At 41.1% G+C, this 288,358-nt stretch overlaps 6 protein-coding genes and 1 long non-coding RNA gene across 9 annotated transcripts; 1 reads left to right on the forward strand and 6 right to left on the reverse strand.

Moving 5' to 3' along the window:
- Window positions 1-47,480: 47,480 nt before the first annotated feature.
- On the reverse strand, window positions 47,481-76,651 carry LOC129201405 (ADP-ribosylation factor-like protein 8B). The gene is made up of 7 exons (XM_054812629.1): window positions 76,269-76,651; window positions 70,273-70,353; window positions 55,830-55,903; window positions 55,379-55,472; window positions 53,176-53,243; window positions 50,648-50,718; window positions 47,481-47,910 (listed from the first exon to the last, which is right to left on the reverse strand). The coding sequence occupies exons 1-7, from the start codon at window positions 76,455-76,457 to the stop codon at window positions 47,861-47,863; spliced, it is 627 nt and encodes a 208-aa protein (XP_054668604.1). The 5' UTR covers window positions 76,458-76,651; the 3' UTR covers window positions 47,481-47,860.
- A 6,405-nt stretch (window positions 76,652-83,056) lies between these two features.
- SPAM1 (sperm adhesion molecule 1) lies at window positions 83,057-124,587 on the reverse strand. Of its 2 annotated transcripts, none has more exons than XM_054812627.1 (5): window positions 124,534-124,587; window positions 91,983-92,070; window positions 90,018-91,208; window positions 88,391-88,480; window positions 83,057-86,486 (listed from the first exon to the last, which is right to left on the reverse strand). In XM_054812627.1, exons 3-5 carry the CDS (start codon window positions 90,984-90,986, stop codon window positions 85,830-85,832), a joined length of 1,716 nt encoding a protein of 571 aa, XP_054668602.1. In that variant the 5' UTR covers window positions 90,987-91,208; window positions 91,983-92,070; window positions 124,534-124,587; the 3' UTR covers window positions 83,057-85,829. The 2 variants fall into 2 exon arrangements, with proteins under 2 accessions (XP_054668602.1, XP_054668601.1); XM_054812626.1 differs by lacking the exon at window positions 124,534-124,587 and adding an exon at window positions 102,215-102,235 and having other exon boundaries at window positions 85,714-86,486.
- A 12,860-nt stretch (window positions 124,588-137,447) lies between these two features.
- On the reverse strand, window positions 137,448-142,375 carry HYAL4 (hyaluronidase 4). Its single transcript, XM_054808605.1, is given in 6 exon segments — window positions 137,448-137,852; window positions 138,958-139,044; window positions 141,071-141,363; window positions 141,366-141,844; window positions 141,846-142,035; window positions 142,223-142,375. Coding segments are annotated over 5 exon segments (1,416 nt in total). The 5' UTR covers window positions 141,998-142,035; window positions 142,223-142,375.
- Window positions 142,376-158,752: 16,377 nt separating this feature from the next.
- On the reverse strand, window positions 158,753-168,034 carry LOC129198959 (hyaluronidase-1-like). The gene is made up of 3 exons (XM_054808635.1): window positions 167,117-168,034; window positions 160,319-160,408; window positions 158,753-159,181 (listed from the first exon to the last, which is right to left on the reverse strand). Exons 1-3 carry the CDS (start codon window positions 168,032-168,034, stop codon window positions 158,753-158,755), a joined length of 1,437 nt encoding a protein of 478 aa, XP_054664610.1.
- A 23,754-nt stretch (window positions 168,035-191,788) lies between these two features.
- LOC129213068 (uncharacterized) lies at window positions 191,789-199,082 on the reverse strand. The gene is made up of 3 exons (XR_008579350.1): window positions 198,995-199,082; window positions 198,589-198,788; window positions 191,789-192,715 (listed from the first exon to the last, which is right to left on the reverse strand). It is a non-coding gene; the product is annotated as an uncharacterized LOC129213068 (long non-coding RNA).
- A 4,993-nt stretch (window positions 199,083-204,075) lies between these two features.
- On the forward strand, window positions 204,076-256,338 carry WASL (WASP like actin nucleation promoting factor). Its single transcript, XM_054847956.1, has 11 exons — window positions 204,076-204,526; window positions 230,881-231,015; window positions 232,204-232,290; window positions 232,835-232,931; window positions 237,876-237,899; window positions 243,304-243,472; window positions 246,736-246,778; window positions 247,178-247,331; window positions 250,561-251,081; window positions 252,179-252,287; window positions 253,652-256,338. Exons 1-11 carry the CDS (start codon window positions 204,407-204,409, stop codon window positions 253,711-253,713), a joined length of 1,521 nt encoding a protein of 506 aa, XP_054703931.1. The 5' UTR covers window positions 204,076-204,406; the 3' UTR covers window positions 253,714-256,338.
- A 19,435-nt stretch (window positions 256,339-275,773) lies between these two features.
- Window positions 275,774-282,233, reverse strand: LMOD2 (leiomodin 2). 2 transcript variants are annotated; one of them, XM_054812916.1, is made up of 3 exons: window positions 281,801-282,223; window positions 276,558-277,901; window positions 275,774-276,205 (listed from the first exon to the last, which is right to left on the reverse strand). In XM_054812916.1, the coding sequence occupies exons 1-3, from the start codon at window positions 282,071-282,073 to the stop codon at window positions 276,179-276,181; spliced, it is 1,644 nt and encodes a 547-aa protein (XP_054668891.1). In that variant the 5' UTR covers window positions 282,074-282,223; the 3' UTR covers window positions 275,774-276,178. The 2 variants fall into 2 exon arrangements, with proteins under 2 accessions (XP_054668891.1, XP_054668890.1); XM_054812915.1 differs by having other exon boundaries at window positions 275,774-277,901; window positions 281,801-282,233.
- Window positions 282,234-288,358: the final 6,125 nt, after the last annotated feature.

The following is a 288,358-nucleotide window of genomic DNA, read 5'->3' on the forward strand; positions in this document are numbered from 1 at the left end:
TTGCAGGTCCCTGCTGAGGGCAGCAGTCCTGCCCACCCCAGGGCACATTGGGCCATGTCCTGCCCGTTTGCTGTGGTGATGGGACAGACAGATGGCTGACATCTGCAGGCAGTCAGCATGGGGCACGGCAAGAGGAGGGTGGTAGAACTCCTGCCTGCTGTCCTGTGGATCAAGTAGCTGCACACAGTAACAGAAACAGGGTGCAATCTAGGTGTAAAAAGGAGACAGTAATATCCAGGTTCTCTTACCTGCCAGTTCTGAGACTGAATAGGGTGAAGGAGGGATATACATATATATATATGTCTCCCTGTGGATCTAATCAGTAAGGGTGTACATGTCAAAAGGTGGTTAAAGTCAGCATAAACATATTTTCCTTTTCAATTTTTTATATTGACACTTGTTCCTTAATAAATGAAACCTGTCCTTTTCTACAATTTGAGGAAATGCATTACAAAAATTAACCTGCCTGTGGGAGAAACTCTCTGCCATTGATTTTTTTTTTCCTTTGACTGTTAGCAACTACAGCTCATTAAAAATATCAAAAATAAAAACTTCTTATGATAAGCTCAGTGAAAGCATATGGAACATGTACCTCTGCACTTTGCACAGACACCCAACACATACCTTGCTCATTCCATCACTGTCATTCAGTGAATGTGATATGGAAAGTCAGTGGAAATTAGCTTTTCCCTCTTCTGGAGTAATTTCTGTCTTGGTAGTTGCATTCTCTGCTTCTTCATCAAATAGTAAAATTCCTGAAGTAACCAGAAAACTTGCTTCTTATCACACGTCAGAACACGGTGAGAGTTCCCACCGGGCCTACCAAACTCTAATTTAAAATCGAAAAGCTCTCTCTTGTTTACCCATAATTTACATTGTAAAGTGTCTGACAAAGCTAGAAAGTCCCAGAGGGCAATGCCGTCTCTCCTGTCAGTTTGGATACGTTTTCACCAATCTTGTAAGTCTCTGGGATTTTACAGTTACACTGCATACCCCAAGGCAAATTACAAAAAAAAAAAAAAAAAAGAAAGAAAAAAGAAAAGGAAACAGAGAAATCGCATTGTGTCTATGACTCTTAAGAACAACCTTGTCTCTTGTATAGGATTTTTGATTTTCAGTGATACCATGTAGACACGTCAGACTTTGGATGAGCCTTCCTCTGCCCAGCATCAGAAAAGTCCCTTTACAGGAAAATGAGTAAAGCAAGGGGGGTTGCACGTATACCAGAGCAAAGAATTAAAATGGTCTCTACTGCCTCTCTTCTGCACTTTGCCAGATTAACAACAATAGAACTAACTCATTAGAATAATGACTGTGTGGAGTTTCAGATCTTCATTTCCCCCCTTCCCTACCTAATTTTATGATGAAGGAGACCAAAGTGACGATAATGGAGACAGAAGGGGAAAATTGTTATGGCATGGTTAACAGCAGCACAGCTTCTCTGCTACTGCTTCATCCGTACAGTTCAGAGATGAAACGTAGGAATCACTTTCCTAACATAGTTGAGTATATTCTGTCTTTTTCTTCTGTGTTTAGATGTTTAGCAAACCCTGCCCATCAGTTCCTGGTGAGAAAGATTTGTCTTATGGGAACCCATCCACTTGGAAGAGAGTTTTCAGGCCACCAACAAGATTTTAAATAACATTCAGGCACAGGAATGTGAAGGATGTTGAGGTGAGAAGCTCATGGAGCTTTCTTTCAGAGAAGTATATGTCTTAGGAATTCTGCATGGGACAGTAATTCACTATTTTCATTGCTGGTATGGAGTCATACAGAAAATAATTGCTCATACAGTGTACTGATGCTGCACAATACTGGGGGAGTGATTTACTGGTGAAGAAAGGAAGATTCATATGGAACAATGTAAATCAGTTAGCAAGATGTACCCCTGAAACTAAACATTTTTTAACATAGAAGAAATTAGAGATCCTGTATGCCACTTCTTAGTAACTGTTTCATGTTTTCTTTTAATTTTTATGTGACTAACTTTTGCATTGAAAAATTGCTTCTTTCAACTAGAAATTCTCCATGAACTTGGTCCAATTTCTCCAAATATTTGTAACCAAACAAATATATTTGAGGGAATGGTGTTTTTACCATTCCTTTTTATCCACTAGCTTAGGCACTTATTCACCGCATGAGAGACCAGGGATCAAGCCTTTCTGCCTGAAGGGATCTGAACTCACATCTACCACACACCAATAAAGTGCTATCAGTCTGTTAGAGCTGCTGTGCTCAGCGTAAACTACTTAAAATTCATTGAACCATCATGTGAAGTAGTGAGTTATTTCACTACCTAGCTTGATCTGCTGGGCAGTCTCATAGGATGTAAGACATTTTCATTCCAGTCCCTGCTCCAGTGAGTCTCTTAATATTAATATGAAACAGCATATGACCACCAAGACAGAGGAAGGACACCTCACTGTAGGATGATGGTATTTATACAAGCATGGTATGTATTTAGGGAAGCTTCCTGAGATGTACTGGTTCAAATCTTCTCAAGTAAAGCACAGAAATGAACATGAGCCTTTGGCCTTCCTAAAGATTTTGCTGACCCCTAGAAACTAGATAAAAGGAGATCAGTGTCTAAACCATCATTAATTCTAGGTCTTTGTTTCATTACTTGTCCTACAGTGTCTGAAAATCAAATATTCCGTGTATTTGCCATGTAATGCTTCAGCAAACACATGACCGTTTTTCACCTTTTTTCTGTTTTGGCAAAGACAGAACAAACCAGTATATATACACATATATATTTAACTAAATGAATTTTCATTAATTATTTTATTCATCTGGTGAAGAGAAAATAACAACTCAGAGACTGTAATTGCATCCATTTTAGGGGGAAAGGATCCTTAGCACTGTATTCAATTGTCACCTAAAAACTTTATCAAGCCTTTAATGTGCACTTGCTGAAGTCTGAATAATTGCATTGGTGGTGACTGAAAGCTTATTATGTGATTTTAATTACTGAGAGGGCAATCAATCTCTGTTCCCTGCAGCTATTACTGTGCAAAGTTCTATTTAGTGCCCATTTCCCTAATTTTCTTTTCTGGGTAAAGGAAAATTGACTGGATTAAGTTTTTCCTGTACTGGTAAAAATATATATATTTCATTTTAGGGTTTAATTCTAGTTGCCTTATATAAGCAGTAAGAGCATGTAAGAGCAGTGCATTTCCCAATATCAGTATAGGGAATAACCTTTGGCAATAGCCCTATATTTGCTTGTTCAAAGCTTTGTTTTACGTAAGCAGGTTTGCTGGCTGGGCGTCTTGTTGCATAGTTGATTTTTACAACTAAATAATCTAATATCAAAAAAAGAAGTTGTCCAATGTGGCCTATCTGGGCAGGGGGAGATGGGGAGATAAAATGTTTTCCAGTTTGAGATTCTGGAGAGTTTATCCCCTTTACCATTTAGGCACCTGCAGCTGAGGATGTCAACAGGACAGATGGGAAGGCTGTAAGTCCTTAAAAACCTGTCTGACAAAGTTTAGAACAGAACAGAACAGAATAGAATAAAGAAATAGAATATTTCAGTTGGAAGGGACCTACAACAATCATCTAGTCCAACTGCCTGACCAATTCAGGGCTGACCAAAAGTGACAGCATGTCATTAAGGACATTGTCCAAAAGCCTCTTAAACACTGGCAGGCTTGGGGCATCGACCACCTCTCTAGGAAGCCTGTTCCAGTGTGTGACCACCCTCTCGGTAAAGAAAGGCTTCCTAATGTCCAGTCTAAATCCTCCCTCGTGCAGCTTTGAACCATTCCCAAGTGTTCCTATCACTGCATACCAGGGATATGTGTTGTCCAATTCTAAAGTAATTGTACCTTGCAAAGTGAAAAAAGTCTTTGCTTTTTCTTTCAGTCCTACTTCAAGTCATTCTGCTATAAATTAGGCTTAAATAAGAGCCCAAGATAACCCAACTCATTCCCTACATTATACCCGCTTGCCACTTATTGCCACATTATACTTGCCATTTATTCTGTCACACCCCTATTCTGCAAATGCTTTCAAAAGTACCTGAATTCAGTGTGACCACTCTTGCTTACATTCCACATTTTTTCAGTCCTCAGCTACACCAGGACTGAAGGCTCATACAACTGCCTTTGCAGTATTATCTCACTGTCTTGGAACAACATACCCAAAGCTGATTTTTGGTAGGTATTTGACATGTTCATTTTTCTTAAGATCATGTAGCATTTGGACCTACCAACCAATTCATTTAATCTGAGAGAGTTTCACTGTTCCCACTGTAGTTAATGAGGGAAAGTAGCAGTTAAAAAGAAAGTCTTTTCGCTTGGACACTTTCTCTTGGCTATGATTATAAAGAGGATCTAGGTGATTTGCTTAGACCTTTAAATAACTAATACTAGTTGAGCTGAATTCCGCATTGCATTTAAATTAATTAAGCCTATCTCTAATCAGTATTAGAGTTTGGAAGTCATTGCTGTTTTTCAGGCTTCATGATCTGGCCATTTTTATATTTCTTTATGTTCATGAAAATATTTCACTAGTACCTGGCATGGCTGCATTTAAATTAATGATATGCTGCACAAAACATTTGATTATATGGAGAATAACAATTTAAACAATTCCAAATGCCATAACTTATTCTTTATATGCAGTGGATTACTTCTGCAGTAATGAATGAATAAATGATGGAATGAACTCAAGGATGTTTAATTTTTCTGTTCTGGGAAATCTCTATTGCTAATTTTATGTCATGCAACTAAGTTCTTTATAAAATAAACAAATAAGATCTGTTGAAAGATAAAAATAGATCAACGGTCACTTTGGCTTAGGAGTCTCAGTGACATATAATCATCTTTGCTTCATCTCACTATAAGAGAATACTTTGACAAGCAGGACACTGCAAAGACCTATTAAAAGTTTTGTGGAGCTTTGAAGTATTAAGGAAGTCAGTCCTGGCATGAACCACAATCACTAAGATTCATTCCATGTCAGTACTATTTTCCCTTTTCAAGGAATGACTACTTAAAAACCCTTTAACAGCAAAAGTTGCAGTTACTGAGGTTCATTTCTTGTGAGCAGCAGAACAGAAAAAAATACAAAGAATTGAGATAAATGTGCAGAAATCTATTCTGCAGATGCTGATCTTTCTGTATTAATGGACAATTTCTTTGAGGATAGTATATATACTGTGCTGGCACATAGTTTTTCATTTGTACTTTTACTGTCTGTAACTTCACAGTTCTTCCAGTTTCATCTCACTGACTCTTCATTCTCAACTCCTCCAACACAGCCTATTTGAGAGCAAGAGAGGAAGAAAGAGAAAAGACAGCTCAGAAAGAAATCAGCCTGTGAGAAAGTGCAGGAACATAATCTGAAAATCTGTCACCATGATTAATATTTTTGGCCTTTCTCTCATCTTCAAGACTCCTTTTGCCTGTGGTCTTGGAACCAGCAATAACACTTACTCTTGATTCTACTTTACCTCTAGGTCTTTTACCCTTTTGTTCCATTCTCCTGAAGTTCTGCCTTACTCTTTTTCACTCTTATACTCTCCACCTTTCCTTTTTCATCACCTGCAGGCCATCTTGGTGAGTTTGTTCTTCAGCACCATTGACCTGAGAGAGAAAGGTGGCTTGGGTTAGCCACATGTTACCACCAAGGACTCTCTGCTCAGCCTGGTGATTGTTTCCCTGCTTGTGCACAAAAATCACACCACCCTCCCCAGACCCCATTCCTGCAGAAAGCTGATCCTGCAGGTTTCACCCTAGCCTGATTAAATGTGTGCTCATCAGCCAAAATAATACACTCAAGACTAAACACAAACCTGAATGGAGGTTTTGGGCTCTTAAATCTAATTTCCCTGATTTTTATCTAATTACTCTAATTCTACTTTGGTAAATGAGGAAGATAGATATAGAGAAAAAAAAAATTGATCAAGTGTAGGTGATTTGCAGATCTGGTCTACAGATACAACCCAAATCAGGTTTCAGAAAAACAAAAGCAAAGTTCAGGTCCACTCTGAGAATACAAGAAGATAGCATAGCTTCACAGAAGGAATTTTTCCTAACGCACCTTTTTAATTTTGGTTGGTTGTAACATTTATATTAGAATGATATATCAGAGCTTGGACATCAAGGAATCATAGCTGATTATTGCATTCCAAATAGGATAGTGGAGAAATGCCATTGTAAGGATTTATTTTTTTAAATTTATTACTTTTCATTATCTTAAGTTATTTCAACATTTAAAGCATGAAACTCACCAATTTGCTAGTCTGTCCTCACTTTTTAAATCCATCAGCTGTTGTACCCTAATGTAATTTCTGATCAAACATGTTCCAGCATAGCTAAAAATGTGAACAATCAAACAATTTCATTTACTTGCATCCATAATTAGCAGTTAGGAATTAATCTCCTAAAATAATTCAACCTATAGTTAGATAGAAACATTCATCAGAATTCAGTATTACTACCACTCACTACAGTAGGTATAAGGGACTACGGGAAAAAATGGAATAGCATAAGGATAGAAATTATGATAAAAATAAAGTTCCTTCATACGATATTTTTGCTTTGTCTCTAAGGGGTTTTCTTTTTGAAAAATCTGAAGTCTAGGAAGTGCTAAGGTTATGTTCTACGGCTGAATCAGCTGTAGCATCAGTTGATCAAAACTGCACACATCTGGCAGACTGTTATACAGTTCATATAGCTTATTTGCTTGCTAAGGTAGCTAAAAAAAAAAAAAAGTTTTTCCTTGAAGGAATTATCTACAGATGCTCCCTCTGATACAAAAAGTGTATTTGTTTCCCAGGAGCTATCTCATTACTTGAACTGGGCTGTATTGAAAGCTGTGTATCAAAATCGGAGTGCTCAGCACTAGATATTCAGGTTGTTCTGGCTGGAAAAAAATGCTACCAGCTGTGCTGAATAAGGCTGAAACTGAATACTAGCTAGTAGAAGAAAGCAGGAATTGCTTTTTCCTTTTTTTGTTGTTTTCAGGGCTTTTTGTTTTGCTAGAAGTCCAGCCAAAATAAGTTTCTTAGATCTGCCTATATTAAAGAGCTTTCCCTGACACTAGAACAACAAATAACTGGACCAGTTCCATAATGTACTATTTTCCTTGTGTTCCAGGAAGATATTCTGTTCTGTGAAATCATGACACGGTTCAAACACATCCATCTCTCTCCATACTTCTGTGGCTGAGTTGGTAGACCAAACTTAGCACCGGAGCTGGCATACTCTGACAGGGTGGGAGCCAGCAGAAGATGACCCTATTGGCTGCAATGCCATTTCTGTCTTAGATCTTTAAGTCAGGAAAAGAAAATTAGGGGTAGGGTCCCATTTGAATAGTTCATGTCTCTACTTTCAATATGGCTTCATGTTGGCCTGGATGAGGGGAAACGGAGCTGTTTTCCAACCCTCCTCAAATAACTGTCCAAATGCTTGCCCAGTTAATGGAGAAAAATTGTAGTTGCAGAAGAAGATCCAGTCTGCCTTGAAAAGGATCTTTATTCTCCAGTGAGTTACATGGCTGAAGAGAGAAGACCTTTTGCTTAGGTTTGCAAACTACTGCTCTCAGTGAGAGTACGAGTGACTCAAATGGAAACATTAGATACCTTCATCCACCCAGCATCCCATTCGAAGGCCTCTCCTACAAAGGCAACTGGAGAAGAGCAAAAAGGATGATGGTAGGTCATGACAGCCAAATTGCTTGAAAGCTCCTCAGGAAAAGAGTCTCTTCAGTCAGTTTGAGGAGGACTGTGTCCACATATCTCCAGTTTCACATGAGTACCTTCACCTTTAAGGTATGGGACATGCAGGGTGAGAGCAATCTTTCTCTGCATCCCTGAAGAGGCATCACTGGGCAGGGAGCATCACACACCATGACAGCAAAGAGTCAGAAGAGAGGAAGGAGCCAGACTCTTTCCTGGGAGAAGTCTACATGGTTACAGGAACCTTCATAATTGTTTTTAGAAAAGATAAATATTTTTTTTAAAATAGGAATCATCTTGGGTAAAGGGAAGAAAATCCTCCCTCCAACTTCCTTGCTTCTTCCCAATTGGGTATTAAACTAGCATTGATTTACCTATTAGCTGACCTCCTTTTGCCCTGACATTTCCATGCTCTTAGGTAAACATAAAAAGATGAGAAAAAGATGTTAGGTGTGGAAGAAAGAAACTTCAGCCTGTAAAACCTGCCTGGCAGAAACAGCTCTGAGAGAAACTGCAGGAAAGTTGAACACCTGTGGTACATCAGGCCAGAAGAAAGTTGTTGTTAATGGTTTCCTCCACAATGGTGCTGGTACCTCTGGCCAAAATCTGATGGGGCTCTCATCTCTTTTAGCAGGTTCCTCATCTTTTCACCTTGAGTATGCAGCTGCATGCATTTTGGTTCTAAATGCATGCCCATGTTTTGATTCCTTTGCATTTTCCATTCTAGGCTTCTTGACTAGTTAGTTGAGACCAATATGTTTATGCCTGTTGTAACTCCTGGCAGCAAAATTTGCTCTGACATCTAAAATCTTTTAGAACTTAAAGAGGGGGAAATAATAGCACTTCATGCTTTCTGGCTAAACTACAATTCATGAACAGGTAAAGTTATAATCCTTTAGATATGTGAAAGTATTTAGTGCTTACAATACAGAATTAAAAACTTTCCATTACAATGGTATTCAGTTTTCTCTCTTGTTTGGGCAGCTGAAATTATCACCCACTCAGCTTTCCTAGTCAGATGAATAATAATTCTGGTATTTACCACAGCTATTCACCACTACAATGTTAAGGGAGACCTGCAGGCAGATGAAAACTAGAGAAAAATTGTCTTTGGGGGAAGAAAGAAAAAAAAAAAAAAGAGGCTAAATGGCCTTCAAGAGAACCAAAAAGTGTTTATTACACAAGAAGCTTTTGAGCTGCTTTTATTCAGCACGACAGGGCAGTAGAGAATTGTAAGTCCCAGCTGCCTTTGAATTACAGACCTTGGCTCTGCTGTCATGCAAGATGATGAGGCTGCAACAGGTAGTCTTATGGCAGTAGGGCTGAAAAAGTTGATTCAGTCACTTGTGCTTGAATGATTTTTGCTGCATTATCTATAGGCCCAAAATGGTCCAATACTGCATGTTTCTCCCCCTACCCCTTTGACTTCTCCTTGTTACTTGGGAGAATTATACAGATATACTGGCAGCTGTAAAGAAGTAGACATGAGAGTTAGGAAAATGAATCACAGTGGTGCTGTGGCGACATGCCCATTTATTTCCTAACAGAACCCCACATGATATGTAAATAGCAAAATGAAGCCAATGAATTAAAATATGTTAATATTCCAGCCTGAAAACAGCAAAAGCACATGTGAATGCACATCAGCTGCAGGTTAAGTGACATAGAAAATCAAGTGACAAGGATGTCTCAACAGGCTCAAAGTGTGAATGCTCATCCAAACTTTCCCAAAATCTTCAGTTCCATGCATATTCAGCTCTTGAATGTGGTGAAAAAAGTGCCCCTTAGGTGAAGTGATTTTTCTGAGAAGGCTTTGAGGTCTGCTTTTCCTTCTGTCTTCATATGGTAGAAATACTGGTCATTCCTATGCTGGCAAACCAAAGCCAGCAGAGTGCCATCACCCTCTTTTGCTTCTTTAATATGATGTTGAAGGGTCCTCATAAAGGTTTCTTCTGTCACTTAATTATAGCTTTGCTACTATACCCCAAATCCAGTGATTATGTTGTTGTTGACATAAAAAAGAGTTGTTCTCTAACATCATACTTTTTTCTCTGTTATCTTCCAATCAGCAAATATCTTAATACACCCGTGGATTTTTTAACCATACCATTTTACTAATACCATGCAGTAAGTATTCTTAATAGATCTGAGTCCCTTTTCTTCACTGAATAATATTGGGCAGAAGAGATATTTGAGATATCAAGAAGCTTGCAGCTATTGGGTTCTAGAAGATGCACTTTCAAGTCCCTTTGGGTAAAGAGCTGAATTTCAGCTTACTCATTGGAAACAAGTGCTCCAACCAGTAGCTAAGTAAATCAGTAGCTTAGTAACACCAGTTTACCAGTAGCTGACTAAAATACTAATGTTCCCTCAGTAATGATAAATACAGCTTTGTCTCTATTGCCTATGTGAGAAGTGCTTGGAAACAAAGCACGGGGTGTGGGGAGTTGACTGAATAGAGTATTGAATTAGTGGATTACTGTATTTTTTACTATTTTGGTAAGGAAAAAAGAAGAATTTCTTATTTCCATTCAATTAGAATTGAAGTCTTCACTTTCTTTACTCCATTTAAAAGCAAAATATCACATAGATAAGTACTACTGAATGAGACTATAGCTTTAATAGAGTAGGATTAAAAAAAAATACAGAGGGTTCAGAAACACTGGTCAGGCATAGGTCCAGTGGAGTGCGGTACAAGCACATTTGGGGCAATATAGTCTGTGAGGATTTGAAGAAGCTGTATGTGGCATAAGACTGAGGTGAGGTGTTACAGGATTATGTCAGTTCCTCACATAGTCTGAGCAAAGCCAGAAACAGCATGGGGTCTGAAGAAGGAGCAGTTACTAAAAGCAGTACAGATGTAGGAAAGAACTGGGACTAAGATATAAGTGTTTTCAATGCGCGGATGACTTTGTTACAGATGCTAATTTGTGTTGTGTTAGAATAACCTCGTCACCCATTTTAATATTTTCAATGTATGTGAAGACATAATCTTATAACATAACCTTAGAACATTTTAGCTATGACAAATGGTTGCTTTCCTCATGTTATGCATTGCTATTTGCTTATTTAACACAAAAGGCAGGTTCTTTAATATTTTAAAACACATGCCATGTAAGTCATTTATTTTATCACCCATTACAAACTGTAAGAACCTCTTCTGAAGTACCAAGGTTACACCAGGTACCCCATATGCCATACCTGCCTATTGACTCTCATGGTACTCCTGTGTGAATTTTTTAGAAATAACAATTTCTCTGCTGAGATATAGGTATGAGATAGATGACCAGAGCTGGAAAAAAATTCTCAGTTCACCTTTACTCTCTGAATGCAATTCCTCTTTCTAAGCCTCTTCTGATTTCCTGTCATTCTTCAGCTTTATCTGACACTCGAGCAGTATGATTATGTATATCAATGTACATCTTTAAAGTTCAGTGAAGTCATGGGGCCCCCTCCTCGAGCTGAAGTGGACATTGGATCAGGATTCACATGGGTCAGCATAAATCACCGAGAAATCTTTTACTCATATGCAGACTCCTACCTCGTGATCTGCCAACAGAAGTGAAGAATAGCACTTAAGGGGTAAACCTCTCCTCGCAAAAGAGACTAAATACTTCTATTTATTGTTAATTGAGATGGCACATCTAATCCATCATAAATACCATGGAGAAAACATCATTACAACATTCTTAGTTGACAGTCTTTCCCCTCTGTTTCAAAGGTTTCCTGAGGGTCCCTACACCAAAGTGGAGCTGGAAAATCAGTGAAGTTCTTAATGCTGCTGAAAGACTCGGGAGCTGACTGGTGGGCTGCCCACAGTAGCTGTGCATAAAACAGGCCATCCTGCCGTAGGCTGACAGCTATAGGAACTGCATCTGATAAGCTGTTAAGTGTTTCTATTCTTTCTTGTTTTCAGATTGTTCCATATTCTCAAGACAGTTGTAGGGTTTTGCTTCTGGGAGCGCATGTTGCTCTCTGTCAACTACAAAACTGGTCAGCCCTGAAAGAATAGGCAATCTAAACAAATAAAAGGGAGGTAAAGTGCCTGGCCAGAAATTACCCAGAAGACTGGTGACAGGATTCAGGTTGCCCCAACCCTACACCACTGCCTGATACATCACACTATTTTGCCTTTCCTCATTAGTGATCCCGAGTCCTCCTCTGTTAAAAAGGAAACGCCATTCATCTAACAAATTGCCAAGTGCAGGCTGCATAGTCCTTAGTGTCTTTACATACACTTCCCTCTAGTGTTAAAAGGGAGCAGCTCAACATGTTCCCTTCTTGTGGTTTTACCCAGCCTGCAGCTAAAACAACCACATGGCCGTTGGGTCACCCTCATCCTCAGTGGGATGGGGGAAAGAATCAGGGGGAAAAAAGGATAAAACTTGTGGGTTAAGATAAAGAAAGTTTAATTGGACAGAAAATATATAGTAGTAAATAAACAGAATAATAATAGTAATAAATAATAATAATAATAATAATAACAAAAAACAAGTGATGCACAGCACAATTGCTCGCCACCCACAGACCACCTAGTTCCTAAGCCACAATCCCAGTCCCCAGACAGTTTCCTCAAGTTATATACTGAGCATGATGTCATATAGTATTGAATATCTCTTTGACTAGTTGGGGTCAGCTGTCCTGGCCACATCCCCTCCCAGCTTCTTGGGCACCGCCAGCCACCTTGCTGGCAGGGCACTATGAGAAGCTGAAAAGTCCTTGATTGGTGTAAACATTGCTAGCAACAACCAAAACATCAGTGTGTTGTCAACATTATTCTCATCCTTAATCCAAAACACAGCACTATACCAGCTGCTAGGAAGAAAAATAACTCTACCCCTGCTGAAACCAGCACGTCCCTGGGGCAATTAGCTTGCCTTTGATTTTTACACTTAGTGTGAAGCCCAAATTTCTCTTTGCAATGAAATAACACAAAAATAAATAGTGCCTTAAGTATCACAGCAAACTAGGCAAGACTCTATTGTTTACTGTCTTTCCAGGGATATTTCAAGTCGTGAGAAGAAACACAAAGTCAAGGTAAAAGATTCAGACCCGTAACATATTCATTAAATTCTGCCAGGCATTTGTGCACTACGGCTGTGTGTTAATATTGGACTTGACTTTGAATCATCTCCTAAGACAGCACTGCTGATAGTAGTAGTATTCCTAAAGTAGAATATGTTTGTGTCTGAAGATCAAGTAAGGACATACTGACAAGTAATGCCCTTCAGCAAAATAACCTTGGCAAGCCAAATTTAGAGGGCAGATTTTGCAAGTCTCTTATTCTAGCTGTGGTCGAAGAGGTCACTGAGTTTGTTAAGCCATATGCTGGCTTAAAATTTGAAATACTGTAGGATAGCTATGCTAACCTATAAATCTGAAGTGAAAAATTCTTTCTAACCAAAGACTGAACTTTTAAAGAAATTTGAATATTGCAAATAGAGCACTTGAGCTGAAAGTGCATCTATCTGAAAACAGCCAAATCTTCTGGTGGGTTTCCAAAATTCTCTCAACAAGACCAAAAGTTTCTCAGTACAAAAATGAATTATCTTTGTGCCTGAAACAGTGGGCATATGATTTGACTGCACACTTTCTGAAGATGTTTCTACTTGGGAAATGTATTTCAATTAATTAATATGACAAAGGTATCACCTTAGCTACTCTAAACACTAACCTTATGAAGTTTGTTCTATCTTTTTACATGTTAATAAAAAAAATTGTCTAGTTAAACCCTTTACAAAGTGTCTATGGATGCATTTTAAGCAGTACGAAGGCTCCTGCAATTCACCACAGTAAGGTCAATATGAAGTTTCCGATATTCTCCTGTTTCTTTCTTATTAATCTTTTCAGCTCCTATTTGGATTCCCTATTGTCTTGCATCCCTGCAGATGAACATGCTGATGCAAATAAATACAAACTATTACTATTCTGATTAGCTAGTGCTTGCTCCGTCCACCTCATATAGCTGTAAAGATCCAAAGACGAACAAAGGCACAGGAGATTTAGCTTCACTATTCACAGGACTCTGTTATGATATATTCAGGAACCCGAACAGAGCAGTTGAGTAACACAATCACAGAAAAAGTCTTCTGGGATTCTTTTAATTAATAACGCTATAGCTCTACAATTCTCTCTGCATGGATGTGCTTGTTGCAGCTTTAAGACTTTGGGAAGTCACATATATACCATTTGATTCACAGTTCAAATCGGTCAATGAAACATACAAGATCAGGTCCTAAGTTTTGATGATTTACCTCATGTGAAAAGCTGAAATACAACAACTAAATCTGGGTCTTCTGAAGAGAGGCCGGGCAACATTTCTTGGACTGATCATTTGTTGGAAAAAAAAAAAAAATCAGAGAAATTGGAGCAGTGAACTAGGATTGAATTACCAAATAGTATTGGTCATAAAAATGAGAGGAGTTGAAACATTTCTTTTCAAGAATTTCTGAGTTAAACATGTTGGCATCAGCATGTGTTGTGGCCCTCTACACTTTCTCAGTAAATGGTGCCTCCAAACAGATAAGTCTGCAGTATGTGTTTGTGTGAAGTATAAAATACAAAAATCTTTTGAATTCTGCAATTACAGAAAGCTGCTTAGATAAAGAAGGCACAGCTAGAAAGACTCATAAGATATATTTATACTTTTATATGTATATTTATACATGAAAATGGAAAGGAACTAGTTGACTAAGGGATATGGTGGTATCAGCTGGAGGGAAATGGAGATGTTCCCTTCTCAGCCACTTTAATGAATGCTGCCTAAAAATGCTGCTATCATTTCATAGTTTTCTCTCCTTATGCAAACTGTGTGTCATTTTACTCCTTGAGTAATTATCTTCAGAGGGACATCAGTTAGAAGAAAGCACTCGGCAATACGTCCCAAACCAAATTTTAGTGAACAACTGCACATACACATTAACAGTCTGTCAAGAAAACGCCCATTGGTAATTATCCTGCAGAGCCAAAGTCTCTAATTTTAAGAAGTTTAGTGGTTAAGTAAAAACACTTCAGGTGGGATTCATTTGTCCTAACTGAAGTCCTCTAGCAATCACATGTCCAAGCCTTGCCAGTCACCCTTGGCTCTGTGTAGTCAATAGAAGGAAAGACCTTTCAGCAGATGATTCATGTGTCCTGTCTTCCTCATGAGAGTTAGATAAAATTACTTTCTAGATGTTAATATTTCTCCCCACTGAATGTAAAAGGGCCCAAGGGTAACAAACTCAGATATACAAGTCTAACTGTTAGATGACTAATTTAAGGCAGATGAATCCTCCCATTAGCTCAGCAATGACAGTGGCACAGGGGGACGGGGAATGGGAGTTACGGTCAGTTCATCACACGTTGTCTCTGCCGCTCCTTCCTCCTTAGGGGGAGGACTCCTCACACTCTTCCTCTGCTCCAGCATGGGGTCCCTCCCATGGGAGACAGTTCTCCACCAACTTCTCCAACATAAGTCTTTCCCACGGGCTGCAGTTCTTCATGAACTGCTCCAGCATGGGTCCCCCACTGGGTCACAGCCTCCTTTGGGCATCCACCTACTCCAGTGTGGGGTCCTCTGTGGGCTGCAGGTGGATATCTGCTCCACCATCATCCTCCATGGGCTGCAGGAGGACAGCTTGCCTCACCATGGCTTCTCCGCGGGCTGCAGGGGAATCTCTGCCTGGAGCACCTCCTCCCCCTCCTTCTGCACTGACCTTCATGTCTGCAGGGTTGTTACTCTCACATATTCTCAGTCCTCTCTCTGGCTGCAAACGCTGCTCATTTTTTGTTTTTTGTTTTTTTTTTTTTTTCCCCTTCTTAACTAAGTTATCCTAGAGGTGCCACCACCATCACTAATGTGTTTGGGTTGGCCAGCGGCAGGTCCGTCTTGGAGCTGGCTGGCATTGGCTCTGTCAGACACAGGGGAAGCTTCTATCAGCTTCTCACAGAAGCCACCCCTGTAATCCTCCTGCTACCAAAACCATGCAAACCCAATACAGATCAGACTACTCAGACCTCATAAATCCCAAATAAAATTCAACTGACAAGGTGGTTTTTGATGACTAACGTTGATGGAGAAAACTTCCTGGTTTTTACAGGTGGGTTTTGGGGGAAAGAGCTAAACTATTGGGGTTTTTAATGATCTAAAAAACAGTTTGAAAAGAAACAAAGATAGCAAAGATCTTTCCAAAATACTCTGCTTGTGATGTGACTTGGAAAGCTTAGAATACAGATTTTCTTTTCTGTTCATCCAAATTGAGGAACAGAGAGCATTGCCCTGTTAATACAATGACTATTCAGATTCATTGCAGATCTTCTTTTCCAGTTAACCATAAAAGTTTTGGCCTTCACTGTAACTACCTGAGCTTTATGTGAGGTACTCTGAATTTATAATTTGCGAACTCCCTCACATAATTAGGATCATCAAAACTCCAAAATATGTTTGATGCATCTCAGAAAAGCTGATTTTTTAATCTTTTTTTTTTTTAATTGCATTGAGGAGAGGTTCAGAGAAGCTAGATGTCAGTCTGTTTTTATCAAACTTGTTCACATCATGTCTGCAGATGAGACATTAGTATGCTAAAAGTAAGGGATGCTTCTGGGTAACAGGGTATAAAAGTAGGTCAATATACAAAGACATACTCTCAGTGACAGCTTTATAACTTAAAGCAATAGAGCATTTTCTGTTTTGAATTCTAATACTGAATTTTCAGGTAAAGATATGAAATTAATATATGATCCTTCAACACTCAGAATTAGTAAGTTCTCTTAATTTAAATCTGCCAATGGACATTTAAATTCTAGGCAATATCTTTCCTAAAAGTTCAAAGTTAGTGGGATCACTGAATTGTCTTATTCCTTCTTTCTTCTTAAGGTAAGTTCTTGCACCTTTGCATTGTAGTGAACAGTGCTATCAAAGAGTTGAAAATGACATGTTTAACTATCTCCGCAAAAACATCAGAAGTACAACTGTTGGGCAATTAATGAATAAGTTAGTATTCATTAATGTAGACTCCTATAGTTGTTGGAAGAGGAAATATAATGTTCCCATTTGTTGAATCTGTTCTTAAAGCCTGCAATACCTTCAGTAATACAAATGCTTAAGAACGGGGGCCAATGGAGAAACAAACAGTTAAATTACTTGATTATTAAAGAATGTTGAGTTTTATTTGACCTTTATTTCATATTTGCTAAAAATTTTCAATGCCATCTCTTCTCAGCACCTATGGCTTATTTGGAAGCATTACTAAGGGATTAGATTTTGAATTTGTTGACTGAAATTATTCATTTTAATTATACATTATGCTACTCAAGCCTGTTGGTATTGTTCTTGCTTTCTGCCTGTGACCAAACTTTTTTTCATGTTGAATAATGAATAATGAATGACAGGCACAAGTCCAAGATTTTAATCACTAGCTGAAAAATAACACTGCAATGTTCAAGGGATTCACAGATATTTGCATACAATAGACTCCAGTCACAGTGACATTTATGCACAATGGACCACATGACCCCACAAAAAGCCACAAACTTAGGACAGCACCATGTATTATGGGAAAATTGCAGTCTCAGCTACTTCTCAGGGAAAACATGTTTTCTGACAATTCTGTGGAGTTACTCTGCTTGGACACTTCACCCACCTTTTGGGTCTTTTCAGATCAGTGAATACTATTAATGAAAATACCAGTAGTAGAATACCATTCTTCTTCCTTCAAAACTCTCATTAATAAGAGGTTTTCTTGCACAGTAGGAGAAAATTAAGACCTCAGGAAAGAGCTGTTGTCATTTTCATGGTTATTTTTTACACTGCATCTGGGTCATACAACTAGCATGATCTGTTTTCGTTCATTATCTGTAGTACAGTAAGTTCTCAAGGCTGAAATAGAGTGTAATCCTACTGTGATAGGCATAGCACAGACAGACACAGAAGAGCTTACAATATAGAGAGGAATGTAATTGTTAAAAAAAACCTTACCAAAGTACAATATAATCAATATCAGGCTTGGCAAAATGAAGTAACGAAGACTCTTGGGAGCTCAGGCAACACCAAGTCACGGAGACATCAACTTTTGAGTTCTTCTGTGATCTATTAAACAGCAACAGTTTTGATTTTAATTTACTACTTTAGGAAAAAAAGTCAATAGTCAGAAATTCCCCCATTAAGAACCTTAAAACTTGAATGCCTACAAACTTTACTTTTGAAAAAAAACCAAACCAAAACAAACAAACAACCCCCCCCCCCCAAACCAACCAAAAAAACCATACCACAGTACATAATGTGGTGGTCCCTTTTTTAAAAAAAGCTACATCAGCTATGGCCTCAGCTGGACAACAACAAAATGAATACACAGAAAAGGAAGCAAGGAAGACAGGAAGGTAGCAAGCTGTTTCTTTCAAGAAGAAAAGAAATAGGTAAAACACTATGTTGTGAAATCTTAGTGGCTCAGCTTGTCTGCCTGAGTGTGTTGGGTCTGGCCGAGATGGAGTTAATTTTCCCCACAGCAGCCCCCACAGCGCTGTGCTGCGCATTGGTAGCCAGCAAGGTGTTGGTAACACACCAGGGTTTGGGCTACTGCTGAGCAGTGTTGGCACGGCACCAAGGCTGTCTCTCCAACATTTCTCCCCCTCAATGGTAGGCTGGGCATGGGTAAGATCTCGGGTGGGGACACAACCAGGACAGCTGACCCAAACTGACCAAAGGGATATTCCATACCATATGACATCTGCTCAGAAATAAAAGCGAAGAGAAAGGAGGAGGAAGTGGCGGCATTTGTTATTTCTGCAATATTTGTGTTCCAGAGCAACTGCTGTGCATACCGAAGTCCTGCTTCCTGGGAAGTGGACAGACATCGCCTACTGATGGGAAGAAGAGAATAAATCTTTCGGTTTTCCTTTGCTTTCTCACACAACTTTTGCTTTCACTTTATTAAACTGCCTTTATCTTCAGCCATGAGGGGATTTTTTTCCATCTTATTTTCTCCCCTCCCTGCCCAGCTGAGGAGAAGAGTGATAGAGCAGCTTTGATGGGCACCTGGCCTCCAGCCAAGGCCAACCCACCACACCGAAGAATGCAGGAACAGGCTCTGGAGACAAGAAGCCAGAATAAACCTTTATAAAAAATGCATTGAACTGTGATGCCACAAGAGGTGAAAGTAGAAAAAGATTAAAAAGCAAAGGCTAAGAGAAGAGTCATTTTCTTGCATGCTGTCCATTGATGAGAACATACTCTGGTGAACTGAAAGTCTGTGAACTCCAAATGTTTTTTTCCTGTAGAATTGTGTATGTCCAATGCTGAATCAGACAGCAGTAACTGATCAATAGTATAAACGCAGCAAATAAAGTAATTAGGTTTTTAGCAAGGCTGAGTTTCTTTTGAAAATGGAAGAAGGGGATCAATATGAGCAGAATCTGAACAGTTTAGTATTTGGGCAGTACCGTGTGAGGCTGAAAGACTTCTTGCCTGAAGCTTTTGCTGAGGATGATCTTGGGTAAAGAATTACCGAAAACAACGCTGGAAGGGACCTTGGGCAGTCCCTTAATTTTCCCTCTGTGATACCCAATAGCACGGTCCACAATATCACATTCCTCAGAGAGATTGGTTTAATCTGAACAGTTTATTTACTTCCCCTCTGCAAAAGTCTTTCAATACTTTCAGACTGTAGTTATGTTGCTCAAATTAGTCCCTTCTGCATATTGAACAGACCTATCTCCTTTATTCTTTGCCTACAAGTTTCGTTTTCCTGATTTTTATGATTATTTCCTCTGAAATTTGATCTATGTTTTCCATGTTTGTCTTGACCTGCAATACCCCACATGGACACAATACTTCAGTTGAGGTGATATTTACTGCTGAGTAGAATGAAAGAAATATTAAATGGGCTCTACACTACTTCCTATTTATATAGCCTAAAATTTATATTTTTTTTTTTCCTGGAGGACGGTGATTCTTTCCCTGTCCTGATTTTGTGCGATTGAATATTCCTACACATATCTTATATTTTCCACTTTTCCCTGCTGAATAGCCTCCTACTTTTTAAGAACACTTTTCAAATTTGTTGAGATAATTTTGAATTTTAGACCTCTCCTCCAAAGTGTCTATGGCCCCTCCCAGCCTGAAGTTGTCTGCAGATTTAAGCAAACTCTCAATTTCTGCACCCAAGACTTTAATGAAAATATTGTATGGACTCAGGATAGAGCTCCATGGAACTCTACTCAATATGAAAACTTTCCAGTCTGACAATTAACTGTTGACAGCTGCTCTCTGGTGACCTAAATAATTTTATTTTAGACAAATTATCAGTCTGACCAGTGTAGGAAGAATTATTGAGCAGATGTTGTGAAGAAGATAGTAGCCTAAAATTTTAGAGATATAGGAAGAGTGTTTTAAATAGGAAAATGAGTTGTTATTTATAATGTTCTTCTGTAATTCTCATTTTACATCTCTAAGGTATCTTATTTGTTACAGTTAATAAAAAGCACTCTGAAATACAATGCCTGAAATGCCATTAAACCACCCTAGTTTTTATGCATTTGTACACTGTATATATATCTCTCTCTCTCCAGAGTTTTTTGATTAACGACCCTTTCTTTGGTGGTTGCAGCTCTGCTGAGAACAGAGCCACTGGCTCTCCCGTTACTGTTCTCTCTATCAAACTTATCTCCTGTGCCACAGGGTGCAATTCGCACAGGGCACTTAGAAGGTGGCAATAAGATTATGCACCAGGAACTGCACTTTTTGAAAGAGTGATCTCTATGTAGCCACAGTCCTTACTTGACCCTCTAACTCATAAGGGAATCTCTCTGCCTTGTTATAGTTTGACAAACTGGAGGACACAAAATGGATGAACACAGAAAAAAATGGAAGGACACAAAAAAGCCTGACTGAAAGTCATTCAATATCCATAGAAGATGCTCAGCCCCGGAAGGCAGTACTTTCCATAAGTCCCAAAGCTGAGTGCTGCTAGGTACCCCTGTCCTCCCCAGTCTAAACAGCCCACTCAGAGTGGCAGAACTTTGAACTTCAAAACTTTTACCAAGATGCACAGAAAAGGCCCACAGGAAAATGCAACTCAGAAAACTGAATTTTTCTGAGCATGTATTATTCCTCTGTGAGGTTTTTGTTCCCCCTAGGAGAGAATATGGACAAACAAGTTTGATCGGGATTCAGGCTAATTAAATTACAAGTCCGGCTCAGCTGTTCCTATTTTTCCTTCATATAGCTTCCTTCACTACAACATCTGACAACCAGATATTGTTTTTCACACATCTGAGACTGCTCCTCCAAGATAAGACAGTCCTGTTGCTCCCACTAACAGATGGGAACTGGGATAACTATCTGGAAATGGGGTCAGGTGTTGCAGTGCTGAAAGCCGCAAGGCTCTTGCAAGTTGCCTGGATCCCAGACAGGAATTTGCTGCTCAGAAGTGCCTGAGCAGTGTGTGGGAAAAGTCAAGCATCTCCAAATAGGGTTGACAAGATCCATTATACCGAATAAGGGAGCTGCCTAAGATAGCCATTAGGAAATGCTAAAGACAAAGATTTATCTAAACTCCAAGTCTTTCTGGAGTTTTGATGCCTAACTCCAGGCTCAGGGCAAGGACTCAAAGTCCCTCCAAACTAAAGTATCTGTGTCGGAACAGCATTTAAGATCTGGAACTCTCTTTCAAGGGACGATTCCATCCTGCAGATAAGAATAAGATGACATGGCGTTGATGCCCTCCGAGGGACCCCAGTGATTTGGGATGACCACCTGCCAGAGCAGGACCGTAAGGGGCCTGGGAAACTTCGTAATTGAAATCTGCACTTCTGAGGGCTTACCTAAATGTTTTGTGGCTCACACTCTTAAGATAATATTGAGGCTTAAAGAACCTTATATAAGTGCCAGTGACATTGATGTAACTTGATGTTTCCGGGCATATGTGACTATGCCCAAAGCCACACAGCACAACCTAGAAAGGATTGGAGTGTTGTAAGACCATCAACAGTGTCCCATCCTCTCTGACAGTAGTTAACACCAGATAGCTCTTTCTGGGAACATTGTAAGAGCTGCCACACACACAGTGCCTCTCAAGACAGCAGTGTAGATGTAAAGGACCTCCTACAGCCAGACAGTGTCCCGGTGTGCAGGGCACCAAGCTTTCCTCCAGAGATGGAGACAACTGGAAGAATTTCAGAGGCCTCATTTCATACAATTACTCTCCGATAATGGGGTTGGTTTGCCTCCAGATGCTTTCCGCTGTAAGACTTATCACCTAAATAACAAAATGTACATGCATGAAACATAATGGTGAATAATATCAGTACAGTTCATGCAGCACCAATTAATGTGAGCATAGCACCTGCAATGCATGGTTTAATGTTGGCTGCAGATAGACACACCTCTGGAAGCTCATATTGGTGATTTATCTCCAGGTAATTCCCCTCCTTAATTACCAATATAAAGTACAGTAAGACATATATGAAAGTACTTCTCATGTTCAAATAGATTCCCAGTGGCTAGATGAAGGTTAAAACTCCTGTTGGCTAATTGCCTCAATTTAATACTGTTAGCAGATGCATTTATAGTTTTAAAACCCCTTTTATGATGTCTAAGTAATTGCATCAATTTGGCAACCATCTACTTAATTTTAAACAGCTTTAACAGAATGCCTACAGTTGAAAACAATTCTTGTCAATGCTACATAAATTGGCTCATTTTAACCGGGGTTTTTTTTGTGTGAAAGAAGGCAATTTGAACAATTACTCTGCATTGAAAACAGCTTTTGTCACTGCTAAATTGAGTCACTTGAACTGTTATTTACATGTGCTATAAAATTTTGTTTACTGTCAAAGGACTTCTCTTGCAATTGAATTTTCATTGTAACTCTTAGATTTTGTTTAGAGTGAAATGGTTAATTTATTGCCTTTTATTATGCACTCCTAGTTGGCAGCAAAGTGATTAGAAACAGGGTTTTTTTTTAATAAAATAAATCTCCACCCAGCACTACTCAGGTAAAAATCATTACCATTATTCACTTCCAGAAGTAAAAGGACATTTTTTGAAAGGTGGGAGAGTCACTGATTGAGTTTTCATCGTCTTCTATCTCAAAGCCCAGCTTCTCTCAGTACTTTGTAGCCATTTCCATTTGAAAGCCCTTATATTCACTGGTTTTGACAGGTTTTTGTTATTGACAGAACTGCCAGGGTAGCTGTAGATGCAGCAATTAATCCCAGACAAGATGCAAAATATCCGCTGCTCATTAGCGACTAGCTAGTCCATGAGAAAAGACACCCCCATCAGTACTGACATCAGTTGTGTCACTGATATCTTATATCTTCACAGATGAATTCAAGTGGTTGTCAAAAGTGCCGGCTCGCCAGCTTTGGTGAGTAAAGTCTTATTTGACCAGAAAAAGATGTGACACGGGCTATTTTCCCTGTACTGCCCTTTCAGCCTGCCTCATGGATCAGTGGAGAGCTCACCTGAGATGAGCACGTTGTCCTCTGACCGCTTGCAAGGTCCTCTGACAGAAGGTATCGGCTCGTGTCAGTCACAGTGGGGCTGTGCACGTGGGCTTGCCTGCGTTAGGTCTGATGAGTAGTTACCTTGTCTGACCTCAGAGCTGGAGTTGAATTGATAATTCAGAAGTGAAAGGTCTTAATAAAGGGACTGCAGTAGTTGTCTGACATTTTGAAATACCAACTAGCATCCACATCCACAGTAATGCAAAACAATTGAACTTGGTTCAGTGAAGGAGTTGGGATTTCACGTGGATTTCAGCATCCTTGCACCCACTACAATGAGGACTTTTTGCTTGTCCTGGAAGGCAATGGGAGGAAAGCATGGTTGTGCCTTGGGCTAGTGGATGGATTTAGTGACCTCTCTAGATCCACTTCAATCCGATTTTCTCTGATAATTCTTCAGATTATTCTACCTCCATCCTCCATAGTGTACCGTCTCTTCAACTTTTCCTCAGTCCCAGGAGTGCTTTACCCCCTTTGCCTGTGAGCCCACCCACTACCTCTTCTGCTTCTGGTTGACAGTTTCTTGGTTTGTTTCTTGCAGATCTGCACACTGTTTCATTGATTTTCTGATCACACGCACGTTCCTTTCTCTCATATTATAGGTGCAGCTTGTGGAGGGTATTGTCAAGGTCCTTTGTCCTCATCATCTTGAAGCTGCTGTCTCAGGGTTTTGCTGCAAATTAAGTACAGATCTCTGTTTGTTTTCTTTGACGCTGTTGTATGAATGATTCTCTTGTGCTAATGGCAGAACTGTCACAGGCAGAAGAATCTGTTGTGTTTACTCAACAGCAGCAGTAGCAAATTGCTATTATTCGGGACAGTTTTACATCTCTTTAATGCCATTATCTGTTTTGCTACCAGAATTCCAAATGTTTTTTATCTTGGTTCCAAGGACTTCTTTGACTTTCTTTGGCTTTTTTTTCTACGTTTTTGCAGCTGTGGCAGCAGAAGAGCCAGATGTCATCCTTCCTTTCTGTTTAAAGAACTACAGCTTTTTCCTCTGTGCCTGCCCATGCACATTCACTGAGTAAGCATTCAAACAGGTATGCTTAATTTTTACAAAATAATGACTTACTCTGCACATTTGGGAATTTTCTAGTGAGTCAGACTGATGCAAGGTGTGTTGGTTTGTTTTTTTAAAACATCTCTGTTTATTACCGGGTCATAACTCAGTCTTAAACTGTATTATACATTAAAAATATGTTCTCTTCATAGCCATCCACTGAAGCCACCCTACACCAAACAGTGAAGCTAGTTGGCATGGTAAACCAGTCCATTAATTCTGAGTCCTTAAAAGGTTTTGCAGTTCTAGACTTCTTCCTAATTTGCTGAAAATCTGGTGCACATTTAGGAAGCTTTTCTATACATCACAAATCTGCTCTCCGCTACGGGGTACCACGTAGCCCATCTGCATGTCTGGAGTATGCAGACTCACGGTACATACTCTTCAACACGTACTGGTCTCAGCCAGAGCCTGATTAACCTCACATCTGGTGTTAGACAGAGGGCCCTCAGCTGAAGTCTCTAGGGCACGATAAGGAAGTTTTTAGCTTCCAAAATGTGAAAGGTGGTTTTATTTAATATGAGAATAAAAGAAAACCTTTCAAATATTTTTCTAAAAAGGGAATTGTACTGAACTGTCCCTTGAGATGGAATATGACAGGCATAGTCATATAGCCATAACATTGACTCAAAGTAATGTTTCTTTTACTGCCCCGATCACTTTCAACCACGAGGCTAGGAAATTAAAAGAATTTTCCCATCTCTACCCCTAATGCCCAAACCACCAAGCGCAGAGTCTCTGAGGAAACTTTTAAATGCAATTCTAAACTTCCATGAAACATTTTGACTTAAATGAAACATAATTTGGAGACATTTTATCTAGCAAAAAATTCTGAACTGCTCTGCTCAGCTGGTACGCACATAACTGGACCCTATTCAAGTGGGGAAGCATACCTTCCTCTTTCAAATGAGCAATATTATATCTGAAACTCAAGAAAACCCCCAGCCACCCTGGTGCTAGTCACCAGCTCCTCTGTGTCATGCCCTCTGTTCCCAACCAAGCACTTACAAAAGCTATCAACGCTCCTCAAATCTAGTAACCTGCGTTTATATTTGGCCCTATCTGGATACAGGCAGGGCAAGACACGCAAACAGCTTTGGTAGCACGGGAGGATAATTGCAGCTGTCTGCAGATATTGTGCAGACATCCCTTTCCATCCTCCTGGCCTTCTGCACCGCTAATGCTGTCAGCATGAGGATACCTCTGCCTGGCACGAGAAAGATTAGCAGGTCCAGGCGTCACAGGCCATTCCTAGTGCAGCGTACATAAAGGTCCTCTGAAAATAGTACGTGGTCCCATAAGCAAAGACAGAATCATGACATTCCTAACAACTGGGAGCTTGTAGGTATCTTTGACATTAGCCACTTTGGAGTGCTTAGTTTTGTAGCTTATCACTATTAGACTATTGCGTTGTCTTGTATCATTAGATCTAATTTGGATGAGACCCTTCAGGGGCTGGGTTTTTTGTGAGATGCTGTGGTTATTTAAAAATCTTTAAATCTTTAGTGAAGTGGTGGTTTAGTTTTTGCAGCAGGTGCATCAATTTCAATCTTGGCAATTAAGCATGGAACCCTTGTCAGACTCATGAGGCTGCATTTCAAAAACAGCAGATAGCTGAAAGATGGGAGATGAAAGACTTTGATTATTGAATGGCCTCTCTGTGAGCATTTCCATTTGTAGCATCTATATTTGAAAGCCACTTTAGTCAAACAGGTAATCTAAGAATATCCTGGAAAATTCAGATAGGGACTGAAAAGCCCAAAGTAAAGGGCAAAGAAGTTACAGGAATAGAAGTCCTCTCTATGTCCTTGTCATAGCCTCCTTAAATGGTAAATGCTTTTACATCTGCATGAATGGATTTTAATTAAATGTATTCATAAATAGAATACTGAGATGACACATCTTGTTGCAAATACAATCTGTCAGCAAACGGCATCTGGAAGAGATGGTGCTCTGTCAGCTAAAGCAGATCGAGGAAGTCTGAGCCTGTTCCCCTGTGAAGATGAGAGGAGTGCTACCTCTGTTAACTGAAGATGATCCACGCAGTCCTTTAATTCTCCGAGTTACACTGAAGGACCAAATCTCTGATCTTAGAGCCAGACTGACTGGATTTCAGTAACAAATTTCTGACACCCTGTGTTTGAAAACTACTCCGAAAGACTGTCCATCTATCTGCACCCATCAGCTGAGGTAGGAAGCCTATCCCCCCTTCATCGTTTGCTGGAAATGTCTTCATGGCAAATAAAAGAAGATGCAGATATATGCCAACAAAAATATAATGTGGACATCTGTTGTGGGCCTACTTGCATTTTAACTTCATGGACACCTGTTAAAGAATAGGATCATTTTGAATAATAAATTTGAACAAATGAAGGATGGGCTGTGTGCCAGTACCATCACTGACTGCCACACTGCACACACAGCCACCTGCCATGTATGATGGGGGTGTTTTAAGGTATGCCAAAAGTACGGCTATTTTCAATATTAGGGTTTTTTACATTCTTTCATGCAATAATACTTCTTTGACTGACTACTTTAAATCATCTCCAAAATGTAATACAAACCACTGCAGGTCATTCACTCAAGAGAAATACTCCATTGAGATTTTCCCTAGGCTTACATACCTGAGACAAAGTCAGTTTACATGTCAGCAGGCTGTAGGTGTTCCTCTTGGTACCTGGTGTGGTCTGCAGTGCATTTTATCACAGCAGAGCTTGCAGACTGAGGCCTCCGTGCTCTACTGTCCTGCAATAATAGCGCTCACCACATCTGCATGGGTATGGGAGAAGGGAAGAAAAGCATAAACCTGGGCCCAGCAGGGATCTGGCAGGTTTTTGTGTAAGATTCTAAGCAACGAATAGTGGCACAAAGGGTTTTGAAGATTACTTGGGTAATAAAACAATTGCAGCTTTTGGTTGGTGTATTTAATTAGCACAAAGTGACACAGGCAGTAGGTATACATTTTCCAGGAGAGAGCTATTTACTAGGCACACCAACTGTTTCATGCTATACTAAATCTGAGGGGAACTTGTCCAGACTCAACATTGCATTCCTCCATTCAAGACAAAGCAAGGCCCTTCCTGAAGTCTGGCTACCTTTCAGCAGTTCCTTTCTTCCGAAGACAGTGAGTTTACTTATGATCAGTGCTTCCACCTCTTCTTAAAAATAGTCACTCTCTCCTAAACCCTTTTGGACTTTACTCAACTGCCTCGCTTCTTTGAATGTCTGTCCTAACAAAACAAAACGATAACGAAAATTAATTTTTGTCAACTTGAATACACCATACATCCAGACCTTGAAAAGATTACCGCATTTTTGAAAGCATAGACTACTAAAAGCCAAACACATAGGGAAGGGATGGGAGATCCCATTTGGTCATCGATGTCAGGAGAGAGATAAAACATAAATCCAGACTGTGATGTATTTTAATGAAGAGCATTTCTTAACAGATTTAATGTTTGACCCTTAGCCCTGTATTAGTCTTTTATTATCCATCTGGAGTGCTAATTACCTGTAACATTACCTTGAGTCTTAAATACTTCCAGCTGATTTGTCTCTGTCTCAGAGCATATTCTTAAACAAAAAGGAGCAGAAAAAAGCAAACCCAGGAACCCTGAGCATTATTTCATGAGTACGGTTATGTGTGGTTATGTTGTGTCCATCCTTGCAGTGTGGCACAGAGCAAGTTAGTGCCAGAGTAAAATGCAAGAGTATGTGCTGTAACTTTGATATACGTTACTGCTTGGCCCCTGCATTGCAGAGCTACTGACCACAGGAAACTGCCGAATTCAGCTACAAACTCAGTATTTATGAAAACAGAGCCACAGAATGTATATTCTTATTCCTAGATATCTAGGCTTATCCTTGGGGAACTGGTATCCATTTATATTCTTTGTTCATCTGGTGAGCTGCCAATTAGGCTTCTGGTTCCTATTAACAATTGCTAAGTGGCATATGTGATGTTTCTCACGGAAAAGATTGCCGCAAATACCGCCTGAATAGAGGGGTTCCTTTCCACAAATTTTACATTTCATCAGTAGCCAGAGATTTGCAATCATATTCCTGTTATGTATCATTAAAGACATAGGAAAGATGTAGTTGGACAAAAGTACTTTGGGCATTAGGATTCGTAGGAAGATAAAGCCCGGACAAGCTGGGGGTGTGAAGGGGTTCAGTGTCTCAACTGTAGACATCAGCGTGATCAGAGGCACATCACTTTCTGAATGTTGGCAAAACTACACAACTTCCATGCAGTGTTGTCATTTCTGTTTCACAGGTGGACAACACAGGCACAGTGAAGCTTAACTGGATTGCACCCCACCCCAAGCTTACGTCCAAATGAAGTTCATCTTAAAATCAGGCAACTGACCTTTTAAGGACAGAAAACATGCCCAACTACTTTAGAAGCACAACAGACAGAACAAGACAGCTCTGAACACCTCCAGAGAGCAATTCAGAGAGCCTAAAATAGGAGTTTGCATCGCTTAGCTTCTCAGTGCACGTAAAGACTCAAAGTGCCACTTGTCCCCCCACGGCTGAGCTGGCAGCCGGCTAGAGCCGATCAATAGCAAACACTAAGTCCCTCAGCCCTTCCCTCACCGCATGAAATGCAGCAGTGCCGCTGCCTGTCTTTCTGCACGGCAGCCTACTGTCTGGGGACCCTTGCCAAGCAAAGGCAAGTCCTGAATCCGGGCTGCCCGCAGAGTTCCTGCCCAAGCTCCCTGGTCCGGGGAGGGTACCCACACGTCGGAAAATGAGGCATTCATGGTGGGAACTCTCCTCCATCTCCCTGCTCAGTCCAGACCACTATAAAGCTGGGGAACATAAGACTTGGGCTAGGGGAATGGTAGCTTGAGAGAGTCTGATTTTTACTAGATTACAGTCTTAACAGAAGATGGCAAAGTCATGTGATGTCTTGCACTCTTTGGGTCATTTCTGCTTTTGTCCTGCAGATGTCAGATGCATAAACACTCTTATGGGTATCTATGAATGACCTGCAAGCGTATGCATGAAGTAACCTTATGCATCCAATTGCTTCTGCCTGAGCATCGGATAACATGACCTTCCTCGACATACACCATTACTTCATTGTTTGCATATTTGCAGTATCTGGGTCTGTGAGTCTAAGTAAGGCCTTTGTTTGTCTCTGCTGTGGTACAGCAAGACAAGTAAGGACATAAAGATCTGATGAAACCTTGGTTTTGCAAGCAACGGTAGATGAGGTAAAGGCCTCTCTTGCATGACTTTAAATTTTACTATATTAGCAGCTATTATAAAACTAGTGGGTGGAGACACTGTTTTTCCTCTTCTGAACATTGTGGTTCTCCTGCTGAAGGGACTACCCCAATAAATGGACGCATAAAGGAAACCATCACGTCGTTCCTTTTTTTCCACACTACTGTAGCATTATTTTCTTCCCTTTACCACACAGCAGAGAGCAATTCATCTCTTTCAGAGGCTGTATTGGTTTTGTTTTCTTTTTTACACACTGTATTGCCACTCCAGTTTTAGCAGAGGATGCTCTCTGTTTAACCTGTAGCTGTAATACCTCTCTGGAAATATTTCCTCCATGCAACAGAATGCTTGACTTGGCGCTTTAGAAGCCCCGCTGAAGAGGGGATTGAGAGGAAAGCCATTTTGATAAAGCAAACAGTTACTTTCTTATGATCACTGCCATTAAACAGAGAAAAAAAAAAAAAAAACAAACAGCTGTGATTATTGCAGAGGAGCATGGATGGATAACCAGCCATTGCTTAAAAAGTAAATATGCAAAGTAAAACTTCCTGGACAAATCTTGAACATGAATTGAAAAGGAATCTGGTTGCTTTTCACAGCAAAGTCAGTGTATTTTAACTTCGGGGGTTCATATATTTATATTTAGAAGTCTACAGAATGGCAAAACTTACCAGAGAGCCTGCCTGATTTCTTTATTGATATAAAAATATATTGATAACTTAATAACTACTTGATTAATATAATAAGACTGGAGAACTTAATTTATCCTTGCAGTTCTTAGATGATATTAGTTTACATAATTAATGGCAAAACTGTGAACTTTGGTGCACATCTTTTTGAAATGAGATTTGTCCCCTCTTGCAACTTTAACTTAGCGTCATTGACTTCTCAGAAAAGGCAGAAAAGTTAATTCCTCACTCACAGAACTTTAGAATATCATATTCTGTCTGTTGGTACTCCACTGCCAGTTCATTTGGGCCAAAAATAGCAGTGGTATATACTGTATTTTATGGATTGGAGCTCAAGTTATTGGAAAGTTCTAGGAAGACTGAAGTCCTATCTGTTAGCCTTAATTATTCTATAAAATATTTTGCTGTAATATTAGATCATACGAATTAATTCTAAATAGCAGCTTAGGTTTCACGTCAACACACATAGCCTGATGTTCAGATTAATGAAAAAGGGATCATGGTGATACTTCAATACAAGTCAAAATTTCAGGAGTATTTCTGGCACTGATAGACCAGCTGATGACTGGATATACCCACCAGGAGAATATTTTTTTTTCCCAGTTAATTAGCTGTGGAAAACAGGAAACATATTTTTAATATATATGAAAGACTAACCAAAGATGTTTCCCAGATGGAAGCTTCTCAAATTCTCTGATGCCTCTTAGTTATTGGCAACTTGTCCATTTTCCATTTTAGAACAATTTCATGTCTTCCCACCCACAGCAAAGAATTGATCTCATTTTGACACAGATTATTAAAGATGTTGTGGATGAAATCCTGGCCTTATTGAAGTCAGCAGGCATTTTGCCAGTGATTTAAGCAGAGTCAGGATATTACCTGGCTGTCTATAATGCCTGGAGCTTTATAGTAAAGCTGAAGTTGTTCATTTCTCCCATCAGAGATAAATCTGCTCCCCTACTCAACAGTCCAGGTCTTTGAACCATGCAGTAGTAGCTTTTGAGATAATGTTCCCCGTGCAGGAGAGAGACATACAGGTTTTTAAGGGCCCTCCCACGACACACCGTTATTTTATGGAGCTTAACCTTATAAGGCTTTGCTGAACTTAAGGAAATTACTGAATAGTTATGAAGTTGATATGAATATCCGTAATAATTTGAGTTAAATAAGAGAAGTTTGGAAGAATCTAAGCATTCAGGCTGTGGATCACAAAGAATATTGGCAAGGGTTATTCGATCACATTATAATGCTGGGTTTCATTGCATCTTCTTGAGAGTCTGTGCAACTGGGAGGATTGTAAGCAATTGGAAAAAGTATTAGAATTTAAATCTGCAACAATTATTCACCTATATCCCTATTGTTCTTATTTACCCCTTTGAAGTTTAATATCCTTCACTGGTTTCTTGAGACAACACATTGGAAACACATAGATTTGAAATATGAACTGGTGTCCTGAAACACGATAATGACACATTTGTCATTATTATTCCTAACAACGTATTTTTTACTTCTGATAAAAACATAAGGAGATGCAAAAGCTCTTGGCCTGTAGGGGAGATTGCTAAGTAGATGCAGTTGGAAAATGGTTGACTAAAGTAACAAAATAAAATGCTCCTAATATAGCTGAGTTGTCTCCCTTCTTCAGTCTCTTAATAAAACTTGGAGAAGACTTGTAGAAGGAGACACCGAGGCCAGGCTCCCATGACCAGGTAACTTTCAAGACTGTGTGAATTTAAGTTAGTATTTCCCTCTACCTTGTTAACACCTGTGAACCTGGCTCAGCTATATGTATGTGCAGATAACAGAGTGCTAATCTTCTCTTTTGGTATAAGGCTGAATGGCTGCTTGGAATGGTCACCAGGACACATTAATCAGTACCAGAACGGCTGTTCATCCCAGCTAGCATCTTATATGTAATTCCATGGCCATACTGACAGCGGTGCATCTCAGAAGCGGCTACTGCACATGAACAGATAAATCATCCCATTCACTCCATCTGTGCAGGCAGACCGTTGTTTCTATGCCATATGTTCAAAGACTCTGACTGGATTTTACTGTGCATGCATATAGCCATCCTGTGCACATATAGGGTACCTGTCTGGGATGATGGAGACCCCTCCAGAAGTATTGTGCCCATTGCCTCCAAAATCCTGAATGCAGTTCTGGTAGCTATTCAGAGAATTTACAGCTCTCTATGGGTAGTAAAAATAAATAAATAAATAAATAAATAAATAAATAAATAAATAAATAAAAAATACACACACACACCCCCCCAAAAAAAAAAAAAAAATAGCTGAGATGCTGGGGAAGAAAGCTGAAATTAAAAAAAAGCAATGGAATTTAACAGAAGAATTGATCTCTGTCCAACTTGTTTCTGACTAAAGGATGTCAATTTTATCATGATACAACAAGGGGGAGGTAAAGTTGTAAGCTTGAACACATCACTGATTATAGTCTGCAAAATGGCAATAAAGAAGATACCCAACACTTTTTGTGATTATCAAAATTTATCCAAAATGTGCTAGAGGTAATCTAAAGAAATGATTAACTGCTTTGTCTGAAATGGCATGAGCAGAGACACTGTTGATCCATTCCAGACCTGTGGGCTCTTTCATCCCATTACACCTGAAGTGCCAGCAGGATCTGCCTGGTACCTGCTCTGTAAAGTCTGCCTGACAATCAATTACATCCTACGCCAAACTCGTGTGCCACTGTCACACCGCTGACAAAGTCAGTTCTATTGAAACCTATTCTTTTTCCCCTTCTTCGTGTTGCAAGAAGCAACAACTTGCATTTTATAAAGCTATTTGCTAAAAGCCACCATTCTAAGATTATGTATAAAAATAATCTAATATTTTCAAGTAATTGCAAAGAACTTTTACTTACAAAATCCCTGTGCTCACTGCTTCTATCCAATTCAGTTAAGATAAGAATAGACTTTCCATAGAGTACAAAGAGTTCAACTTTTTCCCTATTTCTCCCAAATTCTAAATACAGAAATATGGAGTGATGGTTCTTGTACTTTTCACTGAAGAGGCAGCAAACTTACTGGTCTGACCAATAATGGACATACTGTACACTCTAACAAACTGCCAAGCCCAGTCCAGGAAAGCCTGCAGAAAAAAAGAAAAAAAAAAGTAGCCACAAGCCTTACCAGAGATTTATGTTGTTTTAAATAGATTCATCTTGTTGCAATACCTGAAATTCAGCTCAGGGTCTTTCACAAGCACAAAGACAATGGCAAATCTCACTTTTAGTCTCAGGGGAGAATGATGAAGGTACATCAGCTGGTGGCAAACAGAACAAGTGAATGATTCTGGATAACCAATTTATCTTTCTGCCACTCAGCCCTCCTAGCTTGCAAATATATAGCTGTGGTGTCCATCCTCAATGCTGACTGCATTATCAAGAGCAGGGTGAAGTTTGCTTTGTGTAACTACTGTATTTTGACACTTTTATATATATCTATCTCAAAATGCCTTAGTTTATTTTTCTCCTCCTGGAAGAACAGGGCACACATTGCATTGCTTACTGGTTTTCTATAGTACATTTATGAGGAGAATTTCTTCTGATTAAGTTTTGCATCACATTTTTTTAAATATTCAGCTTATAATAGAGAGTAGAAAAGAAAAACAAGCAATGAAACTACTAGTCCATTGACTTATAAAGCAAATTTCATTTGTGACTGCAAAATAGTATCTGCTGAGTTTTCTTTGATCTGCTGTCTCTATGTGTAACCTTGGCTAAAGCAAATGAGTGGTAAAAATATCTTTGGTACACACATATCCCTTTGTTACCCCAAGGCTATCTATTTCAGCAATATCTAGGCCAGCAGTTTAATAAACACAGTAGGGCACAAATGTCTCTAGGTGCCAATGAAAAGAAGTTTCTCCACAGACAGAAAAGAGTTCTTCTTGGCTATATCAACTCTATGTTATATGTATGCTAAAAGGATCATCACTTGTTGAAAAAGAGACTGAATCAAGTGGATAATACACAAGGGACTGTCAGATAACAGCCCCAAAGGGGTAAGCAACAGCTTATGCTGACTTGCCGACACTTCCAAAACCAAATGATGGTTCAATTGTAAAAAACACATGCAATTTACACACATGTTTTGGTGGTGTAATCTGCAGATTCTGAAGTTCTTTTCCTTGAGGAAGACTTGCCTCAATGTTATTCCACACATGTAGATTGTCAATGTTTCTGTTTCTATGACAAAAAACCCTATGGGTTTGGTGAGATTAATGGATAAGAGCTTTTTTCTGTGGACCGGTAGGTTGTTTTTTTTCTCACCCACTCAGTATTTAACAGAAGTCTCTGCAAAGAGACTGGACACAAGTCCATGGAAGAGTTTAGAGGTCTTTACTGTAGACTGTGGTGACATTTCCTTAAAATATTTTTCACATCCCCAAATCTTCTGTGAACATGGAAGAACTCTTCAAGTCTATTCAATAGCAGATTTCACAAGCCTCTTCAAACATCTAATAGTGTGATTGCCATAACACCTTGAACACTCTTGCACTTTACGTGCGTGCCTCACACCCTCAGCGAGCTTCCCTGCACTCCGCTGGTCACAGGAAGACACATCTACCTCTCCGACTCACACACCAGTAATTTTCAAACCAACCTATGCAGCTAATATAACAGCATGTCCGTCACTTTTAAACGCTCCCCAACCTGGAGCAATGCTCCGGGAAGTCAAGGAGTTGTCAGGTTTCCCAATCTCCGACTTCAAAAGGTGGTAACATATGCAGGGAAGGGATGGCTTGACATTTGAAAGTGATCTTAAAAATAGTTTTATCTCATTGCAGGCTAAGGTGAAAGCAAATAAAAGTGCTTATTTGCTAAACACAAAGCAGAAAACACCATTTCCAAAATTCAAAGCCACAAATGTGCAGAAATGAAAATAGGTGAGCATACTTGCGTAAGGAATTTAGCAAGTTATTTAATGCTGCTGGTTTTCACCACGACAGCCCTTCACACTGCTGTGAAAAGCTCGAACTTCAGACTGAAGCTCATTATTACATTATATCATATATTTAATTAAAAAATGCATCAGCTATCATACTATATATGTGTGTGTGTGTGTGTGTGTGTACATACGTGTGTGTGTACCTGCACATGTATTTTTTATGTATGTTCTGCTGCTTTAGATTGAGAGCAGATACGACAGTAACCAACCACTTTGGAACAACATCTGGGGTGAGCTTTTCCCAAACCCTTCTTTGAAGGACAACAGGACAATGGCCTGGTTTTCCTCCCTTTCCCTCCCTTCTGCTTCATTCTTAAACAGACCCTGTTCAATATTAATATCTTCAGAGAAATCCACCATTCATCTCACTTCATCAAGTGGGCTGCCTGTTGCCAATTGCCTCTCATCCTCAGGAAGTAGCTGATAGTACCATTCCCAGAAGGAAGAGAAAAGCTCTAGGATTAATTACTCTCCACTTAAGTGCAGAAAACACATTTTTCCATGACATATTTATCATCTCACAACATTCAAAAAGGCTAACACCTTGCACTCTAAATGGAAAGCCAAGGACTGTATCCTAAGAAGCCTGAATCTTGTTTGAGGTGCAGCAGAGCGGAGATGATAGGGAAGGACTGTAAGAAGGAAGATGGAAGTAGAAAAATGTAATTGCATCATTTCTCAGCAGAGTTTTCTGTGCAATATTGTGGGGCAGAAATGAGGGCTTGACTCATGTTTTGCTGAAGTGGATCTCCTTATTCTTTGTAAATGTCACAGCAGAATTGAGTCTTGTGGATAACCTGAAGTCAATGTCCTATTTTCATTAAACGCAGTAGGAATCTTCCCGCTGATCTCCGTGGACTTGGGCTGAAGCCTCAGCACCCCAGCTCTGCCTCACCGTTTCTGTGGGGTTTAAGCCAGGCAGCCAGAGTCACGCTTGACTCAGTCACCTCACAGCCTGATATATTAAATTTCCACCCATTTCTGTTGAACACAATACCGAGGCTATGATCTGCGGTGGCTGCAGCGCAGGGCTGTCACCCGTCCTACCACCTGTGCTGCAAGGAGATCAACTCCAGCAGAAAGCTGGCGTGAAGAGCTGGGCAAACGAGCTTCCCAGCTGCCACAGCTCGATCGCCATCGAAAAAAAAAAAAATAATCAGAGGGTATGGAGGATGAGAGGCCAGGAAGGCACAGCCTCGTGTGCCCCAGCAGTAGCGGAGCCCTGCGTACAGGAGTGGCATCGGAGGAAGGGCAGGCAGCGGTAAGTGAAGCAGACAAATGAGCATCATTAGGGAACAGCACAAAAAAAGGAAGCCAGATGAAAGGGATGAGGGGAACAGTCACATAAATCTTCACCCCCTTTGTGTATCATATTAATTTGCATGGTTGTTATTTTTGTGAGGAGATATTTTTTTCCCAAGGAGTAATCTGTCAGTTTTCATTAGCCCCTGGACCAGCAAACCTCAGCCAGCAATGATGACCTCCAATTCTCCTCCCCGAAAGTTGCCATTCCCACACTTCAGGGTTTACACAGCATGTTTCGCCTTTTACACTGTCTAATAGAGCACATTGGCTGCACTTAATGCGAAATAAGGGACTTGAGCCTCAGTGTATCTGTGACTCCACTGCCTTCAGTGGCGTTTCACTGATTTGTAACATCTCAGCATCAGGCATTGAATTTTATTGCATTAAAAACTAAAGACAAAGATTTTACTGTGCCCATTAAAAAGACTTAAATTACAACAATTAAATGTAATTAAAACTATCCACTACAAATATCAATACATTTTGTTCTGTACAGTGTGAAAATCTCTCTTGCTGTTCCCTCATCTTTCATCTCTTGTTTTAAAGACATTGATCTATTAGTTTACAGCTCCAGTAAATTGAGAAAGCCTGATGCTCAGACTTCTTACATGTGACTTTTGAGTCTCATTTCTCAAATGTACTGCATGGTTATTTTGACAGTTATGCTAGATTTAATTAGGAATCAGCTTTCCAACAGTTCAACTACTGAAGCATTATTTTGTCAGTGTTTCCCTCTTTTATGCTTAGTTTAACATAGACTGAACTACAACTTTGAACTTTGTTTTGGTACATGTGAGGCAGTGTGACAGCTCTGACTTTATTCTCAATGAAAACCAATTAATACACACCAGTAAGAAAAATCTTAGAAAAGCAAAGTCCTTTTGAATGATAATCCCTCCCCTCAATAAAGCCTTCCTTGTTCTTCAATTCCTTTAATTTGCCTTTTTCACAGAGACCTATAAACCCACTTGTAAAATATTTCGTGATGATCATATAAACGTAAAAGCAAAAAGGGCTTCAGTGACCTTACTATAATTTGACTTCAAACAAATACTCTAAAGGAAGTTTTTAAGCAACGAAATTACAAATGTGTATAGGATTAATTGCTAATCTCTTTAGCAGTATCTTTAAAATGTAAAATGCTCTTTCTCCATTCTATTTCCAAAACAAAATGTTTTCAGAAAGAATGGTCGGTTCTAGCACTATAGATCTGAGTAGTCTTTATTAAATATTGCTTTCTTGAAGCATTAAAAGTAGCATTCTACCTCCACTTATAGGCCATTCAGCTCTGATTTTTGTGTAATTGATGCAAATGAAGCACGTAATAGTATTTTGTCAAATGCATGAAAAATGCCTTTAGGATTTTCTAGTTATAGGAGAAATGAGAAGGAAGAGAATTTGAGAAGTTAAAGAAGGTTAAGAACATGTTAGGTGATTTCATTCTTCCCATGCACAAAAATACTTAAGCCTTGTCTACCTCCGAGCCTGATATGCTAACCTTAACTTTTTGCAGATAAAATACCTTTACATCCTAGATTACCTGACAAATAGACCAAGTATATTAGCAGCTATAGGGATGATATCTAGAATAGGTCATGTGCGTTTCCTGATGGCTGTGGGCAGAACACAAAGCACTTCTGGGTGTTAGGCACATATTAAAGCATCACTATATTAACTAAAAAGTATCCCCAAACACAGAGATTTTATGTTCTATCCATTTCTTTTTCATTTAGCGCATTTACAAAAGATGCAGCTGCTAAACCCTAAGGTTGAAACTCACAATTCATAAGGTTTCAGAAGTCCGATACAGGTTGGGCCATAAACACTGAGAAAATCTCAGCGTGCAGGTAAGACTGTGTAGAGTCAAAGAGGTAGGAACTGAGATAATAAAAAGGTTAAAAGGCTCACTGCCTGGAATATCTGACTTCCTCACAAGCAAAACTAACAAACTCAAGCTCTCAGGTCCTGGAAATAGAAGAGACCCCTCCTGAGTAGTTTATAATAAAAACATATTTTCTTCAATTTCATTTCATGGCACACTTGCTTTACGGTGCCAGTAATTTACCTTTCTCAAAGATGATTCAGTTTTGTATGGCAAGTAAAACTTACTTTTTGACTAAGCCATTTCTCCACTCCTCAGGAGGTCCTCCGGCAAACCGGTAGAGTTTTCTGTATAACACAGGAGAATAAACTGGCTGATAAACAGGTGTAAGATAAAACTGTTTTCTATCACTCAGTATGGAAGCTGAAGTTGTAGAAACATGAAAGGTGTCTTTATGTGGCAGTCTTCAGATTAACACTCAGCCCCAGGATGCTCAAGGCATCTTCCATCTGCTGCATAGCAAGCACCAAGGAAGTGGGCAGGGTGATGGTTTGGGAACTGAGCTTTGGAGTGCTGAGGAACGGGACTTTGATCCAAGACGGCACATACTGAAGGCTGTCAGATGTGGAGGGGTATCACAGGCTCTTAATTAATCTGATCTGGAAGCCAACATTTGTAGCACAGTGTATAATAAATATTGAAATTTACCCAGACCATCTTGACAGGTTCTTTGTGGAGCACTTGCAGACCTCCATACAGCATGAGTACAGCAAAAATACTTACAGTTAATCCGCAGAGAAGACATGTTGGGCTCTTTCTTCCTTGTGACTGATGACCTACCCTTCTAAAAATCTGATTAATTTTGACCATATTCAAACAGGCAGGTAGCCGGCTTGCCATCTGCATGTACAGCTACATGTGAGGTACCCAGATGTGCACTTGTACATCCAATCAAAGCAGCTGCATGTGTGGATTTGGGTTAAAAGTTTAAAAATAAAGGTAAACCGTAAGTCTTCAAAACCCAGTTCACTTCTCTCTAGGGACTGAAAATGAATGATTGTTTTCCTAAAGGCCTCATTTTAGCTATTTTTTGAAGAATACACTTACATATTGTCCATCAGATGTCAATCTTTTTCGTCTGCAACTGATATATATTCTGCCACTTCATGCACTAATGTATATCTTTCTGTGCTGTCTTCTGAACTGTAGAGGCATCAGATCACCTCCTCATTAGCCAGAAAGTTGTATTTCTGGGTACAGAAGCACCTGTTTATGTGAAATCTACTCATCCCTAGGATTTCTGTGTCCACAAATGAGCAGAAAGGGGAAGAGAAGCTGATGCATACTACCTCTCCACTAGGCTTCACCAGACCTACCTAAAACAAAATACAGCTATTTAAGTGTTTTAAAAAACTCTGTTCAAGTCCTACTGCCATAAACTTCAGAGAAAAGACAACAGCTGAAGTACAAAAAGATGCATAAATGGTCTTGATCGCCTCGGGATCTACTCCAGTCTCTTTTTCAGACTGGAGGGCAGCCTCTCCATAGCATATAAGGGGGAGAACCTCGCTCAGGGATTACTTGTAACGCTATCGGCATTAGGAGGGGCAGTCTGATTCAAAACATAGAAGCTCTTTTATTCTTGAATCTCTTTAACAAGGCTCTTGTACCATGCAGCCTCCAAATCAAGTGACATGCTGCAAACTTGCATTCCTTGTCCTTTAATTGGTAAATAACTTTAAATATCAGCAGTGCACGTGCCTGCTTTTACACTGAAGGATGCATTAGGGAAATGTATTGACTTGTTTTCCACTTCCGTGAAAACACTTTCCATGCCATCTATAGATAACAATGAGCAAAGAGTCAGGCAATGCTGCTTAACAAACCCACTTACTTTAAGTGCACTTATCTGTAAATACCTTATTCCTGAAAAAGTATACTGACTACATAGATGTATCATAGTGCTTCAGTTTTTGGAACTGGAAAGCAGATGAGCTACCGTCCTTGGGGACCATTTTGCAAAATTATGTGCACTAGGTGCAACCTGGTCCACTCAGTCAAAAACCAAAAGCATTTTCTAAATGCCTGTCTCTGAGCCCCAGGGATGAGTTGCTTCTGGCAGCAAAGATTAGGTATTCAGAGATGACAGAGAAATTGCCTCCCTCTTTCTTCAACTCACAAGTGGGGAGCTTTGACTCCATCACAGGATGTGCTGGATACCACATGAAAAGCCCATGAAAAGCAGAATCATCTAGAGCCGCAGTTCTCAAACGAGGGCTTAGGTGCCCAAAGAAATATCTGAGTTGCCAGGAGGCCCCATACCTTGTCCACACTATCGTGGCCTTGGAGACCCATTGGGAAAATCTATGCAGAGGTGGCTAACCATTCTGACTGTTTTTTTCCAAGCAAATTCACATGCTCATGCTGACAGAGCCCCCTCCAGAGGGGCCAAGGCCACCAGTCCACGCCCAACAGCAGCAGGGTAGAGCCTGTACCACTGGATGTGACAGGACTGCCTGTCCACTCTCTTAAAAGCTGTGCTTCTTCGAAATCTCTCAGACACAAGCAGCAATCCCAGCACCTTCCTTCATCAGCCTGAGTGTGTTCTCATGCCAGCAACAGGTGCCTGCAAGGAGAATTACCAAACCACGCCACAAAGAGCCTGGCACCCGTCTCACCCTGGGGACACACACACCCACACTATACAGCAGGGAAACAGCCTTCCTCATCCTGCTCCCTCCCTCCCTCCCAAGTGAAGAGCAGAGACCCACAGATGGCTGCCACGAGCTGCACATCTCCTGTGCTTTTGCCTTTTCAAGGCACAGGCTTGCAAGGCTCAGTAAGAGTTGAGCCTTGAAGGGCTGGCTGGCCCCAATCGTCTTAGCTGCCGCACGGCTGTGGTGACATCAGCCTTCTTCCCTTTCCCACTGACCAGCAGAGACCTGCTCAGCAGGCACGCCTAGAAAGGCAAGAGAGGCAGCATCTGCCAGAGCCAGCTGGCGTAGGAGACACAATCACACAGGGAAAGAAATGGCTAAGAAAAGCGGGGGATTGGACACTGTATGCAGCACACAGGCACTGCCATTGCCTGCTGCATGGCTTTGTCCTGGCTCTCAGCCCACTCTTCCCAACCTGCTCCCACTGTTCTCCTTCAGGCCAAAGTTGCTGACATGCTGGGCACTGCCTACAGAGACCATGACCATGAACAACTCCTAGAGAAGTGCTCCATTTCCAGTCCAAGTGCTGACTACTTCAGACCACATCAGAAACAGAGGGCAGAACAGTTTGGGTCATCAGGGGATGGCTTTACGCACCTTTTAGAGGAATCGGGGCATGGGAGTCAGCATAAGGCACCTCTTCACCTCAAACATTCTGCCTGCTCCCTTGCACCTACCTCCCACCTGGCTTATCCACATCCCCAGGGTGATTTATGAGAGTGTTCCTCCATGGAAAGTCCACTTTCCAAAAAACACTTGGCTACTCAGCTTGCAAATGCTCATATGGCATGGATAGCTCTTGGAATGTATCTTCTCGCTCAACTGACCATGCTGACAAAGGCAAAGGAGACAAAGAAGTGCTCTATATTAGGCTGAGAACATCGATATTCACCAGTTCATGCCATGGGTCAGCTCTATTACTCTTGTTTATCCTTTTTGAGATTGCTGTGACAGAACAGCGCTACTAAAACAGGATCTGTTGCCTGCCCAATCTTCACAATCTTCCATGGCAGATGTATCTGCAAAACACTCATGTAACAACCTTTCCAGCATAGTGCTCCCATTCTAGGAGAGAGCAAAAATGCTGCAGGCCATGCCATTAGGCACATCAAAAGTCAGCAGAACTGGGGCTGTTGAAGGGACTGTCTCTGATGGTATACCATAAGCTCATTTTTTCTCACATACCCATACCACTTGGACTGCCTTTCCTCTTCAGCATTCCTTGTTAGCTCAGTTCCAAACTCCTTTTTCTTCTGGGGATCCTGTATGAGATGCCGCAATGAAGACATAGTACCCTCAAGAACTGGGACATGATGTTTTCTTTCAAGGTGACTTTAGCACTGAGAAGACTCTGTGGACTATGTCCATTTTGCCAGGAAACAGTTAAGTGCAGAGAACATGGGAACAATAGAACAGACTGTTCATTTTGGGAAAAAAAACAAACAAAACTGAGTCCAAGACCTTCCCAGACCTTGGAATGACTAAGTCTGAATCTGGCTCTCACACAAGCCAAGCCATGTGAAATGTGCTAGATCCTGCTAGTGCTGCAAACAGCTCCTGAACAAGGGTTAAAGCCAGGACAGAAAAGTATGAGATCACTTGCCTGAGTCACAAGAGAAGATGGCTGTCTTGGCAGGAGGCCAGTCATAGAATCATAGAATGGTTTGGGTTGGAAGGGACCTCAAAGATCACTTAGTTCCACTCCCCCCCCCCCCCCCGATACGGGCAGGGACACCTTCCACGAGAAAAGGTTGCTCAAAGCCCCATCCAACCTGGCCTTGAACACTTCCAGGGATGGGGCATCCACAACTTCTCTGGGCAACCTGTTCCAGTGCCTCACCACTCTCACAGTAAAGAATTTCTTCCTAACATCTAATCTAAATCGACCCTCCTTCAGCTTAAACCCATTACCCCTTGTCCTATCACTACATTCCCTCATAAACAGTCCCTCTCCATCTTTCCTGTAGGCCCCTTTAGATACTGGAAGGCTGCTATAAGGTGTCCCCAGAGCCTTCTCTTCTCCAGGCTGAACAACCCCAACTGTCTCAGCCTGTCCTCATAGCAGAGGTGCTCCAGCCCTCTGATCAGCTTCGTGGCCCTCCTCTGGACTCTCTCCAACAGCTCCATGTCTCTCCTGTACTGGGGCCCCCACAGCTGGATGCAGTACTCCAGGTGGGGTCTCACAAGAGCAGAGTAGAGGGGCAGGATCACCTCCCTCGACCTGCTGGTCACACCTCTTTTGATGCAGCCCAGGACACGGTTGGCTTTCTGGGCTGCAAGCGCACACTGCCAGCTCATGTGGAGCTTTTTGTCCACCAAAACCCCCAAGTCCTTCTCCTCAGGGCTGCTTTCAATCCATTCTCCATCTAGTCTGTAGTTGTGCTTGGGATTGTGCTGACCCACGTGCAGGACCTTGCACTTGGCCTTGTGCCAGTCAAGAAAGGCAGAGACTCGATCTCTCATGGAGACCTTGTGTTTGAGCTGAGGGACCGGTGTGTTACTCCTCACAGATGTCCCATTTCAGTGTCTTCTGCAGTGTAGGAAGAAAGTTGTTCCACCCTGTCCCATGCCCTGGTGGCTTTTAGATGACCAAAGCTTCCGAGAACCTGAAATACTGTTTTCTTTTTGTTTACCAGTGGTCAGTCTCTGCCTCTAGCCTGACGGCATGATGACATGAATCATTTGATTCGGACCATAATGCAACACCATCTCTTGCTAGGGATGAAATTTGATCATATCACATTTGCTGACACATGATGTTGATCTAATTCATTGCCCCACAGATCTTAAAACCATCCTTCCCCATAAGTAAGGAGGATGCAATGACATCTCTCCTCACACTTCCTTGCTTTCAATAGCCTGTCCTGCATCACTCCATGTTGATGACCATTGGCTCTAGACCAAGTTTGCAGGCACTCCCCATAAGAGAGGGTGTCACTGTCTTAGGTGCCAAGCACAAAAGTATAATGGAGAGGTCCCATGGCTCCTGTCAGTGTACCCCAGGATCTCTGAAGGGAAAAGTATAAATGTGTCCTGCTCTTTGAAGGCATTTGAGTAAGACAAATCCTAAGGAAGAATTGCTGCACAGACATACTGTAATGACTGTCTGTCACATGTTGACTCCAAGACATGGACTGGCCTGGAAACCCTGGCGCAGAAAATGAATAGCTGGAAGCCAGCCCTTCACCCATACTCCACGTCCCTTACATGCTTTAAGCCATGACGTTATGGCCTGAGGTAGGCAGAGTTTGTTATGCAGGCCCTTGCAGGATCACAGTGTGCGTGCTACAGGCCAGACTGGGTCACAGCAAGAGGCGGAAGAGCCTTGCTGGAGATGCCAGCTAAGGGTACAGGCTGTTCTGCTTCACAGGCTTTAAAATTTCGGGGTCACTATACACAATTCTTGTATACGTTCCATCAGCCTGCTCGAAAGCCTCGTGACAGCCAGTACGTACACCCTGTCCTAAATCACACGACAGAGGCGTTCAACTTAGTATGCTGCTCAGGTGACTGAAGTACCAGCGTTTTACAAAATAGCTTATTCAGGAACAAATTATGTATGTGTCACTGCTCTCTGCAATAAATGTAGAAAGTTTTATAGTGCAGTTGATAAAAAACTCGACTTTGATTTGGGTTTTTTTTGTATCATTTAACTAAAATTTTATGCTCATGATTGCTTTCTACAATATGCAATGCAAAAGAAAAGAAATATGGGGAAAACTACATCGTTAGCAGGAAAAAAAAATTAATAAATAAGATGTGCTGGAAGTAAAACAGATGTTGGCACCTGGTGGTTCTGTGTAGCCCTGGGTGATAGTTAAGCTGTTCCTATGCTTGGGAGAAGGAAAAAGGGGAAGGGAAACACGTCAGTATCACTGTTGCATGCATGCTATTTTAGGGCTCTTGATGTTGTGGGGTCTGGGGTTACAAGCTGTGTCTAAACTAAAGGTTAGTCCCAAAACTGTCCCCATCCCCCAGCACCGCTCTCTTCCCATAGCCCGGAGGATGTTGTACATGTAGGCCGGATTACCACCCTCACGCATGCCAAGGGATCGGGACCACTGAGCACCCCGTGGCACCTGCCACGTCCCAGCAAAGCCAGAGCACAACAGCAGCCCTTGCTGCTCTTGTCTTGCAGGCAGCTTCGTGGGAGTACCGAGAAGCAGAAAGCAATCACGGTGTGGTCACTCCACGGATCTCCACGCCTCCTCTGCTTCTGAAACACATCTAATGTGGATCCACGCAAGGCACTGCATTATATATTGCTGTCTGAGCAAGGGGACACTCCCTGCACAGAGGGTCCTCGGCAGAGAAAGTTTTGTGACCTCTCCAAATACTGTTGCTGCAATACTGTCTCCAGTGGTCTAGACGTCTGTATCACTTTATGGCCATATGCAATCTCAGAAATAGGATGTCAGAGCTGTCAGTCAGCTACAGTTCATCTTTCCCACAAAGCTATTGAATGTGACAGTAAACACTCATCTTCAGCTAAGCCCATTTTGAAAAATTACTTGAAGGCAAGTTGTTGAAAAACAGACAGGCAGTTTCAAACGGGAACAGTGAGGCCAGTGCCTGTGCTGATTTGCCTTAGGTTCGCATACAAGGTCACTCAGTAGGAGAAAAATAATTAAAAAAAAGCATATGCTGTATAATGGGATTAGTTTAATAACCAAATTTCTCATTCTTGTCTCTTATTCAGAGATTCATTCAGCCAACCTGGAACCTAACCTCCTCCCTCTGCAGGTTGTCTTTAGCTTGCATTGGTACTTTGTGATGTGAATACAACATGTAAGAAGTTAACTTCTCTGGTCATCTCCCAAGGAAATACTACATTGAGCAAAGCAAGGGAAGGATAGGAGCCAGCACCGCTTTTCTCACCAGTGCTGGAAAACTGGCTGGTTCCAATGAGCCTGCAAGGAGATTGCATCCAACCCCACAAACTGCCTGCAGCAAAGGGGCAGGAGAGGTCCAGATTAAGGAGTGATGCAGTGAGATTTGATATGGAGCTCCTACACCAGCAGCATGACCTTGCATGCCATGATAGCAGGTTGGAAGGATGGGGTGCTACTGTCAAAAAGCACATCAGCAGGAAGGATATTGAGCCCACTGGTACAGAAGTGGCTCTTCTCGTGCGTTGTATGCGTAATGACTGCAATGCCAGTGCCTTTCACAATGGCTCTACTACTTCAAAAGTCCATGAGCAACAACAGTGTTCAAAATTCCTCACCTTAGCCATCTAATGCTGGTTTTTCAGCATACAAAATGTCACTAGATGGATTACATGTCAGATTTTGGAAGGTCATGTCCAATATCCCATTTCAGGAACATCCACTATTTACTTATTTCCTGAGCACTCAGCACTTAACACAGTCAAATTATTTTCATGTAACCATAGCAAAATTAGCCCCTCTGGCCAGACTTCTGCAGGCAATACTGCAAACTTTTATGAATAAGTGCTACAACCTGACTATCACGCTTGTAGCAGCATTCCTGTGACACTTGAGGAAGATTTTATCATGTCTGTTCAGCATGTTTTAAGCACCTTATCAGAGCCACTAGCCGAAAAGCATCCTCAGACTTGACAAGAAACATTGCTATTTTTATAGTTCACATACTTAATCGCAAGAACTGCATAAACTACTTACGACCTTTTAAATACTATAGCAATCAGTTAATTTACCACAGCTTTAGACCAGCATCCCAGAACTTCTCCCTCCTAGATCTGCAAGTGTCCTTGAAACACTCTGCCACTAAGCATCTATCTTGCATAAGTTTTAAGTCCATCTACTACTTCTTGACATGAACTTTGCATATTTAATAGAATTTCTAAACTCACAGAATTCCCATCAGAGTGCTTCTAAGTGAAGCACTTGGAAGCAGATATCTGTAAGATGTTAGCAATGCATCAAAATTTAAAAAGTGAATTGCTCCTTTAATCTGTTTCAAAAGAACTAATCCTACTTTAGAGCTCGGCTATATTAGGCTGTATACTCAAAAATGTGGAATGTTCAGGAATGGAAGGAGTAGTCCAGAAGCACTGTGAAAACTATTTCATTCACAATAAAAATGCTTAGGAAATCCATGAATTTTGGGGGTAATAATGTCAAAAAGGATGCACATGCTTTCACCTGCTCTCACTCTGTATTTCCCTCTCTGTTTAAGAGAGAAAAACATCTGCTGCAATTCCAGACTCTTTCCTCTCCCAACAGAGAAGGACAGGATTGTCTAAAATTTATTTTATTTTTGAATTCCCAAAGAATATTCATATGAATCATTTACATTAGTGACTAGAAAAAACAGATAACTACAGGTACATGACTTTGGAAATAACTTCTCACCAATCAGAGTATTTGAAAGGGTTGCGATTAACAGCATTTTGTTCAAATAAGATGGTTTTAGTTATTATTTTTAATTTATTTTTGATAATTAATTATAGGTATTCACAGGGAAAACATTCTGTATGAAAAATTATATGATACATTCAAAAAAACCCCAGTCATATCTGTTTCCACTGTGCAGTTTATTCAGTTTCAAATTAGAAAAAAATTACAAAGTATTTGACAATTCACATGCATAAACTCAAACATTTCAGCCCAAAAAAGTATTGATTTCTTTCAGTCTTGTATTAAGGCGTTCAGGAATTTCACCTAGGCAGACAAGTATCCAGATTTAAAAAAAAAAACAAAACACCCCCCCCCCCCAAAAAAAAAAAACACCCAACAAGATAAAGAGACAAGCTATAATTCAGTTTTACTTCTGTTAACAAACACAATCAAAGTGAGTCCTGGTAGTATGCAGTTGCTTTCTTTATCTTTTCACTTGTGTATAGGTGATAGGAGTCAAAGTGATTGGGAAAGAGTTATCTTCAGCAAAAGTCGTCTTCAACAGTTTCTTGATTTGGAGTGCTGAATAAGCCATTGTAATGTTATGTCTGCCAGAACAGATAAAACAAAATGAAAAACTCAACAGGCTTTTTGCAGGGTGTAAAGGGAAAAGAGACCACCAGCAATTTAATACAAATAAAAACCCCCAAACAAACAAAACCCAGAAACCACAGGTTCTCATTCACACCTAACTAAAAATTCAGTACTTAAAAATCCAGGTAAGGTTTTTTTCTGTTGTTTTTTGTTTGTTTTTAAATTATGTGCATTTTGTATTCTTGAAATATGATGACTGACATAAAGTTCTCTAAGCCACAGATGAAGAACTGTTGGAAAAGCAAAGATTTAAGATGACCATAAAATGAACTGTAAAATCCAGACCAGAATGAAATGCAGTGTGAGAAAAAAGGCAGAAATACACAACCAGAAGGAAAGAGAAGGGCAAACATCTGACAAAGCATTAAGAAGCCATTTAGGTAGGTTGCAGGAGTCCAAGGTCTCCGAAAGACATGCAACGCTGTCAAATTTGATAGCTGAAATTGGTACCCCTCCTGATACAATCTAACACATTGGGCTGAAAACTGCAGCAGTTCACAAACTGATTCATGAACAGATTAGATGTTTTTGCCTCAAGGCAGTAACATCTGTCAGGGAGGTAGGAAGGATGTCAGGGGGCAGCAACAGATCTAGCCCTCAAATTTAAATTTGTTGCCACATCTGTCCTAAGTTCAAGACAGCACTCCATGAATATCCTGGCAGAGCAGCTCAGGCACTGAGACTGCAGACAAAAGCATCCCACGGCCTCTAAAACAAAGCTAATAACTATATACTAATCTTCTAAGTATCTCCGGACACAGAAACTGGCAGCCTTACACCTACACCTCCTGATAAGACCAGTTAGCTAGGCTGCAGTTTGCACTGAAAAATGACTATCATCTCATTCAACTGCATTGACATCAATCAAAAATGCAGAGGAAGAAGACAGCTCCCAGTCTTCTTAACAACCTAGTACTTTCATCACTTTAAAAAGCTAAATATATTCTTAGTATAGTTTTTCATTATAAATGATATTTTCCAGTCCTTTGATCTCCCTAGGTTCTTGCCCGAACTCTTTTCAGTTTCTAAAGGTCTTCTTCAAAATATAGCACGCAGTGCTCCAGTAATGCCCGCACAGTTCCAAACACACGTGATATACGCAGTCTGCTCCCATTCGTTATTTCTTTGGGCAAGTATTCAGGAAACAGGTTAGCCTTTCTAGGCACAATGTTACACTGGAAGATACTTGACTGATACTCAGGATTTGAGTCTTTTTCATCACTACTCCCAGGACTTCTACAAGTGATTTACACGGTTTTGCATTAGTGATTGTTCTTTTCATTATTTTCCCATTTGCAAATTTTAGCATGCTTTTTTTGCATGCTTTTCTCCTCCAGGCCATCCACATAAATGAACCATGATCAAAACCTATTTTCTCCAGGATCCTTTCAGAAATTAAGCTAGTTTTACAAGTTTCTAGTCACAATACCACTTTTAAGATTCCCCACTGCAGCCTTGCCAATCTGATGAGGATCAAGCACTGCATTTCTAAAACCTCAATCATCTTCACTGCCCTTCACCTATGCAGATAATCCTGACTATGTTGTCTTCCTCGGTTCTTATATCCCAAAGTCTAATCTTCCCCACTGTAACAGCACATTCTGTGTATTTCCCTCACTCAGAGATAACCGTTGCACCCCAAGCTGCAGCAAACCTGGCTCTGGTCGCCTTCAAACCAACACACCCAAATCGTGTACACCATTTTCAAGAGAAGCCCTCACTGACTAACACATCCCTGCACACAGCTGAAATGTCTGTCTCTCAGCTCTCTGAAGCCCAGGTGTCGTGGCATAGTCTCACCACCTCCACTACCTGGTCCTCTCTGCCTAGGATGGAAATTTCCCCTGCTGCTGAGAGAAAATGGCTTTCCTCCCACCGTCTCTCATTCACTAAGCCCTACAGAGCTGCCTGGCTCTTCTAATGAGTCTGGCTTCCTCAAGAAGCGACTATAAATATCCACCCAGGCAGTATCCCTCCCATCCAGCACCACTGCTCTTAGCAGCGTGCAGGGAAGAAGGGTGGCAGAGAGGCAGCATGTCCCCAGGCAACCACTGCTGCTGCTGGCTCAGCCTGTGCCTCACCCCTTTCTCCTGCCCTGTGGAGGGAAGGGGAGAACATGACAGAGGAAAGGGATGGGAAAGTGGAAGAAAGGGGGAGACGGAAGAAAGGGCAAAAAGCAAAGGTAGATGGAAGACCACTTCATGGGGCTTTTATAGGTCCTCGCTGCGTTCAGGATACGCTCTCTGCTCTCCAGTAGGACAAAAGCACTAATCCCTCAGTTTGAGGAACACCGCCACACGGCCACATGCACATAAGGCCTCCTTACAAAGTAAAATCATGTATGCGGCAAAACACTTACCAACATTTTTAAGTATCACCTAGTAATTGAAAGACCTTCATATCCAGTTACTATTCTTTCAAAAGTAACACAGTTTTTGTGAAGGATTCAATTACTTTAGGTTTTAAATATGCTTTTTCAAGGCCCTGTCCAATTAATTTCTTAACTTCTCATGGAACTAAACAATTCTACAAGTGACTTAAAACAAACACAATTGCATGCAACATTTGCAACAAAATCTTTCAAAGTAAATTGAGATTTTCAGTTATATATTCAAATCTCATTAACATTTTTAGTATCTGATCCAAAGTACAAAGTATACACTGATGATGCTGTAAGGAAAAGCAGCTTACCAATGTTATCCTTCTCTTTACAGGAAATGGAATAGCAACAGATTTCTCTGTCTTGAATAGCTGAAAGGTTTCTACAGAAACAAAAATAATAAATAGTGTTATAACTCCACAAAAACTGACAACAGAAATTTCCATTAAATTACATGTTTTCTACTTTTTACTCAGTGGGTTCAATTCTATCCTCAGATACCAAATTTTTAAAATATGCTACTGCACACAAAAAACCCCAAATTTCTTAAACTATAAAGATTAGAAGGTTACGAAGTCATTTCACAAAAATTCAAATTTCTCTTTAAGTCAGTGTAATAGTAAATAATAAAACCACAGAAATCCATGAGCTGAAAATAACATTTTGTAGTGGCAACCAAGTAACATTACCATGTCTTTTATTCTTTCCACTTAGAATTCAGAGTTTTTATCTCTAATGACTCTCATAATCAAATAACAATACTCAAATGATCACACCTTCAAACAATGGAAAGAGAAGTCATTTCCAGTTAGTTTTGACTGGGAGAGGTGCCTGAAGAGTGGAGAAAAGCGAATGTCACTCTTCTCTTCAGAAAGAGCAGGAAGGAGGACCCAGGGAACTACATGACAGTCAGCCTCACCTTGATCCCTGGGAAGGTGATGGAGCAGCTAATCCAGGACACCATTTCCAGGCAAGTGATGGACAAGGTGATCAGGAGTAGTCAGCATGGATTCACAAAGGGGAAATCATACTTGACCAACTCAATAACCTTCTACAGTGAAATCTACAGCTTGGTAGATGAGGGGACAGCAGTGGATATTGTGCACCTTGACTTCAGTCAGGCTTCTGACACTGACTCCCATAATATCCTCATGGACAAGCTGAGGATGAGCAGACAGTGAGGTGGACTGAAAACTGAACAGTTGAGCCAAGAAGGTGGCAATTAGTGGCATGAACACTAGTTGGAGACTAGTAACTAGCAGTGTACTCCAGGGATCAATACTGGGTCCAAACCTGTTCAACATCTTTATCAATGATCAGGATGATGGGACAGTGTGTACCCTCAGCATGTTTGCTGATGACACAAACCGGGAGGAGTGGTCACCACTCCTCCAGAGGGTTGTGCTGCCATCCAAAGGGACCTCCACAGGCTGAAGAAATGGCCTGACAGGAACCTCATGAAGTTCAACACAAGGAAGTGCAAAGTGCTGCCCTTGGGGAAGAACAACCCCAGGCACAGGTACATGCCGAGGACTGACTGTCTGGGAAAAGCAGCTTTGCAGAAAAGTATCTGGGGGTCCTGGTGGACACCAAGTTGAACACAATCTAGCAATGTGGCAAAAAGGCAAATGGTATCCTGGGCTCCATGAGGAGGAGTGCTGCCAGCAGGTCAAGGGAGGTGATCCTCCCTCTCTACGCAGCACTGCTAAGGCCATACCTGGAGTGCTGTGTCCAGTTCTGGGCTGCCCAGTACAACAGGGATGCAAAGCTAATGGAGAGAGACCAGTGAAAGACCACTAAAACCATTAAGGGACTGGAGCATCTCACATATTAGGAAAGGCTGACAGAGCTGGGACTGTTTAGCCTAGATAAGAAAAGGCTCAGGGAGGATGTTAACGTGTACAAATATCTGAAGGGAGGCTGTAAAGAAGATGGAGCCCAGTGGCAGGACAAGAAGCAATGGGCACAAACTGAAATGCAGGACTGAAACGCAGGAGGCCCCCTCTGAAAATAAATAAATACTTTTTACCTCTGAGGGTGACCAAGCACTAGCACAGGTTGCCCAGAGAGCTTGCAGAGTCTCCAGCCTTGGAGATATTCAAAAGACATCCGGACACAGCCCAGGGCAAGCAGCTCTAGGTGGCTCTGCTTGAAAAGGTGGGTGGACAAGATGGCCTCCAGAGATTCCTTCCAACCTCAGCCATTCTGCTTACTAAGTCCTAGTTTAGTTGCTTAGTCTTTGTATCATCCTTCTATACTGAAACTTCACTTCACTTCCTACTGATTAAAATTATGTGATTTGAGACATAGAATCCTATTCTGCAAAATTAGTGCTATACTGGCCATTTTTACGGAATTGTGTATTTCCTTTACAATTACCCTTACAATACATCAATTTAAGTTAATTTCAGTAATCCATAAGTATATGCTTTGGATACGTGCCAAAAATATCTGAATTGCTTAAATTTACAGAGAGCAGTTTGAAATGGTTCTGTTCTAATGCCATTTGAGCATTAAACTGCCACTACAATGTACTCTGAAAAGTGTAAGTAAGTGAGCCTATTACTATCTATAGCAGTCATATCGTCAGTGATGGGAAAACAGGATTATCTGAAACAACTTTATAAAACCGAAATAATAATCAACAGAGGTTCAAATCTACTGCAGTCAGTTAACAGCCTAGATTGCTATTTCAACTGCCAGCAGAGCTCAAAGTGGAGTATCTGAGAATGTAAAATGGAATCTGTTATAGCTGGTTATTGCCATAGACTACCAACGATTTTCTCTTACATATCAAATTTCACGGTGTCTCAGCTATTTACACAGGCCAGCTACTTACAATTTCTCAATTAACTGCTTTTCATCCAGTGCACCTGGGAGGTCTCTTTTATTTCCAAGGACTAACACCTGAAAGAAATCATTCATATTCATGTTAAATCTAGGAGCAACATAAGTTTATTTTAGTCTTTAACCATTTGTTAGCATTATTTTGGATCTTGCAGCTAAGTATTTAGAACGCAATAAAAAATAGCGGACATATTCAAAATGACCAATGACTGTGGAAATCCCACTCCTGGTCAGGGTCAGATGCTGGATGCACATCTTCTGAAAACTGGATCCAATTATTTCTGGGTGTATCAGTATCAGAAGTCTCCTCTGGAAGTGAATCTCTCCATTCTGGATGGAACATTATGGGATGGTGTCAGATTGCATGCAAGGAAACCTGGAAGAAAGCATGCACCAAGTGCACTCAAGCCACCAACAGACATTCAATTCAGAGGACCAGACTAATGTTAATCAAAAGTAGCAACAGAGGCTGGGTCCTCAAGATCCAGACATGATCATCTCTACAGTTTTGTTCCCCTGCTTCTTAACGTTGACATACTAAACAGACAGGCAACCAAACCACGTATCACCCAAGCAACCAGATAAATGGCTGATTCCTCTCCCTCCAATTTGAGCATCCATGGTAGAAATCACAAAGGCAGCCATTAGGAATTAAGTCTGAGAAATGCAGAAAATTTTCTGAGCTTAAGAGCTCCTATGCAATACTTAAGGCTTCAAGTATAAATTAAGGTCAGATAAATGGGTTGAGCACATTCTAAGATAGAGTAAGCAATGGAAGGTATTTCTAATTATGATTCCATTATTGTTTTCCAGATGCGTTACAGTTCTGAGTCGAGACTGTCCCATTATTTCCCATGAATCTGGAACACATTAAAACTCATTACTTGCAGTCTCAGATTAATAAAGCTACCTTAAAATCTATAATGCCAAAGCCTGAGTACAATAAATTGAAGTAAGTTCAATACTAGTTACTACCTATGAAATAAAAGTAAGTAAAAAATACATTACTGCACCTTGGAAATGACCGTGCTGGTCAGGCTGGGCAATTGGAGTGTGATATTATAGCATATAAAAGGAAAGGAACTTAATTAAATACTTTTGAAGATATGAGAGACCTATCATTTCAGGAAGGAAAAGTGAGAAGTAAAAGAGGACATGAAGATAGTACAAAGGACAGACAATGTCACTTGTCATGAAAAGCATGACTATGGATTTCTGTAGGATTTGTTTGATATATACTTAGCATACAAAAACACAACAATAATAGCAAACCTTATAAAAAGATGAAGAGCCACTTGAAAAAATCTCCTTTGAGAATGGATGTGTGAGAACTTTATTCTCACCATGATTTCACGTTAGCTGTCTGTCTACTCATCCTCAGATGACTTCGATCACTTGCTCTGGGCAAGTGTCCAAGTATTTGCTTACAAAAAAGGGGCCAAGCAAGAGCCAGCAAGTTGTGAGTAATTTCTTCCTGATTTGTATGCACCACTGTTTTCTTTCTTATGATCACAGGTATGAACCCTTGGTTGGTGATGTCAGCATCAAAGATCAGTGCTAACCTGATGGACTCCTAATAGGTCTGAATTGGCAGATTACATTTAATTAAACAACATTAGTCTGCACCTCCATAATTCCTCAGAATTTCAGCAGAATATACTATACTTGGCACTTCCTACTGGAGAACAGATGCATATTTGCATTTTTTCCACACAGTTTAGTTTGAAAAACGAAAAAGTCAAGAAAAAGGAAAAGTCAAGACACATAAAAAGTCAAACTTCTCCACAATCTGTGGAAGCAGAGGACACTATTTGATGTTAGTGCCTGCCACCTTCAGAAAGACAAATCTCACATGCCTTAAGATAATGCCAGAAACATATCTGGGTCACTGGTTCAAACCCAGCCAACAAGGGGACTGGCTGGAAGTAATTACTGTCTGATAATGCCACATGTGAAAATGAATTTTTTCCAAATCTATTCTGACCTTTAGACAAGAAAACGTACAAACACACTGCAGTGCTGATAAGATGCTGAGTCCTCTGAAAAAATGTCACAATAATTTTTGTAAGAGCACACACTGTATTAAGGCTGCATCATATTTAAGCTAGTATTTTCAAGAGTCCAGAAGAATCAATTCATGAGGATTTAGGCTACACTGTCTACATTCAGGTAAGAATAATAATCAAAATACTTACTGGAATTCCATGCAATTGTGGCTTATCTATCAAACTGTGTAGCTCATTCTTTGAAGCTTCTACTTTTTCTAAGTCTGCTGCATCCACCATGTAACTGCAATGGGAATATAGTTATTTATGGTATTGTCCATTACTTGCAGAAAGTTGCAATAAAACATCTGAAATGTGACAAATGTGTTTGCATTGACAACAGCATTAGAACAGTCCTGAGTCATATAAGCCCTGCATTTATTAACACAGGAAAACAGAGAATTAAATATGGGCTGTGGGGGAAAAAATGGCCTGGAGCATGCAATTACTTATATATCTGGGTTGGTGGATGTGTAAAACACACTACTTTCATCATGCCGGTCTTCTTATGTGATGGAGGTGGACAGGAAGAAAAGCATATCTATTAAAATAATATATATTTTAAAATACATTGTGTATGGGCATACACAAGAAAACTTACACAACTGCATTGACTCCTCTGCAATAACGCTCCCACATGCTTCGAAACCTTGGCTGCCCTCCAATGTCCCATACCTGGAAAAGTTAAGAACACCCCAACGTTTTTGAACTGCACAGTACTAACAGTACAGAGAAGAACTCTTACATGCAGCACGCAGGTTGTATTGACAATGCCTAAATGTAGGCAGGTTTTTAAGTGACCTTCCTCAAGAGACTGGTCTTCTCAGCCCCTTCCAGTCAATGGAGGGGGACAGGCACATTCACAGGGTAAGTCAGTCCTGTGACATTAACAGCTCCAAATGTCCATTTGGAGAATGCTACCCTTTCCCACTCACTACAACAACAGTCTTTCTCAGATACCAAAGTGAATTCTTGCAAATACACAGTCTAAAACCCAGAAAGAACAGCATCATTATATGAAAAAAGTTGCATTTTTATGGGGCCAGGGAGACCTAAGTTAAGAATGCATCAGGCCTTCAGCAAGATAAAGATGGATATTAAGTAAATAGTTAGTCGGAGAGCAGATTGAGTCCACGTAAAGGATGATGTACTCTAGGGAGCTACAATACCTCCACAGCTCTCCCATTTGTTCATCAAATATGCTTTAAAAGACACATGGATTAACTGATGAGAACCAGAAAGGAAACAGTAGTGTAGGGTAGGCCTGAAGTGATTAATCAGTGAATCTTAAGGAAAGGAAGCTCAAATTCTGCTTGGGATTTTATAAAGCTCCAATCCTGCAAATACTTATGCATGCTATTAATGTCCAGCAATCCCACTGAATTTCTTATCATTAAAAGGCTAGCACATTATTTTTCTCTACAGGAGTTACTTATTCTGCTTTGCTTGCAAAAAATCAGTATTTTTGGTGGATGACAATAATCTTGTTTCAGAACTGTTTCCAAGATCAAAATACCAGGGAAAGGATCTAAATCTTGCAGGCAAGGGCTGCGTGATGATGTAGCTGTTGCAGCTACATCCAAACACAGTTGTGTTACAAGTGGCACACCTATCACAATAGTGATGAACACTGAAAAATAAAACGAATGGACTTGTTCCTATGTCAAGGACAAAGACAAGTAGTTATTTCTTATTTTAATCAGATTTAGCTATCAAAACAATATGTACTGTATACCAGATCTAGGAGGCATATCCATTACAGCACAAACTAAATTTGGAAGTAACACACACAGAAGCAAAACTTTCTTAAGAGTTGTTTTCATATTTATACTTTATAAATCCAAACATATTAAACCTGTTGTGGCAACAAAGACTTGCACAAAAGAGTGAGACTTAATAGGCCCTTGGGATAAGGCCTTTTTCAACTAATGTGTACTATCATTCTATGATTGATATAATACTGTTCCTTCTGGCATAAAATTAGTATATCACCTAAATATAGATTGCCTTTGATCCCCTTTATAAGATCAAGAATTTTACATATAAAAGAGAGTTGAGTGAACTTCTGACCATGAACTGTGTATCAATTATTATCTGCACTGACATTTGAAGTGCTGTTTCAAAAGTCTTAATAAAATAAACCTTTTATTTTAAAAGCTTGAAAGAGATGAGTACACAGTTCAGTATTATAGTTAGATGACAAACCTCACACCAACACTAATTATTCCAGTAACTCATCAGGACCTTGAAACTATCAGTAACCATCTGGTGCACATCTGTGTGTCTGGAAAAAGAAACTAAATTATTTTCTTGGTAGATCAGAGAAGAAAGAAGGGGAAAGAAGACAAGGAAGGCCAGCAGTATGATTAGATTTTTAGAGACTGGCAGTAATTATTCCTGGTAGCCACAAAAATCTACAAGATGATGTACCCAGGACTAATCACAAAATAAATAATACAAGATAAAGAAATACTGGTTTTGTCCTCATTTGATGATATACTGTATCTACACTATATTAAATTGCACTGCAGAACAAGTATTGTTCTCATTAGGAGAAAAAGCCACCTTGAAACAATTGAAAGATAAGTCATTTCCACTCAGTATCCCTATAAGGCTTACAGCTATTCATTAAAGTACAACATGAATGACACAAGATAGACTAGGTGTTTTTAATAATGCTTGGGAACCCAGTTTATGTCAATATTTTAAGTTATAATTATCTGAAATAGGGAAAGAAAATAAATGCATGAAATAAATGAGAAAATCCTCACCTCTTTGCCTATGAAATTAAAATGGTGCTAGCAGTAACTTTCTAATACTCTTTATTATATTGAACAGCCAATGACAGAGCTAACTACTTTATTCAAAACACAAATCTCTGCTCCAAACCATTTCCACTCTACATGACTGAACAGACAGAACTGTGAGAGTACAAGAGGCACCCAGGAAGGAAAGGGGAGAGGTCTTAGCATTAAAGAAGTTTTCTTGTATGAGCCTTGCATGTTTTGTACATCAGCTATTTTTGTATCCCAGTATTTAATACACAGGTAAAAAGTATATTCTGGGTGTGAACTGGGAGAGGCAGGAGACTACACCTTAACAGCAGAATATACAGCTAGTTATAAAAAGTTTATTTTGTCTGGGTGTTTTTAAAAAGAGATTGAATTTCAAATTGTTCCCATGGCTTTCACTGGTCCCTCAGGAATAACATTTTAATAATATTTATCATGCTTGCAGGTCTACAATCTCATAAAATAATGCAATGTTTTAATTTGTAAACTAGATTAATCACCATACTTTGGAATCATCATTTACCATAATGCTTATACTTACCTGTTAAATCAAATTCTTCTAAAATAGGAATCTCTCTGGATATGTCTCTTGTTCAATTTCTTCATGTGGATCTAAGGCTCCTTCTTAAGACCACAGCTACCAGCTATGTTTAAGGAGCAAATCCTTTTCTTTTGCACAGAGGTCTATTATGACAATTGAGCAAAAATGCAGCTGGGGAACAGGTTCAGAGGTTTTCGAAAGCCTTCTGTTACAGTAAGGCTCATTAACACTCTAGTTGTGTTTCTTTTAATTAGCTTATATTGTGGGGAGGCTTGACAGTTAATGAGAAAGTTTCAGGAAAAGTATTTTCTAGATGTCAGCTTTACATGGCTTTTTCTCAGACATGCTGGGTAGGATATTTCTTGTGGACAGAGATGTATACAATGACACATTGGTATCTCGGTGTCAATGCATGGGTTCAGTACCTACGATCTCACCATAGTCAGTGAAGCCTAGAGAGCTATTCAGTTGACCAGATGTGATGTCTTCTTTAGGATGACAGAATTATGCTCTAGGCTTGACAGTAGTGACTAGAGCTCCTCTGACTATTATTAAAGGAGCTTAACCCTCATTGCAGACATATAGGTGTTTACATTCAGGCATCTTAATTTGCAAGCTGAATCCAACACTACAAATACTTGAACTCAGAAATATATCTTTCTGCTTGGAAGTATTCATAAAATATCAGCCATAAAACCTGACCTGAACAAACAGGTGAGGAAATTCTAAACACAGAAGAGTATTTGGGCAGAATAAAGGAACACTAGCAACATCCAACACCACGTTGTACACAGACAAGTCCACGTATACTGAGATGTGACTAATGAGCAAATGCATACACAGCAAGCAGTCATAGCATTCATAGCCCACTCAATGTGTAATGACAGGGAGTAACTGGAAAGCATGGGATTCATTTCCCTCAACTTCAGCCACCTAAAATGTAGGCATCTAATCCAAGTGACTAAAATTTCTCTGTGGCTACTGAAGAGCTCAGAGGACACCCACAGCAGGAAACGACTGTATCTGTCTTTCGCGCCTTGCCTACCATGTGAACCATTCTTGCAAAGCACCCACTGCTCTCCACCGAGTTTAGACAACTGGCTCAGGCTGCCTTCCTCCCTGGCACCTGGCTAAGCTCAGGGGAGAGAAATCCTAAATAGTCATCAATTCTAGACTGGAATCTTCAATTAGTAATGTTCACGTTATCTGTCTAATAAATGGGAAGAATAAAAAGAGCTAAATCAAATAACCTTAAAATTTTAAATCAATTGCCCTGTGGATAGAGCCTTACTTGTAGGACCAGCCATGTAACCTATTACAGAAGTTAGAATACCTTACTAGCTTAGAATACTTACTACCTATTATTCTATATTGTGGAAATGTCTTTACAGTTGCTCTTAAAGCTGAAAAAAATATGGCATGTGGCTACATTTTCTGCAGGCAATACTTCCCAGAGCACTGGCAATACTTCCCAGAACACTATGTTCTTTGAAATCAGTCTTGGTTCTTTAAAGAACCCTGTTGTCACTCCTCACTGGTGATAAAGTCCAACTTTTAAACTTTTTTTTGCAACTAGGTATTTTATTTTAGTCACATCAGACAGAAAAAAACCTGCTATATGCACACTTCACAGTTTATAATTATTTAATTTAATCATAGCACTTTCACTGAAGGACTGGAAATGGACTTCGACTTGCAACACAAAATGGCTGAATATCTTAAACTCCTGAAAACAAGCACAGAGGCATTTTAATGGGAGGAAGTATTTCTCAATGATCAGGGTATATTTGCCATTTTATCAGAGACACAAGGTACAATGTTGGAGGGATCAACAGGTGGATTTTAAACAGGACACAAAAGCAAAGTCTCTGCTCAGAAACCATTTTCTGAATCTCGTGCTACTTACCTCCACATTGTGTTCTGAGGCAGCAGAGCACCAGAGAACCCAGCTTTAGAGGTAAGACTGTAATCCCCTTAATCAAGATGTAACAAACCTCTAAATAGAAGGAGCCAATCCAGACTAGCCTCAATATTGTGTCCTCCCCAAAGCAGAAAGCCCTGATTCTGCATGACTATGTGCAATCCTTTATAACTTCTTTTCACATGATCATGAATCAGTCTCTAGACATCAAAATCCAAGAGATTCTGGTGAAAGCAGCCATACAGAAGTTATATGTTGTAGGCAGAACTTGCATTTGCAAGACTGAGGGTAAGGAGACCAGAGGCAAAGACACTGCTAGCTCAAAACAGCCAATCAATAACTACTGTAGTGATTATTAATTCTGCTTGTCCTTGAAGAACATGAAAGCAAAAATGAGTATTTGCTCAATAGCAGAGAAAAGCCAGGAGGATGTGCATCAGTGTGTATGCTGGGAAAAGGTAATCTAATATTGGTAGATTAGACAAGAAAAGGACATCCTCCCATGACAGATTTAACCCCACAGAGCAACTCCCTGGCACTCTCCTCATGTGTCCCCCTCTCAAGTCTGAGCAATCCTGACAGATTCCCAGCATTTATCAAGGAGGCAAAGCTGCTGGGGACAGAGCTAAACAGGTGTCCCAACAGGATGGTGAAATAGAACATACGTTTATGTAAACTACAGATAACTTCAAGCTGGGAGTGGATAAAAAGAAAAGATCAGAATCCTAAAGTATCTGGACCAACTAGAGGCATGGTCTGAAATAAGGCAGCTGATATTTAACACAGACAAGTTCAAAATGCTACATTTGGATGGAGGGAATCAAATGCACTATGACAAAATGTATAATAACCAGGTAGAGGTGTAGAACAAAAAGCTTGAACCATTCACAAATTAAATATGTGTTTCAACAGTGTTGCAGATCTTAAATCAGCATGCACTAGCAGAAGCATCTTATATACGATTTCAGAAATATGCACTGCCCTGTCCTTAGTGTCAGGGAGGTTCTGGTTTTCAGCATCAGTCTATAGAACAGATGCAGACAAATTTGAAAAAGTTTAGATGAGAAAAGAAAGGGTGAGATGAGATTTTGAAAATATGACCTATAAAGAGAAGAGGGGGGAGGAAAACCATAATGTTTCCCAGAAATGGCTGCCAGATATAGAAGAGAAGAAAAAAGCAGCTCAATTTGTGGTGATGGCAACTAACATCAGATATTAGCGAAAAAGCTTTCTAACACTCAGAGTGAAAGAACATTACATAAAACAAGGGATACTGTAGAAACTTCTTCATGTAAGAACAAATTTTAAGAAACAATTGACTAAGATATTTGAGTAAATATCTGATTCACCTCAGAGCACAAGTTTGGTTTATGGAATTCCTTGAAATCAACTCTTGGTCCTCATTTTTAGGAGTCCTAACAGTTACTCTGAATGAGTGGTGAGACATTCAACACTGCCTGTTCTGACTCAGGACACTGGCTTCTGGCCCCACGTGTTTGTCCCGACCACTGTAGAGGTTCCTACCTAACACATGGTCCTGTCTCACACTCTGCAGCACACAACTCCCAGCACAGATTCAGTCTCCAAAGCTTCTCTGCCCACACTATCAGATGGGAGAGTGCTTTCATACTCTTCCTTCTTAGCTGATCATTGAGTAATTCTGAGTATGCTCCATACTTATTCTCTGAACCACTCTCTAACTTTCATTTAACTAGAACCAGTGAGGCTAGCGGGGATCTTTGGAGATTGTATATTCCAGCTCACCCTGGTCAAAGCAGGGTGACCTAGAGCTGACTGCTCCAAGGATGGAGACTCGAGAATCTGCCTGGTCAACCTGTTCCAATGTTCAGTCACCCTCACAGTAAAAACCCTTCTTCTTATGGTTTAAATGGTATTTCTCATATTTCAGTTTGTTTCCATTGCCACTTGTCCTGTCACTGGGCACCACTGAAAAAAGTTTAGCTACATCTTCTGGCTACATTGATGAGATCTCCCTGAGCCTTCTCTTCTCTAAGCTAAACAGTCTCAGATATCACAGCACCTCCTCATATGAGATGCTCCAGTCTCTTTATCATCTTCATGGTCCTTCACTGGAGTCTCTCCAGTAGCTCCACATCCCTTTTGAACTGGGGAGCCCAGAACTGGACACAGTACTCCAGGTACAGTCTTATAGTGCTGAGTAAAAGGGATCTCCTCCCTTGACCTGCTGTCAAAACTCTTCCAAATGGAGCCCAGGATGCCATTGGTGTCTTTGCTGCAAAGGTACACTGCTCGCCAATGGTCAACTTGGTGGCCACCAGGACCCTCTGGTCCCTTTCTGCAAAGCTGCTTTCCAGCCAGTCAGCCCATAGTGGTACCTAGGGTTGATCCTTCTCAGATGCAGGACTTTGTACTTTCTTTTCTTTAACTTCATATGGGTCCTGTCAGCCTGTTTCTCCAGCCTGTCAAGGTCCCTCTGGATGGCAGCATGACCTTCTGCTATATCAGCCCTCCTCCCAGTTTTGTATTGTCAGCAAACTTGTTGAGGGTGCACCCTTGTCCCAGCATCCAGGTCACTAATGAAGACACAAAACAATCCCTGGGGTATATCACTAGTAACTGGACTTCCGGCTGTGGATCACAGCCCTTTTGAATCCAGCAGTACAGATTTTCCTTACACACAACTATCATAAATCACTGGAACACCCCACAAAAATTCTTCTTTATAGAAATAACTACTTTGACTTGAAACAGGCCAGATACAGCACGGCCTTTGCGGAGTGACCCAAGCCGTACAGAATAGCCAGTACTTGCTGAAACACTGCTGGAGCTACACAGGCAGTGCACACTGACGCTTGTATTACTGCATGCACATGAGATGGATGACATGACACATAAGACGTTTTTTAATTGCTGCTGAATAGCAGGATGAAGCATTACAAAGCAGGAGGTTTCTGTTTCTATGAGGATGTTTGGAGAATTGGAAACTCTACTATCCAGAGGAGGGAGGAGTCCTGCAACGAAGGAAGCTAGAAGAGAAACGCACAGACCCGGGATACTCCTCCTCCTCCCTCTCTGCCACATCAGAGGAAACAGCCAGAAGCTTCCCTTCGACCTCCAGCAGACCGACCGGGACCGGCCCGGGCTGCAGCTCCCGTGGAAGGACGCTGGCCTCTAGTGGTGACAGCTGGAGGGACCGCACTCCAACCTCTGCACCTCCAGTCCCTTGAGCAGCTGCTCCCTGCTCCCTCCGGACTGCAATACCCAGGGCGGGTGGCAGGAACCAGCTGCCGGTGCTATTTTAAGAAAATGAAGCGCAAAAGCAAGGAAAATGAAGCTGCTGCATTGGCTGTCTGTATGCATGTCTTGTGTTGCTCTATTTCTGTTTTATACCTAAGGTCACCACTGCAAGAATCAAAGGTTGATTAGTTGGAGCTTCACAATCATTTAAAATAACAGTTCACAATGCATGTCTTCTGATAAAAGAAATTTTTTAGCTACTGTCTAGTTTATTGAGCAGTAAATCTCACCAAAGCAAAAAGACTACTAATACTGAGCTGATCCAAAAATAGAGAAATTCCATCAAAATCAAATCACTCGGCAAACAACAAAACTTGCTTGGAATTAAAACCTCAAGTTAATTCAGTCATAGATTTTTTTCAAAAAAAAAAAAAGACATCAGTTTTGTTATGAACTTCATCAAAATAGTTTTAACAGGTTCCTAAGTTGTAGTACATTAGGTATTTTGATGCTGGAAATCATCCTGTAATTTAATACTGCAACCACAACCTCAAAATCCATAAAGCTTCCTGCTTAGATTTCAAATACTGCCTGGTAAAATCTTTCCTCTTTGCCTCCTCTTTTTTTTTTTTAAATAACAGGTGACAGGTTTTATTAAATACATTGTCAAGCCAAATTTTGACAATTCATGGTTAAAGCTGACAGCTCAGCTTCAATTAAAGAGCACATGAAATTGGCATCTTCCTACAAAATGTTTCGGCTTGCATAAATCAGTGTTGTTCTTTCAGTGTGGTTCAGATAAATACTCATACAGGCATGCCGGTGACAATACGTTTACACATTAGGATTAGAGACGAAATATGAGAATAAATCTACTGGCTTCTGGAAATGACCGCCAAAATTGGAAGAAAGGAAAGAAGACCATGGGCTCCTTAGTTCTTGTTGCCTTCTGGAACTGTATGGAATCTAGAGACAGAACTGTAGTAAAGAAATCAAACAGTGATGCTACACTAGCATAGTACTTCCTTCTCAGTGGTCTACCCCAAAATATGGCAAAAACAGATAAAGGATTAGTATCACCTACTTGTTGTTGTAGCAACTTACTTTGCCTAAGGTGACCAGTCTTATACTTCTGGACAGCCATTTTTTCACTTGATGACTTTTTGATCTAGATGGTTTCTCAGTCTCACTCTTACACTAAGTTTAATTGATTCTGTTTTGCAGTGTCCCCTGAGACCTTTGAAGAAGGTCAGACGCAAGACCTATCTGCTTACCATGAAGATCATTCCTGCCATGTTTGAAGGATTTCACAGGTTTAGCAAAATAACACTTCATCCAGGAATTTTAATAATACCTGACAGTTGGATATCATAATATTTCTATGAGAAAGGTAATCTGCTTTGTTGGGATAAAAAGGTTAAAGAAAATTTCACTCTGAATCCTTGTTGACTAGGCTGCAAATAGCTCATCAAAGAATTCTAGCAAGAGGCATCCCCCTCACCATTCTTCACTCATCCACTTATCAACAAATGATGTCATTCTTGTCACAGTAAAATAATTCTGGAAACTTTATCTAGCAACTAGGCTGTAAGATTTTAAGCGCTTACCTAGATACAGGACTACTGACGTACAAGTACTTCATCTTGATAGGCTTTTAAGGAAATAAGCACCTACACATAACAGCCATATTCCCCTACACCTCTTACTTTCACTGTATGCTGTTGCAGCAGAGAGACCATGAGAACTGGTCAAGATAAATTATTTTCCTGTGCAGACTGGCTTCCAAACCAAGTATCGTTTTTGAAACTAAAAAACATATTAATAATGTTAGCATTATCCCCTTATTCTTAACAACTCTATTACAACAACTCTATAAAACATGACTTTTGAGATTAAAGTGCAAAACAAGGCACAGTTCCACAGAAACTCGCACACCTCCTCCTGGCATGAACTCCACCTTGCAATACTATTTGTGCAGACAACTCCAGTACAAACTTATTAGTCATTTCCTTCACTTACTTGAACTATCCTGGCTCAAAAAATACTTTATTTTGAAGACTCTGTCTACTTGTAAATGACTTTTGTTTGTCTAGTTGAATGAACCATCAACAGCTTTCTCATTTTCTTCCACATCTGACAATTCTGTAGCAGCATCGGTACAGCACTCCAACTATCTTCATGCTTTCTCTATACAAACTCTAAATCATGGCCTTATTGTTTCTATGCAAATGACAGAAAACAAGGGAACTGAAAAGAAATTCCTATTCCTGTGGATTATTTACAAACTGTGGTTGAATGTGGTAACTTTTTTATTGACTATAAATAAGATGACTTGCGGCACCTATGGACTTCTTTGATCAGCGGTAAAACAAGGCAGATGCGATGAAAAGTGTATGAAACTGACATGTAGGAATCATTGAAATAGAATGCTCTCCTGGATGAATTAGGAAGCATTGCTAAAGTTCAAGTGGAAGGTACTGTTTCAGTACAACTGTACTCTTCTGAAAGAGAAGGAAAGGATCAGGAAGGAGGACAAAGAACACCTGCCTCCCTGAAAGAACAATATGAAAAAAATTCCTCTTTGAATAAATGAAAACTTAAGCCAGTTTGACTACTTAAACTGAAACAAACAGCTTTTGCTTGTGAGTCTACATTTGCTGCCTCGTATCACAATGCTAATCGCCATTTTGTCACTGGTCGCGTGCTCCTACACATCTGCCATTGATGTGTGAGATGTCAAGAAAGCATGGGATTGCCTTAGGATGCATTTGCACTTGTAAGGAGCACCTCTGATGTTCTTGTTGTAAATACACTATTTGATTTGCTGTCATAGCTAGAGTACATGTTAATTTGTGTATAATACACAGAATCTTGGAGAAGAAAATCTATACAATTAGCACATCAATCAGACTGTTCTTCTGCTATCAATGCCCACTGACTTCTCCATAAATTCTCTTTCATAATGAATATGAATCATGAATTAATCATAAGGACTAGAAAACTTAACACCATCCAAAGTTCGTAAATCCTAACAATATAGCATTAAACATTTATTTTTTAAAAATATTGTCACTGATGTATCTGAATCCACAAGCAGTCTATGTGTGCATACTGAACATATAATTCTGGCAATCCTCTAGCAACAGGCAGTGTTAGTTGTGCTTAAAAGTTTGCAGCTATCAGTGTAAAGATGAAGGAAAACTTCATTTTCTCACCAAATGGAGAAACTGCTTTCTTTCTGTCCAGATTCTGTGCTTTAAATATGGTGTTGTGCAGCTATCCAAGTCAATCTACCCAGGCTGCCCCCAAAATGCATCATTTTGCCCATGTCTGTATCTTGCTTTCCCACACTGTAGTGGCCCCAGCAGTCACGCAGCTGTTTGTGAAGCACACTACTTGGGTAATTTGACTGGGGAGAAACTAGCATGGGGGCGGGCTTGGTTTGGTGGGTTGTTGGGTTTTTTTAGAGGTTGCTTTCATCCTGATCAGTTGGCTGATCTGACTACCGCTTTGCCATATGATCGATCACTGGTGCTGATGGAAAAGGAGTGCAAGGGTGCAGGGTCAGACTTAAGGTAGACTGTAAAACCTCAGACCATGATCTACTTAAGCTGATTGTAAAAGCTGACCTTTCATCTCTGCCACCCTCACTAGGCCAGCCTGACTCCCTCTTAGGTTTCCCAGAAGGTAAGTCTAGTTTGTCCCCAGCATGAGGAACATCATACTGAGGTTTAGAAGTGGGTGTATTAAAAGGTTATTTTCAGACTTCTTTTTTAACAGGGGCTGGTTTTATTTCCCTTTACAAGATTCTATTTGGAAAGCAGAATTTGGACCCCAAAGGAAAAAGTATTTAGAAGTTCTGATTTTGATTAAAAAGGCGCTCTTTTGTGAGAAAATAAACAGGAATGTACCAAGCTACTGTTAGGCTGAAGTATGTTCTTTCTATAGCAGAGTTCAGCTCTTTCCTCAGCAACACGAGGATGGTTGTTGAGACACATTCAACAGAGGGATGCAAGACTAGAATTTCTGGGTTTTTTTCCTCATTCACTGACAAACTCACTCCTGCACTAGGAGAGGACATTTGTTGCTTCCTCTTTGAGGGAAAGGAGCTGGTATTTTGACGAATGAGGGGCTTAGGGTTTGGGCTTTGTGTGTATACACAAACGGATGAGTCACAAAGAAACCAGGCAGTGGGAGAGGGGAACATGTTTGATAAGGAGAGGCTAAGGGGCATGAGGAGAGTTGGAAGGAAACTCCATAGCAAGGAAAGAGAGAAAACAGCTTTCTGCCAGTCAGTATACCTTCTTGTTATGCAGCATGAATACTGCCCTACTGCAATCAAAGCAGATTTTCCTGTAAATTGAAATACCTCCTTACCAGCCTTACAAGTAGAATATGCACTACCACAAGCAGAGCTGACCACAGAGAAACGAACCAGCAGAGATAAGGGAGAGCTTGGATGATCTTGTATATATCAAGAATAGAGGTGAAGGGCCAAGACCAGAAGTGAAACCTCATCATCAATGAAATTCTGTGTTTTTTCACTGGTTTCAAACATATCATTCATAAGTACTAACAGAAAGCATCATAAAATAACAGCCTCCATGTACAAGAAAAAGCTGTGTAACTGTTACTCAGCAGAATGTGCATCTTGTGTACTACTTCTGTCTCCTGAAAGACCAGCTCAGTTACTTTTTACTCTTTCTGATTCCTGGGTCTCCAAAATAAATTGAGCATATAGGATTGGCTGCAAGAATTAGTGCTGAGAGGCTTTTGATTTTGGTCACCTACATTTTCCCCAGATAAAGTCCAACTGATGCAGGCTTACTCATATTGCCATATAAATACCTCTGTGTTTTCAGAGAGCTGCCCACTATGTAAAGTAATGCTAGTCCTGACTTTTTACTTCAAAGAAGAGTTTGGACATGTTGTATTGAATATTGCAGTGCTCATCGTGTGACTGTTTTTTTTTTTAAACTCACAAACATACACATACCATCCACACTGAAAAAAAAGTTTAGACTTCTATCAATCATTTACCTTTCAGGACATGAGTGAATTAAAAACACTTATATGATGCTACTTTGTCTTCTTGCTCACCCGCTCTGTGACAAGAGTGAGGTCAGATTCTCTCCCAAAGTAGGCTCTAATCATGTACTTATCATAATGATCATGCTCAAAGTCACAAAGTTGAGGTTACCAAGGCAATAATGATTCCTCTCCACTTTACTTTTACTCCATTTTACATTTTATTCCATTTTCCTTTTAAGTCTTTTACTGTGGAGCTAGTTTTAAGATACTCACCATCATTTACTTTTGGCAATCTGCCAAAATTTCCTGGGAAATTAAAATCAGACCAAATCATAAGTAATATTAAGAGTTTTTATTTCAGCCAAACCTGGCATGAATTTCAAGATGGTATACAGGAAGGAGGGTTGAAGTGATGAGAGGAAATAGTTAGGTGACATTAGACTTTCCATTTCAATAGATTTCAAAAGCCTGGCTTATTAGGCACTGTAACATATGAGCAGCTGTAAAGCAACCTATTGATTATTCTGCAGGCTTATAACAGAAGTAGATACACAAGTGAAATGTACCCCTGAAGGCCCTACAGTCATGTGAAAATTTGACAAAGTATAGCAAGATACTAAGACCAGAAACAGCCAGTCACAGGATTTATAACACTATGGTCACTTTAGCATATTTTAGTTCAGCTTTAAGATTTCCCAACCAACAGAAATCAATTATCCCTTTTACCACCCTTTACCTGCTCACTGTTTAGAGCAAGTGGGTAGACAGTTAACAACTGTTTATATTCACATTGCAGGTTATCTCAGAAAATTCTTCCTAGGTTTATAAGTTACATGAAACCAGAGGAAAAAGATTAGGACTGAGGGAAAAAGGAGATAAAATTAAGGAAAAGGAGGGAAAAGTCAAGGTAAAGGCAAAAAACTATATTCCCTTTACCTACTTTTAGACAGAAGTTATGAATTCGATCTAGACTGATCAACCAGGCTCCCTTCATAATCAGAGAGTGCCTTAATGCTACTGGAGGGATTTATGTCTATTTTGATGCCTATGGCATGAATCACAACCAAATTGGTATCATCTGTATTTCTCTATAGGCCTAAGAGATGGATCCCTGACAACTGACTTACGTTAGATGTTCTATTTCTGTATAGCTAATATGTGAGCTAAACCACACTCTGCTGAGATGCCTAAGTTAGGAATGAAGTTGCTTAAGATTTCACTTACAGTTGTGAGAAGCAGAGAGAAGAGGCGAGGCACCTCCAGAAGGCAACTCAGCTCCCTTAATATCTACAAATTTTATGACCTCTCTAACCCAAAAGAGTGCAAAAAAGCTTCTGCTTGGCATGGATATAATGAAATCAAACAGATTAATATAACAGAGAAATATATGACTATATGCTTTAAAAAAGTTATTTAACTAGAAAAACAGATAAATGATCCTATCATCTTAAAAGAAACTTTCTACGCTTTCACATTGCAAGTTGAAATCACTTTGTCTATTAGTTATTCGCTCTGTATTAATTCAAACATGCACACCTACCTTTATGGTAACGTTTCCTTTCGTTATTTTTCTCATGTTGAAGCCTACTGTAGGAATCATATCTTCTGTGAACTGCCCTGACTAGAATACAAAAAAAATATTTATTATAAAATAGCTGATACAAAGCAGATAAATTTCTCATTTGCAATGTAAAAATTTTATTTTACAACACAGTAAAGTATCACATTAATTTTCCGCAAGAGCACTGGCCAGCACTTCAATTAATGCATTGTCACACCAAGGAAGACTGTTCATTTCAGCCCCTTTAAATGATCTTTTATTCTCCTCAGTGACAATGATCACCCCAGAAACCACGAGACTTCGGATAATTCTTCATCTGATCCTTCAGCAAACCAGAAAGCAGCACGGTGAAAATACAGAATCATTGAATCATAGAATCATAGAATCATAGAATGTTTTGGGTTGGAAGGGACTTTTAAAGGTCATCTAGTCCAACCCCCAATACGATAAAGTATGATAAAATTGACTATACCAGGATTTTTTCCTGTAGTTTCACACTACTGTTACCAATGATTTAACTCCAAATATAATAAATAGTGAAGGAGTACTCATGTAGAGAGTACTCCATGTGGACTCTTTCCTTCTGAGCAGATGTCAGCAGAGGAGTCCTGCTGTGGAAGCTAAGAGAACACCATTAAGACAGAAAAGTACAAGGTACTAACTCAGCGCAGCAAAAACCCAAAACACAAAACCAAAGTGCTGCCTCCTCTCCCAGTTCAGAGAATTATTTTTACAATACAGATGCCTGTCATCCTGCCAACGTGAACCTTACACACATCTACCCGCTACAGAAGACAGCTTTTGAGGAGAAAGGTGAAACTCAGATCGAAGTAGATAACTCATTATTCATTTTCAAAATGTATCATTAATAAGGTATTGTGTCTCCTAGGCATGGTGCATTAAGATATGCAGATGGTTACTTAAGAGTTATGTCTATACAAAGACCCAGGCACTCTCTGCAACACACACAGTAGTCCCAGTTTTCCAGTCATCCAGAGAGGGGGCAGGACCTTCTGGACTTGCCATTGCCCTTCCATATCTATCTGCCCATATTCCCTTCACCCACCTCATCATCCCATGTGCCCTGGGTTTTTTTTGGAAGAAAATAGGAGTATGTGGACAAGGAGGGAAGCAAGCATGCTCCAACAGGTCCTTCCCATCTGAGAAGCAGATGATCAGAGCTTCAGGGTGCCCTGGAACAGCTACGTGCTTCACAGAGCACACATTGCCACCAGCTACCCCTAGTGCTATTGCTGGTCTCTGTATGCTTTCTGCAACTTTTCTCTTCACTGCTTGTGGCAGAGTGAGAATAAACTATGCCTCCAGTTTGTGTTCACAAACTAAGATTAATTATTTTTAATCAGGGACTTTAAAAGCTGTATAACCTTTGACAGTTACTTGATCCTCTCCTAAGATTTTGGGGTTTGGAATTAGACCCTTCAGGCAAGAAACAACTTCCATCAATTACTTGTTCAACCTTACCTATGGGAACCTTCTCGTTAAATTCTGCACTATATATCTTCCCCATCTTTTGTTTCTGAAAGTCTCTTTTTTTTTTCCTCTTCTTCCCTCGCTTCTGTGACTTGTCAAGAGCAGCAAGAAAAAAAACAGTGAAGATAAATGCACCTGCAGTTTTATACAGATACATGTACCCAGCAGTGACAGAAGTTTTTAATTGGATGGAGTAAGACAAAACCAATCAGCAACCATCTCCTGTAGCAGGTACCGGCCTAATTTGTTAAAATATATAGTGCATTTATTTGTGAAGGACAGACATATAGACACATATGAACACATAAAACTTGAGAATGTAGCATAATACTCAAGCACAACCAGCCAGCCAACTCAGGGGGCTATCGTTTACATAAACTCATACAAAGTCAGGATTCCACTTCTGTCAGCAAATTTTACACCATAGGTAATATGCCAAACTGGAAGACAAAAATAAAACTAAAAAACCCCATCATAATTGCTCTGGTATTAGGAATAGAATGCAAAGAATTAGTGTCCCCTTTACTGGTCTTTAGTCTTTTCCTCTAAAAATTTTCCATTCTGGTTGAACAGAAACAGCTACAAAGAAAGTATTATGTGTATAGTTCTTTATTTTCCCACACAATGAAGAAAAGAAAGTAATATGTTGAATCTTTTGCCCGCATTAGTCCAAAAGCTCTGATTACTGCCTTTTGTTTCAAGTGCTGTAAGCACCATAAAGTAAAAAATCTGTTCTATTTTGCTTGCTAAGGAAGTTTTACATGACAAATTACCTATTTTTGTGAATATTCAAGATGTGCAAACAAGTTTATTGTCATATCTCAGTAAAAAAGAGATTACATCCTGACAGATGAAAAGAACTGATGCTAAGAAGTTTGTAATGTCCTCTTTAAATGTTGCTGAATATTGAGCTGACAATGAATACTGTCATTATCCCCTACCATATCAACAACCATGGGCCAGATTCTACTCCATTACACCAGTGCATATCCATAGCAAAAGGCAGTGACCTTATTCAAGGTTTCCACTGATAACAGAAGACTAAATATGGCTCAAACTCTTCAGGGAGGAGACTCTCTCAAAGAGTGTTTATTCAGTGTTACCATGATAGGATCTCTGAATACTATTACAAAGTGGAAAAAACAGTAATTTCCTACCGTTTGTTTTCATGATCCATTGCAGTTTGTATTTTAAGTAGCCACTATTTTGTAACAGTTATTTTCATCTTGTCACACTCTAGCCACATAGACACAAACACACACAGAGTTCCCCATCTATTTACCATCCCAGTATCAGCTGTATTCAAGACTAAGCTATTACCAACAACCAGGTGATCAGGCCCAGTCAGCACAGGTTTACAAAAGGCAGGTCCTGCTTGACTAACTTGATCTCCTTCAATGACAAGGTGGCCTGCTTATTGGATGATGGAAAGGCTGTGGATGTTGTCTACCTGGACTTTAGTAAAGCCTTTGACATCGTTTCCCACAGTGTTCTCCTGGAGAAACTGGCTGCTCGTGGCTTGGATGGGTGCACTCTTCACTGGGTAAAGAACTGGTTGGATGGCCCGGCCCAAAGAGTTGTGGTGAATGGAGTTAAATCCAGCTGGCAGCCAGTCACAAGTGGTGTTCCCCAGGGCTCAGTACTGGGGCCAGTTCTGTTTAATGTCTTTGACAATGATCTGGACGAGGGGATCGAGTGCACCTTCAGTCATTTTGCAGATGACAACAAGCTGGGCGGGAGTGTTGATCTGCTTGAAGGTAGGAAGGCTCTACAGAGGGATCTGGATGGGCTGGATCGATGGGCTAAGGCCAACTGTACGAGGTTCAACAAGGCTCAGTGACGGGTCCTGCACTTGGGTCACAACAACCCCAGCAACGCTACAGGCTTGGGGAAGAGTGGCTGGAAAGCTGCCCGGAGGAAAAGGACCTGGGGGTGCTGGCTGACAACCGGCTGAACATGAGTTGGCAGTGTGCCCAGGTGGCCAAGAAGACCAACAGCATCCTGGCTTGTATCAGAAATAGTGTGGCCACCAGGACTAGGGCAGTGATCGTCCCCCTGTACTCTGCGCTGGTGAGGCTGCACCTCGAGTACTGTGTTCAGTTTTGGGCCCCTCCCTACAAGAAAGACATTGAGGTGCTGGAGCGTGTCCATAGAAAGGCAACAATGCTGGTGAAGGGTCTAGAGCACAAGTCTTATGAGGAGCGGCTGAGGGAACTGGGGTTGTTTAGTCTGGAGAAAAGGAGGCTGAGGGGAGATGTTATCGCTGTCTACAACTACCTGAAAGGAGGTTGTAGCCAGGTGGGTGTTGGTCTCTTCTTCCAAGTAACAAGTGATAGGACAAGAGGAAATGGTCTCAAGTTGCACCAGGGGAGCTTTAGATTGGATATTAGGAAAAATTTCTTCACCAAAAGGGTTGTGAAGCACTGGAACAGGCTGCCCTGGGAAGTGGTTGAGCCACCATCCTTGGAGATACTCAAAAGACGTGTAGATGTAGTGCTTAGGGACATAGTTTAGTGGTGGACTTGGGACATAGTTTAGTGGTGGACTTGGCAGTGCTAGGTTAATGGTTGGACTTGATGATCTTAAAGGTCTTTTCCAACCTAAATGATTCTACGATTATCCATTGCCTTATCCTAAATCCCAAATTCTCCAACCACTCTTCTTTGTCATTTCTGGACTGAAAGATCCAAAAGCTACAAAACCTGCAATCTGTGACACTCCCCAAATCAGAAAACATGGATACCTGATAGAATATTCTTAAGCAATACATTTGCTGGCAAAATCAGACCTGCAGTAACAGCAGTGCTCTGGTATTCAAGATTATTATCATGAGAGAGACAAACACATATGATGCCATTCCACTGGTGGTGTAGTATAAGTGAGCAAACAGTTATACGGAAAAAGTCTAATACCACACACTACTGTTACTGAGGTCTCTGAACTGCTGTGTTCTTCTTTGCTCCATTTATGAAATGAATGCAAGAAGCAATATAAATGTCATGCCTTTTCCCCCTTCTCAGCAAAGCCTGCCTTTGGGAAATGAACACTTCCAATAGGCAAGACAAGTGCTGAGGCCCATATTACCAAGACTGCCTGAGTGCCTAACAAACTAAAAAAACAGTTCCATAAACATTTTCTGTTTATTGATTGCTAATGTCTCCCAGCACATACTTTCATTGCTCTCTGTACTTTCCCTCTACCCCATTCCTTTTTCTCCTCTCTCCCTACTTCTTAATTCACACTATTCTCCTATTTTTCCTTAATTCATAATCATATATGAAAGCAAAGAACAAGTATCATATATTCATATTCATGTCCACTCCCTGGAAGTGTTCAAGGCCAGATTGGATGGCCTGGTCTAGTGGAGGGTGTCCCTGCCCATGGAAGGGGGCTTGGAACTAGATGATCTTTGAGGTCCCTTCCAAACCATTCTATGATTTTATGATTCATCATTGTGTCAATCTCTTTGACTTTAGGCAATACACCTCCCAGTCTGGTTTTGATTCTTGATCCAGTAACTTTTCAGGATAAGGACTAAAGACCTGAAAGCCCGCATCTCATGGCAGGTGAAGCTGCAATACATCTAACAACAGCGACCACCTTGCAGAAAAGGGTATGCGTTGAGAAGTTTCATGATTAGCACTAACCATATTTAACATGTATTTGTTTCCATCTTCCAATGGGAATTAAATTTTCGGGATGGACTCAAATGCAGAAGGGCGGAGAGCATAGCAAACAAAGGTGAGGAATGTACTTCAGCATGGTGACAAAATGGAAAATGTCCAGGGGCAGGTGTCAGCATTAGAGAGGAACAAGGCTGCAAGGCCATGGTGACAGTGGGAAGGGAATGCCAAGATCAGGCTTGAATGCTGGGAGAGTTATCAAGGAATTGTGGGAGGCATTAATACTGACGCAACTGATGGGAGGGGAGAATTCAGTGACAGGGGAGTTGTGGCCTTAGAGGATGCACAATACAGTTATTTTGGGATACACTGGCCGTGAAAAGCCAACTCTGAATCACGGGCAAGAGCCGGGGCCCAGGAATCTGCTTTGAGAGGGGGCACGGTTTGCAGTCAGATACAGGAGACATTTTCTCTCTCCCTCTTAGGACAATTTCACACCCATTTGAGCCTGCTGTGAAATTCTCCAGGTTGCAAGAGCTGCCCCAAGCCCCCCGCCCGCCCGCCCCCCCCCCCCCCCGCCCTTCGCAGCGCATCGCCGCGCCTCGGGACCTCACCACAGGAGACGGCCTCACCGCAGGCCCTGGAGGCAAAGCCCGCACTTGTTGCCGGGGGAAGCGACGCGAAGCGGCCGGCTCTGGGCGGGCGGTCCCCTCCAGCCACGCCAGACTGCCGGGCCGCCGCCCCCCGCCTCACCGCCCGCAGCGACCCCCCCCACCTCCCGCCGGCCGCCGCCCTGAGCGCCCCCCGCCGCCGCCCTGCCCCTGCACCTGGCCGGCGGGCGGCCGGGCCGCGGCAGCGTACCGCCAGCACGGTGAGCAGCGTGGTCTTGCCCGAGTACTGCAGCCCCACCAGGGTGAGCTCCATCTCCTCCTTCCAGAACAGCGAGCGCAGCCACTCCAGCAGCCGCGCCACCAGCGCCAGCATCCCGGCCAGCGCCCCTGACCTGCGGCAGGCGCCCAGCCCCAGCGGCACCGCCTCGCTGCTGGGCATGGGAGCGCGGGGCGAGGCGAGGCGAGGCGGCGGCGGTGCTCGGGACGGGGCCGGGGGTCGGCGGCGGCAAGGCTGCGCGGGGAGCCGAGCGCCAGGCAGGGCCCTCACGTGATGGCGCCACCGCCCTTCTCCCGCTGCCACTTGCTGCAGACAGGGAGGGGTTTGGTTGGGCTGGGCTGGGTTGGGCCCGGCCGGGGGCGGGGGAGCGGCGGGGGCGCCCTGCGGGGGGCCCGGGCAGGCGAGCGTGAGTGAGGGCCGGGCGCTGATCGGGGCGGGCGGGGAGGTGTCCGTCGGGTGAGGTGACGGAGCCGCGTCCGCAGCGGGGAGCGGGCGGGGCGGCTCCCACACGAAATGGCGGGCGGGGCCGGGCCCCGGCCCGGAGCGGCAAGCGGAGGGGCGTTCCGGGGGTTCTAAGGGCCTGAGGTGGTCGCATGCAGGCACCGCTAGCCCCAGGGTGGCTCCGGGCACCGCGATAGGCGGATGTAGCACCGCGGGGACCGTGTGAGGTGAACAGCTGGTCCCTGGCGGCAGTGTGGCCCGATGGGGCGGCCCGGCGTAGGTCTGCCGCCACGGGCTGCCTGTCCAGCTCCCCGCACCCAGCAACAGATGGCCAGGGGCTCCGTGTGCAGCACTGGCCTAGGAGAGTTGGTGGACTTAGTCTCGACAGGATCGATTTTGTAGGTGCTTAACCTCTAGTGATGGCAGTTCTCACACCCCTAGGACCTCCACTCTTCCCATGAAACTCTTCTTGAATTTTTCATCTTGTAGGAACGGGCTTTCAGATCCAGGGCTTACCATGGCTTTATTTGGGTTCTTCTCTGCCAGTTTTTGGAGAGTCTCTCTCAGCATGTTGCCTTGTCTGAACAAGAGACACTTGTGACAGTGGTTTTGTATAGCGGGCAATGACAGGCCATGCCACTTCACCAGGAGTCTGCTGCCTGCACCGGATAGGTGACATTTTAGGGTACAGTCTTGCCACACAGCATTAGAGAAAGGCTCGTTTTCCCCATAAGTACAGAGCTAACACTTAACCTGGATCCATCTGCCAGTCTCTGAAGTTGACACTGAAATTATACGTGATGCTTTAGAAGGTTACAATGGTGGTGGTATTGGTTGATGAAGGATTTTCATACAGGTATAAACAAGGCATTTCAAAAATTTAGTATGGATACTTCTACTATTGAAACATAGCAAATTCATTAAAACATTTTGAAATTTGTTTTTCGTGCTCTTTTTAGAGACATAATTCAACATTTTAGATAATGCAATTTGTGACAAACCTCACTAGTTACGTCAGTCAGACCACAAAAACTGGAAGCTCTTCTGACTTTTCTGTCAAGAGCAATTGGTTCTGAGCTAGCTGTAAAGGTGAAAAACTTGATGCTTTTTCATGCCCTGGTTGTATACAGTCAAAATGACTCATAGATTAATTCTAAGATTTTTTTACAGATATTCATTTATTTACCCTTGTAAATTTAATTGAACATTTTCAGAAGGAAATTGGACACTGGAGCTTGCCCTGCCATCCAATGGTAATGTTAGGGAATTATTTTTCATTACTTAATATAAAATCTGGAGGAAAGCAGATACATTTAAGTGGCGACTCCCAAACAAACAAAAAGAGGCTTTTTTTTTTTCCCAGTAGCATAAGGTGCTGCCCTTGATGCGTGTAGTCCCTTTGTCCTAATACTATTCCCTAGCATTGGTGTTTTGAGTTAGAGTCAGAATTTTGGATGCCACTCTTAAAACTGAGGTAGTGATGGTGTCTTCAGCAGTTTCAGAGCATAGTACAGCTCTCAAAGTTTCTTGAAAATTGGTGGCATGGTGAAAGAGAGGAACCTAATCAGATCCTGCATTGAAGGAGAGTGTAGCAGAACGCTGCTGTTTTACTTGCCCCTTAGTAGCAGCCCTGATGGCCGTATGATACATAGGTACATCCTCGTCTCAGCCAGCAGTCACAAATTTGCCAGCCAGTTATCATTTATGGTCAACATAACTGGGGGGATCACTGGAGACATGGGTGGAAAAGCTGATGTTGAGGAAATGGGTTATTCTGGTTGGATGGGTAAAAGGACCAGGAAACAATTCACAGGCAAAACACTATTATTTTTCTGCTATGTATCTTGTTATTTTAAAAAACTTGTTTGAGCCAAAGTAATTATCAAATTTTGATTGAATAGGTGAAATGTTTCTGGCTGCCTTAAAACTGAAAAATATAACAATTTCTCCAACCTCCACATATCACCCAGCTGGCGATGTGTGGAATACAGACAGTCCATTTGTGAGAGTAGTTTCTGGGAATGAAGTAGTTCTAATTGCTGCATGGGGCAAAACTCACATAAAATTGAGTAGTCTCTATTTTTGCAAGAATTTTTGCAAGAATTTTTAAATTATGTACTAGTGCTTAAGGCTCATAGTGATGGAAGCTTAAAAAAACAATATATTGCAGATACAGTAACATATTCTAAAAAAATCCATTTCAGTCATGTCCTCATAAAAGGCCAGCAGAGGATGGGCAGGTAAATTCTAAAACATTAATTAAGCTGTACACTGACTGAAGTCTTTTACAGTGTCTAGGGGCTCAAACTATAATATATGAAAAAGTCTTGGAGGGCTTGTCCGAGTTCACAGATCTATTATATTGTTCGAAAATCTGTTATATCTTTTGCAAAATGATATGATTATGAAAGGCAATTCTTTATTTTGCAGATAGTTTAGTAATAGAATATTGTTTGTAAAAATATTGCTACCTTGCTACAGCTAGCAGCTCAGAGGACATTTGTTCTTGTAGCGAAAAGCCTGAGCTGGGGCACAGGCAGCCACAATTCATTATCCCATGTGACTGTAAACAAGCCATTTAATCTTTCTGGGAAACATTTAACCACTGATAAAGTAGTTTCACTTTTCTGTCTTGTCTACTGAGATTTTCACACTTCAGGACCGTTTAGCAGTGTTATGGACCCATGCAGCACCTAGCTTATTGAGTCTTCCAAATGCTCTGTCTTAGAAGCGATAGTAAAGCAACTTACTCGATTGCAGAGACTTATTTGTGCTATAAAAGTTTATAACAATGGATCTTACATTTCAGATGACAGTGGTGGTGATGCTATAAATACGTGGTCAGCAAAACTTAGAATGAATCATAGAATCATATAATGGTTTGTGCTGGAAGGGACCTTAAAGATCATGTAGTTCCAACCCCCCTGTTGCGGGCAGGGACACCCTCAAGTAGACCATGTTGCCCAAAGTCCCATCCAACCTGGCCTTGAACACTTCCAGGGATGAGAATTCCACTTCTCTGGGCAACCTGTTCCAGTGCCTCGCTACCCTCATGGTAAAGAATTTCTTCCTAACATCTAATCTAAATTGACCCTCCTTCAGCTTAAACCCATTACCCCTTGTCCTGTCACTACACTCCCTGATAAACAGTCCCTCTCCAGCTTTCCTGTAGGCCCCTTCAGGTACTGGTAAGCCGCAATTAGATCTCCCCGGAGCCTTCTCTTCTCCAGGCTGAACAATCCCAACTCTCTCAGCCTGTCCTCATAGGAGAGGTGCTCCAGCCCTCTGATCAGCTTCGTGGCCCTCCTCTGGACTCTCTCCAACAGCTCCATCTCTCTCTTGTACTGGGACCCCCAGAGTTGGACACAGTACTCCAGGTGGGGTCTCACCAGCGCGGAGTAGAGGGGCAGGATCACCTCCCTCGACCTGCATATCCAGGTATTTCCACATTTGGGGAGAAACAAGATGTTTGGGACCCACATCCCTAGTTCGGAGTACTACCAAAGAGATCAGATCACGTTATCTGTAGTTTAAGCATGGATTTTAGTGACAGTTGAAGATCTTAATGAGAAGAAGCCTTCAGCTGAATGAAATCTCCAGAGAGGAGAGCACAAGACGAGGTGATATCTCCGGTATTTTCAGGTTTGTCCTGATATACCAGGTGTTTGGGAAAAAAAAACCCTGTAGAATAATCTGTACATCTTTTCTGCTAATGAGGCACTGCATTAGTGTGAGAGTAGCCTTCTGTTGTAGGCCAGAGTCAAGCAGCTGCCTTGCTAAAGAGAATAGAAAGACTGCATTGAACTTTTCAGTGAAAGTGTTGCAACGTACCCACCAGTGTCTGTGTGCATCATCCGTGCCCTCTGCTGGCTGGAGAAAAAGGATTTCTGTAAGGATTGTTACACCGGCAGAGTGGGGCAGATAAAGGTTTTTAACTCAGAAGTCTGCTGTTGTGGATACCTCAATTTGGTATATGCAGCACATACTGAAACAATGCATAGGATTTACAGACAGACTGAGTCTATTGTTAGTCCAGCACCCTTAATCACTAGCTGTCCCAGCAGTAAGGTACTTGGTGCTTTGTGCTTTGTTGTGACATTAACAATGTTATCGTTATGGGACTGCAGGGTGCCCTTAGCCTCCCTTTAAATGGGTGGTTGTTAGGTCCCTGCCTCAGGAAATCATCACTGGCAAGCTATCATCTTGTCTCAACCTGCTAGTAGCCTGAGGGAGCAGTGTGCTCCAGAAGGAGACTGCCAACATATGGTATATTTCTTCTGCAGGATCTTGAAGTTCTGTTGAATAAATATATTTTCTGAGATGAAAACAAAGGCAGAGAAGAGTGACTGCATATCGTCTGATGTCCACATATATATGCCGCTGAACACGACGCTCTGGAATTGTGTGCACAGAAACAAAATGTTGGCTGAATATATAAAGTAGTGATTCACATTAATTTTCATAGTCTGTTTGTGTCTGATTACTAATCAGTAAATACCTTATCAGTTAAAAACTAAGGGACATACAAGCATACATTGAAAAATGTCATCTAATTACTACTGGCCTGGAGAACTATAATCAATACACCATGATGGTGGTAACACATTAGTGAACATAATGAAATCCAAAGTTACTCCCTTAAGGATGCCAGTATTGATAGGTGCCCTTTACCTCCTTGCCCTTTACTTTCTCATATGTAACAAGGAGACAACAAATGCAGGAAGATTTTGCAGTTCTGAGTACCACTGTCAGTGAAAAGTAGCTGTGAAAGGTTCAGAACACCTACATGAAGGAACTGTTCTCTAAAGACCCTGATCCTTGACTGGTATACACAGAAACTTAGGACTGATCTTGAATACCGCATGTTTACATGACTATCATCATAAAGAAAAATACCATGATGCTTGGTTAAATTTCAGTGGACTCTTTCCAGAAAAACAGACAGAAGGGTCTGGGATAGCCATACATCAGGAAACATTTAGAAGTGTTAAGGGATGGAGTTAGACCAAGAAGCTTTTTGAATCTGTTTCCAGTGACCTATACAATGGTTTTCAGTAGGACAGGAAAAAAACTGCCAAGATCGAACAACAAAAAAGGAATTTCTTTAAGAAAGATGAAGTCATTGTTAAATAAAGCAGTAATTTCTTTTTGAAGCCATGCAATAAACACTGTTTTGTATCAATGCTACTCTTTGGAATATAACTCATGACTCTCTCTTGAAATCTCAGATCCAAATTTTGCAGGCTGTTTTGCTTTGGAAGAATGGGCATCTGCTAGTGCAAGGGGCTTGCACGCGCACACTAAAAAACCTTTCAAGTAAGTTGTAAGTGTGTATGCTTGAAGGACGGAATTTAGTTGTCTTCTTAAAAAGGTCAGCAATGCTCCGTAACTGAATATGTTTTAAAATTATGTAACTGTCTTTGCTGTCTTGTTTGTATTGAAAAGTGATGGATAGGTACATGTACAAATCTAATCTGTGCCTGGGAGTTGTCTAGTGCACATTGCACAAGTCTGAAATCTTCCACACAATACTTTGCTGATACATATACAACAGGGTGTCCCAGTGTGGTACAGGCATTAAAGCAAATTTTGCTGGACTCTTTGGGATGCTAGTCATGTCCTAGGCTGTCTACAAAGTGGTCTTATTGGCCCATCTCTCAAAATCTGTCTCCATGTTCTTACTTTTAATACAGAAGCAAGAAACTGCAAGGCAGGGACTAAAGTATGATTTCATTTCTGTTCAGATTCTGTAAGTGCCAATAGGCATCTCTTAAAAGTGCCAGTATCTATGGGTGTCCCAGAATAAGCAATACAATAAACAAGATCCAGATTCTTCAGATAGAGAAGCAGAATTTCAATTAAAATTTTAGCAGAATTTCTAGATGTTGAAGGAGAGCACTGGAGGTAAATGACTTTCATTTAGACCACTTCATCAAGCCCCTTTTAGCATCTCCCAGTCCCTGAGTACTGCCAGCCTGAATTCTGCCTGGATGGGAGAAGTACAAAATAATGAATGGCAATCAAAGTTAAATGAATGTTCCTCTTGTATTTAATCTTTAGAAAAATAAAAGAACATCAAAAACTGAAACTATAATGCTACAGAGACAAGTAATGGTTAAAGGAAATGCAGTGAATGGAAGGTGAATTTTTTTTGGGGGGTCTCTGCTTTAGGAGAATACAAATTTGGCTATGAACGTAAGATAGTCACCAGCAACGGAAGGTGTAGCACCCATTTTCCTTCTTCTTTCCTACCTTACTCCATGGGGACTCGCTGACACCATGGTGACTCTAACAGAATACAGGCAAGACAAAATATAATACAGAGCAAAATAATATATTTGGAAAATACTGTAATTTTACACAGCAGGTAGCTGGCCTGAATCTGACTATGACAAGAAGTTAGTAGGATTTAAAGCCTGAATTGCAGATACATGTAGGTAACATAAATATCCCAAATGAACATTCGAAAGGTGGCTGGTAAAGCATTGTCCATCAGGGCACAAGACAGATAGCTATTGATGGGTGGCGCTTAGGAAGACACATTTCTGTGGATAGTTTATTGCATCTGCTTTCCTCTAACCCTCCTTTTACTTTTCTGGTCCTGGCTGCTCTCAAGAAAAAAGAGATGGGATCAGATGGATAGGTGTAATCTAACATATCTATACAGCAGCCCTCCGGGAAAGGTTGTTGGTATTAACTGCCAGGTAGATAAAATCTGTTGAATGGGAAGAGACTGGTCTGTCCACATTCCGTAGTGCTTCACTCTTTCACATTCGCAGTTCAATTCCTCTGTGTTTCCTGGGAGGTCCTGGGTGCTGTGTCTCAACTCTTGTGTGATTTTAACTTCTCATCCTCCTTTTCTGGTGATTTCACGCTTTCCCCGTCACAAATGCTCTGCTTGCTGTTACTTTGCTGATAGTCAAAAATATTTATGGCAAGACTTGTAGATTTTGTGAACCTGTAAGCTCTCTTATCACAAAGTGCTACAGATCCAGAGTCTTTCAAAGTGCTAGATACAAACAAGCCTAACCTCAGGAAACTTTGCCAAACATTTAACAAAGCAGTGCAGCCTGTAAACTAGGACTCTGTGTGCCAACATAAAATTTTAGCCATGTTAAAGCATTCTGCTGAAAAAATAGAACTTCATATAAGTCATACATCATATGATAAAGCATTACCAGTGATGTTTCCAGTTTTTAGAAACCCTTTGATAGTTATCACAACTGCACTGTGAAAGGGAGGGACCTCAGGTACAGGAATTATGATACCACGGCTTTTGTTTACCCAAGATCAAATAAGCAATATCAAAGCTGCAGTGAAAAAAACACGTTTTTACAGAGGTGATCAAAACCAACTGGCTTCTTTTGTGCCAGACAGTCTGCTTCACATATATATATATATTTTATTCATGATTCTACTTGGAACATTAATGGCAGAAATAGCTTTGACTTTTAGACTCAACACCATAACTGCGATGAGAAAATTGTCACTTCCTCTTGATAACTTGCTGTCCAAAGGCCATAAAACGTAATTTCTCCATGTTAGATCTAAAGGCTTCATCTATTTTTCTGCACGTCTGTTACGACTGACAACCTGAAAATTCAAAGTCAATGGATATAATATGTGTTTTCTGCTAGATTATGACATGAACTTTTCGTAAATAAAGGGCTACTATATTGAAATGCCAGGTATTTCCATTAGTGAGGCAGGTTGTATCTGTGGGAGGTGGTGATTTATTTATGCAGATCACGCCTAGCTCTAGGGAGACTTTTTTAATCTATCCATGCCAGCAGCCACTCTTCACCCACCAGAAGTCCAGCCGTCTATTAAGCATCCTACGTAATAATTTGAAAAGGTTATTTTATCAAATAAACTGCAGTTAATTGCTTCTAAATGCTTAAAATGACTATGTGTAAATCATAACTAGACTCTTGATATGATACTGAGAGTAGTTTTCTTCTGAGGTATCATCTCTGCTACTTTAATGCTGCTTTTGGCAATGAAATAATATTAAGCAAATAGTTCTGTCGGCAGACTGGATTAAAAAGGTGGTCCTGAGATTGAGGATCAGGGGCACTGGAAGTGAAAAAAGGGAGTCCCAGGTCCCCAGCATCACTGCATCTTGCAGCATCCGCTGCTGGGTTTTCCTAAGGAACAAACCAAAAGAGGGTTTCCACCAAAGAGGGTGCTGAGGAAACAGGCATAAAGTCCCACGCTTACAGGCTTCTCACCAAATGGCACAGACAGTCCTGTCCAGTTGCTGGGAATGGCTGGACGGAGAAACTAGGACTGGTGACCAGTGCCGGTAGGGAGTGCTGCCGCAGATCAGATGAGGTGTGAGTACCGGCCAGACGAAACAACTGAAAGCCAAGGAGGGGACATCTGAAATAAGGGGGAGGGCTAGGGAGAAGAAGAGGAGAAGAAAGAAAGAAGGATAAACCACTACAGCTCCAATTTTAAATAATGAAGCTGTAATATTTGAAGTCAACATTTACATTAAAGTTAGAACCTTTTGAAGAGTTATGAATATATTTAATTAAAAGAAAAAACACAGTGTCCCTGTAGATATTGTGAAAAGTGGAAAAACATTACATTAATCAGATAAATTTTATGCTGCAAAGTCCCACTGATCTAAAGTTAAGCCAAATATTTTTAAGACCTAATTTTCATATGGAATGAAATTAATTCCTGTATAGAACATCAAACCTGTTGACTGCTGAGACTCAATGAAATCCAGGTTGAGATGTATTTAACTGGCTTAACTTGAAGTATACAAAACAGCATTATGAACTTTTTTTTTTCCAAATATAACTGTTAAAAATGTAAACTGTAAAAAAATATTCCTTATTCTGGATTATCCTTTCATATGGTATAATCAGTATATACAGACCAGTATATCTTTGGCACAAATAGTAGTTTATAGAACTAAACTGAAGAAATACATTCAAGCTGAAGTGTCACCTATGGAATAGAAAAAGTTACCTGATACAGATAAGACCATATGCCTTTCAGGAATGATTTCTCTTTGTAAATAAACCCTTTAGAATTTCAAACACAGACAGGGAAAAGAATATTCTCACTTTTGTGGGTCATTTATATTAAGGTTCTCAAAATTAGAATTAAACAAAACAGATTAAACATCCTTATCTTATAGGATGAAGAATTACTGAAAGTACGAGTGTCATTTGCTTCTAAATCATATCTAGTGGCAGCTGTGACAGTGCTATATTCTGCAGTTGTTGTATTGAGTATATTATTTCCAAAGGTAGATTGGAAATCTATTTCAGGATGTGTAGATAATGTCACCTTATTCTGAGAGGTAAATGAAAATACAGTTCTGTTAGACAGGATCTTTTCTTCAGAGGCTTCTATATTAGAAAGTGAATTTGAGGATAGCTGAATGCAAATATCTTCTGAAATGCAAGCACGGAGGTAGTGGATGTCATTTATATCAGTTCTAGGTTCACAACTGTGCCCTGCGTAACAGTGGCAATCAAATTTTTCTATGAATGTTTGCAGGTCCTGAAATGCTGGTTGCCCTTGCAGAGTGTATTTTCCATCCTTTGTCATTTGAATGACAATATTCTCAGGGTTCAAGTGAAGATAGTCACTGGAATTCCATTTTTTCCGTGCACAAGCACCAGAGTCTTGGCATAACACTTGGCTACAGATTCTGGCTGCCATCGTGACATTGATGAGGTACGGGGTCAAAGTCCTCCTAAGGTAGTTGTCCAGAGTTCTACAGGTGTTCTGTGAAAAGAACATCGTATCTACGTAGTTTAGTACAGAAATCATTAAAATGCTGTCTTCTAATAACAGTACAGTAGTGGATATCTATGAATGTTTCTCCTGAGGTTTTGATAATAGTTGTAACTTGGAAGAAATTTTATCTGAGAAGTTGCTATATAGTTCAAGGATCACAGCAAATCTATGTTGGGTGGTTGCTGGAGATGTTATGAAAAGCACTTGTATCAGAAACCAGATGACTTTAAGCTTTCATTTTATCTGTATATTTCATGTCATTGAATCAGATGTATTTAAAGAAGTTACATGAAGGATTGAAGTTCCTTTGTATGTCTTGAATGGTTTGAAGGGATCTTGAAAAAAAAAATAAACCTCACTTCTTGAGCCTGAACAAATAATTTTCCTATCAAATCATCTCTGTGAGACTCTTCAATTTTCCCCTGACCTGAATAGCTAAGCTGCAGGAGTAAGGAGCTTTCATGGCATTTTTGAATGGAAAGCATTTTGGGAGGGTGGTCAAATTGAAAGCATGCTAAGAGAACTGATCATTCCAATTGATCATGAAGTTGGCATATATTCTGTGTATGCATGGTGCAATTTAATAACCAGAGGCTTTGGGAACTCTCTCTTTGTTTCTGATGCTATGTCTCCTTAGGGCATTTGCCTAATAGCACAAGACAGTTGGACTTGATGATCTTAGAGGTCTTTTCCAACCTTAAAGATTCTATGATTCTATGATTCTATAGATACAGCTAATATTTACACCCATGGAGATCACTTCAGTGAATCTGAGGTATCTGTGGGGTTTTTATTTTTCTTTTAAGTATATATAAAAACCTTGCCTAGAAATTTTGGTTGATGCAATTCTTGCAGAAGTGAGGCTCACAGTAATATTTCATTGCTGAAGGGCTACTGACTGTGATAGCTGTGGAAAAAAAGGTGCGATTAGTGCACAAATACAGAGTCTGACTGGGCTGTGGAAAGTTCTGTTTGCTCACACAAATCTCAAAATTCAGGCAATAAAAGTTGTTGCTCGTCTATGTTCTGGTATTGAGTAATGGGCAAAAAAGCTTCAGGTGCAAGTGATACGCTTTCTTGAAGGCAGACACATACAAAAAGAAGTCAAAGTAGGATGCTTTGGGGAATTTGACCCCTCAAGAGCTGTGGAGGTTTATTGGCCATGCTTTCTCTGACAGGAGGCCAAGCAGTGCTGAAGAATTTCAATTCTATGCTCTTGGAAGACTTCAGAAGAGCCTTCCCATACAATAGTTTTTTATATCTAACTTGCCTGGGTTTGAATTAGCTAGTTTGAAAGATTTATTTGAACATCCTTATAACAGTGTTTCTCAAACTATGTATTTGACCTTCCTAAAACAAATTGGATTTTTTTTCCTCCTCTGACTCATATCTTTCTTACAATGAATTTAATCAAAGTACTACTTAGAACACACAGAACAGGCTAGAGCTGAAATTTCAGACTGACTCCTCCTAGTGCTTTAAATATAATTGCTAAGTGCACCACTTTAAAAAGCAGAAAAGTCTTTTAAAAATTGTTCTGGGCAAGCACAAGTAATTTTTTCTGTACCTCATGACTGGATTGTAATGAAGATATAGGAATTATTTCCTTAAATTAACTGAACAAGTGCTAACTTGCCTACAGTTATCATGGTAGCTTGTCCAGTTACTCAGAGACAGCACTGATACTTTGAGAGCTTGAACTCTTGTTCTGTGTGGTCAAGGACAATCTTTGTAAGCCTCATATGTGCTTGTTTTTTGACTCGAGAAGACTGCTGGCAATATGCAGTCATCATTTTAAAAGTAGAAGATATGATGTAAGTAATCATAATGCTTTATATCCTATTCACTTTATTGCTCTTTAAAAATGTCATATAGTAATTAATCTGGCATACCTTATTTTGTGTTAAATTCATATCACCCCAGATCACAATTCCAGAAGCACCCAGTGCAGCAGATTCTCCGATGGTATTTACCAGGTCATCCTGAGGGGAAATGTGCAAGGAATCATACTAATGTGAGTAAGCTATCACATAAGGCCAAAGGTATAATGCATATAGTAAATTACATATCCAAAATAACTACTTTGAAGACAGCAAGCAATTATACATGATGCAAATATTCTGCTCTCAATTACACTGTTTTATTCTGGGATTAGGTTGCAGAGGTGATGCCAGAAAATGTTGCCAACTATATCCAATTTATATGTGTCATCTGGTTAGAAAAACAAGGCTGTAAAACTGAGCCAGTGGTTAGGCATATGACATACACTTCTCCAACCCTTTTAAGTTTTATATTTTGCTATTTTGCTGCACTGCCTCCTGGCTGCTCAGAGTTGGTAGTAACTGGTTTCAGTAATGCTGCCTGAAGCAGAGGCTGGAAAGCACAGTGCCTTTTTTTTTTTTTTTGGGGGGGGGGGCGGGGGGTTGGTTGTGGGGGGTTTTTTTAACTTATTTTCAGTTACCAGAAAGTACTAAAGCAGAAAAGTAGCAAGAGAAAGATCTTTCACCAACAGGAATCTCTTTTCTCCAGAGAATGGCTCTGACCTTTTACAGAGATTGATTTGGGAAATTCATTTCTGTCCAGTTCTCATATTAGGGTCTGCTATTAGCCCTAACAAAATCTTAAAGCCCATCTGGGATGGGAGAGCACTATGGGTAGAAAAAGAACAAGGGAAAAACAACTTACTGTGGGGCACCACACATGAAAAGGAAGAATGTAAGGATTACAGGATTTAAATTATTAACTAGGAGCCCAGCAGGGACCCTGGCAGCACCCCTTGCTCCCTGAAGGTATCCACAGAGCTGGGGGCAATACCTGGTGATGCTCTATCCAGGATGTGAGAGGACACCAGGCACAATGCAGTCACCAGGACCACAACCTCTAACTTCCCCTTCCTCATGGCCTGGATGACCAGGAAGAGATTCCCCAGACTGGTGGTACCTCTGATAGAGTGGGTGTGAAGGGAAAAATGTGAAGGGAAGAATGTAGCCAGAACTGCAGTAAGATGATTAGACCTTAATCGGATCCTAACCTCAACTAACCCATGAGATGCTGAAATACCATTTGGAAAGCTACTCGAGCACAACTAAGGACAGAATTTTCTCACTAGCTTTTAAACTCTTTTTTAAAGAAAAGAAAGACTCCCTTTTATTGTTTTTTTCTTATAACCTAAAAACCAGACATTTGGCTATCCCAGTTTTACTAATTTTCTTTGGAAGAGGTTACTCAAATTTCTTTCTTCTGACTTAATGTACTAAATATGCTTTCTAGTTTTGTAATATTTTGCTACATGTGAGAACTATTCAGAGAATAAAACACTATTTGATAAATATTGAAGGTTTGAAAATAGACCTGTTAGTGTTCCATTTGATTAAATTTCTTTGATGGATTAATTTAATTTTTTATACAAAATCTATACACTTTTTTTCCTGATACAAGTTAGCATATTTGCTAAATAAATGTCACTTGGTAATTTCTTTCCACTTAAATTTGAAATATTTAAGGTCTAGCTCCACTCACCTGGGAGAGATACTCTTCATAGACATCTGTGAATACTGGACGTGTATATACAAAAACTGGAAGGGGATGGGTAGAATTAGAAACATAGGAAATTCTAATGGCTTCTTGAACTCTGTTGCGAACAAAGAGCTGGGCATTTCTGGAAGATCTTAAGGCTGTCTCTAGATAGATAGATGGATAAAGTGCTGTGCTTTCCTCCCACAACCAATTAAGCTCATTATTTCTTTCTATTTCAATATCTAAACAGGTTCCCGTATAATTATGTGGGTTTTGTTTGTAATCATAGTTATAACAGTCTGGATAAAGGTAATATCCCCACAGACGATTTGGCTTCATTTCTATGCCCAGCTTTAAAGATTCCAACATAATTGATTTTGCTGCAGCTTCAAATTCCATTTTAGCTATAGTCCTAGCTTCGGCTTCTGATAGACTGAGGTCTCTCTGCTGAACCAGTTCAATGGATTCCTGCCTATAAATGTCTTTTGATCCCCAGTTCCTTATCCACACAGGTCTCCAGTTTTCCCAGTCAATGACAGCCAATCCAAACTGTTCATCTGAAGGAATATAGAACTGGATGTCTTCTTTGGCTTTTTTTAAATGATTCTCCAGCAGCAAGAGTTGGGGGAGTCCTCCATTGAATGCCTCTCCTGTGAGTTCATTTTTGTAAGGATAGTAGCCAAGCCTGTCTGGATAGAAGAGAGTGATGTTTTGCCCAATGGATGTCTTCAGTGTGCTACCAATGAGAGAAAAAAATTTCATGTCCAGCTGCACTCCAATCCTTTCAGTACAAAGTTCTGTAGGAGCATTCCAGATTGAAAGGAAAGGTGAATTAGAAACAAGTGGACGAGCTCTTATGTTCAGAGATGAGCAGCAAGAAACTAGAAGAGTGGCGAACACCATACCGGATGCTATAGGATACGTACAGGTAACACAGGTACCAAAACTTTGTATTTGTCTTAGAGTTTCCATTGTAGCACGTGCAGTGGCATTAGGTGCTTCTGTTCAGACAAAAATTAAATGCTCTCTGGGTGTTCAGAAGGTTGGTAGTCTGTCAAAAGCCTTCCCACACAATGTATTTCTTCAAATTAATACCTATTAAGCAATATTCCTTAGGTGTAAAATAGGGGCGTCCTTTATACAAGACTCTCTGTCATTTCAGACTGCAGGAAACTTTTCAACAACTTCTGAGACCTAATGCAGAAAAAGGGACAAATGTAGATAAAATAAGAGATGATAAATATTTCATTTCTGAAATGAAACATCATGAAACAACTACCATTTGTGATTTTGAATAATTGTAATCTTTGAATAAAATTTCCCTTTGAAGGAAAAGGACAATGTACAATCATAGAGAAAATAAACTCCCTCTATATAAAATTGTATATATGTAGATAGATAGATATAAAACTGACAGGGGAATGGTATCTAGTGAGTCATGGATCAGAATGAGTATGTAGTAGTCCTGATTGTGCCAGTGACTGATGTCTGTACACGTGAGCAGTTTCACAATGTCTTAATCAACAGTAATCTACATGTAGTATTTCTCACCTATCTCAAAATAAAGTTCTAGGTCTTAATTCACCATTTTTACAGAGCACTTAAGGGAAGATACAAGATAACACAAAACCGGAACCTGTACACTCATTTAACTCGGTAAGGTATGAAGTGTTATAGGCACTCTGTCTTCTGTCCGGAGCTCTTTTAAACAGGCTCAAAAGCTGTGTATCATCTTGGTATATGGCTATATGTTGCTTAAGGCCATTTGAGATCTACAGATTAAGTGACCCCAAGTCCAAGTGTGCTAGGAGTGTAATTCATTAGGAAAGCTGAAGTTGTCTGTACACCCACAGTGAGCTGCTGCACTTTTATTCAAGAACATAATGGTAGTGGTGATAGTCGCGGTGCAGTCAGCAACTTCTACATAGTAGCCCAGTAGCTAAAGCATTCCTCTGTGCAGTAACTCACCTGAATCCACTTTTCTCCTGATGTTGAAATGGTTGGAACCTGGATCTGTCACTTTCCATAGAGACCTCATGATGAGGCCATAGAGTACCTAAGGAGTATATAAGAGTGTGCACGAAAATATAGGAGTCACCATGAAGTGGGCCACAGGGTGAATGGAAATGTAAAATCTCTGAGGACAGATCTTAAAAAAAACTAAACAATATTTTGGTTTGTATTTACTGAATTCAGCTAGGAGTGGAAACTGCAAATGTCTGGTCCCTACACCTTGAATTATGTCTCTCCCTCTGTTCATCTTTTGTGTGACTACTTAGTGTAAAATTTATAAGCAGTATGGGCACAGAATCATAGATCTGTTCCCCCAACAGTGCATACAGACAACAGGTTGCAGTTATTATCCATTTGCATTTTTTTCATCACCCTCTGGCTGCATGATTTTTCTTTAATTTGTTTCAATAAAATGGCAGAACACCTCCAAACACCTCCATCCATCAAATTGTTCCATACCCAAAAAAGCTGAACAGTATAATGAGAGGTTGATGGAGACTTGAACCTTCCTAAATCCAGCCTCAAGCCAGGCTCACAGCAGAGATTGTTGTAGTAGTAGTCCAATGAGAATCCCTGTGTGTTCACTGAGTTTCATCACATCTGAACCTACTGAAAAGTCCTGATTTGCTTTGACTGTGGGAGAAAAGCATGTGTGAAAGCAACTATCATGGGGAGAAAAAAAGAAAAAAAGAGAAGGCAGAGCAGAGTGACTGATAGCATAGCAGCATAGTTTCTGCAAGAATAGGAAAATCTAGACCTTTAGGGGACCAAAACAATGAAAAAAACTATGTCAACAAATGGACTAGATCCTGCCTCTGGTCACGGACATAACACTGTCTGGAGATGATTCTGGGATTCTTCATTCAAGAGTAGCTTGCCTTTTCTGAGGACTAGGAGGAAATCAAGGACAAATGGAAAAGTTGTACTGAAGGAGGAGATCTCCAGGAGTCGAGTTTCCCAGGAGGGGTTTTGCATTACAGGGCTCTTCACAAGAAATGCCAGAACCCAGACACTTAGCTTCCCAGATTAGCAAGTCTATTTAGCAAACCACACTTTGCTTCTTCCTCATCCATCACGTCAGATGCCAACAGGCAATAGGGATATTTTCCCTTTTATTCTTTTCCTTCCTGGGCATGCTGCCAGCTCTTGGTCATTGTGTCAGTGGAGAAGCACAGAGCTGTTAGCCATTCCTTGTGCCGGGTCCCCAACCTAGCTGAGGAGGGAACAACAGCCAATTCAATTTTCTTGGCTTAGAGGTGCCAGCCCATGTGAATGAAAGCAGCTACTCAAAGACAGAAGCATGCACAGCTGAAAGACGGGCAAACAAGCACCAGTAGCAAGGATTCTTGGAAGAGGGTTTGGCAGCTGAAGAGGAATTTTTTAAAAAAAAAAAAAAACAAAACAAAACAGAAGCTTATAGTCCTGGAGTAGGAAGTGCAAGTAGAAGAGGTGGAAGGTACAACCATGTGGTATCAGATATCCCTTCAGAACTCATCTGCAGGTATATGAAAGACAGGTAAGGAAGGGAAATGTGGCATGGGTGGTGAGGTGCGATGTACAGCAGAGCTAGAACTGCAACAGCTTCCTCCCACCTGCCATGAGAGCACCTCTGCTCAGCTGCAGTGCCCCTGAGCCTCTAGAGCCCAGTTTCTGACCATGAGTCAAGGAACTTAAAGCACATGCTACATTCTCTACCAGGAGAGAGGTACCATTCTCTGCCAGGAGAGAGCACCTCTGTTCCACAGACCAGCACAAACCTTCAGCTAGGATTTTGGCCCTGTCATCTTGATTCCCTCAACATATTAATGCAAATTGCTTTTGTGCCACACTTCAGTGTCTGCAGTGTTATGCACATATCCGCAAAGAATTCTCTGTGGCGTTTCACAAATAGCTGAGTTTTGGTCAATTGTAATTCTGCACCTTTTTGTTTCATTTAGCTTCCCCACCCCACCCCCCACGCCCCCACACCTTTACAGTAAAGATTTTCACTTTTTCTTCAATGGACAAATTTTAATCAACATTTTGGAAGAAATGAAAACCAATGGTTTGAAGGCTAAACTACCAGTCAGAAAGGCCAAGAGCTGTAAAGGAAAAGTGAAACTGCAGATACCTGAGACCCTAGGATCAAGAGGTGTGTATGATGACTGCTTATTGCTTTTGTATTAATTAAATAAAAGTTGGATCCTCTTTCATGATCGAGCTCTTTGGTTCTCTTGGGATGATGAACAAGCAGCAGCAAACCGGACTTCTCATAGCTCTACCTTGGATTCCCTCACCTAGCCTTCTATTGTCCATTTCACTTGTATCTTACAAAATGCTTGTCAATCCCAGGAGGCAAATGAGTTCTCATTAATGAAGCAGCATGTGGCCTGAGGTCTGAACATCCCTATAGATATTTCACCATTCCACAGCTTGATGTGATAACTAAAGAAACCCTGCCAAGATCAGTTTCATAAGCTAGACTTAGATCATAGATCCAATCACCAGGAAAGAAGATATGGCTGTGTTCATTTAAATTGCTCCAAGAGCAATACCTCATTTACATGGCATCTGCTTGATAAGACTTGTAGAAAACAGGGCTTCATGCATTTCTCCCAACTGCCTGGAGATGACAGCAGGAAAAAGCCATCTTTTCTCTGAGCTAAACAATCTCAGCGCTCTCAGCCTCTCCTCATATGACAAATGCTATAATCCCTTATTCATCTTCATGGCAATTTGCTGGACTTGCTCCAATATGTCCGTTTCTTTCTTGTACTGGGGAGCCCAGGAAAGGACACAGCACTCCAGGTGTGACATCACCAGTGCAAAGTAGAGGGGAATAAACACATTCCCTGACCTGCTGGTAACGAATACTCTTTCTAATGCCACCCAGGAGGCTGTTGGTCTTTGTTGCTGCAAAGATGCATTGCTCACGCTAGTCAACTTGGTGTCCACCATGACCTCCTAAAGCCTTTTCTGCAACTGCTTTCCAGGCAGTTGGCCCGCAAGTCTGTACTGGTGCATGAGGTTATTCCTCTCCAGGTGCAGGACTTTGCATTTGCTTTTGTCGAACTTAATGAAATTCCTGTCAGCCTGTGGAGGTCCCTCTAAATGGCAGCATGATCCTCTGGCATATCAGCCACTCCTCCCAAGTTTGCATTGTTTGCAAACTTGCCAAGGGAGCATTCTGTCCCATTGTTCAGATAATTAATGAAGATGATTCTTGAAAAATCAATCAGGTCTTGGACCCTTCTTCTCTCCAGGGCTGTCTCCCATGGGATTCTGCTGAGTTGATTGCTGAAGAGGTCAAAGTCTGCTCTCCTGAAGTCAACATCTGTGATCCTGACATTTGCCTTGTTCCATCTTCTCAGGATCCTGAACTCCGCTATCTCATGGTCACTGCAGCCAAGGCTGCCCCCAACCTTCACCTTCCTTGTTTGTAACTATGAGGTCCAAGAGCGCATCTCCCCTTGCTGGCTTCTATGTTATCCAAACAAAGAGACATTTCCTGAGATGGTGCAGACTGAGACTTCCAGGACAAACTAAAATAATTCCACACAGAAATTCTGGATGAAAATATTTCCCACTTATGCAAAGACAACTTACTAAAATGAAATAAAATTGTCACACAAAGAGATGAGATACGCTGGCATTTGCCAGCACAGTGATCCTTCATGTAATTGGTTTTGTCGTAACAAAGTGGAATCACCTCAGAAAGGAGTTGTAGGAGTAGTTCAGCTTTTACTATGCCTTTGGCTCTGGTTGTGAAGTATTTCTTGCCCCCGTCGAAGTCAGAAAACTACAGGACACAAGTTTAGCTCTTTGGTCCTGTAAGCTTTTATATAAGTGGATTTCAGTAATAGGCTGATCTGATATAGAGAAAAAGAGGAAAACATTGTTTTGAATACTATATTTACTAGTTTAGCTAGAAGTCATTTGTTATTGGCTGATCTTGGAAAGCTTGTTTTAACTGGTTGTTGGGAAATGGTTGTCGTCCAAATCTTGCTGTAATGTACTCTGCTGGGTATAAATTCATAGATTATTTTATGTGATAGTTTCCAGTTAAAAGGATTGCCCTTGGCCCAGCCTAACAATGACAGCTCTGATAAATGTTAGTCTTTTCAGTCTCCTTGAATGTCGGTCTAAGTGAGCAGAGTCATAAAGCTGCCCCTGTCGTTGTCAAAAAGTCAATATCTTTACAATATATTAACACTAATTGCTCTGGGGCTACCTGACTAGAAGTACATGCTGATGGATCTAAATGCCCTGAGTCTAGGGAAATAGCTACTGCTTTAGATTTTCCTCAAATTTGGCATTTGTAAAGGTTACGTATTAGAGGAAATAATATGAATTTTCTTGGTTTAATTATTTCGTAATTTTTCACAGCATAAACTAGACTGCAGAAACATATGGTTGAAAATGCTCCCATATTTTGGTAGCTACACAGTCATAGATCTGGGCCATGCCAAAAAAATGCCCCACTTGGCCAAAGACAGAAAATTAAAGAGAGACGAGTACTATACTACCCTTGAACTTCACACAAATGTTATGCACCACAACCAGCTCATGTGTCCCATCAAAAAAGCATTGATTTTGCTGTCTGGCTTATATTCAAGAAGTACCACTAAATGTTAGAAGAATTCAACTTTGTTTTTTTAATGAAAATTAGACATGAGAGTCCACATTTAGCCTTGAGATAATTAAACATACCTTAGTCAAGTCAGATCCGCTAACATTAAAAGTAAACTTAAGCCAATAAGCACAACCAGTATCCAACATTCTTATGCTAATAGTTGTAACCACACTTCTCAAATTTCAAGCAAAAGCCTATAAAATCTCATGCACTCCCTGTTTTAGCTTGAATACTAGGAAAGCAGGGGTGCCATTCATGACTTCCAGTGAAGAAGACGAGTGTTACTGAGCTGTGGTATCTGGCCGAACAACAGCATGTAAGAACACTTCTAAGCCTGAGGTCACCAATATAATTATCTATTATTTTAGATTATAGATAACATAGTTTTCAAGTGTTTATTAGCTGTTTCTTGCAGTGCAAACAATGCGTGTTTTATTGCATATTAATGAATGACATAAAATAATAATGGAAAATACCGACATGAAAATTGGTCAGTCTTTTCGCTGTGCTGAAGAAAATACGGATACAGAAGTTTGCATGTGGAACTGCCTTTATGATGGGGTAGAGGAATGGTTGTTTTTAAATTCCTGTAAAGCTGTGGTGTACGATACATAGTCAAATATGCAGATAGGACCAGAATATTGAGGATTTAGTCCCTATTCTTTCATTTTCATATAAACACTAGCTATGTTAGTGTGAAAACAACTCCCAACATTATAGACAAAATATGGTACTAGACATTGTAACTTTACGAGTGCTTTGGACAAGTTGTTTTGTATCTTCTTTTATCTGAAGGCTATGAAAATATGCAGTTGTGAAAGATGTCTAAAGACTCAGCTCCAGCTTCTGTGAAGAGATTAGCACTGGGAAGAGATTAGCACTGATTAAATCCTAAGGAGAAATAGCCATGACTCCTAAGGAGCAGAACAACAGACTAAGGATATGTTTAATTAAGTGTTAATATATTTAAATTTGGAACCTGAAGCAGAATCCAAAGCTTATCCAACAATACTGATACAATCCATACATAGGCTTATGGTTCTCTGAATAGGATCAAAGCAGCCCACACTGTTAGCAAAAAGCTGTATTTTTCATTGGTCGGTGGAAAATATTTAATGTGTCTGATATCCCTTCTGCCCTGTCCTTGTGTGCCCCAGGTGATGCTGTTGTGAGAAATGCCCCATTCTCCTAATGTCCATTCTGGAGATGAAAGGAACAGTATCGCTGATGGAACTTCAACCTAGAGAGGATTTAATCCTTCCTGCTCCTTTTAGAGGTGCCTGTCTTGGGCTAGAGGCTGTTTGTTCATTACAAACAGGTGTCAGAGTCATGAAACAGCCAGAGAAGAAGTGGAAGAATAACTTTGTAGTTAGATTGCATTCCCCACTTGGGTAATTTTTGCACTTCTGAAAGAGAAGGTAATGATACTTAACACAAACACACACGGGTGTTGCGAGGATAACATCAACACTTGTGAGGAATAGGAAGCTCCTCAGAAAGTAAGTCCACCTCTAGAAGTATGAACCATCTATGCTGCACAGCTGGTGGTAAGTTTAACCTGATCAAACATTAAGTGTGAAGAATGGTCTTTGCATAGTAGGATTTAGCCTCGCTGTTATGAATGCATTAAGCTGCACTTGTCTGTAAAGTCAGAATTTGGTAAGCACTTACTTTGACAGTGGTTTATAAAACTTCACCCTCACTTCAGTATAATCTTCTCACTTGGGCTAGGGCAACTGTAGGCCACATGATTAATTGTTCAGGTTAAAAATACCTCATTGAAAAGAGAGGAAGGGTTATTTATGACTAAGTACACAAACCAGGAAAACTGGCTAGTTTAGCTAGCAGGTCTGATTTAAGAAATGCTTGTCAAACTACACCCCAGCGCTGTGGCTGTCCTTATCATCAAGGACTGCCAAACCAGCTCCTTCATCATTGCTTACTCCCATTCTTGAGTTCTGTTTCCGAGTACAGGGCAATGAGTGCATGAGGACCTGAAACCTGAGAAAACCTCCAAACAAATGTCTGTGCTGGCATTCCTGACTCTTGCCTGTGGAAGAAATCAAAATATGCCAGTGATGTAAATGTCAGGAGCTGAGCATCCAGGTTGTAGATGGCCCCCCATAAAAATGTGTACACAAAAGATTTAGTCAAACTACTGTTCAATTATTTAAATGTGAGTTCGCTATATGTTTTTACTATATGTCCAATTATTTTTTATAGTCTTGCCATGACTACTGCAGTGTTCCATGACTAATTTCAAATGTTAGGGGGGAAGTCTATCCTCTTCATTCTCATTTTTCTCTCTTGCAAGTTCTAATTCTCAATTTTACAAAAATTCTTAATATCCTAACAGCCTGTTTATTGATGTTCTAATTTGTTTTTAGCGAGTTAGCCAAATAAACTGTCTGAACACATTTCCAAGAGCATTTGGAACATTTCCTTTGCTGTATTGTGTATAATTAGGTTTGGCAGAACTCAGATTCTGTAATGACAGTTTCCATTGCAGAGGAGTCAGGGACAAGATAAAGAGTCCATCACGTGTCACTTTGCAGAGTATTCCATCTCGCTAAGGTTATTCTGCAAAATGTTAACTGTCTGCTGAATCTCTAGTGCTTTATGGCAAAACGAGTCTAAACTTACTCTCTATAGTAAGATTTGAAATCATTAAAAATATGCATTACTAGTCAATATCATAGAAAAATATAATCATGAATCTACCAGTAACAGTGATTAGTACACAGCTAGTTAAAGCACAGATAAACATGGGAGTATATTTGGATCACGTTTCTGTACTATGCTACTACTCCTCCTCCTCTAATGTAAAATATTGGGCAAATCACAGCTGAAAAAACCCAATCCCTATTTTCTCTGCTTTAGCCTGTATATTCAGCCTGTTCTTCCTTCCAACTACCTGACCAAGTTGTAGGCAAAATTTTAATTGATTCCTCTAGTCTATGGGGACATCAACTAAGTAAATTAAATAATGTTCGAATGGTTTCATCAAGATAATGCTTTGAAATTCACGCTAAGATGCCCTGTGTGTTTTTTTTTTCTCAACAGTATCTTGTATTCCAGTGCCATCTTAAACTCTTGTGGACAGCAGCTTTTACAAAGAGCTGTAGTGCAGATCACTGTGCACTTGGATTTGCAGTACAAGAACAGGCTTCATAAGCAGTTTGTTAGATCTTCTCAGTGAGCTCTTCCAAACAAGACGATGTTATACCTACAAGTGTGTAGACAATATGAAAGGGAGCCCATAATATGGAGGATTATAATACTCTATTAATGAGCATGTGTGGTCATCATCCCCCATAGGAGTATTATTTTAAAAACCACAAGTCTGAACTGAACATAAAAATATACAATATTCTTTCCATCTAACCCTTCACACAGCACAGAAATAACTGCACTACATTTTTGATCAAAGCAGATGGTATTTCACATCTGTGTTAAAAGTACATCTTTTTTCCCCAGCAAATCATTACCCTCTTCTAGGGATTAACATGAAAAAATGATCTACACTGTACAAAAGTATCTGTGCCTTTGAAAGAACGAGACTGTTCTAGATGACGTCTGCAGAAGAGACAGAACTGGTTTTTGCTTAATCCTTGGAAGTAATGCAGTATTAAAATTAACACAGCAGCCATTTCCAAAAGTGAAACTGTTTCAGTCACAAAATTATGCCCTCTTATTTTGAAAACAGAGGATCTTTCAAGAAAGATGCTAGTGGTGTTCCCTGTTAAAAGTAGAGGGGCAGATGTACCCCTGGAGTAAACCTGCATGAATGAAACTTCCTGCATTTTCAGTAGCAGCGCTTCATAGCTAGAGCAACAGGAGGCAGAGGTGGGGGGGTCCTTGGAAATAAATATGTATTATTAACCTCAGTACCAGTTTATATATTAACATCTGTTTTCACAGTGTGTGGTTTCAAGTTCTCTTGTGCTATACCTGAATGCTCTCTGTTTTTAAGCTTCTTCTCCTGGGACTAATTCATTCCATATTCCTTTCTCCCACATGATGTTATATAAATAAATACAATCTGAGGAAAATATGAAACTGCAGTAAAGAAATGAACCTTCCCTCAAGAATAATCTCTCTCTTCTACTGTTTCCTACTGTGTCCCTTTTCACCTGCTGTTTCTTCACAATCCTCATAGTCTTTTGTTACTTTGATAAACCTACTAATACCAAGGAGCCAGTGTAATTGCCACCCATCCCTGGAGATAAGCAAGATAGATGGGTAAGCAGATGTCAAAGTCTCAAAACAAAGGTGAGTACAAAGCTATGCAGAACAGTGGTGATTTATAAAGGAGACATTAGCATTATCGAGCACTGTTTGGGGAAATGGTTATGCAAAGAATTAACAGTTTCAGCTGAAAAGAAGAAAGGAGCGCAGTTGGACCTGCCTGAGCAAGCACATTAGCATAACCCTCGGAGAAAGCCTAAGAAAAAAGATTTACAGTGAGGGAGCTGGAAGCAGGGGCTCGCAGCTCTGAACAAACAGCAGTTTCTGTTTGCTTGGCCCTGCCACTGCTAGGGAGGGGAAAGCTGGTACAGTCCTTATGAACAAACAGCCAGGACACCTGACCTCAGCCCCGCGTCGTCTTCTAACTGAAATAACCTGCAAACCCTCACCAATTTTGGCCAAACGGTGAAGTTGAGAGACACAACGAAGTCTGCTATTTTTCAGGATAAAAGGCCTTGACGTCTTGCATGCTGCGAGAGCGCGTTTGGACCACTCGCCACGGGAGCTGGGACTTGGGCAGCGCGTCGTGCCCATCAGGCCTGGCTCTCATCACCCACGTTCTCACCCTCTCCGAGACTTCTCTTCTCCTCTTGGAGGCTTCAGTAGAGACCTGCGCCAACCCACACCGTGCAGGGACTGCCCAGCAGGTGCTCGATCGTTTGTAAGCAACTCTGACTCAAACCTGTTGCCTCGGATAATTTGTGGATTGCCTTGCCCATCTGTGGCTTCATATAAAAAATAACTATTACATTGCAACATATCATTTACCTGAGCCGAAGGGCTGAAAACATTCAGGTGTCTTTTCTTTCACCTGTGACTAGAAGCATTTGCTAGGGACAAATAACTTTGTATTAAACTTCCTCAAGTATACGTTTATTCTAGTAGACTCCTTAAAAAAAAATAAATCCCTATTTGACTACTCCTCCTTATTCCCACCCCCTGAGAAAAATTGCCTAGACTAACAACTTAACCTTAAAAGCTTGAAATGAGTGTTTTTAAAGTAAGATTGTTTTAGCAATTTTGTTAATATTGAGACATAGATTTTACTCAATACCTATGACAGCCATATAGTTACAGTTAATAAGTAATCTTTTGTGTGTGTAATGGTTCAATGAATCACTTGGAATGAAAAAAAAAGTTAAAACATGCTGAGAGAGAAGTAGGTGATAGTATCACACGTGGTTTGTAACAGTGGCTGTTACACCTCACGATTCCTGACAGTCTTTATGGAAAGTCCTACTGAAATTTACCTTCCCTTTCTTAGATTTAAATTTCAAAATAGTAAAAATTTAAGCAACATAAAAAAAAAAAAGCAGTAAATACTCACCTACATGATTCCACAGGTCAGGGCTCGCTGGAGTGAATGAACGGGTGAGTGGACAAAATAATTAGCCTTGTCTGGAAAGGCAGGGCTCTGGCCCAGCCAATTGGGATTTGTCATTTGGTGAAAACCTTAGCATAATTACAGGGTAGTTCGTTAAAGGTGTCTCCTGTCACAGCTGATTGCAGTAAGTAGTATAACACCACGTTACCTGTCAGAGGTCTTACACCATATTTTATAGTCTACTGAACAAATGCTTTGAAAGAGTTGTTTGGGTTTTTTTCTAAAGTAAGAAATATTTTATGTTTCAGCTTAATTTTGCGTTTTGATGCAGCAGTGGTTTGACCAATGGAGGTAAAAGTTTTTTTCACACCTATGCAGAAATGGAGTAGGGGGAGCAAAACCGCATCCTGCATTGCCAGAGCATAGAGTACCCCCAGGCTGTGCATCCATGCAGGGCAGGAAACAAGGTTGCAGGAGTAGATCCTCCGCTGGAGTCAATGCCGAGGTTGCTGCACTTGGAGATCACTAAACTGAGCATCACGTTTGGCCCTCTGACTGCTTGCACAGAGATTGGGGCAGGACCATGGCGGCACCCCTAGAGGATGCTGATGTAGGGTTTGTTAACACACGAATAGAATAGAATAAGAATAAGAATAAGAATAGAATTAGAATAGAATAGAATAGAATAGAATAGAATAGGACAGGACAGGATAGCATAGGATAGAATGGAATGGAATGGAATGGAATGGAATGGAATGGAATGGAATGGAATGGGACAGGATAGGATAGGATAGGATAGAATGGAGTAGAATGGAATAGAGTAGAATATTTCATTTGGAAGGGACTTAACAATGATCATCTAGTCCAAGTGCCTGACCAATTCAGGGCTGACCAAAAGTGACAGCATGTCATTAAGGACATTGTCCAAAAGCCTCTTAAACACTGGCAGGCTTGGGGCATCGACCACCTCTCTAGGAAGCCTGTTCCAGTGTGTGACCACCCTCTCGGTAAAGAATGTCCAGTCTAAATCTTCCCTTGTGCAGCTTTGAACCATTCCTACATGTCCTATCACTGGAAACCAGGGAGAAGAATTCCGCACCTCCCTCTCCACCTCCTCCCCTCAGGAAGCTGTAGAGAGCCATGAGGTCGGCCCTCAGCCTCCTTCTCTCCAAACTAGCCAAGCCCTAAGTCCTTATCTGCTCCTCATAGGACATGCCTCAGCACTTGCACCAGCTTTGTTGTCCTCCTCTGGATGCATCTGGGAAATAAAGGTAATTAAACAACCTTCCCCTATGTGTCGTTTAACTCCTCGTTCTGATTACGCTCACACAGCACTGTGAGTTGAGGGCTTCCCACAGCAATGGGATGGCAGGCAGTGCCACTGGTTAGAGCCGTTTTGAGCTGTGAACCTTCTGTTATATTTGCAATGTAACAATTAAAAAACTTTCTTTTCTCCCTCAGCATAAAAACAATTTTGTCTTTGTAATCGATTTCAGTCTCAAGACTTTTGTTTCAATATTGAAACATTTTTCTCATTTTTACAATACAGCATGTTTTCTTTGCGTAATATTTTTACTAAAGTTTTGGTACTCCATGATGTATCCTTAAATGTATATAACGACAAATCCCAAAAAATTACAAAATAGTCAAAGTATTGTTATTTTTTAAGGTCAGCTGTAGAACAACAATTGTAAAGAATTATTTAGAATAAAAATATAGAAAAAAGTTTTTAAAATAATAGTTTATAAAACTATTCTAAAATTTTGGAAAAAAAAAATACTCCAAAGCAAAGTTTGCTATGATGAAGATGGAAGAAGATGGAATAGAATTTTCCAATATATATATTTTCACATTATCGTTCCTCAGTAAAATGCTACTGTGCATTACTCTTATATTACATAAGAATTGTAAAACAATATTGATTGGTAAAAGTCTAGAAAAAAATGAAAATAAAGCTTTGGAATTTTAACTCAATGCTAAAATTTGTTTTTGTCTAGGTTGAATTCTTCCACTTGCTATTTTTGTAAAAGAAAACACTGTCCTCCTCCATGGAAAATATGGAGCCAGCTTTATATGTCAGAAGAACAAGGAAAGTAAGATGCACAATTCTGAGACTATGTAGGTCAAATTACTCTTGAGAGACCCGTGGTAGTTAGCAAAAGCCATTGCTGTTTCAGCCCAAGCTATAGACTACAAGGCTTTTCCACTTCACCCGTAGCAGCGGTTTTCTCTCCTGTAACATTGCATCTTTATGGTACAGGATCCACTCCACAGGAGTCTTACAGCCAGAATCCCACCCGGTATTTTTACCACTCATTCTGTGGTCTAGCATTCACTTCCCTAATCAAATGTGAATTTCCTCCCAGAACAAGCCAGCTCTTGCTGGCTGCAGTATTAAATAAATAAGTGATATAATTCTCAAAATTTGCAGGAAGCATTACTTGCTTGGTGCGTGGTGGAAGCGATGGTGTGGAACAGAATAAAGTCGAGGAGCCTGAGGAGATATGGAAATGGATCTGCAGAGGTACAGGAAACGAGAAGAACAAGAGGTGCAGAGCGCTATGACCAAATCATTCTTCACACCTCATTAACCTACTAGTTTGTCTCAGACATCCAGCAACATCCCCTCTGGCTTCTATCATCAAACTATTTCTTTCAAAACAAGATTTCCAGTCGCTGGTACAGAAGGTTCCCATCCCCAGAGCAAGCCAAACAGGGGAGTGGTCTGAAAATTCTTCACTTCAGTTGCATTTCTCTGTGGGCACTGCTCAGCGTTAGGAACAGACTCACTGCCCGCTGAATGTGTGCCCCGCTGAGGCTGCCAGCAAAAGCGTTAATTGTGTTTGTGTTTTTCTGTGGACATCTGGCCATTACCGGCTGGAGAAGAGCCACCCGTGTCATGCCCCACGGCTGCCAGCCCGTCAGCAGACACCAACAATTTCCAGTTGCTACTGAAAGAGCTGGACTGAACCCAATAACCTGGTGCTAAATATTCCTGTGCTCCTCCAAATCTTAAGAGTATGGCTGTCAGGTGGTTCTTGATTTCACTTTGATATAACACAATTTGGAAGGTGCTGGTGCTGGCTGTGGGACAGCAGGAGAAGATGGAGGAATAGGAAAACCACAGCTGGCAGCTAATAAAAGAGGAGACATCTGAAGCCAGACAGGAAGAGAAGCTGGTAAAGATAGGCAAATACCACACGGCTTGTATCACGGAATGCTACAAATGAAAAAAACAGGGTGTGTAACGTGCAAAGGCAGAGGTGGCCCAAAGCCTCTAAGCAGCATAGGCAAAATTGAACTCTGGTGCCCGAAGAACAAAGCATGGAGGAATTGACGTTTGACCCATTATTAATCAGTGGCAAAATTCCACACTGTGATTTTGGCAGAGGGCGCTCAGTGGAGAAAAGGGAGGCAGGGGGCTGAGCTGAGGATGTGGTATCTCCCTTCCCTTCTCTCCACACTTACCCTGCTCTCCAGCCAGTCTGATCCCACTGAGGTGAACCCTGTCTCCCTGGCATGTCTCCATCTCTCTCGTCAGAGCAAGGCATTAAGGCACCTGTAACCTGTTTCTCAGCAGCTGTCCTCTGAGCCTGCCACACACGTCAGATCCTACACTCCACACATCATATCCCCTTCTCCTAAGCGCACTGAGGTCACGTGCCTTTGTCACGATTTACCACTTCTTTCTCTTTAGTCAAGATTTTCTAGATATTTTCCACAGTACTTTGTCAGCTCCAGCCTAAAGAACTCAAACTTCTTTTTGGAGAACTATGGCTTAACTCCACCCAGACCCCCCCATCTGGTACAGGGATCAGCTACCCACAGAGGTGGGCTACCATAAGCAACTATCACCTGCGTTCTCTTGTGCTTGAAGGAGCCACTTTAGGTGCTAGCGAAGCCGTAAGTCTTACTTTTTCTAGAAGTGAGGTCTGCATGAGAACTGATTAACAAGCATGTACTATGGACATCCTCAAATCTTACTCTCTAAGCATCCGTGTCAGGGATCTGACCTGAATTCACATGGTCTCGTTCTGGCCTTTGTCACCAGACTTCCCTACCATAGAAACCAGGGCACTGGGGAAGAGACATGGAAATCAGTGCACTCCGATGCCTTGCCCCAGGATGTAGGTTAAGCATGTAACAAAACCAAACTGCTTGGGAGCATACTGTCGTTTAACCTGAGCGAATATTTTCCTTCCTACATGTGCATAAACTTTCTGGGTGGAAGTATGTCCTGAATGCTGGCAAGACGGGGGGTCTAAGAGCCCTCTATTGCATTACAGCAATTAAAGTCACTCTGAAAACTTCCCTTGTCCGCTGTGGCATTTGACTACTCTGTGGGTATGTCTGTATCATGTAATGGAGCCCAACGAAGAGTTTCCTCTTATTTCCAAATAAAGCAGTTCACCTGCATGGTACAACGCAATGCAGAGACACCAGCCTGGATCCTGAAAATGGCAAAGCATGAAAAACTGCAGCGTATTTATTCAGCGCAGAACATTTTTAGTTTTTCTGGACTACTTTCAGGACTGGAGCTGGTCTCTCTGTGGGACAGTTCTGCACTGCACCTTCTCAGCCTAAAAGCCCACATGGATCGAACCGGCAGGTTCCAGCCCCACGCTCGGTTCTGCAGCGCAGCTATGCTGTTGCTGTCTCTGCAGAGCTTTTAGTTTGAACGCAGCACCACACACCTGCAGTTATGATTTTTCCTGTTCTGGCATATTTGCATATGCAAGGCTACCTCTGACTTGTGGTCCTCTGTGCAGGCTAAAGAAATCCTGCGATGGGCAGCACAGCTCTCCCCCGGGAGGCCTCCTACAATGCGGCTTGCACTCTGTGCCTTCCAGGACTCAGATCTAAGCTTTTAAAGGCAACACAGAAGGCTCTTTTGCCTTTTCAGCTTTTTTTTTTCCCCCCCTTTCAGTTTTGAATAACTAACTCATTTTATTTTTGAGAACGACATATCTAATTTACATTTAAATCTTTGTAATCCCTTGCCAAGCTGCCATGACAATAGGCACTGTAAAAATTAGTAAATAAGAATTTTCTTATTTGCCTGATTGCCTTTCATGTCTCATTGTCTTTTATGTCAATCTATGCCAAGGCACTTTCAAGTTATATCTTCAAATGTGAAACCTAAAAGCAATCTGAGTGAAATGGTTTTATGTCAAGAAAGATATATTCCTGTGTGTCATGTGTACATATTGAAAGCGGCAGCTTTAATAAAGGAGTAAGGAGGGAGACACCCTTCCCTCACCCAGCCCAAGTGCAAAAAGGTTTGGGAAACTAAACTCCAGCTTAAACCAACAGCAACAGCACAAGATGCTTCTGAAGTTTATCTGGTCCCAAATTCTCACCAATGAAAATCCATACGGTGCAGGTAGCTCTGGTGCATCTATGCGCATTTATACCAATAAGCCTATATTCATTAATATAGTGGAGATTTGGGATCGTGCCTTTAGGAAGAATAAGCCCACTGGCCTATTCATGTGTACTGATGTGGATGTCTATAAAAGGATCCCTTCCCCATGGACAGGTCCAAAGCACACATGGGGAGAAGAGAGAGAAGCACACAACCTCGCCACAACACCACCGAAGAGGAACTAAACCACCCTGCATCTTGCCATTGCCAGTACTGGAGAGTACAAGTCTCCCCTGTACCCCTCAATTCTTGCCATTCAGGATGCCAGGACCACTGGATCCCAGCAAATCCTGCTGCTTGTTCTCAGCTGCCAGACTTTAGTTTTTAGTGCCAGAATGTGTCTTATGGCCAGAACCTTTCTTTTCTGTTACAGAAATATAATCTACCAGGCAGGCATTCATGTGGTAGACATGCAAAATCCATGTTAATGTTCTCCATCCACATTTTTCTGAAATACTAATGTTTTTATTAACCATAGTCACTGAGAATAATACGGGCTAGAAAATATTATATATGATACTGACCAGGAATAAACTGTCTTGGGTAAATAATACTGACCTTCACCCCAAACACTGAGACTTATCACTGCCCCAAGCAAAGACATGTGCAAGGCTCAGGTGGGAGGAGGGTTTGTTGCCTGGCTGTTGCTTCGGGACAGGTCCGCGTACCCTTGTAAAAGTGGGCAGATGAGAGAGTGGGAGAGGAGGAAGGAGAGTGCCTGGAAATAAGCTCTGGCTGGGTGACTGGAGGTGGTACAGTCCCCTCCCTAGGCTGGAAGGTCTCTACATGTGCAGCACAGACAGGGAACACAGATGTAGGCAGCACTCCTCAGCCAAAATCACCTTCAGCTGGATCTTACGGAACGCAGCAGGTCCCGCCTGGACTGCAGCAGCCAGGAGCAGACATGCCAGCGCCTCTTCTGCTGCAACTACACGTTTCCAACTATGAGAATCAGTATTTGACCTGTCAATGGGGACTTGTATTAATTTCTTTGAGAAGCCTATAATCCGTACTAATTTCTGTTTAGTCCTCTGCTTTGGTGGTTTTGTGTTTTGTTGGGGTTTTTTTGTTTGTTTGTTTGTTTTTAATAGATTGACATTTTCTGTCAAAAAAAAAAAAAGTTTCATTGAACAGTTCCCATCCAGCAGTACTTCACAGTGTATTTGATAACTTTTTGTTCTCTTCACCTTTGCATGTATTGAACTCAATTTGGACTTTGATCTCAAGGATTTTCCTCTGAGACGTTCTTGCAGTTAAATTAGCTCTTTTTTCTGAGCATGCAAAACTTCCCTGCTGAGTCTGGCTCCCCCCATCCCCGCCTGTGAAGTCAAGGAGAGTAAAAACTCATTACAGCTTTGCTGTAACTTATTGCGTCCTGGAAGGAAGTTCAGAGATGCAGGTACTAAAAGGTTATGATTGGTCTTTGCCCTGGTTTACCAGAAGTTCAAGGGCTCTAGAGGCCTCTCAATTTTTTTTTTATTTACCTGTTGCTGGTTTGCACATCACTTCTGCAGAAGTCGGAAATAGATTAGTACATATCTCTAACTAGATCTATCTGGAAATAGTCTGTCCATCTTGCACAAAGTTTACCTCAGGGTATTCCTGATTTGTTCCTGCCAGAGTGATAGAGGAATCAGACCCAGGGAATTTTCTTTATAATTTCCATATTAAGAACAATAATACAAGAAATTGTAAATCCACTTTGACAAAGTCTTTATGCACTCATAAAATAACTTTCAGAAAGTGAATTATTTAAATAAATAGGACTCTCAGTTTATTAGAATGCTAGAAGAAACAGATCCAGCTGTCTGTTACCTTCAAAAAAAAAAGGGTCCAATTTATTAAGCCTGCTGAGAAAAGTGCTAATTAAAGTAGGTCATAAATGTTCCATGTGAAGATGACTACCTGAATTTGAATTAAAAACAAAAAAGTCAAGGCTTTTCACAGGGGCTAGGGTAGCTTACCAGCTAGCTCTTATACCAGTGAGTTTCCACACCTAACACAGCTGGAATGTGGCCTTAAAAGAAAATCTGCATTATAAGCTGTCTCTGAACTGCTTCACCTGCTTGTGAAACGAATTTAAATGACTTCTGAAAGCTGCAGAGGTAGCAGTTCATTTGGATTGCAAAGCAGTATGGAAAAGGTAAGTGTCCTCCCAGGCTAGCAATCTTCTTATTAAAGACATAAAAAGAACTACTTGGGAGTCATAAACACTGGTGCCAAAATAAATTCAGGAAGACCAATGGCAAGTGAAATGGTGATTCTGGGCAGCAGTGTCAGTGTTCATGGGTTATTTATCTTACATAGTCTTAAAATGTTGTTGTGTGTTATAAAAATTGCACTACACTTCAACATGACATTGCCTAATATTTTTAGGCCCTTAAGGAATAGCTTTGGGAAATAGCATTTTCCGTGAGAATTTCATGTCTAGACTATATTTGATTTTCAATAGTTTAATTCTTTGCAATATAGAAATAGAATTTCTGGAGGGTACTTTTTATACTCTTCAACTAGTCATTTGAGAACCATTACAGTTTCTTCTATGCTTGACTCTACACAAAAACTGTCTATATAAAGATGATATATGAACTTTTGGAATGCCTGTATAAAACAGAGTCAATTATTTATTTCCAATTCTGTCTTTCAGAGCCCAACTACAGGTATTTGAACTTGCTAACAAAACCACCTGTAATCAGATCGTTATGAAACAAATAGAGTGTGAGAGTGGGATAAAGCTTTTGAACTTTTTAATCTCTATGTAGGATTGTTTCAGATGGTGGGGGGTTTTTTTGCTATTTTCTTGCTTCTATGGTGAGCAAACACAGCAAATCATCTAGGACAGATGTTTCTCTGAACATAAAGGAAATGATCAGTTTACTGAAAATGGGAAAAGATCTTGCAAGCTGGGGAAATCCTACAAATGTAGGAATTACACTGTGAGTATTATATCAGCAATGCAAAAATGTTCAGGAGCATCTCCTCTCCTGTCATGTTACTTCTGAATGCACATGCTCCCAGATAAAAGAGGAACTTAATAATGGATTAGACAATCATTAGACTCTCCTATTTCTTAAACTGGGATTTTATCATACTAGTTTTTCAAGAAAAGATCAGGGAAATAATAATTCATTTTCAAAATCAGTTTTCAAAGTAAATCACTTCCAATTTCCACAGGATACATAACCATTTTACTACCATATTTATCAGACCATCTTTTATTTGCTACTTCATTATTTACTTCATTTATTTGCTACCACATCATTATCTATAACCCAATGCTGGATATCTCGAGGATAGATTTAGAGTCTATTAATATACATCTTGCTCTGATCCTACCTTAAATACCTGCTGCAGCTTTGCACAGGAGGAAGTGTTTACATGATTAATGCCAATGCAGCACCTACCCATAGCAGAGAGAGCAAGCTCTTTTATTAGAACTCATCCAGAGCTACTGATTCACTTCTGTAGACTCAGTCTGTGTCAGCTTCTTTAGGCCAGAGTAATTGTGAATCGAAAACATGCCACTCATTTGAATTATGAGATTATTAATTTGTAACTTTCCTTTGGCCTAAATCACCTTCTTCTTGCTTGTAAATATTTCCATGCTGTTTAGATATGAGCAGACAGATTATGTTGAAGTAATTTGTTGCTGAGAAAATACAGAAAAATGATCAAGAAATTACACTGGTATCAGAGAGATGTAAAAAAAAGCGCCCAAACGGGAATGCCCAGTTACCCGATTGGTAGCTGTTGGTTGCTGGGGGCACGTAGCAATAGGACTCTTCGTTAGTGTGACACGTACGCATTTGCATCACAGGTAGAATTGAAGAAAGGTGGTTGCGCTCATATGCATATGTGTTGATGTGCAGTAAAATTATATGCCAGCTCAGCGTGCACAGCCCCTTCAAAACCCTACTAGAGCCCTACCTGTATCGTCAGACAAGTGTTTACTTTCTGCTTAGCGTGGCCTGTAACACAGATGGCCTACAGGTCTGCCAGAGGTCTGGCCCAGGATGCAAAAAAAAATAATTCTCAAATGGAAGGAATGACGGGGAAAAAGCTGGATTCAGCTCAGTTGAGACATATGCAAAAATGTGTATTTTGAAAGAAGAAATCAACCGAGTACCAAAGATGCAGCAGAACATGGAAATCAATAGAGGTCTAGAAAATACAGCATGGTAAGACTGAAGGAATGAAGGACATTTCTTTAACCTTTAGAGGATATTATTACAAAAACATAGTAATAGTTTTAATAGGCTTGGAAGGGGGAAAGAATTAAAAAGGGATGAAGGAATGCTCACGTTCTCCACATCCACTAGGGGTTAGACAAGGACTAATGAATCTCAATCACATTAACAAGGACTTAAACTGAATATTTGAAAACTTTGTAGCAGTAAGAGCAGAGAAACAGTAGAGTACCTTGTCCAGGAGAGCTGGGAAATCTTTCAAGGAAGTTACAGGTATAATTAATCCTACCTTTGGAAAGCAAAGGATGATCAGAGGACTCTTTCAGGACTGTACTCTGAACTCTGCAGCATTTAAATGTCTCTTTGACTTAGAATTCTTTTCTTTAGTTTGGTCGATACATAATACGTAATACCTCTTGGCTGCAGATATGTCAGACAACATTATAATTCAAGAGATGAGACACATTGCAGGGTTGTTTGCTAGATAAAGCCTTTAAAAGCTGTTCACATTTTCATTGCAAACCAGTGTAGAGATATGAGAACCAAAGTGCCCATTTCCAAAGCTCCTTCCAGTTTCTGGTGCTACATATTTTTCTCCAGAATCATTAAGAGCTCCTTACGCTGCCCCAGTTGGTGGAAGGCTAATTCAGAAATTTTAACTAGTACAGTCCCAAGACAGGTACTTAGACATCGCACCACCCAGAATTAATGACTACGTTTAAAAAAATAAGCCTGTATTTTTTTCCAGTTGCCCTGATAAAAACATCAGTTTTAGGGTCATTTATTTCCTCCATGAGCAAAAACAAACTTTGAATTTCTGCACACTGCAGCCAGTAACGCTGGAATGAGTTAAACTTTAAACTCACGCTTGCTCTTGCTTCTGTACTGCAGAAGACCGAGACTGCACCTACAAGACCACACAAGCCAATACTAAGCAACTTGTCCAACGCTGGTCTGTGTGGCCTTGTGAGGAATTTCTCAGTGTAGCAGCCAGTTGTTCACTCTTGCATGCAATATGATTACAGAATTATTAGGACTTTTAAAGGATTTTAAACTCTATGAACATAAGATACAAAAAAGCACTAAAAATTCATTGCAGGCATTCTTGTCAAAAATAGATGATCAAGACTTAAGAACATTAAAATCTTCCTGAAACCTATAAACTTTATCCCATACTTAAATAACACTGGTCCTTTCTCCATCCCTTCTCGTAATGGATTCAAAGTATCTGCAGTTAAATCGATTTTTTTCCTCTGTCATGACATCACAACTAAGTTGAAAGTTCAGTTCCGGTCTATCCAGTTAGTATCTTAGCTACCTGCTGCATCACATACAATTGGTACTGTGACTGTTTAGCTTTCTGTCATAAAATCTGCAGTACAGCTGCAAGTAAATGAATTAATGGCAATGAAGACTGAGCTATTTTCCGACTCTTGAGGCCAGTCAGAGCCTAATAACCTCGAATGATATTCACAGAACATTACATGGAGGTTTGCGTCCCGCTGCCTGTTTTATCCCACCGGACAGGCTAAAAGATGACTATAGCCTATTGAGCTGCCAAATTGATACTTTCCTTTATCACTTAGGATGGAATTTCTGTCAGCCATCTAAAAGTTAGGTCCCTGCTCCAAGGTATTTATTCCAGACACTCTTTATCATTGACAGAAAAAGACAGAAACCCCTAAAGCATGACTTATCCCATCCATGTACAACATCCATCTAGTAGATTTATCCTTACCAGGAGCTACCTTCTCCCTCTAATGACTGAGCAAATCATGGACACATAGCTGGGTCCACAGACCTAACACACAGATGGTTAAAATGTTAAGAAATGGTAACTTCAAGCATTTCGACTGAGGGAGGTGCCTGCTTTAGGAATACAGTCCTCATAGACTCTGCAGGCACCTCTCAAGTTCATCTCAAATCCCGAACGGTGGGTGAGGGGGGAGGAATCACCCTGCAGAAGTGCCTGACTCTCTCCATTGCCTGCAGATGGTACCTAATGAGAGCAGGCCTCTAATTAGCGCATGGAAGGTAAGGTATGTAGATGAATTCAAGACCTAAATAGTCAGTTATTCACACAGAAAATGAAAAGTAATTTCTCTCCCTAGGAGATGGAAGCACTTTCTGCACTATATTGCACTACTCAGGATGTGATAAAGGACAATGTGAATATCATCATACAAAATTACTCAATTTGAGAGTCAGCGCACAGTCTGAAGGCGTGCTAGGGACCCACTGGGGCAGCAACCGTCTGGTTTAGAGGCTCTTCTGCATTTTCTCCAAGATACTGCATAACTGAATACTTGATATTTAGCCTAATTTTCAATAAATTATATAAATTCCAATAATTACTTAAAAGGAAAAAGAAGATAAAAATTAAAATGAAAACATGGATATTGGTAACTGTTCCAAAGAGCATACAGCATTAAACAGTTTAATCAAAGCAATGCTTGTACAAAGTTAGCTCTAAAGATCAAATTTCTGTAGTGATACACTGGACAAGTTATTTTTATAAAGGACAAATATAGGACATTAGCATGGTCATCAATAGGGTCTGAGCAGCAGCTGGGCTAGATTCAATAATGAGTGACTCAAAGAAAACGAATGCAGACACCACTACAAGCACGCACCTGGACAAACCCTTTGGTTTTATTACTTACAGTACCGGGGCTAGAAATCTAGTTTTAGAAAATCAGGAATGCTAACAAATCCCGCGTGCTTCATGAGTGCCATCACCAAGCACTTGTTCATCTCCCCATAACATAAACTAAAGGCAACAGCTCAAAATTAGTTTGCGTTACAGATTGATTACCCAAAGATGGGCCTAAAATACTCTGCGGGCAAAGGAACCAGCCTCATGAATTAATTTACTTTCAAAGACAGATGCTGAAAGAAACCTAAGTAAAGGAACAGCTGAGCAGAAAGCCAGCAGCAGATACCATCCTGATCTATATGGAGTGGCTGCCCTTCCATATGATCATGGCCATGGCATAACGCATGTTCTATCAACCAGTCATAAAGCAGGAGGGGAAGAAAGGAGCCTGCATTTCTTCACTCTCTTCTCTGCACCACCATAGGTAAAACCGTGCCTGGGAAAAAACACCCGAGCATACTGCCCATGCTTTTTCAGCAGTACTTGAAAACACAATATACATTTGCTGTGATATACATTGTATATCACAATGAAAGAATATATCTGCAAAACAGGGAGAAAAATTACCCTTTTTTTCAATTCTGCTCAGCTATAAATTGCCATCTGGAAGCAGGAGTCATAAAATGTAGCAAAATTGGTAATGACAACAGACAAGCTCAGGAAGAAAAATTGTTTGCACCGTCCTTGCCGTTGCTCCCAGACTGGGTTCCATATCCCAGCAAGGTGCAATCCGTCTGGGAGCCGTGGGAGCGTGCACGACTCTCTTACGGCAAATTCTTCCCTTAAAAATCACCTCACTACCCTGAATTAACAGCTGGCACTTAGCAAATAGTGTCTATGCTTTACCTCCTTTATGGCTTTCCCTGTGACTGCCCTTGAGTTAATGGTCACATCGCGCATCAGTAGTGTAGTGCTTGTCATTCAGTGAGCGTTGTCACGTGCTGGATCCTGAACAGGCCTAAGCCAGCCCAAGTCCTGTGTAATTAACTTTGGCCCAGCCCATGGAAGTGTGTTTGGCAATAAGCATCATTCTCCCCATCAGTTCTGCAAAGGGAGGATGGGAGAATTCAGATGGATGATGATGTGAAACAACCTGGCGTCTTTTTGCAGGTAATAGAGTTATGGTTGCAAGTGAATGTCTTTGCGGTGCACTGCAGGGATTAGAAAACTGCAGAACGAGTTGTGATAGCCTAAAATGCTTCAGTTCTTTTAGTTCTCATCCAAAACAATTTAGACAACGGTAACTTGTATATTAAATACATTTTCTATTTTTCTTATGCAGGAACAAGATGCCATATTAACTTCTTTTAGTGAAAGTATCAATGATACTGAGGTTAATGACATTTCGTTCTCTGAATATAGATGTCAAAATCTTCCAAGTGAGGTAAAGCTTAATAGATCACTTGGTCTGTTCTTTATCAATGTATGTATATCCCCTACCTCACATATTCTTTTCAAATACTTCCCATAGAACAAAATCTTAAACTTTCATTTTACTCTAATATTCACCAGACTTTCCCTCCTTTCCTAGGTTTAGTCCATTGTTTTTATTTACAACCTTTGACATCAGACAAGATAGACCCTCCCTTTCCTTCTACCTACGGCGATTTTTATTATAGCCTATGATTTTGTCAATCATTGTGTAATCAGTCATTTTTATCTTTTTTTTTTTAATATATATGATGGCCTCTTCAATTCCTGTTCACGTTCTCTTTCCCTAAATTGCTTACAATGCTTACCATACTTTTGAAGTAGGGTCCTGCTCAGATCAGTGTGCAATATTGCAAGTGCAGGGATACTGCCTGATGATGTCCCACCACTATATAAAATTTAATTGATATTTTTTTTGTAGTTAGATGAAGCCACTAGTTTGTCAGCCACTGATATTTGTTATTCTCTTTTAGCATTTCTTTTCCTAAATACTACTTTTTCACTGAACAAATGCTTTTCTCCAACTATCTTTCTTTCCTTGAGGGAGAAAGATTTTTCCTTCTCTGATTGTTACCACTAAGTTTACCGTATGCCCACCAGCCTATGAAACTTGAGCAATTTACTACAATTCCCTGAAAACTGCTACTAACTCAGAAAATGTACTCTGGTTCCCAGCGAATACAATTTACTTATTCAGTGGCTCTTCTTGTCTCTGAGGAGAAATCAAGCGGAGATAGGTATTTTCTTGCTTTTATTTGTGAGTACCTCTGAGTCTGTTCATGCAAGGTAAAACTAAAACACTGCAGAATGGAGATATAGGTTGGAAAGAGTCAGCACCCCCTTATACGACAAATTTTCTTAATAAAGGGGAGGAAGGAAGAGAACTTGGCCTTACATGGGAGAATTAAGGAGCAATTCAAAAATAGGATGGGAGAGTGAAAAATGCAAGCAAATACTAAAAAATTATAGGTTGCTAATAGAAAGGAACAAAGGAAAGAGAATAAATGTATATTCACTGAGGAGGTCAAGTAATTATATTTATTTACTGCATTTATTACCAGTCCTTAAAAAAAAAAAGCTGATAAAATGCCTTGCCTAAGGATCTGATCTTGTACCATCAAGATTAACATACTTTTTTTTCATTGACTGTACCATGAGTAGGACCAGGCTGTAGACTTACCTGAAGATTTAGAATGTAAAGAATTTAGCGCTATAGGGTTGTTAAATTGCCACGAGCTGAGGGTGAGGATTACTCTGTAAATGGATCAGAGGAACAACTGCTCTGCAGTGATGCATTTTTATGGTGAAACTTGGAGTGAAAATATTTTCAGGAGCCACAGGAAGGCAGTGTGTAACTGCTTCTTTGTAGTTTTGAAAGCTTCATGTCCAATATCTGAGGAAAGGACGCGTGGTATCTATCAGTCGTTCTACCTGAGCTCAGTTTAGAGTTGTTCGAATATTTTTCAGTGGCACATTATTTTCAGGCAGAAAATGCTGACTTTTGACCTTTTGCTGAATTCTGACCTTATCGTTTTGATTGCTATAATGTAAATGACTGATACAATGTAAATTTGCATGTAAATAATCACAGGGGTGTTTGACATTTATAACATTTCCATCTTCAAAGTGGAGGCAGCCGCCTGTGAATGCCCTGAAGCGACTGCCAAAACATGAATTTAGGTCAGTAAAAGATGAGATGTGTCAGGCAGCGAAATGCCTAAAGCCACAAACATTCAAGGGTCTTTCACAGCCCACTTGGGCCCACTGTCCCTGGGTGGGGGGACACGATGCTCTCTGAAGTTTCTTTACCCCAACTGGGAGGCTACCCAGGACCCATGACTATCCGACAACATCCCTGCTCTTTCCTGCCCTCTCTGGGTCCAAAGCGTAAGATATTTTGAGGGAATCGCTCCAAATCTGCTTGAACTCCTCCTTTCTGGTTCCACTCCTCCTCTAATCTTGTCATTATTCCATCTTTGTCCTTGTGGACAATTGCAAGAGTAATAGCGACTACCAATCCGCTGGTGAACAGTGTGCGATTTACATGTATGGAGGGAAGCGATGGGGCGTCAGTGTGTAAAATCCCTCAAATATAGGTACTGAGCGGCTGGCGTGTGTCCTGGTGCAAGGGATTAATCTAGTTGTCCTGTTCCCAGTGCTCACTCTGTGTTTTCTCCATCGTTAGAAATCTGGCCGTACCAGCCTGTGGTCCCGGGTAAGCTGAATTCCCTGCACAGTTGGTAACCATGTCTCTGACATGTCTGTATGGAAAATAATAGTTTAAAGATTTCTGCAAAAAGAATTCACAATATAACTGGATCCATTGTAAAATTTTCCTAACATTTGTTCTGCATTTTTCTTTTGGATCATCATATTTTATAATACAATAATATTAATTTTTTCCCCCACCTTTGCCCTAATACTCAGCCTTCTTGGCAATAAAGTGATCATATGAACCTTCCACATATTTTACTATTTTCCGAAGGGAAGAATATATTTTCTTTGAAACACCACTTTCCCAAGTTAATTAGTTAACATTAATTCAGATTTTTCATTATGCAAATCAGCTTACAAGCCCATTAGCTATTGCAGCTGTTGTTGGCATTCTTAACTAGCTTAGTCCTGTAGGAACGTGTGGAACAGACTCAAGCAAAGGTTTTGCTACAAGAAAGAAAACCTTATTATCCTGCTCACCTCACAGGGATATATTTCAGCCAAGCAGAATTTCAGCAGCAGCTGTGTTTGCCAATGGCTGAATGTCTATCATTGAACTCGGCTGGATATAACCTCTTGATAGGGGATATAGAGAATTCTTGCAGAAGCAAAGCAGAAAATTGAGGGGGAAGAAGAGTTTTGCTGAAGCATTAGCAAATGCAACAGTAGCAGGAGATAGCAATGTTTCATTGGGTTTTGCAGCTTATATGTGGTAGAAAGGAACAGCTGGCTTGCGACCCTTAGAGGAGAAGTTTTTTGAGGTATTTGCTCTTTACAGAATGAAAACCTAACGGCATTCAAACCCCAAAGGGAAGAACCTTCAATTCTGCCCAAAGCCAGTAAACTTAGTGTCTGGTTTTGTAACCTTTTCACATGCTAGACTTTCTATGTTGCTGAAATTTTTGGATAAAGTATAAAATCTGATGTTATATACATAAGTATAAATATTAAAACCAATGTTTTCATAAACAAGAGGAAATTCAGAGACCTGAATATTCAAACCCTTTGTTCGGCTTGCAGAAAGCTGTCCAGCTGTAACTGAAACTCATCTAAGTTTCCTGAACCCAGGCAACTTCCCTAGGTGAGGTTTTATAATGCAATTTCCAGTAATTTCTCTGTTCTTGATTTTTGTAGGATCATCAGAGTAGGATATCTTGTGGCATTTTTTGCTATTTCTATTTCCAGTTTAAAAAAAGAAATTATTGCAAGGAGCATGGACTGTGACAGGCTGAAAGAAAACTTTTTTTTCCCCCCTAACAGTTCAAACTTAGTTTTCTTTAGGCTTTGGGCAAGGATCACTGAAAGGTGCAGGTGACTTACTGAACCCGCTTCTCTAGCCCCATTTCTCATGTGAATTTGGGTGGTATTTCTTGTCCGTAGTGTAAATATTAGAAAAAATATCCCCATCATGTTTTATTTACATTCTAAACATCCGTGGCTTTGAGATGTCAAAGACCCCCTGCATGGGTGGAAATGCTCAAATGATATGTAGCGTTCTGCGGAATGCATCGAGCAAATGTTTTAAAGAGGAGTGTGACTTTCATATTTGAAGTGCAGGAGGTAGAGCTGTTTTGCATTAAAAAGGGCGCTACTTTTAATTAAACATATTTCTGAGATGTATTAAATTGTTTACTATTTCTCCAAAATAAAACCTCAGTAAAAAGGGGAAAGTTGCAACAATATTCTGGAAAAAAGTTTGTTTGTCATTTTAAATTACTTTTCATTTTGATTTTGATTTTGTATTTACTTATAAGTTTAAAAGCTGAAGGCAAAATCATTTCTTGAAATGAAACAGCTATAAAAGGATTTTTTCATTTCCTGACTGAAAAAAAATTTGAAGTCTTTAAAGTGATAGCCAGAGAAGCATCTGGGTTGCATTATCTGAATCCCTTGGAAATAAAAGGACATAACTGCTGGAAAATGCAGTTGAAAATTACGATTTCTCACAGTTGTTCCAAATCTTCTTTTTTTCCCCAAGCCTTGCATTTTGCCCGCAGGTTTCTTTCAGAAGCCGTGGTGCTGTCCTGGCTCTGAGGGTCAAACATGGCCCAGGGCACTGACAGCTCACCCTGAGCAGGCGCAGGATGACCTCCTGCTCTGGGCTGCTCCTCTGCAGGTGGTGGGTGCTCTCAGCTGGGGTCATGCCATGGCCAGAGCCTTTCGCTTCAGGGCATTAATCTGGGGAAAAGCAACCGAATTCCTAAACCACTGCCTGCATTTCTGCCCTACCTATTGCACTTTTCTCTTTTTTCTACTCACCTCCCTAGGAAAAGGAGGAGGTGTATTTTGACAGGTGACATTTTATTTATGATTTAATTAAAAAAAACCCCACAACCTTGCATTCTCACTTCTAAAATCTTGTTTTGTTGATTTGTCTTATGGGCTGCTTTATGCTTCTCACAAGTGGAACTAATGGTAAAAGCAGATTTATCATAACCTATGCCCTCCCAGTGTGTTGATAAACAGGGATACGGCAGGCCCTGCTCGGGCTGTAAGGTGTTTTCTTACGTCACAAATAGGTGTTAAAACAGCTGAAAAACCATTCTATTTCATACATTGCTTGACTGCATAACAGATGATTGTAGTACCTTGATCTAAATACTTCAAGTGACAGCACTTTCTTTATTGCCATTAGCGCGTGCAAACACAACGAGCTAGCAAAGATTAACAGGCCCTGCCAGTCTGCACCGATGCAGTTTGTCCACCTGCCACCATCACGTTCTTTCCCTACCTGTGACTCTCTCAGAGAAGAACGTGACTTTTTGAAATCTCGCTACCATTACTATCGTCATTAATTTAGTAGGAAGACAACCTCTTGAGTACGTGTCAATTCTGAGAGTTATTTTTTTTATATTGTATCCGCCACTTATGGTCTGTTAAATAGATATTTTAATGCATACAATGCCAGACCAGTGGGAATTAATGTACACAATAAAACTCAAACACACAGTCTTGTTATCAACACTAACACTATTAAGAGCAGTAACCAATGCTGTAATGTTTATAGCAGGCCTTTCTGTGTACACGTAAATAAATTTGACAGATTGAGCAATATATTTGTGAAATGATGCTCAGTATCCTCCAGAACATCTTTTAGTAGCTACTCCTCACATAGTTCAGCTATTTTTTTTCCAAAGGAAGCAACATATATTTTAAGTTGCTTGCTATGTCTGTGCATAAAGCTCTTGATTTTTTTTTATTTATTTATTTTTTCCTCTGGCTATTTAGAATATTAGAAGCTTTGTGCTAAAAATGAGGAGACTGAGCATAAACAAATGGAATTTCATGGCTTTTAGGTGCTAAGTGATTTGGAGGGGTTTTCAAGCTTGTCAGCAGAGAATCTGTGTGGTAGAGCTATTTTTCCTTAATTTAGCTTGTTACTAAAGGAGGTTCCCCCAAAGCTGTTTTCATTTTCCTTGTATTTCTACTTCTCTACATTCCTAACCTCTCTCTATTCAATTCTAAAGGCTAAATGAGGCAGCCAATGCTTTAATAAATATGTAAATTCCAGTCAGAGAAAGAAATTGTATTAGGAGTAATTGGTGCTAGTATTTCCACAGCAGATCTCATGAAGATGATGAATTAAGAAACTTTTTGAAGGTGAAAAACAATCATAGACTTTCATATGGCCACAAAATATGTTAAGGACCAAAGCCAGAGCAGTCCCAAGAGGTCTTAATCCAGCCCCTCATCCATGGCCTGCAGAGCCCTCACCTTACAGGGAGGGTTCTGTTTTTAAATGTATTACTTGTAGGCTTCAAAAAACTCTCTTGCCCTGCTTTTTGCAAAATAAACACCCAGCTAGGGCACAATGCTGGGAGTTTGGGGAACTTGAGCTTCTTTGAGCCTTTTTCCTGCTGCACCAGGATGTGAGGAGAGGTACCTATGGCACAGCACCTGAAGCTTCTCATGGGCATGGCTCATCTCATGCCTGGAGCCCTTATCTTCCATGTCTCGGTGATTGTTCAACAGAAGGGGTTCAAACACTTCTCTGTCATGGCACTGATGGCCTTTCTGTCCCTCCCAGCCTGCCCTGAGCCTCCCTCTACCCCAGCCCATGGCCAGGAGCCCCATTTCAGCTCTTGCCCCAGAGACATTGCAGAGGTGCCTGTCTCCATCCCTGTCTCCTGGGTGGATCCCTTGGGCCCACACTGTCACCTCGTCTCTGGCCTCATCTCCTGCTGCTCCTGACTGGGCTCTCTGGACAGCCCTTGGACCTGGCTCATCACTTGCCCTGTCTGGGGCTGTCACTGGGCCCTGTTACCAGCAACCGGCTCTCCCTGCCATCTCCACCCTCCATAGACTGTGCCTTTTGGTGTGGGCATGGGGTCCTGGGGTCACCCACAGCTCCCAGCTGCACATCCCTGCTGGAACAGCTGGCCTTCCTGGCCCCAACACCCTCATCTTTGGCTTTTGGTGCTGAGAAAATAACATGTTATACGTACAAAGAACAAAAACTCACTCTTTTTCCTACCACTGTAATGTTTTAGCAAAAGTACTTTCTTTGATTTTTTTTTGCATCACTATGTAAAGATTCACCAAGCTCAGTTAGAAGCGCAGGAGGCCTGGGATTAAGTCTCTGCTCCCAGACAAGATGAGCAAACAGGTCTTTCAAACAGATTTCCTGCGATACCAGCCTGTTGAATAAAATGAGATAGAGTTGGGGTTTATCAGTATTAGCTGGCTATCCCTCAGATGTCCAGGAGATATGCTCTGAGGACACTTAGCAGATCACCCTCTGGCAGTCAAATAGACGAGACTTCCAGAGAATCCCACCAAGTCACAAACGTGAAATAGGTCTCCAAGTAGCCAGGTGGGCAAGAGGGCTCAGGTGGTGATGAGACATTCCTAGGAAAGCCTGATGTGCTGAAGGAATGTAGCAGTCTAGAGCACTAGGAGACACCTGAGCAGAGGTCTTTTAGGAGTTTGGTAATACCTGCGTGCGAGATTTAAGCCTTTTAGCTCACTACAGTTGCTACCAGTGCGGGTCTATTAGTAAACACAGCAAAACAAACCACCTTGGTGAGCGTCCCTATGCATTAGGACACAGACATTTCTAAACTCAAATTTATGGAGACTGAAATGACAAAAAAAACCCCAAAACATTTCAAACAGTTGTAAAAACACTTGGTGATGATTCACTTGTCTATATACAGTACATTATAACTGTCCTGTTCTTTCCCAGGTATCTCCATGGGGCTGGCAGGTATGACACAGGATGCACAGGAGTCCCATGTCCCTCTGGGACAGCAGCTGGAGGCCAGGTGGGATATACCTGAATCCCTCCCTTAGCTTAGGACTGACCCAGCTCAAACAGTAGCAGGCTTAAACCAAAATAAGCAAATTCATGCAGAGTTTTTTTACCTGGTTCTGATGAGATCTGCTGCTTACAAGGCTCTGCAGGAGAGAGCTACCAGCACTGCCTGTTCCCAGGCTACCTTACCTTTATACTGCCTGGCAGAAATCCAGTTCTTCCAGTCCTTCCCTAAGTGGCACGGAGTGAAATTTGTGGTGCACCACTTATGCCCACATTCACTTGTTACAGCATGTACTCTTTGGCACGGTAAACAAAGCAATCCTAACCTCCTCCCAGTGTTTGAAATCAGGAGGAGCGAGGGCTCTTGGTGTGCAGATGGAAGCACTTGGTGCTGTTTAAAAACTCGATCAGAGATGTGAAGAGAACGAAAACCAGCCACTGGAAAAGCTGCAAGCTTCTGAAACGTTGGCACGAGCCTGAAGTGTGACAGACAGCTGGAGGCTTGAAGTGAGTGTGTTTGGACTTTTTACTTGACTCTTCCTGAACTAGTGCACCAGGCCTCCTTAGTCTAGCAAGGCCTAACTCACTGGCAAGCAATGCTGTGTAACAGCAGGCTATGGGGATGCTCGGGCAGCCCTAGCACATTTATGAAAGCCCTGCCCATATGCCAGTATGCTGCTGCAGACCCAGAAATGTTCTTTTCTGATTACTTTGAAAGCCCGTCCAGCAGAAGCAGGGCAGAGCTGCCAAGGAGCTGTACAAATCCTGCTCCTCGTGAGCAGGAGCGAAGCAAATGGGTGCCCACCTCTGCCAGTGTAAATGGGCTGCATTTCTGATTCCCTTTCCCTGCGTGGCTGGGCTAATCTCATGGAGGACTTTGGTTTGTTGACCCTGTTGCTGTGCTGCTTCACCAGCAGTGCCGTGGCACAGGAGGGGACTTGGAACCATTCAGAAAGCAGAGCCCTGGAAACCAGCAGCAGGACGCAGAGTTACCAAGGCAAACACAGACTGAAAACATCTTTTTCCCTATCTCTTGAGTCATCCTGGAAAAAGAGCTGATTTGCATTGTGTAAAAATATATACTCAATAGCAAAGTCTGCAATAAGGAAAGGCAATGTCACTCTTCTGTATTCGATCACTAGAAAGGTTTACCTTATTTTGGAAGTGGTCCTTTCCCAGGAGATAATATGAAAAAGTCATAACTCCAACTATATTTGTTCATTTCTACACCATCAAATCTTCCGCCGAGCAAAGAGAAGATTAGAAAGGTTATCTTGCCATGTTTTCCAATGCAAAGAATTGATCAGTGCTACAAAGTCTAGTTGAGAAACTAGGTAATCTCATTCCTCTGGGCAGATTTCAATAGATATGTGACTGTTCATGACCCTTTTCTGTCTGTTTCCAATTAATATTTTAATGAGCAAGTTTTCCTCAACCTCTTGAGGAAACAGCAAATTTTATTTGAAAGGAGAGAAAATTTCTAAAAAGTAAATTTTACATTTTTCCCCATTAACGCTTGCCTGGAAGCTTGATTGAAAGAATTTGATTGATCTGGTCAGATTGATCACGTCATTCAGATAACATGATAAAATTGTGGGTGTTAGTCATTAACCTCTCCCAAAAAAGGACAGAACATAAAAATGTAAAGATTTTAATGTAAAATTCAAGTACTACATTATATTCAGGAAGTAGGCAAACCATGTAAATAAAGCTAATCCACTGCAGCTAAAGCAGATATCCATTTCATAGGCTTGGTGGCAACATAAAGAAATACCTTTTCATAGACTGTAGTTCCTTTCTGTTGAATTCAGCATGTGCAATAACATTTTCAGCAAGTAGACAATACAGTTCTCACAGGGCTTGCTATGTCTGTAGCTCAGGTTTGAATACCGTGAGCTAAATAAACATTAACCAGGCACCACATGGGAGGTTCGTAGCTCTTCTCCCAGTGGTGCCATACGCCCGAAGGTGTGTGCCCAGGGAGGCTTCGTTCCCACCACTGCAGAGCAGGCTGTACAAGAGCAGCGCTGGTCCGTGAAGAGCCTGTGACAATGAGGCAGGTCACCAGAGCTTCTTGGTTAAGTTCCTCCTTGCTTTCTAGATCTTGAGCCTGAGGACCATCTTTTGAGGCTTGCTTCCATGGGCTCAGGAGTTAGTAATTTAGGACTGTTCTATTCAGCAGCTGGAACTGGGAGCAGGTGGATGGAGAGAGCTGGGAATGAGAGAGCTGGTGCTGTGGACTAGCTAAACGTGTGCATTGAAAGCAAGTGGGACTGACTATATTAAAACCCTCGTGTGGCAGTTTTATTCAAAAGTAAAGGGCCTTTGCTCAAGTCGCTTTAAGTCACTCTAGGAGTGAAGGGAGACAGGGTGAATTAAAGCTACTTTTACCAGTTAAAAAGCATTCAAGAAAGGATATGATGTATATATATTCACGTTTTTAGTTCTTTTTATGCAAGTCAGTGATTTTTTTTTTTTTCTTAATACATGAAAGCACCCAGTGGAGATAAACTATAGGTCATTTCTGCTACAATTCCTCACATGTAGCTGCTTTTGCTGAGAACAGATAGGATCAGGAGATCAACAGATGTACACTGCCATAACTGCACTGACTTGACAAGAGCTATGCCAGTGCTGTTAACCACAAGCACTGACAAAAAGCATGAGAAAGACCCCAGAGGAAACATTATAGATTTCTGAGGCAAAGAAAGGACCATTTGTCCACTGAGCCCTCCCTGTGCTGTGCTTGGGGGTGTCTTCTTTTGCAGGATGCACAGTTGCTACAGTTTGTGGTCAGGTGGGATGCTGGTCATCCTTTGGATTTGGGGGTAATGCGTTCATTTGGGGTTCAGGGGCTCTTGTCCTGTTCTTGGCCCAGCCATCAGCTAGCTGCAAGACTATCTCTTTGGACTACAGTTTGACTACCTGTAAAATGGTTGTTTATGGCCTTTGTAAAGCGTTTCAAGATTCACAGGCTGGACATGCTATAAAAGAGCAGGTATTTATTGGAATGATTACACAAATGACTTACAAGCCACCAACTATTAAAAACAATAGGCATTAAGCTCTTACTGACATTTGACTTTATGAGTTTTCAGTCATTTCTCCACAGCCCATAGGTTAAGCCTAGTGTGGCTTGAGCAGTGGTCCAGCACCTCTGGGAGGTTTTGGCTTTCTGGGACAGACGTTTATAGCTGATCTGCAGAGAACATCTACTGTGTTTGAGATACCTTGGATCTGCACAAAATAGACATGCCGTTTCTTGAAAGGTTCAGATTCAATGCTCAAATGTCACTTACCTGATCTCAGCTGTAGCCATGAATGTGAATAGAAATGTCAGACAAGATTTTCAGTCAGAAAAAGTGGGCGTGCTTGGAGAAACCTGTCTACAAGCTAACCCCAGCCAAATGCTCTCCTTCATAAATGAAAACTATTATTTCTTCTGTACCCGATATTTTCCCAGCCAGCACTGGAGAAAATTCTCCAGGTATTGAAAAGCAATGGTAAATGTGCAGGAGTTAACAAAGCTGGCTGCCAATACACCGGCCAAGGAGTTATCTGATGACAACCACCAAGTAGCCCAGCAACTCCCCTACCAGTGCAGAGCAGATGGGGCCCTGGAGCCCAGACATCACATCTCACCATCACCTTCCTCTTTCCTCCAAAGCTTTGCACTGTTCAGACACTCCATCATCAATAGCTCAGTTGCATGGCATGGCCATTCCCTTCCCTTCCCAGGAGCTCACTGGCATGTGGAGGGTGGCAGCATCGTGGGCCAGGCAGCCCTGGAGAGCACAGCCCGCTTGCAGTGCTGCACCCAAGGCCTGGCTCCACAGTGATGCTCACCGCTGTCCTTGCTGCTCTGCCTTCAAATCCCACCACAGAGTACAGTCCCAGCATTACAAAGCTGTGAAGTGAACGTGTTCCTCTAAAACTCTCTTTGCCAAGATTGCACAGGGCCAGTCATGTTGATAGTTCATTATGAAGCCCTAATATGTATTTAATGACACCAAATTTTCTGCAACGTCAGTTGGTATTTTAATAGCTTTAATAATAGCACATATTAGTAGCATTATTGCTTGGTTGTGTAACACTCTCCACCTTCACTGTGCTATGCCAGCAGTAACTAATGAATGCACATTCTAGGAAATTCATCCACCTGGAGCTGATTTCTCTAAGTAAAGCTTCAGGGAAATGGGTTGTGAACTCGGTGTGGGAGTGGGTATGAGAGAGATTTGATGCTCTTTTGGAGTTATAGATCAGCTTCCAATTTCTGCTGAAGCAGAAATCAGTTTAAAAATAGATAATTCCACCTGGGCCATTTGTATGCCTGCTGCTCCAGACCCAGCCAAGAACAGCAGACCTGCTGCAGAAGCCAAGCTGCCAAGAGGTAGGAATCCAAGATGGGGAGATGCCAATGTGCCATCTTTCAAATGTTTTTTTTCCATCCATCTTCCATATGATTAAAAAAATTATTAGCAAGAACAGATGAAATGATCAATATTACTGGGTTACTGTATCAGGTTTTGGGTGTCTCACCAGCAGCCTCATATACGCAGAAAAGTAGAAAACCAGGTCTAAGAATATTTTAGGTCTTCTGTTTGGCCTTGAACGTTCTGCTTTACCCAAAATACCATGCAATCATAGGCCTAATCTGTCAAGTCAGCAAGATAAAATGTTAGGACTGTGGACAGCAGAAGCAAGAAGAAAGCTAAATTCTACAGCTTGCTGCTGAGATTGGCCCCAGACCCTGGGCAAATGCTATAATGCAAATGCTGTAAATGCCTTTGAGGCTGTTACTCAAAAGATGGTTGTTAGCACCTCTGACAGAAACCTGTACTTGGGTGATGCTGTCTCTCAGTAGGGGCAGATGTTGGCCAGACTTGTGCTGAGCACTTGTTCAGGTTGGGTATTTGACTTTTGCTATCGATTTGTTCTATACTTGGTCCACACACTGAGCATCAATATCTCAACATCCTACACAGATCATCCTCTACTGGCACCGCCCTTCTTCCTGTGCCCGTTTAGGAACCTGGTTAGCATCACAGAGCTGGGGCTAATTTTAGGCGCACTGTTACGCTAAGTAAGACCTGCTTGGACTCACGGCAGCTCCCAGGATGATGTGTGTGGGATATCAGTTTGACACAGTCACCCAGGCTCCTTCCTTTGGCTCTATGTCGATAGTCAATCCTTTGCCTTTCCCTACCCATCTGCTGAGAGAAATGATCCCAGCACACAAGTCCCATCTGGCTGTATTCCCATTTCTCCCCTCTCACGTACTTCCTGGCTCCTTCTCCCTTGCCCCAAAAGCCTGTGAGGCCATAGCAGCCGCTTTGAGCAGAACCTGTAACTGCTACCTGGGCAACCACTAAAAATGTTGAGAAAATTTAATTGGCAAAATTCCACCAGAAAAGCCAGGGACCGAACTGGCGGTTGAATGCTATTTTTCACATACCGACTGAAAGTTTTTCCTATTGATTGGCAATTAGCCTGTTCTAAAAGACTCAGGGTCAAATTCCCAGCTGGTGTAAATCAGAGAAGTCCCACGGAAGTCTCTGATTTATTTCTAGTGGAGGGTGTCCCTGCCCGCAGCAGGGGGGTTGGAACTAGATGATCTTTGAGGTCCCTTCCAACCCAAACCGTTCCATGATTCTATGATTCTATGATTTTCCAAATGGTTTAAAAATTCAGCAGGAGCTTTATACTGCCAATGTTATACATCAAACAGCTGGCTAAAATTCAGAAAGATAGCACATTTTCTGTAATGCTTTTTGACATTAAGTATTCCTTACAGACCAGATATAATCAATACAAGTGCGAGAGCGAACATTCTGAAAGTTTAAATAAAAAAACAAAAACAAAAACAAAAACAAAAACAAACCAAACTGTGGACTTGGTCAACATAAGTTTTAGGAATAAGAGTCAAAATGTTGAACCAAATTTTACGGTTGGAGCCTTTGTTATCCTTTAAAGATGTGTGCTAGTTATGATAATGAATGAAACTGAGTTTCAAGAGCCCTGCACTTCTCTTGGATGGAAGTTTGACGCTCCTGTCAAAGTGACTGGAAGGATTTTGCTAGCTCTGGGTGGGAGTGCACAGCATCCCTTGTGAAGCCCAATTCCCCAGCAGGTGCGGATATCGCCTCTGTGCATAGCACAGTTACTGCATTTTTGTTCCCGTTCTCCTTTCAGTTCTGCTTCTCAAAACATTCAACACGTTGCTGTCCCAGACAAGTGTTCCAAGGAAACTAAAGTCCCAGGAGCTGAACGGCCTTGGGAGAATTAGGGTGGCGAAGGAAGGCGAGGGAAGCTCCAGATTTGTGTTTTCGCTGGTAACAGACACAGACTTTGTCTTTAGAGGTAGAAAAACATTGCCTGGACTTGTTTCATAACTTCTGGGAAGTATAATGTCAGGCCTGCCTCTAACATCTATATGTTTTAGGAAATTTTTGTAAACCTAGTAATTCTGACTACAGTTTTCCCTATGTTTCCTTCAGTTGCGTGACGCAGCAGAACTGGTTTAGGGGCTGCTGCTCTTCAGTGGATGTATCTTATTTCTGGACAAAAGTACAGCCATACTAAGTTTTCTCCATCTACTCCGCATTGTTGTGCAAGCAAGTCACTGCTACTGAAGTCTACATTGTATCAAGATAAGACCGTGACATATGTGATGTAGAGTGGTGATATTTCATTTTACTGGCCAGAAACTATAATAATCATTAGATAAAGGCAAGATCAGGCTGTAAATTGCATGTTTTCTTTTATGCTGTATGCATTTAAAACATAACCAAAATCTTTTCTGATTTTAATGGAATTTTTTATATATTTAGAATACAGTAAATCACAATGCAGAATATCAAAAAGTGTCAGAAAATGTGTACTAGTAATATAAAAGCTGTATACTCAGAAAGCTGGAGAAAATTATTTTACCACCTATAGAAACACCCACTTCTTCCCTCCCAGGAGTTACAAGTAAACCTTTTGTATTCATGTTGCCTTAACTGAATGCTATTTAAGTCTGTGTGGCTTTCTAATAAAGAATGATTTTCTTGCTAGCAGAGGCATGTAGTAGTCTTTATTTCAGAAATCCAGTCTTTTAAACTAAGGACTTTTCCCTAAATGCTCAGCTGCCATCCCTCCTCCCACTCTCTGGGAGAAACAAGCCAGTATCCTGTTCATTTAATATAGATGGTTCTGATGATAGATAAAGCAATGAGCAGGAAAGCCTTCATCTTCAGTACGGCAAGCATTTCAATGACTTGCGCCTCAAGATTTGGAGAAAGGTTAGGCTTTTCTTTGCTGAAGAGCAAATTCCCCATGCAGCAGGAAACTGCAGAGCTGCTCCAGCCCTGAACAAAACTTCAGAGAATCAGTGCTGAAGCCTTCGCCAACCACATCCAGTGAGGGTCAAAGAGGGAGCCGCGTTTTCCGCAGTCACATCTAAGGTGTAACTGCAGCCAGTCCCAGCAGATTTCAACATAATCTTGCTTGTCTGCTGAGAGAGAATCCTCACAGAAACACAGTGTTCAGGAAGAGCTAATAAGCTCCTGCTTTCCAGAACCACTGTTTACCCAGAATCCTATCAGAAAATAGATTAATTGCCATCATTAAGACGTATGGTTTTACTATCCTTGGAATAGCACAGCATTCACTTTCTGTTCAGGAAGCTTACCTTTACTTTATAGAGAGGCATGGGCTGAACTACAAATCTTGTTTGAATAAGGTTCTGGAACATCTTTTTTGGATAGGATGGTGCTGTGACACTTCTGTCAGGGAAAGAACTCGAATCCGAATCTCCTGCCACGTATGTTAATATGTGATTATCAGCTGTTCTAGTTCATACTGTATTTCTTCTCTCCCACCCTCTCAAAACGTGTTTGCAGGAAAAACACATACACAAATTCCTAAAGAATCAGAACAGAAATCTGTAACAACAGTTGATATCTCACTTCTAAATATGCAGGAAGTCACGTGTAGCTCAGACTTCATTTTCTGTGAGAATTTCATAGGGTATATCAGTCTGTGAAAAGTGATCTGAGTCAGCAACCCCATTGGCTAAGTTCACAGAGCAGAAGAAAGCCGCAATACCTCTGAATCTGCTTTGAATCTATTTTTTTTTTTTTTTTAAGATGAGCGTGTTCAGAAAATCCATTAACATGGGCGCCCAGTAGAAAATTCAGGTACTAATTCTGCAGGTTAGGGTTCAAGATAAATTAAGATTCAAAATATAATTATGTGATTTTCAGAAAATGTCATACCTCAGACTTCCACCAATGGAGCACAAGATGGAAGTATATGCAAAAAGATACAAGAGACCTGTAATTTGTTCCACTATTCTCAATACAATGACAGTGGTGATTAAATTATTCAATATAAGCATAAAATTATCTGTCATAACTGTGTGTACTGGGGTTCAGATGGGAATTTACTATTTAATCCCCTCTACATGAAAATAAGAATAGTAGAAACAAACTCCTAACTGTAAATCTGACTCCTTAAATGTACTTAGGAACCCTATTCCTGTCAATTTCAATACAGAATACAATTAAAAATGAACGTTCAATGCAATCTGTACAGTGATTAAAATGCTGTATTTAATAGTGTTATTGCTGAGTTTAACCATTGGTTCAGGGCGTTAGGCACCTGAATTACGCCAAGGCAAATCTGATTTGCACTTGACTGTGAAACTGATTTGCAGCAAAGCCCCAGCCTAGGATTAAGATCAACATCCAGACATCTGGAACTGGTGGAGCGATAAAGAAAAATCCCTGTCTGTAAGATCAAGCAGCAGAAATGGGCAAGAGATGCAGCATTACCCTTCAGCTGCCTCGAGGCTAACGGGAGGAAAGTAGTTTAGTACTGAATAAGTTAGGATGATTGAGACAAGGACTGCCTACACCAGATCAGATTTTTTTTTTTTTTAATTTGAAATACTAACTTAACCTTGCTGTCACTTGGATCTGTACCTCCTAACTGGCTACATATGCAGATGGGCTTTGCCTGATTGGATCTAGATGAAGGAACAAGGCCATGAATTTTACAGCCACTTCATGGTATGACTGCAACCAGGTGCCAGTTTCAAACATCAGTCCTTTGCCAGGATGACACAAAATAGAAGCAAAAAGAGAAGATATCTTTATCAACATAAAGCCAGTGGGAACTGTGGTACAGCATGTCAATACCAGGCAATACTACAAATGGAGGTTCCAAATTACCTGGAATTCATAACTGGTGTCTGATTTCCCATTTCAAAGTGATTCATGGAAGAGCCTCGGAGGGTGATCAGCAGGCAATAACGTCAGAGCAGTTTTCCTTATGTCCTGTTCTCATTCACAACTACAAAACCATTTCAATAACCTTGGCTGCCTCTGCTAAAAGACTAGATGTACTGGAAATTGTACACAGTTTCAAGTATTAGTGAGATACATACAGATTTTTAGCTGACTGCTTTTGGCTAGATGAAAGAATGTTTAAGGTCATTCTCATACCTTATACCAATAAATATTGTTAAATACAAAATCACATAGGATATTGGTTATCGAAATGCTTAGTAGCTGATCAAAACCTTTAACAACTTAGATAATAAGCTCTTTTTAGATATCTTTTGTGTTTAGGTGCCTACGCAAACTTCTTCAAAACTTGTTTTTGCGTGTAATGCATGCCTTCTGATCTATTTTGGGAATGTTCTGGCATGGAAGAGGCACCCATCAAGGTCTCAAGGCCCTTGTGGTGTAATTCCCTGGGAGGCATCCCAGCTCGACACAAAGCATATTGAAACCAAGGGAAGCTTACTGTTGACCTTCACATGGTTTTGGGTCAGACCATCAAAAGCACTGACTAAAATATTTCTGTACTTATCAACTTTCCTCTGATATTTAGTTTCATACATTATTACTTTTACATGATATTACCAACCATATAAAGCCAACCATGTCCTGGGCTGCATCAAAAGAGGTGTGACCAGCAGGTCGAGGGAGGTGATCCTGCCCCACTGCTCCGCGCTGGTGAGACCCCACCTGGAGTACTGCATCCAGCTCTGGGGGCCCCAGTACAGGAGAGACATGGAGCTGTTGGAGCGAGTCCAGAGGAGGGCCACGAAGCTGATCAGAGGGCTGGAGCACCTCTCCTATGAGGACAGGCTGAGAGAGTTGGGGTTGTTCAGCCTGGAGAAGAGAAGGCTCCGGGGAGATCTAATTGTGGCTTTCCAGTACCTGAAGGGGCCTACAGGAAAGCTGGTGAGGGACTGTTTATCAGGGAGTGTAGTGACAGGACAAGGGGTAATGGGTTTAAGCTGAAGGAGGGTCGATTTAGATGAGATGTTAGGAAGAAATTCTTTACCATGAGGGTGGTGAGGTACTGGAACAGGTTGCCCAGAGAAGTTGTGGATGCCCCATCCCTGGAAGTGTTCAAGGCCGGGTTGGATGGGGCTTTGGGCAACGTGGTCTAGTGGATGGTGTCCCTGCCCACAGCAGGGGGGTTGGAACTAGATGATCTTTAAGGTCCCTTCCAACCCAAACCATTCTATGATTCTATGATTCTGTGATTACTAAGAAATGTTTAGCCTCTCAAAGCATGAAAGGAAGAATCACAGTTTGTACTACAATAAGAGAAAAATATGTTTATTATACGTAAAAGCATCCATTCTCATGAATTTACAGACATTAGTTAATTTTATCACTACCATTTAGTAGGTATAATAACATAAAATGATCATTAATCCTCTGCAGGGAAAAAGCCTACAGCTAGAATAGTTTTTTCCACCATCAGTTTCATTATGACATGCTGCATTACGTTCTACATACCATGTGCAACAGTTTTAACCATGCAGCTGCTGAGAGCCCAGGCACAGGTTCTCAGGCCTGTTTAGGTGCCTAACTCCTGCTGAAATCCATAAAATAACACTCAATTTTGGCATGCCTAAATCTTAAGGGTTTGGACACCACAGGGGAACCCACAGTCTGAAGTTTAAGCAGTCTAATTCTTTACAGGATGCTCTATGACAGTTAGATCCTGGGAAATAAATTTGCGAATACCAGCACATCAGTTGAGGATCATGAAATGTAGCCAACAGAAAACACAAAGAGAAGAAAACAGAAATCCAGAAAGTTATAAAACTGGAAATCAGAAGTGTTCCTCACAGGAGAACGAAAGAGAGATCTGAATCTACACCAGAAAGTCTCTGGCTTCACAAGGAGAGATATGCTAGCAGAGGAGTCAGAAGGAGCACCAGGTTCAGCTTTCCCTGTGAGAACAGACTCTGCATGTGGGGTACCGTGCTGTGGTTTGGGAAGCCATCACTGTACCGTCCTGCAGGTGGTCACTGGCACACCAAAGATCTCAGCTACTTTATCCTCACAAAATCATCTGGCCTGCCAATACTGTTGAGAGAGAGAGAGAGATTGAAATTTAATAGATACTTCTGAAGTACCTGAAAGCCCAGTTTTGTTGTACTGGCCTGTGCTTTGTTGTTTGCCTACCTGGGCTGTAATAATTAAGAATTACAATTCTCAGTGTAACCTGTATTTTGAGGTCTTCCTCTGAATGCAGAATAGCAGGAGAGCACTTGAAAAATTGAGTCTTTGGGGCAAAAAACCTCCCTCTTTCTCTCAATGGAAGGAAGCAATAAGACAAAGCTGGTTTGTGCTTTGATAAACAGCTGTTGTATCTCTGCCTAAAGAGGAAACGTGGCCCAGATCCAAACAAGGGCTTACATTCCTGGCTTGACGCTGTGGTGGGACATAGGGCCCTCTGACCAAAACTGCCATCTCCAACAGCATCTGCCCAAATTCTATTTATGTCAAAGCCAGCTAAACCCCACTGTACCTAAAGTGGGCCTCAAGTGGTACCCTCCCCCCTAATGGGTTAGCTTCTAATTTAGTTGTCTCACTTCAATGGGTACATTGGGTGGGAGAAATCTGATTCTGCGTATCTGGATCCATGTTTGCATACCATGGAATATCATAAAATTTATATAAGATGCATTAATGTATTACAGACAGTTGCTAATTTAACACATTCACAGAAGAGTTTGAAATTTGATTTTATAAAACACTGATTCTCTTTCCCATTTAGTTACCATGAGCAGTTAAGATGTGACCTTAACGAAGACAGCAAGAAGAGTCAAAACTAACATCTAATCCAATGCGGCTCAGAAAACATTAAGAGACATTTTGTTTCCTATTAGCATGTACTTCAGTCCTACAGCACAAGCAGAATGTCAAACGAATCATTTTTACACCTTTCATTTGAAAAAGCCACCACAATCAGCACTTTGATTTTAACAAACTGCATTTTTCTGAGAAAGCTGTTCCATCAAAGAAAATTCAACCAGAATATCTCTAGTTTTCTTCACTATAAAAATATGCTTTAGAAAATTTTTAGTGGATCTTCTTAATTTGTTTTTGAAAGAAATAGCCTGAATTTCATTTATGTTTTTTCTTTTAAAGCAGGATCATTCTAAGCTCGATTTATTTCTTATTGATTGGCTGTGATTTGGTCACAGTCTCCCCTAACTTAAATGGAATTTTAAATATTTCTTCCTACAAAGGAATTCTGTCAAAAAATTTAATGAAAGTTTCTCTTACTTGCCTTCAAGAGCTCTATTAACATAGTGTTTTTTCACCTTACAATCATTTGTTTAACATAGTTATGATAGCAATAACTCACTGAGGTTAGATATGAGACTAATAGCAAATGTTTGAAGAATGAAAAGCTGCTGCGACGTGCAAAATCACAAAGGTCTAAGCCTGATGGGATCTTTAAGATTCTGGGACAAAAGGAATAACGGAGGCCAGCGGGAGCTGGATGGTATGTTTCACGTTTGCCTGGGTCAAACAGGGAAAAGCAGGGAACTTGGCATAGGTCTCGTAAGTACCTTATTTGTCTTATGGCTATTTACCTATTCTTTTCCTAGCTACAGAGATTCTAATATAAAGAGACAGTTATTCCACATCTATATTATATGCGTGCATATTTTAATGTATATTATTAATAACCAAATGGTTTGTAATTGTTTTGTTCAAGTAAATTCTCTTTCAAGAATACTTAACCCCTGGGAAGCTGGGAAGGTGAGAAGCTGGAAGTTCTCCAGTACCCTGGAGACATGCCAGGTATGCTTTCTGCTCATGGTCACCTCTAGAAGAGCATTCTTCTCCCTGCTGACTGGAAGGAGAGCCCTGGGAACCTCTCCACCCCCTCCAGAGGATGGATCTTACAATGACAGTTGGGACAGAAATTTCTTGTTGAATATGATAAACTTGCCTGATCATTATTGATTACATCTCTATAATAGCCATGAGGTGCTTACATTAGCTTTAAATTTCAAACCTGGCTGTGATGGAGTTCCTGCTCCCAGCACTACTTATTAACTTTATATTAAATAGTCATGGTATTAAAAAAACACAGGAAGACCCTTTGTTGTTGGATTAGAATGTATGCATTCCTTTCTCAGTAAATATACTAGTCAACAGTGTGGCTTGTCTTTTTTTTCCCCGGATCTCCTGGCTCTTTCATTCCTTTCTGCCTACTGGAGGGCTCAAAGCATTAATACCTCCATCGCACAGGACATGAAAGAGGAAAACACGGACTTGAATTCACTCAAATGGAAAAGAAACTAGAAACCTCCTCTCCATCTTCCATTTTCTGGGAGGATGCTCTATCCAGCATGCCATCCTGTAAGAGGTAGATATGGGTAGACTTCCTCTCTTCACAAAGGGAAAAAGTGAACCTCACACTATTTTTTTCCAGTAGTAGCAGTCTTCTGCTGTCCTGGTTGTGGCTGTCAGCTGGGCAGAAACCTGGCCTCTAGCCTCCTAAACAGCCTAATCTCAGAAGATGGGATCAAGACATATTCCTATGACCTGTGTGTCTTTGACTCAGCCTTCAAGGTGCCCCACTCTCTCCGTACCTTATGGGCATTACCTCTCAGGGCACAGCTGCAGCGTTTGGGTTACATCTGGGACCATGACATGTCCAGTCCCCAGCTGCAGAGCATGTGAGACTTTTTGTTGGATCCACTCTACTATCCCTCTCGATGGACTGAAACTAGCCCTTTGACTAAGCAGCAGTTAGAAAAGACCTGTCAAAGGCAAGGGTAGGAGGCCGATCACTGCAAATCTTCTGGGTGGGACAGAGTCTGCAGAGCTCCCTGGATGGTCATCAGCGACTTTAACTTCCCCACAGTCAGTTCATTCATAACCCTGATAACAGTGGCAGACAAATGTCTCTGCCATTATTTCCAGATCTTCATTTGATTCTTCTACTTTCACAATAAATCCTTGGTCCTTCAGAGCATCTATCTGGAAGCTCATAGGATTTAAATGCAGGTATGTCGAGGCTCTCCAGGTTCTTTGTACACATTGTCCATTGTCCTGACAAAGATGCCTGCTGTGCACCTCAGCTGCTGATGTGACATTGATACTGTAGGGCTCTAATTCCAAATCAACAGATTTTTGTACTTTTGTGCAGTTACTCTGTAAACAGTAGAAAAGAAATTTTAGCTGATGTCAAACTAACCACTCTATTTTTTCCTTTCTCTTTCTGAAAAATATGCAATATGTAAGTAGCATCAATGAATTCATTCAGGATAATTTAAATTCAACTAATTTAAAGGATTATTAGGAAGTTTTATACAGGAAATATAACCCAATGGAGATGCAAAGGGCTTTAGCAACTTGCATGCCCCAGAAACCACCACAGCCTGTAGATTTACAAAGAAGCCATAATGTACGCTAGAAATGCAGGTGATGACAGTGTGGCTGTGTGGCAAGAGTGTGGCGGTCCAGAGCTGATGCTCCAGAGCCATGCCTTTGTCACTTGACCAAATTGAAAGGAAGTTCGTCCTCCTATTCACATTCACTCTGACAGAAACTGCAGCTGAATATTTACAAAAATTGGCTGAAGTAATTGAATTTACTGAGGACAACTGAACACTTATTTTCAGCCATTCACTCTCATGTTGGCTGGGTTTTCTATGCTATCTGCCAGGAGAAAAGCAGCCCAGAACACCCATTTCACACAGCTTTAAGTACAAAGTCTTTTCTCATGACAAAGTTTGATGTGTGATTGTCTGAAAGCTCCAGGAGATGACGGAGCCTCAGAAATCAGTCTTTGATTTTAATGTGGCTAGGTCTGATATCACATAATACAAAGCCTCTCCATCTGATCTCAACAGCCTATTTCATTTTACTTGTCCAAAGATGGGCACAAATAGAGTTCCCATATCCCGACAAATTGCTGGGCACTACTGGTATACCTGATCTGGTGGCTAATCAGGCTCTAGCTGATTTCTGGGTGTTTTATCTAGCTGGAATGGATAGTATTGAGGAACCAGAATGCCTGGTACGAGCCGTTGGCTTCCTTCCCTACCACTGGTTGCCTGTGAACCTCACAAAACCTTGTTGAGGCGGGAAGAATTGACCATGTTCCATGGTCATCCTGACTGGGGGACAGCAAAGACTGGTTAAGCAGTCAGCTCTGCTGGTACTGAGTACTTGGAACTGGTGCAGTCGGGTAGTGTCTATTAATAGGATAAAATGAGGATCTTACACATTGCATTTAAATCAGGCACAGGCTTACCTCTGAAGAAGTTAAATTCATATCTCGCCAAATAACAATGCCTGCAGCTCCCAGGACACTCTCTCCAATAGTCTTATTAAGATCTTGCTACAGTGAAAAGAGTAAGGACATCACTGTCAGGCTAATTCAGCATTTCACAGCCTTTCTAAAGTAATCCAATGGTTTATTATGTGGCTGTCCCTCGGACTACATTTTCTTTCCATTCTGATCCCTAAGAACTATTTTTTATTGTGGCTAAAAATTTGCTGTCTAGAGTACAAAGATTATTAAACATAAGTTTCAAACTTGGGTGCTGCCTGAGATGTTGGTAATAAGCAAGTGAACAAAGACTGGGTTACTGTTTACTTTGATGCAAAATGTAATTGCAATTATTTTATATCGATTACTAGAAACAACTAAAATCTTCTGATTAAAGTGGGATTTTTAACATGAGCATTCCCCAAAGCATTCCCTCAGTTCTGTTTTTGCTGATAAGGGGAAGGAGGGAGCTATTCTGCTATGTCAATCAGCTGTTTTCCCTGTCCCTCTCCGATTTGAAAGCTGTGATTCCAAAGGCATGCATTGTTCTTGCTGCTTTCCCTAGGAGCTCGCTCAGCTTCTTACAAAAACCTTAGAAAAAGGGGCTGTAAATAGGCACACTCTATAGGAGGGAGAATGCTGGCATTGTGCAACCTTAAATGAAAGGGAAAATGCAACGCTGCTAATCTTAAGAATTTCAGTTTCAGTTTTTGTGCTCTTTCTATGTTTGTTTCAGAAAGATGTCTTTCACTGTACCTTTTCCAAATATCGCAGGCTTCCAGGGGAGAGTATTTGGTGCTTGGATGTTTATCCTTAATTTGGACAATGATTAAGGATAAGCAACAAGTGAATCACTATGCCACAAGCACTGAAGATGAAAGACCATTGATATGCAAGTGACTCCCTAGACATCATCATTGATTTAAGGGAGATTGAGGGCCACAGCACATCAAGAATCAAAGTAGAAAAACTTCACAGGAATTGGTTGCCTAAGGGCAAAAAGAGGCGGAAACTGGTTATAAAATGGCAAAGAGGATGCACACCAGCCTGCAGCGGTTATTGATGTCCATATATCCTCTTCTTGCAAAGCTAAGGAAGGGCAAGCTGGATAAAAGCACCGAAGCAGGTGCCTACACCTTCTTTAATGCCTAAGAATAGGCATTTGCCTTCAAGCCAGAGAGAAGTGTGGTTGGTGATGGCAGTGCTGGGGGAGCAGTTGGACCTAATAAAAGAGGGAACTAAAGCTCCTTCCCAGACAAGGTGCCAGCTTCAGACTCTGTACCTGGGCTGAAAGACTGAACATAGCCTTTAAAAAGTGAATACAGCTCACTTGCTAAACTCTGAAACATAGAATTTGAAACCTGCTCATAGTGCAGTCACTGTCTATAGGGAAGAACTAAGCCAGGGCTGTGACAGACAGATTATGCTGCTTTTTCACAGGAACCTATTGTCTTCATCCAGTTTCTGGGAGGATATCCAGAATCACATAAAGGATTAGGGTAGGACACTTACCTTGAAAATACTTCTCTGTGTGTGGGGGGGTGGTGTGTATGTGTGTGTGTTTTCAGCTGATGTGAGCAGTGCTCCTTGGTTCTGGTGCACCATTTGCCTGCTCCAAGGTAGGTATGGGACTAAATGAAATGTTTTTGAGATGGAAGTATGCAGAGAGACTGCTGGCTTCAATTTGCCATTCTGATTTAACACTGAGCAAGTTACTAACATCTCTGCCTCAGTTTCACTCCTATAAAAGGGGCACCTGTCTGGGCATTATTTAGTGATTGCATACCTGAGCAGAAGAAAGTACATCAGGGAGGATTAATGTATTAACTGCCTCCTTCATACTACATCAAATTGCTGAAATCCTTTTAATCCACTCAAATGCATGTTTGAGTATAGCATAGTGATGAAGTAAAACAAAAAAAGTAGGTATTTGAGACTCAATTTTTTCTTCAGAACATTGAGCTCTTTAAAGCATGTGGACAATTAACATGAACCAGCAGAGCTGGCCCAAGTAGGAGGTTTTCCATCCTGATGCACCATCTGTAAGAATGGTTAAAGCATAAAAGCAGCCCACATTGTTCCAGCAAAAGCTTACCATAGAGAGAAATAATAAAGGTTCATCTCTGTAGCCTAGTTCACTATACACAAATACGGTCAAAGTGTAATCTTGGGATGTCATGGAGGAAGTCCTTATGGATTCATTCATCCTAAACTGAGAAAAGTGCGAAATGTTTTGACTGTTTCCAAGGGATATCTTAATGCCAATGAAAGGATACATGGCTGCACTGCTATCCCAGAGCCAGGGAATTTAATTCTTCTTCAAAATTTCAGTCTTTGGGTAGGAACCAGTGTAGTTCTGATCAGGGAAATTGTAACTGTGACAGTGCATAAATAGTATCCCCACAGGCCCTTAGGTCTGCTTTTCATTCCTAATGCAATTGTTTCCTTCATAAAAGCTTTTGCCCTTTCTTCAAAGGAAAGTCTGACTAAATGTTCAACATCATTTGCTGAAATATTCCCTTCCATTTTGGTTATGAGTTTCCTGGACTTTCTTCTGTAGACATCTTTTTCATCCCAGTTGCAGGCCCACTGAGGTCTCCAGTACTCGCAGCCCATGAAGTCCTTAGCTGTGGTGTAATAGTTAATGACATGACCGGCTTTGTCCAGATGAGTTTGCAAGCTGAAGTTCTGGAGTAGGCCACCGTTAACAGGGACTTCCTGCGATGTGTACCAAGGATAATAGCCAAGCCTATTAAAATAAAATATGGTGACATTCTGCCCTCTTGCATTAGATAATGGGCTTCCAATTATATGGAGCATTTCCAGGTTCAGTACGACGTCGTACCTCAGGAGCATGGGTTTGTTGGTGGTTCCAGCCAGCTATGAAAGGCTTCCTGTCTGAAGCTGGTGGTCAGGCTGGTTTCATAGGAGGGAAGTCCAGATGAGTGCTGTGCACAGCCATGCCAGGGGCTGAAAGGTGAACGATGCATAACTGTGTCCCATTTTCAGGCAGTACTTTCATGACTTAAGAGACAACATCAGGCTGATCTCCCAGTTTGTCTGTAGAACATAACAGAAGAGGCGTTAGTACTTTTTCCATATATAGCTGTATGAACTGGTATCAGCCACTTCTAAGGTATCTACCATGCTAACACTGAAGAAACAAAGTGAGCAATTTCCCAGAGAAAGAGGGAAGATTCCTAGCTGAAGTAAGTCTGAGGAAGTCAACATAACCACAGTTGCTTACCTCATCAATCCAGGTCTTACTGAAATCACCGAGGATGTTGCCATCACTTCAGTGGGCCCCAGGGTGTCTTAGTGGCTGTGGCTGTTGCAGTTGGAGAGGTTAATGAAGAAATGGTTTTCTTATTCTTCAGGCTTTCTCAATAATAACAAAGGTAACTATAAAATCAAACCTTGGCTTTTATCACCATCTTCACAGCTTCATGAACATCCCTGACCTGTCTAGTACAGTGCCATCCAGAGATACTCCAAACAAGTACACATATTTCATTGTCGTTGTGCAGTATCATAAAGGGATACAAGTTCAAACCCCTGACAGCAATAAAGCAGATTCATGAAAGCTTGCTCTCAGCTATTTATTAGCCTGGCTGCACTATCACATGGAGCAAGCGCCTTCCAGACCAGCTCCAATAGCTCTGCACAGCGCTGCATTGTGCAATGTGGACTTTGATGCTAAGGCCTGTGGCCACTGCTATGAGCAGAATCATTAGTCACAAGGTCCCTGCCGATTATGTGTGTATTAAGCAGAAAAGAAAGCAGATATACAGCAAAACCTATATACTTATATGTAAAAGAATCTCGTAGTTTAACCTGGCCAGCAGCTAAAACAACCACACAGCCGTTCGCTCACTCCCCCCCCCAACCCCGCCGCAGTGGGATGGGGAAGAGAATTGAAAATGAAAAAAAAAAAGTAAAATTCATGGGTTGAGATAAGGTTTAATGGGACAGAAAAGGAAGATGATGATGATGATGATGATAAAGAACATACAAAACAAGTGAGGAACAGCACAATTTCTCACCACCTGAAGTTGATGCTCAGCAAGACCCGAAGTTGACCTGCCTCCCGACCCACCCCCCAGTTATATACAGAGCATGACATCATATGGTATGGAATATCTCTTTGGCCAGTTTGGGTCAGCTGTCCTGGCTGTGCTCTCTCCCAGATTCTTGTGTGCCCCCCGCCTTCTGGTTGGCAGGGTAGTATGAGCCTGGCAACAACTAAAAACATCGGTGTTTTATCAGCATTATTCTCATACTAAATCCAAACCACAGCACTATACCAACTGCTAGGAAGAAAATTAACTCTATCCCTGCCAAAAACAGGACAGAGAGACAGAGTCTTATCCATCCTCCAACTCCAGGCTCCCCCTTGCATTCAAAACCCTGGGGAAATCCCACACAGCTGTAGAATCAACCATCAAGGATGATCATGGATTTGTATTTGAGTCTCACTTGTTATTCTTCCTCAGTCCTTGCCTACCTATTTATGTCTCCTGAGATTATGACCTGCTGGAAGTGACACCTGCATGGGTGTCATATGGATGGCCAAACAGTTACATATACTAATGGCAGAAGTGCCTCTATATTATCGTCCCTTTATCTCAAACCAGAAAAACAATCAGGAATATCTATGCACCTGACGTACTTTTATGGACCTCTCCATTCCCCATTTCTTTGCTGTTTTAGGATAGGAATAGCATGACCTAATTTCAGGTACCTGCAGCGAAAACATAAACATCCAAGGTAGCCAACCTGGGTACTTTTAATAAGCCATGGATGCTTTTAGGATACAGTCATCTGACAGTTTGAGACATCAGAGTGCTCTGAAGTGTCCAAGATGTGCCTGTTCCTCCTGCTGACCAGGCAGGCAGTCCGCAGCACCAATGCAGTACGGCATAGACGCTGCAGAACTCAACATCTTGTCAGAGAAATCTCACCCCATGAGCCTCACAATACTTTGTGTTTACTGAAGAGGAGGCTCAGGTTTTCAAAACCACTATCCACATATCCACAAGTGCCATATTGGCATTAATGGACCTTTCAGAAAATGATGTTAATGAAAATCAGCCCAATTTGCTGAGTATGTCTCAGAAAGTGTATACCAATCCAAGAAATCAAACTCAGCAAAGCCACTCCAGGCTTGTCAGCATTAAAGGCCAAACTAAATGTTCTCACTAGAAGACTGTACAGCCAAAGCTGGAAGGTGGTGGGCTTGCTCTTGTGAGGAGGCAACCAATGGAAGGACCAGCTTCAGGGCGTCAGGCTTGCTGCCCCATCGCCCCAGAGGGACAGAGGGATGGAGAGAAGGGACAGGGCACTCCTGCCAGCCCAACAGCTCTGGTCCTGACACCAGCCCCCTGCCTGGGATCAGCAGGTGCTTCTGGCTTTCCAGGAGGGCTGCGGGGAGGCTGCAGCAGTGGTGCCCAGCGGTTTGCTCTGCTCTGCCGACAATCAGCTGGGAAATGCAGAGACCTTGCTGTGCTGGAGCATTGTCGCTGAGCACTGCTCTCGCAGTTCACAGAGAATCAGAGTTGTAAGAAAATCCTGCCAGAGGGCAGCAAATCCCTACAATCATTTTTTTTTTTTTATATTACAGCATGTGATTCTAAATTGCAGCATATGTTGAGCTCCCCCCGTGAGCGCTGCACCACCACCCTGTGCCTCTGCTCCTGTGCCTGTCACGGTCAGGTTCAGGGAGGTGTCTGTAGCTGGGCTGGGCACATCCCCCGGATGATACACCCCAGGTTTCGGGGAGCACTTCCCATGCAGGACCTATGTCACTTGGCGCAAGCGTGCCAGTGGCGTGTGCCGGTAGCCACTCGTGCCCTGGGGCACCTCGTGGCATTGCACCCCGGGGCAGGCAGGGCCAGCGCTGCCTAGCCAGGCTGTGCCGACACCCATGGGGCTCGCCGGAAGCTGCTCCTCGCGTTGGGGTCTGCCTGCTGGTGGGAAGTGGGGAGGCTCAGCACTGCCCCGCACCGTGGGTCTGCATGTCCCTCCTCCGGTGTGATTAGCCCTGCACTTTACTGCGGCATATACTGATGCCTGCCCCAAGGGCCTCTGAGCTGGCACATGGGAAAGGCAGGATCAGCAAGCTGATAACAACTACACCACCAATAATAACACCACCACCACCACCACCACCACTAATAATAATAATAATAATAATATAATAATATCACTATAGGTTATTAGAGACTGCAGGGAAGTGGCAGTGAGGAAAAACTTGTCACAGGCAACTTAACACAGAAAGATATTTGTAGTTGCTCTGTTGCTAAGGAGAAAACAGTTACTGTTTTATATTCTGTGTGAGGGCAAATCACTGACTTCTGATTTTATTCCATTTGATGCACTTAGCCACCATACAAGCACACACATGCTCCAGCTGGGAACAGGCTCTGAAGGCCTTGTTTGCAGCATGCAGAAAGGATGTTCTGTGCCCAGGATCTGTTCAATATTTTTCCCTTTCCCCGGGCTTTTCAAATTTGCTTCCAGTTGTGCAGGATCGCACCATGCTAAAATAATTCTCCTCTTTTTGCTAGGTATGTCTTTCATTTGTATCTGTCATAGCTGACAAAAAACCAGAATGAATGTATCCAGTTATACCCCTTCTGCTAATTATATTTTTTTCTGTAAACCAAGGCAACATGGAGGCAGCCCGTCTTGGTGTCCAGCTGACAGTGAAAATGCACAGTGGGCAGCAATTCCCAACAGAGAGAAAGTAGAAATCATATGTCTTTCTTTACAAGACAGCAAACAGCTCTAGCTAAGACTAAGCAAAATCAGCTTAAAACAGGCAGTTGTGAGCTGAATAGACATAGAAGTACTTGAACCAGATCACAGGATGCTGCTGAAAAAAAATAGCTGGCTAAATGATAAGAAAATGACTAAGCATTCATCAGATGATATAAACCCTGTATCCCTCTCCCCCAATTAATCTAGAGCTGAGGAATGCACTTTCAAGCTTTGGCATTCATCTTGTAACAAAAATCCTACTCCAGTGATGTTACACTATTCATATCAAGGGATTAGAAAAATTACAAAAGATGAATAAAGACAATGACCTTTTCTCCTTTCTGGTTAACATTGTTACAACAACATGACATTGACACAGAACAACCTTGATGGGCTTAAACCAGGCTGTCTCAACAGGCAAGCCAATTGCCAAATAGCCTTATCGAAGACGTGCATGGGTTTTGAAACAAGAATTTTCACACCCAGAGATCCAATAAAATCCCTGGATTTTTACAGAATACTCCTTTTGCTGACTTTTTATCAGCAAAGCTAAAGCTGATACACTCAGAAGTCTGACGAGCTGGAACAAGTTTTGTCCAGCTGAAGTCACGCTGTCAGCAGCGACTCTTGCTCTCTGTCCGGATCTGTATTCGGAGGCAATCTGCTCAGAGGCTGGTGGCAGAGGAGATGGCCCCAAGAGCCGCAGAGCTTGCAGCAGCCTCAGGGAGGACAGCATGGGAGGATGCACTGCTGCCATCCTCTACTTTCCCTCGTGTCAATAGGGGCTTTTAGACCAGGGCATCCTTTCATGATGTGCCTTGATGAGATCCTGTGGAGTATCTCTGTTCTGTTAATAAATGCAAGGGACTGAATATGCAGCATAGTGAATAATAAAAATGGAGCAGGACCTTGCCACACAATTATCTGACTGACCCAGAGACATTGATGGCTTATTATAGCCGAGATTCAGACCCCTTTAGTACAGTGCTTCACTGATCCTGATGAAGGTGCTAAAAATCCTGAACCAAGGGACATTTCAAATTTAGGGCAGGGCACCCTCAAAATGCTACACATTAAAGTACGAATCTGGTGCAGCGAGCTATTTCCCACAGCACCTGTAAGGAATAAGCTCAATAAAGCATCAAAAACTATAATTCAGCATTTTAACACACATATGGCAGGTTGGAAGGCAAGTGCTGATAGCAATTTTGTAATAAAATTTAATTTATTATGATAAAAAACTTGGGACTGCTGGACACAGGAGAGCAGATTTTAGCAGACAAGCTACAAGTCTGCATGGGGTTCATCAGGACAGTCATCTGGCCTCTATCATCTCAGCTCCTTTTGCCACCATAGTGGACTTTTCTTATTACATACATGAGAACACTTGCTTTCTGGTGGCCTTGTAGATAGCTGGACTCCTGAATATGGAAAATGAAGAAAATTGATCGAGTGTCCTTATTCTATTTACTTCTCCTCCACTTCATGCTGCATAGATGTCTCTCATCTGTAGACAATTACATCTGACAGTGGTCCAGACTGAGAGATTAGACTCATGCTTAATCCTAGCAATAAAAGGCAGATGGTTTGATGGATTGATGTAATAGCCCACTGAAACATCCATAAAATCAGTCTATATGCTTAGCTTGTACTTCCCCGACGATCTTGATGCCAGTGACTGGGTCATTTTCTGGCAGACACTGAAATAATCACAAAGCTGCTTTGGCCTATGTCCAGCCTGGCAAGGTTCTCAGTGCTCCATACAACAATTTTCCCCCTGTTTTAGTCCCAAAGGTTTTCCAGTACCCCCCTTTTCCAAAGAGGGTAGCCTTCAGACTAGGAGCTATATTTTGGATGCTTATACTACAGAATCAGCATAATGGCCTGAATCCTAGAATAACCTGAGTGGTCTGCCTTGCTACCACATTGTCTTCATGTGATAGCATATGTTAAATTTATATGGATTACACCATGTGCAAAGCAAGAAAATTCACATTCTTCGAGAGTACGTCAGTCTCAAGACATGAAGGTTGTGTTCAGGAGTGTACTTAAACTGGCTCCCAGGATGCTCAGGTTTCCTGCCACACTGCTCACTTACCTGCACTTTAAAATACCCACACTGCAACGAGCCACGTTTGGGACATGTGCTTAGAAGACCACAATACAGTGCAGCCAGCCACCTGACTTCAGCCTGCGTTAGGAAAAAGTTGGAGCACATTTTAAGGCATCAGAACGATTTAGGCTCTCCCTCTCCAGGGAGCTCCTGGGCGTATGGTGCATCTGTGCAGCATGGATGGAGAGCATTTTTGGACCAGAAATGGGCTTCATGGTATGCCATTACCACCCTTTTCTTCCTGAATTTCTGAGGCTGAGAGAAAAGAGCAAACACCACCAGATTAGTGCTGACATTTACTCTTATTCCTCATAGTGTTTTAAATTGTGTTGAGCCGACTAAGAAGTAGCTTTCCTCTTTGTCCACTTCCCTGATTCAATTGTATGGTAAATCCTAACTGAAAACTAAATAAGTGATGCTTGATGTTCTGAGCATATTCTTCTCACAGAAATCAAACAAAAGGTTAGCCCTGCACAATAGAAAGGAGCTGACTCTCCTCCCACTAACTGTCCCGGGAGTCCAGCAGAGTTACTTTGTATTTGCACTAGGGTAAGACCGTGCCCCCAAACCGTGCAGAACAAACGCCCACACGCACACTGGGGTGATTACAGCTTGCACCCAGCACCAGCTGATTCGGGTGACATTCCTTTCTTCCTACTCCAGCAGAATAGCTGTAACACAATAACAACAAAAAAGCATTTGATTTCCCTCCCTTCCCACCCCCCAGCTGAGTATTGCATTAGAACTAAATGTTATTGTTGGAGGAAACACAACAATTCAGCGTTGTCAGTCGAAGGGATTATTGCAATTATTTTAAGCTAGGAGTCATGTAAACCTCGGTAAGCCTCGTGTATGGATGGAGACTTTGAACAAAGCTAATGAGCCTTGCTCAGTGGCCGTGCCCCAGCGCAGCCTCCGCATCCCGCTCTCCTCAGCCGTCACGGGACCTGCTGCTTTGCTGGGAGCACAGAGGGGATATTTTGAAGAGCTGCTGCTGACTGTCCTTGTAGCAGCTGGTGGGTGCGAGGAACTAATGGACTAGTGACAGCGTAAAAGGAAAAATCCAAGGGTGAACAAAGCAGACATGAATATTTCGTGCCTGGTTTTCAGGTACTGTAAATCAATAAAGATTTATCATCTTATATCAGATGAGGTTGTGCCCCTTTAAGAGCGGAGAAATCACAACAAAATTAAAATAGGAGATTGCATCACAAATCAAGTACTTTCTGTCAAAAGTGGGGTAACTCTACCACTCAAATTAGCATCTTCGCTGCACTCAGGTTAGTTTATTATCAGGTTTTAAAGTATACTCATAGCTGAGCATTGCTGCTGAGGTATGAATGCAGCAACAGTGCTTACACATCACTGTTCCTTCCAAATCAAGGTGCATCAGTACCTGAATTCCTACAGAGGCCCAGGGAGAGCTTGTCTTGTGCCTCACTACTTCTAGGTTTAGAAAAATTGTTGTTTGTCCAAAGTTTGACACTGAGACTTAAGAGTACTTGTCTGTGGTGTAGTCCAAAGTTTCAAAGAGCTTCAGTTCATGCTTGTGCTAATTAAGCCCACACAATCGGCATTGCTTGCCATTGTAGGCGCTCAAGGACTTTGCAGGATCTTTGTGCATGACTCGGTTTCAGCAAGCTCGATGCAGCACCTTTGATAGAGCAGCAGAGTGTCACCACTGTCCCTGCCAGCTTGCATCTCGCCTAGGGGCCGTGCTCCCCCACGGCTCCCACACAGACCGCTCAGGGTCAGGGGGGACGGCAGGAAGATCAGCATCGCCATCGGAGCCTGTGCTCTCCCAAGTAGGGGACCCCCATAGCAAACAGCCCCCACCAGCGCCTTCGGTCCTCCCCATCCCCATGGAGTCAAGGAAGCCCAGCGCGGGGGAGGCGATACCTGGCGTGAGCCTGTTTTGGCATCCTCATTGGGAACCTTGTGCTGAGTGTCAAAATGCTCGTATTGAAGCTCACTTCCACTCCCCACGGGGAGAGGCACGAGCAGCTCTATGCGGGGGGCAGGGGTAACAACACAAGGTGAACGCAAGCGTCAGCTTAAGAAAACCCAGCTGCCCTCTGTGTACATGACCCGCTGCCCAAAATGCCATCGACGAGAGAGGCGTCAGCCCCGCAGGGTTTCCGTAGCACATAGGGCGAGTGGACACCTAGCCAAGGTAAGGAGCAATTTCAGTAAGGGATAAAACTAAATACTTGTTCTGCCCTGTAAACCCAACCTCTGAAGGAGCAATATAAAAAATGCTCTTAATAATCTGCTGTCTAAGTGACTGAGAAGGTTATTACTAGCATGGAAGAAAACACAATTTTTCCAAAAGTTGCCCACAAATGTCAGACTGCTTGACTGAGGAGAAAAAGCAGGACTGATACTGTGGGCTGCTTTGCTTCTTGCAGATATTGGAGAGTGCCTTAAATAAAAGCAAGGAGAGTTCTTGCTGTAATGGAAAAATGAGAAAGGAGCTCTGACTCTCTGAGAAAACAGGCTGCCAGCGTGTTAAAATATCATCCTAGTCAAAAAATAAATAAAATGTCTGAAGAGGCCACATTCATTGTTGAAATAGGAGCAGCCGCATGAGCGAAGTTTAAAATATTGTCCTTTGAAATTATAGAAGTCTGCTTATTTTTAGCTTGTTAGATGCTGTTAGCTTCCTGTATAAACGCGGTTACATAATAGACATAATCCGCACGGCAGCAGAGGCCATACGTGCCAAGCTATAAGGTTACACAACTGCCTCCGAGCTTGCTCCCACCAGGCAGAAAGCAAAGCCTCACACCCCTCCTAACTGCTCTGCTGCTTCTGGGTCAAACTTACAGACACGTGTATTACAATATACACACGCGTACGCTCATCCATATATACACATGTACAGGTGGATGTGGATGTATATTAACACACATGTATCCCTTTGGTTTCTTGTTACAGCTTAAATAAGGTATTCATTGAATCATAAAAATACTACCTTGGAATTACTCTGGTGACATTAAACAGGGATAAACTGGCGTGTTGTAACTATTAAAAGCAGCAAAGTTAAATCTCAGACGCACACTTACTTTGGGAAGCTACTGAAAGGGTTCCTCCCTCTTGTCTAATGTGACCTCTAACTGCTCCTTACTGCTGCGTGCTATGGGATGCGGAAAGCACGCGGTGCCATTGCTGAGTAAGAACTATGGGGCTTTAATCTCGTTAAGCAGTATGTGACATCATTGTTTTTCCTTGGGTTTTTGAAGGACTGGACTTTTGTCTCTGAGAAGCTGTATTGTTCCCAGCCCGTATCGTTCTTCGAAGTGTACAGAACTACCGTTCCCAACTTATTTTTAGAGTAACCTGTGTTTGCAAATACTCCCACTGTCCGAGTCTGGCCCAGATTGACAGGAAATTACTTTTCCTGAAATGTAAACAAAATAGAAATTGTGGCTGCCACAGCATCTTAACCGTATCAAAGTTTCTTTGGCAAAGTCTTTCATATGACTTCTTATTACACGTGATGTGCAATTTTAATTCACTACCTACCTACAACAAATGCTTTCAGTGCAAAACCAAGGCAATTTTTAATTTAAGCAACATTTTGTCTATTTTAGTAATTTTTAACAGAAAAAAATGCAGACATGCGTATTTATGCACAGTGTTACAAATCCAAACTGGTCCGAGATTTCATTCTGTTGGTTTTGTCTGTGAGGGCTGTTAGCATTTTTTTTCTATAACAATATAATTCCCATTTTTACAAAGCCACTGACCCTGCCAGAGAGCATTGCATTTGGAAAAAGCTGATGAAACACAAAAATGCCTGTATGATTATGTTCAGCCAGCGAGCCTTTCTCATCCTTTTTCACCTGCAAGACATAGCGGAAAAAAGGAACTTCAGAAAACATGTTAAATATTCACATTCCCAAGTTGTGCCACTCCAGCCGAGGTTTACCTGCCCTGCCTTTGGCATCTTGTGAGGCACCGAGGGCTGGGCTGGTCGCCACAAGGAGCTCTCAGGTTTGGGGGAGCCCAGGAGGTGCCCTGGCACGGCAGTACCCCCATCCTTGGCCAGATGTGCTGCCCACTGTCCCCGCCGGAGGCACGGAGGAGGGCAGAGGCTGCCAGGCGCTGCCTCTCCCCTGCCACGCCGACCCTGGGGAAGGGTTGGGTGAGCCACGGCCGATGCTCCCAACTACATACCAAGGCTGCTTACTCATGATGTGTTTTCTTGAGTGGCAATGCTCAGCTTACAGCTTTGCTACCACTTCCCTATGGGTTTTGCCCACTTCCTTAGCCCTGGCTCAGCTGTGTGAGCAGCGGGATGTGAGTCAGAGAGAGGAGTTAATCTTACTTTAGAAGAAAAGCCTCAGGGGAGGCACCTTTTTTTTTTAACAAGGGAACTTTTGACCTGAATGGTTTCCCAATCCAGGTCTGCGCAAGGGCACCCGATCTGCTGTGCTAGCACAAGCAGGGGACAGCACACCACGATACAGGGGAAAGCTTGGGAGTGGGCAGAAGGCACCAGTGGCACCTAAAGCTGGTCAAGCTGGGACCGCAGCCCCACGCATCTACCTGTTGGACTGAAGTGGAACAAAATGAGTCCTCACCTTTCCATACATTTATGAGTTATGAGAGAAAAAGGAAATGAGCACATTTCCTCAAATTTCAAAGTTTTGGAATGCTAAATCAGCAAATTTGAGAGAAGCTGTAAGCCTGTAAGTCGTGGTTCCATTGGTAGTGCTTGTCCTCTGACAAGAAGGAGAGGATTAGAGGACTCTACAGCTCAGCATTTGGGAAGAGTAACGATACAGGGTCTGAGTCCATTATCATCTGGAAGCAGAGGTGGTTCAGATGAAATACAGCAAATCCTTGTTCCTATTACCTCTGGAAACCAATGCCCAGTTCTAAGGACCAACTATGCTTTAAGAGCTGGTTCTAGGTAAGGACATCATCGTAAAGCTTATAGCACAGTTCTCTGCTGCTTCAAACTCTCCCTCCTCCGAAGAATTCTACCACAGATAGAAGCTGGATCAAGTCTCTCCAAAGACTGGACCATACAGCCTGCCTGGGAGGATCAATGAAGTAGCAAAAAAAAAAAAAAAAAAGGAAAGGAAAGGAAAGGAAAGGAAAGGAAAGGAAAGGAAAGGAAAGGAAAGGAAAGGATACATTTTCCCTACCTTCCAGGTAGCTGGGCTTTGCAAGAAAGCCAATTCACTTGAATTTGATTTCCATATCATACCTGCATTAAGTGAATCAATTAGTTTATCACTTATTTTGAAGACTAGCATTAATTTAATGGTAACAGAAGGTAAAAAATGCTTGTTGCCAAGGTTTTGACTATATTTCACATTTCTCCACAGGGAAGAGAAAAAAAAGAAGACACCAGGATGTCAGTAAACCCTCCACTGGAGGGGTGCTGAGTCCCCCAGTGAGCGCAAAGCACCCACAGAAGAAGGGAAAGAAGCAGAGGAGCCTTTGGCCACCTTTGCTTTTGTGCCAGCTGGCCAGCTGGCCCTGCAGCGTGGTGAAGCTCTGTGGTCCTGCCGAGCATCAGGCATGCATGATCCCATCCTGCACCCACCCTAGTACAGGGCACTGATGCAGCACCACACTGTGACCCTATCTGGATAGGTGACCTAGGGCATAGTCACCTGTGGAGCTAAGGGGATCAAATGCGTCCTGACTTTGGTACTGGCTGGTGTAGGTAGTGGTCCCACATGGGAGCGCACAAGACATGGGAGCTGTTACATGCATCTGCACAACCTCTGCCTGCCCTCAGTCAGCGGCACAGCTGTCTCCAACCCCACCGCTGGCAGCTGTAGCTGTAAAGAACTTCCAGGGACATTGTCTAATGGTAAATCTTATTTTCTTTACAAAAGAAATGGCTCTAACTAGCTGAAATAGAAAAAAAAAATCTGTAAAATTACATTCACTTAGATACTTGGTTCCTTCAATAAGTATTAAGAAGCGCAGACCAAATTCTGATTTTGGTCTTCCACCTAAGGCAACCTGGTGATGAGGATGCAGAGCTGGGCTTGTGGTTCTTCACAGAAATATATGAGCCAAAATCAAAAGACTTGGTTTCCAGGCAGATGTACTACCACAGACACTCATACACTCTTCTGTGTGAAGCGGTAACCTAGACTAAAGAAGAGACAAATTTACACCTGACATAAACGGACAGAGCCCTATGGACTTTAACAGGGCTCTGCCAGTGTATCCTAATAGAGAATGTACATCACAGACTGAATCAGGAGTATTGCCACTCTGCCCACATTATTTGTATAGTTTGTATAAACATCCCACAAAGTACCCGAACTTTAGCTGATGAAGACCTTATTTCAGTTTAATTGAATTTATGCTATCGAAATCAATTGTATATATAAGTCACAACCTAGTTTATTCTTATAAGCCTACAGAAATAATGGAAACACTTTATAAAGCGACACATAAAATTTTAAAAACACATTTCACTGACACAGTGCATGAGCATTACGACATTTTCACATCACCTCTTGTTTCAGAACACAGAACAGTATTGCACAAAGCAGAGGCATCCAGTTTAAATACAGACCTACACTGATGACAGGTATTTAGCAAAACTGGGATAATAGTTTCTATGCTCTCAATACACTAAAGTATGTGTAAGTTCTCCCTGAAGTTTAGCAAACCCTAACCTGAATAAAGGAGCTAAAGCAAAATATATATAAGCAATAAAAAATATTTGAAAAGGTAAACACCCTAGCTTCAGTCTAAAGGCATAGTTCTTAACAACTGTCAGGTTTTCTAAACTTTGATTTTAATCCTTTCTTTCCTACACCAAAATAAGGAAGTTTTTTACCTTGACTTTTGCTGTCATCCATTGCTGTTACACACTACAAAGGAAAAGGTCAGTGGCAAAGCTTTCCTGTAGCTTCTCAGAACAACATGTCATCATAGAAACAGAATCATAGAATGGTTTGGGTTGGAAGGGACCTCAAAGATCATCTAGTTCCAACCCCCCTGCTATGGGCAGGGACACCCTCCACTAGACCACGTTGCCCAAAGTCCCATCCAGCCTGGTCTTAAACACTTGCAGGGATGGGGCCTCCACAACCTCTCTGGGCAACCTGTTCCAGTGCCTCACCACCCTCACAGTAAAGAGTTTGTTTCTAACATCTCATCTAAATCGACCCTCCTTCAGCTTAAACCCGTTACCCCTTGTCCTATCACTACATTCCCTTGTAAACAGTCCCTCACCATCTTTTCTGTAGGCCCCTTCAGGTACTGGAAGGCCGCAATTAGATCTCCCCGGAGCCTTCTTTTCTCCAGGCTGAACAACCCCAACTCTCTCAGCCTGTCCTCATAGGAGAGGTGCTCCAGCCCTCTGATCAGCTTCGTGGCCCTCCTCTGGACTCACTCCAACAGCTCCATGTCTCTCCTGTACTGGGGCCCCCAGAGCTGGACGCAGTACTCCAGGTGGGGTCTCACCAGAGCGGAGTAGAGAGGCAGGATCACCTCCCTCGACCTGCTGGTCACACCTCTTTTGATGCAGCCCAGGACACGGTTGGCTTTCTGGGCTGCAAGCGCACACTGCCGGCTCATGCTGAGCTTCTCATCAATCAGTACCCCCAAGTCCTTCTCCTCAGGGCTGCTTTCAATCCATTCCTCGCCCAGCCTATAGTCGTGCTTGGGATTGCGCCAACCCATGTGCAGGACCATGCACTTGGCCTTGTTGAACTTCATGAGGTTCACACAGGCCCACCTCTCCAGCCTGTCAAGGTCCCTCTGGATGGCATCCCTTCCCTCCAGTGTGTTGACCACACCACACAGCTTGGTGTTGTTGGCAAACTTGCTGAGGGTGCACTCAGTCCCACTGTCCATGTCGCCAACAAAGATGTTAAACAGTGCCGGTCCCAGTACCGACCCCTGAGGAAAGCCACTTGTCACCGTTCTCCACTTGAACATTGAGCCGTTGATCATAGCTCTTTGAGTGCGACCATCCAGCCAATTCCTTATCTACCAAGTGGTCTATCCATCAAATCCATCTCTCTCCAATTTAGAAACAAGGATGTTGTGTGGGACAGTGTTAAATGCTTTGCACAAGTCCAGGTAGATGATGTTGTTACAGTGTGACTCACTATAGCTAGCACTAAGTCTTTGTTTAACTGAAGTCAGTCCCATTTCAGTGTCTAGGCTTAAAGGGACCATTGCAGCCTTAACATATCCACTGCAGGTCTGTTATGAGCTGGGTCTTTGGCTAGAGTGAATCTGAGCATCACAGTTCACACCAGCTGTGAATCTGGTTCTGGCAAACCAAAGGAACTTTTTTGTGGGGTTACCATGAAGAAATGTTCAGAGATAACAGGAGATTAAAAAGAACACAGGACACACCAGCAGATTATAATGCATAGAAATCTGGACAGATTGGAGAACTGGGCAATCACCAACCGCATGAGGTTTAATAAGGGCAAGTGCCAGATTCTGCACGTGGGAAGGGGCAGCCCTGGCTATACTTACAGAGTGGGCGATGAGACACTGGAGACCAGCCGTGCTGAAAGGCACTTGGGGATCTTAGTTGACAGCAAGTTGAACATGAGTCAACAGTGTGCCCAGGCTGCCAGGAAGGCCAACCGTATCCTGGGGTGCATCAAGCATTGTTTAGCTGGTCTAGGGAAGTGATTGTCCCACTCTACACTGCGCTGGTGTGGCCTCACCTCAAGTACTGCATGCGGTTTGGGCGCCACAGTGCAAAAAGGACATAAAACTATTGGAGAGTGTCCAAAGGAGGGCAACAAAGATCGCGAAGGGTCTAGAGGGGAAGACGTATGAGGAGAGGCTGAAGTCCCTTGGTTTGTTCAGCCTAGAGAAGAGGAGACTGAGGGGAGACCTCATCATGGCCTACAGCTTCCTCACAAGGGGGAGCAAAGGGGCAGGCGCTGATCTCCTCCCTCTGGTGACCAGTGATAGAACCCGAGGGAACAGAATGAAGCTGCAACGGGTTTAGGTTGGATATCAGGAAAAGGTTCTTCACTGAGAGGGTGCTCAGGCACTGGAACAGAATCCCCAGGGAAGTGGCCACAGCACCAAGCTTGACTGAGTTCAAGAAGCGTCTGGATAATGCTCTCAGTCATATGCTCTGATTTGGCTGGTCCTATGTGGAGCCAGGAGTTGGACTTGATGGTCCTTATGGGTCCCTTCCAACTCAGGTTATCCCGTGATTCTATGATTCTATGATTCTATGAAATGCGTTAATGTTTTAAGTAATTTAGGGCAGTAGCAAGAAAGGGACCTGGGTAAGGGCCAGATTCAGACTTCCTTACTCAGGTGAGTATCCTCTCCACATAGCCTTGCTGATTTTAACCAAACTGCTACTGGAACAGGGTACTGTGTAATATGAGCAATGAAGTCTGGCCACAAATGATCAATATAGACACTAGTCAGGGTAAAAATAATGTTTTAGACCCACATGTTGGTTTCTTATTAGTTTCCGTGTCCATGCTCTGGAATGGCACTCAGTTCAATGCATCATACAAAAGCCTCAAAAGAAAATTATTTTAGTATCTTCCCTAAGTCGGAGAGATGTAGGGAATTTCTTCATTTTGTCTTCAATTCAATGAAGGCATTCATTGTTTGTTACACTGAAAGGCTGTGTGGAAGACAGGTCTTTGATGAAATGTGTGTGTTTGCACATGGATATGGACCAATGAATAACTGCAAATGGACATGCCACAGCCTGACAGGATGGCGTGTTATGGATGCTAAATTAACCAGTAATCAGTGATTCATTAAGCTCTATCACCTCCAAAGAGGTCCCCATCTGAAGCCAAAGGCTGCAAGACAAGATGTTGCTAGTGTACAAAGGTTCTTCATCTTCTTCCCTGCTCAAGGGAGATGCTCACCAGCACTGGGATCTGTCAGCCTGTTCCCATTTCACAGTCACTGACCTGCCAGCTTGCTCAGGTCACTGCACAAGAGCAGTAGGAGAGCAGAGTTACCAGACCCGTGTAGTTAGCAGAGCAGAAAGCAAAGACCCGCAGTGGCCCCAGAGGCAGCGGTGACGCCAAGCAGCAAGGCTGCCAGCCTCCCAGGAGGTCAGAGCGAGAGGAGAAACGCTCTCCCATCGCCTGCTCAGGCAGGAACACTGCAGGGTGCTAGCTGCCAGCACCGCGCTCAGAGCTCAGGAGCCCCTCACCTAAATGCACATACATTCTGCTGGTTGGCTGGTGTGGTGGGAAAATGAATGTTTGACCCAATGACTGGCAATTGCAGAGATTTTCAGTCAAACAGTACCTTTGAAATGATGGCACAAAACTACCACTGGAAATACTAATACCTCTAGAAGTAATATGAATCAAATTAGGCTTTGAAATACTGAAATATACATTTTTTTAAAGTGTGCAGTGGTGTAGAACTCTATACTCTTCACATTGTCCATGCAGAAGCAGTAGGATCAGTGAGTTGCAGTGGATGTGGCTCTGGGCACAGTGCTGCTCCTCACACAAAATGCCATTTGACTTCAGCAAGAGCTGCAGTGATCCGTTTGGGATCCCTGGTCCACATGAAGACTTTCCTCATCACCATATATTAAATCACCCAACCCTGAAAAAAACAGGCTCTGTGTCCTTTTTTAAACTTCTACATGGATGAATCCTTGTACAAGTTTATTCAACTTTTTCATTCAGGTAAAGCTTCCACTGTTCCAGTAGAAGTTTTATCTGTTGAACATATGAGTAAAACACGAGTTAAGAGTTAAGGAGCTGATAAAAAAGAGGGGGTTGCTTTCAAGTTGCTTAGTGTCTGAAGCAATTCCAGGAGTGGGAGATGAAGAAAACAGAATAAAACTATTTAATCAACAATGCCTTTTCCCTGTGCAATAAAAACTTGCTAAGGAACAGAACTCTTGGTGGCACCATTTCTTATTTCCTTGCACTGCCTCAGAAAACTTCAGCATGTGGTACAAAGCAGAAGCAGCTGCATGGCTCCTAAGAGGAAGACATAAAGCTTTTGTTTTCTTGATCTACTGAACACAACGTGAACCCAGCGCTCCATGAGCCTTTGGTCAGGCAATTCACAAAATATTCCTGTCCAGCCCTGGTAACACTGACACATGAATCTCTGCCTCATGGCTTCAATACTGTCCAGGCTGGGTTCACCAGTCACCTGGAACCTAGAGCCCCTCCCTGAGTGACGGGCTCGGATCTTAAAATTAGTGGGTGACAAGTGGAGGTAAGCAGAAGAGTCACTGTTTTTGCGGATACATCTTCCATTCTTCTTGCACAGGACTTTGCTACAGAGTTTGGCTGCTGAGGTCACATTAATGACATAATGTCCTAAGGGTCCATCAATGTACTGTTTCACAGTTGAACAGCTCTCCTGTAAATAATAAAAGACCACGACACATTTCTTAGTAGCCAGCATTACATACAAATTTATTATATCTCAGGTGCTAGTACAAAACTGTTCTTGGCTAACGTAACCTGTTGAGATAAGTCTTGTTGGATTTACATACTGAAGTAATCTATTGGCTTTAAGTGAGCTTACTTCCATGGTAAGATTAGAAAAATATTGACCTTTACTATATTGTCTATTTGGGTGCTTGGTAGAAACATAGTATGAGACTAGGGAGGAGTCCTAGTAAACTGAGAGTTTATATGCTAATCTGAGACTAACTAGTTCCTTAAGTAGAGAATTCTGGTAACTGCTGGCAAGGAGCAGTGCATGGGACTAATAGGTTTTAAAGCACATATTGAGTCACTGCTTTGGTCCTGATTCCTCCAACTCCTTCAGATTACAAGGAGCCACATCATTTTCAGAAACCAGCACAGAAGTTGTTGCAATTGCGACTAGAAAGTTCCAGTTCAGAATTCCCTCTTCCTTTGCCCAAGTCAATGGTGCTTTGCCAGAGACTTGAGGAGGAGGAGAGCAGACTGCATGAAAAGCAGAGTGGGCACCGAAGCCCAGCCCAGGTTTAGGAGTTGGGGCTAGCCTGCCGTGTCTCCTGTGAAATCCCAGTACAGCCTCCTGCCTTCTCCATCACTTCAAGAAGGATTATTTGTGAATTCCTGGGAGGAGGAATTAGGTTTTTTTCTTGTGGTACCATTATTTTCCACGTGTCATTTCAACACTAGTGAACAGAGAAAATACTCCCCTGCGGACTCCATTCCTTCTCTGTGGATCTGTACAAACTGCCATAGCTACAAAGTAGAACACTGTAAAACAAGCTGTGCTTATATTTGCATGTTATTGCTTCAAAACATATCTTTCTTCTAACCTGGACTCATTGTTCCATGATACTACCAATGACCTGCCCAAAGCAATGTGCTCCGAAGCAACAGGACATCTCAGCCTAACAAAGTACTGACCTAATGAGACCTGAAAGTACTACTGAGCCATCATCCTCAGTTGCTGGCTGATGACATCAATAAAGATAGGTAGATGCTACGGAGGGTGCGGTGGCAGAGAAGATGTATTGAGGTGATTCCTAAATACTAATAAACCGATATGACCTACCTTTGAGCTGGCGTATTGCATACTGCCCCAGAGAACAACTCCAGCTGCTCCCAAAGCCGCACTTTCACCGATGGTATTGACCAGATCCACCTGAAAATGAAGACCAAAACCAGACATTAGAAAACCAAAGATAGAAAAATAAAAGTAAAAAAGCACTAGGATATGGGCATCACTTTTTTTTTTTTTTAGGTCTTGTGGTACATTCTTCACAATAAAATTGCCGCTTAGTTTAGAAAGCCCTTCTGTGTATCTCCAAAGGATTGCATAGGTTCCATGCATGAGTGTGACTAGTAAATAATGAAATCATTATAGTTGATTCACAGGGGGTCTTCCAACCAAAGCTGTGGAGTAAGAGTTGAATTATCTATTTTATCTACCAATCTTTGAATGATTACCATACCTACATAGGCGCCATTTTTGGCAAGTGATGATAAGTATGATCACACATCATTGGATCACTCTTACAGTGCCTAATTGCAGTTGATAGGCTTTAGGCAGGTGTCTAACTTGTGCTGCTTTAGCCATGCCAAGACAGTTACAGAGCTGCTGTTCCTACCAGCGTGAATGCCATTGTTTCAGGAAACATATCCTTGAAAAATGAGCCTTTCCCAGTGCTATGCAGTGCTAAATGGGGAGAAAAAAAAAAAATGCACACATTTGCATATTGACTTAATCATGTCCACTTTTAGAGCTGCACTAATAAGCAGTCGAGTTGTAACGAGAGCAGTAACGCAGCTCTTCCAGAGCACAGGCTGTGTGTAGAACAGGAGTCACTGGTGCCTTCCCAACAACGTAGCAACCTACCTTGCAAGTGTCTCAAAGCCATTCCCTGAGACCATGAATATTGTGTATAGAGGAATGCAATTAAATCTTAGATAATATGGACAAAGGATCTTCATCCACCCCCAAATTTCAAGCCATGATCACATCTAAAACCATTTCTATCTACAATAATTGGTTAGAAAGTAATTCCTGACCAGTGTTTGTAATGACAGATATTACAATATTTCTCAATTTGATGAAGAAACAGCAAATTCCTTTAAAAAGCTAGTGATGGTCTTTGATTCAGTCTTTTCACCTGTTTTTAGGAGAAAATAATACAAAAGACCAGCCAAATTATCACAGTATGGTGGTAACACCTTAGAAATGCAAAATAATAGCATGGAAGAAGCATGTTGTTATTGTTAATTACTACTAAATAATTGATTTCACTTTGTAAGTGAGCCTGTTGATTTACCAATGCAGAGTTAAGGAGTCCTCATTCCTAAAACATTTATGGCCCAAGAGATATAAAAGAAGGCACAAATAAATGCCTTGGGAAAGGGAGAATCTGCTGAAGAGTTAAAGACAATTGCAGAGAAGTCAGAGCGAGCAGTGACTTTGACCCTTAACTAAAGGTTGGACAACACATGCAGGAAAACCTGCAGAAGTCTGAAAGAGTAGAGCTTGCTTACTGGCTCTTAGGGCAGGGTTTGGAGTGATAAAAAATATAATTGGTCTTGCCTGAAGTTCGTGTTGCTTCTGATGATCCAAACTACCTTTCAGAGAATGTAATTACTCTTAAAAGTATGTAGTCTGGTGCTAGTTTTATAAAAGGATAGTGGTGTGGGCTCCAGGTGTTACTTTCATATGGGAAATGCTGGTTGTTTTTTGTTGGGTTTTTTTTTTCCTATAGGAATTAATTTATCAGTTAAAAAAAAAATGAATTAAAGATCAAAATATCAGATGTTAAGAGATATAGCCTGGCCTCTTGGTGATGAGAGTTCCCTGGCTTTACTCATCTGCAAAAGATTTTATGAAGATTACCCAGATACTAAGGCTGGGCTGTAATTCTACATTAGCCACATGATGGTTGGGTGATTTAGCACTAACACAGTTCAGATCTCATTAACAAATTAGTGAAACCTTTTCAGACAGCCAAAATAAATAATCAATAGATATGTAGTATTGCTGGGTGAGCTATGACCTGAGAAAACCCCAAAATAAAGATTTTCTAAGTTATATGCTTTAGGAATTAGGGTGCTTGACCAGGATTCAGTAAATCCGGTTTTTATTGCCTCATATTCCACATCTTTCTTTTGTTACTTTTAGAAATCTTTCATATTCATATCCACAAAGGGATTTCAGCACTTCATGTCTAATTCATATAGATATAAAATAATCAAAACCAAGAGCATGACCCTTAAAGTTCAGCTAGTCCTCTGGGTGTGTGAAGTCCAACGGCACTGATAATTTCACAACTGAAGTTCCCAAGGCACCTACACTTCCACTTTTGTGCACGCCTAGAATCACCACCTTGCCAATGCTGAGAAATTCAGCACTTTTCTCAGGCTAAGGCCAAAATCTGACATTAGATTGCAAGGTGTATTCCCCTAGGGCTGCTTAAAGGACTCTTATAGCACCTGCACAGGTGTTGGATGCTGGTGAAGAAAGCAGTTCACTGAAAAAAAATAAAAATGTATGGAACTCCATTTAAACACTCTCCTTCTACCTTACATTTCCTTTTTTGGTACTCTTTAAAACAAAGGTTGAGTGCTAAGAGTCCTCCCCAGGAGAGAATTAGAAAGACATGGGCTGAATTTTTCTTTCTTCCTCCATGTTTAAAAGATACATCATCCCCATCTAACCCTCCAGCGGGGGTTACCTTCACTGTGAGGTTACAGACAACGTTTAGAGGAGTGCCATTTCTCTTTCTGATGCCATTTCACTTTGCACCAATTCAGTGAAGGTTCAAAGGAGTGCAAGAGAAACAAGTGAGAACCTGACTACAGCTTATGATGAATTCAGCTTAATAATTAGGTAACTTGCCCACAGCTGCCATTTCTAGGCATAGTTATGTCTTTTACTGAATGAGTGACTCATGTTCAGTACCTCAAAAGCCATCAGCACAGAAGGGCTCTTCCCTGAATAACCTATGAACAGAAGGTTGCACCCCTTCTTTTATTTTTTATCTATTGTAGTCTTGGTTTTGGTCTGGTGATTCCCTAACTCTTTCCTGGTGTCTAACGTAAGGCATTGGATTCATCCTGAGCAGGCCTGGAAGAGAACTGAGCCAAGAGCTCCTGCACCAGAGGTGGGTTCTCTGATTGCTGGATGGTCACACAGAGAGGGAGGCACCACCACTACTCTCCCCTGCCACAGACAGGGTTAGAAACTAAAAGTTTCACTCCCCATTCATGTATTTTGAGAAAAGGAAAGATAAGATCCTCTCATAATGGCTGAGAGTGGCAAATCGGGAGCAGAGATAGGGAGGTGCCTCCCTGAAACCCCAAGTGAGGCACACGAGCTCCACCGGCAGCCTCAGACACAGCAGTCCTTGTTTCAGGACTGAACCTAGCGCCGCTCCTCACACAGCACAGCTTGGCATCAGTGGGGACTCGCTGGTGTGGCTCTTCCATCTGCGTGTAAGAAGTACCTCGTATGGAAGAAAACATGCAAGTTTAAAAAATTTTAGATATAATTTTAAATATGAGCATCTTGGCATTTGTCTGGGTGGGGAATCTTATTTTACTCCTTGTATCAGACCCTCATCCGCCCATGTTAGAGGACTGTCCTGAAGAGGCAACTTTATGGGGTCAGCTGCCATGTAGGCATCCGGTATTTCTCCAAGTGATAAACAAGTTAACAAAGCCTCTTCCCTTCTGATGCTCATTCTCATTCAAGCTTTTGGGGGCAGTATGCAACAACCAAAGATCCTAAAGATTATGTTGTTCTGTCTCTGAGGGGACAGCTGATTTGGCAGGGAGGAGGAGGTTCTAGTTTCTGTCGATGCTTCTCCGTATTTTGATCAGCCAGGTCATTGCATTGGACACTAAAAAAATAGGACGTGAGCTAAGCCGTTTCAGTTTCAGAGCTTAAGAGGAAGCAGGACAGTTAGTTCTAGTTACATGTTGAGGAAAGAAAAATAAGTACACCTGTAATCTTTCCTTTAAATTCTGAACAGTCTTAGCTACAGACATGCTTTTTCTGTATTCAGGAATGGTAGTGCAAGCCTGGCGCGGTTGCAGGGAATGGTGTCTGTACACATGCACACCTGGTCATCAAAGAAGACTATCTGTAGGTGAATGAGAGAATTGTTATCCATTATTCATCATTTGTTAGTTGTCATCCTGCCTTATTAACGACTTCAACCATCTAGTCAGGAAGCACAGATGCTACTGTGTAACTTCCCTCTCCCACACGCTTAGTAGTGAATTGTCAAGGCAGATAGTTTCTAAATACCCTACAGATGGCAAACTGCTTATATGCATCTCTAGCAAATACAGAAACCTTTCATAATGATTGGGATCCCAATTCAGAATTTATAAATTGTTTGCAAGAAAAAAAGGATGAATTTCTCAGATACCTTATGCACAACTCACCTGATTTCCAGGTGCAGTCAGGGTGAAAGGTACAGCACACAGAGCTACAGCATCATTTTGGGACCTGGGTCTTTCATCTTCCTGAAGGTCTGCTAGACCTGTGTCTCTCCCTCAGTGACTCTGACTCACAACTGTTCTTTCTATTTTCTTCCACCGTGATATTTATTGTATTTTTCATACTGTGTACAGAAGGGCTTAGACACAGGGCTTGCATGTGTCAGCAATTATTTCTGTTGGACTAGAACGTCACAGCTTTTGCACAGCTTGATGGAGCAGGACAGTGATTCTCCTGGCCCAGTCTCTGTCAGAGCTCAGGTATCTATGAGCCTGCTATCCTAATTTTTCTATGGCCATTTAGCCTGGATGTCATTGTACTACACTGGCTCCTTTCCTTGTCACATTCATCCACATCATTGCTGGAGCTCGGAGGTTTCATGCCTTGTTTGCAGGTTAGTGAGCGTCCCTTAGGGGCATGTCATAGGTCAAATGAGAAGCTCCAGTTTAGTCTAAAATCTGAACACACAAAACCATATTTACCATCTCTTGGTGACTTCAGGGCTATGAAGGAAAACAAGAACATTATTTTCCTGATCATTCCTATTTAGAGTTTTCTTAAGTGCAACCCCGCAGGTTCTTGGCAGCCCCCAAGCTGTTTGCACAGACATTACGTGTAGTCTGGAGATACGTCAAGCCCTGTCCCCATGGCTGCCTGCAGCACTGGGTACTGTCCTTATTAGAAAATATGTAGTGGAGCCAAGATGTTTCTCTGGCTATGCAGGGATCTTCCCTGGCTGCAGAGTTGCAAAGTGATCTTTAAAGCATCCAACAGTAAATGGCTACATGCAATTGAAAAACAGGCCAGTGAGTTAAAGAGTGTAACTTAAGAGGAATGTCACTCCAAATTACCACTGGGCTGTTCAGAAAATAGCTTAACGTAAAACAGTAACTTTATACCAACACAGATTTTGAACTTGTGCATAACTGGTAACTGCATGTTAGTTTTCATAGCTTTCAGTAACATTCTAGTATTTGTATATCAATCAAGGGATTAATTTATATTACAAAAATGTATTATTACAGCCTGCATTTGAAGAGTGGTTCATTTATTTCACAGCCTGAGTTCTTCAGTGAAGGGTTCTGGGTGAAATCCTGCCTGTACTGACCCCTGTGGCTCCTTACCCTCAGCGCGACCCAGCCTGGCCTATTTGCCCACCATTTCTGAGTCAGCTAGGACCTGCAGTTTCCACCTCACACAGAAAACAGCTCCAAAGAGTCCCTGGTTGCTAAAAACGTGGCAGACCAAATTCATGATTGCTTCTACGTACCATTTGCTTCCTGGGGGCAGCCTGAAACACTTCTCAGGCTGTCAGGGCTCCACCACGCCGCCCCAGCTCCAGGCTGAAGCCACACGTTGCCTTTTCCTTTGTCCCTTCTCTCCCTTTTGCTGTTCTGGTTTGAGTCAAGAGCTTGTCTCTGGCAGCAGCAGAAGCAAGCTCTCATGCAGCCCTCTGTAAACCACAGGGAGGGAACAACCCCAGATGCCCTCAGCCATCAAGGGGTTGTTTCCATGAGCTCCCTGCTCCAGACTTCCTCCCCTTTCATGGAATTGATAGCGATCAAAGCCAAACTTTTGGCACTTGGGACAACTACTAGAGAAATTAATAAGCATCTGTGCCTCTCTAATATGTGCATGAACAAAGTCAGAGCCACAATCGTCATTACAGATCCAGAAAGTCTGGGACTTGTATGCATATATTCTTACCATCAATGTTGTGGCCACTATATATTTATTGCACTTGATCGTTGATTGAAGGAACATCGCATGACTCAAAAACTTGCTTTCTTTATTAAAAGGTCTCCACAGTGTTAGCACTAATTGTTGGATCATGAAGATATTTGAACACGTTGTACCTCTGAAAAGTGAGATGGCCAATGCTCATCGTGCAGGAGTTAGGAACTCCAGGCCAGACTAGTTTACTTGACTGGTTTATTTCTATACTGAATGAATTTACATTCAGATAAAGAAACAAAAAAGCCCCGAGGCTTCTTTCTCATGGGAGTTTATCTTTCCATTACACTGATTAGTTTTAAACTTCATGAAAATTTGTCAAGTTCATTTCACAAGCTGTCCTGAAGAATTAAAATATCAGAATGAATTACTTCCTTAAGGAAATGATTTCTTTGTACTTTCTTTCTAAATTACCCTCATTAAAAATATACAATGTTATCCTACAGAAATAGACCAAAGCACTGCAATATTAACTCTTGAAAGGTGTACAGTTTTGTACTGTGACTACAACACTTCCTTTCAGAGGGGCTGCCTTAAATAGGAAAAACAAATGCATAAGTGCTTTTATACAAGGAAAACTTTTAGAAAGCATTTTTTCTATGAGGCTGTTGCTAATCTCTAAATTTCTAAAGAAGTCTATCTGCTTACCTCTGTTAAAACATGAAAAGTATAGGCATAAAATGGTCTGGAGTAAACAAAGACAGGCAAAACGTAGTCTTTTCTAGCAATTGAGGCAACACGTATTGCCTCCTTAACCCGATAGTGAACAAATTTTAGTGCATTTGGACTTGACTTGAGTATATAATCCAGGTATATGGAAGGGTAGAGAGCAGTGCTTTCCTTCCACAGCCAAAGCAGGAGGTCATTGCGGGAAGACTCAATGGCTGGGCATTTCCCCGTGTAGGCTTGGGGGTGTTCTTTGTAATCGTAATTGTAGCAGTCTGGGTAAAGATAGTAACCCCACAACCCATTTGGTCTCATGTGCTCAGCCAGAAGGATAGTGTTGTTCATAAAACTCTTGCCAGCATTTTCAAATTCCTCTTTAGCCACTTTCCTAATTTTCTCCTCTGACCACTGAGGATGCCGTCTCCTAACCATCTCAAGAGATTTATTTCTATAAATGCTTTTATTGCCCCAGTTCCTGTCCCACTGGGGCCTCCAGTTTTCCCAGTCAATGACTGCAAGTCCCTGAAATTTCTTCATGGGTATGCAATAGTCAATGTCAGACTTAGCTTTATTAAGGTGTTTGATGAGACTTTCGTTCTGGGGCACGCCTCCATTGACAGGATCTCCGCTATCTGAGTAGTAGGGATAATATCCCAAATGAGTGTGATAGAAGATTGTCACATTGGATCCACTCAAAGTCTCATTGGTATTGGATGCAATGTCAAAAACGCTGAGATCCAGGTCTACCTTGTACCGCAGCCTGCACTGCTCGGTCGGCGCATTCCAAACCACCACGAAAGGCTTGTGCAGAACCAGAGGGGCCAGTGCTGGCTTCGGCAGCTGAGCATCAACCCCGGTAAGCAGCACCGTCACTGCTAACCATTTGACCCAAACATCCATGGTATGTTTTTTTTCTGGGAAATTGTTATGATGTGTCCTTGAGAACAAAAATGAGAAGACATATTAGAAGGACAGTAGCAACCCTGGAGGCAGATAGGATGACAAAAAGATGCATTTTGGTTTGACTTGCTTTTGTTAACATTATACCTGGCACAAACACAGAAAAGTGCAAAACTGTGATCTTGTAAAAATGAAGTTTAATTTTAAATGCTTTGAAAAACTTTTTTATGGATTTCACTGTCCAAAGTGTGTTCTGATGCTTACCTTTTTTTTGCTTTCCTTCTCACCCAGACACGTCCCACAGTTGATTCAGACCTTTCCTTAACACTTATTTAGTCCCCAATGTCTACAAATGAGTTAATAAAAGAATAACTTAAAACAACAGTATAAAACCAAATGTGCTGGTCATGTGAAATTTCAGCTTCCAAGCATGTTCTGCTACAATCAGTCTGAGTTGCCTAGATCATCATCACAGTGGGGCTAAGGCCTTCTTTACAATCTGTATACGCTAATGGTCACAATAGGAAAGGTAATTTAAAAAAAGGCAGACCCTTCTACCTCACACAGATTAATCAAGAGAACTCAGAAACGCTGCAATTTTCAGCATATCTGAAAAAAACCATATTGTTATCTACCCCTGAATTCAGTTTTCGTTTTCTAAATGAATAGATGCAAGAGTGATAATCAATCTGCAGGCTAGAAGGGTGATACTATTAATGACTTAATGGTTTAAGCTACTTATTATACTGAAAGCAAATTAAATATCAATATGTTAATAAAATAAATTATGTTAAGCGGATCTGAACTAGCCTGTAAAGCATTCTCTATCTTTGAAAAAAGGACCTAGTTTGTAGAAGTGGGGGCTTATAGTATTATTTTTTCCTTTCAGGGCCTGCTGTTTTCCCTGACAGTCACGCTGGCTTGGGGACTACTATTACTGGCACCCCAGGCACCCACACCCCCACTTTGCACCCCGTGGGGCAGCTATTCACCCGCTGCCCGCAGTCAGCTGCTCCAGAATCTGCCCCTGCTCCTGTCTCTTCCCCAAGAAGCACAGCTCAACTCTGTCCTGGCTTTGTCATTCAGGTCTCTTTGCTGGGGAATGCAGTACCTGTTATTGGTGCTGATGAGCAAACGCTACACAGTGGGGTCCAGCTGATATATCAGCTTGAATGCAGAGATCATAAAAATTGTTCTCTTTTATGAACATTACTGCATCTATAGTGTGACATGGTTTATCCTCTCAGTTATTAACTTCTTCACCTGTCAAGTTTCTCCATTTTAATCACATGTTAAATCACTGCAATCACTGTCTGCATTGCAGGTTCAATTCATGCACTAGCCATGTGAATTTGAAATGTCCTGAAACTGGATATTTCCCTATTTTTACCTCCATTTTTAATGATTTCTTTCCTTGTCTGTAAAGTCAGACCCAAGTTATTCTATTGTAATTAGCCTAGCTTCACTTGTTCCTGGTATTTTCTCACTCAGTTAACATCAGTTAATCACTTGACTCCTTTCCTAGACAAGGAGAGCTCTTCACACCTACCCATCCATTAACTCACAGCCAAGATCCCCAGGTTTCTTGCTTTCCAAACCAGTATAGTCAACAAACCACTCCAAATACTAGATTTTGTTGTACTGCTTGGATATTACCTTTTAATCAGTACTGGGATGCCAAATCTACAGGAAGGCTGCAGGTACCCCTATTGAAATCTGCCAGCAGACTTATTAAAGGAGAAAAAACTTTTCCACTGTTTGAAAACTTGTTGGCACTTCTAAGCGATATAATCCAGGATTTCTCCCCATCATTTGTCCTTCCTTGCCATTCTTCCATTCTCTGGGTTTGATGTGTCTTTCCCTACCAGCCACTGCTCTCTGCCACTGATCTTCTGCCTTTCCCTTAAGTCTCTGCTTTGTCTTTTTATCACCTACAGAACAACCTTTCCCTCCTCTATCCCCAATCTTGTGTTTTTCCATCCTCAGTCCCAGAAAAGCATTGAGTGCCCCCAACCAGTGGTCTGGTACAAGAGCACCTTCCCAGGAGGTGGAGGAAGGCAGTTTGCTTTGAGCAATGGCTAGGGCCAGCGAGTGAAGAGCAGGACTGCAAGAAGCCACAAGCTCCTACAAGACTCCCCAGGACCAAGCCCTCATTAGCAAGCTAGAGATTTATGCTCCTGTTGTTTCCTCACCCGCACTCTGCCTGCTTGCTTTGCATGCCTAAATATAGATTTAGCCCCCAAGTTTTAAAACTGCTCACAATCCTTTAGATCCTATTAAGGATAACATCCTTGAGTGAAATGGGCCATTGCTACAGGCCATCAAGCTGGTACTACGTACAGCGTGCCTGTTGGAAAAGGATGCCAGGTTATTGTCTGATGGAAGGAAGTCTTATGCTTGCAACCGGTATCTTTTTCTGTTTTCCTGCAGAGTCTTGCATAATCATCTAAGTAATGTCATAGGCTGAGAAAAAAACAAACAGATAAACAAAAAACCACAAAAAAAATGCCTTTCCCTTCCTGTTTTATACAAACTGATTAATGCATCACAGTACTTTGCGCTCCTTTGATGCGTCAAACTGACTTAGTACATTTGTAAGTGCTTTTTCATGATTTGGACTGGATTGTTTTGCAGTACATGAGAACAAGCCTATAATATAAACAAAGATTTTCTCAAAAAGTGATAGCTCAGATGAAATGGGAAGAGCATCAGGAGAGAAAGAAAAGCCCTTCAGTCAATTTCTGTGTTAAAAAAAAGATTTGGGAAAAGATCCCAGCTGCCTATTCCCACAATCCAAATGCTGATATTTTTCAGCCTTGTGTTATTATGTACATATAATTAGATCATTTTGTCAGGTATTAATGACTAATACAGTACAGTTCTTGTCTAGATCTGACAGCCCTAGGCATTACAACATTGCAGATAATAAATCATAACAGAGATAGGCCAGGAAATAATAGTGCAGGATAATTTTAAGTTATATTTTTAGTTCCTGGCCAATTCCTGTCACTGTCCCTGACAAGGCTTTAAATCACAGAATCACAGAGCGGTTGAGGTTGGCGGGGACCTCTGGAGGTCATCTGGTCCAACCCCCTGCTCAAGCAGGATCACCAAATCCCGTTGCTCAGGACCACGTACAAAACACCACAAGTGACAAAATGAAAATGTTTATCTCAGGACATGTTGAAGAATTCTTGAGGGTCTTTTTACTGGATTAACCAAATCTTCATTGAAGTTGTGAAGAAGCCTGGACACCTTGCTCAACTGTGGACATGCAGGTGTCTGTATCTGCAAGCTGAATCCCACAAAAAAAGGGCAGGAATCTGTCTAGTCCTGTTCAAGCTGTTTAGAAGTTTGGGGTCTGGTCAAGGACAGTCATTCAGGGTCCTCCAGTGAACACTGGACACCTCCCAAAGCTACTGTAAATTCCTTATTTAAAGCTATGTGGAATTAGTCATCCAGCTATCTCTGTAAGCCTAGAAAAGGAGGTGAGAAGTGCCTAGATAACGTGCCTATCTTTTAGATGGCTGAAGCATCTCATTGCAAAGCATCTCATCTTCCTGTTACTTTCTACAACACAAAGGAGACTTTCCCATATACACAAATCCTTAAAGGGGAGATAATTAAAAAAAATTGCCCTTTGAAAAAGTTCCGAACCAGTTGCATTAATCTACAGTTAATTCTGATGTTATTTGCACATGGGAATTTGATTACAGATGCTTATTTTTTCTTTAAAAAGCCATCTGAAGCCAAGTGAAACAAGTTTTCAAAGAAACAGGTAAGCCTATAGTTCTGAAAGAGGGGAAAATAAATTATCTGTTGTTCCACAAACGCACAAAAGAGCCTCTAAACAAGAACAAAACATCTTTTATTACAATTTCCACTGCTGTATCTTTGGACTATGGCCTTTTTAGTCTTATGGATGGGCACTAATTGGAGTGCTTTAATCCCTGCTTTTTAATGAGCACAGACACTAACGATTCCTCCTTGAAGCTCATTATCAACCTTGATTCAAATTCTCTCATTTTTCTGATTCAGTGACATATTATCATGGTTAATTTAACTTTCCCAAGATGCGCATAGCTTTCTGAAGCACTACAGTGTTTTCAGAGCAGAATTTGTTCTCAGTGTTTCTGCTCTATATTCTAAAAACAAACATGAATTCTTCATAAGTGAAAGAAGTGGGGCCTGATCACAAATCCATTGAAGCTGATGAGATATTTTTTATTGTATTCAGGAAACTTTGGATCATGTTCTCACTGCACAAAATTCCATGTGGTTTTCTATTTGCATCAGTTTCTGCTATGCAGTTTAGGACAAAGCGGGTTATGGCTGGATTTCAATTTATCCTTTAATAAGTGTGGTGAAATTTGCCATTTCTGGAATAGAAAAAGCAATTTCATTTCTGCATATTCCTTTCATCATTTTTGAAACAAGAGAACATTTGCTTTTCCCAAGCAAATGCTGTTAACTTAGTCCAACCTTTATTTCAACTTGTTTATAGGTCAGAATCCCACTATATTTCCATTTCCAAATAGCTGATAACAGCTGAACCAGACATCTTAATTGCACACCTTGATTCCAAAATAAACAGCTTAAAATTAGTAAAAATATAGACTCTCACACTAAAGAAACCTATTTGCACACCATGTGTTCCAATGCAGCCCAACAGTGTTCTTCAGATGGCCAGTTCTGCTTCTCTGCTGGTTTTTATTGACTATCCCGGCGTCCTTTGTGCTGTAACACATGATATTACAGCCAGTACTTTTGATTGTGATTCATATGCTGGTCATATAACCAACCAACGCGACTTCATAATAGCCAGAAAATGCATAGTCTCACTTTATACTCATCCGTATGCTGACTTTTCAAGGAAGAATAATCCATACGATCTGTGTTTTGATCTTCTGCTGAGTTTAATTGTTCTTGATGCCCAAGGTTTATGAGCTCTTCTGGATGAACAGCTCATTTGTATGGACATATTCGCTATTCAGATTTATCTTGCAGGAGTGGGACATTTCAAGTGTTTTGACTACCTATGCAGTTTAATGTCAATGGGCAACAAGGTAAGAAAAATTGTTCTTCAATCAAATAAGCATTTCATAAAACTTAAAAAATCTTTCACTGTATACTTTAGTTTACACTTGATGTTCTGGAGACTTCATTTCACTATCATTCTTTACCTTTTAGGTGAGAAACTTACAGGATATCTATGTCATTTTTGTACTCATTTTGAAGAAATTGGTGTCATTTCTCCAGAGCTATAATGGCGTATAACTATGATGTAAGGGGAAAGAGATTTTAAATAGAAGTTGCAGTGAAGCAGAGAGAGTATGTAGATTTAGACCTAATTTCAAGTAGGATTAAAAAAGATGGTTTAGTTGACGTTTCAATCTCTCTGAAATATCATAAATATGTTATTAAAAACTAAATCACATTACAATTGTAACACCTGGGAGCCCGTATCCTATGACTAAGTTGGGTTCATGTCACTCCTTCAGTTCAGACAGGGAAGGGAAAACTATGCTCTCAGTTTCAAGACTGTTGAAATGTATGCAATGATGTCACGTGCAGTAGGAAAGTGAGATCTCACAGACATGTGGTTTTACCTGTGAAGTATGAGTTAGGCCGCACATCTTTCACTGAACTCCGTAATTATTTCAGAATTCAGAAACACACTTTGAAAGAAAAAAAAATCTGGAGTTCCTACAGTAACAGTCACTTCGGAGTCCCTCATTAACCAGTGTCTGACTGACATAATTTAAAATCCAGAATACGAAAGAAGTACAGTTAAATCATAGAGGAAAGGTGATTTTTCCAATAGAAAAGAGTCATGCTTTGTGGCCTAAAATAGATTTACAACACTTTACCAAGCTTGCTTTCAGGCTGTCATACTCACTATTGACTCCTGTCTTGCAACTGCTGAGTGTAGCGCTGTACTTTCTTTCATTGTAGACACACATTATTTTTAACTAGCATTTCTCATATCTGTAGGGAAGCATTTTACTTGGAAAATAAATTAAATATGATGGCACTTTAAAAGGAAATTAATGTAACTGGATTGTTTGCATTCCACTGGGGAATGCGCAACATTGGCAACTAAAAGAAATGTCCTTTTTTGAACGTTGGCTGACCACATTTGGGGTAGAAATTACTATTGTGGCTAAGAAATATGGACATTTCAACTGTGTTTGAACATTTTTTCCACCATACAATCACACTTAAAAGTACCTTGCAAATAACTTGCATCGATACATTATTCTCTATGAGGTAGGATTTCTATGCACACAATATTCACTTAAAAGATACCATGTGTTTATCTACACGTGTATGTATATTAGTCTCTCTTCTTGGGAAATAAGGGAAAGGCCAAATCTGTCTGTCCTGTCTCTGTCTCGCTCCCTCTCTGCTGTTATTCTTCTGGTTCAAAATTATGTAAAAAGTCTTGCTTTTCCTGGTTTTGTTGAAAAATGGCTTGGATTAGATAAATTGGTAAGATGGACACAGACTGCCTATCTACTCTGAATCCTTCACCGGTCCAAAAGTGTAAAACTGCATTAGAGAGAGATTAAGTATTCACCGTATCCTCACAACTACCGGTTTTCAGTCTCTTGACTTGCATGTCTTCCTAAGTCTCCAGCTGTATTTCTCAGACTAGATTCCAAGTTGAAAAGTGAACAGAAGAAGAATAACACTAAAATGTTAGCAGTCTTCCTTACAGATGAACAAAAGTACAAAACCAAACATACAATTGACTTTTTCCTTTGCAATTCATTTTACAGTTCACTTCCAATAGGTGAACGGAGACACCAGGTTGCAAGGCGCGAAGTAGCTTCCCTTAATTTTTGTGCAAAATATATGAAAAGAAATTCAAAGAGCAAGGAGATGGGGATTCAGGCCTATGCTATCACCGCTGACATTTTTGTAAACTGTGGGTTATTCATTTTAAAGCAAATGGAAAACACCAGAGAACATTCTTGGGTGCATATCACAGTGTTACAGTAAGTCATATTTGGGCTAGAGATCTGCTTAGGCATTTCCTGTTTAGCTTTATTGTTTCTGTTATGTGCAGCTCGTGTCATGCCTTAAATTGAGAGAAAGACTGCAAGGAAGCATGGGAGTGAAAGAGAAAAGAATTGCTATCGAAAAGCTATTTTTCTCATGGAACTCAAAATTCTTTTATTCTCTTAAAAATAACCATTTTAACACTTCACATGTCCTGGTGTATCGTAGTCTACCTGTAACGTCTTTGTCGGATCTTCGTTAGAGGCAAGACTCTTACATCTTTACACACATTGTTTCCTATGCCAAGTCATCACATTTGTACCAGCAAGACTGGGGGCTACTCGGAGCTATAAACGGTGATGGCATTCCACCCTGCCTTGGCCGTAGGACTGGTTTCACAGAAGTACAAATCACTCCTGAAACTACTTTCACCCCAGTATAAACCCCAGTAAAACCAGGACACTCGTAACTTTTCATTTCCAGTTGTAATTTTTGATGCGTGGAATGACAGAGGTTTTAGCAGTGTTTAAAAGCGAGACACGACAGCGCGGGGTGGCGAAGGGCAGAAAGGTCGGGCTTTCCCAGCTGCCCGGTGCCGGCACCAGACCCTCAGTGTAGCCTGCAGCCAGCTGCAGTCATTGCACCAGGATCTGACATCAGAAGTGCTCTTTTGTCCATGAAGTTAAGACTTGGGCCCAGGTCACTTCCGGATCTCACAGACACAGATAAAGACACCTGCATCTGCGTGTTGTCACCAAAGCACCACTAGTAATATATTTGACCTTTTCTAAACATCTCCTGGTCCAATGCTCCAGTGCTGCAACAACTCCGTAAATTGTCCCAAATGCCTTCACATCCCAATTTTGGAGCCTGCATCCTCTTTTTGTTTGCACCTGGCCATGCAAGGCTGGGTACAGCCTGCTCCATCACAGACGGGTGTGCTGGGCTCAGCTCGTCCTTGCTTCGTGCTCACGCGCAAGCAGGGGCACGCGCGTGTAGCCTGCCCGGGCCGTGGATTTCCTTCCCTCCTGGCTCTTCTCCCACACTGCCCCACTGCCTTTAACACAGGGACCTCACACCGGTTTTCAAACATCAATTCTTAACTTTCTGCTAGAGACAAAAACGTTCCCTATTGGGATGCTGAAACTTTTTAGTGATTTACTAGCACATCAGTGACAAAGGGAAAATTAAGATACAGGTCATGGTTCCCAATATTGTTTTAGTTAAAAGACTGTCCTGTCATTTTAAATCACTGCAGATTATTGATGACACTTTGAATACCAGGGAAAGATAAAGTAATAAGGTTTAAATCTGTCTGTGCAGTAGAGGGAGATTAAATATATATGTGCCACAAACAATTTTTCAATTGCTGAAGGATTGAGTAAAAGAAGTACTATCTGAGTGGGTGAAACTATATAAAATCTAGAGTATTATACCATTTTACGTATCTAATACATGAATTTAGATTGCATCTAATATATGAAACACTAATCTAATTTTTTTGTGAAAAAGCTTGATGTATTGTTATTTTCAATTCCATTTCATCTGCTTCTATTGCATTATAAACTGGAGGCAAGCACATTTTAAAAAATATTCTGAATATTTAAAGTTGTAAAGTTTATGTTAAAAGTATAACCTTTTATATGCAAGTTTAATATTTATTTCTTCCCCATATGCCAAGAATAAAGGGGAAAAAAATAAATTGTATTCTTTTGCCTTCTCAAGGAGCTATATTGATTGTCAGAGCTGTTAAAGCCTTAATTCCCTGAATAATTAAGACTAATGTCCTCAGCAGTGTTCAGTACACTGTTCTTCTGGCTCTGGCCCTTGATGGGTGAAAATAAAACTGCCTACCAACAGTACTGTGCAAAGAAGTTCTTACTGTTTTATAGATTTTCCTTTTAATTTATTACTAAATACATTTAACTGAAGATCATGAACATTAATTGGCACTAACAGAATACATCCTACCTTCTGGCATGTAATTTTAATAGTTTATAAGAATATGAATGGGTGATACTGTACAATAAATAATACATGAGTTTACATTGTTGCAAAGCATTTAAAATAGACTAGCTTCTTTCACACCATCTGCTTAATTCACACATTCATTTTTTGAAAGGTTTATTGTTATTAGAGGCACTTACAAAAGAAAATTAAGTTGAATTGATAACACAGAGAATTTCTACAATCAGGCCTTGGCTTATTCCTGAGAAAATGCTGTAAGCTAAATTAACTTTAGCTCTCTCAAAGATAAATTCTGCTTTCAGATGGTGTAATTCAAGAAAATTCAATTGAAATTAATTGAGGGGTGTAAATCTGGAAATATTCCAATTGAATTAATGGAGTTATTAAGCATTTATAATCTTGTGAGAGGAAAAATGTGTCCTTTAGTCGGCAAAAAAACCCTAATATGTTGGCAAATGCTTAAAACAGTTGTGTATTTCCACTGTAAATCTCTGCTTGCAGTAAATAATTCCTATTCTTTGGATAACACAAAAAGAATTATTACCCTTTGCTAAACAGAAACTCAGGATAATTTGGAAAATATGCATACAGCGTTTGAGGTGAAATTAACTTCAGACTTTATTTGCATGCCAATATACAGCTTGTCTGGCATCTACATTGTCTCAAATAAATGAATTAAAAATATCTCTAGCTCTACAAATACCCAGCACAATATATTAACACAAATCATTAATAAACAGAACTCATTGTCAAACAACTAGCTGCATCCTCTTTTGGACTCGTTTTGAGATTATTTTAAAATAATCTGTTTGTAGGTGATGGACTGCCTTACTGTGACTCATCTTGAAACAATTACCCTGAATGTTTTGCTTCCAATGAAAGAAGTAATTTTTTTTATTATTTTTCATATGGGATTAGATACACGACCAACGTATCATTAGCTGCTTTCTAGGTGTGTAGTGTTGCATGCCCAGCCCAGTGCATTTAAGTATTAAATTGATTAATCAAATTCCAAAATACTTTCAAAGTCAAAACATTATTCTTGTTTTTCAAACATGATTTTTGTTCACAGACACCTTTTTAAGATCAGTTTTCGAATTTAAAATTTCTGTTACATATTGGAGTGTAAAGCACCAAATACCTATTTGACAGGAAAAAAAAAAGAAAAAAAATACAGTCTAGAATTGACATGGTGCAGAAAATAACACAGAAAGCTGTCCTAACTGATAGACTATAAGCAGAAGTGAAAACTTTGTCTTTCCTGATTATTAATTGAGTAAATAACATGGCACTTACCTCTATAAAATCAGTGAACAGCAGAAAACTTTGGTGGAACAATTTACAACAGCTGATGTGTTTGTCTCAGGAATGTGCTCTTCCTAATGAGTGGGCTTTTAACTAATGAGAAACTGAGGGCATCTGAAGATAAGGGAAGAATTTTACCTAAACGCTCATCATGTCATTGCAAAATAAGTAAATAAATTCATTAAAAAGTTAGCTGTATTATTTGTAAGCAGCATGGCTGTAGCTATAATAAGTTTGTATCGCCTACTTTTATGGCCCAATAAAGGAATGACTGGACTGGTGTTTGAGAAGAATTAAGTTGTGTTTTGTGAGCTACAGACTCTGGACTCAGCAGTGAGAGGCGTTAACAGCAGGGACAGCTCGGTCACTGCGGTGCAGGGAGAAGCAGGGACCCTTGTAAAACTGTGCAAACAAAATAGTTTGGGAAGAGCTGTTTTAAAAAACTGGCCCAAAGAGTTGTGGTGAATGGAGTTAAATCCAGCTGGCAGCCAGTCACAAGTGGTGTTCCCCAGGGCTCAGTACTGGGGCCAGTTCTGTTTAATGTCTTTATCAATGATCTGGACAAGGGGATCGAGTGCACCCTCAGTCCATTTGCAGATGACAACAAGCTGGGTGGGAGTGTCGATCTGCTTGAAGGTAGGAAGGCTTTGCAGAGGGATCTGGATGGGCTGGATCGATGGGCCAAGGCCAACTGTACGAGGTTCAACAAGGCTCAGTGCCGGGTCCTGCACTTGGGTCACAACAACCCCAGCAACGCTACAGGCTTGGGGAAGAGTGGCTGGAAAGCTGCCCGGAGGAAAAGGACCTGGGGGTGTTGGTCAATAACTGGCTGAATATGAGTCAGCAGTGTGCCCAGGTGGCCAAGAAGACCAACAGCATCCTGGCTTGTATCAGAAATAGTGTGGCCACCAGGACTAGGGCAGTGATCGTCCCCCTGTACTTGGCACTGGTGAGGCTGCACCTCGAGTACTGTGTTCAGTTTTGGGCCCCTCCCTACAAGAAAGACATTGAGGTGCTGGAGCGTGTCCATAGAAAGGCAACGAAGCTGGTGAAGGGTCTAGAGCACAAGTCTTATGAGGAGCGGCTGAGGGAACTGGGGTTGTTTAGTCTGGAGAAAAGGAGGCTGAGGGGAGACCTTATTGCTCTCCTCAACTACCTGAAAGAAGGTTGTAGCCAGGTGGGTGTTGGTCTCTTCTCCCAATAAGCGACAGGACAAGAGGCAACGGTCTCAAGTTGTGCCAGGGAGGTTTAGAGTGGATATTAAGAAAAATTTCTTCACCAAAAGGGTTGTGAAGCACTGGAACAGGCTGCCCAGGGAAGTGGTTGAGTCGCCATCCCTGGAGGTATTTAAAAGATGTGTAGATGTGGTGCTTAGGGACATAGTTTAGTGGTGGACTTGGCAGTGCTAGGTTAATGGTTGGACTTGATGATCTTAAAGGTCTTTTCCAAACTAAGTGATTCTATGATTCTATGATTTGGGCATAAATCTCCCTAAAACTTAACCCAAAGTGCTCAGTCTTTGCTATTCCCTGAACGACATCTGCAAGCAGACCCCAGGGACCTGATCCTGGCAGCTGAGCACCATGGGATGGCATAAGTGACCAAAGCAGGGCAGGTGGGACTAGCAATAACACAGCACCCTTGTGTGCTCCTCTAAGAGGCTTTTAAAATTATTCAGCATGACAACAGCTTAAACAGCTACATCTTGCCTCAACAACCAGTCAAAACCCCATCAGATATATAGGGATGGATATAGGGAGTCCCTACATACAGAACTATGATGGTCAAGGGCATTTGTGTATTGTGACAGTATGGAAAAGGAGGTCAGAAACATCCACATCCCCATGTGGGAACCACGAAGTGTAAAAGAAGGAAACTCTGGGTTTCCTCATCTTATCAAGCATGACTGTTGCCATTTAAGTATTAAATCTGAAATAAATACAGGAAACAAGTACAGAGAATTATTAGAACAACTACAGACCTTTTTGTTGTTCTTGTTGCCACATTTGTCTCCAAATCTGCACAGCTATTTGAATTAAATAGGAAACAAGTAACTTCCTGAGCCCTGGAAATAATAAAGGCAAGTTTCCTATGGCCTGTGTCTCCTCCTTGACTGAGATCCAAAATAAGGTTTCCCAAGGCTGAGGCATGTACAGATCTGTCCTGTGCTGGTTCTCCAGCTTGCAGCATGACTCCCTTTTTTTTTTGCCTTTTACTCGGCAAGTTGTCTTCATCAATGGGTAGAGATGAGATGGTCTCTGAGACCTGAGCCCCTCCTGAGCGTCTGGCTGATGTTTGCTGTCAGGAAAGGAGATGCAGTTACACAGACAGACAGACTTGTGCCCATATCTACACTCTGCGAGGGCTTTAGCATCCGTTCTACAATGGGAAAGGCTGAAACTTCTCATTACTGACAGTTGCCCAAGACCTTCAGTAGATATGCTAGAGGGTGCATTTAGCAGCTGTCCCAGCCATGCCACGGGGCAGGCAGTGCACCCCTGACGCGCTGCCGAGGTGCCCCCCACTGCCCGGCCGCCCTGTGCCGCAGCCCTGCCCTGGGGGTTCCCATCCCGGGGCGCAGCAGCTGGGCTCACCCCAGACAGGCTGGCACGGCCTTTCTCAGCACCTGCCAGGACTCGGCAACAGCTTATTCGAAACAAAGCGCAGTTTATTCGCCTAAAATAGAACACAGGACAAAGGGTAAAATTAAACAGACAGCTTTCCGTATTTGGCCTTATATCCATCTTCCTTTTTAAGCCATTGTAAAGGTCTCTTCAGCCCAATTATCTCAGCCTGTAGGCTCGGTAGTGGACACCAACCTCACACACGTGTGAAATCCCTCTTTCGCAGTGTCTTTCTAGCTGCCTCTTTCCCTTGGACGGTGGCTGCTAACCCAGGTGCTCCCCACCTCCCCGTTACTACACCCTTACTACACCCTTACCCTGCTTGTAAAGGTTAGCATCCCCTTGGAGCCTTGGGTCTGCACAGCTGAGCCTTGCCAGCCCTGCAGCGATACCCCCCTTTACTTACGTTCTTGTTCTGGGTCTCTTTTCACTCCACTGAAATGCTTTCCTTTTTGTTATCCTTCACTCAGGTGAAACAATATGGAGCAAACTGAGGTGTAAGTCACAAGGAATTAACTTTCATGATTCTCTTTGTTCTATCTGTTCAAATATACCGTGCAAAGACTAACTTTCCAGTTAAATGTTATTTAAAATACCAGTATGTAAAAGTCAAATACTTACATTGCTATGCGCATGTACTTGGTTTATATACATATGCAGGTAAAATCTTTGGTACAGTAAAAAAACAGACCTGAGAGCAAAAAGCATGTGTTCAGGATGATGAAACAGCCCCAAACAACCCAAAATGGAAGAAGCAGCTTTGAGAACAAGTAATTTCATGTATACAGTACGAATTGATGGCAATACTAATACCTAATAAAAGTCAGTGTGATACTCTAACCTACCACAGCTTTTGGCGTTTCACCTTGCTTTCAACTTCCACTTGTGTGGGCACTAAGAACTCAGGGTGTTTCATCGCTGCTGTTATTTTTATTTGATATTGCACTTAAATTTGATATTTGAGAAATGGAGATCACGAGGGAGGTGCAACCATTGCCATCAGTCAGCAGCTATCGATTCCTGCCATCTGACAAAAGGATGCCCGTGCATGTATATGTATAATTCTGACAGACAGGAGGGGAATGACACCAGGATTTGCAGTCTAGTTCCTGCCAACCTCTCCGTGTGCTGTACAAAGCTTCTGCTAACTCCAAAAGCCCAGAGCAGCCTTGCCGTGTCTCTCTGAACTCGGGTGGTGGACATCTACCTTGGGAGCCTTCCCAAGTTCTGCTCCTTCTTCTCGGCAGCCGGACCTCAGCCCCAGCTACGCAGAAAATGTTGTGTGCGACAGAATGAATTACAGGCTGCAGCAGCAGAGGGGGAACTTGTAGGGACAGACTGTTGGGGGAATAATTCAGAGAGAGACTTATGCTTTGGTTTTATTTGAATTGCAAATGAAACCAAGATCTTTAATGGAAGGAATTTGAGGAAGAAAGCTGTACCTAAGTAGAGTGGTATTTGTTTAGAGCTGGAGAGGAAGCTCAGCTCTTCCCAGCCTCTTATTACCCATCTAAAAATAATGATATTTTTATTCAAAGTTTCATTCCTGATAAATACGATCCATGCATAAGGAGAGAAATGCCTCAGGAAATCACAATATGAATATGGATTGGCACTTGAATAAAGTGTAGTCTGTTCTCAAATACAGAACTGGTTGGGGTTTTGTTGTTTTTTTTCAGATAACTGACAAAATAATTAGAATGTGTGTGTCCTAACTAATTACCAAGTAGGTATTGTGTTTAAAGACTATAACAAAAATACAAACTCCTGATATATATTCAAATCCAGGTTCTATACCCTGTCACAAATGCGTTCTGAACCATAAATGCTTCTAAAAAAATCACAGCTTCTTAAACAACTGGACTAACATAGCAATTCTATGAACAATATACATTTAATAACAAAATTACTTTTAAGAGTTTTAGAAAAAATGAAATTCAATGCTGCATACAGAATAACTCCTTATGCTCCATAGCTAGGAAAAAAAGGTTGAGAAAGGGTGTGGGAATAATGCAGTATTAGACTGAGTTCTAATACTGATTTTTAAAATAAATTTTGTCAAATTGATTAGACCTATGAGCCATGGGCTTCATTTTAAGCCCATACATATACCTGGAACTGAATTCCACTCCAAAGGGTCTATTTTATTTAAAGTTAATGTGAAGGAAGAGGGCTTGTGCCCCTGTGGTCAGATTTCCAAGTCACATCATTGCCTAAAGATGCAAACAGGCACTTACTGACGTTGTTAAAAGCAGTTGAACTGTTTGGGCTTCACAGGAGTAAGGGCTCATATCTGTAAAATTATCCAAATATTTAAGTCCGGTTTAATGGTGATTTCAGCGCAGTCAGACACCTAGCTATCTTTCAGCATAAGAGTGGTAGCACTGAATCAGGGTTGTTGCTTTTGAAAATCTTACTTGACTCTTACCTGCACTTTAAGCCCTCATATAATTATATAAATCTATCCCTTCAAGGGTTAGAGGGTTAAAGGATTAGGTCCCTCTCTTGCATTCGTGAACACATTTAATCATGAATACTGGACATTTGATTTTATGGCTAGATAAGGTAAAACTAAAATACATCCTAAAAACATCTAGGTAACCATGAGACAGAATAAACTGCCTTTCCCAGCTTTCTGTTTGGACAAGGGCAAGTTTGGGATGCTGGTACCTACTGTTAGCTACCTTTTTGTCAACACTTATCACCAACAACTTTTTGGGGAAGAGCACCCCGTTGTGACAGGGTTTCAGTGAAGTTTGGCTGAAGTTAAGGACGCCCAGGTCACCTCTGCCAGAAAAGTGCCTTGCCCCTCTTGCCAGCACCCAGTTTCATATCGACCTCCTTCAAGATGCAGGACCAAATCCAACCTACCCCACTTATTTTGCTGGGAGACATCAGACTGCCTGCTGCTGAATTGCCAACACAACCCATGGATGCCACACCATATATATACATATATATATATACACATGAACACATATATATACATTAAAAACTCTTTCCAGTGTATCTCTTTCCAGAGTGTCTCTGAATAACAGACGTAGAACTGGCGTGTGAGCGGCACTTCTGCCACGCAGGAAAGGACAGTGGGAGTGCACAGCTTTAGGGTGAAATAAAGGCCAGACCTGTGAATACCAAGGCAATTACGAATCAGCCAACACCAGTGCAAAGGTTGGGCTAGTGATCTGGTTTTGTCAGGAGAAAGATCAGGGATTTAACAGTGTTACAAGGAAATTTTGCAATGAGGTTAAAGGTTCTGGCCAAGGAACATCTCATGTTCCCTTTTAGCCTAATGCAAAATGTAAGAAATTAAAGATAAACGCCCTTCACTTTCCTCATGTTTTCTAAAGAACTTAAAAATCCATTTGAGACATAACCTCTTGTTACAGAAATGCCTCTGCATTTCCGCGAATATTTAATTCTGTGGGTAAATGCAAAAAGAGCGCACTTTACCACCATTCTCTGGATGTACCCAGTGGCTTGGTCAATCTTAGTTTTTAGGTATTCTTGCAAGGAGCTTCTGAGAACGTGCTCAGCAAACCAGACTTTTGCACTTAGATAACGGAGATTTCACTCTGGCGATGGTTATGTTTACAACACAAAGATATAATGCGAAAGAGAAAATATGTTCAAAGCTCAAAGCCTGCGAACATTTATAAGCTTATCACACTCAGAACATCATTTTGGAGAGGTAAATGCTTTAGTAACAGCTCTCACAAAATCAGATCTGTGGCTCTCCAACTCTTGGTACATCTATCAAATAGAGAAAAGTCAGGCTAACTCGCTGAACGCATTTCCCTGAAGATAAGAGTCACCAGGTCTGAGATGCTGCTGTCTGCAGAGATACTTTACTCAAAGACCTCTTCTTAATTTTTTTTTTTTCTGTGATATTGCCATTATTTTGGCACTCCTTTAGGAAAAATATTGTGCATTCATTTTTTTTCTGAACGCAGATGAATTTTTGTTGTCACACCAAAGGGAGTTTTTAATCTCATCACACAAGAAGAGAATAAGTAACAGACCTCATTCCTGGTTGAACAGAGGAATGAAGTTATATTTAAAGTGCAAAGAGGAAGAAATGGAATTTATTGTTCAGCTTCATGCAGAGAGGTGGCTGACTCACAGGCTTGTAAGGCTGATGGTACTTGCAAGCAACAGCAGGAGATAAGTGAATAAGGAGGAAAAAACCATCAATTTATGTTGACTAAAGAGGAAGCTAAAGAACAGCCATGACTTCCCACATACTTCTGCAAGGCAACTTTCTTCTGTTTCTATTGTCTAGCCAGAAAGCAGAAGCTGTGGCCTGTGGCTAAATCCTATCTCCACAATTTCTGTAGATTTCCTAACATGATATTCAAAACAAGCAGCATCACAGAAAACTCATAAGATCAAGTTATTCCTTCATACTGAAAAAGAAGATTTTTCCTTTCCACAATAAATATTCATCTTTTGGATGCTAAAAAAAAAATAAAAAATTAGGCAGCACTTGAGAAAACAGTTTTTTTGTGGGAAATAAGTCTTTGCTTATCTAAAAGCTATCTTGCCATATACAGAAATCACAATCAGAAACCCACTGCTTACAAAATGCACTTCACACTTTGCGCTCATTATCTCAAGTCTGTGCTGTAAACCAGAACTTGTGCAAGTGGGGAAGTTAACAGTAAGCTACCAATAAAACCAAGAGATTTGTTTTTCTGAAATTGTTTAGCCCTTTTCCTTGCTGATCACTCAGGCTCATGAAATTTTGTCCAAAAGTTGTTTGCCAGCTAGTAGAAAAACTATAAATAAAGATATTTGCAGAAGTGTTCGCTTTGGTCATGCCCCACGGCCTTTTGAAAGCTCTTTGTGTTGCAGAAGTGAAAGAGGAAGACTCTAAAAAGTGCTGAAGACAAAACAGGGATGGAAGAACCGTGAACCAGCCCCCCCGAATCCACCGGCATTGCACACCTTTGTTACACCGCGCGGGAGCAGAGAGCAAACGCGCGATGTTCGTAGCACCCCGAGGCAGCTGCGTCTGCAGGGGTGGCAAAGCTCAGCAAGGAACCAGCAATCCGTGGCGGTGACAGCCATCTCATGCCTCTGACACAAGCCCTTTCTAATAACCATCCTTCTAATGTATGAACCTCCTTTCCAGCTGCTTTTCCTTCGCGTTACTTTTTCTCAATGCTTTCTGCTTTCTGTCTGGATGAGAACCCATCTTAGCCAGGCTGATCGCCTTCACCCTGCTACGTTTAGCTTAGCGCAGCAAGCTAAAAACCAGTCCTGAACAATCAGATCTAGTTCTAAAAAAAAAAAAAAAAAAAAAAAAAAAAAAGTTTTCCATGAATTGTGGAGAGGAAAATAAGAGCAAAAAGGCAAATGTTTTTCCTGGCCAGAAGAACACAGTTTGGATCATGTGCTCCAAGAGCTACCCAGATACAGAGGCTTTATTTTCCTGCCTTTGCTATTCCTTCCTCCTTCCCCTTCCTATCAGAGGGCTTTGTTGTGCTCTACAAGGAAATGTGATTCAATTATAACTGTGAAACACAAAAGCCACTGTCTGAGATCAACAGGTTTGTGGGGTTTTTTCACAGAGGAGGCATTAATTATGACTTTCAAGAGTACCAAATGAGAGGGGTTTCTCCTCTAAAAACATTGTATAATATAAAAAAATACAATTTTATAAAGTGGAACTATTTATAAATATGGATTAATGAGATTTCTAATAAGATTTAAACCAAATTGTATCCACTTCTTTGAAAATGTTAACCTCGATTTTGAACCTTTTCTGTTTCCTTTCTTTCTTCTTTTTATTCATCTGCCTTTTTTTGGCATTTTAATAAAAATGAAATGTAATTTTTCTTCTTACATAACTAGTAAAAACCAAGGGCCTTGCAACATAACTTCGAATCCAGATTTTTGTGCAGATCAAGGAAGTAGTACAGTCATTTTCCATAAGAGTTTGTGTTTCATCTTTAAAGTAATTTTTGTTTTTCAAGCACAGGCTGCATATGCATACGGGGAACTCCCATAAGGAACCAGATTACTCAGGCATCAGAGAAACATGCTGTGTGAGTGAGGCTGGGACAAATCCTTAGGCTTGCAGCTCACCTAAACAAATGCGGTATGGAGCCATCACACCACCCTGAGTCACGCAAAATCCCGCACTTACGCAATTTGAAGTGAAGGATGTCTTTTGACACCCATTGGGATGGTAACGTGCCTCAGGTGGGGAATAACCCGTTCCCTCCAGAATTAGGAGTTACCATACAGACGATACCATTTCACCGGGGCCAGGCAGAAACCGGGTGTAAGCGGGGAATTACCCTGAGACAATGACTTGCTTCGTGGATGGGAGGTGGATTCATGCTTCGTCACCCAGCTACTCGTATTAGGGTTGCTACATTTCAGAGGAGTTTGTTGGGTTCACACTGCTGTTCCCAATCATGTGAACAGAAGCAGTTTGGGATTATTCTCTCAAATAAAACAAGACTGCCTGGGAGATGTAGGAGCCTATGTGTTTTGACTTTCAGTAGGGATCAGGCACACAATTCATTTGAATAAATGGTTGATTTTTCCACTTTAAATACAGATTAGGATTTCCATGATAAAACACAAAATTAAGTCCCTATTCTTAGTAAATTAAAACACATTCTCATCATGTGTGGACTGGCAATGATGCACATGGTCAAGTTTGCCCAATGTTTTTGCATCATTAGACACTATTTTTGGGAAACTTGAACCCCAAATAAAAGCAGGGAGACCCTCCCCGCTGTTTTGCTCCCCTGCACTTTTTTTGTTGCCCCACAGAAGCAGCAGCTACTAAATGAGTGTGAGGAGAAGCAGAGAGAGGGGAAGCAACCAGGGAAGTAGGTAGGAGATGCTGCTCTATGGGTGGGAGACGTCTGGGGGGAAGCCCAGGGCTTCCAGCGGGACCAGAAGGGGATGAGCAAAGGGGAGCCATGGACGGGGACAGACAGCTGCCAAGGGGCTGCCTCTTTTGCCATCTCCTACTCTTTCAGTATCTAACTTCAAGATAATTTTACAGGTGAAGTGTTACACAAAACCATAAATTTATTTCTTACTCTTTCAGGTACTCTTACCCATAATGAGGTGAAAATAATAATAAAATAGCAGTTACATCCCAAAAGGTCTTCTTCTGAAGTGACTATAAAAACGATATTGTGAATGTTCTGCGTTTTTACTCTTTCTATGGATTTAGTCTAAAAGTTAGAAGTGCTTTTTCTCCTTTTTTCTAACTGCCAATTTTGTAAACCCATCAGCAACCTCAAGGAAAACTGGTAGCCGGTAGCTTCCCACCCGATTAATCTTTCCCAGCAACGAAGGCTCTCAGATGTGTTCTCAGTCACACACTGGCAACCCCACTCTTTTTAAATTGCAGTTTTATCTGTGCAGATCTTCAATACATTTCCTTAGATATCACGCTTTGAAATTTGCTAAATAATTGTTTTTACCGTGCACAGAAAGAAACAGAAACCCACTCAGATGGAGCGCTGTGACTCCGAAGAACTAGCAGTGACAATATGCACTAAATGCTATTTCTGTCACGCACATTAGCAAATACGTCCCTGGATTCACGCGGGACGTATCGTACTCTTGTGCAGAGGGCCAGCACAAGGACCGTATGCCATTTAAATCCCATTTAAACACTATTTTAAAGGCGCTAGTAGGACTTCTGCGCTCCACCACGCTTTTCATGCAGATTAGTTTGATGAGTGTCAGTTTTATACCGTTTTCAAAGGAAAATTGTACTTTAAGTTGAGGAAGTGGCACCATCTTGTGGGTGAAAGTGAAAGTGGTTTTTCTTTAGTACATTTAGTTGGTTTTTACTTTTCTTTCATTTCCCCTGCCCCCCCACCCCTTCCTTTTTGGTTCTCTTAATTGTACAGAGTATCCTTCTGAGTCTAAAAAAAATAATAATTGTTTCAGAAGACTGTAGAGTAGACTTGTGCTCTATTATGCAAAAAGTGCACAATATTTTGATAACTTACCATCCTACACAGATTTCTGAGACATCACATAATGTCTATGAATGATTTTTGAAAAACCCTTTTGAGGTCAGTCCTAGAAAATTTAAAAAAAAGCGCTAAAATATATCTTTCAAGAAAATAATGGCTACGTTTGCAGTGGCAATGTCTTACTCCCAGAAGTGAGTCAAAATTGTTCAAATCCACATGTAGAGGATTTCAGTTTGTTTAAAAACAGAGATCTGTGCCTTCACTCTGAGATTTAGCAAGATGTAGACTCATTGTTCTCAATCTGTTTGTTGTTTGGTTTGCTGTTGGTTGGTTGTTTTTTTTTTTTTTAAATACCTTGATTTCTTCTACTTTTAAAGGACTAGTCAGACTTGTCAGCAACCTGCTGTGGAGACAGAAAGAAGACCAAGAATATTGTTGATGATAGAGTATTACTGGCTTGTTTAATATGCAAACAGCTATAGGGCTAAGAGTAAAATGTGTAGTGCTCGAGCTCATTTACTTACAGGCATGCCCATAATTACTGCCAGTCATCTCAGTGCGATTCACCTCTCTTTAGATATCACCAGTACAAATGTCTATACCTGAACTGGTCATCAAAGCTCCTTTTGAAGTCACTAGGGAGTAATAGTTGCTTTTAAGGTGCAGTTCATCTCATCGTATACCAGATATCTGAAATAGATCAGCTGACTCACCCCCTTAAAGTGCTTATTTCTCTTCTTTGGTTATAAGGGAAAAGTGATGTGGTTAGCATAGACATAGATAGCTCCTGGAGCAATCTGCACGCAGTCAAATGAATCCCACCCCTTGTGCCTCACAGAAACAACATTATCAAGATTTTTTTGAGCCCTGTGGATGATTTTTATTTCAGCACTCCAAGTGACTTAATACAGACTATCTTAAATATGGTTTTCAAGAACGAGCTCTAAAGATCAAAACTGAATTAAGAGCCATTAAAAGAGCTTAATATAGGGCTGCACATGCTGTGTCAAGAGGTTGGCATGATCCTGTGTGGTGAACCTATGAGAGGAACTATATATTATAGCACTGGTAGCTGTACATTTTGAGGTGTTTTCAATTCTTTTCAGCCTTTGGTATATGTACATATAAAGTGGCATTCACAAAAGTTAATGTGTGAATTAACAATGACTGCTCTTTTTAATCACTGAAATAGAAGTTAACCCTAAGTCATTTCTTGTTAATTGCAGTTATTTTCCAAAATCAAAGTCCCAGAATATGAGCTGGGCTGTAAAGTAAAACCTAGCACAAGAGTATCCTCCCAAAACCAGATACTCGTGCAAGGAATATGGTCCTGTATTGTCATTGCCCCTTGAGAGCAAAGCTCAGAGCCTATCTCCCTGTTGCTGAACAGAAGGCCAAACTTCACAGCACCTGGGTACAGCTCCTTCCTTTCGCCTCATCACAGGACTAGCCGCTCCCAGAAGCATGGGGTGAAAAATGGGAAGGATGGTCGGATTTGCTGCCCAACAGTTCCCCTACACCTGCAAGGTGTGGAGATCCTCTCTGGTGAGATGAATAGGTGGGACAGGTCTTGCCCATCCTCCCGGCATGACACAGGACAGCAGTTCAGTCTTCTGCTGCCCAAAGCTCATGTGGGAGAACAGACAACGTCCAAGTGCTTCTACCTTCACCCCCCAGCTGGACGCATCTGGCACCCACATGTTTCTGGACACGGCTCTCAGAGTTTTCAGTTCTTGAAGGTTAAGCTGCTTTATGCTGCACCTTACCCTCAAGGAGATGAAGGTCTCCATTTCGTAACTGCTGACTCAGGAAATACATATGGAGATTCCAAATGGGATACATCCTCTCTGAGATCTCCTTCCCATGATCTTCTCTTCTCTTGAGAAGGGATTTTCCAGGACACTACATGGACGCACATTGTAAAATAATGGCAGCATTTAATCATGAAGAAGCATAAAAATATAAAGACATATACCTATATATATAAAGTTGTAAAGACAAATCATAAGAAATCTTACTTAGCAAGCCGTAGTTAGCTACCTGTGAATTTCTAGAGATTAAGCAAGAGCTATTAAAAGTGCATATAGAAAACCAGCCCAATAATTCACCCAATGAGGAAAGACACCAGAACCTTGTGCAATAAACTGAGAACATATATTAGAAATGGAAAAGTTACAGAAACACAGTGTAGATGTAATTTGCATAAGATATACCATCTAGAAGTTAAATGTCCAATGTTTAAAGAGGACAATCCATAGCCCAACACAAAGCCCTTGGCAAATGTAGGAGTTTGCCTGGGCTCCCTGGCTCCACATTTGTACTAAGCATTTGCACAGACCAAAATCATTATGGAAATACTGCCTCAGGCAAGGCGAGAATCTGTTTGACCCTTTGGCCAATTCTTGGACTGAATCTCTTTTGATGTTAGAAGCAGTCTGGCTCATTTAAATGCTAGCCACTCCACCCACCTTTTCATCTCCTGCTGTGTTTCTTGGGTTGAAAATGTCACTGAGAGTAGAAGCTGCTCTTACAGCACCCCGGGCCCGACAGCGAGTGTGGTACAGCTGGAACCTTTCCCCAAATCTCTTCTCCTGCCATTTGCAGCCCATCATTGCAGAATAAAGACAAGCATGTTATTTCAATGGAAAAACTCTTTAAACTTTAAACTTTGCCTCATTGGTTTGAAAAAAACAATTTGGAACGAGACTGAGAGAACCCAGAGCCAGTTTTATAATTGCAGAAAGCTTGGTCACCACCATTCATCATACTGATTGCCATGTTAATTGTGACTTTTTTGCACTTCCGTGATCTGCCTGTATTAGAATGGGCAACACCTTAAGATAGTTTCTCTTTTCCAGCATTCGCGACAGGGAAAAATGAGGGAGCATTAGAAACATTGGAAATAGCTTTATTGTTATGAAATGGAAGACATCAAAAGATTTATCCAGATTTATCATCATCAAGATTTATCAATCAAAAAAGATTTATTTAACATTCAGATAATAACACAAGAAACAATCAACGCAGGAGAATTTGGAATGTCTTCATTCAACAATCATGTATTTTAAAAAATCTTAATATTTATTATCTGGTCTCTATATCTTCACTGCCTGCCATTCAGCTCAAGAGAGGCAGAAGTCTTTTCAGCAATATATCAAAAAGGGCTTTGATAGAACATTTTAAGATTTTAAGTCTTAAAGCAAGCAGTGGCTGAAAAGAGAACGCACAAGGTGTTGAGGACTGAGCTATGGCTGTTTGGGGGTCCAGGATTGTTCCCACATCTTTCGTTAGTAAAAATCTCATTTACCTCACTGTAGATAAGACTACACACTGGAGAACCAGTCAGGTTGGCAGTGCATTTAAATTCTCATACATCTATTGAGCTCAACTTGCACCCACTACAGATCTCTCTGATTCATTGTAAATGTTTACCATAGGAGGAAGTTTACATTTACATGTTAACTCCTTACAAAACACTTTGAGAGCGGGAGATTTTTCATATGGTTTTGTATTCAAATTATCTTGGATGACCAGTAGCGACTTCAAAAATCCATGAGAGGAAGCAGCGCTATTCAAAGCTTTCTAAGAAAAAGCTCTACCTTCTTGGAAGTCCTGCCTGTCCTCAGGGCCCTGGGCTATGAAATCTCATCTAGACAGTACAGCCATGTTAAAAGTTCAGTAATAGCCTTAGCTGGTACAAAAGTTCCAGAATAATATGCATTCGAAAGGCCCAAGACAAGTGATACTCTTCAAGATTGTTGAAGGTAAATGGGTCTTCTCCGGTAAGAGTTTTCCTTTACTCAGGTGGCCAGGATGCATCCCTGTTGGAACAGGAGTGCGGGACAAGAAAATCCAGTGATGATATATGTACTAACACACACACATATATATAGGTATAAACATACATATACATACATGCAGAAATGCCCCCATCTATGCAGTACATGGCAATTTTAATGAAACCAACTGTAGATGACGGTGCTGCTTTCCAGATCGTGGGCTATTGTGAGACATAAAGTACCGATATGCTGCAGACTTGTAAAGTGATGCTTTTGCTGGGAGGAGAGGGCTTACCCCTGGTGTGAAAGTACTGCTGATCTTTAGAGGGTATGTTTCGGCTGATTAATTTTATGGACTGCTAGGTTTAAACCACGACAATTGGTGAATGGCCGATTTTGCTTCCAGTTATTTTAGATCTCTGACTGCTGGCTCAGAAGCACGCGTTGAAATACAGTTCACTTGTGGAGACTGTTTACTGGGTTTTGTTTGCTTGTTAAAACTTTTGGCATAACTTTAGCTATTCAGTTTCATTAAGAGACAAACAAGTACGGCAAAGCACAAACTTTGAACTTTTATTAGTAACTGTGTCTGAGGGAACAGGGAAAGTTAGACCAGCCAACCACTAACAGTAAGCAACTGTTTGCTTTAAATTACCAAGGAAGAAATAGCACACAGAAGTGGAGATGGTGAACAAAATTATTGCTACAGGACAGACAGTGTTGATAGTAATACTCTGTAACGGTGGCAGGGCCTCACTGCGTTTCTCTTCTGGCACTCCTCTCTTCTGAAAAGCACAGCGCCGAGCTGGAAGGGTTTGTGTCCACATGTACAGCTTGCCATCACCTTGAGACACTGTTCCCCGGGAAACCAACACCAGTGTCGTATCTTCAGTGATCTAGAGGTTGCGATAGCGGAAGGGTGGAAACAAGAAACGACTTGCACAGCATCATGTGCCTGACTGGCAGCAGGGATTATGTTGGGAACGGTGGGGTTTATGCTCATGTATCGGTGAAGGCTTTGAGAACTGCACTGAGAATTGGCCACCACTAAGGAGTGTCTGTGTCCAAAGACTTCGCCGTGAGCCCAGCCCCGTGGCTAGGGGCCGCTTCACAGAAGCGTGATTGTGTGCTGGCACCTACAAGTGCTGGGGTTCAATCAGAACAGGAATCTCACACGCTCCCAGCCTGCTGGCGTTGTCTTCTCTGCTGTTCCGGAAAGCTGTACAACATCTTCACATCTCCTCAGCATTCTTCCTTTGCATCATTACAACATCATCTGTGATCTCTCCAGTTTTCTCCTCAGTGTGTATGCTTAGCATCCTGAGTGGGTTGACTGGCCTTTACATTCGGCAAATTATTATTTTTAATATTGGAAAAATTAATTTCCCCTATGCCTATTTTATTTTTCTGTGACAAGAGTAGGGTTTGCATTTTTTTAATCATTTTTAGCACATTTACATTTTTCACTTATAGGTTAGCCAGAGGTTGTAAGGGTAAAACCTGTGGCCAAATTCTGCAGTTGCATGAGAGTAAACTCAAAATGAAGCCAAACTGATAGTTATGGGAGATAGAGCAAATGTTGATGAATCCACAAAGTTCAGAGGAAGTATTTTTTCTAAATTGTGCACATTTAAAATACACGTCAGGAAGTATTGTGATAGTTATTTGCATTTTATTGACATACTTATTTCAAATGATGCTTGCAAGAGCAATATCCAGCTCTAACAGGGTACTGAAAGAAGACTCAACGATTTTTTATTTATGTGGCTGTTGCTTTATTCCTGTGGGCAAACACCATTTAGATAATTGCTGCAGGCTGGTGGGTCCTGTACCATTAGATATCCTGACCTCCTGACGGGATGCTAGAGGTGTTCTAGCCCGACCGTTCCCAGCCTTATTGCTTTTCATAGTTACACAAATTCTCTACAAGCTGTTCTCTGAGACACTGCGGCTTAGTGCCCCCGCACCCAGTGAAAGAAAACCATCCTTCAGCGTTTATAGAAGTGTATTGTTTAATAGGATTGCATTTAAATTTCTATAAAGGTTGTCAATCCGATGCTTATGACTCAGAATGGAAACTTCCTCCCAGAGAGATTTTATTTAACCACTGACTTCCAGATACAGAGAGCAAGCAGTACACTATAAAGAAAGGATATAAACTTTTTTTGTTTTAAATTAACCAGCAATCAGCTCTGGCTTCAGCAGTTTTATTACTTTTTATTCAATGTAGTAGAGATTGTCTATTATTGGAAAGTGCTAAATAGAATGAAAAAGCTTTTGACAAGACCCGTTAGACATATTTTATCATGTATTTTCTGTTCAGAGCAATTTCACCGCTGCAGACTAAACAGAGACTTAAATTAAGATTTGACAGATTTGTTTAGAAACTACTGTTCTCCAACAGACCCCAAATCATTTATTAGTTTTACACAACTTAAGACAGAAGGATTCTGAATTTCTTCCATAGCAGTGAGTGGTTTCATTATTACTTTTTAGATGGTAAGATACCTAAAAGACAAATATGAACAGAAAAACTACAGGGATTTTCTGAATTATTGAATCCTGTCCTTTGGTGTTAAAAGCAACGCTTTACAGAATTACTTTGATAAATGTCTTGGGCTCCAGCTTAAAAGCAGTTCAATTTTTTGCCCCCACTTAATCCTGCTGGAGACATGTTACGGACTATCCTCATAATTAGGAATCTGTACATTTCTGTCTAAATGTATCTGTTATTAATTTCTAAATATTTTTCTTGAACCAGTGCTGCCCTTTCCTTTAAAAAAAAGATATTTCTTCTCTGATGCGCTCGTCATAAAGTCCCTCATCACCTGATGAATGAGGATGCATTGTGGATTGTTTAGAAATTACACGTATGCACAGAAATTATACCTATTCACCAGAAATTGTATCGATTCAGTCATCAGGAATTACACTATATTTAAAGTTATATCTTTTCTCAGGTCTTCTGTCATTTTGTTTTGCCGTTGATACCTCATCTCTTCTTTCCTATTCTCCCAGACTTGCCATCTTTCCTCTGAACCTGTTCCAACCTAAATTCATCTTCTAGAAAAGGGGCAGAGAGAATCACACCCATTATTTCCGATAAGGTGCATTAGGGCCTTGCAGAATAGCACTAAGACCTCCCTGGCTTCAGCGGGAATCTCTCCCCCGGAGCCCCCGGGACTTGCATTCACCTTCCCAAGGCCACTTTGCCGGGGCAGCTCCCAGCCATTCTCCCATCGTCGTTCTCAACTGAGACACTTAAGCACAGTGCTTTTTACGACTGAATTTCATCTCATTCCTGTGACTCATCCTCAAAGCCACTGTGCTCTTTCTGTCTAATATTCTGATCCTCCTCAGATTCCAAGACAATAAATAATGGATAAAGACAGCTCATATTGCAAAATTAAGCAGGCTGCAGGTTATGGATTGCATCATATTTGAAATAAACCACACATGGCTATAGAGACTTTGGCAAACATTCTCTATATTCAAGAATGATATTAAAAATTGAGTGGGTTATTATTCCATCAAAAACATTTTTTTCAGTGTAAATATGAATTGATTTTTGTCTTCTATTTTGAAAGTTTAGAGTTCGTGCATTTATTCCAGCCCATCTGCTTTATACCACTCCTTAGGCAACGAGCTAGCACCAGATTATTTCAACGTGAAAGAAGTCTCCATACGACAGAGGCCTCTGTCAGCCTTGACCTTGCACACAGAGATAGCCAGAGAAGGAAGTATAGATACAGTGCAGCATTTGAACACACCTAAACCTGCTTTGGAGATTGGAACCATGATTTGGTTAGACTTAGTCAGAGATTTTGGGTTACATAGCACCATAAAACTGCTAAGACCACCCATATTCCCACAGAGTTACGCTATGGTTATAACCACAAGCAACCTAGAAAAGAAAGAGAATGTATCTGTTATAGTTACATGTTGGCAATCTACATGGCATTCACAACTGAAGGCTGTCTTCTGCCACTAAGAACATTTCTCAGGTTTTCTTGTTCGGAATTGATCACTGTAGCTAGCACAAATCAAAACACCTATCCAAAGTAATTGTCATAATGTGTCATTATGGAAATAATCCTATATTGCCTATATATACTGAAATATCATACCTCATCCTACTGCAATGTGTAGGTAGTATTAAAATAGTATAAAAATCATGCTGAGCCTTATTCCATCTGATTTGAACAAATTACTTTCTATCACAGTTAAAAATGGCTTAGCTTTTAGGAAGTTCAGTGAAAAATTAACACACACACCCCCCTTAAGCAAACACTCTGCAGGCTATGCTTATGGAAAATTATTCTCACGGTAATCAGCTGTACATGCTGACAAACTTGTTCTGTCCTGGTTGCGTAGCTGTCTACCAACCTCCTCTGGCTCCCCGCCATGACCTCTGTGGAAGAGCTGCTATAGCAGTAGCAAGTATTTTCCCAGAAAGCCTTATTAAACTGTGCTGTAGGTTTCTAGTTTTTGAACAGCAACTCATCGTACTGTAATTATTGTGAGAGTATTTTAAATGAAGATGTTTGGTTTCAACTTTTAAATAGATACAAGAAAATTCAAGGCCTAGAAACCTAACTGGACTAAGCAGGTCAGCATTGCATGTTATGCATGTTTGCCGACGGCAAAACCAAGTCTGGAGTTCAAGTAAAATGAGTTCTAGCCCTCTTAAAATCTGCAAAAACATCCTATCATCAGCTGAAAAATGGTAGGTCTGAAGCTGAGATATATGTATATATTTTAACACATGTGATGGTAAGCTTAAAGAACCATGACATCTAAAAAAAAAAAAAAAAAAGTTACGCATCTTCCAAAATGTATTTGTCACAAAGAAGTACAGGAAGAAAATTGATTAAAGAAACCTAACTAAATTTCTCAACTTCAGGTTGTAGTACACAGAATCAATATTTATTCGAGGCTTAGTTAGTTTTAGGAGGCAGACTCCTGTGGATGTTCTCCAAGTTTAACATTGCCTCCCTCCTGATCAGCCGCTGGGTTCTCATACATGTTTACAAGGCACCAGATCTGTACGGGGCTTCAGGCACTGCTGTGCTGCACATACAGCAGTATTTTAGTTAGAAAAAGAAAAAAAGCACCTAGATTAGTTCTCACAAGACAACTTCTCCTTCAGGTTGAGTTGATGAGCAGGAGCAAAGTAGATATCCAAACAAAGCACTGATATCATTTGTATGTGTCATCTTAACATGCCATGGGAAGAGTCCGTAATTGAAAGTAATAATAGGGTAGCCAGGAAAATACCAATTAAAATACCTTGGCTGTCTGTGCTAAATTCTAGATATTCTTAAGGAAATTTGATTATCTTTACTTACTAGGATGCAATTGAAAACAAAGATTTACTTTTAGACTTACTTATCTCTGAGGTAAAACAACGGGACAGACTGCAGATTCTCTTGTTGATGCACCATATGCATAAGCAAGTCAAATGACTGCACACAGTTTTGAAAAAAAAAAAAAATAGATGGTTTCCATCCATCTCCTCATGCCAGTTTGCAGCATGTTCATTTTGTATGTATTTGTGAAAGCTCCTACAGCATACATTTGTATGCTTCTAGATTTGTTAAGCATATTCTCTTTTTCCTATAAAAATAATACAGTTCACCGCACCAGTGGCTGTAGTTGGCCTGGAGCTGATGTAAGTAAACTCCCTGAACACAAAAATCAGGCTGATCAAGATACGTATGTTCTCAGTCTTGCTTTACGAGGTGGAGCCACACGCCTTCAAGAACACTGATGCATAGAGACTGCTGGTTTTCTTTTTTCCCCCCCCTAAATATTTGCATCAACTAGCAAAACCACACAGAAGCAAGATGACTGAAGAAGTACTAACACACCAGAGACAGTCTGATGCAACAGAGAAGCCCCAGGTCTGGACCCACCTGCCAGATGAAGGCTGACCTTTGATGGGCTCTCCCTCGCTGGCTTCCTGGAGGGCAGCAGCAGCAGAACTGGACCGGCAGGACACAGCCAGCCCTCACACACCACAGGGCTGCAGTAACTATCTGGTAGTGTGAGCCCCAGCACAACCCCAACAAGAACCAGGGTGCGGTTCATGCCTATTCCTTAGGGTTGTCATATGCTGGATACAGAATTAAAAGAAAAAGGAAAAAAGAAAAGAAAGAAAAACTACATGAAAGTTATTAAGTCATCCATCAGGGTCCAAAATGCAATTGTTGCTGAGTTGCATTACATATTTGCCAGCTGTTCACTCACCTATTGGGAGTAAACTACTGACCTCAAGCCAGCTCTTAGAAGGCGAGTATGTACATTGTACTTGGCACTTACATTAAAAAGGGTGGATTTTGAATGCACTTGCCTGTGCTCTCCCTGCTCAGTAAGGATGAGGCTTCCTGGTCAGAACCACACAGATCAGGGTGGGAGGTCAGTCACGCTGCAAACACGAACTGACGTCTCAAAGCCAGAGCAAGATTTCTGTTGTTAAGGAAATGTGCTCTAACGACGGATTAGCAGATCGCAGTAAGGAAAGAACATGTTTTTCTTTTTTTTTTTTTTTACTGGTGAAGGTCTTGAGCTTTATGGTGGCTGATTAATGGCTGAAGGGAGATTTCATTACACTGAATTTAAAAACTGTCAGGAAACTTAGAGGAAGAAATAAACATTCCTTTTAATACCTGTGGATAAATCAAAATTAATTTATTTACTCCACTCATGGTTATTGCTGGGTGTAAAACTCAGAAGTCACACCTCTGCTGAGGTATAAACCAGGCAAAGAGAATAAAAAGAGTGTTTCAACAAACCCTGCACTATGCAATTTTGAAGACGAGCTTTGATGCAAGGCTAGATGCTAGCTGGGCTGGGGAGAGAAAAATGTTTTCCTCTGATTTGCAGAGCAGCTACAGAACCGTTCCACAGTTACTGCAGGCAATGATCAATAAATATTAAAAGGAGAGAGAGAAGATGCCTCAAATTCCAGTATGTTGTTTGGTCCATTTTCTCCAGAGTCCTGAAAAGGAGAGTGATACAGTCTGATGCTTCAGGCCACAAAGGAATTGTAAAGGAGCTGTTGAAAAGAGCTAGATATCCCCATAACTCATTTCAAAGTTAAAACAGAGTTGCCCAGTATATTCCAAGTATGATTCTATATCCTAAGCAAAATCAATGTTATCCTTTGCTGAGCAAAATGGAAGGGCACAAATTACTTTCCTTCAAGTAAACAATCTTGAGGTTGAAAATGAGGGCTAGAAAAGATACGGCAAACAGAAAGACATGCGTAACAAGCAATACAGCGAGAGAAGAAGTTCTAGCTGGCACCCAAGACAGCATTTGTGCAAGATATGAAAGAACTTATTGTCCCACAGCATTGGTTCTCAGCCTCCAGCCTGCTCACTCTCGCGGTGAGGACGCTCTGCTGTGCGGCCAGCCCACAAAAGGAGAGGATTCTTCCTACTGACACTACACTTCCACATCCATATGGAATTAGCAGAGGCTTTCCTGACTAATTAAAATAAAACTTAGTTGTCAACTCTGCAACTTCTGTGGCTACTTCATGTCCTTCTGTAACTGAAATCTACAGGATATAAATTGAATATAGAGAAAAAAAATGCACCATGGACTCCAGATCCTCTTTTTTCCAGACTATGACCTGCCTGAAACAGATAACGTAAAATCTCTGGGAGAAATGAAATGCAGTGACTGAATCTGAAATGAGCCGTAACTTAATAGAAGATTCAGTTACCTCCAGAGCAGGCTGGGATTCCTAAACATTTAAAGGTTCAGCGAATGAGAGCAGAAGTGAATGAACCTCTCGTCATTAAAATAACCAATATGTTATTTGCCATCGATTCAATGACGATGCCAACCCAGTCCTCTTCAATGGGGTCTCTGTTGAGAAAAACATGGTTTACTTAAAAAAGAGAACTCGTGTCTTCACAGCTCAAAATCCACTTCCAACCACAAAGACAGTTCCTTTTTTTTGGTAACCACAAGTGGTTTTGCAGTAAGTAGACTGGTGTTTTCTACAGGCCCAACCAAAAAGGGTGTTGAGGGAAACAAGCCCTCCCTCCCTCTTGTCCGTCCTTGAGCTGCCCGGCTGACACGTCCCTCCTGTGCGGTGACAGTAATCATATGCTCTCACTCCTCATCTCCCCCAGCCACGCTTATGTGGTCACTGCAGCGAGGTTTGTGCTTGTCCCAGGCTGCTCCACTTGTCACTGAGAATAACATGAGATGGGAGAGAGACAGTAGGATTTTCTTTTTCTATGGAGAGCCGCGTTCTCCTTTAAGCCTGCTTGTTCTTTGGTGTAATCAACTGTCTCTTCATCTTACAGAAAATAAGAAAACCAAACTGTCTGACCTAAATTCAGCACTGGGACAAAATCGAGATATGGGAAATGCAGTGACACTACTAAAAAAATAATAAATCCTTGGAGAACTAACTTCTTCTTGCATTTAGATAATTCAGACTTTGATAAAACCTTTAAAATATATCATGATTCATGGTGCTAGAAAAGTGAACTCTAAGTAGAAAGTTTTCCTCACCTTTTTACTCCATTTTCAATTGCAGAATGTTAGTTCTGAAATTGTGTGAATATTTAAACTCTGGATCTAAGGCTGAAAGTATGAAAAATTACTGTAGAGGTCCACATTTAAAGACAAAATTCGGAGATACATATGAAAAATAAGTCTGACAAGGATAATAAAACCTGTTTATTAAATAAGTATTTATAACATAAATCTGCAAAATCATTACACTTGCTACACTGACACACGTTATGTCACTTCCAATGTACTTCAGTACCTTGGTGCTACGAGCTGGTATCCTGAAATAGGAAAAGCTTACAGGCACCAGCAGTGGGTAACACAGCTTGAACCCCAAGGACTAGAGTGAGAAATTCAGAGGAAAGCCTGGGATAAACAATGACAGCAATTTCCCTAAGAAAGATCAGACAGAGCACTGCAATTTCTTCAAAATACAGACAGGTAATTCTAGCTGGTGGCTTTCCTTGAGAGAACTTTGCTTGAAATTGGATGTTTTATGCAGGAATAGCAGCTCTTTGCTAATATTACTGCAAATGTAAATATCAAAGGCAAAAACCTATTTTTCAGTGGGTCCCTTGGACTTATCACCAGATACTGATATTTCCATTTCCCTTCAGGACTCGCTGCTTTGCCATGATACAAAAACAGAAACAGCTTTTGCATAATTAATGAACACAGGGTCTGAAAATAGTCCGTTTTTTCTTTCCTTTCCTGCCTACCCCTACTGAAAAAGCAAACAAAATTGTAACAATAGAGCCTGAAGGTTAAAGGGCCCTTACGAATAATTACCAGCCAGCTGGTCTGAGAAGAACAGCATGAAGCAAAACGTATCACCCGTAACGCCCAGAACTCTCTTTGAATGGCAAGATCTACACAATCAGGAACAAACAGTAAAAGTTAACAGAAATGAGAAAAAAAAAATCAAGGAACCTAAGTGGTCAGAGAGGCAAGGACAGTACCAGCATGTACCCATTGAAGGTGTACTATACTTTTAGCTATTTACACTGTGATCACCAACAGAGGTACATAAATTTCCTCGAAACAGCTTTGGTTATAAAATGATTGTTTATGAAATAAAACAACCCAAACAAAACAACAAAATACCAAGTGTCTTGTAAAGTGCTTCCACGTGTTTTATCTTTTTATGTATATTTTCAACGAGTGTAATGCTGCCAATATTCTTTAGCTAAAATATTTCCCCTTCCACTAAAATATGTACATACTTACACAAGAAACGAATGAAAACTGAAGAGCCTAGGATTGCTGAAAAGTACTTCAGAATCATTGGTTCCTACTGGGTTTCCTTTACAGCAAAGGCCCAAGCCACTTCTGTGAGATCTGTAGATTGAGGAGTCCTTTATATGCATTTATTATTTTTTTTTACACTGGAAGATCGGGATTTTCCACCATATTCTCCCTTCCTTACACTTTTAGTCACAGTTACAGGCTCTTAAGTACAAGGAAAAGGGCCTATATGCAGAGTAGAAGGGGTTGCCATCTGTTCCCGCCTGATCTTTTGGAAGGTATGAAGTCAGTACAGCTTCGTACAAAGACTTCTGCTTACAGGTTTTCCTCCTGTGCTTCTTCAGTTCTTTCCTACAATACCAAGTAAATCACCATGGGAGGGATTGCTTTAGCACCTTCCAGATGGACAGAGGATGTGCAGCAAACACATTCTTCACCTGAAAACACTGAGAAAACTAGCAAGGTGCTCACTTTGACATCTGGTTTTCACCTTTGCGCACAAGAAGCACGAGTAATTCTTTCGTGCAGCTGAAAGCCAGGCTGGGCATAAGGTAGCTGTGCTCTGGATCTTCAGGCTTTGAAAGGTCTTCAACCTCCACCCCAGCTAGTTGCTGTCACATGGAGAGAAGCAGGGGGAAGAGAAATCTAGCTGACAAAGGCTGCTGATTGTAGACATGATTTCTCCTCAGCAGCTGATCCCCAGAGAGCCTGAAGTACCTCCTACTATTTCTAGGTATTTCACCTCAAAGTGCAGCAGCCTACGTTAGGCAGCGTGATGGCTGACACCCCCGCTCCTGCCTCCCTGCACACCGCCAGGACTGCACGAACTTCCCGCCCCACGCAATGCGGCGGGGAGTAATACAACCAACTTGGTAATTTCTATAGCAAACCATGAGAAAAGAAACGTTTTCTTTTCTGTCACAAAAGGTGAAAATATTTTTGAGTTACAAATTAAATCAGGTTTCACTAAAAATGTAAGGGCTTCCAACACACTCTGGTTTCCTCGTCCCCGGAGCCCTGCGTGAGGCCTGGGCACCCCACGCGCTCGCTCGGTGACGAGCTGCATTCAGGCAACGCTGCCGTTTAACGGACTTCGGGACCTCTTGGCGCTCCGGGTGACTTCCCCCGGGGACCCGGCCTCCCCGCACCCCGGACCGGCACGGCTCACGGCCCCTCGCCCGCAGCACCCAGCGGCGCCCCCGGCCGCGATCCGCCTCACGCCCTGCCCCGGCGGCTCCCACGGCCTCCGGGGCAGCGCCGCGCCGATCACCGCCGTGCGGCGGCATCACGTCGGGCCCTATCCGGGGCAGGCGGGGGGCAAGGACGGCGGCGACCACTCCTTCTCCTCCTCCTCCTCCTCCTCCTTCTTCTTTTTTTTCTTCTTCTTCCTCCTCCTCCTCCTCCTCCTCCCCTGCTCTCCGTCTCCGCCCAGCAGCCACCAGGCCGGCCTGGCAGGTACCGCGGGGGAAAGCGCGGGCGGCGGCGCTCACCAGCGGGCTACTGAGGCGCGGCCCGGCGGGGCGGGAGCGGAAGGCGGTGCCCCTCCCTCTTCCCCGCACGGCGCATGGTCGCGGCGGCAGCGCGCTCGCCGGCCTCCCCTCTGCCTGCAGTGCTCTGTGGTCTCGCCCGTCCCCGCTGCCATGTTGGATCGTGCGGCCGCCGGAGCCGGGCTGGAGTTGGAAGTTTAGCGCCTCTCGGAGGGGCGGGCGCGATCGGCCGCCGGCGCGGAGCGGCACCGGCGTGGCTGTTCCCCTCCCCGGCGTCCCCTTCGCGGGCCGCCGGCAGCTGACTGAGGCCCCGCCGCCCCTCTCCACCTCCCTCCTTCCCCGGCACCGAGAGGGAGGCTCCGCGATGCGGCTGCTGTGAGGCCGCGGCGGCAGCGGAGGAGGAGGAGGGGGCCGCGGGCGCCAACGGTCGCAGGGCGGCGAGGGGAGCGCCGGGCCGGCCCCGGCCATGAGCGGCAACCCGCAGCAGCAGCCCCCGCAGCCGCGGCGGGTCACCAATGTGGGTTCCCTGCTGCTCACCCCGCAGGAGAACGAGAGCCTCTTCAGCTTCCTCGGCAAGAAATGCGTGGTGAGTGTCGGCCCGCGGCGGAGGGGAGGGGGCGGCCCGCGGGCGCTCCCGGGCCGGGGACCCCGAGCCCGTCCCCACCCCGGGCGCGGAGGGCCCGGCGCCGGGGCAGGCAGGGGGCGTGTGAGGACGGGCCGGCTGGGGCGCTGGGAAGTTGAGGGCTGCGGAAGTTTCAGCCGGCCCGGCCAGCTCCGCTGCCCCGTCCCGACGCCCGGGAAGGGACGGCCTCCGCAGGCCTCGCTCCCTGCCCGCCTCGCCCGCAGCACCCCGGGCGGTGGGAGCGGAGCGGGAGTGCTGGGGGCAATGAATGGCCATGGCCGCGGCCCGCAGCACGGGTGGCGGGGCTGCCTACCCTGAGCACCGGCCCCGGCCTCGCCCCCTCCGCCGTACCGGCTCCGGCTGGAGCTGTGCGCACCGGGGCGGCTCCGAGGCCGCCTGGAGCGCCGGTACGGGCTCCGTCCTTCCGCGCTCCCCGGTCCATCGGCATTGAGCTCCCGGGGGACGGCCGGTGGGGCTCACCCGTGCTCTGCGGGGGGAACTGGACAGCGAGGGAGCAGCCGCGGGGCAAGGGGGAAAAAGTTCAATTGCTCGACGAGGCTGGGACGAGCCCCAAGTGCACCTGCGGTACAACAAAGCAATGTTGATGAAGTTGCAGGAAGGCTCGTATCAGTGCTAGGCCTGCCTTGGATTTGGTCTGAACTTTTTCTAGCCTAAACAACAGCTTCAGATACTCAAATGCGACTCAAATAGTGCATATTTTTCTGTTTATGCGTGCATATATATACAAGGCAACGTCATGGTTAGAAGAAAAAGCCTTGTAGTAAATGTGTTACCGGGTATATCGGCAAGTTTGTTTTCAGAAGACCTTACTGCATGTTAATATAAAACTGTGTTTATTGGTATTAAAGATCTACTTGAGGGCTTCAAAAGTTAACCACTTTCTTCAGAAAAGAAGCAGCTTTTACAAAAACCGTATTTTTGAAAAAATAAAAAAGCTTCTTTTTTGTAAAAAAACTACCATTTGGAAGCCATTGAAAATTAACTTACCTGGCTGTCTTCTGATGCTTTTTGTCCATCACCTAGCATACTGATGTTAGGCGCTGTGCATTTTGCTGTAATGCTATGAGGAATATTTCGTGAACTTAAAATTGTGATTTAAAGCAGGATATCTGTGGAGTCATAATGATTCCACATAACTCGTTGGACTTTGAAATGCTGTTGTTGATCAAACTGACTTGCAAGGAAAGCACAAGATGTAGTAACAGGAAGTAAGTGATATTTACATTGGGATGGGTTAAATAAGATGCTGTCACAGTAACTAAGTTAAACGGATCAGAAAGACACACCATAAAGCATGTTTTTTGAAAAGTAATAAATTTTTAGAAAACACTTTCAATTAATTGAACTACTTTCAGGCACACATTTCATATGTTTAGCTCCTTTGCAAAAAAAACCCCAAACTTTTCTCTAAAGTTAAAAAATAGCGCATGAATTTGTGTAAGTTGATTTCTAGTTTGTTTTCCTACGACTTGGATTTTCTTGTCAAGTGAACACGCTTTTGATTTTTGTTACACTCAGATGTAACACTCACCTACTCAAGTTCTCAACTTTTTTGCATGAATAATGTGTTGAAAACAGACTTTGGAGGCAAGTATCTTCACAGTATCTGAAGTCATGCGATTCGTGACAGGTTGATAGTTTCGTAGACATGACTTGTTTGGTATTTTTCTTGAAACTACGCGTTCTTGTGGTTTTCACTGAATCTCAGATGACTTTCCAATTGAGGTTCTTCTAGTTGTGGCCCATTCTTTTCCCCCAGCCCTATATGCTCTCTAGGTTAAGCATAGGCTCATCTTATTATAATTGAGGGTCTCTGCTCAATCTTGAGGACTTGAATGTTGAAGCTCTAGAGATATTTAACCAGGCTTTTTTGGCTTACTGTGGCATGCATGGGCCAAAAATGGTGACAATTCAGAAACTAATTCATGAACAGATTGAACATCTCTGTCCCTTGGAGGGCAGTGTCTATCAGAGAAGTGGAATGGGCACCTGGAGATGGTAACAGCTTCGGCTGACTAACTTGAATCCACGATGTCTGTCTGTCAGAGCCCGATGGTACTCTTGATGCTCTTGACCTTCTAGCCTGACTCAGTGTTGGCATGCTATGCTGATAAATGCCTTTTTGCTGTAATGTACATGATATTTGATCTCTTAATATCCTGGTTTGAATTATTCATTAGTGAAACTTGAGACTGTAAATGCTACTTTTTAAGAAAGGAAAATCTTGTGAGTTTCATAGGATGCTACAAGCTTGCTTTCTCATCAGCTGAATTGTCTGTGCTGCCTGGCTGCTACAGGTGGTGTTTCTGTCAGTGTGGGGCATGGATGTGCTACTGGATGTGATGTGCATCTGCCATATCGACATAACTTTAGGTTATGTTTGACTTGATCTTGTGTTTAGATCACTAGTGAAATGAATACTAGAGGAACAGTTGAGACATTATGATCCTAAATGCTCTTTTTGTAGTAATAATTTATAGTGCTCTTACGGAAGGCATAGTGCTGGTATCAGTCCTGAGGGGCTTGGTTAAGAAAGCATGAGGTGCTCTGGACCTGATTTATTTCAACAATCTTTCCTTTGACTCTGTTTTTGACTGATAACAAGGCAGCTACTTTGAAATAACATTGAGGACTCAACTACTCAATTTTTGTTTAATGTAAAGGCAAAGGAATTTATCAAATAACTTAATATTGATTGAGTACTCGCAACCTATGAACTCCAATACTGACGTCATTTCAATGGCATCTTAAGTAATGATGACTGGTAAACACAAAAATTACCTGGGAGTGGGGGAAGTGGTGAAGAACCATCATGCTGCGTGTGTTGCTGAGGCTGATACCTTGGGAATCTCATTGACCAGTAGGCAAATGTACATACAGAAGGTTACCGATTTTTTTTTTTTTACTCCCCCCCCGCCCCCGGCCACTTGCTGAGCTGTAAAATGCTTATCTGAATCTATAAGCAATTAAAATACCTTTGCCCATTACAGATGAGGTTTTCAAAACAAAGCCACTGGCTAATAGTCAAAGCTGCAGCTGTAGTTAATTTGGTTGAAATATGAATCCAAATGTAGAACTGCTTGCAGTGTGTATCCAGCATAAGGTAGCCCTTTAGGACTTTCGTTGTTGCTTAGACGTGTAACTAATTTTCATTCAGGTATATGACATTTGTTATCCAGGTTAGGTGTAAAATTTAGTCTCTGCAGAAATTTTTCAGTAACGTTTTTATCATAATGTAGAAATAGAAGTCTATCTAAACATGCTAAGGTGAGCTATGAGATTACTTTTGTGTATATTAATGAAATATTTTCATCCATATGCCAAACTTGGAAGCTTTTGCTAAGTCTGCTTAGTTATAAATCGGTCATGTTAATTTTGTCCTAATGAATGAGTTCTGTAAGGAAAAGCAAATGCTAGGTGTCCCACTAATAATTTTTAATAAAGAAGGCACTTTTATAATTTGCATGATTAATATTGGTCAGTAATGTCACTGATGAAAAACTGGTTTATTCTGTAGAAATAATTGCATATGTGTGAAAGGCCTTAGGAAGGAAAATGACAGGTGTGTACTTGATAAAAGTAGGTAATGGAGTATGGATGTTTTATACTGGGCTTAGAAATGGGACTCAACACTTGCATAAGGTGTAATGAGTAAGGCTAGGAATAGATTGTTATTTGTAAGGTCTTGCCATGGTTGATATGGTAAACAGGAACTGGGAAAGAATGCAAAAAGTGACACACCAGTAAACTAAGAAAACTGTTTTGGCTGCTTTTAAAGTGCATGTGACCAGAATAAGATTGTATTTCAGAGCCAAAGGACAAATTACGGTAATAGTTAAGGTAAAACAAAATAAAAATGTGAATGGCAGTTATAACTCTTAATTGATAAGAATTAAAGGCTTTATCAAGAAAGGACTTGTAAGATTACTTGGGCGTATGAAAACAGCATGAACTAAGACTTGAAGGTGGACTACAGGTCTGAGTAATGGGCAACTTCATGTGCCTGAGAAGTGTTGGGACTCTTCAGTTTGAGTTTATGCTGCAGGCTGTACATTGAAAAAAGGTTGAGATTGTAGTTTGTAAGGGAGTTATCTCTGGAACAGATAGCAAGAACTGAGTCAGTTCAGTGGTGGCTATCTCATCTTTGCATGTGTCTTTAAATGAGATGCAGAGGGAGAAGACAAAGTGTAAAGTATACGGTCTTGTGGAACAGAAGAATATTAAGGGTTATGGCTGGATTTCTTTTGAGGTCTGTCCTGTTCTATCAAAAGACGTGTAACATCTTCGGATGCCTCACAAGTATCCACTGGAGTCACTTCCCTTAAGAACTTGTCAGCAATAATCTTCCCTTCTAGAGGGAATTATTCTGTTTTTTCACAGTTTCTCTGAACCAAAAAAACTGATGTTCACGTGAACGGGTCAGATCAGACTCTTCAGATCAAGTGGCTGAGCCATCATCCTCAAACTGCCTCCATGTATCTACAGTAGGGTTTCTTATCATAAAGTGTTTCTCATGCTTGTTTTCCTCACAGCTTGCTGTTAAGCTGAAATAGTGAACTATGCTGTAAACAGATTATTTACCCATGGGTGAGAAATGTTTTGAGACCACGTGTGAACGCTCTACAAGGCATTGCATCTCATAGTTGTATGTATTTGAGACAAAGCATCAATTCACAAAGTGTGGGATTTGGTTCAGGAGTAAAAGACGGAAATTTAGATGTTAAAATCCCATCATTGTCAGTAGACATCACTGGCTGTTATCTAAATCTCCTATTCAGCTTACCTTAAGATAGAAACAAACAATTATCAGCTGAATTTCTGTCTTTGCTTCAGTAACTGTAGTGGTTAAATCTCTCCTGACCATGCTTGCAGCTCATGTGCTAGACACATAAATGTGTCTTGACATGCAGAGTGAGTCCTACTACAAATTTCAGTCACTGTATATCTCTGTTATGAAGTCCTAGGTGTTGCTAAACAGCAGGTGATCTAGTAACATAGGCCTGGAACAAGTCCCTCAATCTATTAAGGCTTCAGTGCTCTTGCCTTCTCTTCTGAGCTACTTGGTAGATCTTTCCTCTGTTTTGGAGGTAGCAAAGTGCCGGAAGTCTCATAGCATCTCTGTGGTTAATCAGCTGGTCAAGTATACCGCTCATGCTCCTGATAACGTGCTCTGGAATCTGTAGTGTACAGACGCAACAGGATGAAAACAATTTGTAGTCACAGGCTGTTGTGTTGTAACTTACCAGTTCTTCATGGCTAAGAATGAGGTGGAGTAATTTAGAAGAGCACAGTTTTAATATAGGATTTAGATGAACAGTCATGTTTTGACTACAAGATTTCCACCAAGATGTCCAGATACCACTTGCTTAGGAGAACACTTAAGGAAGAGGTAGTTTCTTGTTAGAAGATAAAGATTGAGTCTGCTGTTTCATGCAAATATGTACATGGAAAGACTCTACTTTGTTCTTCCTTCACTGAAGAATTAATGTGATTTCTCTGCATTATCTGATGATAAATATTGATTTGAATCTCTTATCACTAGAATGTTTCCTCTGTGAATGTTTCTTCTGGGGTTCTCAAAGGTTTAGTATAAGCCCAGTTTGTAGCAAGTAGAGTGTGTAAGATCCATCTTATACCATGCTATTTCAGGGTAAAAAGATGATAATGGAGAATGTTATAACTTTAGAACTCAAATCTCTTGGTGGAGTTCCGGTACTTCTGCCTGAAAAAACCCCCACCTTTCCTGTCTTTTCTGTAGAGCTCCTTATGACCTTTATTGCTCTACTGTTAGTGTCTCTAGTAGTGCTGGAATTAAGAACTTGTTTACTGCTACCATTGGTAAGTAGTTGCTGCAGGTGCCAGCGATGGCAGCAATTGCCACTGGCAGCTCCTAGCTCAGTGCTGGAATGAATGGAGTGAAGTGTTGAAGTGGTTCGTATATGATGAGTGAGTGTTATCTAGGAACTTTGCAGTAGTTCATTAACTAATGCAACAAAAGGTTTGATTCTTTCATTGACCTTTTATAGGCAGAGGTGTCTGCAGTGGAGATGGGGTTTGGTGAGCTTTTAAGTACTCAGTTCATCAGAAAAAGTTTGCTGTTCACTTAAAGCGGTGTGGTAAGATTTATGGTGTCCTCTCTTCCAGTAAGCATGTTTCATAGGCTCGTCTCTTGAGGAATCTTTGTAGTACAGAAATAAAACTTGGTATAGTGCAGGAGGCTTAAGGTTTCATGACCTAATACCGAGATAATAAAACATAGGAAGTTAAAAAAATGTGTCATGGGCACTAGACAGAGTTGCTTATTGGTAGATTAAGGTACAATTTCTTCAAGAAATGTTGGTATTATGTGTTACTTGGGCACAGAGGGATTTTTTTTATCGGCCAGTTTGTTTTATTTGTAACAGTAAATCACACAAAGTGGATTTAGTGGAACTAGAAGTGTATCTTCCTGGGTGGTTTTAAACAGACCACTCTACCAGGACATGACTCAGATGCTGTACAAGATAGTGTACCCAAGCAAATACCTTGAGAAACAAAGCTGCCACGCTAACTTCTGTGGCTTCCAGACATGTTGTTTATGCCTGGATAACCAATAAAATGGGCACAGTAGGTGTGCAGTTACCTTCAGGGACAGCTGCAATTAAATTCAAAGATCCTGAAGCGTGTTGTAATCTTTATGTGACAGGAACGGTGTACTAGAAAGGCCAAGTGGAAAAAGAGATGTAATGCAAACAATCACAGGGACACTTTCTTAGAAAGCTGGTAACTTGCTTAATTCTTCAAATTCAGTAGTGTATTTTCAACTACCTGCGAGTTAAAGGTAGATGATTTTCCTGACACTCTTTTGTGTTTATGTAGTGAATGACACTTAAGGCATCTCAAATCAGAATGCCTATGTTAGGAGTATGATTCTGGAAGAAGTTCATTAAATGAATTACTCAGTTCCTGTAGGCTTAATGTTCTGTGGAGACGACCATTGCTGGCAAGGAAACTGTTACTGCGGAGCTCCACGACATACTGTCAGATCTCCAGATTGCAGCTCACCTTAGGCACTTGCTTTCATACATGCATCCCCACCTTGGTGAGACTGTTTTCCCTGTACTGTTTATTTGGCTATCCTTAAAGTCCTCAGTCTAAGGCAACTTTTTTAAGTTTTCTGAGAAACAGTGCATTTTCCAGTTCTCCTGTGTGTCTAGCTTAAAGCTGAAAGATCACGTTAAGGCTTGCCAATCAAGGTTGTAAGTGTTTCCATTTCTGTAAGATGGTTTCATGCATCATTTTCCCCTTCAGAACTTTATGTGTAATTCAAAATTCCCCTGCATTCTTCTCATTTACCTTCAAAGTGAATGTGTTATTTTGCCTTTATCATCTCCCGTTGTTAATTCACCACTATGCAGCATCAGAGTGGTATAGTTATATGGAAGCATATCTGTGCTCACCAGGCATATTTTGTTTGTGCCTGCAATTTGAGAAACACCAACCTAATGAAAGAAAATGTGGCTTTATCCTCTTTGAAAAGCTAAGAAAACTGTATTTCATTATTTGAACTATTTAATTATGGAAAGATAGCTCTTGCCTCTAAGACTGCAAACACTTTTAAAAAATGCATTTACTTCAAGTGTTATTGATGATGGTTTTCCTGAAAGTTAGCCAGCACTTGGTGAGATTATTTACAAGAAAGATTAAGTTAAAATATGGATTCCTAAATAACATTCTCTGAGTATTAAGTAACTAGGCCTAGTACTTGTCTTACTGTCTAGGCTGAAGAACAACAAGAATATTTGAATATGGGAATTTGGCACTAAATTGTAAATGCTTTCTCCCCCCTCAAGGTGACAGCCAAGAGATTTATTTATCTGGATGTGGTTTGTGGATAAGAAAACAAATGAGTATTAATTTGTTGTATTAGTATATTTCTATGTTAGGGATAAAGAAAGTAAAACATGTTTTGCAACCTTCTTAGTACATTTTATAACAGAAGTAGTAATTTGTTGACTTTAAAAAAATGTTAGTTTCTATGTAGAAAATAAAGCTTTAAGATTTTTATACAGCAGATTACGGTGAAGTTGGTAATAATATTTTAGGAATCAATTTAACCACTATTTCTTTTGTAAGCCCCATAATGCTGATTTGCTTTAAAGTCCTGCACAGTGACCTGTGTCCTCTGAATCTTGTGTCTCAGCTTTCATCAGGGTCTCCCTGCACTCTCTTACCACACATGCTCTTTTTTAAACAAACTTTCTATCCTTCTGTGCCAGCAAAAGGGTTTCCTCCCCTTATTTCCTCTTCCTCCTTTACCTCAAGTGCTTCCAGGATCTTCCTTTCTCCCTTCAGCTGCTGCATCCATAATCTGCACGAAGACCTCCAGGTAGAAGTCTTTCCTCCTCACCATTCTTCCCTCCACTCCCTTACCCATACTTCTCAGTTCTACAAGTGCTTTGTTCTTGCTGATGAACTTTGTGTCTCATCAGACACATAGTCGTACCCATACCCAGTGCTGGGATAGACATGGCTTGTATTCTTCTAACTCAACAGAGCATTGCATGAGGAAAGAGATGAGGAGAGAAGACAGTCTATGTCAGCCAGCTGTTTGCCGCTGCATACACAGAGTGCACTTCAGCCTGAGATATGGCCATTAGACATTTCTCTCCTATTTCATCTTCACTGGCCCACAGTCATTGTTAATGTTGCTACAGAAAAGAGAACTTTTGGTTGATAAGAGAGGGGGAGGCAAAAACCAGAGTATGATATTCCTCAGGCTTCTTGCACCGCTCTACCCTCCACTGCTGCTTCTCCAGGGAGGACCAGACTCTCCAGTTCATAAGCTGCTATATTAAGAAACTGTATACTGGAAGATACAGCTTCAGCAACTCTGCAGACTCAGATTTGAAACCACAGAATTGCTTAGTCCTGCTTTAAGTGAACTGCAAGTTATTTCCTGCGCCTCTAACCATGTGACAGCTCTCTGAGCACAGCTAAGATGTGGTCATTCTTTGTAAGTAGACTTTTTTTTTCCTTTACTCCCCCTCAGTCAGCCAAAGCAAATAGAAACATCACTTGGCTAATGACACTAAATATACACAAAGGCATCCAAATAGGCTTCTCTCTGCAAAACTGTGCTTGATTTTTGTGGTCAACTGAAAAGAGGAAGAAAACTATGAACATCCTGTAGTGGTATGTGTTCTGTGCAATATCACGGGCAAAAGCTTCCCCTTGTGTTTACAAAGAAGGAAGCAGTAGTTTCTAATAATTAAAATGCAGAGCTGTGTTTTCTGTATTTGCCTTTAGTCTGTAGCTAAGAGTATCTCAGCTATGAAATTCATTTTATAATTGGGCACACAGAATTATTAGTGTTTATATTTTTAGTAACTTGGCAATCAGCAGTTTCAAAAAAATATAGGTTTGGGACTTAATTTTGCAATTTTATATCAACCAGTACTTTGTAGCCATACAATAGGTGGTGTCATTTTGACCTTTGTTAACAACGTTGGCCTCTAAGTGTTATACTGCACTGTTAGCGCTGTTCTCAGTTTGTGTAGCTGGAACTTTAAAATAAAACTATTCAAGGTTTTAAAGTGTTATTGCAACAGAAAATGCTGTTTGCATTCGGTAGCGATTCAACAAACCACTTATCTATTTAAAAAAAATTATTTTAGTTTTGTCTTTGAGAGATGTGCCATATGATACTTAGGTATCAATATTTATATACTTGAGTGACTGTTACTGCGTCTGTATCTCTGCACAGAGCATGCCCTTCCTTGCCTTAGTTCAAGCGTGTACAACATGCAACACACCTATTTGCATTACAGTTTTGTTTGATAGGATGAATGAAGATGGATTTGGTGCTAAGTGTTTCTCCAGGAGATGTAGATCTTATTTCATGAGAAATTTCTTGATCTTTTTATGTCGTTTAGGAGGTCTTTCTCTCAGTGCTTCAGGTCTTCATTGAGACTTTTCCTTAATGGTCTCTTTGAACATCTCTGGCCTTTGCTGCTTGTAAACAACAAATCCTGTCTGTTCTTTTGCCCTCTGTTAATACTGTTCAGATGAGGGTTGCTTAGATGACGAAAAGTGTTCTTGCTGTTGTTCCAAGTTTCACACTGTGTAACCAGGGTGTCCATCCCTCACACTGGCCATACCTATCTGGACCATACCTTTCTGTCCCTGATAACCAGAACCGACAGTCTCAAAATGTGAGATACCCACCCAGGGTACATTGAAGCCTAGTGGCAGAAGGATGCATCTTGTCATTTCTCTCACCTCTGGTTTGTCAGCCAGCTGTGCTAACATATTTATGCTAAGAAGGGCAGTAGCATGAACTCAGGTACTGTTCTGTGACTGTCTGTAGTGTTTAATTTGTTGGCACACTTCCTGGCACAGGTTTGGGTAATGCTAGCTAGTACTTGCCCAAATTAATGAGCATGGTTTTGGGAATAGAATGGTGTCAACACAGGTCCTAATACACGGTATGGGTAGGGCCAGCCTTACCCAATTTGTGTTGTGCTGGGAGGAGAGAGAGAGTTCCTCTGTGCAGATGTGCATTCTGCTGTACCACTTGCCATCGGATCCAGAAAGTGCCCCTGGTCCTAGTTACTAATATTTGTGCAACTGGTGAAAGCTACCAGGAGACAAAAAGCAACTGTAGTGCTGGGGATGGAGAGATGGAAGTGAGGTATCTGTTCTAGCGTTGTCAGTAGCATGTACATCACAGAATAAGGGTCAGCTCTGCTGCTGTTCTCATAACTGTCCTCTTTGACATCAGGCCAGAATCAAACTTGGTTTTCCTGCCAGCAACAAAATTCAGTCTTCTCTGCTCCTAGAAATTGCCTTTGGAAACCTGAGAAAATGCAGGTGACTAGAAGTTTCCAGCAGACAAAAGTGTGTCTGTGCATGTAACGACCTACTGCAGTGGACAAATTATCAAGTGCATCTGACATATTGAGAACACAGGATCAAAAGGTTCCTGATCCTCTTCTTTGATTTCAGGAGGGAAAAAAAAATTATTTTGCCTTCCGGTAAGGAGATCTGGCTAACTTGTAGCCATAGCTCTACAGACTGCATTAGGTACGGCAGGGGTGACCTTAAGGGCTGCTGTGTTTCACTTACTGTACTTCTTGATTACAGAGTGCTGGCCTACCGAGAAAATTAATTCCTGTCTAGAGCTTTCTGTTCTAATGAGTAGTTTGTAAGTGATTTAGGAAAAGTTCTGTGCATCTTCAGAAACTCCAGGGATGTGCTGAGGTATCTTGGAATCTTCCCTGCAGCTGCATTTTGGAGTGTTTAAGCAGTCTTCTGTCAGTTCAGATGTAACGCTTTGTTTTCCACTCGAGCTCCAGACACAGTTCTAGGGTGTGAAATGTGTAATTCATGATAGTTTAATTATCACATACGCACTCCATTCTGGTGTCTCACCTTAATCATTGATTCTGTCTAGGATGTAAAGGTGTGAGCTCAGGAACCTTTTCAGTTCTGTCTTCCACATCCATTAGATCTGTTAATATTTAAATTCCTCAGTTTTGTAGATGCTTACCTGAAGTTTTTATTTTATCTTCCTGCCCCCCGTGCCGCCCCCCCCCCCCCCCAGTGTCCTGTGGTCTCCTCTTCCCCCTCAAGCCATATTTTTTCCCAATGTCTGCTTCTGTAAGTTGGCACTGGCAGGAGCTGGATCCCTGGACATGCTTGGTGCTGTATGAGCAGTTCTCCCACAGCAGGTAGCCTTTGCTTCAGAATAGAAGGGAGAGGACAATCCATCATGGATTTAGAAGTGAAGTGCTTTTAGTCTTAATTTCAGGATGGTGACTTGCATGTCAATTGTGGCAGCGATAATTGCTCTAGCAATGAAATGACGCAGTACCAATATGCGTATCACTGGAAATAACTTCTCCAAGGTCACCACATAGAGACAATATCACTATGATGCAAGTCTGAATTAGTAAAAGGTGTTACATAGTTGGCTTATTCCAAATAAACAAACCAGCCATAAATAAGGATGTCTGCCAGACATCATCAAGGCTGGTTTTTCACTTCAGGTGCTTTGGGCGCTTTGTTGAAGTGCCATGTGGTGCCCTGCTTTTTCAGAGTAACCTGGTCCTGAAGTGAGGTGACTGACATGTCACTTCTTTGACTCCAGGATTCTTCAGAGGACTGTAGTGTTTGTTGCAGAACTGAAGCTTTTACGTGGGGTTTGGCAGATTTAGAGAACTTAGTTCCACATCAGCTAACAAAACTGCAAGTTCTGTATCATATTGCACATCACATGGTGGATGGCAGAGGCTTTCTTCTGAAGGATGCGCTTGTGAATAACAAATGTTCTACGGAACACTTTCATCAGTGAAGTTGGCTAGCCTTTCAATTTATTCTGTAAATCTGCTTCATCTTCTGTAAATAGTCCATGTTCCCAGGAGTGGATTCTGAACTACCAAGAAGTCAAGATATTTTATTTTTTTTTTTCCCCCAGACTTGCTCAAGGTCTAGCTGTGTTACTGGCACACTCCCATCACCATCTATCTTCCTGCAGGAAGATCATCAGTGTTTGTATCATAATGTTGAAGTTTCTGGCAAACAATTCAATTCCTAGATCTTTTGAGGACCCAGTTATACAGACTTTAACCCGATGTTCATAGCATTTACCATGCTGAACCTCTAGCAACCTATTAATGCATTACTATTATGTAGGTCCCACTGCTGTGATTATTTCTTCCAGGAGACTGGAATTTCTAGACTCATATTGAGTCTTTTGAGTAGAGTGTCATTTTTCTTGAACTCTGTCTTAATGGGGTAATCAGCTTGTTTTCTCTAAACTCTATACTCCTGGGACTGATACTGTCTTTCATATACTCAACATCAAGAGCTTTCTGTTTCTGTGCTTACAGATTGAGGCTGTTCAGGTGCTCAGAGCAATTGGTGTAGTTGGTTGATCACAAAGGAAGGGAATATTCATACAAAAACTGGAAACCTAGCATCTGTTTTGACAAGGGGTACCTTCTTTCAGTCATTGGGGCTTAAGTTACACATCTGAAAAAAAATAATCAGTATGTCATTATTAATGACATACCCAAACCATATTATGGTTCTATAATAACCTTTTTTTTCCTGTTTAATGGTTACAACCAGTTCTAATGAACACTTTTATTATGTTAGTGTGGTGTAACGATATACCTGCTGTCTTTATACTGTCATAAAAGCACTGTAACTTATCATTGCTTAAGTGGAGGCTTTCAGAAAAGTGACAAACACTTGACCTGACAGTAAGGCTGTTGCCAGCTTTCCTAAGCAGCAAGAAGCAGTGACATTGAGCCATGTTAGCCTCACTGTCAGCTCCAGAACAGATTCAGAGACTTGCAGAAAAATAGTTCAGAAACTGAAGCATGTATTGCTTCAAATCTGATGCTTGATTAGGGTAATGATACTGGCTGATTGGACTGCCAGTGCAATACAGATTGATTGTTTTCAGTATTTCATTTTCACTGGGATCAAAAGCAAAGCTATCTTAAGATCTTTTTCATTGCAGTTATTACTTTGGCTCAACTTGTGGTATTTCATTAATTCAGACAATACTCACCAAAGAGAATAAAGGTCAGTTTCAGACCTAATGTTTCTTCTAAATGTTTTTTGAAACAAATATTTTCTGTCCTAAGAGTTTTTAAAATATCTTAAGATACTGTGTTCGTGTTAAAGTTATATTGGTGTGACTTTATGGATTCTAAACTCTTGTATTGATCTAATCAATATTGATTTTCTTTACTGTAAGCTTTGTTTCTCACACAGGATCTAGTGCTACTTCAGTACTGTTGTAAGTAGAGTGAAATAATTTTTACATTGTCTCTAAATTCAGGCTAGTACATACTTTTAACTTTTCATGTAGTGTATTTATTATTGCTGTTGAAAATGTTCACAAGTTATGAACAGGAACACAACAGTACTGGAAAGCTAATTATAATACTTTTTCTTTTTTTTTTTTCTTTTTTTTTTTTGGTGGGGAGGCTTTTGTTCTGACCTGTCCAAACATAGGAATATTTAAGAATAAAAGATGGAGAACAACATCACTGCCCCTGTTCCTCAATTCTGCCTATGGTTGCTCATTAGAACCACTATGTGAAGTTGTACTACCAGCTCTGCACTGAAGGAAGAAATAAGTATTGTGTGATTTCAACTGGTGACTGGTCATGAACACCAAAGTGTTGAGTGCAGAGGAAAAATATGTCCTGCTGCCCTCTTTCTACAATGTTTTTATTGTATAAATAAACACTTCATCATTAACTGTAAATGAGTAGATTCTTTTAGTTTTCGCGATTCTGGTTGTGCCCAGCAGACAGGCAACCTCATGCTAAGTGATGTTCTGACACCTCACGGAGTTACAGAGGAAGAATTTTGGCTTCAGGGAAGGAGCTTTCCCATTCAGCAGCCCTCTGTGCATTTATTTTTGGGTAGTGGGTAGTAAGCTCAGAGAGGAAATTGTCAACTTCGTTGTTAATATCTGAGTTTCAAAATTGTTCTTCATCTGAACTTAGCTTGGCAGAGGTCAGTTGTATCCATTTCTTTTTTTGCCTTGAAAATTGAGTATTGCAAACTCAGCAATTCCTTTCTTTATTATTTTTTTTCATGAATAAACTACACTCAAATATTACCTTTGTACTATTAATTTGGATACTCCAAGGGGAGAGTGTAACAAACACAAATTGTACAGGGGAGCCTTTCTTGCATAGTAGAAATTGAAAATTTGTAATAGCTGGCCTGAGAATTTAAACACAAATCTTGAGCTGCAGAGCCCATGCTATAGGATATCACTGAGGGCAAGCTCATAATGCATTTTTCTAAGTCATGAGTAGTAATGCCAAAAGCTAAACTAAAATCTCTTTAGCACTTTTTATTATGTAGCCTTAACCCTTCATAACAGAACCTAGATGTATGGCGTGATGATTGCCCTTATTGAGGGGCAGTGTTGGAACTAGGATAGTGTGCCTAGTTTTCAAAACTGCTTTTGTCAGGTGATTATCTTGTTCGTCTGGTATTGCTGGCATCAGGGTTTGGTTTGGGGTTTTTTTGGGGGTTTTTTTGGTGTGTGGTTTCATGATTTTCTCAATCCTTATGTACTAAGACTTCAGTGGACTTCGTTGCTTAGGGTTATCATGGAAGACACCACTGAGAATTGCCAGATAGGTGGGAAATTACTTTTGTTTCTTTAAATTTTTTTTTCTTTCGCCACTAATTTTGAGTCACGTGCCTTGTGCTGTTTATTCTTCCATCTTAAGAATCAAGTGTTAAATATATTGCATAACAAGTATTCTGACTTACAGAAGCATTAGTAAGTTTATTGCAAAGAATTTATAGCTGTGGTTTCCCTAAAATGGAAATAGGTGACTTACCTTAAGCCCAAGATTTGCATAGAATTGGCCACATAAGACCACCATTCTGTGACACTGCTTCTACAGTACTAAAGATTGTTTACACACAGGTGAACTTAAGTGTTTTTTGGCCTCCACAGTGCATTGGTAAATGCAGTGCTTTGGACTTAAAAAGGAGGAGGCCATACAGGTAGTGACAATTGTAACTGTTAGCTGTAGTAAATGTCGCTTTACTCAAGGGGCATCCCTCATGGTAAAAGAATTTCTCCATTTCCTTATCTAAAACAGTCAACAGTGACCAGGTTATCGGGTATTAATTAATGATCATGCATTGGGGAGAAAATTAACACTAGTGATGAGGAAATTAAACTTTCTTATCTTCTCTGCTAATAGCAAAGGTTAATGGAGACACACACACCCCCAAAAATAATGGATTTCTGTTTGTGGTAGTATAATGCTTTTTTTTTCTTCATCAGTAGGTCTCAAGGCACTTTACAGAGGTAGAGGTTCATATCTCCATATTACAGCTGAGTAAGCTGAGGTACAGGGGAGAAATAAATGCAAACATCATGCAACAGCCTACTGCCAGAGCTAAATGAAAAATAGCAGTCCTCCAAACATTCAGCTGATGCTTTCACTATTAGGTATGTCCTCTACTCCAAAAGAGCTTTTAGCATTGTATCCCTGGAATGAGCTTTGAATATGGCCAGGGATCATATAACTACTACATCTTCATGCTGTTTTTTTCCCCATAGTATATCTAGTTTTTGAGACTTAAAACTGGGAATAACTTTATTCATAGCAGACTTAGTTGGTAGTATAGTAAAAAAAATATGTACAGTTATGAGTTTCCTTATATCTGACTTGAATTATCATAAGTGTTCTGTTCAAACATGAGCGGCTGAAGGAGGAATTAAACATGTTGAGTTGTGGCACAGTGGTAGTGTGAGGGGGGTTGCATCTCTAAGTACCTTTATGTAAGTGGATTGAGTCTGCTTTACGGAACAGGACACAAGTTTTATACATGATTGCGAGACCAGTTGCTGGCTATTATTCAAAGAGGTTTTACTTCTAATAGTCTTTTCTCAAATTTGTTAATTTTGAAGGGGGTTCTTTGTTCTATGTTGGCATAAGTAATGTTTTCTTATAAAAGAGTTTTTTTCTTTTAAAACAACTTAAGCTGTTTTATTTCAGTGTTCTTCAAGTATCTGAACTCAAAATTCCTTATTTTCTGTCCTCAAGTGTAAAGATTATAAAAGTTCACCTAAACCTCAGCTCTGCAAAGCATCTATTCATTTTTTTAATTTTTATTTTGTTAAATCTAGACCTGGGAGTACCAGTAGATGCTAAACAGCATTTTCAAGTGGTCATTTAATGAGCGTTCCAGAAACAGAATAAATCAGGAATTCCTGAGGCTCATGCTTCACATCCTTTCTTTAATAAATTTAACTGTTGTTCTGAAGATTTTTACTTGTGAATGTGATGATATAGACCATTAAGAGGGTCTTTGAAGAATTACAGTGGGTCTAACTCTTTTAAAAAAAACCCCAACCAAACAAAAAAAACACCTCAACAAGCCTGTTCTGGTTTTTATGGATGATAAGGGTCTGAATTCTAACATATTTTCTCAAAGGACTCTCATATGTTCAAAGTGGGTGTGAGGATCTGCTTATAAGAACCTGCATTAAATAGGGAACTAGTATGTAGCATCTAGAAAAATGATATTGCATAGCAAGTGGAATGGTTGGGGAAGGCTGAAGAAAGAGGACCTTAGTGCGTGAAGGTAATGGGTTGCTGGTAGAAGGGAACGTTGAGTCAAAGGAGCTGGTTTCCCTTATAGCTGAATAGGCAGTGGAGCAGGACAAAACGGATTCGAGCTCCAGTTTTATCCCATGGGTTGCATGAAACTCATGATTCTTGCCTTGAAGCTGTATGGCTTGAAACACCGATCTGCAATTTCTGTGGATGACCATAAAACATAGTTTCGAGAAACGGTTAATCTCCATATCTGTACAGTGCTGTATTTGTATAAGGATCATCCTAGTCTTGGGAGTCTTGATTAATTTAAAATGGTTCAGAATCGAAAGGTAGACTTAAACATTTCATCTAAAAATTCCCTGAGCTTGAAAAAGAACAGCATTCTATGCCTTAATTCTGAGTGTCTTGGGAGGCAAAGGGTGGGAGTAAAACTGCAAAACAAAATGTCTGTCTTCTGTAGTGAGAATTTTTGCTCCCTGGCAGTAGGACAGTGAGAAATTTGTGGCTGGCCTGTGCGCAGCACACTTTGTTGTTCTGAATGTAACTAAATTTATAACTTTAACAACAGAACACAAATAATTGTGTTTTGTCATGTGTCTGCTGCTTTCTGGCCAGCCAAGATTTCAGCTGTGTTAAGCAGCTGAGTAAGCTACTAAGGATGCTGTGCAGGTAAACAGGAAGTGACAGCGCTCAGCTGGTTCATCAATGAAACAACATACCGGTTGTGTATGTCATCTGGTAAATGATCTGTTAAGGTGAGATAGCTTGGAATATCATAATCTGGAGCGTGCTTGTGGTTATGGTTATGTCATCTCTGGAAGGCTGAAGTCTTGCATGTGTTGTCTGAACTGAGGTTGCAGGATTTAAAAATATCTTTATTCTGTGTCTGATAAAAGCATGTCTCTTAATCATGTGCTGTTTGATTTGGTTTTATATGCTATGCTGTTTACCCACATCTTAATTGTTGTTCTTCTGTGATCCACAGTTGAGCAATGAGTGTTTGAAAAGGAGTTGGCCAGCTCTGGCTGAACTGGGCGTTCTGGGAGGTACTGGAAATGTAAATTAACTTGTATCTGAAGACACTCAGAAAAATGTGAGGTCTCTGTAACGGGCTGATGAAGGACTAGGAGTGAAGGATCGCTTTGCTAGACAACTGCAGACTTAAGTCTGGACGAGCACTCTTAGAGTTTAGATTTGTTAAACAGCAGTCCCTTGTTTCATCCTTTTTTTGCTGTAACGTCACTTAGTGATCACTGGTACCTTCTCCACATCAGTAAAAGATCTTCAGTGAGGACATTGCAGCTGACTTGTGTGCGGATCAGCACACAAGGCAGGGAATCTGTTCTTGGGTATTAACAATTTTTTTTTTAGAATTAGTTTTGATCCCTTGATTCCTTAAATGTTTTGGGTTATGTGTTGTGTAGAACTGTCTTTTAACTTAGGTTGAGATACTCATGTTCTAGAAATGATAGGAAATACCCAAAGTGGCTTTTTGCTATTTCAGAAGAACTTCCTCTCTTCCTTCTCCCTTCAAATAAGAAAAAGGCAGCATCTCTTATGCCATGGCTTTATTTTTAGCATAGCCTAACTTTATGTATAGGTGGAAAAACTCATTAATTTCTTAGCATTTATGCGTAGTGCATTTTTAAATCAGTGTGCAATCATGGGAGATAAGGAATTAAAAGCAAGCTTTAAGCTTAAAATTGAACAGCGTTGATGATTGTAGCAAATAATTTCACAAACAGGAGAACGGGTGAGGCCTCAGTGTCTTCAGCTGAGTAATTTTTCAACTTGCACCAAATAAAGCTTTTCTCATGTGATTGGGTATTTACAAAAGGCTCTCTTATGTCAGTTCTTTCAAATAATGTGAAATTTTACTTTAGGTTAACTGTCTGTGGAACAATCTGTCCATCTTCTGAAAATAATGTCCTTTAAATGGCATTAAAATTAGAAGATTGTTTCCAGCTGCTTAACTTGTTGAAATTTGCCAGCAAACTTCTGAAGTTCTTTATTTCTTCTTTCTATGGGAAACTAGTTTAAAACCCTGTCTGTAGCATCTGAAGATAACTTTTTTGCAATACACAGTTGTCTTTAAAGATAAGATTTTTAGTAATTTGGCAAATGTACCTTTTAACAGCTATAATTGTTTTAAAAATTGAACTAATCACAGTTTACCCAAATTGCAAATAAAGAAGTATCCAAATCATTAGTGGACAAACACTGTCACACGTTGGACTCATTTGTGAAGATCCTGGAGTCAACCTGGTGCAAAGGCATAAATTATAAGCCAATCTGAGAGTTGCAAAATCTAATTTACTAAAATCTAATTTTGTAGCCAAATATTGTGGAGCTCTTGAAAGGTATTTTTATCTACAGAAAAGTGTGTGTCTACTATCAAGACAGTATCATCACACTTTTTTTTTTTTTTTTTACAAGGTGCAGTAACCATAAATAGCCACATCCACTGTTTTTAAGGGGAAAAAAGCTAAAAAGACAGTCAAATGCATCTATTGTACTTATTCTGCTGTTGTCTGGGGCCATAATCCTTGCAGTCCTTCAGATGAAGGTGTCAGCAGGAAGCAAAAGCAGTCTGCCTTTAGCGTCACTAGTCTTTTCTGTCTCCTTGTGCTGTTTCTTGGTATCTCCATCCCTTCCTGTCTAAAACTCCAAAAGTAATTAATTACAAGTTGACAGTTGTGAATACTTAGAGACCTTTAAAATTTAGTGAAAGTGTTGATTTGTGTTCGTATTTCTTGCTGTTATGCCTGAATTGCACCTAAACCATCATACTAGACACCCACACTTGAGAGGGTTGGATTGCCTACTCTATATGCTAATAAATATTGTAGGATTCTGAATCTAATTAAACTCAAGTTGTCTAAGTTTCTCTGAAAGTGCTAGGAAGTACTTTGGTCTACTCTAGCGAATGCCTCTGCCACTTACAATGTGGAAGTTGTTAGGAAAGCATACTTGCATGTTGTTTATGTGGCCTCATTAGTTAGAGATCATCTGAATAGTGGCAGGCTTATTCAGTTCATTTAAAAGCACGGTTGGAGGAGATTGCAGCGCGTGCTTTCTGTAGGAGGTGGGTTATCAGCCCTTCCTAGCAGGAAGGGAACACACTGTTCCCACATGGCAGGAGACATCCTCAATGCCAAGAAAATAGCTACATTTTCTCTTGAAACAGGACCACTGTGCAGAAGGGAAATCAAACTGCCAGAAAGAGACAGCAGAGCTTGGTTGTGTAGGCCACTGAAGGCCCTCCCTTGAGAACGGGAGGAGGCTCCAGCGCCTGGTCCCTGCAGCAGGTTTTGTTTATGTTTCTGTGTTAAGAGTGATGAGAGAAAATGCATAGCTGTGAGCATTGCAGAAACGTTTTTGGAAGCTCCATATATTTATGACACTGAAGATAAGGTAGTAGCGGAACAATAAAAAGGTTACTATCACTGTCGAACTCCAATTTTGTTTGCTTTGAATAACACAAATTTATAAGAGTATTGACATTTAAATGCATAATTGCATAAACATAAGCTTTTTTTGAGATAAACTAAGATTTCAAGCAATATTTCTGCTTGATTGGACAGTGCTACATTTGGGATTTTTTTCTGCAGAATACTTGTAATCTAGAGAAAGAAATGTCAGGCACTGAGTTCTGAATACTTGTCTGATTTTTCTGTGGATTATTCTTAATATCTTACAGGGTTAGCTACCCTGTATTCTCAGTTTTGCTTCTTGTCTTTCGCATTCATGAATCTTAATGAGTTTCCATATCTTCTTCTTTGACTCGAATAATGCTAGGCTATTCGAGATTGCCTTGGTACTGAAGCTTCCTGTCCTTGTTGTGGTCAAGATTAGCGTTACACCTCACTAAGCTTCACAGTGAAGTGGTACTTGACATTAGCATGCCTCTGTTCCTGAACCCTGCTGTCTAAGGAAGACTTACCACTGTTTTAATGTCAATGAATAGCAACAGCCCTTTATTCTTGAACAGTCAACCTAGAAGCAAACTGTGGGCTATCTTCCTGGTCTTATATCAAAGAAGAAATGAGTGACCCAGGAGCACCCAGCATCACCTGGTCAGGCTTCAGCATGTTGGCGTAGCCATAATAGGGTTTTTCACCATAGGTCTTAAAAAATACCTGCCACAGATACCTTCTCACCAGCTGTAGTATTGATGAGGACAATTTTTCCACATGCTTGCTTTAAGGAAAAGACTGATTTCATGAAGAACCTGCAGGCAGTGTATCAGCCTGTTTTCTTTCAAGAGGTTACTCTGCTTGGAAACAACTGCTACTACTTGTATTCTTACATTACAGGGCAAGGTCTTTATTTTTTCCCTGGTTTTATTTGTAAGATACTTCCAGAGGCTGGGAAGGATAACTAAGAAAAGCCAACCTGTCATGTGTGATTAAATTATGTACGTATGCAGGGTTCTGCACCTTTATTGGAAAAATGTGACTCTTAAAATTGGAAAAAGATTGAAAATCACTGCTAGTGTGTCTTCAGTAGTACTGTCAACATGTAACCCATAACAATATTAAACCATTAGAAGAATACATTAAACTTAGTTGCATTTTTACAAGCACTGAAATGGGAGTGATTAAGCACTGGAACAGGTTCCCCAGAGGTGATTCACAGCCTTTAAACTTAACTGGATGGGACCTTGAGCAACTTGAACTCCAGGCTTTTAATTATCCTCGCTGTGAGCAGGAGGTTGGACTGGAAGACTTACAAAGTTCACATCCAACCAAAATAATTTTATGAGTCTTTGATCTTTGCACCACAAGCAGTTGTCAGCTGTACGTAAACACTACACAAAACCATCCCAATGGGTCTTGAAATGCTTTCTGTTCTGGTGTATACTGAGGTGGCTGAACATCCTGTTACAGCCTTAATTTTGCTACTGCTCTATGTTGTGACTTTTGGTCCACTATGTTTTGATGCCTGTAGTTTCCTGTATTTCTTAGCTTTTCACAATCCATGTCAACCATAAGCAATCTAGTGTGATGGCTCTTTTTTGTAATGAGGTGTGCCACAGTCTCTGTTGGCTTGCTTTACTGTTTTTGAGAAACACTGAGTTACAGCAAGTCATTAACTTGACAGGCTACTGCAGCAAATGTTCACACCAGAAGCTGATCAAAATACACAGCTATCTGCTGCCCAGTTGGAAACTACCAGTGGCTGCTGTGATCACATTCTACAAATGTGCGATGACTAGTTGTGGCTACCTTTTGCGGGCAGAAGGTGTTTTCATGAGCCTTTTGTTGATACCACAGATCCTGCAGTATGTGTGTGTCCCAGGATGAGACCAGCTCTGCCAGCGAGGCAGCCAGCATACAGCTGACACCACCAGACTTACTGCTTCATAGCTCATCAGTAGCATCATCCCTGGAATCAATGGCATGTCCTCTGTCCTCCAGCCGGAGGTTTTCTCTGGAAAAAATAAAGGGAACTGAGGGGGGTTGATTCTCTTCTCCATGGCTCATCAGTTTTTGGTGGGTTACCTTATTCCTTTCCCCTATGCACCTTTTCCAAATATAGAGATATATAAAAAGAACAAGGTCCTCACCAAAACTGTTAAGCAAAGCAGTAGTGCTAACTTCAAAATCCTCCTTCTGAAAATACAGTAATAACTTTAGGTATTAAGTAACAAATCAACTTACTATATCTCAGAAAAAATGCACTATTGATGTTGGGTATTTAATGGCAGTCCTGTTTAACTCTACCTGAAAAATCGATGGCATGACCTCTTGTGAAGAAATATTTACATATAGTTTTAAAGAACCCATACTTTTTAAATGCAACGTTCTTTTCAAGAATGCTGTGAGAAACTGAGCTGAGTATATTAATTGGCTTCAGAATAGACAAAGTGAATGCTCATTCAGAAAATGCAGTAGAATACTCAAATTATGATATTTGCGTAAATGTTCTCAGATGCTGCAATTAAAGTTGAATTATTTTTAATTGAATTTATGTGGCTAGGATTCAGAATAAATAGCAGTAGATGAAGTTTATGGTTCATATATTTTCTCACATTTTAAATTTTGCTGATAAGTTTGTACATTTCCAAAGGCTGTGGATGATTAAATATTTTTGCCACCTGTCTTCCAGAAGCTGAGTAGCATAAAGCATGGCACCGCCACTCTGCATGATGAAAATGAACAGTGGCTGAAGTAAAAGGAGTTGGATTTTATTGTCCTTCCCACAAAAATACACCTTCTATTTTTTTCCTGTGTTGTCCTTCTATTAAAAAAAAATTATAGCGGTGTAACGGTGGAATTTGAAAGGCATGTGAAAGCCTCATCACAGGCTGTCAACACTAGGAATTTGCACAATGGATTAGTTAAAATGTAATGGAACTCAAAGCTTGGTAGGCCTCAAAAGCACACCTACTTTAGATTCAGTGAAATTGTTCTTGAACTTGTAAATTAAGCTCTACTCATAGGGTATCCAAGTGTACATTAATTATATTATGATTATGCAGAATGAGGACACACTGTTTTTGTGTAATATTATTGTCTACACATGGGGTAGGTGCTGGTTCAGGTTTCTATGTGCAATCATCATTGAGTTATGACAGTTACTGGTTGACCCAGATAATCCAGTTGGTGGTTTTGCTGCTAGATACAATAGGAAGCAATGCATAGGAAGCCCTTTCTTGATGCAGATCACTGTCTGTGCCTTGAATTTAAGTTGCATAATTCCTGCCAAGACCACCAATTTCTGTGGGTAGTCCTGTTGGGGAGATCTTAGTGGAGCCAGTCTTGTTTTGGAGGGTTGAGGAGGCTTCTTGCATGGACAGTGGGAGGGTTGCTGTGGTTGAATGTGATGCTTTTGTTACAACTGTAGAATGGCCCACTCATGCTCCTTTTTGTTGTCTTGTGTCTACAAGATTATCAGTTTAACAATGAGGTAATATTGGAGAAATGAGAGAAAAGGCTGTTAGCAGAAGTTTTGAATAAAATCTGGCCAGTTATGCCAAAAATTAAGTCTTCACCTGCTGGAACATAAAGGGAAAGTGGCATCTCTTATACTTGCAACTTAATGTCAGCTAACTGTTTTGTTGAGGTAGTATGGCTAATTCACAGGTCACTTCTTACTCATCTGACAAGTCCAGTTATGATTAAATTATTCCTGTTACTCTGTAGGTTATAGGGAGAGAAGTTTTACTCTAAACTTAGCTGTAGAACATTTGAAGAGGCAACTGCAAAGCTTCCTTTCCATCAGTCAGTCATGCTTTAACTTTTTCTGTAGGTTACCAGAAAGCTGTCAGTCTGACAACTTCTGAAGATGTGGTTGCAAAGAGGAACAGAATTATATCTTGACTTGTGAAAGTTACATCACAGTTCTGGGGCGAAGGTTATAAAGCTTCCCCAAGGACTAGCTGGCAGTCTGGCTATATTACTTTGACTCTATTTTAATAAAATTGGAAGTTTTTTTAATTAAAAAAGAATCCCATAAAATTTAGGTTATTCTTTTGGTTATTTTAAACCAGTTGAAACATGTGACGTGGGAGTTATTGATGTTTAGTAGGTATTCTTATAACGCAACAAGGCATGCCTGCATTCTAGATGTCAACTGTTTTAGCAAGTAGTCAGTGTTGATGAAGGCAAAGCAATGCTTGTAGAGCAGGTAGGGAAAACCTAATATGGAGCCCATTACTCAGACTAGGTACGATCCGTCCAGAAGGGTCTTGGAGCTCTAACAGATCCATGAAAACATCTGCTTAATGTTCCATAGTAAAAAAGGAAATAAAACTCTTTGACTAACAGGGAAAGAAATAGAGAAGAAACCAGAAAGCACTATTATTGTGACGCTATATTCAACAGGCTAGCAAACTGCATTCGTACAGCATTAGTCTCATCCCTAAAGGAGGCTGTAGTAGGACAAGGTAAGAGCCATATGAGAGTGACAAGGCTAGTTAAAGTGTAGAATGATTTTTTTTTTTTTTCTTGGTACGAGAATGACTTAAAGTATCATTTTCTAAACAGTAGAGAACTTACAGGGCAAAGTGATGTGACAAATACCTATAAAAGCATGTGCAGCGTAGAGAGGCAACTATGAAACCAGTAACACTGTCTCCTAGTGTAAGAACAAGGAGGGACAGTCAACTGAAACTAGCAGGTGGCAAACTTTTAGATAAAAGTAGCTAACTATTCACAGAGTGCGTAAGTGAACTGTGAAATACTATCCTGCCTGGTGCTGTGATGCCCAGAAGTTCACATGGATCTGAAAAGTAATTAGATAAATTCACAAAGGAAAAACCCAACCTGTGCTGTAAAACAGGTATGTTGGCTCAGGGGAGCTTTGAACTCCAACCTGTCAGTTGTTGAGGATATACTCCCATAGTGTAACGGTGTGCTCTTGCATTCTTACCTGGGCATCTGGTGCTGTTGGAGAGTAGATCCCAGGCTAGATAGCCTCTGGTCTGTCCCATTACAGAGCCTTTAAGCTTTATGTCTTTATGACTTTGCTGCTAAATAAATATTCTTCAAAGGCTCCAATTTTCCTTCCCTCATTGAACTCTTAAGCTAGGACACATATATACTAGAAAATATGCTGAGGAACGTTCCCAGTGACTGAAGCAATCTGATGTGGAATAATCTTCATCTGTTAGTAAATTCTCTCAATTTGAAAATAGGACTATTTCAAGTTGCCAACTGGGAACGAGCCTAGCTCATGCGAATTCTCAAGCCATGCCCAAGAATTTTAGGAGTTCACTAGTTGGCATAGGCTAAAATCATGCCAGAGACCATGTAGACAGTTGCATTCCAGTACCCGGGAGTGTTTCCAGGCACAGTGTAATTTACAGTCCTAGCCTGAGTATTGCATTTCTATCCAGTTTGAAGTACGGAACAGAAAGAAATTTAGTTGCACAGTTGGGCTTCTCTGTGTGACCTCCATAGTTACTGGTCTGTCTCTTACAGGCAAAGTCTCTGCTGATTTTTATGAGCAAGAACAAAAAGTTCAGTTGGGCTCTTGAGCTATCTAAATCTTGCATAGAAGTGAAAAATCTGAAGTGTGGAAGTGATTTGGGGTCATTTGAACTTTACTGTGTTATCACCTGGGAAATCATCAAAGTTGCTGCCTAGCACAAGGAACAAAATCAAGAGATGCTTTGATAAAAGATGAAATGTAGAATTTGAGATTTTTACCTTTAAAAATAATAGTTACCTTTTTTTTTTTTTTTTTTAGACGATGTCTTCAGCAGTTGTTCAAATATATGCAGCAGATCGCAATGCCATGTGGTCAAAGAAATGCTGTGGTGTAGCTTGCCTTGTAAAGGACAATCCTCAGAGGTCGTATTTTATCAGAATATTTGACATTAAGGTAAGCATCTTTTTTTCTTTTTCAGACTCTTTAAACTTGATTGTATTCGTTCTCCGTTTTGAATTGAATGAATATAGGTTGTCGTAGCTACAAACTCACAGAAATTCTCAAGTAAATGGTTGTGCTTTAAGCAGTGCAATTACAGTGCTTATTAATAGGCAAGTGCAACTTTCTCAGGTATTCTAAATTTAAATTATTTCACAGATGTCAGCTTTTATGGAGCAAATAAATATCAGATACCATTTTCTTAGAGCTCGCAGAAGCTGTCCTTTACAGATCTGATGAGTCAAACTACTGAAAGTTAGTATAGTGTCACTGATATGGATAGCTGTCAAAATTCTAGTGGGTGTCACTAGTGTTTGGATGATATTAATAGGTGCTGTCTTCTGTACAGGTGGAAACAATGTTTTTGATTAGTGTGTTAGTGCATGTGACAACTGCAGGATGAATAAGTTGGGTTATTTTCCCTCCACAATATATACAGTTGTACTGAAGATCTTTGTGCTAGTAGGAACTAAGGGGTGAAGAGTCCAAGATGTGTTTTCGTAACAAAAATTGTACTGAGAAGCATAAGTCCTACTGACTTTGAGACTTTGGAAAGCTTTCCATTATCTCTACAGCCAGGAACAGCTCGTTATCTGTCAGCATTCAGTGCTTGAAGTCTCTCAGATTTGTTCAGGATTGCCAGTTGGCACTTGCATTTGTGATTTGGTCACTTGAATATTAGACTTAGTGAGAAACCTGTTCCTTGGGTACTGAACTATAATGTCATTTCACTATATAAAGCTTCTTAAAAAGGTGAGATTTTTGTTCCCTTCAACTTCTTCCAAGTCAAGCCTGAGATAATAACAGAAGACTGGAAATCTCTATTGCTGTTATCACTGTCTTCCTGTCACTGGTCACTATTACCGCTCCCAGCATCACTCTTGCAGGATTGTAGAATTTGAAGGATGTTTTTTGAAAACATCCAGGAATTTGAACAGAACACAGTGACCTCATGGAATAGTCTTCCACAGCTCTTCCACAAGTTCCAGTATATTTTGATTTTGATTGAGCTCATTTGTTGGCTTAAAAGCAAGGTAGATGCTTAACACCATGCAGCTTCCAAGTCTTACTAGGTTCTGTGGTGAAAGATGTTAAACTCTGCAATTCATTTAAGTTTTTAACTTTTTTTTTTTCTCTTTGCAGGATGGGAAATTACTGTGGGAGCAGGAGCTGTACAATAACTTTGTATATAATAGTCCTAGAGGATATTTTCATACCTTTGCTGGAGATGTGAGTCTCAACATCTTTGAATACCTATTTTTAAATGTCTTTTATTTGAACAGTAGCTTCTTTTACTATAACTGAGGTTTTTATTTTATTCTGTAAATTATTTATAAAAGTACAATATTTCCTGTGTACCTTGAAGCTTTTTAAGCTTATTTATAAAAGGATTTTTTTTGTATCTCAACTAGAAAACCTAATCCATAGGACAGAAGCCTAAAATGCAGTTGTTAATTTTCAACCCCCTTTAATGAAATTCCATTTTGACTTGCAGATGATGTTTGTGAAGTATCATATATTCTTAAACACAAATTTTACTCTCTCCCCTTTGATTTCGAGCTAGAAGATTTTTCTCAAATTTGTTAGCCATGATCTCTAGAAACTTGATTAGTAGACAGACATTCCTAAGATAGAATGTTTCACTAAGTCTTGGTTCCAAATTAGCAGTGATGATTTTTTTCTGATTATACCTTCAGAAGGTGTAAGAAGACATTTAAGAAAGCCATTGAAACATTTTCTTAGTCATGGGTGGGGGAATATTAATGTTTTTCAGACATGTCAAGTTGGTCTTAATTTTGCTAATGAAGAAGAAGCTAAACTATTCCGCAAAACAGTAACAGATTTACTTGGACGACGGCAGAGAAAATCTGGTAAATATTCAAATTAATCTTAAATTCAGGCTTGTTTATGTTGTTTTGGGGGGAGGCAGGAAGCTACTTCTATGTCTGAAAGCTACTCGAGGTACTACTGCTATATTTATATTTAGGAGTAATTGTGTTATTAAAGTGTACTACTTTTCTCTATTGTGCAAAAATATTTTTCTGGAATAACTTAACTTGATGCTCCTTGCTGTAAGTCTCCTTGTTAAGCTAAGACTCCAAGGTTGTGGTGTTTGAAAATATAGATCAGGACAAAGCAAAAATGGTAAGCTGTCAGTGGGAAAACTAGAAATCTTTCTGTAAGCTGTTTTCACATTTGACTAAACCCTCTTTTAGCTCTAGGCTGTTTATAACTGATTTGTTTAAATTCAGCCCAAGTGGGTTGTAACAAAGATTTTACCATCTGGTATGTTCAGTAGTTCATGTGAATGAATTTTTGGCATTGGTCCCGCGTTTAGTAGAGAAATATCTTTTATTCAAAACTAGTGATCTTGGCGGAGGCCAAGAACAGAAGACATAATGTGCCTATACTGTCCTTAGCAGCACAAGACAGTCTGAAGCACAGCTGCAAGATGCTTTATGAACACGGTCAGTGTTTTAAAGGGAGCTCAGGCTTCCTACAGATCTTGTCTTGGTCCTTTTCCAGGGAGCCCATAAACAACTTGCCTATCTGACAGCCATATGTCCAGGAAGAATAAGGTGATATAAAACATAGGCTGGGAACGCATGGATGTGCTCAGGCTTCCTGTAAGCTGTAGCGTGGATTTGTGTTCAAGCTACAGGATGGGTTTTTGTAGTCCATTCTGAAATTGAATTGCACTAGCAGTGCAGTGCAGACTAATGTAAAGGGAGGAAGCACTCATCTTGGAGTGCCATCCTTTCAAGTATTCTTAGGAACCTACGTGTTGTATATGTATTTCCCTGGATTTCATTGAGGGATGGTGACTCAGATGCAGGGCATTTGTTCCAGAAGCTTAAATGGTTTCTTTAAGATTCCCTCTACTCAGAATTAGAATAAGATCATAGGGTTTCATGAGAAGAAGTGGCATTAATAATGTTTCTCGTACTTGTGTGAAAGTAATCTTGTATCAGCTTGCATCTCTTGTTCCTGAAGTTTCACTCTATTATGTGCCTAAATCACCGTGCTGCAGTGCACAGACATGACTTGGGAGGAAATATGTTTGCATTATTGGTCATGGCAAACTTTGAAAATAGTGGTTCAAACATCCTGTGAACAGGATGTCCTTCCACATAGAGGTTTTTGGGTTTTTTTCCACAGGACCACACAAGTTTTTCTTGTTACTTTGTGAGGTAATATCTTGGGGTTTGTGCTCAAACTTATGTTGTAGGATGAGCTTACTCTGTACATTGTCTTTTAACAAACAAACAACTCCCCCACCCCAACCACAACTTGAAGATAACTTTAATTTAAAACAAAACAAAAATCTCCCAAGTTTTTTTTGTTGTTAAGACCTGCAAAACAAGAATTGAAAACAATAATGAGATTCCTTAGTCAAGCCACCAGATGGAGTTCTGTATTTGTCATTGATGTATCTAATTGTGCTTCTAAAGTAACAGGCTTTGCACTTGCCCAAGTCAAAGCTGATATGCTGTTGGTGTTTATATATTTATTTTTATATATATAAAAATGCTTATATAACATATATATAAATATATGTATAAATTAATATAAGTGATATATCAAAGTTGTGTATTATTTACAATGTATATATAAACTATGTGTGTGTATTCTAATGCATCTTAACTTCTCAAACACAAAAGTAATAGTCTGGTAGTTTTGATGCTTTTCTGTTTTACTGGGATTTTTTACTCCCATGCCTTCCAAAATATGTTTCATTTCATAGCAATGCCACCTGACATGCTTTCAGCTGAATTGAGTGCTCCATGTGATCACTTAGCAGCTGTTACACCATTCAGGGCTTGCTAGGAGACTTTTCCAGGAGTCTTATGGAAAGCTTATGTTGTTGGAAGGTAGCAAGAACAGCAGTTCTGGCTCACAAAACTATGTCTTGGTGTCGAGACTAGTACACAAAATATTGTCTAATGGCTGCAAGAAGAGGCAACAGTATTCTGCTCTTCCTCATTCAGCATGAAATGCACTCCAGCATACAGACAACTCCTGAGTAAGTGCATCTGGAGTTCCAGAGAGGTGAAAGTTTGGTTCCAAATAGAGAAAGTACAAAAGCTTGCAAATGTACAAAAGATCTAATAGAGAATAGAATGAGGGAGAAAGGCAGAGAAAGAATTATTGATATGTCTTCATAATCTTTTTATATCACACTGGTTTTCATCTAGCTAAATTCTGATTTACTTTTTTTAAAGTCAATTAAATTCTTAACCTTATGTTAGGAAGAAATTACAATAATTAGTTAATTTCTCTGGTAGAGTTACTTAAATAATCTCTCCATTTACTCCTTAAACCAATCCAAGACAGTTCCCCCAGTAAGCAGGGTGAACACAGTGTTTCTCTCCTCAGTGCTTGCCAGTGTAATGCATTCTCACTTTGGGTATTCTTGCACGTAGGTACCATTAGTTTTTATTTTTATTATATTGCCTCAGAAATGTTAATGTGTGTACACACACGTGTCTTCTCCACATGCTGAGCACTCAGCCATACAAGGGCAGCAGAGACTTGTAGAACAGAGCCATGTTCTTAACTGCCTTTCTGAACCAGGAGGCTTTTTGACTAATTTTTATGGACCGCTTGTAGCCCGTGGGTGGGAGCTCTGTTAGCCCTCTCTGTGAAGCTGCCTTTTTCCTCCACAAGCTTTTAGCTCCTGATGCTCTTCCTAACACAGTTCATAAGCTTCAAGCTGGGTCCTTAATACAGACAGCATTTTTTTTTTTTTTTTGGTCTTTGGTCACAGCTTTTGCTTTTGCTGTCTGGGAGATAAGGACATCTCTTGAAGTGCTTGGCTTGCATGGGATTCAAGTCTCAGCAGAGAACGTTCTGGTTTCCAGGAATACTTATGGAAGGGAGCTGTGTTTTTTGGACATAGGCAGCTGGTGAAGTTGGTCTGGTTAGGATCAGTAGGCATCTCCATTTTCAAAAAAGGAGAAATCTGCCACTCGCCAGTCAGGTCATCTGCACTTCAGAACAGGAGTTCATATTTTCTAGTCAGCAGTGGGAACCACAGAAAAACCTATCTAGTATCTTTGGGCCACAAATTAATCTTCTATATACCCAGCAAAAATTACAGGAAGTGTTTAAAATGTCTTACTTTGTTTTCTACTATCTTTTCTCTTGAACTCTTTCTTCTAATGAAAACTGTAATGGATTCCCGTGATTTGGCCCAAGGCCACTTAACGCTTCCTATCAATACATCCTGCTTTTGCCAGCTTCCTGTCCTCTGCCAAATGACTTGCATTTGGTCCTGCACTCTCCTTTACTGTCTCTGAGTTGTTGAATAAAACTCTTAATTAAGTTCCAAAAGTTGAGTTTGAGTTTGGGGTTGTTTTTTGGTTTGGTTTTTTTTTTTTTTGGCAGCACATCAGTGGTTTCTTAAACTGAATATTCTAGGAAAAGAAAGCATAGTATTTCAGCAAAAAGCCTTTTTTTTTTTTTTTCTTTCCCGTCAGCCCTGATACCTTTTGCTGAGGCACCCTTGCAGAGGTTCTCCACCTCTGTCTAAAAGTAACCTGCTGTGAGCTAAGAGGCAACTGTCTGTCTTTAGAAGCAAAAGTTGATTCTCAAGGGGTTTTGGTCCCCTTCCTCTGAACGTCTGATGACCTTGACAGGTTCTTTATTCCTACCTGAAGATCAGCTGACTGATACGAGGCTGACTTGCCTTGCACACTTAAAATTGTAGATTTTTTTAACATATTGCTAGGATAAGGTCAGCACCCTCTGTGGAGGCACCTTCTCCCTTCCCCTTATGTTTGTGTCTGGAAAAAATATAGTAAGTTAGCAGGTTTTCTGGGACTCTCTGAAAAATGAAATGTCTGTTAGAAAGTCTTAATACAAAACTCTGGAGGAGTCCCTGTTAGATTTCAGATACTCCAGCTCTGAAAGGGAGCAATGTACAGCCTGCCTTAGAGCCATGTTTTTTGGTGTGGTGAGCTGACAAACTGCTTGCCCTTATGGGTGCTGCTAAATCCAAAACTGTTAAGAGTGTGTGTAGGTACACAAATAGTGTAACTGCGTACTGGGGGTTTTGAAGGACGCTTGCAGGGTAGGTAAATGTTATTTGTGGTGGATAGGGATTAATAATAAGTGAAGGAAATCTTTTTTAAAGGAAAATTTATTATTATAGCCTGAGAGTACTGAGGTGTGAAATGTTTACAACTACATTTGAAATCATCAAGCCAAATTCTTCATGCTCTGTGAAACAGTTTGCTGTTGTGAATAGAATATCAGATTAGTACTAAGGAGATTCTAGTTCTGTTCCTTATTATTCATTTACCTGTTGGATAACATAGGTCAAGTGTCTTGCCCCTCTGTGTCCTATTTTCTTTGCATAAAACCAAAAATAATTATAATATATTTTAGGTTCTGTGGGAGAACAATACTGTATAAAAGTGCTAATTATATTTCAAATAAAAATGAAGGAACAGTATAATTCAGAGGAAATCGGAAAGTATAATGCTTCAAAAAGCTTGATTTGATAGGTTGTACCAAAACAGCTGCTTTGTGAATATTTCACCTTACTTTGGAGTCAAAATGTCAGAAACCAACTTAGTAGCTCTTTCCTACTCCTGCTCGATTTGCTCACTCGAAATCAGTGCTTATTGTCTCAGATTTGGTTTTTATTGTTCTGTAATGCTTTGTTTCAACTGCACAAGTAGGCTTTAAGGATATTGATAGATTCTTAAGTTTATGTTCAAGGTCACTGAAAGCTTCACTAGAACTGAAAATTTAGAATGAATTTTTCCTGTGATACCTATGAATAAATAGCTCCTTTTCTTTTTCAACAGAAAAAAGACGAGACCCACCAAATGGTAAGCTTTTTTGCATGAATCACTGCATTTTATTTTTTCCTACTACTGTCATTTACTGTTTATGCATAGCTTTGTTTTGGACTTGCTCAGGATAGTGTCCAGGTTTTGGCAGGAATAGAGTTAATTTTCCTCCTAGCAGCTGGTATAGTGCTGTGTTTTGGATTTAGGATGAGAATAATGTTGTTAACACACTGACGTTTTAGTTGTTGCCAAGCAGTCAAGGACTTTTCAGCTTCTCATACTGCCCTGCCAATGAGAAGGTGGGGAGTGCACAAAAAGCTGGGAGGGGACACAGCCAGGACAGCTGACCCCAACTGGCCAAAGGGATATTCTATACCATATGACAGCATGCTCTGTTGTCCAGGGGGCAGTTTGGCTCAAGAACTAGCTGAGCATTGGTTTCAGGTGGTGAGCAATTGTGCTGTGCATCACTTGTTTTGTATATTCATTATTATTATTATTATCATCCTTTTCTGTCCTATTAAACTGTCTTTATCTCAACCCATGAGTTTTAACTCCCCCTCTCCCTTTCTTTTTGGTTCTTTCCCCCATCCCACTGCGGGGGGTGGCATGAGCAAATGGCTGTGCAGTTGTTTTAGCTGCCTGCCAGGTTAAACCACAACAGATATGCATGTGGTGGCAAAAGCAGTAAACTCTTATTCTGGAGACCAGTATATTTGTTTTGTTTCTGTTCTTTGGTATTTGTTTAGTTGTAGCTTGAAAGATTTGTGGCTTAGCTGGCATTTGTAAACAATGTTTTTGGAGGAGTGTTTTGTTGCAAATAGGACAGAAGCCCTTCAGCTAAAACTGAGAAGAAAACTTTGTACCTTGCATTTACTGATTGGTTTTCAGAATATGTATATATAGGATCACTATACAGAAATGAATGCTGAAATTAAAAGTTAGCCTATTTGTCTAAAGGCAGGCATAATGATGACAGATTTCATAAAGCATCCATAAAATTTCAATTTCAGTGCATTCAGCTAACTATGTAGCATAGCCTTTTGACATATGTCATGTGTTTGTCAATATTACTTTTTTTTTTGTGCATGAAGGATTATTTGAATCTATTTGCCTCTCAGGAATACATCTGACTAGCATGAAGATACAGGTTCCTCAGGAGACCCGCTCATTAAATTGATGGAAGGAGTCAAAACTATGTATCAATTTGATCCAGAATTTTTTTACCATCTATTCTAAAATCAAGTGAAAAATGCACATCAAGTTTGGAGTCTCTGTAGTTCTGGATTCACACTGAAGTTACAAAGTGATTTCTCCTGTGGTATTTCTGTTGGTGATCCAGATCACAGGTCCTATCACTGTATGTTAGTTTGCTGCTTGAGCCAAGGGTATAGTCAACTGAGGTCCCCTTATGGCCTGAGGAGGTAGTCTTAAATTTGTGCTACCCAAGGCATCCAAGCATCTCAGTAGGTCACCAAAATATGTAATCCGTAACTAATCCTGAATTATGGGAACTACTGATGTCATATATCCAAATAACCCCCCACCCCCCTCTATATGGAATACTTCTCAGAAAAATTACTTTCTTTTTCATAAATATTAAGTTTTGAGGAAGTCCAGACAATCGTCAGTTTAGACCAGGCATTTTTAGTATCGATTCCTTCAGCTGGGACTGGGTTGTTCAGTTTTGAAACAATCATACCAGCTTTTCTGAGCTTTCAGGAGGTTTTAACTGTTCTGCCTCTTGAGCAACATTTGGTTTTGTTCACTAAACAGTGCATCCCTGATAGCAGTATCTGCAGCGCAGAGGGGAAGAAAAACAGCAATGGTGATTGTGTAGTGCCACCTACCACAAAAAATTTAGCCTTTGTCTCTACTGTAAATGTTACCAACAGTAACACAAACAATTTGTTTGTCTAGTTTGCTATCTGTGATTGGGATAAGATTTAAGAAAATTAAACCTGCAAAAACTTTTGTACTTAAAATAGTCTCCATAATCCATCCTGTAAGACCTCACGCAACCACGTTTTTGAGAAAAATACTCACGTACTAAACTTGCATTCATTGGTCCTATGCCTTTATCCTGAATATTCTGTGAAAGACATAGGTTTATGCCCAATGTTTCAAGTTTTATAATTCCTAGTCAAAGTTCTGAGCATCTCTGCTTTTTAATAAACCATTTCCCTGGGACATCCACGTACTCTTTCACAACCTGTCCATTTTTCTTTTCTGATTCTGTCAAATTATATAATGCCTGGCTTCTCTGCTGACAAAGAGTTAAGTGTGGTCATGCCTTCTGTAGTCACAGGTGAGACATGGTCAGGGTACAGGTTATAGCCTCGGGTGGTTATACTCTGTACAGACTCGGCATTTCAGTATTTGGAATTCAGGCTAGAGCAGATGCATATTATAAAAACAAAAAAACAACCAAACAACCTATTGTAGGATCAGCTAGTTCTTGTTTTACTCTCCATATGCAGTGAAATTCTACTGGGGGGGAAAGGAACACCTGCTTTTTTCTGTTGGGTATCAGTGCATAATTACCTTTAAAACTGAAAAACGAGAGCAGTCACATTTCTGTACTCACATGATCCATGCTTGAAATACTGTGGGGAATTTTTGGTGGGGCTTGTTTGTCTGGATTTTCTGCATATGTTGAAGCTGCACGGAAAAAGCACTCTTTCTTTTTTGTATGACGTTTTCAATGGTAGGGATTAAAGATTTTTTTTTGTAGAATTGCAGGATTAAAATCAAATTGGCATTAACAGTTATGTAAAATGTATTAGTCTGTAATTTCCTGGTATTTATGTTCCACTCATTTGTAATAGCTAGGTCTCTTTATGCAAATAAAGAAGAGTTATTGTGGTTGAACTGACCTCTTAGTGAAGTTCTGGATGAAATAAGGATTTGTCAGAGAATTAGGTTTTGAGGGAATCTTTAAGAACTGTGTGGCAGAATTTTGTTTCAGATGTTAACTAGAGCAGTATGCATGTATTGTAGGGCTGTCTGTAGTTTGAGACAGATGCCTAGAGAGGTTCTAAATAAAATACAAAGAATTTCATAGAATTAACATTTCAAAATGTTCTGTACTACATTTTCTGGAGTTCCTTCTGAAGATGTCACAGATACTGATAACAGTGGATGCTTAAGGCCACTGTACTGTCAGGTACTTCCTAACGATGAGCTCTATATGCCTCTCTCATCTTCATTTATTGAGTTATCTACACCTGATGGGGAAGGTGCGTGTCTTATGATGGGAAAAATTTTACTGGATATAAATATGGCAGTTCTAGAAGAGTACAGTTCTTTCCAAGGTTCTTTTATACCTCGTGGACATCTGAGGTCTAAACCTGACGGTAAGAAAAATTTTCATCTTTAGAGTCTGCTGTGATCTCTAGTATGAATATTATTAGTATCAGGCTATTAGTCATTCATTTCAGCTCATCTGAATAAAACTTCAGTTTGCAAATGGCTACTGCTTTGCATGGTTAAAACCATATATGGTTACTTTAGGATTTTACATGCAAAAAGGTGTAATTTCAAAGACTGTCAGGAATTGTGAGAAGACTATCAAGAATTTCCTAGATGTGCTAAGGTACGTGTTTCTTTTTGAACCTCAGTATAGCTTTTGAAACTATAAATATCACTGTAATGGTGAGAAAGTATAGTAGGTGATTAAAGCAAAAATTAACACCTACAGTATTTTCGGGTTTTAATCTAATGAAATTAAGATTGTAACTTTCAACTAATCCTGAAGATTTACTTGACTCCACTTGCTCAGTTTTGAGGTGATAATATTTGGCAATTAGTGAATTAATGTTAACTTCAGGTGTGACTTTAACAGTACACATTGTTTTGCTTGGTTGTATGTGGTCAGTTTGTAGTTTTGGTATTCTCAAAGGACAGCTGTCTAGATCATAACATTTCTAGATCAAAGCATTTCTGCTTAGCAGAAAACATTTTAGAATTTCTTCTGCAGTTTTAAATCTTGTCCTTTAAGACTCCTACAGGAACATAGGAGTTGTCATGTGGTTTTAGATGTGTTTTGTCTAGCCCAGTGTTGTGTTTCTGTTCTTGTTTCTTGTTCTGGCCAGTACTAGGTGCTTCCCACCTAGTGTTAAACTCCAAATGTCAGCTGTGTTATCTATTGTATTGTCTCCTTCTCCTTTCTGATTTAGACTTTGGACTGTGAAACCTAAGGCTTGTTGGTGCTTTCACAATGCTTAGGAGAACTTTGAATTATCCATGCAAAATGCAGTTATGAAAAAATAATGTCAAAATAAGGTTCAGATTTATCAATGTCTAACTAGACATTTTTATTTATCATCTGCCCAGTAAGACTGGATGCATGAGTCTTGTTTTAATTGATTTGCTAGCCATTGGGTAGTAACTCAGTGGAGGATGCTTTTCAAACTCTTTCTGGCCAAACTGGTCTTAAATTGACTGCTTAGTTTCAGTTTTGGAAGAATGAGATTACTTACCCTTTTTGCAGGTTCCTTTAAAAATACACATGTACGTGTGTGTGTGTATGAAAAATGCATAAACTGCCTCTTAATATTTAAATACTACTATCACTTATGTCAAGGGTTATCTTCTGTCAAAACTAAAAAACCTGAGTGGTAAACATGCTAGGTGTATTTGCTAATATTGCCCAAGTAATATAATACTAAAATGCTAAAATTGGCAGGAGTGTAATTCAGATGCATTTTAAATAATGAGAGTAGTAATTCAGAATTGTTTATAATGAAGAACAAGGTTTGAGAACATCGCTAATGATTTGAGTGTTTAATTTCTATTTCTGGTGCTATTTTCACTGTCACTGCTCTTCACGCTTTGTTTCTTATCTGGGACTTTAATTTCTTTCGCAAACCTGTCAAAGAGTAAGAAATGCGAAATCATACATTTGAAGACAAGAGTGTGTCCAGAGCAGCCATCTGAAGTTCTTGTGATACTCCTAGTTCTGTGTGTGATGGCAGAAAGCGGTCCCTCTTGGGGCTTATTAAGCAAAGGTTCCCTCGCCTTTAAGGTCAATTTACTGTGCTGCCACGGTAATGGTGTGCTGGGGTTACTGTTTATGGCACTCGCTTCTTTAATTCTGTCTAGGATTGTAGCTGTGCTGTACCTTAATGTGTCTCTTTCCATGTGTTCTGTGCACATGAAAGCTCTTGAGTTTAGAATTACTTTATTGGCCAAATTTGTAAAAGTCAAATTCTAGTTTAGAAATTTTTTTCTGCCGTTGCTCTGCTCTAGCAATATGTCTTGTTTTGGCTTTTTTCTTCAGCGAATAACTTAGTTCGTTTCTGACATCCAGAACACAGCCAGATGCATGTGGCATGGAAAACTAGGGCTACAGAACAAGTATTTTGACACTCAAAAAAGTTTGTAGGTTAAATATGGCTTTTTTGAAACACAATAATAAAAATCCTGTACTTTACCTTCACAGGCCCAAATCTACCAATGGCAACTGTTGATATCAAAAACCCAGAAATTACAACTAACAGATTTTATACTCCACAAGTCAACAATATTTCGTATACCAAAGAAAAGAAGAAAGGAAAAACTAAAAAGAGAAGATTGACAAAGGCAGATATTGGAACACCATCTAATTTCCAGTAAGAATTTGTTTGAGTTTGGGTTGGGCTGCTTTTTTTTTTTTTTTTTTTTTGGGGGGGGTGTCAAATTTTTGCAAATCCTCAAGACTTAAATGCGTGGCTATTGTGTGTAACCTGAACTACAGTGAATGCTAGTTGTAATGCTGTGGGGTGTAAAAGCAAGTTAGTTTATACACAGGTGAGGAGTTTAGTGTAAAAAAGAAGCAACTTGCTATCCTAAAATACTTCAGAAACAATTTAGCTGCATAAAAATGTCTTTTTGAAGTGGTCAACTCGGCACAGACTCCAATTCAACCTCAGTGGTCAACTCTGTAACACTGTTGTTCTTACAGCTGTGCCTGCTTAGCTGTGCTTCATCACACAAAATACACATGTGGTCCTGCCTTGTCGTAACAGCAGAAGTGACATAGCCATAGCTTTATCTCTGACTTCCTGTTTACAAGCTTACTTATTCTGGAATGTGGGCTAGTACCTGTATCTTATGACAAAAGTACAGTGTGCATGTATACGCTTTTTAGGAATGGGTTGGGTTTTTTCTAATATTGTTTCTTATGTGTCTTCAACCTTATAGAATAGTTATGATGTATCATTTTAAGCTTCACTTTACTGAAACTTGGATTTGGTTAGTTCACTAAGTTAACTATTGTTTTCCTGAACTATAATTTGCTATTTTAATCTTCTGCCTTTTAAAATAAGTCTACGTTATTTGCTAAAGTAACAGGAATTTAAAGAGCTTGAGTTAGTTACTGGAAGGATAAGTTTCTGTGAAGTATTAGAAAACCAGTGTGAGGTTTACATGCCAAGTGAACGTCTTGTTCTTTTGAACCATTATTTTGTATCACTCCCACTGACATGCCTTCCCAGAATAAAACTCGATAAAAGTGATGCTGGTATTACCAGTTACAGAATGTTACTGCACAGCATTTTGAGAGGGTGCTCTGTAGAATGGGATAGTGGTCAGAAAGTAAAAGGAGACAGGCTAAAATGCTTCCCTAACCAGACTGTGCTTAGACAGTTCAGACGTCAACCACATTCTTTCTGATCTGAGTATCAGTGAAGTGCTGCATCTATTCATGTCACTTGAAAAATGCAGAAAAGAATGAAAACTGAAAGAAAGAAAATTGAATAGTGATTGGTAGGTGGTCACTGTTGTAGCTCTCCTGATGCAGATTTCGACATATGCGGACAAAATTGCAAATGATTTGCATTAGTGTTACCTCAAATCGGAATTTGTGGAAGAGGTTGCGCAGATATAAAATGAATTTGAGACTTTGTTTATAATGTCTGTCAGGTTCTGACTGTTGCAAAACACTATGTGCACTCATAAAATACTAAAGAAGACCTAGTGAAGCTGAGAATAAGATGATAAAATATTTAATGAAGTTCATTAAAGATATGTTCCCATATCTTTAAATGTAATGTTAAATTGTAAGTGATGAAGCTTTGCAAAAGAAGATTGAAAGTCTATTTTGTTCAGCTTAAGGTCCAGTAAGCTTTTCTGTAGAGTGCAGTGAAGTGTCATCTTACTGTGTAAGATACTTTAATTGCTGGTTTTGTACAAACATATGGGAACTGGTGTTTGGCGTTGTTAGGCAAATGTGCCAGTAGGGCAACTTGGGTGTAACTTGTGCAGTAATACTGGTGAAGACCAGCACTGTCACTGTCTATGCCAGATCAAGGTTGCAATCAGTAGACAGAATTTTTAAATGCCTTCTGTTAGACAGATGTGGCCTTTCAGTGTTCTGAGAAAAAAAAAATAATCAAACTATGCTTGACATTAATATAACTTCTTGCTGTATACATTCTTTTAAGTAACATAAGAGTTGCAGTTACCTGCTAGGTCTGCATTTTCATTGAAAAAGACCTCTGAAAACAATGTGTTACAGTCAGTGTGTACAAGTAACTTATTTTACTCTGAAGAATGAAAAATAAATGACAAATAATGCTATCACTACTCCCCATAAACTTTAATAATATCAATTAAGTACACTAAGTTCTGAATTGTATGCCCACATCCTCTTAAAAGGGCATCATCAATTGCACAGATATGCAGAGGTATATGGGTAAGATTGTATTTGCTGGTAAATTTCGTCAACTTCCATATGCCAGTTAATACATTACAATTGGTTATGGGACTGTGTATTAGGAAATGCGTGTCTAATTTATGTGAAGCAAGCTGTAGCTTAACATCCAGAATTCTGTAATCAATAAATCATCCTATGTTTTGATAGTGAAAGGCATTTAAGTATTTAGGCAAAACAGGGGGCTTCCCTTTTTTCCTTTTTTGTGGCATAATGTAAATTTTAGACCAGATTTTTTACTTCTTGCCCTTCAAACTAAGCAGTTAACTAATCATAGTTATACCGAGACCAAAATTGATCATTGAGCTTCAGTAATCTCATTAAGAATACTTATGTTATTGGTGGTACTAACAGACCCAAGCAAGAATACAAGGTCTGTTGCACTAGGCGCGGTATAATGGCGAAACAGTCCTTGTAATTTGACAAGCTTAGTCTAGACCGTGTTGGCTACTAATGGCTCACCTGGTATTTTTAAAACTCTGAATTGGATTTCCTGAAGACTGCGTTGTGTTTCTAGAACTGGCCATTGGCAAAAGAAATCCAGAATGTGGAGTGCTGGTAATGTGATGATTCTGTCTTCTATAGTCAACAGCAGTTGCATGAAGTAGCTTGAAGGGCACAAACTCTTCTGGCTTTTACGTGATGCTATAATCAACTGAAAATAATACTTTAGTAGCTATGTGTGAGGGCTACTAGAAGCCTAGGAAGATGGCAGCTGAAAACAGTCCTGACTTTTCTTTGAAAGAAGTGAATGGGAAAAAAGTGATGAGAGAACAAACAGCGATGGTGGGGAGGTGGAGGTTTTCCAGCTGTACGACAGTCAAGACCTTGGCAGTAGCTTGAAGTCCAGTTACTATATAAAGGCCAAACTCCTCGCTTGATCTCTGTGCAGTCCTTCCATCACCATCCGTATGCACCACAGGGAGGTGTGGAGCCTTCACATTTTGCCACAGATTGTAACCTAAGGGAGGAAAATAACTTCTCCGCTTGGTCTTTTGACACAAGTCAAAAAGGGAGAGTAAAGGAAGTTTTGCTATTCCGTTCTCAAGTGGGGCACTGAGAAGTTAGAATTGCTTAGTGTCTTATATACCTGGCAGTAATCTCTAGTTATCTTGGTGTCCTGTTATTTTAGTTGACAAGGTACTTTTTATGCTGATTAAATGAACTTTTCTGCTTTTTTAGACACATTGGACATGTTGGTTGGGATCCAAACACAGGTTTTGATGTAAGTAATCTAATAAGTTATTCAAGACACTGAATAATTAAAAACTTTAGAGGCTTTTTAATGTAAGTTGTGAAGATTGGCATTAAATAAACTTTACATCAAAATAGTTACAAATTGTGATTTTTATAATATGATTCAAACAGAGAGAGATGCTGGAGTAGAAGGGAATAGGAGAGATCTGGGATTGATGGGAAAACATGCAAAACTTAAGGTTTTGTGCAGGGTACATACCTCCCCTAAAATAGTCCTTTCTGAATGAAAAGTCAACCCAGAGACATGTCTTTGATTTTGCTGTTCCTTTTAACCATGTAGTTTGTGGGGGTTTTTCCCAATACAAATGATAATTTTTAAAAATTCTTCTATTTCAAGCTACTTAAACCTAACATATCTGACTTGCAGGTGAACAACTTAGACCCAGAACTGAAAAACCTGTTTGATCTGTGTGGAATTTCAGAAGCTCAACTAAAAGACAAAGAAACCTCAAAGGTCATATATGATTTCATTGAAAAAACAGGAGGTGTGGAAGCTGTTAAAAATGAACTGCGCAGACAAGGTGGGATTCCTTATATTGCCATGTAAAAATTAGCAGGGCGGTTTTTGCCTTAAGGATTAGAGTAGAAGCTGTTGATGATGAGTGATTTTTTGATTCTCTGGACTTCATGTCACCACAGTTGCATTGGATTTCATAAAGTTTCTGTATACCCTACACTATGTAAAAATGTTTCATGCTTGACCTGTGAGAGTTCCCTAACGATTAAGGATCTTACCTATGTCACTTAAGTAATTTCCAGTAATGCTTAGTCTGACTGTAAAGCTATGCAGTATATTCCATATAGATTTTTCAGACTGTGTATGTTGCATATTTATTTTGTAATCTAAATCTTGTAAATAAATTAAAAACTTAGAAGCAATATTGCTGTTGTCAATAGTAGTAGTAGTAGCATGTCTGACAGGTGTATGTGTGGTGCCTGTTTACCCTGGCATCACTGTGTAACGAACCTTGCAACAGCTAGAGGCCTCCAAATTCTATATTAATATTCAAAAAAGAAAAAAAGGGTTTTTTTAAATTTAAAAAGTACTAGTTCTGAGCAAGCTTCTGCTGTGAACAAATTCTCAAATAAGCCATTTCCTGCCTAACCTTTAAATGCGATCTCACTGATGCATTATCTAGTGGAACATAGCAAGTCAGTCTGAAAATTAGACTGCCAGTGTCAAACTTGCAAAATTTGCCTAGAACACTTCTCAAGAGAAATAGGATATAAATGCCATTGAAATTATAGCAGTTTGAAACTAGTGAGTAAATTGTTCGAGTGACTGGAGAGATACAGATTCAGGGTACAGTGACTTGTTACATTTATTCCTTAGGTCCCCCATGGTGGAGCGGTATGTATTTGAGCTGGCATCTAAGCATATGCTTCAAAGTATTCATGCTGCTGTGTGATTTCTTTCCTAGATGAGAAACCTTAGTCCACATCTGTTTGACTGCAATACTGAAAATTATAGTCAAACTCCAGAGTTAAATTGCAAGCAAAATATCAGTTTTTTCTCAGTAAGAAATCTGTCAGTTTCTTTATGTAATCTTAAGTCTGTTTAAATGTTTACAGAGTTGTTGATCCTAGACTGCTGACCATAAAATTGGATTGAGAAGACTTGCCTTAGTCTTATGACTAGCTTAAAATACTTTAAAAATGCCTATTTTTCTATTACATATGGGTTAACTTCAAGTTACAACCACTTGCATGTATACAATTGAAAGAAAAGCTGCCTCATTGTTAACATGCATGATAATCTACCTCTGTGCTTTTTGATAGCAGTAGATAAAATATTCCAGTATTTCAGTAGGCTTATCTGAAATTGTTATTTGTGTAGGCTTGACTGCTGTTTGAAGTGCTCTTTCTCAACCGAAACGCATTTTTCTGTGTTTTGTTGCAAGAATTTCTGTGCTTATGTATTTACCCTGCTAGGATGCTGATGAGAATTGCAGACACATTGCTCTGCTCAGATAGGAATTACTTTCTTGTTTTTCCTGCCCTTCCCCTATTTTTGGTACCGTTGGTTGTTTTTTTTAGTGAGAATACCATCAATAGAAGATTTGACATACTTTTTTTTGTTAATAGCCATGTTCAGATTAATGTGCATTTATAAAAAATGAAATTATCTTCTTGCTTTGCTTGTACCATCTGTTTGGGGGGGGTGGGGGAAGGGAGAGAGGATGAGGTAATGGTGCTCCCTGCTTGCTCCTCCTCCCTCATTTCACTCCAGCGGAGTGCAGACAAGCCTTATAAAAACTCCTAAACTATTTCCAAAGATTGGATGTGTTATATCTCTCTATATACGATGCAAAGAAAACCTTTCCCCACAGGAGAACTTAGACCTTGTGTTCAAAATCTACAGACTCTGGAGCATGACCATGTTCTATATCTTTTCAGTAATACAGAAAAACTGAATGTAGTGCTTGCTGAGTAAGTTACATTTGAAAATACTGGCCTCTAATGGCTGAAAAGAAAACTACAGTCATGTTAGCCAAAAATTGGTGCGATTTTTTTTTTTTTTTTAATCAAGAGTATTGGCAGTATGTCTCTTGCAAAATATATGAAGTTTGAGAGGAGATTCTCCCCGTGTTGTTCTTTTGAAGGGATGGAATAAAAAACAGAGCAGTCTGTGGAACTTAAGAACATAACATGTAAAACACAGGGGTATGTTTCTCTAGCATGAGCAGGGAAGGAGGCATCTAGGCATTGGTGCCCCCTGTTTCTTCAAAATCACTTTTTTTTTAGGGATGTCCCCTCTTTTCCAGCACAGACAGTCTACTTTCTCAGTATGTAACAGGAAGGAGATAATAGAAGAGGTAAAGAAGTATCTTCCTGAGTGTAATACCCTTTTCATTATCAAAGCATATGAAATCAAATGTGAATTTTCTCTAGTTGTATGACGGCACCTGGATTATTAAGTAGTTACGTGCAACAATCACACAAGCTAAAGTACCATAAGCCATTAGATGCTTAATGGCAGAGGAAATGAAACTGTGCTATTTAAAATGCCATTAACAGAGCAAGTGCATTTCAAGGTCACTTCATATAGAACTGATCCTGTGCATTGAGGTAGCCCTGAAGTTGTTTCCTTTCTATGGTCCCTTCCATAAAGATATTGTTGAAACTAATTTTCAGTAAAAGAGACGAAGAGTCAGTTTATGTCGCATTGTAATGCATTAGTACTTTTTTGTTGCTAGAAGATGATGCTTCAAAAAATATTTGTCTCTGTAATTCCTTAATAAAATAATGGATAGATTATCAAGTGGGAATTCTGTATTTCACTTTAAGTGTATTTTCTAAAACCCCCTTCTCTTGCCTTCTGTCCTAGCTCAACAAAATTTTAGAGGATTCTTTCAGAATTTTTCTGCATTTTGTCGTGAGAAATTGAAACACTACCTTAAGATACACTTGGATTATGAAGAAAATTACTATCACAGGACCAAACCAAAATTAACGGCCAAGCTTGTTTTGTGACTTTAGTCGTCTTATGTGTTGCACTTGCTTCCTGCAGTATTGACTCTTTTACAAAATACACAACAGACACAGGGGCTATATTCAGCTTGGTTTGCATTCATACAAGCATAGCTTATCTTCAGCTATATTTAACTTAATCTAGAATTGGTAAAATTTGCACAGGCACAGAGATCCTTGCAAAAGGCAAGGCAAAGCCTTTTTTCTTTTTCTGATAGTCTCTGAAAGACTTAGGGGTACCAAGTAGCATGTAATTTAAATTGTTTTGTTTCATTTCAGCTCCACCTCCACCACCACCATGCAGGGGAGGACCCCCTCCACCACCACCACCACCTCCCCATAGCTCGGGCCCCCCTCCTCCCCCTGCTAGGGGCCGAGGGGCACCACCTCCACCTCCTTCAAGAGCTCCCACAGCAGCACCTCCGCCCCCACCTCCATCTAGACCTGGTGCCACAGTGCCCCCACCTCCTCCAAACAGGATGTATCCTCCACCACCACCAGTGCATTCATCATCTGCACCATCCGGCCCTCCTCCACCGCCGCCACCACCGGCAAGTGGGTCATCTGTTCCTCCACCTCCTCCTCCTCCTCCACCCCCTCCTGGTCCTCCTCCACCACCTGGCCTTCCTTCAGAGGTTGATCACCAGCTCCCAGTTCCTGCAGGAAACAAAGCAGCACTGTTGGATCAAATCAGAGAAGGAGCTCAGTTAAAGAAAGTAGAACAGAACAGTCGACCGGTGTCCTGCTCAGGAAGAGATGCACTGTTAGACCAGATACGACAGGGTATACAGCTGAAATCAGTGAGTAAAAGCTGTTTCTCATCTATGTCCCCTTGGGACTTGCAAATGGCTGCAGTATTGCACTGTGAACAGTAACTCGTGGCTCTGTTTCAGGCTGGATCATAACTTCTAGAGTTTTTGAACTGATGCTTTAAACGGTACTACTGACAAAATGCTTAGAACATGTATTTCCTATAGATGAGTATCGGTGCATGAAATTATCCTTGTTTCAAACTCATTTCTCACTTTTCAGTAAAGCTTTAAGCATAAATACTACAACGATGATACCACAGTATTGTGGCTGTAAAGCACTTTTGCAAGAGCTATGAAAGATTGCTGTTCTCCTGAATACTTCAGTGAAATAGTCTAAACAACTGCAGAGGATGAGTTCAGCAGTAATGGTAGTGGAAGGCAACACTAGATTTTTATTCCCCCCCCGCCCCCATCTTAAAATGGACCTGCGCTCAACAAACATTGAGGCTTGTAAGAAGGTGGCTGCCTGTGTCTGGAAAAGTGCTGCCCGTGAGCAATGCCTCTGCTGTTTCTGCTGCAGCTCAGGCTATCACTATTATTATTTCTTCTTGATGTCACTGAATATCTTCAAAATAATTCATTGTAGCACTGTTTTATTTTTTTTGCCTCTCCTCGGCACTTGAGGCTTCTAATTTAAAAAGTGCGAGGGCACGTCAATATTTATTTGCCATTACAGATATGCAGTATCAAAGTCTACTACTTTCCAAAGAGATTATCAACCCAAAGAAGACTTGGTTAACAAAGGCAAAGAATAAAAGATATTTGATGGTATACACCAAGGATAAAACAAATAATAATTCAGCAGCCACACATACTAAGAAGCTTTCCTTTAGCTGAGCACTCACTTCATGATAGTCAGAGCTAAAATATTTAATCTTGAGTATAGGCTAATGCAGTTGTATTATATGGCAAAAGAGAGAAGGTTGACTTTTTTATAAATAAAAACTCAGCTTGAGGTAACGAAACAAACTGCAGTTTCACTCTTCCTTCTGGCTGAAAATAAACTTATTAAACAGGAAGTTTGTCTTGCATTACACAGGTTCTGTTTTGGTAATTGCATCTTTCTATTGTATCCTTTTCCCAAGGTATCTGATGGTCAGGAGAGTGCACCACCTACACCTGCGCCCACCTCAGGAATTGTGGGTGCATTAATGGAAGTTATGCAGAAAAGGAGCAAAGCCATTCATTCTTCAGGTGTGTCTGATGAAATTTTTCTGATCTCATGGTGTCAGGTTTTCAAGAGTTATTGTTGGAAAAAAGCATGGATTTCAGCATATAGTCCAATACAGAATGCTCTAGGCAGACCCCTCGTGACGAGTTGAATGGTTACTTCATGCTACTTTGAATTTCTGGTATATAGGAGTTTGCAGTAATACTGAATTAAAATTTGCTAATCAAGCTTAATATTCTTATAAATAGCTTTTTTTTTGCCTTTTTTTTTATGACTGACTTATTTTCATCCACTAGATTTCCAATGAAAGAAGTTGTCAAAATATTTTGGAAAGAAGGTTTTTAATACTTTGTTTCTAGAAGCCAGAGTGCTTGCAAACTCATCCAGTGTGCTTTGGATGCCACCTGCTGGGTAATAGTCAGATAACTGGTGTTACTTGACTAGTCCCATACTAATACTGAATCAACTTCTCACACTTCAGTGCTTGGAAAAAATAAGGCTGCAAGAGGATTTGCATTTCTCAAATACCAGCTTATAATAAATGCAGTTCAGTAGCTGCAGTGCAGCTGTTTGGTTACATCTCTTCTGTTTAGGCTCTGATATGTTTTTCTTCCTGACCTTGCCTTGATACCAGAACTGCACTTGCAGTCTGCAAACCGTTTGACTAAGTGCAATATAGTTTGATTTGCTGCCCTATGTAGTCATCTCCAATATTGGTACTTTAAATACCAGAAGGGTGCTAAATACAGCACTTCCCTAGGGAAGGAAATGCTCTTGCCTAACAAATAAGTAGTTTAACAGACTACAATTTTTCAATTATGATACATATAAAAATAGCGGAAGGCTGAATAAAGTTAACAATCATTGATGTTGAAGTTAATGTGCATTACACAGCTGAGAATATTCCAGTAACCACAGCAGACTTGAGCTCACAATTTATTTTTTTATCTGCTTGTACAGTAAACAGAAATCCCTTTATGTAGTAAAACTGGGAAAGCAGTTCTTACGTTTCAGAAATTAATCTGTCCTTGAAGTTTAAAACCCAATCTGGAACAAACTGGCCACTCTCACATTCTCTAAGAAAGAGTAGTAAGTGTAAGTGTTAAATGAGAGCTTATGATTCTTTTTCTCATAGCAGAAAACAAGATACATATTTCCTATGGGGGGAAAGGAGTGAGAAAGATACTGGCTGAAAGTTAAATCTCATTTGTTTCCTGTCTAAACCAAATGTCCTGTCTAGAAATCTTAAAATAGAGTATTACCAAATGTATTGTCATGACCTCCTTGAACTGATTGTTCTGTTTTCAGAAAGTTGAGGGAGAAATCAATAACACTTTAGTTGTGTTAATTTGGTGCATGCAAGTGACTTGTTTTTTTTGTCTTACAGATGAAGACGAGGATGAAGACGATGAAGAAGACTTTGAGGATGATGACGAATGGGATGATTGATCATATATTATTATATATATATATTTTTTAAGGTGAATGATATACTAAACACTACTTTCTGTCTACGGATTCTGTAAAATTATCATGTAAATGTTCTACCAATTTGCTGTATATTTTTGTTGCCTTTTGCTTTTTTATTAATCTGTGCAATACCTCATTTAATCTGTAAAGGTTTGTCATAATCCTCTACAAAGCTACTCCCTGTTAATGTGTGCAAGTTTACACCTGGATGATCATGTACATGTGAATATTTTCCATTCCATCAATAAGGGAGTTTAAATGTAATATGTGAGACTGACAAAAACCTTAATGTAATTTAGTTATAATGCAAGAAGGAAAACACTATTTTCATACCCTACTTTTTCTGTATCTAAATTTTCTTATTAAAACCTAGTATAGCACTATGTTCTTTAAGTGATGCAGCTCTTAGTTTATTTAGCCCCTTCATTTCAAATGCAATGCTACATGAATGTTGAGGCTGGTTTATACTATTGTATGGTTTCAAATACATCACAACATTGCAGTTCAAATCTTAGCAGTATGCTTTACATAAAACAAAATCACTACAGAAATGCACAGCTAGTTGTGAAGATTACCTTGCCCTAACAGTAGCAATACTGACTGCTATTGAACAGCAATAGTAATTAAATCCTTCAGTTAGGGAACTCTCTATCTGAAGTTAAACAGGATGGCTTTACATTGTAATAGTGGTAAAGGCATCTTTGATGCAGACAAGTTCAGTCTTCTTTCTTTTGTTTTTTTTTTTTTCTCCCTCCTTCCCAGCTCTTACTTTCAGAATGAAGAAGTGTAAATTACTGGGGGCTATACTGGAGGCTGGCAATTGCTACAGTTTGATTTATTTTTAAAATCAATTTTATGTGTTTTTCAGGCTGAAGGGCTGCGTTTAATGCTTGCTTCAATAATGTTTAAGTACTTTTTAAAATTTGTAGGACATTGGTGTACTAATAAAGTAAACATAAGTGGTATTACTTTGCAGTCTTTGCGTTATGGTACACAACAAATGCTGAAACACCAATCCTACATCCATAAAGTTGGAAAGCCATTAACTCAGAATATACACTTTGAATAAGTACTGAACTTTATGGCAATATTCTGTCTTCATATGTTGGCTTTAAGACCAAGGGTCGTGATGAAGATCAAGAGCCCGATTCACAAGAATAATATTTGAATAAGTGGACGGAAAATGGGATTCTCATTTCACAGCTTGCACATTTATATAAGTTGTACTTTGTAGTGCAGTAAACATTGGCATATCTGCCTATTACAAAATACTAATCTATGCTATGTGGGTACTTAATATCTGCAGCATTAATTACTGTACTTACTGTAACTTTCAGGTAGAAAATCTTTTTAAAAACCACATTATCTGACACGGAATGTTTAGTTAAGTCAGTCATATTTGGAGCGTAGTTAATGCATAGTGTCCTGGGTCTTTGACTGTAGTAAAGCTATCAAACTAAATTTAAGTTATCGGAATTGTATTGACTGAAACCCAGTGTTGACCTGATCTTGACAGGCTGGACCTGCATGATACGGCGTGGATTTCTAACCCAGTTATAACCTAGTCTTTAGCGAATTAATTTAGTCAGAAGAAAGTAAAGTTGCTGAAAAGTAGTGGGAGAGGTAAGGTTGTAGTTAAATTATTCAGAGGATGCTAACTTCCTTCCAAGAGTAATTTAAGCACATAACTTTCTCATTGCCCTCTGCTGCTAGAAACACTTCCTCCTAGCTTTGCTGCTGTAACGGCTTGAGCATTGGGATCAAGTGCAGTGCAGCCTGGGGTAGCTAATGGCAGTGGAGTTAAGAACTTGTGTATAAGGACAATATTTGTATGGCTTTCATATAACTTCTGGCACTGCTCCCTTATTTTTTACTGCATATAGGGCATTTTAAAATTAAGCAGATGAGGCCTAAAGGTTTTCCTAACATGCTACTTACTAGATATGTTTAGCTGTTATGTTCCCAGAATTGGAATTTCTGTAATATAGTTAATAATTAAGCATCACAGTTCATTAATCAAACTTCTATTCCAGGTTTTGGGAGCTCTGAAGTTACCTTATTGAATAAAACTTTGATTTGTAGATACTGGCCGAAGAAAGCTTTGGGTTTTTCTATTTCTTTTTCTTCATACAGAAAGTACACTCACATTCTGTGGTGTCCAGGTTAATATTTACTTTAAAGTAGTGTTTGTACATGATAAATTTCAGGCATAAAGACTGCAACAGCAGTTACGTTAGTCATAACTGCATGCTTCGGCACTCTGCCACTTGCACTATGAGCAAAAGATAGCATTTCATGATACTGGTGCATTGTTGCTAAACATTGTAATGAAGGCCTCTCTTATATATTCTGGTTAAATGACTGTCCAGATAGCCTTAGCAATTAACGAACTAGCATGAGGCTTTTGTATCTCAACACTCTATGTGCATAGACAATATCAGCTAGCCACTTGTACGTATGAAATCCGTAAGAACTTCTCAATCATTCAGTTTTCCATTTATCAAACTGAAATTTTTAGTATGTGAATTTTTGAAATGTACAGTGAATAGGATGTTGCACTGGTGGCAATTCATCATGGAGCATAATAAAATTAATTTGACCCAACTAGTGTTAAACTGTGTGGTTCTTAAGTGCTAATTGTGGTGCAGCTTTTAAAATAGATCTGCATATTGATTACACGTTTTAAAAGTAACTTTGGTCGCCTAGCCAAGTTCACAAAGCAGTAAATAGCCACTGTCAAGTCACAGTGGTTTTCTTGTCTCTGGAAAGTTGGATTGTGGTAGTGAATAAACACAATGAGCAAGTATGTGACACCCTGTCCTCCTGGCAGATCTCACCGCTGCTCAGCAGCTTCTCTGGAAACAGCTACTGCTGCAGGCGAGTGCAATAATCCAGCAACAGTTCAAGGTCAAACAAACACAGCTTCATTAATAAACCCTCTGGAAGGAGTACTAAATAGTTAACTCTTGTTGATGAATGCTCTAATGTACAAGGTTTTTACAGATGTAAGTCTTTGTCTTGTTGTAATGTTTGAGCTCAGGACGCTTCAGAAGTCTGCTTTCCTCTCTGAAGCAGCTGAAGAGTCTAGCACTTCAAATTTTTATCTGGTGTACACTTTCTTTTGAAGTTTAGTACTTGTATGATTTTTTTTTAGGCCCCAAGTGCAAGGCAAAATTGGAATTGTTACTTACAGGGTGTGCTGAGGTGTATCATTTCCTTTCCACTTAGTTAACAGAAGCTTAAAGCATACTTTCGAAAGGAGGCTTTTCTTGCAATTTTTTTATTTGACACTGATTACTTTCCCAAGTAAGATGCACGTAAAGAGGAAAAAGGAGGAGAGATCCTTTTGGTTTTGTTTAAGGCTGTTACCAATCCGTTGCAACAGCCTTTATCTAATCATTAGAGGAATTCCTGGTCTAATTAAAGTTCCTGAAGCTTAAGTACAGTGATAAGCAGCCTTATTTATAGAAAAGTGAAAATGGTTTAGGGAAGCTTAGAAGATACTAAACCACTGTCTCTCAAAGGACCGGTGTTAACCTCTAGCACTGCAGTGAGGGCTCCTGGTGATGCATATTCATTTACTGCCTGGAGTTTTCTTGTGAGTAAGAAGGAGGAGGAAAGGACTAGTACGGACTAGAATGTGAGCTGTGGAGGTTTAATCCCTGTGTTTAGGCCTGACACTTCTCTCTAAGGTTGTGTTTGGAAGTTGGAGGATGTTTAGACAGTTATAGAAGAGACTTTCTTTTTAATCACCAAAGTGCTGTGGCACATCTATTTTGTGCTTGAAAAAATAAACCATTAGTTGTTTGAAATCACAGATTTGAAATTAATGCAGATACATGTTGAGAAGTAGAATCATTGCATCAATACTGAAATATAAATAATGAGTTGTTTTCTGAAATTTCATTTCCTGCTGAGTTTTACGGTATTTGTGGAGTAACCTGCTAAAATGAGCTAAAATAGTAATTTATCGGATATTCAATGTAGTTTTGGGTAATACTTGCAGGACTTCCCCATTTATAAACAGTTTAATACACACCTGAAATTGTGAAGCTTGATATTTTATATTTATCGTGTTTTTTATCTATTAGTACCGGCAAACAAAGGCCTTTTTGCTAGTGCTCTAAAGAGTTTTTGGAGTCTTTTTGGAGTTAAATTCTTGAGCCATTACTTCATGCCTGTGTTTTTTCCCCTCCCTGAAGCTTAATCATCTTTTCTGAGCTTTGTTACTCAAGCAGTATGAATTTTAAACTTATTACATGATGATTAGATGAGGGGGTGTAAGGTTTTCTGAGGAAGAAACTTCAGAGGAGTTTTAAAAAACAGAACAAGATGGAAAACAGCCATTCGCGTTATATTTTTGTGTGTACCAGCTGGGGGACACAATACAATCTGGAGTTTAAAGCTTAAGAAATATGATAATGTTTGTATTGTATATCAGACACAAAGTATTTGCTTAAATTACAGCGGTAGGCATGTGAAATTGGGAATTGGCTCTTCTGGATGTTGATGCCCAAGGACAGGCAACTGCCGGAGCAGTTGAGCTGGATTTTGGAGCCCTTTGTTGTAGGTGGGGCTTTCCCAGATGCTCACGATACAAGGTACACAGACTGACAGACTGGTGAGAAACCTGCATCCCCCTTTTTTTTTTTTTCTTTTCTAGATGCTACTGTAGAATTTTTCTGGTTAGAACAGTCTTTTGGACCAAAACAGTACTTATTTCATCATCAAGGGAAGAAATGATCCTCAGCGTATGGCCCTTTGTCAGGGTTATGCCCGTTCAACTGTCAGCAGAGAATCTGTCTTTATTTTTAAATTCAAAATGAAATGGAAAAAGCGGTCTAGACCCAATTAACGTAAAACACATTTTCTGCGGTTAGTCTCCTGAGGGTAATGTGTGTAAGCGTGACAGGCAAGTGCCTAAAGCACAAATCTGCTAGCTAGTAGTATTCTCTTTCAAGGCCCTACATCAAGAATTATGTTTTCACCAGTAGTAGGTTTAGTACATAATCCTTAGAGAATATATGACTAAAACTGACCTGCTGTCCCCAAGACAGGTAAGAGGAGCATTAGTTCTGGAGAGCAAGCGAGCCCCCCAGCTCTCGGTTGTGTTAAACAGTGCTCAGGCCTGTGCTTTACGTTTTTAACCATGCTAGTAGTGGGTTATCTGGTACAAAACAAATAGTAAGCTCTTCCTATCAAAGTTGGTGCCAAGAGCTGGTGACAGGGAAGACAGAGACCGTGATGCTGCTTTTGGGTTCGTTTTTGAAATGGCGATGCTGTCAATTAGTTCTCAGCATCCCATCCGGCTCCTGTCTAGGTCCTGTGCTGCCCTTTTCGTATGCAAGTCAACGTAATTCTTGGATGGCATAGCAGGATGGTACCTGGAGCTTTTCGTTTCTTCACCATGTTTCCAATTTGCCAAACAGAAATAATACATCTTTAGAAGTATTTCTAGATGACTTTTCCAAAACTTCTGTCTGAATGGCATACTGCGGTTTGGAGATGGAGGTACTGATTTTCTTGGTAGGAGGTCTCCCCCCAGACTCTGTGCTCTTAGAAAAGTATTTGAATATGGCACATCATTACGTTGCTAATCTGCTCCTCAGCCAGGCAACCCATCACATGTGGGTTACTCCTTATGGAGAAACTAGTTCTTAAAAACCTACTGTATATTCCTAATGAATTACCCTAATTCTAACGCAGGCTATCACATAAAGCAGAATTCTTCTCAGGAAAAAAGGAAAGTTATCAACAAAATTTAAGACCTCAGCCAGCAAGATGCCTGGGAAGAAGACACGGCCCTAGTAGGGGGTTTTGTGGCCAAAATAGCGGTAAATACATACCAAGAGTGTTCAGAGACCTTAAAAAAATAAATCCATTTACAAGTCTGCAGAAGGACCAATAGAGTGCAGTAAAGCAAGATGAAGAAAAGAAAAACTGTATGAAATCATTCCGTAATGTTTAAAGGATCCCTATTGTGCTGTAACATTCTCCATGTTGGCCTTACAGGAGCTGGGATACTCTTCTGACTTCTGCTGAACTAATGTCCTACCCAGATAACTGAAGGGTCTCTTTCTCATAGATACATTATCACATCTCGACCCTCACTACTCTTGGCCATTCTGGTCTTTACTACCAACATCTTATTCCTGGACAGCTCTCCAAACCTCATCATAAAAATACAGTTAGCACAACTGCTTATACCCTCAGCAGCCTGCAGCACGCAGCTATTCTGTAACACGAGCCATTTCAAAGTGAGCAGAAGTTGTCCTGATGTGGATTCCTCTTTGGGGAAAAAATGGTCTTATCTACATATCTAGCTGAAGAATACGCAGAAATATTAAATGACCGATAGAGATTTGCACTGATTGCTGTAACGAGCAATGTGAGAGATGGGTGGCTGGTCAAAGGATAGCTGTAATCGAAGATGCATTCTTCAAGGAGCCAACCCAACAAAGATCACTGCTGGCATAGAAAACAAAAAAATACTGGAATCTTTCTTTGCTGCCGGGCACATTGGCTGGTTCATTGTGTGTGCTGACTCTCTAGGCTATGGACCTCAGGAAACCATGTGGACCTCAGGCAGCAGCCTGTCAGGATGATCATCATCATTCCGCTATTTTATGTGAGGAATCTGCCTCCTCAGTCAAGCTGCCCATCCAGTCAAGAGATGATATCTGGATTTGGAATGAGTTTGGAGCAGCAATTCTTGTACCTCGTGCTGTGGATGCTAGCTGACTAACCGAGCTACCTTCAGCTATGCTGCAGTGCAGGGGATTTAGTGAGACTGTATTCTGCCAAGTAGAAATGAATTGTCGCTGTGTAACCCGTAGAAGTAACGTATCTCTCTTTCCTGAAAGGCTGTAGCTGCAACCCCCGATTGAAATCAAATGCTGTGGTAGCTGAAGTTGTTAGTCATGTTCCTTGTGTTTTCGCTGTCAGAACAGCCTTTCCGTTGGTCCTGAAATCCTCCAGAAGTGTGATACAGTGTAAGACCATTACAGATCTTTGTGGTTCCTGACTTTCCAATAAAACTAGATTACATGCTTCCTTATGTCCTTCCCCAAGCCATTTTCAGCACTAAGCCTCTTACCTTCTGCCATTCTTCTGATGTTCCCTCTCTGCACAGATAGAACTAGTGCCTTCCAGAAGACAGTAAAAAGTCAAACTATCTGAACATTTGCCACCTTATCCACCCTTTGCCATAAACTCACTCAGGTTATTAGCAGGAGGACAGTGCCCTGGATGAAGCTGCTGCTGTGTGTGGCAGAAGCATTTTATCTAACCTTAAGCAGGTTGTCTCTTGGTGCTCTTTTGGAGGTGACTCCAAAGAGTGGCGGCCATCAGGGAGGACTGTCTGCATGGGGTAGCTCAGCAGTGCCTACAGAAGCCCCACGGCTCAGCATTCAAGAGATTTAGCCATGTTCTCTCTCAGAAACGGATGATGTGTTACTGAGAAATCAGGGTGGGATACATCCCAAAGCAGGCTCCTACATTTGTCCAACTCAGTCACTCTTCAGACTGTTTGTCTCCACTGGCTGTAATGAGAGTGTAGACCTCCATTGAGCAGGTAGGCGTCTATACTTCAGACCCTTGGATGTAGGGGTCTTCCCTGAAACCAGATCTCACCCCAGCCTGCCCTGTGCTTCTGTTGCCCATCTGTGTAAAGGTGGTATCATATCAAAAGTAACACATATAAATATATATAGACCATGGTACTGCAGTCCAGACATGTGACATTGAAAATATTTTAAATGCCATTTTACTTATTAAAATTTAGTTATCTCAATTCTCAGAACAAAAATATTAGGTAAGACTTCTTTATTTCTACTAGACCTGGTTTTCAGAATCAGCAGACATTTTTAAGCTCTCAAAAAGAAAAACAAAACCCACCTGAATTGTGTCTGTAAACCAGGGTTAATCTGAGCAGTTTGATTATCTGTGTATCATACTCTAGTGTTGCTTTAAACTGTGCTTTTGAATTTAATATCTCCTGTGTGATCAGAACACTGGAAACTCAGCCACAGCATGTAGTTCCCCATGGGTTTAATTTTAACAAACCATGTGAAAGACAGGAGTTTTGGGACTTAAAGCTACAGAGCAGTTGCTAATGCCCTGGTTTACAAGCCAGGTTTGCAGCTCACCCTCTCACGACAGCTCCCACCGGGAGCACTTCGCTGTGATTGATGATGTCATAAGCTTAACTGATCCTGAACAAGGCGTCCTCGCCAGGGCGAGCCACCTGAGCCCGAGTGCGTGATTGTCAGAGGCAGCGTTTATACGAGTGGCAGCAGCTATGTATGGCCCTATCGTATGGCCACCCAGCTCTGCCTATTTAATGTACCAGACCGCCTCGCTGATTGGCCACAAGCGGTCACGCGTTTCTCCCTAAAGATGTAAAGAACGTGAGTTTCGTGGGTGTAAGTTATTAGAAAATCACGGGAATCGGTGCCTCTTCTGAATCCCTGCGGGTCTGCAAGACCAAAGGGTGCAGCAGCGCTGCTGCCACGCTTTCAGAAAGCTCAGGGCCCTTGGAAGATTTGAAGTACAGGAGGCATTCTGTTTATGGCTTGGATTTGCTGCAGCTCTGTGCGTGCTGGCTCGGGCTGGTTTCGTCTTACTGCCTCGTCTGTCTCTATCATCTGGGTTTGAAAAGGGCCATCCTGTTTCCGTCAGGGTGCACGTTAAAGTCCTGACTTTATTTGAGGAAAGGCAGCCAATAGCTTTGAAGTGTGTGATAATATTTTTGCTGCGGGATGACAGTCACACTCTGTATCCCCCAGCATCTCAGATCATCACGGGACATTAGGAGAAGTTGTGACTGGACACAGCTGAAATCAGATTGATTTAATTTCCTCTATTAAATTTCTTTTTTACTATTTGCACTCAATAAATACTACAGCCACAGGGTAAAAAGGTGTCAGCTATTTCAGCTGAACAATGTGATCCGTGCTTACTTAAAACTGTTAGACCTGCCATATAGTTTAAGATCCCAGCTAAGATTTTATTAAACTTTCTACATAATTTTCAGCAAACAGCTGCAATATCAACTTAGAGACAGAGAGGTCTTCTAAGAAACACAAGTGCAAATGTAGCTCTTTAAATCTGACCTCCTGGTTTATTACTATGAAGACATTCGGGTTCTAATTTAGCAGCATCTCTTTTGCAGCATTAAAGAAGGAAAAAGAAACAAAAACTTTGTCTTTCATGTTGCTAATTTGATTGCAACTGGCAAAATGTTTCTGCCCAAGGCAACTTCTGAAGGTCTTGCTAAATGGAAGCTCATAGACATACTAATCCCAAAGTGTTTTCATTCAGTTTAAATATTGGTTATTCTCTTCATGCATGTGCCAGTGTTTTGTTCAGGACCTCTAAGCATTTTCCTAACACTAACCAGATCGGACTAGAAGAGGTTCTGTAAAGGGTTCAGGCAATAAAATGTTACTCCTGAAATTGCAAATGGGGAAGGCTCATTTCACCAAGGCTTTTGCAGAAGTTTTTGATAAAGGTACGTGCTCTACTCATTGCTCCTCATTTCCAGCAGCGTTACATTTTATCCAGTCATGAAATCTTTCCACCAAGCCATATTTAGAACTACTAAACTGGAGTGAAGTCGCAGTATGGACTCAATCAGTCAAACTGTTGGGATATTCTAGAAATAGACGGGATGGGAGCTCTGCAACAGCAAAGACAGTGGTACGGCAGTACTTAGTGAGCAATAGTCTCAGTCTCAGAGAAGAATATGTGTCCAGTTGGTGTGATACTTCAGCCACAGGTGTGGTGAGGAACAGAGATATGAGTTTGCAGAGAGTGAGTCCCTACGGGGTTGGTTTTTATTACATTCATTGAGCAGCTCTCTTGTACCACAGCTACCTGCTAGGGACACAGGGTATGGGTATCTCTGCATTTCATCGCCGTTTCCTCTTAAACGTATGCTACCTTGGAGAAGAACGCAGCTGATGTACAAAATCTAAGGTTGCGCTGGAGATGGGAGCATCTGAAGCAATCTGCACAGTATGTACAATCAAAGGCCCCAGACTTCTCTCTGGGGCACGTGAGGGTTTGGCAGAACTCATGGAGCAGGAACAAAGACTGGAATTACAGGCTTCAGAAGGGATTTGTTAGGCTATCTGAGGCAGTGCCCCATTACACAGAAAGACATCAGGCTGTACGAGAATATATCAAGAGATTCACAAGTTCATATTACAGTTTTGGCAATTCTTGCAAGCTGCAAACAAAACATTTGGCCTTTGTCACGGGGGTAGTTGTTTGGCTCTCCAGAGGCTGGAGCTGCATAAAGGACATACCCCTCTGGCAGTGGAGAAGAAAGAGAAATCAGTCTGATTCTGCATACTGCATTATATTTATCAAATTCTTCTGCTAGAGAGTTTTTAATACCAGAATAAACCTTCAAGTTGTAATTACACATTTTATACATGGTTCAGGTGATTATGTAGCTGCTTTCCAATAAAATCTGTAAAAGGTATTTTTAGAATACAGAGAAGCAGCAAATCTATATTAAGAATGCTTTGTGGATTTTTTTTTTTGTTTAGAAAAAATAATGTTGACCAACATCATCGATTTAGATTCATAGCGGAAGTTTCAGTTTTATCTTGCTTTATCCACTAGAGAAACCTCTCATTTATGTTTAGCAGACTTCCAACTACCAGGACAAGACCCTCTACCTGGAACACATTCAGGGATTTAAAAGCCTGTGTGATGTCTGCTAGAAAGTACTTTCTTCATTGGTAGTGAGACATAAGATGAAAAGCTGTCTTACTCTTTGTTCTAGCCAGTGGGAAGGAAAAAGCAGCTTGATGGAGCTTTGATTCTGACTGTCTTCATGGTTTAGGCTTGGCTTTTCCTTACCTCATGTACTTGTATCTCCCATGACCTGAGCAATGGCAGATGAAGATTAAAGGGGAAAGAAAAAGTTGCAGGGTGTCTTTTGACATGACAATGTGGAGCCGGGCACAGAGATGCATGAGGAAAGGATTGACATTGATGAGAGCACCCTGAGCCCAAGCTGATAACACCTGGATCACACCGAGTATGTCTCAGAGAGAGTTATTAGACAGACAAATGTCACAAAGCAAGCATGGAAAAAATCAAGTCTCTCCTATGCAAAGGGCTGAAATGAAGGGAGGGGGTGGCAGGAGGAAACAGAAGTGATGGGGCCTGCTTCCTCCATAATTTTGAAAATGGTAATTCAAGGAATGAGAAAAGACATGGGAAGAAAAAAGAAAAACTGATCATAGTTGAACCTTTCTCGGTGCCGTGCAGTGTGGAGGCCAAGCTGGTGAGGCAGCCCTTCAAGTGAGAAGTCTGATCACCGGCAGCACGGCACCCACCTCTGTCTCACAGCAAGGTGATCCCTCACACGCCATTTGGCGGAAAGGCAAATAAAAGGATATAGCATCCTTAGTTCCTCTTGTATTTTTTATGCAGCCTTCCCCCGTGTACTGCAGTTGGAGTCCTGCTCACAAGCAGCTATGCTGAGACTGTGCAGGAAATTCTGCCACTGGTTAGCTCAGTGTTTGCATTAGGAAGCATTACAGAATATCTGTTTTAAGAGGCAGGAGATCAGAATAGAGCTACAGCTTCAACAGCATTTCCAGACTAAATCCCTAATTTCACTTAAAAGCTGAATGTAATAAATTATGCAACCCCTGATCTGCCTTCAGGTCATTCCCAGCCGGTTTCAATTAAATCAGATGTGCTGCTTTTAAAGTACGGTGTTCTGTTTCAGAAATAACATACCCAAGTCCATTGCTTGCTTTTAAATGCCAGCAATGGCCCTGGAGACCTGAGGGCAGCAGGCAGCATCTCTTGCTGGCAGAAAGACTGGAACAAGGTGGACACATTTGAATCTTCTTTCTCCTTTGCACGGAGATCGTTGCAGCTCTCCCAGCTCCAGTGAGAGGACTGAATGGCCCTGTGGAGGCTTTCCATCCCATGGCTTGTTGAAGAACTGAACAGTTTCACCATTTGTTCCAGGAAGAAATGAACCTGCCAGACTTCTTCATGAAAAGTGAGAGAGACATCCTGAATCTGCCCAAGAGATGCATTAACCTTGAATTCCAAAGAAGGAAATAACCTATAAACACAGCTACGGTCAAACTGAAATTCCCTTGAGGCCACTGCTCAACTGGGAGGGGGGGGGGTAAATATTTATCAGCTCAGAAAGAGGCCGATTTGGAAATGAGGTGTTTAAACATTCACTGAAATGCAGTAGAATGAAGTTCACATCTTCATTTGGAGCAGTCTCCGGCATGTGAGTCCCACCACAGCAGCAGCACTCGAGATCTGGAGGGTCAGGCTGGTTCTCTCACTCTGACCAGAAATTCCACCCTGGAAGTGAAGAATTGGCCCTTTCCTGATGAAAAAGCCACCTCTGCACCCATGACCCTGTTAGCACTTTGCCCCAGGTGGCACTACCAGTGTCAGTGCTGTGACGGGACAGTATCAGAAAACTGACAGGCAAGGCAAGTGATGGGAGAGCAATCTTGGGTCATGCAGATCCCCAAATGTGATAATGACCCCACATTGCCAGTTACTCACCACCATGTCTCTTCTGGTGGGAAATATAGCTGAGGAGGTTCACAGCAGCAGACGGAGGGGAAGGAGTTGACTGCTTCAGAATCAATCATACTCTTGGTGGGATCACAGCCAGCTAACTTGTGTAATGAGCTATGGGCTATTAGCTTTTGAATGGATGACCATCAGAGGACCCAGTACCCTTAGCATTTAATAGATCTGGTCACCCTGCATTTAATCAAGAGGTAGAATGAGATACGGTATTTTGTAGTATTAACATGGTATACAGTCACTCACAGATCATAGAATCACGGAGTGGTTTGGGTTGGAAGGGACCTCAAAGATCATCTAGTTCCAACCCCCCTGCCATGGGCAGGGACACCCTCCACTAGACCACATTGCCCAAAGCCCCATCCAGCCTGGCCTTGAACACTTCCAGGGATGGGGCCTCCACAGCTTCTCTGGGCAACCTGTTCCAGTGCCTCACCACTCTCACAGTAAAGAATTTCTTCCTAATATCTAATCTAAATCGACCCTCCTTCAGCTTAAACCCATTACCCCTTGTCCTATCGCTACACTCCCTGATAAACAGTCCCTCACCATCTTTCCTGTAGGCCCCTTCAGGTACTGGTAAGCCGCAATTAGATCTCCTCAGAGCCTTCTCTTCTCCAGGCTGAACAACCCCAACTGTCTCAGCCTGTCCTCATAGGAGAGGTGCTCCAGCCCTCTGATCAGCTTTGTGGCCCTCCTCTGGACTCGCTCCAACAGCTCCATGTCTCTCCTGTACTGGGGCCCCCAGAGCTGGACGCAGTACTCCAGGTGGGGTCTCACAAGAGCGGAGTAGAGGGGCAGGATCACCTCCCTCGACCTGCTGGTCACACCTCTTTTGATGCAGCCCAGGACACGGTTGGCTTTCTGGGCTGCAAGCGCACGCTGCCGGCTCATGTGGAGCTTCTCATCAATCAATACCCCCAAGTCCTTCTCCTCGGGGCTGCTTTCAATCCATTCCTTGCCCAGCCTATAGTCGTGCTTGGGATTGTGCCGACCCATGTGCAGGACCTTGCACTTGGCCTTGTTGCACTTCATGCAGTTCGCACGGGCCCACCTCTCCAGCCTGTCAAGGTCCCTCTGGATGGCATCCCTTCCCTCCAGCATGTCGACCACACCACACAGCTTGGTGTTGTCGGCAAACTTGCTGAGGGTGCACTCGATCCCACTGTCCATGTCGCCGACGAAGATGTTAAACAGGCCACACATTGCCACTGTGAAGCAGCCAAATAGCAGCTATCCAATGTGAATGGTCCTCCATGTCCAGCATGGTTGATACAAAAAGTAATGGGTGTACTTTCCACCTGAGAAGATGACGACGGACTAAGGAAGACTTTCCAGTGGATGGTTGTTTAGGGACACTAGGAGCTCGATCTATTATGTATTTTTAAAGACCGGTTTAATTATGTTTGATCTTGTCTTGGAGCAAAGGTCACTCTGGAAGCGCTTTCTGTAACTAATTCTTACGCTCTACAGAGATAGGAAGCTGACTCAACTTGCTCAATGCCCTTGAGGCACATCATGTCTCATAGCACGGAGCTGGCAGAGCGGGATTAGAGCTCGGGATTGTCTGACACCCAGCTGTGAGCCCAGTTCTCCATGTGACCTGTGGGATTCGTCTCAGTGGGAATTTGACAGCAGCAGCCAGTGGCTCGGTGGGGTGATGCCAGCTGCTCAGCTGTGCCGGGCTGTCAACATCCACGGTTCTGTTGTCACAAAGAGCTTAGGGTACGGATCCGGAACAGTTTAAGCCAAGCTAAATCCACACTGCCCGGCCTTGTCCTCCCTCTGTTCCTGGCCAGAGGTTCCCACCACCTCCCCTGCACCAGCAACACAGCACTGAAACTGCAGTGAGGGTCTGGGGAACCAAACCAGCAGAACAGTCTTCCTTTTTGTTTAATTCGGTTTCTTTTTCTTTTCTTTTTTTGTATGCTGGTTTACCTCCCCAAGCTGACTGATTGCAGGTTTGGTGCGAGAGAGAGGGCAGCAACGCACGGACAAGCAGGCGTGAAACGGGCAACAGGGCTCATCCAGAGCTGCAAAATTGTCCTGGAGCTGCTCCAACTGGTGTTGCACCTAAAATCCAGCGATTAGGATGTTTGGAGTGATTGCATCTCAGAATATTTTTGGTCACTCTAAACTACAGCAGAGACTGAAAAGTTTAGCTCATGACTGGCATGAGATATCAAGGCATGTAGCAGGAGCTAGTGACACACCCAAACCAGCGCAATAAACCGGGACGAAAAGCAGGAATATTCGCATCATCGGAGCGCTGCCTGTGCAGCCGCACACCACCTGGGCTGGTGTTGGTGCCTGTCTCACTGGCTCGCAATACAGGCAGCGTTTGCCTGTACCTGCCTGCCCTACACCATCGAGACTAACCCGCCGCGGTCAGGGCAGCAGGAAGGTGAAGAGGGAAATGAAGCGCTGGAGTTGGTCGGAAGTTAGAGCACATGAAGCATGAGCACTGTTGCCTTGCAACTTGTTTGTGAAGCACAGCAACATGCACTCGTATTGCTGATTTAAGAAGTAGTGAGACCGAGCGAAAGGAGTGACCCCACTCTGCATACACATAAACAGTTCCTTCGGGGGGCTGTGAAATTCACTGCTTTAACTGTAGCTCATTGACAGCCCGCAAGAACATTCATGAGTGTGTTAATGAAAAAAAAAAAGCTATGGCTCCAAATGTTTCTCAGAAGAAGCCCTGGAAAGAAAAGCCCAGGAAATGTTTAGCCCTTTATGGGTGAATTGACCTCAAGCTCTCAGCAGAGAGGCATAACAGGGTGCAGAAAGGACAAATCTTACCCATGAAATTGAAACTTCGGGTATCTCCTGTGCAAGAAAAATAGTCTGATGGATAGAGGTTATACTTGGTTAGTCTTGTGGAATTGTCTCCTAGGCCTCTCCTGGGACATAGCCCCAATTTATCGTCCTCGCGATGCATAAGCATGTCTGACTGTCCTTTCAGTTCCTTACATATTTGTTTCTTAGGTCACTAAATGACAGAAATGGCATGTCTTCCTTCTGATGGCGTTGTTGCACAGCCAAGTCAGCCTTAGTATTCCTGTCCTCATGGCTTGCTTTGTCTGCATTTATAAAATTTCCTGCACTGGGTCATGGGCTGTGCTTCTTTTACTGCTTAGAAACACACTGACACTCATCATATTCACTCAGCTATTCACCCAGTCAAAACATTCCTGATAGCTTAAATAAAGTAAAAATAAATTTTAAAAAAATAAAAATAAAAGTAAAAATAAAGCATCTAATAGCTCTTGATATCTGAAGATCTTGGAGCACATCTGAGTCTATATGAATGTAGGCTTGCAGCATTGTGAGGCAAATCAGTACCGATAGCTCAAAGGCAAAGCAGAGGCACAAGAAATTAAGCCATTTGAGCAAGAGTACAGAAGCAGCAGAAGCACAGCCCAGGACATAACGCCCAGCCTTCGCTCTGGGATATGTGTTCTGGCTTTTACCAGAAACTCACGGAGAATTTTCTCTGCGAAAAATTTTAAAGAGAAGCCCCTTTTCCCATGTTAGAGCTCTGTAGAAAATAATTCCTTTTTGCCATTAAAAAACCTTTTTAAAATTCATATTCACTTGAAGCTGAAAAAAGTCAAATGTTACAGATAGAAATAAATATACCTGTCAGGCAGGCTGCTGTTCTGCTTTCAACAAAGGCAGATTTTTTCCGTATTTCCATTTTTCTCTTGGACTGATCCATCCTTTTCACCCGAAACAGTTACACCTGGGTCTGATAAAATGCCAGCTACCCCACAGCCAGTTGGTGATGGTTGCCCTAGTTTTCCAGCACCTTCACAAAAAGAAAATAAGCCCCTCAACTGTTGTATGGTACCTGCAGTTTGCTCTTTCACCTCCCAGTTTCAGCACGAGGCTGTGTCCACTCTGCAGACCCAAAGCTGTGATGGACCTCCAGCCCACGCTCCCCTCGCAGGACAGCCCTGGCAAGCTGGGGAGCAGCACAGACCACAGGGAAACTGTGGGTCCATGCTGGGAGCTGCCCCGCCGCAGCTAACCCTTCCCAGCAGCCCACTTGCGTTGTCCAGATTCATACCTTCACTTTGCCTACCCGAGCTGTAAGGGCACCCCATGTCCGTAATCCTCCTTTGTGGCGCTCGGTCTTGGCAGCTCGGGGTGAGGCTGAGGACTGGGAAGCCCAAGTCCCAGCTGAGAGGTGGGATGTTGAGATGCCTCCCCTCAGATGACGAAGCTCTTTTCTGGGTAGCAGCTACTAAACGTGAGTCCTCTGTACTTCCAAAATCAAGAGAATTAATTGTCTGATAAAATAAAATGACCAAAATACTTCAAAAATCACAGTCCCATTCAGAAACTTCATTTACAAGTGCCTAACTTGGAGCCCTGTTAGTGGGCTGATGTTTCGCACGTCTGAAAACAAAAATATCTCACGTTGCTTCTATAAAAGCAGCCACTCCTTCACTGCTTCTAAAGAGCATCTTCTCAGGGATACAGGCACACAATTTAATTTCTGAGCAAGGCTTTGTCTCTCATTTGCAGGTTTTCTCCTAGCATGTAAGGCACCATCGTCACTATCCCATTTAAGAACATAATGTTCAAAGTGAAGTCATTGAACTGGCGAGTCAAAAGAAACTTTAGATGTAACTTTTCAGAAAGGAATCTAAAAATTAATTCTGTCTTAAGTGCAGGGTTTTGGAAATGGACGTCTGTCAGACCAAGACATTGTATGTACTGGGCTTATCAATATGTGAACCAAATTCTGCTCCCTCTTTTAAGTATTTGGTTGCTCTTAGTATCAAGCATAGATGGTATTAATCCAGCACCTAGTAGAAGACTTTGGCTTCCATGTGATAGCCTGTTTCTAAAGTTACATCTGACTTGCATGGATTTGAAAATAAAGCATCTTACTATAAATTGTAGGAGATTTTTACAACTTTCAATACTATTCTGGCTTGCAGATCCTGTGGAGTTATCACATCTAAGAGGATTAAAATAACAATGGCAACAGCTTCTGTGTTACCGGTTTCAGGCTTCTGCTCTTGAAAGCATCATACCATACTATCCTTTTTATGATCTTCTTGAATTATTTTAACAGTAATTTGGTGGATTTGCCCATTCCTTTTTAATGGGAATGCTGTTCCAAGAACTTTCTTGTTCTAAGAGTTAGGAAATGTCTTCTAATTTTGGATCCAAATGTAGTCATGCACAGTTTACGTCTCTTTTTTTTTCTACTGCTAACAGTGTCCTGTAGCTCTTTCCCCTTTGCAGTATTTATAGATGTGAGCTGAAATCCTTTTGAGCCTTTGTTTGGCTAGACTGATCCTACCACCTGTTCTCATGTCTCTCGTAGAACAGCTCTCCAGTTCCCCAATTATCCTAGCCATTTTCTGCCCCTCTTCCAATTCAAAACATTTTTTCCTGGCTGTTAGCTACCAGGATTGTACAGATGCTGTTTCACTTGGGCCTGCACCCCAGAATAGTTCTTGGAGCTACCTCTCCCCTTACATCTGGGGACTGCAGGTACTCCCCTCACTTTAAAGTGTCACTCTGTAAACAACCTACAGACAAGTCCTCTCTATTTTGGCTGTGGAGCTGCTCAGTTTCATTATTTTCATATATCTGATGAACTTCTGAGGAAACCATATGAGTGGCAGCATGGAAGTCTCAAATACTCAGTTTCTCTTCTGTGCTGGGAGGGTTGTGCCTGTGTTGTGCTGGCCATAACCCCCTGCTCCCCTCCGCCTCGCAGTCTCACCAGCCCCAGGACGTCCATCCTCCCACCACGCCATGATGGAACTGTGCTGCACCAGCTCCTCTGGCTTCCCCACTGCGTGCAGCACAGATTCGGCCCCCAGAAATGGATGTAGCTTTGCCTGGAAGGAGCCGCAATGGCGACCTGCCCTGTTTGGTGGGAAGGAGCACCTCTGCAGAGCCAGGGGAGATGATCGGAGCAGGGTGTTGGACCAATACCTCTACCCCCTGCCAAATTCCCCAGCTGCAGAGCAACATGGGTCTCTGTCCAGAACTTCTAATGGAGGACTTGGCAGGGGGCAGGGAACTTTCAGAAGACATGGCAATAATATCTCTTGGACTTTTACAAGCTACTTTTCTTTCTATAAGCTCAGACACTTCCCTGGGTGATGAAGTACAAACTGAAGGGCCAAATACTTGAATTACAGGTAATAGTCAAGCTCTGATACTTCTGGTGCTTCAGTAGGTCAGCCCTTTCACACCATGTTACACGGCACGGATGCTCACACGGCTGCATGTCATGGGGAAGGGCCAAAGCACAAAGCTGCAGTGGAGGCAGCACCTCCTTGTCGGACTTTCCAGAGGAAGGGGCTTCGCAGGGTGGCACAGCCTCCGACCACCGCACAAGACTGCAGCCATAGCCTGCTACAGCTGGGTGGCAGATCACTGTGGCAGCAGCACCACAGGGGCACACAGGAGGACCTGTGTCAGCCTCAACCATAGTGTGATGCTTGTGTGGTCTGCGCAGTAAGACCAGCTCTCCCCTGCCTTCCAGCCCAAATTTGTGGGGAACACTCATGGAAGACATTTGGCTCAGTGTAAAGAGGGGAGGCAGGTTTTGCTTTTTTTCTTCCTTGGGAAGCTACAGTATTTTTGCTTTTCAAAGGGCTGGTCATTTATGCAACTCATGAGGAGATAAATAATGTTCTAAGGACATATAGGTTCTTCCTAAAGACATTATAACCCATTGTCCTCCTGTCCTTTTACCTCTTTAATGACAGCAAGCACCTGGTTATCCTTTGCAGCTGTTCTATTGCTGAGGAATTCATTTTGACAGATTTTGGTGTGTCTGTTTCTCTGACCGGTCGTTGACAGAAAGTGGATGGCCACCTGCTGCAGGGAGCCCTACGAGTCCAGACGAGGAGCATCCTGGGGCTCCCTTGTGCAGGCACCGCATCCAGCACTGATGGGGACATAGGACTGGATGAGCAGGAGCTGACCCAGGGGCCACCTTTCTTGCAGGGGAAACAAGAGGCAGTCAGGCCTTCAGAGATGATTTGCCTCCCTGTGACTCAGGGGAAGGGTATGGAAAGTGAACCGAGCTTACAGGCAGGACCTTTCAGGGGAAATGCCCAGTTGTGGGAGTGTTTTTTCCCAGGACATGTTGAGTGGCTTGGTACCTCCTGGCTCCTGCTAAACCATCTTCAAGTCCAGGAAGGCAGCACAGTACCTCCCAGAGCGGTTTCATATACTCGCTTGCCTATTTGAAAGGAAAGCAGATTGCTCCCTGGAAGCATCCTGGAGGGAGCTTGGCACTGTGGGCAGCAAGGCTGACACCCACCCAAGAAGGGAAGGGGGCTGCCTTTCCCTTCAGCGGGGCATCAGCACGTTAACAAGGTGTTTTCGGGGGCTCTGCCTTGCGACTCTGCAAATAACAGATAGGCTTTGAAATGCCTCCAAGGGAAACTGCTGCAAAATTTATGTAGGCAGAAGGTAATTACCAAGAATAGACTTTGGCTAAGGTGCCGGCTGACACTTTGTGAGGGAGTGTACTGCAGAACCTTAAATAACCACATGCAGCCGCCGCTTCCGTGACTTCACATTTTAGCTGAAATACTAATCTCCATCATCAGAGCGGGCCGCAGCACCAGAGAGGACCGATAAGCCACTTGTCAGCAACTGCAGTCAGCAGCTCTGCGCTGTGCACATCATCCTCCCCTTCTCCAAAAGAGTACCTCCAGCAGCTCTTACCAACCTGAAAGATTAATCTTACCTTCCTTTTTTCCTTTTTCTAGGTTTTCATCTTCTTCCGCATTCTCTTCTCTTCCCTCTCTTCTCCTCTCCTCTCCTCTCCTCTCCTCTCCTCTCCTCTCCTCTCCTCTCCTCTCCCACTTTTCAGTATTCATTTTCTTCTGTATCATTTTTTTTTCTGTATCAGTTTTCACCTCCCATACAGATAGTTTCCTCACTCTCCCTCTTTCCTTAAAGGTTTGGGTTTGGTTTTTTTAAACATTTTTTTGTCTTCCTCCAAATCCTCTCCATTGTGCTTTCCCTGAGTTCCCTCCCTATCTTTCATTCTCCCTTGCAACTGCTTAGCTGCTTCTGGCATTTGATTAAACATTTTGCTGTTTCTCATCCTTCACAAAGCTGCTGAGGACAAGGTCTGGGGTCGCAGGTGTCCTCCTGACTGTGGTCTGCATTCCAGCATTGCTTCCATCCTCAGAAGATTCCAAGCTCCATTTTCCATTTGGGAGAGTGACCATAGGTTGATTTTTTAAGCCATGGGAGCTTATGCAATTATAATGGCAGCTAAAGACTTAATTGTACGTACCATATTTCCTGTGATACTGGGTCTAGAAATACTCATGAGTTGTTGTGATCCTGAGGCAAGAGGAAAAATGTTGGAAAGTGTTTTAGTTATAAATTGCTTTTGGTAGGTTCTAGCCAATAAATACAAAAGCAAAAGGATATTTTCACCATTTTCTTGCCATAACATTCCTGACAATTCACTAATGGATCCCCTCTCCACTATGCTTCACCTCCCTCCAGTAATTTGTTCCTCTTTCTGGGGAAATCTGTCTCATTAATATTTCTAGATACAAGCTTACCTGTATTTTTTCCAGCACTACTGCAATGTTGGGTAACCTTAAGTAATTACTTCTCTTTGATGTGGTTTTATGTAAAAGAAATACTAATTCTGTTATTTATTGTTGAAATGAGCAAACTCATTAATATTTAGTAGTGCTTCTAAACACATATCTCCTCTTGCCTTTCAACATTTTGGCCACTGCTCAGTTTTCCTCATGTTATCGCTACCTTCACACTAGCTGAAACACCCAGAACCATAATTAATCTGACAGAGGGAGATGTCTAGTACTACATGCCTGTGATGTGATACCTCCAGCCATGCACCTCAAAATGATACTGGCTCTGCTTCCACCATATCATATTGACAGTTCACACCTCACTTGTTGTTCAGCTGATATCATATGAAAGTCTTTTTCCACCTGAATGCTATACTGCTCTTCAAGTTTCTGTGTCTGACTGAATGTCTGCACTGGGGTTAGTTCTGCCTAGATACAGCCATGTGCACTTGTACTGAGTGGATCTCCATTGAATAATTCTGCTGCATCCTTAAAATATCCACATTATTTTTTAATCTTTAAGTCAACATGAACTGTAGCTCTATTCATCACCCACTTCTCATTCTGTTAGATCAAGGTTTAGGACCTGGTACGCAACACCCGTGACCTCATACAGTCCACAGCTTAATCTTCCTTGTATATAGCCTTATCGACGATTTTTTCCCATGTCAGTATGAAACTGCACTAACTTATGGGCTCAGGTACTATCCTCCAAGCAGGCCTGATGGGTGCAGCTGAGAAAGATCTCAGGTTCTTTCCCAGGAGACTTCCCTAATGCTCATGAACTTGATGCAAAGATCTGGTAGGTTTTCACTCATAGAAACCCAGGACTATGTGTCTGCTTGAAAGCTTCAAACCACATTTATTGTAAATTCATGGAAAAAAAAAAAAAAAGAAGAAACCACAGGCTGGTAAACTATTACATCTCAATGTGAAGAACTTGTCCAGTGATATGCAATCAGATATTGAAAAGAATATCTAAATAAGCAGCAATTTCTGAATAGAAATCTCATTAAATAAAAAAGAAAATTATTTCCATATTTACAGATTACAAGGCAAATGTATCCTTAAAGCATTGTGTTGCATTTAGCGGGTTTATTTCTTTGAAATAAAAGAGAAATGGTTTGAATCTAAGAGTGTACTTTGGAGGCAGCTTGCTACACAGTCTATTTTACCACCAGTGAATGGATGAGTAGCCTTTTCTTGACCACTGCAGCTCTCTGCTTCTTCTGTTGTCCAGGCTTTCACCGAAGGGCTTCTGGTACCTCCACCTACAAAAGGGGGGTGGGGTGGGGACGGCGTTCATTACATTTGCTGTACAGACTGGATGGCAAAATTCTTACCGGAGCTGCAGACACATTCCCAAGATCCCTGTGCTACGCAGCATCTCCTGTAATAAGCCTGAACCTGGGAAAGTACCCCTCTTTCTGTCAAAATCACAGTCGAATAGGAATCAGTGTGCTTAGAAAAGCCTAATCAGAGGAAAGCCTTCCCACAAATGTTTTCTTATGCTCATATTTCTAATATTTTTTTTATGATTAAAAATATATATGCAATAAAATTAATTGAGCTTGTGCTATATCTGAGCCACAATCAGTTACTGAAATATGATCTCTTACTTACCCGCCTTAATTGCTTTATGCTGCTTGCCCGAATTGCTTCCATAAGGTTGTCATGGAGGGACCTTTGTGGGGTGGAGGGACGGGTGGAGGGTCGTGAGCCTTCCTCTGATTTTCTGTCCGAGACTGATTTTAGAGAATCTTTAATTTCTTTCAAGATGCTGTTCTCATGTTTTTTGCTTTTTTTGCCTTTTTTCTTTTTCTGTCCATTCTGTAAGGCTTTTTTTGAGCTTTCTTGCTCTTTTATGACTTCAGCTATATTCCTGGTTGGTGCCTTCTTCTCTGGAATAACTGGGGGAGGAGGAGGAGGAGGTGGTGGGGGTGGAGGAGGAGGTGGGGGTGCAGGAGCTGGCGGCTGACTTTTCACTGGCGGTGCTTTCTTAGGGAGCTTTGGTGAGGACCAAGGTGAGCTCTTAGGTGACACATAAGGGGAGGATCGAGGTGTCCCCTTCTGCAAGACTTTGTTCTTTGGATTGATGGCTCCATCACAACCAGACTCTTGTTGCCGCTGCTCCTGCATACGCTTTTGCCTTTGTTTATCCATATTTCTTGTCAGGATACTTGTCATGCTCATTCTTGGGCCAGCAAGGTCAAAGTGGTATCCAAGCTTGACCAGAGTGGTGTTCTCTTTCAACAGTTTAACTATGTCCATTTCCACCTGGCTGCCCATGATGTGCCTTTGATTGTGGAACCGCAGTTCTGTTAGAACCTTGTTGTTCTGCAAAGCTCTCATGATGGCCAGCACTCCTTTGCCTGTGATAAAATTTGACTCAATATTCAGACTAGTTATATGCTGATTTACCTTTAACATACCAGCAATAGCTATTGCAACGTTGTCGTCAGCATGCGTATTAGCCAAGCTGAATGACTTAACCACTGTGTTGTCCCTCAGGGCTTGAGAAAATTGTATAAGCATCTGCGAAGTGATGTTTTCAATGTTGTTCAGATTGACCTCTGTGGTGTCAGGATCATTGTTCCTAACTTTTTCCAAAGCATCCTCAATAACTGTGGGATTTCCACAGGGGTGGATGGCACTGCTTTTTAAGCTCAGATTATCACTGTCTTTTCCCTCATGGCCATTGAGTAAGTTTTCATTGTCCTTTGCGCCGTTACACTTTTTGCGTCTGATGTGGTCAGAACTCCTGCCATCCTCAGGTCGCTCACCAGCTGCAGCATTTTGCTTTTCCTCATCCTCATCCTCATCATCACTGTCGTCTTCATCTTCCTCCTCCTCTTCTTCTTCCTCTTCATCCTCTTCAGTATATGCCTCCTCAGACACTTCACTATTGCTTTCTGTGAAATATTCTTCCTGAATATCTTCTGAATTGTCTTCTTCTTGCTCAGAGTCCTGAATAGGAATGTAGGTGTGGGTGTTAAACATGATTTCAGTAATGTAGCTACTGCCTTTTTGCACAAAAACGATTATATTGTAACTGTGTATGATAATATTGAAAGCTAAAAATAAATCCCCAGAAACAGAGACAGTTAGGAGAACCAAAAATGTTTCAGCACCTAACACCTTTTTAACAGTATTTCTTTCATTTTCTTTAGAAGATAAATACTTAGCATAAATTGGGACAGTTTTACTGACGTCAATTATTTTTGCCAAGAGAAAATTTGATACGAGATATTGCAACATGGCCATACTTCATGCTTTCTATGTGTTGGCATGTACACAAGGGAATGATGTTATTTCGATCCTTGCCAGCAGAAACACAAGACATCAGTTTCAGAATGGACATATCTATGGGCAACAAGTTTCTTGATTTCATAAGGATTAGACATCTGTGCCAATGCTCAGACTCCCTTGCATGTGTTAGTACATCTAAAAAGGCTAAAGACTGTCAGGATTTAGAACACAAATAGTGTTTGCACATGTAAACATGCATATCAACATGAATTACAGGATTCATGTTGAAAAGACTCTGGATGCATTGTATAGGCTATACACACTTAGAAGGTATTTGTGAAGAAAAGATTGGGACACATTCCCACAGGTAACAAGTAATCACAAGTCAATAATCCCCAAATGTTTGCCAAGAGCGAAGACTGCTCACCAACAGCTGTCACAGGTCAGTTGCCACACTGTAACTCATTATAACTCGGGGCCTACAGAGTAAACTGACTGTTTTTCTAAACCTCAAGGTTATTTCAGTGTGTGCAGTGGGCACCAAAATGGCAAAGTTGGATCTACTTCTCAAAGCTCCGCCTAGTGCCCTCAGCAGTTGTGGCAGCAGAAGACAATTCTCTGTGCAGGAGCAGTAAAAGGTCTGCACCCCAGGGGGGTCTCACCCTCTGCCTGGAGGACTCCAGAAGCATGGCATGACCAACCTCAAACCTCTTGCCTAAAAAGATCTCCCATGACCTGTTTTGTCTACTGGACAAGTCATAGTGTATGCCTTTTTATTTACATTTGTAGATATTGATAAAATGTTGGATGAAATGTAATTGTTCTGTATGCACTACTTCAGTAATGTTCATATTTTAGTCTTTTACAAAGTGAGTGCACTCTGCAGAGACACACTGATTCTGTTTTGTGTTTCTGAAAAGTGACAGTGTTACTAACATGACAGCCTATTTTTAGAAAACCTGTGCAGCTTTAGGTTTCCTTAATTATCTGGCTCTAAAAATGCAGGGAAAGGTTAAAATAATAGTAATGACAGATTGCACAGTACTGTTTCACAATCTTAAGTGGATTTCTGCGTTGGGACACATGCAAAACAGACAGTAACTGTAATGTTTGCAGAAACGTGACTCTAATGAAACAGGACATCGTTCCTGAGCGTTCAGCACCTGGAGGGCTTGCAGGGTCTGGCCCCATTGCTTCTCCTGTGGATCACGTGCGGGAAGCCCCTTACACTGAGAGATGCCATGCTACATGTAGAAACAGGGCTGTGTTTAAGCCAGGTTTGTTATGGGACTAAGATTTATATCTGTAGCTTCTATACATAATATGCAGACTTTTAAAAGCTGCAAACACCAGATATACAGGAACTCATCTTCATGGCTATGCTTTTATCTGTTTAGAAATATATGCTACAGCCTGCAACACAGCTACAGATGAGCAGAGTTTGGTGCCTCTAATATGCTTGATGACACTAGATTAATTAAACCCAACAACTTGATGTTTTTGTGAGTGGCATTTCTGGAGTCAAAATCATACAATCATAGAATCATGGAATCATTAAGGTTGGAAAAGACCTCTAAGATCATCAAGTCCAACTGTCAAAAGGTGAATTTAGTTTCCTGTCACATATATTGTTTGGTGTCATAACAATCTGCATGATAATTTTGAAATCGAGTGCTCTTCTCTTTGTAGATCCATAGAGTCGTGTTTTGTTATTGTGGCAGCATTTCAGTACAGGACTGCTGCAGGCAGCCTGCAGGGAATCCTCTCACTTTGTGGTAGCACCTTGATGAAAAGTTAGGACTAAGATAGTCAATGCAGAGAGATAAGTATCTTTGGAGGGCATGTCACTCATTCGAAAAGGCTATCTGCAGGACGTTTGCCTTCAGGAGGGGCTGATCTCTCACCACTAACTACAGAAGGAGCACAAATAACCATCTTAGATAAGCTGTCTAACTTTCAGATAGTGGAGGAAACGAAGAAAATTGCCTTCAAGAAACTCACACGGAGCTTTCTTACTGCCTTCAGTGGAGAGAGCCTTTGTGCCCTCTGCATCAGCGTGCCAACATTTTCATATTTATGGATGCATTTCAGAAGTTTCTTCTCAGATCAAAAAGTATAGAGGCTTTTGCTAGCACTTTGAGTTTTAGCCAGTACCCATTGTTAATGCTGTATAGACATGGAAAAAGTAAAAAAATAAAATCCTGCCATTATATAAGATGCCAAACTAGACCTGTTCAGAGGGTTTTTTGGAACTGTCCAGGTTTCAAGTTCCAGGCTTAGCTGGAAATAAACATTAATCTTGCCATTGCCTCCCTAGGACTTGACAAACAGGGAGTGAAGTCAACATCTGCAAGCTGATACTAATGGTCTGATGACAGCTAGTGGTCTGTACGCTTGCCTGCAAAGACATCACACCACCGTTCACGAGGAGGAGAGAACACTTAAGTGTAAAGAAATCCTGGATATTATTATTGCAGGCTAATTTAATCCAGGCATTTTTTTCTTAAAGACATTATTTTATCTAATGTACAAATTGCAGTTACTGCCTTGCAAATGAACCGAGCTCCTGAATCAAGGCTGTTAGAAGTTCTGAGCCCAGTTTCACGATCTTTACCTCTTCTGTATTATTTGCTACTTAAACATGGGAAAACTTGTCCTTTTAAGGAGAGTCGGAGCTTGGTATGAAGTAGCGCTTAAAAATCAAAAAGCTACTTACATCCTTAAGTCCTCACTTTGCTTTGAAATTACATGGAATCAGTGTGAAAATAGAAGTTACTTTTCCATAGAGCTCAGTCTCACAAATTGTTTTAGCAAAGGCCTGCGGGATGCCAACACGGACATTAGCTTAGACTGAGAGAGCTCATCACCTGCTAGGACTGAGTCCTTCAGTCCTGCCCAGCTGTACTGCTCATTTGCAGTTCAGGGACCACCTTTTATCATAATTTTTTTTATTCCGGGGCATGAATTGCCTAGCAAACACTATTGGTTGCTTTTTTTGGGAATACAGATAAATGGTTTGGCTGCTCACTCTACCCCAGGCCACTTCTAAATAACTTACAGCTACCCTCTGACAACAGTTGCCAGAAGACTCCCGAGCGGTGCCAGGGATCCTCAGCAGGAACAAAGCAACATAAGCTGCTGACTGCAATGCAGCTTCCTTCCAGCAAGCATGAAGCCTGGCGTCTGCTTACTCGACTTCTGACAAAACATATAGTCAAAATTATCTTCCTGACGTGCTTCTCAACAATCAGTACTGATTTTTTTTTTTTAAAGGAAAGGAAAAGTCAATTTTTTAGCTTTTAAACAAAATCAAAAGTCCACATCGCCACCTGGCAATAATTTCTAACATGCCCTTTAAAATGTATTCCTATTTTAATCACTAACAATAGTTTTTACAGGATTTTCTTCTGTTCTCAACTAAACTTTTAAGGTACCTCCAGAGAGCAAAACTTCCCTGAGCTAACACGCAGCACTTTAGCAGACACAGAAGCATGGCTAACAATGTTCTTAAAAATGCTACAAGACACTGAAAGAAAATGAAATAAGTGAGCAAGATTATGCCAGGGAAGACGAAGCCCAAATATTTCTAGGAAACAGCAAATGCCTCAGTGTCTTACCTTGTCGCACGCACCCAATCTCTCTTTTTCTAAGAGTTTCCTGGTCTCCCTCTCCCAATAGGCCATCAGCGCTTCCCGGCTGAAAGTCCCCGTCGGTGTTTTCTCTGTCAGGCTCTTCTGTCGCTGTCCCACCGGAAGGTTACGGTCGGGCTCTATGTCCTCCAGCTCCCGCTCCAGCTCTTTCAGCTCCTCTTCAGTAAGAGAAGCGAGGAGCTCGTCTTCATCAATGTCTTCATATTTACTGAGCTCTCTTCTGTAGCCAAAGGTAGACATGGTCCCGGTTGGTCAGGCTGGAACAAACCTGAAGTGACTAGGCATTCAAGAAGGCTGAAGCAAGCAAGCTGTGTCTCGTTTGGTCAGCAACTGTTTCCCTGCGTAGCAGAGGCACCCTTTTAAGAGTAATCATCGGGGGCTTACGACAATGCACGAAGGGATGAAAGCATGCTCCGTTTTAAGCATCAGACGTCAGCTAGACATCTGAACAGCAAGAATGTCCCAACACTAGTGTTTGCAGGTCCCTTAAAGAGGGGGATTATTGACACACTGGCCATGGCCATATTTAGAGCAGGCGGCCAGCGGGAGAATACCAGCCTTGCGGGCGGGGGGGCAGCAGCAAATAAAACCCCGGGCACATTTACACCAACCTCATGTCCAAACGGCAGTAGGGAAAGAACAATGAAAACCCATTTAATCCTTAGCTGCCACAGGGACTGGAAATAAAACACCCTCACTGTTGTTCAGCAGACTTCCTCTCATTTTCACGGTTTTCTAGTGGAACCGTGCTGTTATCATGCCAAGGTGTTTGCAGGAGCTTGGGATCAGTGGGAAGGCAGCCCCAGGGGAGGAGGTCGGCATGCTGGGGCCCGCGGGGAGCACGGCTCCCGCAATGTCACGCCTCGCCTGTAACAAATCACACAACTGGATTATTTATTAATTCCTCTTTTTTTTTTCCAAGAATGATTGCAGGGAGAATGAGCTCGACATGTCCATTTGGAGCTCCTGTGAGATTTTTTTTCACGCAGAGTCCCCCAGAGCTCTCGGGGGAACCAGCCCTGGGTGGACAGCAGGACTCCATCTTCATCACTTCTGTCAGCCCCTAGCAAATGAAGGCAGGCCTCTAGTGGCTATTTTAGCTAATGGCTATCGCTTGCTGTAGCTGACTGATGTGCAGCTGGAGAGTGCCCTTCAATTCTTAATTTTAAATGTATATCTACATTATCATGTCCGCTAATAAACGATATATTATTCTGATATTATTTTTCAGACAGGTATATTCCAATGTAAGAAACTACAGAATGAAAGGTTAAACTTCACACTGGGTTTTTCTTTTCTCTGTTAGCTATGGATGATGGTGAACTAGCAACGTTTTCTGAAACATGCAGGCCAGAAGTATCTGCAAACCTGTGTTGTGAGAGAGAGAGGGGGAGAGGAAGAGAGAAAGACAAAGAAAAGGTTGGTTTTGGTACAGGAAAGTAGGAACACATCTATAACAACATATATAAACCATATTAAAGATAACAGGTGGTGGGTTTAATTTTAGGTAGTCAAGTCAGTATTTAATGGCAATGTAAGTGAAAATAATTTGAAGTATTGTTCTTGTCCAACATAATCTCTTTTTGATTAGTATGGATTGGACACCTGAACTGATATATGATGTTTAGCCAAATTGCTCATTTAGTTTTATTATTATGCATATTGCTTTATTGGCAATGGAGAGAGGAGATTGAGCATGATATTAATAAACAGATTTAATAAAGAAATTACATTTTTCCTTTGATCATTTTTCTATATGAATTTCATGCAGTTTAGCTTGCTCAAGAAGGGGGATGAAAGCTTACAAGCTTAGTCTTCCCTACCACAGGAAATACATTAATAAAGCAGACTAAAGAATATTGTGCACCTTAAAATAAAATAAATATTTGCAAGTCATTTACATTGACCAAATCTTTGCATAAAATAAAAAGGAGGAAGATGCAAACCAGTTTGGCTTAAGGAGTTAAGAGCGTTACCTTCATGGTATAAGATACTGTGATGGGTCACCTGTGTCTAGAGAAGACAGTGGGTCAATAAAAGTTTGTTCAATATTTCAGCTGCACTTGCAGAAATGATGCTTAGGCCAAATTCTGTAAAATGTGAAACAACAGGAAAAAATAATAAGTACCTTTTTTCTTTTAACTTTGCATTGCGAATGCTGACGTTGGCATTAATTAAATGTATATAACAGAACTCCAAGCAATTTTATTTCTTCAGTGTGTCTAGGACAATGTTTCGCTTTTTGTTATCATTGGAGTTAGCCAAAGAAGCAGCACAATAAAATTCTTTTTCTTATGTGCATTTTTGCAGACCACATTTTCTTGCAAACATTTTTAGATGAAGTTCATTAGAAAATTTGCACTGGACAGAGTTTCTGTTGGAAAATACTGATTGAAACTGAAGTGCTTTTAGAAATGTGCTATATTTTATTAGTACGGTGTTGACATGAACAACATTGATATGTACAATATTAAGAGCAAAAAGATGCTGTTAAAAATGAAATCTATTCAAATATACTGTTTCTGAGAAAATTCTGAGCTTTCTGTTTTTCCTTTTTTCCTCAGATACGACAAAATTTGTAGATATCTGAATTTTCCTGGGCTGACAGTCTATAATACAAAGTACAAACATACAGATACCTGAATTGTCTATTTAAAGTTTTCTGTGTATAATTCAGATTCTCCAAACTCAAAGGAACTTCAAAAAAGCAACACATATTACACACTTTCAAAATAATATTCCAAAGGAAGATTTAGTCCAGTCCTTGACAGCAACATGATTACCTTCAGTGCTACTCCTTGCTGAGGCACGATACAACACCAGGCCAGTGGTGATGTTTTTCTATATATAAAATATCAGTGATGTCCATTCTAGCCATGACATAAGAGAATTTAATGTTACTAAAGATGGACAAGGTATTTTATTGTAAATGTCTCCCCTGAAGCAGGGGAAATTGGCACAGTTAGGTGAGGTTACGAGAAGTTTGGGGCCTTTCTTAATCCTGTGCATGTCACTCATGGTAATTTAGGACCTATTCTTTATATGGAGATGGCCAAGAGTGAAAACCCATGAACACTCTCTAGAACAATTTTAATGAAACTAATAAGGCTGTAGCACATGGCAAATTACACACACAAAAAGGATGTTAAAACTGTAAAGCTAAGTACTCATAGGTCAGAAAACGTGGGGATAATATTGGTCCTTGCCTGCTGATGAGCACTGAAACACAGTCCTTAGTTCCATAATTCTGTAATCATACACTTTGAGCCTAGACCCATGAGTCCCCAGGACCTTTACTCTTGTTGAGTGTACAGGAGAGATCATGCACATTTAATAAACAGCCTTTCAGCACTTTGTTTTGCCCCTGTTCTTCAGCATATCAAGACTACCAACAACAGCCCTGTTTGTCCAGTGGCCCTTTCAGGAGACATGAAGGTGTTACTGCCTTCGTGAGGAAGAAGAATGGAGGTACAGAGACCTTAAGACTGAAAGTAACTAGTATTTTGGAGTTCAGGATTCCCTTTTTTGGGGCATTTGGCATTATGTGGCACCCCAGCTGGTCAGGGCTCAGGTCCTGTGGGCACCAGGCACTGCTGAAGCTGCCCACTGCTTCGACAGTTCAGATCACAGGTCCCAGCTTCCGAGAGGAACTCTGCTGCAAAGACGGGAGTGACTGTGTTTTCCTGTTATTAGCATTCCTGCCTGAAACCTTTTGTTCTCGTTCCGGAGTGCCATTTCTCAGGCATTATACATGTTTGGATTTCTGCAAAAAACAAGCAAAAAAATAGCAGTTTGAGCATCCTGTTATACGTCCCAGGTGAGGTGCTTGATCACACCGTTATAAACGGTTTAGGAAGAGTCCTTGTGCTGGTTAGGTGGCACAGTTAACTGCTTTCCATCACAGGAGTCAGGAGAGCAGAGTGTGAGCCGTATGTCTCGTAGGCGAGGGCAGGCTTATACTGGCTGCGCTGACCACTGTTCAGGATGAATCCTCCAAAGTGCTTCTCCGCCTCCTAACAGAAAACCCAAACTCACTTTCCTAACACCCTGCTGAAATCCTGTATGCAGGGAATAAACCATCTCACATATAGGCCATGAAAAACTCATCACTCGATCAACAGAATTATTAAACGGTTTGTTCCTTTCAGGACCTGGGCTGAGAGAAAATGAGAGCTGGGAGCGGCCATTTTAGAGGAGCAGGATCCACTCTGCCATTGTAGGTACCTGGCACCCAGGTTCCTGGCTTCAAGCTGAACAGAGCCCAGGCCACAGCAGCTAGGTTGCAGTCAAGACTTTCAATCTTTCCTAACCCGGGTGATCTATTTTCTCACTTTTAAAGGAAGAAACCCTTCTAAGTGCTTATATGTCCTTTTTTCATTTCCAAGCAATCAACTATTTCAAGCAGCAGCCTAGGAAACTTTGTTCTGCTTCTCACACATTTCCAGACTTTGGGCACGCTGGCCCAATTGCTGAAAGGACATGAACAACACTCGAGGGGTGGTACTCACCCCCCAGCTGGGCAAAGCCCACAGTTTAAATTTTGCTGCCACTCGGGTGAGTGCAGGGAAAACAGGCAAGCAAAGAGAGGGCTGCACAACCTTGTCCTCAGGCGCGGGACACAGCCGGCCCCAGGACAGTGGCTATTTCAGTCACAGTTCCTGAGGACAGCCTGTCAGACAGATGCATTGGCTCATACCGAGCTGCAGTCCCACGCTGCAGGAACAGGTCCAATTGCTATAGAGCACATTAAAAACAATGCACCACAGCACGGCTGGGCTTTCCCCATCGCTCTCACTGCTCTTCTGCCACTGCTTTTGCACCCCTTGCTTCTCAATCAACTCGTTCCCTCTTGCCACCCCTTCATGCAGACCCCCAGGTGCCAGCCCCTGAGCCCTCCCCCCATCCCCTTTCCCACCTCCTTGCTGCTGCGCTGCCTTCTCCATCCCTGGCCCTGCACAGCCCCTCGCTGTCCTCACCTGCCTCCACAGCCCGTTCCCTGACCTCTCCTTCCCTCCCCTCCTTGCACGTCCCCTCTCCTGCCCCTGTGCTCCTCACTGCCTGCCTTCCCCCTCCCACCTCTATAATTGTATATATACACACACACAAAATACATACATAATTACTATATATATATTTTTTTACACCTATCTATCTATTCCGTGTCTCGATTTCAGTATGCTGCTTCTACAGGCCCAGGTTGAATGCGGGGTCCAAATCGGCCTGAAGAGACAAAGGATCAGCAACCTGGCATCTAAACAGGACCATGAGGTAGACTGATGGGACAAGCTGTAGCTCTTTCCCCTGGGAGACTAGCGTAACTTGTGAAAATTGTGCACACCATACTGTTCCTGAAAAGGATATGTCATCACCTACATTTAACAGTGGTATCAGCAGAGCAAATGGGATAAACCATGCACTGGAGGCATTTGAAGGAACAATATTTCAGCTGCTTTTTGCTATGCCAGATGATTCTGTTGTCCTGTCCATCTCTCCTGGTGATGCCGTAAATAGGGAGTCACACAGGAGAAAAAGTTATTTCCCTTCATCCATGCTGGGGAAACAAAAAGTGGATAAGTTTAAAGATGACCCTGATCCAAAACCAGTCTTTGCTTGGGAATCACACTCAGCATCCTAACTCAAAGATGAATTTTTCCCACTGATCCCCTGCAGCACACCCCAGGTTACCGGGAGGGCAGATTCCAGGTCCAGATTGTAGCTTAACAACTCAGACCCATCACAAACAGTGATCAGCTTTCACTCAAAAACATGTGCACATGGGCTGCCTTATTGCTCAGATTAGTTTTGAAAACAGCATTCCCAACAGCTGCTGGGGACATAACCAGAAGTCTATATACAACACTATATACCAACAAGCTATGGGACAACCACGAATCTCATGTATTTTGATGGTGGGGGTGTTTGGGTTGCCTTGTTTATCAAGAAGAGTGAAGAAGTGAATGGGGTCTGATAGTGCTGCTGATGGGAAGAGCGTAAGGATGCGTCTTGGAAGGGGAGTCAAGAGGTTGACCTGACTGCAGGGAAGCATGGGGGGGAAAAATTCATCTGGGTACAAGTAAGAACATTTCTGGACTACCAAATTCCTCAACTTTTAATTAAAAGAAGGCAAACTCACTTCCCACATTGCACAGGCACCCAGTGTCCTTTCTGCATGGATCCTGAAGAGCTATTTTTTTATACAGAGAGGCATGTAGCTGGGTGCCAAGGGTGTAGCAGACTCAGGGTTTATTGCCCCTTTTGCCTACCTGAATCACACTAAAATAGGGAAGGCGAGGGGAACAAATAAATTTTACTGAATAAACGTCATTCCCAGTTTTCTTTCCTTCCTCCACATCCAATACTTTTTAATCATCTTGTGTCAGTACAATGTCATGTTCTGTAATAATAGCATGAGATGAACCTGCTTGTCTTTGACAGCACAAACGATTCCTGCCAGGGTTTTGCTCAAAGCAAGTGCTTCTCCACATCTCTGCAGACTGGTGTCGTTTTTTGCTACACCAAAAAAAT

The sequence above is a fragment of the Grus americana genome, chromosome 1 (assembly GCF_028858705.1).
Source record: "Grus americana isolate bGruAme1 chromosome 1, bGruAme1.mat, whole genome shotgun sequence".
Taxonomy (NCBI): domain Eukaryota; kingdom Metazoa; phylum Chordata; class Aves; order Gruiformes; family Gruidae; genus Grus; species Grus americana.

Excerpts from the sequence above, each read along its gene's own strand:
- LOC129201405 (XM_054812629.1), bottom strand. The coding sequence starts at position 76,457 with ATGCCCAGCAGCGAGGCGGTGCCGCTGGGGCTGGGCGCCTGCCGCAGG. Across the intron at positions 70,354-76,268 it reads CGCTGCTCACCGTGCTGGCG|TCAGGGCAGTTCACAGAAGA; the intron begins GTACGCTGCCGC and ends TTTGTATTCTAG. Across the intron at positions 50,719-53,175 it reads AAGCAGTTAATTGAGAAATT|AAACCTTTCAGCTATTCAAG; the intron begins GTAAGTAGCTGG and ends TTGTTTCTGTAG.
- SPAM1 (XM_054812627.1), bottom strand. The coding sequence starts at position 90,986 with ATGGAAACTCTAAGACAAATACAAAGTTTTGGTACCTGTGTTACCTGT. Across the intron at positions 88,481-90,017 it reads ATGAAGAGTATCTCTCCCAG|GATGACCTGGTAAATACCAT; the intron begins GTGAGTGGAGCT and ends ATTTCCCCTCAG. Across the intron at positions 86,487-88,390 it reads TGAATTTAACACAAAATAAG|AACACCTGTAGAACTCTGGA; the intron begins GTATGCCAGATT and ends TTCTTTTCACAG.
- LOC129198959 (XM_054808635.1), bottom strand. The coding sequence starts at position 168,034 with ATGGATGTTTGGGTCAAATGGTTAGCAGTGACGGTGCTGCTTACCGGG. Across the intron at positions 160,409-167,116 it reads CTTTTCATGTTTTAACAGAG|GTGGATCTGGTCAATACCAT; the intron begins GTAAGCAGATAG and ends CTTCATTTTCAG. Across the intron at positions 159,182-160,318 it reads TGCAATACGCCAGCTCAAAG|GAGAGCTGTTCAACTGTGAA; the intron begins GTAGGTCATATC and ends TATTATTTACAG.
- WASL (XM_054847956.1), top strand. The coding sequence starts at position 204,407 with ATGAGCGGCAACCCGCAGCAGCAGCCCCCGCAGCCGCGGCGGGTCACC. Across the intron at positions 232,291-232,834 it reads TTCATACCTTTGCTGGAGAT|ACATGTCAAGTTGGTCTTAA; the intron begins GTGAGTCTCAAC and ends AATGTTTTTCAG. Across the intron at positions 237,900-243,303 it reads AAGACGAGACCCACCAAATG|GCCCAAATCTACCAATGGCA; the intron begins GTAAGCTTTTTT and ends TTACCTTCACAG.
- LMOD2 (XM_054812915.1), bottom strand. The coding sequence starts at position 282,073 with ATGTCTACCTTTGGCTACAGAAGAGAGCTCAGTAAATATGAAGACATT. Across the intron at positions 277,902-281,800 it reads GATTGGGTGCGTGCGACAAG|GACTCTGAGCAAGAAGAAGA; the intron begins GTAAGACACTGA and ends ATTCCTATTCAG.